This window comes from Phascolarctos cinereus, unplaced genomic scaffold (assembly GCF_003287225.1).
Source record: "Phascolarctos cinereus isolate Bilbo 61053 unplaced genomic scaffold, phaCin_HiC Scaffold_9;HRSCAF=440, whole genome shotgun sequence".
Classification (NCBI taxonomy): Eukaryota; Metazoa; Chordata; class Mammalia; order Diprotodontia; family Phascolarctidae; genus Phascolarctos; species Phascolarctos cinereus.
In genome coordinates this window covers 203,376,365-203,664,722 of record NW_027556402.1, presented here as the reverse complement: position 1 = coordinate 203,664,722, position 288,358 = coordinate 203,376,365, and the positions used below count along the sequence as shown (strand labels likewise).

General features: G+C 41.5%; 6 protein-coding genes and 1 pseudogene across 13 annotated transcripts; 3 read left to right on the top strand and 4 right to left on the bottom strand.

The window, feature by feature from the left end:
* The first annotated feature begins 18,891 nt into the window (after positions 1-18,891).
* On the top strand, positions 18,892-23,044 carry AVP (arginine vasopressin). The gene is made up of 3 exons (XM_021005457.2): positions 18,892-19,130; positions 21,618-21,819; positions 22,834-23,044. The coding sequence occupies exons 1-3, from the start codon at positions 19,011-19,013 to the stop codon at positions 23,022-23,024; spliced, it is 513 nt and encodes a 170-aa protein (XP_020861116.1). The 5' UTR covers positions 18,892-19,010; the 3' UTR covers positions 23,025-23,044.
* A 6,522-nt stretch (positions 23,045-29,566) lies between these two features.
* MRPS26 (mitochondrial ribosomal protein S26) lies at positions 29,567-35,884 on the bottom strand. 2 transcript variants are annotated; one of them, XR_013483777.1, is made up of 5 exons: positions 35,595-35,884; positions 34,308-34,445; positions 34,029-34,152; positions 33,121-33,377; positions 29,567-30,455 (listed from the first exon to the last, which is right to left on the bottom strand). XR_013483777.1 is itself a non-coding variant. In XM_021005501.2 (4 exons), exons 1-4 carry the CDS (start codon positions 35,822-35,824, stop codon positions 33,249-33,251), a joined length of 621 nt encoding a protein of 206 aa, XP_020861160.1. In that variant the 5' UTR covers positions 35,825-35,884; the 3' UTR covers positions 33,087-33,248. The 2 variants fall into 2 exon arrangements, 1 of the variants encoding a protein (XP_020861160.1); XM_021005501.2 differs by lacking the exon at positions 29,567-30,455 and having other exon boundaries at positions 33,087-33,377.
* LOC110221109 (oxytocin-neurophysin 1 pseudogene) lies at positions 30,582-31,849 on the top strand (annotated as a pseudogene).
* A 4,079-nt stretch (positions 35,885-39,963) lies between the features above and the next one.
* LOC110221117 (progonadoliberin-2) lies at positions 39,964-45,099 on the bottom strand. The gene is made up of 4 exons (XM_021005521.2): positions 44,989-45,099; positions 42,007-42,168; positions 41,593-41,652; positions 39,964-40,203 (listed from the first exon to the last, which is right to left on the bottom strand). Exons 2-4 carry the CDS (start codon positions 42,154-42,156, stop codon positions 40,171-40,173), a joined length of 243 nt encoding a protein of 80 aa, XP_020861180.1. The 5' UTR covers positions 42,157-42,168; positions 44,989-45,099; the 3' UTR covers positions 39,964-40,170.
* A 9,526-nt stretch (positions 45,100-54,625) lies between these two features.
* On the bottom strand, positions 54,626-222,308 carry PTPRA (protein tyrosine phosphatase receptor type A). Of its 7 annotated transcripts, none has more exons than XM_078148285.1 (26): positions 221,966-222,308; positions 219,326-219,376; positions 214,964-215,023; positions 163,542-163,684; positions 130,318-130,387; positions 97,167-97,245; positions 96,497-96,874; positions 84,784-84,807; positions 82,368-82,452; positions 80,536-80,609; positions 80,129-80,265; positions 78,085-78,175; positions 77,091-77,167; positions 69,260-69,296; positions 68,109-68,206; positions 65,876-65,995; positions 65,197-65,363; positions 64,705-64,840; positions 63,194-63,343; positions 62,389-62,482; positions 61,991-62,067; positions 61,346-61,480; positions 57,424-57,549; positions 57,166-57,317; positions 56,106-56,241; positions 54,626-55,254 (listed from the first exon to the last, which is right to left on the bottom strand). In XM_078148285.1, exons 5-26 carry the CDS (start codon positions 130,363-130,365, stop codon positions 55,180-55,182), a joined length of 2,496 nt encoding a protein of 831 aa, XP_078004411.1. In that variant the 5' UTR covers positions 130,366-130,387; positions 163,542-163,684; positions 214,964-215,023; positions 219,326-219,376; positions 221,966-222,308; the 3' UTR covers positions 54,626-55,179. The 7 variants fall into 7 exon arrangements, with proteins under 7 accessions (XP_078004411.1, XP_078004412.1, XP_078004410.1 ...); XM_078148286.1 differs by lacking the exon at positions 221,966-222,308 and adding an exon at positions 220,676-221,067; XM_078148284.1 differs by lacking the exon at positions 219,326-219,376.
* Positions 222,309-239,108: 16,800 nt separating this feature from the next.
* VPS16 (VPS16 core subunit of CORVET and HOPS complexes) lies at positions 239,109-264,958 on the bottom strand. Its single transcript, XM_078148609.1, is given in 25 exon segments — positions 239,109-239,365; positions 239,494-239,597; positions 239,825-239,921; positions 240,046-240,215; positions 240,531-240,608; positions 240,896-241,003; positions 241,102-241,136; positions 241,139-241,198; positions 241,592-241,700; positions 241,985-242,119; positions 242,295-242,403; positions 242,520-242,555; positions 242,698-242,825; positions 242,924-243,058; positions 243,645-243,721; positions 244,095-244,189; positions 244,348-244,437; positions 244,555-244,610; positions 244,754-244,876; positions 245,072-245,187; positions 245,401-245,545; positions 245,815-245,943; positions 246,227-246,324; positions 246,504-246,592; positions 264,891-264,958. Coding segments are annotated over 25 exon segments (2,520 nt in total). The 5' UTR covers positions 264,944-264,958; the 3' UTR covers positions 239,109-239,220.
* A 303-nt stretch (positions 264,959-265,261) lies between these two features.
* PCED1A (PC-esterase domain containing 1A) lies at positions 265,262-271,133 on the top strand. Its single transcript, XM_021005408.2, is given in 10 exon segments — positions 265,262-266,168; positions 266,391-266,527; positions 266,827-267,008; positions 267,256-267,335; positions 267,629-267,867; positions 268,123-268,273; positions 268,391-268,637; positions 269,940-270,437; positions 270,796-270,830; positions 270,832-271,133. Coding segments are annotated over 8 exon segments (1,458 nt in total). The 5' UTR covers positions 265,262-266,168; positions 266,391-266,527; positions 266,827-266,935; the 3' UTR covers positions 270,967-271,133.
* Positions 271,134-288,358: the final 17,225 nt, after the last annotated feature.

Sequence of the window (288,358 nt, the reverse complement as noted above, 5' to 3'; positions counted from 1 at the left end):
CCCCTCAATCTCTCATAAGCTTAGCAGGCCACCATGTTCAATGGCTAAGTTCACATATTTATGCCTCCCTCGGGTAGTCTCCAGAAGCCAGAGGCAAAAGAGAAATGATGTTTGTTTCTCCCTTTCCCCACAAAAAAAAATCCCAACTCATTGATAGAAAAGTCTTTCCTCATGGCTGAAGTGGCAACCTCACCCTGACCCCTGTGGGTGTAGCTGATGATTCCTGGCCAATTAGCAGATGACTCTGGAGTCTTCCACAATCTGGCAACCCCCCACTATAACACACTTGGGCTACTTCCCTGGCGTTGATCAGGTATATCTCATTTATCTCACCAGCATTTCAGGCAGTTGTGGCTCTGACAATCCAGATGCCCAAGAGAGGGTTGAAAAATCCATTACAACTCTCCGTCTTGTCTGATCACATGTCAGTCAGATCTGTCTTATGGTGGGACCTCTTGGCACGCTCTGTTTCTTACCTCTGACTGCCAACAGTCGCAGGTACTTGGTCTGGTCTCTCTTTTAAATAATCACACGTAACTCCACATTGACAACACACTCCTGCTATCTTAACTCCTGAGCATTTTCTTTCCTCTGTCCATGGTCTCCATCATAGGAATGAATGAGCTCAGGAGAAAAATGAGAAATACAAAAGAATATTGTGCTCTCCTATCAAGGGTAATATTCTTTACCACAGTGATAGTTTTATAGTCCCTGCAAAATTACACTAACATTTTGCAGATATACATCATAAGTGTGATGAATAGAATCAAAACTCAACTCGTCCCCAAATCCCTAGTTAGTATCCCATAGTACCATTTCCATCACTCACTAATTGGCATTGTATGCGATACACCTAATTCAAGAGGAAGAGGGGCCTAGCTGATAGATAAATGGATTCAGGGTCAGAATGACCAAAGTTCAATCTCATCTCAGACACATAGAATTGTAACTCTGGGCAAGTCACCCAATCTTTCAGTTCCCCTGGCAGTGTCTAAAACTTGAAACCCTAAAACCTTTGCCAATCTGCATTGGTAGAGTTTCCTCACTGGGAATTCCCTAAACCAATGAAATTGTGGGTCTGGATTGAAAAAAAAATGCAGACGCTTTTTAGAGACTATCTCATTTACATGAAGCACATATCACATGCACATAATGATAGTATACAATATGCCTAGTATATAAGCAGATAAGCATCCATAACATGTATCTAACAAGCATATATAGGAAAAATAGACAAATGTCTTTAGTGTGTAAGGAAATAAACATAAACTGCATACTTATTAGAAATCCCAAACATAAGACAATGATGAAACAGGAAGCGCCGTGTTCTGACCTGTAGAGTAACAGTCAAAGCACATGTTATGGGCACACATATTAGTGGCGCCATCTGGTGGCCTATAGAACCTCATCTCCCATGACAACATCAAACCATAGTTTGGTCACCAGCCAGAGCAATCCAGCTTTCCCATGAGCAGATGGTCTCTTTGCATTTATATCTGAGATTACTACCTTGAGAGGGAGACATGGGCTGCCATACATGCTTACACCAGGCAATCCAGCCTGTAAAAAAACAAAAAAAAAAGTGAGCTGGTCTATAGGTCTGGGCCAGATGGCTCTGCCTTCTGGGGCCCCCTTCTGTAGACACAGACAAGCGAGGCCTTTCCCTTGGCAGAGAAAATTGTGGGCTGCCATAAACGCTCACGATGGCTGCAGAGACTCGTTCTTTTAAACTGCTTCCCAGGCACACCAGCATGGAGCGTGTGTGTCCTAATCCTGGCTCCTGTTTTTCTCCCTCATTTGCCAGGACTACCCTGGAGCACCTCTGGGCCTGGATGCAGCGCTTGTAGCAGAGTGTTTACTACTTTCTTCAGAAGTGAACCTGTTTATCAGCTTCCCTGTGGCCACCTGATATGCCGCATCTGCTTGGCCGAGAGGCAGAAGTCACTGTGTGAGCTGCAAGAAAGCCGCTGCCAACCAGGATGTGCTGAGGGTCCATCTCTAAGGCTCTGCTCCATGGAGTAAAGAGCCATCCAGGGGAGGATGTGAGGAGGGGGAGGGGGAAGGAGCATGAGGGGGATTCCTTCAGGGTGGCTTGGTCCAGAGGATTCTTGGTCAGTCTGCTAGGTGGGGTTGGGCTCTGAAGCTGGCCTGTCTCCAAGGGCAATGCTGAAGCTGAGTATAACAAAGGGCCATCCGTCTGTGCCCCACCGGAAGTGGTAATAGGATAACCAAGCCATATGTGGCCAGGACAGGAGTTGGTGAAATGCTGGGGCCATCCTCCCCACCCCTACCCCTGTCACTCCCCAGGCCAGACACCCTGGGGTCTCTTGTGTCTGACCCTGTGAGTCCAACCTTTGTCAGCTGTGGGCATGCCTGGTCTTTCCTTCCAGAATCCACCCCTCTGCCACAGGGATCTTTTCTGTGGAAGTCTCCCTTTAGGATGACTGAGAAGCCAAGAGCAGCTCCCCTCCTAGTCCCTCCCTTCCTCTCTCCCTCTCCCACCAGTCCCTTCCTCCAAAGTGAGAAAAGAGCTGGAGTTCCCAGTGGGCCAAGTTTGGCAGAAGTACATAAGCACATGGCCTCTGGATGGTGGAGGAGCCAACTCTCCCAGGGAACAAAATGGCATCAAATCAGGGGAGGGTGGGAAGGGTGGGAGGGGAGCTGGGAATTCTTTTGTGTGAACAAATAGTTTCTTGTCTATCTGTCTGTATGTTGGAGAAACTTCAAGCCTTAATAAAGGGATGGTTTGGGCTGCCTGAGGCTGCACTGTCTTGTTTTGCGGGTGCCCAGACCTGTTCTCCAGCTAAAATTCCTCCCAGGAACACTGGGGACACGTCCACACTAAGTAGTGGGGCCTCCTGCCTCCGAGCGGTCACTGCAACCTAGAGAGTCCATTTGGTAATGTGTGTAAATGGTCCAGGAGGGAGAGGAGGGCGACAATTTCTGAATCATTTTATTTGTCCTGGAAAAGCCACTGACAGCAGGAAAAAGTGGGGTGGGATGGGGTTGGGATTAGCCTTTCTATTTTCTTTGCAAGCTAAATGCAATCCAGCCTCTCATCATTTCCCCAGGGTGTGTCAGCAAATATAGGGGGGGATTTCTTCACAAGTCTCCTCTGTGAGAAATAAGGCATGAATGTGAGTGTACCTTATCTATTCAGTTTTATCTGAAGAGATGTAATCAATATGGAAAGATAGAGTGGGGCTGTATCAGGAAGGGCCTTAAAGGTGTAGCATCCCTTCAGGTACACCCTCATCAGTGTGCTTCTAGTTAACAATAAGCCAGGAGACACAATTAGCTCTTAGCAACAACAGCTACTAGGATAGTAAGAACAGTAGCTACAAATATTCCTATCCCCCTAAAGCTGGGTAGCCCTCTCTGGTGAATACATACAACACCTGTGGAAAGACAGGACATGAACCTAGAAGTCAAGGGGTGGTGAGGCATACATGTTGTAAATACGTGTGGCTAAGGCAGGGGTGGGGAACCTTCGGCCTTGAGGCCCTTTGATTGAATCCAAACTTCACAGAATAAATCCCATTCTTGAAAGGATTTGTTCAGTAAAACTTGGACTCAGTCAAAAGGCCACACCCAAGGACCCAGAAAGCCACGTATGGCCTGCAGGCCTTAGGTTCCCCACCCCTGGGCTAAGAAAACTCCCAGCTTTGGCACTGCAAGGTCCCAATGCCCCCTTTTTTTTCTTCATAGAGTCTCTGCTGGGCAGAGAGGTTGTTCAGCTGGGCCCCAGGACCTGCACCTCTCTACACCATGACTTTCAATGGCCAGGGCTAGCTATAGCCATCATCTTTCTCTGGTGTCCCCAGAGAGCTTCCATTTCCTTCCCAGAGCCTCTTTGTATTCATGGCCATCTGGAGTGTGTATCTCTGGTCTCTGGTAGCTTCAGTGTCTCCTACTGGTCAAGCAGTACTGATTCAAAGTGTCATGGCTAAGTGGGGGGTGGGAGTGGAGATCTCCTTTTACCTCATCCCCACGAGTCCAACAATGACTTTCTCTTACATGCCAGATTTCTACTCTATTTCTGCCTGAAACAGAAAACTCTCTAGATGCTATCTGGATGGCCTTTTTCATATAATATTTTATTTTTTCCCCTAATTACATGTTAAAACAATTTTGGCTTTTTAAAGTAGGCTCAAGGGACATAACCACCAATCACTACTTGTTTCCAGTATAGACTGGTCCAATGATTAAGACTATAATCCTCTCAAGTTAATGAAAGAACTTCACACATTGTGGTTGGATTGAAGGAAAACTCAAGATTTCCTTTACTAGGAAATGCTTAACACAAAAACCTCCAGGGCAAAACAGAACCTCTGAAGCTTCTTGATTCAGAATGACAAGGTTGGAGGGTTGACTCATTGTAACAACTTGGCAACTATGCAGAGAATGGATGGCAGAGGCGAGAGGTTGGATTCATTGAGACCATTTGGGAGGCTCCTTGGTGAAAAGCATCCAGGTGAAAAGTCCAGGTGAAAAGTGATGAGAGCCTGGACAATGCAGGTCTAAGTGGAGAAAAACAGGCAGGAATGAGAGATATTGTGGAAGTAGAATCCACAAGACCTGATGGCTCCAATCAAGTCCAAGATGTGACATATCCAATCAGCAAGATTGGAATCAAACAATTGGAAACAAACCAGAAATAGGGGTGTTGGGAGAAGGTATGCTAAGACTCCTAGGTTGTGAACCTGAATGACTAGAAAATAACAGTGTCCTCAACAGAAATAGGAGTGTTAGGAAAATATATGGGTGGGGGTGGGGGTGGAAGACAAGTTCAGTTTTTGACATGTTGAGTTTGAGATGCTTATGGGACAACCAGCATGATTTGAAGTGTAGAATTGGGAGATGGGGAGCAAGGAGCTTGTGACTTCTTTCAGTCAAGGACCATTGTGAAAGTACCAAAAGGTAGACTAAGGCATGTTTCTCTGAACGAGATGACATTTTATTATCAGGCCCAGCAACCTGAGAACAAGGTGGGTCAATGACTGTCTCAGTTTCCAGCCAAAGACCCTGAGCAAAAAGATAGCTCCCTTTTTATAGGTTGTGGGGAGTACAGGACAAAGATCAGAACAGGGGTTAAGGGCTATGGTCACATAACTCAGGCATGAGGAGCAATATGATTGGTTGGTAGTTGAGAATGGGGTCTTGCAATGATCCCCTTCTTCTCCCTCCTATGACTAAGGAGAGCTCACTGTTTGAGTCGACCTGCAAGGTCAAAGATGAGCACCCAGACTTCTTTGGACAACAAACCAGACATCCTTGAAAGATAGCTTGGTGGGATAAAGATATTAGGCCTGACTCCTTTATGGCAAGCTGCATCCTCCAAGGTTAGCAGAATCTCTTGAGGCAAGAATAGAACAGTGATTGGCAAGAGAACTGGATTTCTAAACTTAACCCATTATAGGCCAGCTGAATTCAAGTAACAAATGACTTAGGCAGTTATAGGATGAAATCAATTAATTGCAAATAGCATCAATAAGAAAATGATACAGAATCAATTTTAATATCAGTATGAAATGAAATTCTCTGCTATGGGGCAGTGTAGGGGGTGGCATAGGAGGTCTGAGGACAAAAGAGAAGGTTTCAAACATGCTGTGGGGAGTGGAAGAGAAGAATCATAGAAGAATAAGAGGAGTGGTGTGCAGCAATGAGAACCCAGTTGAGATTGGACAGTACAGATTCATAGTGGATCCAGTCATCATAGAAAGTAAGCAAAGATTGTCATGAGGTTGGAGAACAGTTCTAGGTGGGGGCAAGGCTGGATGGGCAGATAGAGAAATTTCATGGTCAGAGAAATTTCAGAGTTCTGGGTCATAGAGGTAGAACACCTGAGGGTGATGTTGAATTCAAGGAGATGTGATTCATGGGTATGGCTGTGATGGAGCAGAGGTAAAGGTCATGGGAGATGAGGAGGTTGGTGATTATCTGGGTGCTTGCCATCCTCTTAGGAAACTTTGCTATATGTGCTTCATTGACCGCAGTAGTCTGTATCCCTGTTCATAAGCCACTGTTCACATGGTCATACCCAGCATAATTATTTTCACCATAGGTTTTTTTTTAATCACTCCATAAGTCAACAGTTATGTATTAAATGCATACTATTCACTGTGCTGGGAATACAAATACAAACAAAAAGAAAGACATCCCCTGCCCTTAAGGAGCTTACATTCTAATGGGAAAGAGAACATATAAAAGGGAGCTGAAAAGGAGGAGGGGTTGAGAGGAGAGAAAGTGCCCAGCTGGAGGGTGGGGTGAGAACAGCATGAGGACTCCAGAGGAGTGCAGTGAGGTGAGAAATGAAGAGATAGCTAGCCTGAGCACCTGCATTAAATGGAGATTCTGGGAGGACTTCCACCCCCTATGAGAAGGAGGGGCCCCAAAGGCAGAGAGTATTTCCAAAGTGTGTGAGCAGGATTTCAATGTTCATATCTTTGATCCAGTCAAGTCAGCAAGAATTTATTAAGCACCTACTATGTACCAGGTGTTGTGCCAAGCTCTCATCATAATTGTTATTTAATCTTTGGTTCCAGTTTAGGCCTTGACCTAAGCCAGGACCTTTTATAGCCCCTTGTCTGACAGCTTCCCTTCTTTTGTTGCTATTGCTGCTTAAATACCTCTTTGGGATGGGCATCTTTGATTTCACATTACCTGAGCCAATTTGATGGTATCTGATTTCTTATCTATCTATCTATCTATCTATCTATCTATCTATCTATCTATCTATCTATCTATCTATCTGTCTATCTATCTATCTATCTATGTATCTATTCATTTATTTATGTATTTGTTTGTTTGTTTTGGTGAGGGGATTGGGGTTAAGTGACTTGCCCAAGGTCACACAGCCAGTGTCAAGTGTCTGAGGCTGAATTTGAACTCAGGTCCTCCTGACTCCAAGGCCAGAGCTTTATCTACTACGCCACCTAGAGGCCCTGGTATCTGATTTCTAAGAAGCTCTTTATTGGCTCTTCATGTTTTTGTGAGAAAATGGAATCCTCCTTAGCCCTAATTGCCTCACCAAAAAACAAAACCACCACCACAACAAAATGGAATCCTCTTCTTTCATGAGTTTTGTGTCCATAGGAAGTTCAATATTCTCAGTCCCTCCAAATGCTCCATAACGTTATTTGATTTTTTTCCTTCAGATGTTTCTGGGCTCAGTTTGTCCGCAAACATTTTGGGAAGATCATTTCCTTTTAAGGCTTTGGTCTTTTGGGTTGGGCACATTAACTCACCATCTGGTTTGCATTCTTTCAGTTCCTGAACTTTTTCCAGCACTGGCAGCATCTTTGACAAACAAAAATCTAAATTTCCTTGTTCTTCCAGTGACTGCATCTGTCTTAGCCGTGCAGTCTACAGCCACTCCCCAGTGGGCCAGGTATTCAGCCAGCTTCTTCTTGCTTGTAAGCCAGTTTAGCCCTCCAGTGAAAAATGTTGAGTCAAGTTCCTGGTAAAAGCAATTTGTTTCATTTTATTTTATTTTGCTCTTCAGAAGCTCACCCTTCAATGATGAGATTAACATGCAAAGGACTGAGTACAAGTAGAAGATATGTAGATAATAAATTCAAAATAATCAATAGCGGAAAGGGAGTCAGGAAAGGCTTCTTTTCCCCTCGCTTAATAATATTTTATTTTTTCCAATTATGTGTAAAGATAGTTTTCAACATTCACTTTTATAAGATTTTGGATTCCAAATTTTTTTCTCCCTCCCTCCTCCACCTCCCCCCCCCACTGCCAAGATGGCAAGCAATGTATATAGGTTAGATGTGTGCAATCATATTAAACATATTTGCATATTAGTCATGTTATAAAAAAAAGAATCAGAACAAAAGGGAAAAACCACAAGAAAGAAAAAGCAGAGAAAGAGAAAGAGAACAGAATGCTTTAATCTGCATTTAGATTCCATAGTTCTTTCTCTGGATGTGGATAGCATTTTCCATCATGAGTTCCTTGGAATTGTCTTAGATGATTGTATTGCTGAGAAGAGCTAAGTCTATCAAAGGTGGTTATTGAACAATGTCACTGAGTACAATGTTTTCTGGTTCTGCTTACTTCACTCAGCATCAGTTCATGTAAGCCTTTCTAGATTTTTTCTGAAATCCACCTGCTTATCATTTCTTATAGCAAATAATATTCCATTACATTCATACACCATAATTTGTTCAGCCATTCTCCATTTGATGGGTATCCCCTCAATTTCCAATTCTTTGCAACCACAAAAAGAGCTGCTATAAATATTTTTGTATGTGGGTCCTTTTCCTTTTTTTTTTTAATCACCTTTTTGGGATATAAGCCTAGTGCTGGATCAAAAGGTATACCCTTTGGGTGTAGTTCCAAACTGCTCTCCAGAATGGTTGGATCAGTTCATAACTCCACCAACAATGCATTAGTGGTCCACTTTTCCCACATCTTTTCCAACATTTATCATTTTCCTTTTTTGACATATTAGCAAATCTAATAGGTGTGAGGTGGTACCTCAGAGTTGTTTTAATTTGCATTTCTCTAATCAATGGTGATTTAGAGCATTTTTTCATACGACTACAGACAGTTTAATTTCATCGTCTGAAAACTGCCTGTTTGTATCCTTTGATCATTTATCAATTAGAGAATGATTTGTATTCTTATAAATTTGACTCAGTTCCCTATATATTTTAGAAATGAGACTTTTGTCAGAGACTCTGGCTGTAAAAAATAGTTTCCCAGCTTTCTGATTTCCTTCTAACCTTGGTTGCATTGGCTTTGTTTGTGCAAAACCTTTTAAATTTAATGTAATAAAAAAATTATCCGTTTTGCATTTCATAATGTTCTCCATCTCTTCTTTGGTCATAAATTCTTCTCTCCTCCGTAGATCTGACAGGCACATTTCCTTTCTCTCTTAATTTGCTTATGGCATCACCCTTTATGTCTCAATCATGTACCCATTTTGACTTTATTTTGGTATATGGTGTGAGATTCTGGTCTATCCCTAGTTTCTGCCATACTCTTTTCCAGTTTTCCCAGCAGTTTTTGTCAAACAGTGAGTTCTTATCCCAGAAGCTGGGGTCTTTGGGTTTATCAAAGAGTAGATTACTATAATCATTGACTACTGTGTCTTGTGTACCTAACCTATTCCACTGATCCACCACTCTATTTCTTAGTCAGTACCAAATAGTTTTGATGATTCTGAAAAGCAATTTATTTTAAATCACAAGACAAACAACAAAGAATATGGAGTAAGTGCAAAAGAGAGATCAAAGGCAAAACATTTTGAGGAGGGAGAGAACATTTCCACCGTGTGGAATGGCAAGTTAGGGAAGGCTTAATGGAGTTGGGCTTTTAGAGATAGTTTCAAAAGAAGACAAAGACAAGGTGTGGTTGAAAGCTTATTGGTGGGCATGGAAACTGGAATGAGTAAAAGCACAGAGATCGGGAGATCACAGGATGACCATATTCTCTCATGTTCCTTTGCCAGAAAATCTATACCCACAGCAAAACATCCCATGTGCAAGCCTGCTAGGGATGGGCAGAGGCTAGCCGGATTCCTCATAGCCTTGATACCTGGGCTGTTAATAGGAGCAGGGGCCTTAGCATCTTTGAGACTATGTGATAATCAGAAGGGAGTTTGGGTTCAGTTGTCCTGAATTCAGAATTCAGTCTGACGTAGCTCCAATTTTGCCTTGCTTTCACCCTCAGTGGTAAATGTTATTCTCTTTTGCTGGACTAGTTGGAATTAGGTCTGGAGACAATGCAATCTCATTCCCCAGGTGTTAGCTACCCTGCTGTTTGACTGAGCTGGCTTTCATAGCTGTCTCTGGCTTCCTACCTACGATGTTGTGCTGCACTGAACCATCCATTGTGATGGGGTTTGTTTGGGTGTAATTGGGTTAGGCACTTAGCAGGTCTTAAGCGATCCCTACAACCTAAATTACCACCTAGGACCCATTCTGTTGGAGGCCAGGTTGACTTCTTGAGTAGGAACTGTCTTGTGATTTCAGTAGTTACTTTCCTTTGGTGTCACCTGTCCATACTCCTTTCAGCCCTACTGATCATCTACCTTTATACAGTCAATCAATAAACATTTATTATGCACCTACCATGTATCAGGCACTGTGCTAAGTTCTGGGGATACAAAAAGAGGCAAAGACAATCGCTTCTCTCAAGGAACTTACAATCTAATGAGGAAGAAATGCAAACAAATATATACAAAACAAGCTATATCCAGGATAAATAGGAAATAATTAACAGAGAAAAGGCAGGGGAATTAAGAGAGATTGAAGAAGACTTCTTGTATAAAATAGAATCTTAGCCGGGACTTAAAGGAAGCCAGGGAAGTCTGTAGCTGGGATAGATATACTTGACACCCAAAAGGTTTCCAACTGACTTTTTTTTCCCTCCCTTGGATACTTTTCCCCTCCTCAATGATCTTTTTGATCCTGTGTGACCTGCTCTTCCTCCATTTCATGCATCATAGAGGCTTCCTGTCTCTCAATCTCCAGATCTGAAGAGGGAGAATTAATGAGTCAAAGTTAGCCTGCAAGACACTTAATCTCCCTGTGACTCAGTTTCCTGATCTGCAGAATTGGGGAAAGGATTTGGACTCAACGGCCTCTAAGTTCCTTTTTAGCTCTAAATCCAATGTTCAGTGAAATCCCAAGGGCTCTGTCCTTGGTCATCTGCTCAACATTTTAAAAATCCACAATCAGGAAGGGGGCTTAGACAGCAGGACAAGCATGCTTGTCAAATATGCATGAGGCAAAGCTTGGAGTAGGCACATGAGAGTGTTTGAGTGGTAGCCAGTGTGGAGGAGCTTGGGGAGATGGGGGTTCCAGATTGTTGTTTATTGAACAACAGAATTAGGATCCAAAAAGCTCTCAACAGGCTAGTAGATGGGATACAGTCAGGTGACCTTTAACAAGAATGAACGTAGAGGTGTGCATTGGGGATTTAATAAATTAACTTGTCCTCTCCTCTCTGTCTCTATCTCTTTTTGTCTCTACACACACACACACACACACACCACACACACACACACACACACACACACACACACTCTATGGAAGTGCGGTAGAAGAAATATCTACCAGAGTCTCCAGCCTTGTGAACTGGACTAGTTTTCCCCAAGATTCTACCCTATTCAGGCTAGGTTAGTTTTTCCTTAAACAGCATTGATGCCTTCATCCAGACTGGAATGGCTCACAGACTAAGACCCAAGCCCTTGATGTAACTTCCTAGTTGCCTGAGTAAAAAGGCCAGGGCACAAGGGCCCAAGCATTTGCTGTCTGTCTTCAGACTGGCAGACCAGCAGCATGACCAACACCAGGAAGCTGTGCCCAGCTGAATCAATGCTGTATCATTGATGGATATCCTGTCCCTGTACTGAATGTCCTTCCCTTGCTATGGCTGAGTAAATCTCCTTTTATTCACTGTTAGAAGGAATGCAAGGGTATCATTTCATTTTATTCTCAAACATGAGGTACCACTTCTCCTAAGTCAGGCATGGTGTGGTATAACCAGGCCCCAGGTGCTGGCCATTAACCCTCTGAAGAACCTCTCTTGTCCATCTCTTCCTCTCTATTCCCATTGGCATTGCCCTAGCTCAGCTCTTCATTAGTATCCCACTGGACCATTATTTATTGATGACCTAATATCCATGCTTCCAGTTTCTCCCCTTTCTGTCTCACAAAGACAAAGTGACAATGCGCTCAGTTCAGGAAGGGGCTGGACCAGGCCAGCCCAAGGCCATACGGACAGAGCTGGGCTTTGTGGCCTCCTCAGTTCCCTGGGTAAAAGCAGGATGTACAATTGCATGACAGGTGTAGGGAGGAAGAGGGTCAGAGCAGAGAGGGAAGGGGCACCTGGTAGAGAGGCAGCAGCACCTAGAATCCAGGCCCAGAAAGACTGACCCCAATGCCTGGGGTTTGGATGGGATGGGGGTGGGGAGCACTTGGTGTCATTGCCAGAGTCCCTCTTTTCATCCTTCAGAGGAAGGACAGCCCTGAATCTGGAAGGGCCAGGGAGTCCAAGACAGATTGGTTTTCCTTGTTGGTACACGATGAGCTTATCTCCTGTCTTTCCCGTTCTAAAACCAATCATGCCTCCTTTTACCTACTAAAGAAAGTACAGATCCTGGGCCCCCACATCTCTGATCTCTGAGTCTGCCCCACCTTCTTCCTGGGGCGTGATTACACTGAGTGATGCTGAGTAGTGCCTTCCTCCATGCTAACTCACCCAGTGTTTCCATTAACCTTTGGGGGCCCTCAGGAGACTGGCACAGGTCCATCATTCCCCTCTTAGAATTCCAGACACAGCCAGGCACTAATCTGCATTCAGATACAGTAATGAAGAGCCAGGCACAGGGAGGGAGAGACGCTGGCCAATTTGTACAGGATCCTCCTCCTGTCTCCCTTCTTCTCATTTCTCACTTTGCCTTCTGCTTGGTTCCTTCTCAGGGGACTGAGTCTCCCCAGCTCTCTCCATCTCCCCCGTGTTGCAGAGGTCAAATCTCAGCTGCCCAGTTCCTTCCTCATTCTACCATTTGGAGTGGGGTGGGAGGGCTAAGCCAGGCTCCTGCAGCATCCGAGACTTCACCCCAAGACATCAGGAAATTTCATGTGTTTCCCTACATCATCTCCACCTCCTCCACTTCCCTTTGAGGTGTGGAGAGAGGTCTGAAATCCCAGCCAGCCCCACACTTGCACGTCCCACATGGGCATCCCCAGAACTGGGCCCTTGGGAGGAATGGGTGAGATGGGATAAAGCAGTCCCTAACCTTTGGGGCTCATAGGACATACCTCAGAGCCAAGCCCCCCTTTTTTGTAGGAAGGTAGTGGAGGATCCCTGAATCCTCCATGTAAAGGGGTCTGTGGAGGAAGGAACTATGCTGACCCAACCAGGTAATGGGAACAATATATTTAGAGTGTTATTAGCCCATGGTGGGTTTATCAGCTTCTGGCCTTCAACAGGCCCTGAGCAAAGGGTTAGCACAATATAGGACAAAAGAGTTCAAATGCAGGGGGTCGGGGAGAGGGGAGAAAATCTGAGACCATGGTGATCCTCCCCTCCCACCTCCTGAAGTCACTGTCCCAGATTGCCCAGAAGGTCTCAGGCCTGGTCCTCATCTTTATCTCCACTGTCTGGAGCTCACTGTGAACTTTTAAAATAGGAAGACAGAGGGATGATGCATTGGAAGGAACACTAAGCTGGGAATCAGGAGACCTTTCTCTTGCTAGTCCTGGCTCTGCTGTGTGTCTTTAGGTAAGTCCATAGCCCTCTCTGGGCCCCAATTTTCTGAAGGCTGGACTAGATGACCCCGAAGGCCCCTTCCAGCTTTGATATTCTGGGTCAGCCTGGAAGATCAGACTGACAGAAATCAGGCTCCAGGCCCAGGATCAGGGGCTGACTGTGCTGCATAGGAAGAAGCTTATTTCCTGAACTATAAGGCTGCAAAGCTTATCCCAACAAGGGAGTCCAGGGCCCAGGTTATCTAGGCCCAGGCTCTGTCTCTGGGGTCCTAAAGGGTAAGGGCCACAGTGGGTATTGGTCTTCCCTGGGATGTCCAGGGTAGGGAGCAGAGAAGGGACAAGCTGGACTCCTGGGTGTGGTGGAAGAGAAGCTCAGCAGGACCAGGGCCATGGGGGGAGCCCTGAGGGTTACAGGAGGAGGGCTGACATCTCCTGGGGCTTGAAATCTGTCTTGAGACCTCAGCCTGCCATTCAGCTCAATGGCTGAGAGGGGAAAGAAGCTCTCCCCTCTCCCTCTCCCCGCAGCATCCAGCCTTTCCATTGCTGGTTCAGGGAAAATGGCCTGGAGGAAGCTAGAAGGGGCTGGAGGGACCCTCCCTGAGTCCCTCGGTCCATCCTGATGGCCTGCCTGCATCCCCCTCTTTCCCATTTTCCTCCAAGGCAAGTGAAGCCCCTGGAGGCATTCCCTTCCTCTTCCACTCCTTCCCCTTCTCGCTGTCCACATCCCCTGCTGGCCCTGCCCATGCTGATGCACTCATTAGGCCCATGATTCCCTGCTGCATGTTAATGCCATGTTCCCAGGCCTCCCCAGTGGCCAGGGCAGGGGGCTGAGGGCTGGTGGGTCAGCCAAGCTGTCAGCCCAAGGGACTCCCTCTCATCTCCCTCCTTACAGAGTCACTCCCCACCTCCCTTTCCTCCCCTGACTCTCTTCTCTTTCACACACTGGGGAAAAATGCAAATGGAGGCGATGGGGAAGACAATGGTTGCTCAGATGGCTTATGGAACATCTTCACTTGAATGTTCCACCGACACACTGGAGATGAACAAGATTGACTCCATCTTGGAGTACCAGTGTGGGAGAAGGGCTGTCTCTGCTCTGGATCAGGGACCTTGAAAATTAGAGCCCGTCTAACAAGCAGTTTAATGAAACTGCAAGGGGATGACTTTGAGGAACAATAGCTTACAATGTAAAAACACAGAAGCCATGGAATTAGAATGACAGCATGGTTTAATATCCTTGACATTTTCCCACTATTGTTTCAACTATTTCTCCTACAAAAAAATGTGGGGCTATGCCATGCAGAATGGGAGCAGTGCTCAACACAATCTGACTCTTTTTTCTTGTTAGCAAGTAAAAGACTGCTTTGGCTTAAGTGACTGGTTTTCTTCATCTGGTTTTTTGACAACCTCAAACTCTATTCATTTTTTTTTTGGCTAGGCAATGGGGTTAAGTGACTTGCCCAGGGTCACACAGCTAGTAAGTGTTATGTGTCTGAGGCCAGATTTGAACTCAGGTCATCCTGAATCCAGGGCCGGTGCTCTATCCACTGCGCCATCTAGCTGCCCCAACCTCAAACTCAAAGTTCTTTGTCTTTCACTCTCAACCTGCTTCTCCTCCTCTTTACTTCTGGAGTTCTATCTGTGGCACAACCACCTACCCAGTCTTCTAACCTTTTTTTCTAATTCCCAGCCTCTCTCTATTGGATCTTACACTGCTGGAATTCACCCATCCTTAAGAAACTCTCATTTGGCCCTACCACCCCCTCAAGCTATTGTCCTATATTTCTTGCTGGCTTTTCACAAGCTCCAAGAAAAAGTTGTGTAAACTCAGGCATCTACTTTCTTTCCTTTCAATTCTCAATCCTTGGCAATCTGGCTTCTGATCTGCTTTCTCCAAGGTTACCAATGGCCTTCCAATAGCCAAGTAGATATTTTTTAGCTCATTCATGATCCTCCTGGACTTCTCTGCATGATTTGACGCTACTGACTGCTTCCATATTCAAGATTCCCTTTCCTTCCTTGTTTCTCGTGGAACTACTTTGTCCTGATCATCTTACATGTCTAACTGCCCCTTCCCAGGCTTCTTTGCTAGCCCATCATTCGTATCAATCTTCCTAACTCGGGGTGTGCCCCAGGGCTTTATCCTGGGCTCTCTTCGCTTTTTTCTCCTATCTTCATACATCATCACCTTACCACCTCCTATAGATTCAACTCACATCTATGCAGATGCCTCCTAGACCTATATAAGCAACCCCAATCTTTCTCTTAAGCTCTAACCCCTCATCACTGTCTATTACGCATTTTAAATTGAATATCCCACAAATATAGCAAACTGAACAGGTTTAAAACAGAACTCATTGTTTTGTTTTGTTTTATTTTGCCCCAAACCCTACCATCTACTGAATTTTCCAGTTTTTGTGAAGGGCAACACCACCCTTTCCTTCACCTAGATTGGCAGTCTCGACTCCTTGCTCTCTCACTACATATACCCAATCAGTTGCCAAATCTTGTTTGTAGCTCCATTCACATGGCCAATCATCACATATCACATGAACCATTGAAATAATCCTCCCAATTGTTTCCCCTGCCTTAAATCTCTCCCCACTCAAATCCATCCTTCACATAGTTACTGAAGTGTTATTTCTAAAATACATCTCTCACCATGTCACTCCCGCTACAGACTATTGGTTCCTACTATTTCCAGGGTCAAACATATAAACTTCTTTGTTTGTTGATTTAAATTCTCAAAATTAGTCCCCTCCTACCTTTATCACTTACTTACACATTACTCTTCTCCACACACTCCATGTATGTCCAGTCCAATCTCCCATCTCCTTGCTTTTGCACTGGCTGTCCCTGATGCCTGGAATTTTTTTTTTAGGCAGTTGGGGGTAAGTGACTTGCTCAGGGTCACACAGCTAGTAAGTGTCAAGTGTTTTGTCTGAGGCTGGATTTGAACTCAGGTCCTCCTGAATTCAGGGCCGGTGCTCTATCCACTGTGCCACCTAGCTTCCCCTCTTCTTTTTTTAAAATTATTTTTTAATTATTTTTTAACATTCAGGGATGTTCTCTCTCTTCTTATCTCTGCTTTTTTTAAAAAAAATTCCTGGTTTCTTTCAAGACTCTGTTCAAGTCTTACCTTGTTCATGATGACTTTTGGGGTCCCTTTCACTGCTAGTGTCTCTCCTCCCCAGTGTCATTCCTATCTGCTTTACATGTGCTGCATATATGCTCAGCTGTGTGCATGGTGCCTTCCCATTAAAATGAAAGCTCTTTGGGGGCAGGAACTATTTCATTTTTGTCTTTGTATGCCACCACCTATCACGGGGCCTGGCACGTGCTGGGGGGGGCAATGTGGTACAGTGGGGAAAGCACTGAGTTCAAATCCTGTCTTGACACTCACCAGCTGTGTACCCTTGGGCAAGCCACTTAGCCTCTCTTGGACTTCGTTTCCTCACCTATACAGTGAGGAGAATGGACAAGATGGCCTCCAACTCTAAATCTGTCATCCTATAAATCAATGCCTGTTGATAGGTTATTCAGTTATTCAAATTTCTATTCCTGGCATTGAAGTTCTGCCATCTCATTCCAGTCAGTCTTACTTTACTCCTCTCTATGCCTATTCTACTCTAGCCAAGCTGGACTCAACTACACCCTGACCACTTTCTGTGATCTCCTGCCTCCCTACCTTTGCTCATGCTGTTTCTTATGCTTGCTTGAGCATTTTTTTTGCCTCAAATTCCTTTTAAAAATATGTTTTATTGGTGCCCTGTGTCATTATATTATGGTAACTGAAAGCCTCCTTCATTCTCTCTTTTCCAGGTCTGACCCTTATTTTCAGTTACTCAGAATCCAGTTTCCTTTTAGCGATCATTTCATTTACATCACTGTAGCCGTTGTGCAGAATGTCCGTTTGGCTTACCTTATTTGACTCCATATCTGTTCATGCAAATTATTCCCAAATTTCTCCAAATACCTCATATCTGTCAAATCTCTTCTAATGTTTTTTTTTTAATGATGTGACCTTTTGCATTCAAGCCAAATATCCATTAGAAACTTAAGGCATTTGATTTAAATCTAATTTCTCCCAAATTGCTTTCAAGTCTTTCCAGTGGTTTTTCTCAAAGGTTTTTGTCCCTTCCCCAAGTCATGTATGCTTTTGGCCTTCCCTTGAATTCCCTTTAAAATTCCTCATTCTTCAAAGCCCAACTCTTCAATGACACTTTTCCTAATTCTTCCCCCTCAGACCTCACATAACACTTTGGCCTATTATGGCATATTATCTCATGGTCTTTGGTTAGAGGGTTTTTTTTTTTGGCATGCATGTGCCATTTCCCAACACTAGACTGTAAACTCCATAAGCTTTTTCTTTCCCTCCGCACCCAGGGTTAAGAATAAAGTGGGTGAGGAATAACTGGCTTTGGAATTAAGTTGAATTAAAGCAGAAGAGGGAAGAATGTGGAAGCTAGCCCTGAGTAGAAAGGGAAAGAGAAAGGCTGGAGAATCCAATGGGCAGAGCAAATTAGAGGTTTAGGTTAGTCCAAGAACCCATGTGATAGGCACAGGGACTTGAACCTGACTCTGAGTATCTGACCAAGGAGCCCTCATCTCTCAGACTCGTTGGGAACAGAGAAGCTGGGTCTGCCCCTCCATCCTCATCACCTTTCCTGAAATCAAAAGGGGAGGAAAGAGGCTCAAGTGAGATCTGGGGAAAGCTTTCTTAGAAGCACATCCTGGAACTGGGGGCCATGGGATATTCCCTCACTAAGTATATTCTTATTATGATTTTTCCATACGAAGAATAAAATATATATATACATCCTGACAGCATGGAGAATCCTGGGCTCCTAGAACAGAGACTGAAGGTCTTCCCAGACTTGTTTCCCATTCCAGAGCCTTCCCCCAAAACAGGAAGATGGACATGGAGTGCAGTACATAGCTGTCACCGTTGGGACTGGTTGCTTTTTCCTGTGACCTATAAGCCTCAGCCAATAGTTTGTATTCCTCCCCCAAAACCCCCATAAAGCCTCTGGATATCTGGAATGCTCTTCCAGATCCCCCTCCCCTCAGGGGCTTGGGTCTGTGACAAGGAGAAAACTTTGTACTCTAGGGCTCTTTAATCCTTGGGGTGGAGAATCAAAATCATGAAGGCTGAACAGAAAGTCCAGAGAATGCTCTTCAATCACTCAAATAGGCTCAGGCCCTGCCATCCTCCTTGGAGAGACAGCTCCAGGAACACAGACAATTCTGCCAAATGCATATGCAGAGATGTAGTGACAGGGAGATCTGGATACATACCTGGCACATCTAAAGGTTTCTGTCACAATTCATAAGTAGTAAATGACAACGTGTCACTTAGACACATGCATGCATGCACAAGAGCTTGGCCCATCGGAGGCTTCATGTGCAGTCCATGCAAGCAGGAGCTCAGACATCAGCACACACCTAGATGTCCATACAGACATGCACATACAGGTGCCTTCACGTGCACTGGCCACGCACACCAGCAGACACAAGGCAGGCTCTGAGCCTGAATCAACAGGACAGAACTCTCCGCTTCCTTGCCCGCCTGGGGTTCCTGGACAGGCACTTGGGAGGTACGGGGAGGGGAATAGAGAGGGGGAGGAATCAGGGAGGGGGGAGCCAGGGGAGGCTGCGTTGTCAAGGCGGTCTCAAAGGGGAGACACTGGTATATAAATAAGCAGCGGAAAGCCCTGAAACCAGAACCAGAGACAGCTCTGTGAAGCCCAGTGGCCACAGCCAGAGCCAGCTGACAAGATGCCAGACACCACACTGCCGGCCTGCTTCTTCTGCCTCCTTGCTTTCACCTCTGCCTGCTACTTCCAAAACTGTCCGAGAGGAGGCAAGCGTGGCCTGCCCGACACAGAGCTAAGACAGGTATGGCCAGCCAGGTCAGGGCCCTGTGGAGGGGAGGGTGTGTCAGCACTGGGACTTCCTTAGGTCTAAGGAGACCTTGTGGAGGGGCCTGGCCAGCCCTTCAGGGGTTCTGAAGGCAGTGCCCTGCAAAGGTGGGAGCAAGGACTAGAGGGATACCATAACAAGAAGGGTGCACAGTGAGGCAAGGATGGGGTAGAGGGAGACTAGGAAATTCAGAGTGAGGAGCTTCAGGTAAAGAGACTGGGTAGAAAGTATAAAGAAGAAAAGGAGAAGATGGCAGACCAAAGGAGAAGCATAAAGATGGAGAGGGAGATAGAGAGGCAGGCAGAGAAAAGGAAGAGGAGCAGAGAGAGGAAAAAGAGGCAGAATGAGACTGTCAGAGAAGCTGATGGGGCAGAGAAAGGGACAGCTGGCAGGGAGAAGAAGAAGGGAGCAGAAAGAAAAGCAAAAAGATAGTGTGAGATAGACAAAAAGGACATAGGAGAAATGGGAGGCAGAGGAAGGAGCCAACAAGAGATAGACAGATGAAGACAGAGAGACAAAGAAAAGAAAGACAAAGACAAAGACAGGTACAGGGAAGCCAGGAGAGAGGCAGGGATGGGTAAAAGGAAGCAGGGAAAGAATAAGAAGAATACATCATAATACAATGAGGCATTGCAAGAAGGAAAGTGGTCCAAGAGCCAGAAGAGCCAAGGCAGGAGAGGGCAGAGAGGCTGCCTGGGGGTGCTGTGCTGTCCAGTGCCAAGGCAGAGCAGTGGAGCAGGTTCCTGAGGCCCAGAAGAAATAATCTCAAAGGGATACTCTTCCCCAGGGTGGAAGCTCTTTGGACTGCCCAGGGTCTCTGCCTGCAAATCTAACCCTAGCGGGAGAGGGAGGTAACCGGCCCCTCAGAAACCCTGTATTTTCTCAATGGGCTGGGACTAATAAGCCAGGATTTGGCAGCCTCCTCCCCTCTGGGCCCATAAATCACTTTCTGGGCACCAGCATAACTTCTAATGTGGGCCAATCAGATGGGCAGAGAAGGGAGTTAATGTATTCTTAGAGTTCTTCAGAGAAGGCAGTGCCTGTTCTCATTGTAATTTTGCCACCTGTAAGGAAGTTCTGCTGGATTTCCTTTAAGGGACCTATGATCTCCTTGGGGGATCTGTGGACTCTCCAGCACTGCATATTACAGCCCTTCCATGCATTGTCTATGTCCTCCAACAGATCTTTCATAGGACTCCTCCAGAAGTGTTGGGTTCTTTCCTTTAGGTCTTTTAGCATTATGTGGGTATCAGTGCACACCGGGGGAAATCTTTCCCTATTAGCCCTTACTCTGAGTAAAAGGCTGGTGTACCTCCTTTTCTGCTAGATACCTCACCTTATTGCAACCTACTGCATTTTCCACCTCTTCCCTCAGTTTTCAGGGGGAATTGGAAAAAAATTATATCCTACCCTATCCTCCCCAGAATCTCCCTCAGAATCTAGGAGGCATGGTCAGTCCCTTCAGCCAGCCTGGTACCTCTGGCTTTCCCTAGTCCTTTCCAAACTGCTGTAGTGAGGAAGGACAAGTTCCTTTGTTGTGTCAGTTAGGATATGAAGCTTGTTTGCTTCAGAACCCTGGCCAGCAACCAAGCAAGGCAAGCTAATTAGCTACCCCTGCCTTAGCCCATCCTTAGGTGGAAAAGTCCAAGGCTGAAGAGGTGGAGGGAGGCAGGAAAGAGAGGAGTAAGCAGTTCAATCTTAGGCTGAGAAATAAAGCCAGAAAGGCAGGCTTTCCTGAGCAGAATGGAGGTAGGTGGGCTGACTGACCAAGTGAACACACAAGTCCCCAAACCAGAGTCCAAGTGGCTGACAAGGGCAGACACAGAACCCACACTAATGGGCAGAGCCCCTAGCAGAGCACAGATGGTAGGGGAAAACAGGGATGAAAGGAAGAGAAGAAAGATGAGAGAAGAATGGAGAAGGAGAAGGGGAGAGAGGAAAGAGTGAGTTAAGTGAATAGAAGGGAGAGGGCAGAAAGGGAAAGCAGGAGGAAGGGAGGATAAAGGCAAGAAGGAAGAATAGGGGAGGAGGCAGACAAGGTGGGACATATATATGTGTGTGTGTGCATATATATATATATGTTATGTATATGTATATGTATATGTATATGTATATGTATATGTATATGTATATGTATATGTATATGTATATGTGTGTGTGTGTGTGTGTGTGTGTGTGTGTGTGTGTGTGTGTGTGTGTGTGTATGCCTGGGGTCAACAGCACTGAAGATCCAAGTTGTGAGTGGGAAGCAATCGGTTGGGATACTCAGGTTGTGACTGCTAGTCTAGAGCAGACTTTAGGTCCCAATCTCTACTCTCCAGCCCTCATAGCAGTAGCCAAGTGCTGCTCCTTGTAGGAATTTTCTCATTCTAGCCCCTGGTCTCCCTGCCTTTAGAGCTACTTTGGATTTCTGAATTGTCAGTCTTGACCCCTGACATTCACCCCTGTCTCCCCTCCCTTCAGTGCCTCCCCTGTGGTCCTGGGAGCAAAGGACGCTGCTTTGGACCTGGCATCTGCTGTGGGGAAGAGCTAGGCTGCTACATGGGCACAGCCGAAAGCCTGAGGTGCCAGGAAGAGAGCTACCTGCCCTCCCCGTGCCAGTCTGGCCAGAAACCCTGCGGGAATGGAGGACGCTGTGCTGCTGCTGGGATCTGCTGCAATGATGGTAAGTAATGAGGACTTGGGGAGTGAGGATCTTCTACAAGCAGTGTGGGTACAAAGGGAGAGGGAGGCAGTAAATATGGAGGCAACATATGTAGGAACTGAGTAGTGTGTGAAGGAGGGCTAGGTGACAAATGGAGAGAGGATTGGCCATTGCAGACTGTATGCAACAGCACAGAATAGGAAGGGAGTTAGTAACAGTGCTGGGTGGGAGCTGGATGTAAAGGGAGCCGCACATTTTCTCAACTCTTCTCCTGGGCCAACTATAACCACACAATTTTCAGGGTTGGGTTTTTTTTGTTGTTCTTTCTGTTTCCAGTGTTATAGTCAGTATGTTTTTCTGGCTATGCTTTCTTCATTCTGTATCAGTCATATCAGTCACCCCTTATGAGCTTCTCGGAATTCTTTATGTTTTGCATTTTTTATGGTCTGGTGATATTCCATTCCATTCATGTACCACAATTTTTTTTTTTGGCTAGTCCTCTCACCTCCCACATCTGCTCCATCTGAGGAGATGCTTTAGAATGTAAATTGCATGAGGACAGGAACCTGCTTTTAAGTGAATTTTTGTCTCCCCTGGTGGCCAGCACAGGACTCCACAGAGTAATAGTAGTCAGTGTTTGTCAAATGTAGAATGTTGAACTGAAAGGGATTATAGAGCTGGAGGTGGGTGGGGCAAATGTTCTAAGTCCTATATACCCAAAGCCCAGAGAAGTCAATTTCCCTCAAACTGGAATTGGGTGGGCACTGGGAACCAGTGTCCTCTGGGACCTGCAGAAAGCACAAAGAGGAGGAGATGGGGATTCAGAGGATTCAGTGCTCAGATCTGGGGCACTTGGTCCTAGGTGTAGTCAAAACCTGGCAAATTGAGCCTTGTCCAGAGACTCCTCCTTAGGTGGGGGGAGCCCTCTTCAGGCCACCTTCTCTGTCTCATTGCACCATCTCCCTTCAATCATACTAATTCATGCAGCATTCCAGGATCTAAGCCAACTTACCTTCCCCACTTCTAATTGCACAGAGAGCTGCATAATGGAACCAGCCTGCCGAGAGGAGGCAGGCAGCCGGAGAAGGGTAAGGGCCAGTGAGAAGAGCAATGGAACCCAGCTGGATGGGCCAGCCAGTGCCTTCCTCCTTCGTCTGGTACAGTTGGCAGGCCAACAGATGGGTGAACGACAGCCACAACCTCAAGAGGAGGAAGTCGCCTATTGATGGTTTCTGCTCTCCACATGACCTCCACTGCTTCCTATCTTTACAGCAAATACAAATAAAGATCTTCAGTTGCACTGGGCTCCCTGGCTCTGTCTCTCATGGAGGGTTGGGGCAGGGCAGGGAAGAGATATGGGTTCCTCTTTACTGGTCTTCAAGCAGAGGCTGAAAGATTCACAGGATTGTAGAGATTTCTGATCAGATATGGGGTGGACTAGATGGCTTTGCAGATCCCTTCTAGTTCCATGAGTCTGTGTTGTTTTGCAAGATCATTTAACTTCTCCATCCCCCAAATTCCACCTCCATTTCTTAGAATTCATCTATTCATCCAGAATCCAGAATGCATCATCCATTAACCCCTTCCTTCCAGTGGTCACAAATGCTCCTCACCAAGGTTAATCCCTCTGCAATATCATTTCCTCCCATCTCCTCAGTAGGAGTTTACTCCCACAATCATCCCTAGTCTCTCATTTTCTTTCTCTCTTCTACCTCTAGCTCCATTCCTTCACTCTTCTAGTCTGCCTAGCTGCCTTCCTATGTATGGCTTCTGTTTTGATGAAAAACTTCCAAAAAAAAGTAGCTTAGATCTCATCATCTACTTTCCTCAGTCCTCTACAATCTACCTTTGGTATCCACCACTCTACTCCAAGGTCATCCATGACCTCTTAGTTGCCATATCCAATCATCTTTGCTGAGCCCTTATCCTCTTTGAGCTCCCATTTAATACTGTTGCCCATACCCACTACTCCTGCTGTTCTTATCTCCCTCAGTTCTAGACACCTAGCTCACTTCTTTGTCTCTAGCCAGTAAGCGTCTGTTCCCACTTCATCCTTACCCTGACACCTTAAGAAGAGTGTTCTCTGAGGGTCTGGGTCTACACCTTCCCTCTTGGCAATGACATTTACTGCCAAGGTTTTAGCTATGAGCTCTCTGCAGATGATTCACAAAGCTCAGTCTCTAGCCCTGGTATCTCTTTAGAGGTCTCCAGCAGCATCCCCAGCTGCCCTTTAACTTGCTCCTCCTGCCTTCATTATTTCTGTCTGGATCTCTACCATTCACCCTGTCTCTCAAGTTTGTAATCGTAAGACTATTTTTGACTCTTCTCTCTCCCTCATGTCTCACGTCCAGTTGTCTTGTCTTGTTGATTCTGCTTCTGAAACAAATCTCATCTATCTCCTGCTCTCCATTCCCACTAATAGCACCTTACTACAACCTCTCATTCCCACCTTTTCGACTATTGCTAAGCCTTTCTGCCTAGAGTCCCTCCTATTGCAATTCACCCTTCACACTGCTGCCAGAAAAACTCCTCATGTATATAGATCTGGCCCTGTCACGCCATTCCTCATTATTTAAGGGCTCACTATTGCTTGATAAGTAAAGCTCTAACTCTTTTTTTTTTTGCAAGGCAATTGGAGTTAAGCAACTTGCCCAGGGTCACACAGCTAGTAAGTGCCAAGTCTCTGGTCTGATACCAGATTTGAACTCAGGTCCTCCTGACTTCAGGGCCACTGCTTTCTCTATTGTGTCACCTAGCTGCTCCTTAAAGCTCTAACTCTTGAGTAAAACCTGACACTCTAAGTCTTCCCAGCCCTCCAAGCACTTTCCCATCCTTTTCAACCTTATTTCCTCCAGAAGATACCTTATGCTCCAGGAAAAGCAAACTAACGTACTCTGCCTCCTCAGCTATACACTCCATAAAGGCAGAGCTTTTGTCTTATTAAGTATTATCTCCCACAACACTTTTGAAGGTGCTCTACACACAGTGGGTATTTAATAAATGCTCATTGAATGAATCTAGTCTTTGTTCCAGGTTTTTTCCTAAGCCTAGAAATATCTTCCACTCTTCATCTGCTCTATTCCCATCTGTCATTTAAATCTCATAAGCCACCACTTCCAGGAAGCCTTTTTCTGAGCTCCAGCTTCCTCCTCAGTCTTCATTTACAACCCTGATGCACTTCAGATTATTCTACCTTATACTTATTATAATTATTGTTCCCCTCACTGGGTTGTGAGTTCAATTGGGCCAAATGTCTTGCTTCTCCTCCCCACCTCTACCTCCTCTTTGCCCAGTTCAGGCTTCTGCACAGAGGAAGCATTTATGCCTGTTGAATTGAGCTGAATTTTCCTCTCTAACCCAACCTGCTCAGTGCTTCCTGGTAATGATAAGGAGGTTAGGGTCTGGCCTCTGCTTTCATCGGTGTAGGGAGGTCGTAGATGAGGAAGCTCCGTCTCCCAATGCAGATTGCCACCTTTTTTTGAAACAGCATTTTAGAGAGTTTCCTAGGGACATTGAAGCGGTAAAGGATTTGTAGGGTTCAAACATCTAGTAGGGGAAGACTTGAATCCCGGGTTTCTTGCTCCAAGGTTAGTTCTCTATCCACTAGGCTACACTGCAGCAGCAGCAGCAGTAGTAGTAGTAGTAGCAGCAGCAATAGCAGTAATAGCAGCGGCAGCAGCAGTGGTAGTAGTAATGACAATATCTGACATGTATATAGTCTTTTAAGGATTAGAACTTCAGATATATTATTCCATTTTATCCTCATCACATCCCTGTGAGGTAGGCACCATAAGGAAGCTGTGGCATGTTAAATGACTTGCTTATGCTTGTATAACTAGACGGTGTCAGAGGCCAGATTCACACTCATGTGTCCTGGCTCCCCTAACACTGGCCCCTCTCCAGAATGTATGATTCACCCTCCGCCCTGATCCAGCTTGGCTCAACCCACAATGTGGGTCACCCAAATCAAGGCTCAGTTTCTTCTTCAAATCAGGGTTCATACAAATCTAGGGACCGGTCTATAGCAAAAGCCCCACCCTCTCCTCCCTTCTTTCTCCTCCTCCTCTTCCCTCCCTCTCTTTTTCTCCACTCCATACTCTGGCCAGCACTCGGGACTTCCTCCCTCCTGGGAGGCAGCCGGTTCTCTTGGGCAGCAGGAATCCCTGGCTTGGGGTTTGAACATAGGCAGCCTGGGGATGAACAGGCTGGGAGGTTAGCAGGTACCAATAGAATTGGGGAAAAGAGCAGGGTGGGGAATGGGATGGATGAAGGGGCCTTCCATAGATCTTTTCCAGTGGGTTCTTCTCACTCCCCTTTAACTTATCGACCTGCTCTAGCTGTTCCTTGGGCCCTCAGTTGGCCTGCACAGATGGGGTGGCCACCTCCTCAAAAAAGGAAAACCTTTTCCCCTCACAATCTCTCAGGCCCTTGTACTCCCCATGGCCTCCCTAGGAACATGAAACCAGAGCTATCAAAATCAATCATCTGGGCATAGGAGGGGCAGAGACAGAGACAGAAAGACAGAGAGAGAGTCAGAGAGCAGAAGGAAATTCGACTTCCTTTCCCAAATTGGAAGTTTCACACAGAGGTTTTTACGCATCACAGGAAGAGACGGTTGTCAGTTAACCACGATTTCCCACTTGCAGAGGGCACGCCATCAAAGAAGATTCTGCTCTCTTTGTGTCCTTGAACTACTTAGGTTCTTTTATTTTTCTTCTTTCAAATCTTCAAGTCCATGAGAAGCAAGGAGCCGCTTCCGCTTAGATTAAAGCTGTGGTTCCCTGGCGCAGCTTCTCCCTGCAAGGTCAAGCTTACCGCTCAATTAAGAATCTGAGCTTTTAGCAGGTCCATCCCTACGTCCCTGTGCCTGCTGACCCTTTGCCTCGTTTCCTTCATCTCATTGTTCTTCTCTCTCCACGTCCCTTGGTTCTCTCCACTAGTTTCCTCTCTTTTTGTACTGTAACCCTCGGTCTCTCCATTCCTAGTTTGACTCTCCCCACCAATCCTCGTTGTACTATTTTCCTCACTCTTTCCTCCTCCTCCTCCTCTATCCCTTTTGTATCCTGGCCCTTTGATCCCCTGCCCAGTTTCTCTGTTTCTCAGCCATGTACCCCTGGGTGGTCCCTTTATCTCCTCTGTCCCTCTGTCCATTCAGTCCCCTTCCCCATCTCCTTCTGTCTCCTACATCCCTTCATTTTGTGTTCTCTCCTTTCCTCTCCAGTACCTCTACCTCCTCTTTCCTTTTGTGCTTTCTGCCCCCCCCATATCTAATGTGAATCTTTCCCCTCCATTTCCTCTATCCTCTCTGTTCCATGCTTGCCTCTCCTCATGACTCATTCCCCCCGTCCTGTTTACTCTCTGTGAGGCCTCTTTCTCCTCTGCCTTCTCCTCTGGGCTTGCAGCTCAAACACTGCAGTTCTGGTTGGGTGGATGAAGGTAGGGAGGGCAGGAGAGAGTAAGGAAGCGGATGATTCCGGGGACTTTATAAAGGATTGGTTGAGATGAAGGTGGAGTAGGAGCGTGAACGTAGTTGTGACGGAGGACCAGACATACTTAGCCTCAGTTGGGTCCCATCAGCCGGCTCACTCCCTGCTCCCTTGGTTATTCAATTTGCTCCTAAAGGGCTGCCCCTCCCTCCTCCCTCCTCATAGTCTTCCAGGTCAGAGTGACTGTCAGCAAGCAGAATTTTTTTCTTTTTAAAAATGTTTTATTTATTTTGTCAAATATTTTCCAATTACATGTAAAAATTTTAATATTCATTTTAAAAAATTTTGAATTCCAAATTCTCCTCCTCTTTCCCACTCCTTGATTGAGTAGGCAAGCAATATATGTGAAGTCATGCAAAAGATATTTCCTTATTAGCCATGTTGAAAAAGAAAACACACACAAACACACACACACAGCCAAGAAGAATAAAGAACATAAAAAATGCTTCAATCAGCACACAGAATTCAATAGTTTTTTCTCTGGAGGGGATCACATTTCCCATCATGAGTCCTTTGGAACTGTCTTAGATCCTTGTTCTGATCAGAGTAGCTAAGTCATTCACAGTGGATCATTGCACAGTTATTGTTGTTCAGGGTTCTCCTGGTTCTGCTTGCTTCACTCAGCATTAGTTCATGTAAGTCTTCCCAGGCTTTTCTGAAACCATCCTGCTCATCATTTCTGGTACTTTTTTTTTTCCCTGTTGAGGCAACTGGGGTTAGGTGACTTGCCCAGGGTCACACAGCTAGTAAGTGTCTCAGGCCAGATTTGAACTCAGGTCCTCCTGACTCCAAGGCCAGTGCTCTATCTACTGTGCCACCTACCTGGTCCCTGCTCATCATTTCTTATAGCACAACAGTATTCCATCACAATCATATACCATAATTTGTTCAGCTATTCCCCAGTTGATGGGTATTCCCCCAATTTCCAATTCTTTGCCACCACAAAAAAAGAGCTACTATAATTATTTTTTGTACAAATAGGTACTTTTTCTTTTCCTTTGATCTCTTTGGGATACAGACCTAGTAGTGGTATTGCTGGGTTGAAGAGTATGAGCAGTTTCATAAGCCCTTTGGCCCTGGTTCCAAATTGTTCTCCTGAATGTTGAATCAGTTCACAACTCCACCAAAAGTGCATTGGTGTCCCAATTTTTTCACATCCCCTCCAACATTTATCATTTTTCCTTTTTGTCTTGTTAGCCAATCTGATAGATGTGAGGTGGTACCTCAGAGTTATTTTAATTAGCATTTCTCTAATCAAAAATCATGAAAGCATTTTCCATGTGATTATTAATAGCTTTGATTTCTCCTGAAAATTGCCTGTTTATATTCTTTGTCCATCTATCAATTGAGGAATGGCTCATATTTTTATAAATTTGGCTCAGTTCCCTACATATTTGAGAAATGAGGCTTTTATCAGAGAAACTTTTTGTAGAAAAATTTCCCAGGTTCCTTATCAGAGAAACTTGCTATAAATTTTTCTCCCAGTTTCCCAGCAGGTATTTATTAAGCAGCTGCTATGTGGCAGGCATTGTACTAAGGCTAGGAGTGCAAAGAAAGGTAATCCCTCCCCAAAACAGAACAAAATTCCTTGCTCTCAAGGAGCTCACAGTCTAATGGGAAAGACAAAATGGAAACAGGTATAAAAAAGACATAGTCAGGATAAATTGGAAATGATCAACAAAGGGAAGCCATCAAGGGGAATTGGACAAGCTTTTTGCAGAATGTGGGACTTTAGCTGAGAGTTGAAGGAAGCCAGGAGGCAGAGACGAGTGGCAAGAGAGTTCTAGGAGAGGGCACAGGCAGGAAAAAAAAGCCCAGAGTCAGGAGATGGAATGTTGGGTTCAAGAAATGGCAAGGCTGTACCTCAGAGTACAGTTGTTTTGAAGAGGGAGAATAAGGAGTAAGAAGACTGGAAAGGTTGGGAACAGACATTTTATGAAGGGCTTTAAAGCTAAACAGAGGTAATCCTGGAGGTAATGGGGGGGGTCACTTAAATTTATTGAATTTAATTTAGTGAATATTTAGTAAAAGGGTGGTATGGTCAAACCCTTACTTTAGGAAGATGATTTTGACAGCCAACTGGAGGGTAGATTGCAGGGGTGAAAGGGCTTGTTATGCACACCCAGTGAGTTAGTGGCTAACAGGGCTGGGATTGGACAGCACATCTCCATACTCCTGATCCAATGTTCTCTCTTTCTCTCTCTCTCACACTCACACACACACACACACACACACACACACACACACACACACACACACACACACACTTGGGGTTAAGTGACTTACCCAGGGTCACACAGCTAAGTAAGTCTGAAGTCAGGTCCTCCACACTGGGCAAACATCATACCTTCTTCATGTGGGGCTGCTTGAATTGTTAAGGTCTTCCTTTTATCACTCTGAAATCATCCCCTGCACCTAGCACCCCTTATTCCTGGCTCTGCCCTCTGGGGCCAGGCAGAACAAAATGAATCCTTCTTTTCCAAGATAGCCCATTATTTACTTACAGGCAGTGAAGATCCCCTCCCCCACCTCTTCCCCGAACTTCTTTTCCTTAAGCCAGTAAATAAGCTGAGGTCCTTCAAGGATCCTAGCTCTGCAGTCTTCTCAGTTCCCTGATTGCCCTCCCACCACCCCAGATGTGATGCAGAAGACAGCATAGCCACGGGCCCTTCTGTTTTGAATGCTCTGCCTGTATCAATGTGACTATAAATCCTGTTAACTTTTACTGTTTCTTCATTTATTCACTGGACCACCTTTATGTACCTACTATGTACTAGGCACCGAGAAAGATAGTTCTCTTTTCCTACAGTTCTTCCCAGTAGGCTCAGAGATAGCTGAGAGCCAAATCTTTCCTCCCTAGGAGAGATCTAGGTCCAGCTAACCTTGGTAGACCCTTCTCCTGGGGTCCATTCCTTCCCTGACAGGTTTCCTACTCTTTTCTCGGTCTGTGCTTCTCTTGGTGTCAGGCCTGAATCCTGACCCAAGCCCACAATTCCCCTGCACCTTGATTTTCCAATCCCTGGACACCCCATCTCCTAGGGAAGGCAGTCTTTGATAAAAGGGAGTTAAGGACTGGGATTCTGGGGTCCACGGTCTGGGAGCACCTTCCCTCTCTGGACTTTGGCTTCTGCTTTCCTAGGAGGAGACAGATGGAGCTGGCTGTCTCTTGCTCTGAAAAAGAGAGGCAGGCCTTTCATCCAAGAAGCGGGCCTGGAACCAGCTCCTCTCGATCTGGAAACAGACCAAGAGAAGAAGGGAGACTTTTGGAGGGAGGGATGGAAGTGGGGGAGTAAATGAGGAAGGGCTGCTGGACTGCAGGCTCAGATCTTAGAGCCAAGAGTTAATTGGAAGTTCATTTAGGCTAGCACTTAGGGCATTAAGTAGAGCCACAGCCTAATGAGGGCAGAGCCCCAGTTCTGGCCCTGAGCTCGGCCCTGACCAGACAACCTGACCCTGTGCCCCAGCCTGACCTGGCTAAGTGAGGGGGCACTGGTGGCACTCACTTCCCGCTGACCGGGCGTGAGCTTCCAAGCGGCTGCCACCTTAGGCCTCTGGCTCCGAGGCATAAATAGGCCCAGCTCAGAGCACGGAGCTCAGAGCCCCAGGAAGATCAACCTCGGGGACCCAGACCTCAACCTAACCAATCCAGCCTCTGAGGTAGCCAGCTTCACCATGGGAAGCCCCGGCTCCCTTCCTGGCCTCGCCCCTCGGCCCCGTCCTGGTCTCGCCTGCTGCTATCTCCTCGCTCTCTTGGCTCTGGCCTCTGCCTGCTACATCCAGAACTGCCCCATCGGCGGGAAGCGCTCGGCTCTGGACATGGACGTGCGCAAGGTGAGGCTCCGCCTGGGTGGGACTCCTACAGGATGCCCCTCTCTGCTTCCCCGGCGCCACATGGTCTGCCCTTAGGGTGTGGGGGCGCAACAGCCAAAGGCCATTTTCAACCAAACCTCGAGGACCCTTGGGTCCCAGAGCTGCCCCAGACACCCTGATGCTTGGGTCCCTGTAGCGTTGTCCCTTGGGCTGCTCAGATCCCCAGTTCCATCCTAGCGCTCCGACCCCGCACAAGGTTCAGATCCACCCAATCCATTCGCCATACTCTGACAGTAAGGCAGAGCAGGGCAGGGCAGGGGACAGCACTCGGCCCTAGATTCTCTCCTGTGCTCCAGTGCAGCCTTCCTGCGTGAGTAGAGTCCCTTCCTCCCAGAGGGCTCCTGTTTTCACGGCTCCCAAACCAGAAGTTGGGCTCAGATGTGCTGTCCAGAGGCCTGACCCTTGTTATTCTCCCCACCTTGCAGTGCCTTCCCTGTGGTCCAGGAAGCAAAGGGCGCTGCTTCGGACCCAGCATCTGCTGCGGGGAAGAGCTAGGCTGCTACGTGGGCACGGCCGAGAGCCTGAGGTGCCAGGAAGAGAGCTACCTGCCCTCCCCGTGCCAGTCTGGCCAGAAACCCTGCGGGACTGGAGGGCGCTGTGCTGCCAGCGGGATCTGCTGCAGCAGCGGTGAGAGGCTGGGCACTCCTGGGTCCTGGGCACCTGTGTCAGATACTACAGCCTCCAGTGTGTTGTGACGGCTTCCCTCCCCCAAAACCCCTTTCCTTTCCCCACTTCTTCCCTCTCCTGCTCTGACCTTTGGCAGCTTTCATTTTCTCTCCAGGGTTAGGGGCTGGAGAAGGCAGAGTCTAAGACTGTTTCCACCTGACTGAAACACCTTCCCTTTCTCTTGTAGATGGCTGTGCACTAGACCCTGTCTGTGACCAAGAACCCACATTCTCCTAGACCTGGACAGACCCATCCAGATGGAGGAGCTCATTTCCTAGCCCTTCCCCTTCAATAAAGCTGAATCTCTATGACATTGGTTGCCGTCCATTTACTTTTTACAGTGGGCATAGATTAGCTGGCAAGGGAAAGACAGATGATGGCGTCCCAGACTTTGGGAGGTAGAAGGCTATTCTATGTGGTCTGTGTATCAGGAAGAGCTTTAAATTCCAAGGCAGGGAACCCCTGCTCTCACCCCACCATTGCTTTCAATATGGTGGTGGTGGGGGAGGGATGTGAATAAATACTTCCCTTTTCTAAGGCTGTTACCCACATATGGTAGTGGGGGAAGGGGCTCCCTGCTCAGAGACCACAGCCAATCCTGAGGAAGTTCTGAAGTGTCTGCCCTCCCTTCAAACTCTCAAGGTTGCTGAGGTCACAGTAAATCCTCACTAGAAGCAGGAGTTGCCCACAATGCCAGGATTTTCCAGCTCTAATTTCACAAAGGTGCCCATCGCTGTCCTGGCTACCGGAGGCTCCTGCTGAGTGACCAATTATGGGGTGGAGCAGATATTGGTAGAATCATGGGATCCCTCCTCCTCTCGGTAGCAGCTGGGGAAGTGATTCTCTGCTCCCACCGTCCACTCCTGCCACCCCCTCATGGACACCTTCCCTGTCCCTAGTCTGAATAGCCGACGACGTGGCAGAGTCAGAGGCAACAGACACTTTGTCAGTTGAGGAGCTAGGAGTCTGGCCAATCTCCAGAGGACAAGGGCTGCCTGTGGGCACAGCCCAAGGACTTGGGGAAGGAATGCTTGTTTGCCCACCTCTGCCATTAATTTGGCCAAGTCTCATGCCCTTTTTGTACTAAAGTCTCCCTATCTGTGTAGGGAAGGGGTTAGATTTGATGGTCTTTAGATCAATAATTAATCCTGGCACTGAAGACAGGGATCTATGCTAAGGAAAGTGAGGGAGATGTGGGGTCAGCAGAAAGGCTTGGGGCCCTTGCCCCCTAGCCCTGAATATCTGAGAAAGGAAAAGCTCAGGAGGTTTACAAAAGAGGCACCTTCCCTTTATTCTGTACCTGCTTATTCCTTAATTATCAGTAAGGAGCAATGAGGCCAGAGAAAGCCTGGAATGGGTGTTGGGGTGGAGGAGATAGATAAGAGCTCCAGCTCCCCGGGGCCCTGGCAGTGGCTGCTCCTGGCAGCCTTACGTCCCGCGTGGTCGAATCACATGGCCCTCCTTGGTAAGGGCCCAATTGTAGTTTCGGGGATTGTCAAGGGCGGCTTCAATCTTCTCCTCCAAGTTATCCTGAGTAATAAATGTTTTCGCATCTTCCTGTTGGGGACAAATTGGAAATCAGAGGGTTAGAACCACCGAGAACTGAGCCCAGAGGGCAGGTGCTCTGCCCAGCCTTGCCCCAGTAGGAATCCTGGGCACAACTTCCCTTACTGGGGGCCTTCTAGTCTTCAGCTGGATACCTCTAGCGATGGGGAGCTCACTACCTAGTAGGACAGCTAGTTCCATTACTGGATGGCTCTGACTCTTGGAATGCTCTTCTAAATGTCCAACAATTTCCAGTCCCTCTCATCGCTCCCGTTCTCTGGGGCCAAGCAGAATGGATCCAATGTCTCTTCTCCCTTATAATTCTTGGAGAGCAGCCATCCCTTCCCTCCTCAGTCTTCTCTCCTTCAGCTAAATGGCCTCAGACATTAACACTGAAGAGTCATGACACCTGGGTCCTTCTCACAGCAAACCTGAGGGCCCTCCTTGGGAGGAGGGGCAGTAAAGCCAAAACCCCCTGAAATGGGCAGAGGAATGCCATCTCCTCAGCCATGGAGCTGCAGAGCTCCAAGCCCCCTGCGTGGCACTGGCCTGAAAGCCCTGGGGGAAGCAGAAGAGATTCCTCCAGGAAGCTGCCAGCATTAACCCGTAGGCAGTAGTGCCTTCTTCCCCCTGGAAAGGGCCCCATCCTGAGCTCTGGCCCACCTGCAACTGTAGCACTTCTTTCTCCTTCTCTCGGACAAAAGCTTCCATTTCCTGTGCCTTCTGCATCTCCTCCAGCTCCCGGAGCCGCTCCTGCTCCTGCTCCTGCCGCTGAAGCCTCGAGATCCTACCGTGAGAGGTCCATAAGAGCATGAGGTTCCCTCCAAACAGGGGCTCCTGTTTCTTGACATGTTGCGGCTCCCTTGTCTTTAAGATCTGAGCCCCTCCACCCTTGTGCCACCCAAGGGGGACCCTGGGCCACCCGCAGAACACGCTCCTCACCTCAGCGCCTGAAGCCGAGCATTCTCTGCTTGGTTCCAGGCCATGAGCTGCTTGTGTTCCTCAGAATCCCGTAGAGCTTTCAGGTCCGCAAACTTCTTGTCATGTGCTTTTCTCCAAACCTCTTCCATGAACTCACGCCTGGGATTCAGAAATTTGGCATCAAGTCCCAAATCCAGGCGCGTCCTTTCTCCCCTGGGCTCCTGAGCAGTGATATCAAACTCAACTAGAAACAGGGCTGCTAAACCACACATAAGAATCTCTGCAAGCTACATACTTAGAAAACCATATTTTAACATTATCTGTGTTCTACTGCATTTTTACTTATTTTATTAAATATTCCCCAAAGATGTTTTAATCTAGATATTTCTGTTTAAGTGTGTCTGCTCAGGAGACCTCTTGCCTCCACCATACAAGTTTTCAGCAGCCTCAGTACCCTCTGAGCTCCAACCAAACTGGTTGACTTGCCATCCTCTTTCAAGTCCTGCCCTCCTCTCCTGAGCCTTTAACTGTCCTGTCCCGTCCCCCCCCCAACCACCAAGAACGGTCTCCCTGTTCCATTTCTATTTCTTAAAACTCAGGTGCCAGGTGCAGCTAGATGGCACAGTGGATAGAGCACCAGCCCTGGATTCAGGAGGACCTGAGTTCAAATCCGGCCTCAGACACATAACACATAGTAGCTGTGTGACCCTGGACAAGTCACTTAACCCCACTGCCTAGCCAAAAGGAAAAAAAAAAAACAAACTCAGGTGCCATCTTGCCCATGAAGCCTACTTTCCCTCAGTCTCCTCTGTGCTAGCATGATGGTGCTAGATTTTGGGGTTGGGAAGACCTAGATTTTCATCTTATCTCAGACACAGATAGAAAAATCAAATCAGTCTCTGCTCTCAAGGAATTCACATTCTAATAGGGAAAGATATGCACCCCTCAGCCTGTTTCCTCATCTGTAAAATGGGTACAATAGCACCTACCTATCTCAAAGGACTGTGGCAAGCAGCATATGATTTCATGCAAACCTTAAAAGGGATATATATATATATACATGCAAATTGCTCCTATAATTAAGAACATTATTATTATAAGCTCCTATCTTTGTATCCCATGCATTGAGCAAAACATCTTCCCAATGAAAGTTTGGTGAAGTGAGTTACTCTCAATATCCATCTCCAAAGCCTGGCCCCTTTCTTCTCCTAGGGTAGGGCTGGGAAGCCTCGGCCCCGCCCCCAGCACTAGGCCCCGCCCCCAGCTGCAGGCTCCTCCCCTCTAAGCTCATACGCGGCCCCTCCATACCTGAGTGCTTGCACGGTCTGTTTATAACTCTTAAAACGCTCCATTAGCACGTACATCTCGACAGGGTCTACGGGGGTCGGGGTTCGCAGGCGCCCGATCTTGGACTTGGCGGGCGGGTCATGACGGCTCTTACGGCCCCGTGCGGGCGGCAGCAATAGCGGTAAAGAAGGAGCCGGGACCGGAGGCCTGACCGAGCGGCCCAAGCGGCCCAAAGTGGCGAGCGTGGCCATAATCGCGAGATATTCTGGGACAGCGAGTCTCTAACATTATCTCGTGGCTCAGCGCATGCTCGAGACTTCGCCTACCAACCAATCACCGCTTTCCACACTGTCTAGTTCCTCAACTTTCTCCAATCAGCACCCTGTCTCCATTCACCAATCATCACCCTTGATGTGCCTTTCCGCCTTCCCATATCACCTTCCTATGTCCCTCGCCAATCATTGCCCTGTCCGTCTAAAGGCTCCACCTCCTCTCGCCAATTGCCTTATACCTTCATGTCCCGACCCGGCCCCCCCCCCCCCCCCCGCTTTTAACTTTGGATCGGTGTCAATAGTCTCCCAGTCACCTCGGTAGAGGATTAAGTGTGGCTTTTCCCAGGCTTGGTAAAGGGCTGTTCTGACTATATCAACTCCCGTACTCAGTCACCGCTGTGGCTCCCTATCACTTCTAGGATCAAATATAAAATTCTCTACAAAGTCCTTTATATCCTGGTCTTCCATCCCCTCCAGTCTCGTTACCCCTAACCCCCTACCGCGTGTTCTGCATCCAGCGACACTGGCCTCGCAGTTCCTAGAACAAGACACCTCATCTCCCGACTCCAGGCATTTTCACTGACCGTCTCCCATGCCTGGAACGCCCTCCATCCTCATCTCTACCTCCCAGCTTCCTTCAAGTGTCAGCTAAAATTCCACCTTTTACAGGAAGCCTTTCCCAACCCCCCTTCCATGTGAGATTACTTCCCATTTGGACTGTATACAGGTTGTCCCGAAATTGAGATGTAAAGTTTTAATAGCTTCAAATTGCACGAAGACTTTTGGGACACCCTTTATATCTTGTATCCGAGTAGCTACACGTTGTCTTCCCCATTAGGATGTGATCTTCTTGAGGAAAGGGACTGTTTTTATCCATCCTTTGTTTCCCCCTGCATATCTTAGCACAGTGCCTGGCACATAATACATGCTTAATGTTGACTGGCAGTAACGACAGAGAGAAGGGGAGAGGCAGTAGTATCTCCTGGGAAATGTCTGGTGCTCCAGTCCCAGGTTCAAATCACAGATCTGCCACTTAACTGCCTGTAACACCCTGGACAAAACACTTAACCTTTCTGGCCTTCAGTTTCCTCATCCACAGAGTGAAGAAATTGGATTAGGTCTCTAAGACCCGTATGCCCTAGTTAATCAGAGCAAACACTTAGTAAGCATCGACTGTGTGCCAGGCACTGTGTTAAACTCACAATATGAGGCAGCTGTTGTAACTAATCATGGTGGGAAGAGCTAAGCTACCAGCTCTGTGCTCATTTGTACAGAGGGGGTGTCCAAAAACCCCGAAACAGTAGGTTTCTTATGGTACTTTGGAGAACTAATGGGATGGCAGAGAAAGGAAGCAATGAGTCTTCCTTAGAATTCTATGTATTCTGTCTTATGCATTTAAAAACATTATTCTGAGAAAGGGGTCCACAGGCTTTACCAGACTAGCAAAAGGGGCCCATGACAAAAAAAGGGTTAAGAACCCCTGCTTCAGGTTTTAGCTTTTCAGCTGTTGTTCTTTTCTCTAGCTGCACTCTTCTTGGTCATACATTTTGTATACAAGTCATTGTTGGCAATATGCCACAACTTGTTTTTGGTGACCATTCAACTCTACACTGCACTTTGGGTCATAAATAATTTTGATCTTCTGAGAATTGTGTTGTTTCATTATCTGCAGCTATATCGTGTCATCAGAAGAATAATAGAGAGCTTTGTGTCAGGGAACACCTTGGGGTCACTGAAAGTGCTGCCCAGTTTCTCAAATACAACTTTGTTATTTGTCTTTCTCCCATTCTGGGCCTAGTTTATTGCCTGTCCAAGATAGAAGTACTTATGCTGGACTGCCCTATGCAGCTGGACACTGAAGTCCAGGCATGCTTAATTCCTCAGTTTTTCCAGCGTAGACTGGTAGGCCCATCTCTTCTTAGTGTTTACAGATCTCACTGAGAAGGCTCACAGAGAAGTTTTCTGGAGCTTGATACAATCAATGAAATGCCAGCCACAAACAGGAGAATCTGGAGGACCTTACAACCAATAGACACTCTCTTTTCAGCACAAGACATTCTCCATGACGATGTGTGATATTTATATCAAGCATATAGCTCCCTGTTGTAAGCTTCCCTTGATACTGACAGTCTAAGGATTCTTTGAATAAAGGTATTCCTGTTGCATTCATTGAGGGGTCTTGTGGGATATTGTTGAAGGACAGCCTTTGAGGATTGGTATATGGGTTGGACTGAATTTGTTGAGGTCCCTTCCAAATCTCAGGTTCTGTGAAGGCTGTTTTTCTTTACTCAGCCAAGGGCTTTTTTTATATAAATCATCAAACAGATGCTGCCTGGATGTCCTTAAGGACCATGGAGAGTGGCAACAGCCTTGGCTGGAGCTTTTTTCATTGTGCCCCTCTGGCCCACTCCTTGAAGCAATCAATTCCTTAAAACACACACACACACACACACACACACACACACACACACACACACACACACTTTACAAAACATGTCTTCCTCACAACTGCCTGGGAATTGGGTAGCAATCACAGTTCCTCACCATCTGCTGATCTTTGAAGGGGACCCTGTAACTACTGCCTCTAGATGTCTCAAAATCAGCCTGGCTCTAGCAGCAAAGGCTCCCAGATGGTCAGCAGGTGAATCCACTTAGGTAGAATGGGATGATGGAAAGAACACTGGCTCTGGAGTCAGGAGACTGGATTCAAATTCTGCCTCGTGGCCTTGGGCAAGTCATTTAACTTCTATGGGTCTCAGTTTCTTCATCTGCAAAATGAAGAAGTTGGCTGCTAAGGCTACTTGCAGCCTATGGCCCAGAAGCACAGAGTCCAGATGCCACAGAGGCAGCAATGACATAACTTAATTGGAAACAATAGGTGGAAGCTACAGAGAAGCAGATTTTATTTCAATATAAGGAAAAGCTCTGTAGCAGTCATCCGAGGGGGCTGCCGAGCCATGCCTACCTGTGTATGAGTCACCCATCTACAATGATTGACTGCCTGGTGAAAGCTAAGTGGTGAGGAGAGAGAAGAGGCCTCTTCACCAGGAGAGAGCAGGAATGGAGGTGGTGGAGGAGGAAGAGCCCCTCATTCAATTTAATTAGTCAGTCAATTAGCATTGATCGAGTACCTGCTTTGAGTCAGGTACTGGGCTAAGCATTGGGGATCCAAAGAAAGGCAAGTAATAGTCTCCACTCTCAAAGAGCCCTCAGTCTCACAGGGGAGGCAGAATGCAAACAATAAGGCACGAATAAAATAAACACAGGGATAAGTTGGAAATAATCACAGATTATGCAAATAATTGCATTAAGTGGGTTTGGGAAAGGTTTTCTATAGAATGTAGAACTTTGGCCGGGACTCGAAGGAAGTCAGGAGGTAGAGATGAGGAGGGAGAGAGTGATGGACAGGGCAGACAGTGAGAGAAAATGCTTGGGGCTTGAAGATGGAGGAAGAGCAAGGAAGCCAGGGTCACTAGATGGCAGATTACACCACAGGATGTAGGCACAGAAAGACTAGAAAGGTAGGAAGCACCCATTTATGAAGGCCTTTAAGGGCCAATCAGAGAATTTGCTGTTTGATCGTGGAGGTGATAGAGAACTGCTGGAGTAGGTAGGGAGGTGGCATGGTCAGACCTCTGCTTTAGGAATACCACTTTGGGAGTTAATTGGAATTCGGAAAGTCTTGTGGCGGGAAGACTAGGCTGTGGCAATAGTGCAGGCATGAGGAGATGAGGGCCTGCACCAGGATGGTGGCAGTGTCAGAGGAGAGAAGGGGCCTTATATGAGAAATACTGCAAAGGTAGAAATGACAGGACCTGACCATTGATTGGGTATGGGAAGGTGTGGCAGAGCCTGGGGGTGAGAGAGTGAGAAGCTGAGGATGACAGCTAAGTTTTGAGCCTGGGGGACTGAGACAATGGTGGCACCCTCAACAGTAACAGGGAAATTAGGGAAAGAGGAGAGTTTTGGGAGAAAGATGATGAATTCAATTCCGGACATGTTGAATTTAACACATCTAGAGGACATCCAGTATGAAATCTCTAAAAGGCAACTGGAAATGGGAGGCTTGGGGCTGGGCAAGTAGTTGTGACAGTCAGCTTAACAGAGACAGTATAGAATATGGATAACGGAACACATTTATTAATAACCTACTTCGAGCAATGCCCTGGGGCTACAAAGTTTGACCTGGCAAACCACCTGTTTTCCAGGGGTCTACGGGGAGAGAGGGCAGACATGAATAACAAACAAGGAAAGGCCGTTGAGAACCCCCAGAAGCTGAGGACAAGGTGTCTGCTGACACCCTGAGGGAAGGGTGTTGGGCCTGGTCACTTCTGTTGTTGCTGGGCCAGAACGTCAGCCTGCAGAAAAGGGAGGGAACAGAATATTAATGAAAGCAGGGTGTTGGTGCATTATGTGGATAGAGAACTAGCCTCAGAAGTGGGCTGGGGTCAAGCCCTGTATCTGACACCTCTCAGCTGCTTGACCCTGAGCACTTCACACCCTTCGGCTGCCCGCAAGCTTCCTCTAAGGAGATCCATTGCAGAAGGGTGGGTGAAGATCTGCATGGGTAGAGAGTTTCCTTACTCAGAAGGTCTCTTGACTAATGAAAACATGGTGGCAAAAATGAAGCCTGGTTTTGGTTCTTAAAGTGTTTTACCATGTGCAAAGGGCTTTACTGTTTTCAAAGTACTTTCACACATAAAATAATAACCTTTAGGGGATGTCATGGGTATAGGCAATCTAGGGGAGGAAACGTGACCCTGAGTAAGTAATTTAACCACTCTCAGCTTCAGTTTCCTTACCTGTAAAATGGGAATAACAAAAGCACCCACAGGAAAAAAGAAAAAGAACCTACACGTTCTAAAATAATTGTAACTGCTCTTTCTGTAGTTAGCTAAGACTTGGAAATTGAGGGGTTACCTATTAATTGGGGAATGACTAAATGAGTTGTGGTACATGAATGTGATGGAATACTAGTGTGCTATAAGAAGTGATGAGCAAGTTGATTTTAGAAAAACCTGGTATTCTTGTATGAAATAATAAAGAATGAAATAAGCAGAACCAAGAGAATGTTGTATACAGTAACATCGATACTGTTCAGAATATAAATGTGGACAATGAAGTTATTCTGAGTATTATAAATACTCAGACCAACTACAAAGGACCTATGAAAGAAGATGCCATTCACCTCTAGAGAAAGAACTAAAAAATAGAAGTATAAACATGCACATATGCATATATATGCACTATATATATTCCTGTAGTATACATACACACATGCATATATACATGTATTATATATATATATGTCAAATCGTGGTCTTCTCTAGTTCGAGGTGGAGGAGACTTAAAATACAAGAAAAATGAATTAAATTGTATTTTAAAAATAGCACCCGCCTCACAGAAGTGTCCAGAGGATCAAATGAGATGACATATGTTAGACAGCCCAACCTCCTTATTTTTACAGATCTGGAAACTGAGGCCCAGAGAAGTCAAACAAGTTTCCCAAAGTCACACAGGTGACAAGTGAACCCAGTTCCTCCTTGGCTGGCCTGAGATCTCTTTCTCTCATCTGGGCAAGGGAGAATCCATTTAATCACTTAGAAAAAACAGGTTAAGAGGGATGGGTAAGGAATGGATAAGACGGTAGGAGAGGACTGAAGGAGTCTATTCCCTTTGTCTCCAAGGGCCCAGGGTAAAGCAGGGGTGGTCAGGGTAGGGCTGGGAGGACTCAGGCTTGCTCTCACCAGCAGTGTCTTTAGCAGGGACCTCTCACCACCATCCCACAGCTTCCCTTCTTCAGAGGCCTGAGCAGAGAATGGAAAGCAGAGATGAATGAGGCCTTTTGTCCTTTCTTGTTGAGGGGGAGAGAAATGATGATCCTAGGTCCCCTCCAAAGTTTTAGAGCTAGAAGGGGTGGGAGAAGGGCTGCCCATATCCACAGTTCTGGCCTCCCCAGGAAGATGAAGGTGGTTCAGGGGCCCAGGCTCCCGTGGATGAGGTTTGGGCCAAGGTGTCTAGCCTTTGAACATCATCTCCAGCACTAGACCCTGTACTTGTGAAGAGTGGCTCTGTGCACCCTGGAGAGCTGCATGGCAGAGGAGACAGAGTAATGGAGCAGGGAGAATGAGGAAAGAGGGAAGGACATATATTTCACTTACCTCTAGGCCTGGGATCTCATCTAAAGCCCTCTTCCCTCCAGGATACCAGCCGTGGGACCAGTGTTGAGCATAAGAAATCTGGGTCCAGAGAACCAGCAGTCCTAAGAGCAGGAGGGGCCGTAGACAAGACATGGCAGAGAGGTTATGCATGTGGCCTGGAGGCTGGAACAGAGGGGCAGAAGAGAATCACCAGACCTGCATCAGCAGACTGTAGAACCTGGCACTGAATGAACCTGGGCTCAAGTTGTTGTTGGGGACAATGATATGCTTCTTTATCTATGTCACAGGTTTTGTGGCAAAAGCAATTTGCAAACCTTGAAGTACCATAATAATATAACCCCTCTACAGGGGCACTTGCATGTCCCTTTCTTCTAGCCAGCCTTCCATCCCCAGGGAAGCCAGCTCGGACCCCACTTTTTTATCTCCCCTCACTCTAAATTCTGCTTACTGTCCCAGAGGTCATTTTCCTTCTCCACTTTTTGGGGGAATCTAAACAACTAGAGACAGTACAGAGTAGTGGATAGAACCAGGCGTAGAGTCAGGACGACATGGGTTCAAATCCCACCTCAGATAGTTACTAGCTGTGTGACCAGCGGCTAGTCATGTAACCTCTGTTGCCTTAGTTTCCTCATCTGTAAAATGAAGATGATAATAGCACCTACCTCCCAGGGTTGTGAGGATCAAATGATGTAATCATAAAGCACTTGGCACAGTCCTGGCACATTGTAGGCAGTGTATAAATGTTAGCTATTTTTAAAATTACTACTTCATTTCCCTCCTATCATCCCTTAAATGGGGGAGTCAGACTGGACAGCTTGGGAGACCCCTTCTAGCTCCAGGTACGTGATCTTACAGAATCCCTTCCAGGGGTGAAGGGAGTAAGCTCGCCTCGTCTTGCTTTTAGAAGGGAAGTTGGAGGGAGGTACTGGCTTCCTTGAAGAGTGGGGGATCTGTGAGTAAGTGAAGGAAAACTGAATTAGCTTTCTGGTTGGTCTTCCTGCCCAAGTCTCCCATCCATCCTTCCATCAGTAGCCAAATTGATTTTTTTCCTAAAGCACAGGTTTGACCACATCTGCTCCTGCTCAATGAGCTCCAGGGGCTCCTTAGTAATTCCTGGATCAAATATAAAATCCTCTGTTGGCATTTAAAGCTCTTCATAACATGGCTCCTCCTACCTTTCCATTCTTTTAAAAAAAAGTTTTTATTGATATGTTTTTTTACATCGCCATAATTTTCTCAAGTATTTTTTGCCCTTTCTTCCCCAGCCCAGGGAGTCATTCCATAAAACAAGTAGTATTTTTTAAAGACAAAAAATGAAAAAGAAGGAAAAGCTAGCATAACTGACTAATACATCAAAAAGAGTCATAACCTTTTCGACCTTCTTACACTTTACTCCCCTCCCAGCAATCTATGCTCCAGCGATGCTGGCCTCTGGGCTGGTCCTTGAACACAACCCGCCGTTTCCCTTTGCACTGGCTGCTCCGCTCCCTGCAATGTGTTACCCTCCCTCTTCCTCTTCCATCAAAAGTCAGTTCTAATCTCATCTTGTGAAGGGGGTCTTTTTTTTTTTTTAACTTTCTTTGGATCCCCAGGGCTTAGTACAGTGCCTGGCATCTGCTAAATGTTTACTAGATGCTTGTTGACTGTCTGACTGACCTCCAGGGAGGGAGGAGGGTCAACTCTCTCCATTGAAGCCCATTCTCCTTTTGAAGAGCTCTGATTTCTTAGAAAGTTTTTCTTTATATCAATCCTTTGTTTGTCATGTCCCTCCCCACTCCCACATTAATTTCCAAGTTCCCTTAACTTGTTCTGCCCTCAGGGGCCAAGCTGAACAAATCTAATCCTTCCACACAAGGGCTCTTTGAATACATTAAGAAAGTTATGATTTCTCCCCGAAGTTTTCTCTTTCCCAAGGCTTTATATGCCATGGCCTCCAGTCATCACTCTTTTCTGAATGTTCTCTGGTTTATTTATCAGTGGTCTTCCTCAAAGTACAACCCAGAACTGAACCGTTCCTTTCCCTTCTGCCAGACAAGGGCAGAGTACAGCTATAATGTACATCAGAGCTTTCAATTCAGTCTAAGATTGCATTAGTGTTTTTGACTGCTGTATCCTATGATGCGGGTTCTCAAGTCACAAAGTGAAATTGAAACCTGAGAATATTAACGCTGAGGATCTCAACCCCAAAGTCTTTTGCTCTGGAAGCAGGAGGACCGGGAGTTCCTTCCACCAGTCAAAATATTTACTCCCCGTTAGATGGGCTCAGGAATGGCGGGAAAGAAAGCCCTGTTCCCCAGTCCTGAAGATAGCATGTAAAGTGATGTATCAGGGTAAGCAGTCATGATAAAAAGCAGTGGCTCAGCCATTTCTTCTGGGCAGGTAGCAGAGAGGGGAAACGTACAGTTAAGAGGGGAGGAAGTGCTAGTTTCTCCGCATCTTCCTATTTCTGGAGAAACTGCTTCCCCCTCCCTTTCATTCGACTTTCCTCCAATTGGTGAAGGAGAGAAAGGGCAAAGCATGGAAATCTAGAGAAGAGACGGGTACCAGAAACAGTGGAGAGAAGGGGAGGATGTTTGGGGACATGCCCCCAGGGGGGAATGAGAGGGGACAAGGAAAGCTTTGGAGCAAGGGGAGAGGGGGACTGGAGGAGTCCAAAGGAAAGGAGACGTTTGAGGATCAGGGAGAAAGGGTGGGGTAGGTCTGGGACAAGGGGCATGGGGAGAGCTTGGATGAGGAAAGGGAGGAAGGGGGAGTTCTAGATCAAGGGGAGAAGGGACAGGAAACAGGAGGAGCTCTGTAGGGTAAGGGGAGAAAGAGCTTGGAGTAAATGGGAAGGGTGTAGAGGGAAACAAAACTTTGAAAGAAGAGGGAAGAGCTAAGGGAGTGGGGGCAGGGCTGAGTCTTCCCAACTTTAGGAAGGAATAGGAAAATGAAGGAACCCAAGGACCTGGGCAAGAAAAGGAAAGCAGCAGATTTACTTACCTGAGAGTGGGCTCGGACTCCTGGCTTTGGTGATAGCAGCACAGACTCAGACTCCAAGACTGGCCACTGGGAGTATTTATCCAGGACTGGCTCCACCCCAATTTCCCTTCTCCCTCTCCCTTCCCCCTCTAGTTGCTGGGCTGAGGAGAGGGCAGGGCAGGGCAGACAGACCGTCTAGTCTGGGTCTAGACTTTAGAGAGGGGAGGGCCTTACACATACATCTATGGAAAGGGATGGGGAGAAGGATGAAGTAGAGAACATGAGAAGTCATGGGGATCAGATAACTTAGTCACAAATTGCCAGAGCTGGGAAGGTCCCTATCTGGGCTAACACTGTGAATCATTCACTGACAAGAATTTATCAAATGTGCCTAATATGTGCTCTGCACTGTCATTGTACCGGTGGGGAAACTGAGGCCTAGAGAGGGGAAAGGAGGTATACCTAACCCTATGCCTACTTTTCTGTCTGAATTGATTTCTATTGTCAGTGGGAAAATCCAGTTTCCCGTGTTTGAGAGAAAATTTTTTTTTGGCTAGGCAATGGGGTTAAGTGACTTGCCCAGGGTCACACAGCTAGTAAGTGTTATGTGTCTAAGGCCAGATTTGAACTCAGGTCTTCCTGAATCTAGGGCCGGTGCTCTATCCACTGCTCCACCTAGCTGCCCCCTAGTTTCCCGTGTTTGAAACCTGGGGTTTGATGCCTCCCTCCTCTGGATGCTACCACTTTCATCACCACCAGTCTGGATTATTGAAGTGGCCTCCCTGGGGGGCCTTTCTGCATCCACTCTTTCCACTCTGCTAAACCATCCCTCATTAACACTCTCAGAACAATCTTTCTTGGGTGGGTCTATCATTTCTTACTCAAAAATCTTTAGTGACTCCCTTTCACCTATAGAGCCAAGCTCAAATTCCTTGGCTTGGCATTCAGACTATGGGCAACTCCACACCCCCCAAACATTTCAGTCTTATCTCCTATTACTGCCCTCCTTAGAATCTCCTTTAGAACACACTTCTCCCCCTTACACAACCTGCATTCTCTCTTACCACCCACCGTGTTTCTGAGGCATCATCTTCCCTTCCCTTCTCTGCTCGCTGTCCTATCCCTCTTGTCAAATATCACCTCCTATATGACACATTCTTTGAATTTTGTCTCCTGGGTAAGGATCCTTCTTCTCTAAACCCTCTTCTATGAAATAACACTTTATTTTGTAATACTTGAATGTATTTACCATAAATTACCATTTACCATATTATTGCATATAATCTATGTTTATGTTTTATTCCCTTACTAGACTATGGGTTCCATGAAAGAAGAGTCATAGATTATTATATAATATTATAAGTGATATATAATTCTTCTCATTTCTATGGTGAGTTAATTAAAAAGTGCTTTCCTCATAACAGCCCAATAAGGTAGGCATTTTAAGCATTACTTTCTTTATTTTACAAATGAGGAAACTGAGCCTTGGGGTGACCTACCCAATGTCACACAGCTAATCAATATTGGCACTAGGACTTGAACCTAGATCCCTTGACTCCAAGGTCAGTAGACTTATGAGTTGATTTATGACTAAACTGTCTGTTTCTCCCAGGACTAAGCATAGAGCTCTTCACATAACAGTTGCTTAGTAAATGTTTATTTAATTTAATTCAACTCATTCATGCTTGGTTATCTCTTTCTCTAAAGCTCCTCATTGGGCAGCTATCCTCATTGTGAGCATGGGTAAGTTTCAGCTTTTTCTTTTGGGAGATATTTTCCTATCTGTGAAATGGGCGGAGGATCAGTATGAGGCAATTCATCCCAAAGCCAGAACCCCTCTACAAATATTCCCTTCTCCACTCACCCTTGGAGAGAGCCAGGACTTGGGGGAGGGTTATGAATTTAGGGCCCCTAGGATGGGTTAGCCCCTGGTTTCTCCTTTTCAGGGTAGAGGACCAGGGCCCACTGGGACAAGCAGAGGACTTCTATCTCTATTCCTACAGTATGTTCATGGGGCTAGAAGGAGATTCCCCAAGCCACCAAGACTTCAATTCAATTCAACAAATATTTATTTAATGTGTAGGGCTCAGTATTGGAATCCAGGGAAGATACAAAGGAAAAAGCAACACAGTCCTTCTCAAAGAGCTGACAACAAAGAGCTATCGGGGACAGGACATAAGTATGATGTGAGGTATATTATGATTGGAACAAATGAGGAATCCAGCCAAGGCACTCTAAGAAAATTTGTGAGGGGAGAATTCTCTATTAGCTGGGAGGATCAGGGAAGGCTTCATTGGGGGGGGTTAAGCCTTGAAGGTAGGGAGAGACATCAATATATTGTAGCAGATGCATGAATACACCCAGGCAGGCAGGAAAGGGTAGGATGAGATCAGGAAATAACTAATGGTCCTATTTGGTTGACATGCAATTTTTGAAAGGGAACAGAACAAACTGTAGGTTAGAGCCTGCCTGGAGAAGGCTCTAGTGGCTAAAACAAGAAGCTCACCATTTATCCTTGAGCTGATGGAAAGCCACTGAACATTGTGAGCAGGGTAGGGATGAGGGCCTGATCTACTTCACTTTGGGAAGAGTATTTGAAAGTTGGATGAAGGATGGATTTAGGGATGAGTCAGGGAGATCAGTTGGGAAGCTATGATGATGATTGTACTAAGGTACTAATTAGCAATTAGTTAATAGAGGGGAGGGGAAAGTTATGGGAGATTTTGAAGAGAGATAGACTCTAAGCAGATTTGATAATTGGTTTTCAAAGTTTGTTTTCTTAAATCTCATTTGGTTCTTTCAACTCTGGGAGGAAAGTGCTACATTGTCCTCATTTTACAGATGAGGAAATTGAGTCACTTCAGGTGACTTACTGTTGGTCACAGAACTAACAAGCCTTAAAGGGGGAATTTGAACCCAGGTGTCTTCTGACTTTAGGTTCAGTGTTTTCATCCTTATAGCACATTCTCCCCACAGTTCTTCATGCCAATGTTTGAACATGAGACACTGGTAAATGGTGGCATCATTGACAATGAAATTTAATGAGCACTTATTGTCTAATGTATGAAAGGTAGAGAAGCAGTGAGGCTTAGTTGAGAGAGAGTCAGCCTGGAGTCAGGAAGAACTTGAACCCAGGTTCAAGTCCTGCCTCAGACATATAATAGCTATGTGACTCAGAGCAAGAGTACAAATTGCAGAGGGGGTACTGATGTGCACTGAAGGAGGGACTTTATCTACTGAGAGTACCTTATACCAAGGAAATCATAGGCCTGATTTAAAGGCACAATGGGTTAGATATTGGGAATACAAAGCTTATATTCTATGGGGAGATACACATGTAACCACATAAGTGAATACAAGATAATTTGAGGAGTGAGTCCTAAAACCAGGGGATCAGGAAAGACTCTGTCCCTAAGGCAGACCTGAGTTGAGCCTTAAAACATGCTAAAAGATTCGAATAAGCAGAAATTCCAGAAATTCCAGCATAGGCAAAGACATGGAGGCAGAAGATGGCATGAGTTGAGGGAATAGAAAATGGGTCAGTTTGGCTGGATTGTAGAGGTCACGAGAGGGAATAACACAAAACAAGTTAAAAAAGGTATGATGAAGTCACACTTTAAATGCCAAACTCAGGAGTTTGTATTTCATCTTGGAGGCAATAGAATCAGCAAAGATTCTTGAGTAGGGGAGCAATGTGGTAACACCTATGCTTTAGGAATATGATTTTGGCAATTGTGTGTAGGGTGGACTGGAGAGACTTGAAGCAAAGAAACCAATTAGGAGGCTGCTGCCCTAGTCTAGGGACAGATGAAGAGGACTGGGATGGTGGCTGTGAATGGAGAAAAGGGGATGGAGGTGAGAAATGTTTTAGATAAAGGGTCAACAATACTTGGCAAGTGATTAGAGATGGAGATGTTGAGTGAAGAGTTGAAGATGACTCCATGAACATGAATCTGGGAGACTGCAAGGATAGTGATGTTCTCAACAGAAATACAGGTGATTAGAGGAGAGATGGGTTTAGAAAGAATGAGTTCTGTGTTGGAGATATAAGTCACAGAGACGCCTGAGGGACACCTAGTGAAGCTGTTTGGGCCGACAGCTCAGGAGTGTTGTCAATGCTGGATGTGTAGACTAAGTCTGAACAGAGAGATAATGAGTTTTACTTCAAAGGAAATCTTCCTGTGGAGGCTGGCTAGCCACCTGTCAGGGACATCTTAGAAGGACATCTTATTCAGGCAGTGGCTGGACTAGATACATTCTGAGGTGCCTTCCACCTCTGATTCTGTGACTGTCCCCTTTCTCGTTGGGGACATTGCTTACTTTGATGCAGCTGAATTAGCTTCTTGGGTTATCATGTGATCCCAAGAGAAGTGAACTAAAAAGGGAATTGTGGATAGAAAAGAGATATGATACAGCCTTGAGTTTGGAGGGCCATCCACAGTTAGGGAGTGGGATATAGATGATTGACACAGAAAAGACTGAAACTGTGACAACCGATGGTCAGAAGAAAATGGCTCAAGGTTAGGGCAAATCCTTCTCTGGGCCTCGGTTTCCTAGTCTGTAAAGTGAGAGTTGGACTAGATGAATGCTTTTAGCTCAAAGTTCCTTTTTTCCTGGGGGTCCTGTTCGGAGGAAAGAGGAAATGGAAGACACAGGACAAGTGAATCCCCACACTCCTCCATCTCTCTCTACCGATGTGTGGGGGGGTGAGGGGTCAAAGAAAAAGGAATGGTTAGGACTCTGAGCAGACAGAGTCACATTAAAGATCACAGATCAACCCTTTTTAGAGGCAATACATGGGAAATAGGACAACCCTGGAGACCCCTATTTTGGCTCTGCCTGAAAACAAGACATTCATTAAATGTTAAATGGAGGCTTGTCTTCCCTTCTCCCATTGGGAGTTAAGCAGCTGTTTGCAAGGTTAATAGCTATGGCCTAGACTGTGTTTGTAGAACTGGAGGGGATGGGAAATTAGCTTTTCAATGTCTTAGGAAACAAAATGCTCCCCAGTGGACAAAGAGGAAGCAGCCAGATGGGGAAAGAGTTTGTCTTAATTTGCTGGCTTAGGAAAGAATCTTCATCTGTTGATCTAATAACTCTGGGTATGAAGTCGCTGCTCCTTCCTCTACCCCTCCCAAAGTCCTGACACAGTAAACCTGTGTGGGGTTAAGGGGTGGAGGGAAGAGAGGAGAGGCCCAAGTGTTTGAAGGAGGAGGTACAGAAGCTTATGTCCAGAGTTTGAAGAGCCCAGGTCTGCAATGTTTTTCAAGACAATATTTGAAAGGTATTTAGTGGGTTTTTTTTTAATGGGGGGAGATGAAAGGGAGGTAAAGCCTAGGCTTGTGTGTTTGGAAGGTAGGTCTTTGGTGTTGGGGATGAGGTGAAGACTACATTTGTAATGAGGGTTTTTTTTTTCCAGAGGAGCAGAAGTCCAGATCTCTCCTATTTGGTAGGCAATATTTTGGTAGGGCAGATTCTGGGTTTGCAGTGTTTGGGGTCATAGGTCTGAAATATTTGGGAGAACCATACAGGTTCCTAAAGAGTGGATGGCTCTCTCTCAAGTTTGAGGAGTCCTCTATCAGCCTTGGTGTTTTCTTTCTCGGAGAGCAAGTCAACTAGCATTTATTAAGCACCTACTATATGCAGGCACTGCTCCCACCACAAGGTAACTCTGAACTCAGAGAACTGAAGGTTGGATTTTCCATTAGACAGAAGGAAAGTTGTTTGGACTGTTCAGGCTCCAGCTCCTGGGAGTCCATTTTGTGTTTTACATTTTCTGTTGGGTGAAATAAAAGATGTCCTGTATCTGATTTTACCCATATTAACAGAAGCCCAAATATGCAATATGCAGGTGTTCTTAGGGAAAAAAAAACCCAGTAGATGGGGCCAAAGAGAGATTTTTTGAGGAAGCCCTGAGATGAGACCCTATCCATGTAAACTTCGAGGCTGGGTTCTGAGCCATGGATTACAGCTGTAAAAGTGACAGGACCCATCAATGTGGTTTCACTGCTTTGATTTGAAATAATTTGAATAAGTATTTGGATAATTTGAAAGTCTCTTACATATAAAACTTTAAATATAGCTACAGAATCACAGAATTATAAGGAATTTCTAGTGTCATAAGAGATCTTCTTTACTGGCTCATCATCCTCAGTAGTATGCCACTGAACTGTGGCTGTTTGCCAAGGTTCTGTCCTGGGCCCTCCTCTCTTCTCTATCTAGCCTTGCCCTTGGTAATCTCACCAGCTACCAGGAATTTAATAATTACCTCTATGAAAATGACTGACAGATCAATATATTTAGCCCCAGTCTCTCTCCTGAGCTAGAATAGCGCGTCACTATTAGACAAACTATATGCCTCAGAGATATCATAAACCCATGCCTAACACTGAACCCACTGTCTTTTCTCTTAAACCTAGCCTCAGTTTCCTCACTTCTGTAGAAGGTACCAGTGTCTCAATTTCACAATTTTGGCACTACCCTGGACTCCTTAGTCTCCCTCACCCTACATATCCAATCAGTTGCCAAATCTTGACATTTCTACATTCCTCACACTTCTCCCATATGGCCCTATCTCTCTACTCACCCTTGTTCAAGTTGTCACCACTTATTGCGACAGTCTTCTAGTTGGCCTCCTTATCTCAAATCTCTCCCCATTCCAGTCCATCCCACACACTGATTACACAATCATTTTAAGCATGGATCTGACCCTGTGACTCCCTTACTCAATTAGATTGCTTTCCTATTTGGAATTAAATAGAAATACTGTTCAGTTTTTAGCCCCAAACATATTTATCCCACTGGATATTACTCCTTCTCATGCTCTGTCATCTAGCCAAATTGGCCGTTTCTTACCTTGGGGCCTTTGCATTGGCCATCATCCCATGCACTCCCTCCTTACCTATGCCTCATAAAGTATTTTTCCTTTAAGATGCAGCTCAAATACTGTCTTCTGTGTGAAAACTTTCCTGGATTCCATGCTAGTATCCCCCCTCCCAAGCTTCCTTGCACTGAACTTTGTATATGTTTGCATTTACTCACTTCATACTAATACTGTATTTTTATATACAGTTGTCTGCTCTGTTAGAATGTAAGCTCCTTGTGAATAGGTGTTGTTTCATCCTTTCGACTTGTATTCCCAGGGTCTATCACAGTAGGTGTTTAAAAAATACTTATTGAGGGGCAGCTAGGTGGTGCAGTGGATGGAACAATGGGCCTGGATTCAGGAGAACCTGAGTTCAAATCTGGCCTCAGACACATAACGCTTACTAGCTGTGTGACCCTGGGTAAGTCACTTAACCCCACTGCCTAGCCAAAAAAAAAAAAGTCAATAGTTGTTCTCCTTTGGGGCCGCTAGGTGGCACAGTGGATAAAGCACCGGCCCTGAAGTCAGGAAGACCTGAGTTCAAATCTGACCTCAGACCAAACACTTCACAGTTACTAGCTGTGTGACGCTGGGCAAGTCACTTAACCCCAATTGCCTAAAAAAAAAACCAACCAAAAACTTGTTGACTGATCTCAGCAGCCATGTATTCCAACCTCTACCTGAACAAGGACTTCTTCTGTAACACCCACAAGTGGTCATCCAGTCTTTGTTTGAAGACCTCTCATAAGAGGAAACCTATTATCATTCCAAGCACCTATTGGTTTTTTTAAGGTGGCACAGTTAAATGTTTCCTCATATTGAACTGAAATTTGAACTCCTGAACCTTCTACACATGCTCTTAGTTCTGCCCTCTAGGGGTAAGCAGAAAAGAATCTAAGCTCTCCTTCACATGATGATAGCCCTTTATATGTTTGACAGAAGCTATCATGTCATCCTTTAAGACTGCCTTTTTTCCAGATTAAACTTCCTTAGAGCCTTCACCAGGTCTTTGTATGGGATGATCTCAGTCGGCATCCTAATCATTCTCCAGCTTTCAGGATTCCTCCAAAAATGTGATACCAAGAACTAACCCCAATACTCTAGATATAGTCAGACTAGGGCAGACTATGGACCAGGGGTGAGGAACTTGAGGCCACTTGTGGCCTTCTAGGTCCTTAGGTGTGGCCTTTTGACTGAGTACAAGTTTAACGGAATGAATCCTTTTATTAAGGGGATTTGTCCTGTGATGTCTTGATTCAATCAAATGGCCACACTTGAGGACCTAGGGGGCCACAGGTGGCCTTGAGGCTACAGGTTCCCCACCTCTGGTATAAACCATCGCCTCCATATTCCAGGAAATTAAGCCTCTCTCAATGCAGCTCCAGGTCACACTTTTTTTTTTTGATGCCATCCACACCGTTGCCTCATAAGCTTGAAGTACACTAAAACTCTCAGATCATTTTGAGATAAACTGCTGCCTAGTAACCACTCCTTAATTTTGTACTTGTGAATTTTACTTTAATCCTTATTCATTTTCATGTTGTTAGGCTTTGTCTGACAGTCTCACCCAAGATCTTCTTGGATCCTAATTTCGTCACTGTGTGTTCGTTAACCCTCCCAGCTTTGTGTCATCTACCAATCTGCTAAGCATGCTCTCTAGGACTCTATCCAAGTCACTGATAACAATGTAATTTACATAGCACCAGGCCCCAATGGGACATTTTACTGACGACCTCCTTCCAAGCTGACGCCAACCCATGTGTGGTGGTGGAATTAGTGTGGCCGGGGACACAGCACTGATCATCGTAGATGTCAGCAGGTGTGCTGAGGCAATCCAACAGACCCCAAGGCCATTGTTCTGCCTAGGTGTCAGTGTCTTCCAGCTTGGGGAAAGAGGAAAAATGGCGCCCACAAGGTAGACGCGACATGAGTATAAACCCTCGATTCCCTCGGCCCTATGAGGTGAAAAGGAGGAGAGGAATAAGAGGAAGGGAGAAAGGTGGAAGAGAAAACAAGGTGATGATGATGGGAAGGGAAGAGGAGGGAAAGGAAAAAGAAGAGGAAGGGGGAGAGGGAGAAGGGAGGGGACATGGAGGAAGAGAAAATGAGGAGATAAGGGACGCGTGAAGCAGACGGGAGGTCTGCACTCCTCTACAAACATCCAGACAACTGGGAGAGGGCTGTTTGTTCTCCAGGAGTGCAGGGCAGGTCCAGGTCTCCTCCTGGTTGGGAACCACATGCCAGGTTAAAGCTTCCCTTTCTCTCCCTTCCCCAAAAAACACACACACAACATCATACCACACACATGCAACAGGCATTAAAGAGAAGAGACCACTTTACACCTTAGCAGAATCCACAGCATCATTGAAATGGCCACACACAAGCTGATTTTGGATAAAGAGCAATGACTCCTTCAACGGCCCTGGAGGACTAGGGTGTGTTCAAGGTTTACAGAATCCCTGATGGCCAAACTCCCACCCCAGCCCCCTCCTCAGTGGCAGGAATCCAACATCTTGCAGCTGGGTCCTCTTTCTCCTCGAGGACCAGCGCTAAAGTCCTGACGTTGGGTGGGGAAAGGCAGCCTCCAAACCAGGCCCCTGGCCTCTGGCAGATGGCTGATGGCAATGTCAGGGTCACCGATAGGGGAGTGGCTGGTAGAATTTGTTGGGGATAGCCTCAGTTTCCTCTCCTCAAGACCAGGGGCACCCCTAGCAACCATCTTTCTCAGCATGGAATCTTTGACCCCCTGGCCCTCCCCCCAGATAGGACAGAGGGACAGACATGTCATGGGTCTGCAGGAAGACAAAGCCTTTTTATTACCTAATGGGCCCTGGTGGGATGGCAGCAAGGACCTTTTGGCTGCAGTCCTGGTCCCTTCATTCCCCAGGGAGAGTTTTCTCTGGTACAAAAGGGGGGTATTTACAATGGCGAGGGTGAGTCAGGATGTGTGGGAGGGGCCTTGGAGGGGAAAATGTGCAACCATTTTCCATGTGAAACAAGAATTTTGTGCTTTGTCTTGTATAGATTTGCTTAGAATAAGTATTGTTAAAAAGGCTTTTCTTCCTCAGGAAAAGATTTACAAAACAAACACCAGCTGGGACCACTCTCCAGCAAAGGGTGTCCCGATATGAATCCAAACAGCACGCTATTTAATTCCCCAATCAAACATTGGAAAAAAGACTATCAGCGCTAACACAGCTACATATAAAATCTCCAGCTAATGGGAAGCCTATGTACCAACCTCTCAAACAGGTAAGATATATACACAGAGCTGGGCGTATTAACAAACAGAATGGTACAAAATAGTAAAGAAGGCAACTCTTCTGCGTGCAGGCCCTCGGTGTCTCTCATTTGAAGTTGGCGTAATCTGAGAAGGCGTCGATGTACTCCTGCACTACTTTGTAGCAGAACTCGTACTGTTCCTGAGGAGAAGGAGAAGCAAACACCAAGGTGACTGCAGAGGAAATGAAAAGAAGGCATCAGATTCCCCTCTTGGCCCATCTCTACCCATCAAGCAGATGCAATCTTCAAAGGCAAATAGCCTGGAGAGAAGAGAAGCGCTGGCCTGGCCCTTCCCAAGGCCAGAAAGCACAGCCACATGTACACTGGGGACTGGACAGGGAGACAGATGAGATGAGTCAGTTTGACTAGAATGATGAGGAGCCGGCACACGAGCTCAGAACTCACAGCCAAGGCTATGAGGGTCCACTGGAGCCTAAACTTAATGATAATAATAATGATAAAAAAACTCATTCCCTTTTTTCCAGCCTCATTGTATTGTTTCCTATATCAGGTCTTCTCCCTGACAGACTCTGGAGGGTTTAGATTTTGAGACCAGAAAACCCTCCTCATAAGGTGACCAGGCTGGCAAAGCGTCTGAGGTGACTAGGGAGGAAAAATCGGAGCCCCTGGAACACATCTTCAGCTCCTCTGGGCTAGCCTGGGTCTGCTGGGTTTCTGATACCAAAGGAAACAGAGGCCACACCATTTGAAGTGACCTTTAAATCAAGAGAGAACATAATCAGTTCCTGAAAATAGTGGATTCTTTTGCTGTTGACCAACCCAGTCTGCTGCTGGGGCCTGGAGCCTGGGGCCTGGGGCCTGGGGCCTGGAGGCTGGGGATGGAGAAACCCATGCTGTGAGCAGACATGCTGCTGACTAGTTTTTTCCCACTGGCCGTGATGTTTCTCTGGTCTCCTGGCTGAGGCCGTCAGGGAGTGCTCCCCTACACTCTTCCAGTGATGCTAGGTGCAAAGATACAGTCTGGACATACCAGTGTCTGGACCATGTGGGGCCTCTGTAACCTCAGGCTCTTCACTGTCTGGAAGACATCCAAGATACCCTCGGCTTTCACCCTCTCCAGGACTGTGCTCAGAGCACAGAAGGTGCCTGTTCTTCCTGCACCGGCACTGAAAGGCACAGACAAAGAGAGAGAGACCCGCCCGAGAGATAATTAAGATTCCCACAACACCCCTGGCTAGGAGCAGTCATTAGGAGGGGAGAAGCCTGAGTACTTCTGTCCTCAGCCCTACAATGTTTAGGAACTGGGATGGTTAGGCTGGAAAAGAGAAAACTTGGGGGGACAAGCTCACTGTCTTCAAGAATCAGAAGGGCTGTCCTGTGGAAGAGGGGTACGTTTGTTTTCTTTGGCTTCAGAATGGGTGAAAGATATCAAAAGTCAGAATTAGACTTAATGCGAAGAAAAACTTTCTAAAAATTAGAGCCGTCCAAAAGAGGAAGGGGCTGTCTCATGAGACAGCGAGGTCCCTGGCGCCTGAGCTGTTTAAATTGAGGATGGATGGCCACATCCCTTAATAAAAGGATTTGTTCTGTAAAAGTTGGACTCAGTCAAAAGGCCACACCCAAGGACCTAGAAGGCCACAAGTGGCCTGGAGGCCAAAGTTTCTCCACCCCTGCCCTCGTCTGTGCCCTGGTTCCTCTGAGAGCCCCAAGAGGGCTTTCTTTCTTCCAAGTCCTGGCCTCTGATCAATGCTGTATCCCCATCACACAACAACACTGAGTGGTGCACAATCTGGGCCTGCTACCACCTCACTGGAGGCTGTGTGGCGCAGTGAAGAGAGTGCAGGACTTAAACTTAGGAAGACTGGAGGCTATATCCCAGAGCCATCTCTAAGCCTGTTTCCTCCCCTGTAAAATGGGATGAATCATGGCACTAACCCACAGGGTTGCTGTGAGGAGCCAAGGAGATGATGGAGGTAAAGCCTCCTCTCTCATCTGACTGCTCTTGCTCCCCAGCCTCAGGGGGCTGGTCTGGGGGATGTGGGGTGGTAAGGAGTGGGGTGGGGTGCGGCTAAGGGAGGGGCTGGCAGTACCTGCAGTGGACCGTGATGGGGTGGTTTCCCGACTGCTGCTGCTGCTTCTGCACGGCCGCGATGATGTTGATCATGCCCTTGCCATCACTGGGGATCCCCACTTCGGGCCAGCCGTGGAAGTGGAACTGTCGAATCTGCCGGGTCTTGTTTTCCTTTGAGAAGAGCACGAGCCGGGTAAGGGGAAGGCTCAAGGCAGAGGGGACATTTCCGCCCCTTCCTGCCTCTCCTCTTGCTCTCTCACACCACCCAGCCCCTTACCCTGGTGTTGGCCACGAGCAGGTCTCGGACGGTGTAGCTCTCACACTCCTCCTCCTTCTTGAGCTCCACGGTGATGTCCCCGTAGGACACTGAGCCATCGGATGGCCAGTACTGGGCACACTTCTCCTGGGGACACAAGGGACATCAGCACAGAAGAAGGAAGCAATCTGGCTTCCAGAATGCCTGGACTGGCATTTCTGAGAACTGGGCTCTTATCCTGGCTTTGCCACCGACTTGCTGGGTGACCCTAGACAAGTCTCTTCCCCTTGCCATGCCTTAGTTTCCTCCTTGACAAAACAACTGAATCATATTATATAATCATTTAGTTCCCTTCTCTTATTGTAGTGGAAACTCAACGTGGTTATTAGTTTGTTTAAAGTTGGGTGGTTAGAGACAGTGTGATGTAGCAGGAAACAGCATGAGAGATCTGAGTGTGGATATAGGATTGGAAGTTAATTGTAGGACCCTGGATAAGTCATTTAAACTTGGAGCTTCAGTTTCTTTATCTGTAAAATGGGAACAGTAATGTTCACTACCCAAATCACAGGGCTGCTATGAGCAAAGCCCTTTGTGAACCTTAAAGTGCTATAGCAATGTAGACTGTTATTATTTTAAAACTGGTCTAGCAAAGTTCCTCTGGAGGTGAAAAGACCAATCTGTAAAACACTCTGACAATCCAGATACAGGTAGAGCTGGTAGTTGGACTAGACCAACTGAAACTGGAGTTTGAAAGGAGGGAGGTGCTGTGTGTTCTGAGTGCTGTGATGAGGATACCCAGGAGGGCTGGGTCCCAGGCATGTTTAGCCTGAGACACAAGTAAAGAAGCCAAGTTTTCTTTTCATAAGGAGTGAGACTAATGCAAGGTTGCCTACCATGCTTAGGAATTCTAGAAACATGACTAGGCAAGCTCAGATTGGGGTGTGACGTGTATGTGTTTGGGCATGTCTGTAATGTGTTCTTGAGTAACCACAGCAGCATGTTTCCCCTCTACCCCTTCTCAGTATTTCCTTAAGGATATCTGGGCTATCCTAAAGCAGCTCTCTTTTTTTCTCTTTTTTAAAATTAAGATTTTATTGATGTCTTTTTATTTTTTAAAAACAGTCATTTTTTTTGCCCCTCCTTCCCTCTTACCTAATGAATCTTCCCCAGTAACAAAGAAAAAACAATTAGGCACAGTCCATAACTGTGACTGCATCTGTACTACACAACATTCTGCACCCACACTCCCCCCCCCATCCAAGGAAAGAAGGAACATTTTCTTATCTCTTTTCCAGGGCCAAGATTAGTCAAAATTGAACAGCAATCTGGCTGCATTTTAGTGTTTTTTTCAGTATGCATTGTTTTCCTGTACCTCCTCTATTCTTCAATCTCAACATCATCAAGTCTTCCCCTCCTTTCCCCTGGTATCCCTTCTCCTGCCTAAGGTCAATCCCCTACTTGTGCCTTTGATCCTATCTCCCACCTTCCACTTCCTCTTCTAGGACTTGTGACCAGCAATTGCCTGACTCTCTCTCATGTGCCTTCCACAACGTCTTCCTTTCTACCAGCTTCCTTCTATTTATCAACATGCTCAATCACATCTCCTCAATTTTAAAAAGCCTTCTCCTTCATCCTTCCAACCCATGTAGTTACTACTGTCTCATCTTACCCTCCTCCACTTTGACTGCAACCTTCTTGAGAAAGTCGTCCATACCCAATGTGCCCATTACCATTTGTTGACCTCTTGAAATCTGTTTTCTGCCTTTCTCTTCAAGGCCCCTAATGATCTCCTAATTGCCCAACTCAGTGGCCTTTTAAAAATCTTTAATCTCACAGACCTTTGACATTGCTGGCCACTTCTCCCCCACTGGATGGTCTAGCTTCTTCTGGCTTTATGGATGCCACATTCCTGCCTCTCCTCTGATTTCTCAGACTGCTCCTGTTCTGTCTCCTTGTCCTGTTCCTGACCCTCAAAGACAGAGTTTCCTCAGGTTTTGTCCATGAGTCTCTTCTTCCTTTATACTTTTTATTAAGCATATCTTTTTGTTACTTCTCATTTTCCTTTCCAATTTATCTTTCCCCTCTGACTAATAATACTAATTTGGTAATAGGTGACATTTATATATAGCATTTAAAATTTTGCAAAGTGCTTCACACACAATATCTCATTTAAACCTTACAACAACCTTGGGATGAATGTTTTCCATATCATCACTCATTTTCTGGATGAGGAGATAAGGCCCAAGTGGCTTGCCCAGGGTCTTCCTGAATTCAAGCCCAGAAGACTCTCCATTATGTTCTGAATCAAATCTATCAATCACACATATATGCCACATGCCAGAAAGACAAAACAAAACTGTCCCTTTCCTCAATGAACTTATATTCTAATGGGGAAAACAATGGGTACTAACATGAATATACAAAAAACATACAAAGACATGATCTTATAAAGTATCCAACATTAGATTTTGAGCTCCTTGACAGCAGGGACTGTCTCTGCCTTTCTTTGTACCCCCAGGGCTCAGTACAGGGCCTGCACACAAAGTGGGTCATTATCTACTAGGTGCCAAGCACTGTGCTAAATGCTTGTTGACTGGGTGACCTTGGATGGACTGTAGGTAGGGTGGGTAGAGGGACACAATGTCCCTATTGAGGGTGTCCTCAAAGTCTGAATGCAGGCTTTAAGCTATGTAAGCTTAAAAGACTTGGGATAACTTGCATTTGGTAATACCTTGTATGGTAGAAAAGCCAGTGGAATTTATAGAGTAGGGGAGAGACACAGTCAGGAGAGACCTGTACTTTAGCCCCTCTATGGAGAACAGATGAGAGTGGAGAGAGACTTGAGAGACTTGACACTTCCAATGAGGAAGCATCCCTGAGAGCTAGGAAAGAAGGGGCATATTGGAAAATTTGTCCTAACTCATCCAGGAGTGCAAATTGGGACTCAGTTGAGTGGGACAACTAAGGAGAATGGAGCTCTTATGGCATTGGCAGAGTTCTTTTTGTTTTTAGAGACTCTTGGGACCCAATGCAGTATTAAAAAACAGAAGGAATGAAAAGTCACAGCCTCTTTGATCCTGGAGGTGGAGGCACTCTGTACAGGCGTCTTTGTCTGGCTCTGCTGTTAGGGCAGCTAGAGCTTCATCTTCTGGAGAGAAGTTAGAGCGCCTAGTCTAGAAACATCCTGGCCCTGAAGGTAAAGAACTGTCAGCAACACTGTCAGCCTCTCTTCTAGTCCTGATGCTCAAGAACTCTTATTTCCTCCTGTAACTGCCTTATGGACTGAGCTGAGGAGCAATGAAGGTAGAGCCCGGCTGTGAAAAACTGGGACGAGCAATAATCAATGGGAGGAGTCACGGTGGTGACTCTCCATGACCTTGTCACCCTAGCGTCTTAGTACTGTGAGTCACGGGATGGTACAATCTCCCCTGGAATGGGGTGGGGGCAGAAGAGAGTCTACCAGAAAGGGACTTTTGTTGATTTCCAATGGGTTTTGTTAAGTGTTCTGTCTGTATTCTTCATAGCATTAGTCAGACCTGCTCTATATTGGATGTCTTGTCAAACTAACTAATCCTAAGGAAAGTTGACAGTCACCCTTGGGGGAAGTGGCAGATACTGTAGTTACATGTTATCTGGGTGGGGGCAGATGGTCAGATAAAATTGAGGAGGTCTCCCAAGTGACCCAGACCCTAGTATTTGGAGAGAGTCTCTGATGTAAAAGTTACATGTCGAATTGTTTCTTATCCCCAAATAGCGTCTAAGTGAGACTAATGCTACTGCAAACCCTGTTCTGGGATTTGGGGATCCTCTGTTCCATTCTGGGAGATACTACTACTCTCCCAGGTGTCCTCCGGACCATAGAAGAGCTATGTGTCCATTCTTCTAGAATGCCTTTGTCCCTTCATCGCCAGGATGTTCTGCTGCCCTACCCTCTCCAACTTACCTGACCTCTCTCCTCCAGCTCAGTCAGCATTACGATAGAACAAGATTTCCACTCCCAGATCATCCGCCAGAAATCTTCAATGGTGTGCACGAGAGGACCCTGGCTGGCGATGTAAGAGTCCTTTTGTCTGTAGCCCTTTGAGGGTCAGATGGGGGAGAGGAGATGGGCCAGTTAGGGGTAGAAAATATGTGTCTATCTGGGGGTAAAGGACATCGGTCGACGGTGGGGTATGGGTGTGTACACTGGTGTTTCCTGCAGAAGCTCTCCCCTGAATGACACTAAAAGACTCTGATCCAGTAGGGCCTGGGGAAACAGTCCCCACAGCCAAAGAGGTGGCAGGTTTTAGAAGAGAGGAGCTCCTTCTTCACCTTTTTTAGGTGCCTGCCCTAAGCACATTCCCAAAACTTCCCTATCCCAAGCGGGGAAGTGCTTCTATTTCTCTCATTTCTGAAGGGGCCTGATAGGGGATATGGGGTGGGGCAAGGCCTCTGGCAGGATGTCTCTCACTTCAGGGTCCGAGGAGGATGCAGTTCAGTCAAGGCCCTGCCAGACAAAGGGGAAGGATGCCTGCGGCTCTATCCACAGAAGTGACTAAAGGTGGGACACTGGAGAGTGGCCCAAAGGAGATAAAGCCACACTGCTTACATCAATGAAGGAAGCATTCACATAGTCAGTGTTTTCCTCGCCCCTCTTGACGGGGATGATGACTCTGTTGAATTCATCTGTAACAAAGAACAGAGACTTTGCTGCTAGCAGGACCCCAGTCCTGACTTTCACCTTAGGGCCCTCCTGCTGGCTTTGGGGCTAGGCACAGCATCATTACTTGGGTACCTCACCCAGCAGTGGGGCAGGGGGCTGGAAGAAGGGATGGGGGGAGTGAGAGGAAGAAGCTTTTGCTTTAAAAGCTCTTTCTTTTTAGAACTTATCAAATAGGGGGCGGGGGTGGGGTGAACAGAAGGACATCTGCTCTAGTCCACTCAACTTCTCATCAGTCAAGGTCTGGATCAGGGAGGCCTCTGGGAGGGGGATGGTGCTGCTCTTACATGGAATGATCTGCAGGACCCGGTTCTTCTTCATGTTGGCAGGCAGGTTTCCTGTCCTCATCTTGTCATTTTGGATTTTGATTGATGTTAACTTCTACATTGGGCAGGGGATGGGGAGAGTCTTTGGATCAAGTAGTTCATAGTCTCTAGGATTCTCCATCAGAAGCCAGTATTTCTGCTTACTCATTTGGGTTCACCTGTGTCTCCCTTCAGCCCCTTTCCCTCACCCCTAGTCAAAAAGTTGATTGGAAATAATGTGTGTGTGTGTGTGTATATGTGTGTGTGTGTGTGTGTGTGTGTGTGTGTGTGTGTGTGTGTAAGGAAACTGTGGAGAACAGCAAAGGGTGTTGAGCAGGAGTCTGGAAGCAGGCCCGAGAAAAAAGAAATTAGGGAGTTCCTAGCTCTAAATTCTATTATTGTGGTTTGATTCTTGGCTCTGACTCTCCCTGTGGATTATGGGCCTTAGCTTCTTTATCTATAAAACAAAGTAGATGACTCCTAAAATCCCTTTTCAGCTTCAGATTGATGGTTCGAAGAAATCATGGCTTCCTCCTCAGAAGGTGCCTTCAGTGTGGGTGCTGGGCTCCAGAGGCTCAGGGCAGGATCTCTGGGTCCTGACACACCTTTCTGTGATTCTCACGAGGCAGGAAAGTCTGTATTTTTGTCTCTGTGCCTCTCACACTACCACCCTTTCTTCTTTCCACCTCCCTGCCCTCTCCCCTATTCCCTAGCTCATAGTTCTCTAGACCTAAGGGAGGCACTGGCTGCAAGGGTGGCTAGAGCCCAGCTCTCAGCCTATACTCACTTTAAATTCCTCCTCGAGCCCATTGCTGGTGCTTCCTGGGATTCTGTTGTAGATTTTCTGCAGGTGGGTTTCTAGAGACGTCACTTCCAGCTCCGTGTCTCCATAGAGATAGTGTTCTAGCAATGCTTGATAAATGAAGACGTATTGCATCTAAAGGAACAAGGGAGGCACTCCTCGTGGGTTGACTTCATAGGTCCCTCATGGGTGGTGTCCATTACCCAAACCTGGACTCATGAGCCACTCTCTGGGACTACAGCATCAGGAACTAGTCTATTTGGGGTTCCTGACACAGATCCCTTATACTAGCTAAAGCAGAGTACATACTATCACCAGCCTAAGGTCTGAGGAGGGAGTCACAGACCCACCATTGAGGAATCTCTGGTCTAAGTTAAACATACAAACAGCCATAATAAGAGTGGGTAAATGCAATCATAAAATGGAGGAGCTAATCTGGATTACAGAAGAGGTGGTGTTAATCTGAAAGAACTTCCTTGAGGCAGCTGGTGGCTCAGTGGATAGAGCACTAGACCTGGAGTCTGGAGGGCCTGAGTTCAAATCCAGTCCCTGGTATTTCCTAGCTGTGTGACACTGGGCCAGTCACTTCACTTCTTTCTGCCTTTTCTTCAACCGTAAAACAGGGGATAGTAATAGCATCTTCTTCCCAGGCTGGTTGTGAGGATGCTTTATAAACCTTAAAGTGCCATATAAAATGCTAGCTGTTGCTGTTACTGTTCTGTAGGTGATGGTTTTAGATTTGAGAAAAAGTTCCTAGGTCACAGGATTCAGAGCTGGATGGGACCTTAGAGGCCATCTGGTCTACCTCCTTCATTTTAGAAACGAGCTCCAGAGAGACTGAACCAAGGGCACACAGAGCTGGCAGGAAGGCAGCACAGTGTAGTGGAGACACGAGGGGACTGGGAGTCAGAGGAGGGAGACTTTGGGCAAGGTCTTCTCCGGGCCTCCATTTCCTCATCTATAAAACAAGGGCTTTGCAGTGACTAGATGAGCCCAAGTGCCCTGTGCCTTGGAAGGTCTACAGTTCTGTGAGAGGCTCAGGCTGGGTCACTAGGCTTATGATCGTCACAGAGCTGGGGGAGGACTTCTGTCTCCCAGGCTCAGCTTCTCCGGAGAGCAAAGGGCTGCTGAGTGACAGGAGTGAACTTATAAGGATCACGGGTTTAGTGCTTAAAGAAGCCTCAGAGGTCACCTAGTCAGACACCTCTCACCCCCTCCACTTAACAGATGAGGAAGTTGAAGTTCACAAGGGTTAGTGACTTGTCTAAGGTCACAAAGGTAGACAGAATCAGAGGTGAGATTTGAACCCAGGCCCACCAACTTCAGAGTCCATGCTCTTTCCCTTGTGCCATTTCTTTGGCCTCTTCTTCTCTGTTAGGTTGTACCAGTACCACAGTGGAAGGACATGTAGCTTAAGGCTGGCTAGCTCTTTTCTCCTTGGGCAGTGTCTAGTGTTATTGTCTGTCCCCTTTCCCACCAGCAGAGAAGTGTCTTACATCAGTCTGCACCATCTGGCAGCGCTGGGCACGGATCCGGCTCACGAAGCCATAGACATCCACCTTCCTCTCGGCATGCATCATGTCCAGCATGGCATCGATGACGACAAAGGTGCCTGTGCGCCCCACGCCCGCGCTGAGACCAGACAGGAATGTTATGGGTTGGGAGGCAGCCCTAGGCTGAGTCAGGCGAGGCACCTGAATGCTGGTTCAGAGCAGACTAAACCTAGGGCTCAGAGCCATAGGCTGCCCTGCATTTCCTAACTCTGAGAAAGGTCCATAGGCTGCAAATGTTTGGCCAAGACCAGGCAGGGCCCTGTGGCCACCAAAGCTGGTAGCTTAAATGATATCGAGGACCCTCCCTCTCCCCTCCCCCTTATGCCATGATTCCCCACAATGGCCTCCTCCCCATCAAGGGGGCAGAATTGGGGTGGGGGTAGGGCTTTGTTTGAGATGGCAGCAGAACAGACAGTGAGAGAAGCCAGGACTGACCTGCAGTGCACCACGATCGCTCCTGAATACTGAGGATTACATGTCTTCACCTTCTTCAAGAACTTCAGCATTCCAATGGGGGTGAAGGGTACTCCAAAGTCTGGCCAACTAGTGAAGTGGAACTGAGTGACAAGGCGCTGGGGCTTTTTGTTGGTCACATCTCCAACCTGGGAATGGAGAAGGTACAATGAACTCAAGTTGTCTCTGGGGACTCTGGACAGGGGCTTGGGTTGGGGCTTCTGGTATGGCAGGGCCAATGGAGAGAGAGCTGTGGAAGCTTAGGGTAAGGCCAAGCAGGAAAGATGTCAATGACAATTAGAAAAAGAGGACAGATGTGGTGAGGCCAGGAGATTGGGGATCAGAGAGTGGCCCCAAATACTACAGAGTCCACTCAAAGAACCTCATTAATTCAGGGTTACTAAAGGAAAATGGCTGATTGATTCTGGCTGACCCCTCTTTGTGATGGGAAAAGATTGGCTTTAACATATAGACAGTTTCTGCCTTGGCCTGGCACCATATTCTGGACATACAGTGGTACAGAGAGGTGTCACGGTCATCAGTTTGAAAGCAAGCCTCTTCCAAACACAGAAGCACCTTGGGGAAGCTCTCAAAAATGTCTCTTTCCTTCTGGGGATTATTGAGTCACTGACAAAACCAGAGAAGGGAAAGGAGTCTGTACCTGCTGAATGCAGAATTTCCGGACTGTGTAATCCACCAAAACAGTCACATCTTCTACTGACACACGGATATTTCCATATGTCCAGCAGCCCTGGTCCGGCCAGTACTGGGCACATTTACACTAGAGAGGAAGACACACGCAACCCAGATGAGCTCAGACATGCCTCACTACCAGACACTGAGAAAGGACAAAGGAAAGGGATCCCCCTTCTCCCACATCACTCAGTTATACTTTAAAGTTAAGAACGAACCTCTGACAACAATCTCCTCCTCTTAGATATTTCTCCTCATTTGGTTTTCATTACATTGTTATCTCCTTGCTCTCTTCCTACCAGTCTGACCAAGCTTCTTACTATTTTCCTGAGGCATCTATATCCCAGCCTTACAGTGTGGGAGGTAAGCTGCTTTCAGTAACATTCAACAACTCCAATGTTAGGTGCTGGTCACCAGCTTTTATTAATGTATGACAATGTAAGTCTTCATCTTCCAAATTTTTTTTGTGTTATCATGTGCTCTAGGCATATCTATCAACCTCTTCCTCCTTTTGTTTGTGGACATATTCATCTGTTTATAGCTGCCTTAGAGTGATGGAGCCTATGTTTCATTAGCATTGTACAGGTTCTTTCTATTCATCTTTGAGTTCAGGATACCAGTAACTCTCAACAGATTCAGCTATATTTTACTTTCAGGTCAGGTTACTGTATTATTAGTATTACTTAAACGTTTTACTTTGTTACAAGATACCTCTCATGAAATGGGAGTAATTGTAAATGTCTGTAATGTAAATAAAGCTGAATATAGCAATAAAACTGAAAGTGACCCAAAAAAAGAATTTATGTCTAAATTAACATCTACAATTAATTGTAGCTTCCTCTCCTCTCTCTACCCCCAGGCTCATTTCCTAGCTCTAGGGCTCAGCCCAGGACGGCTCTGGATGGGCAGATTCTTTGACGGGTTCAGATGTTCTTTAAGGGCTCTAAACCATGGAAGTCCTACCCTCTCCACAGTCCAAATATGCCCAATGAAAATGATCCTGTGGTTGTTCTTGTCTGCCTAGGGAAGAACACTGGGAGCTGTCTGAGGAGTAGACTAGGCCAATCTCATTCCTGGCTACATTTTGGCTAAAGTGGGATTCCTGACTCTCCACAAGTCAAGCCACATGAGTGACGCCTAGGAACCAAGCCAATGGCCTTGTCCTTCCAGCTGTGGCATGCTGGGTCTTGGGCTTCCACTCCAGGGTGAGAGAGAAGAGGCTCTAGACCCAACCTCTATCACCTCATTGTCAGGCTGGAGGCTGTCAGTAGATTTCTTTTTTTTTTTTAATTTTATTATTTTTTAAAAAATTTTTTAGGCAATTGGGGTTAAGTGACTTGCCCAAGGTCACACAGCTAGTAAGTGTCAAGTGTTGGGTCTGAGGCCGGATTTGAACTCAGGTCCTCCTGACTTCAGGGCCAGTGCTCTATCCACTGTGCCACCTAGCTGCCCCTGTCAGTAGATTTCTAGGGTACTCTCCTTAACTCCTAATCTGAACCCTCAAGTGGCTCCGAAACAGGAAAGGAAATTATTCGGTTCCTCCCATTTAATGGTGTCCTGGCCTAGAGCAAAGGCAGGGAGCTCTCTCTTCCCTAGGCTCAATGGACCCAAAGAACCTTCTGCTGGACAGTCTGTGAAAGGCACAGTCTTGGAGAAGTATCCTAATAGGAAGACTGAAGAGTCAGACCTGAGTCAGATATTTGGAGAAGCCTCAGCCCAGATGCTGTGACTCTGGTGGAGTCATTTCATTTCTTTAAGCCTCAGTTTATTCATTTATAAGATAGAGATAATACCTACACTACCTCTCTCACAGGGAAGTGCTACATGAACACATGTTTCATGGTTTCTCCACAAGCCTCACACTGGGGGTGATGGGACTGATGTCCTGGTACCGGAGCCCAAGTATCCCCTGACCCACTCAGATGCCTCCAGAGCACAGCACCTGGGGAAGGTAAGCCCTGACTTCTTTTTCAGTTGGGAAAGAAGCTTGACCTCATGGACAAGTCACTTACCTCTCTGTGCCAAACCTAGAATGGTTCCCAGCAGCCTGAAAAGAGTCTGGGCTCTCTAGAACTGGGGTGAGCGGCAGACTCCCCCACGGGCTCGCACATATTCACAGACACAGCCCCACCCCCCAGTATAGTCACTGCTGCTGCTGCGGCTCAGGGAAGGAAACAGATTCATCATTCCTCTGTACTCACCTCCTTCCTCTCCTTCAAGTTGGTCACCATGACAATGGTAGCTGTATTTTGTTCCCAGATCATCCTCCAGAAATCATTCACTGTTTCTTCTTTTGGTCCTACCAAAGAGGAATGAGAAGCAGACACTACAGTACGTTCGCATAATACACAGAGAGCAAGAAATCTCTGTCTACATATCCCAGGGAGGCCTTTAATTCCCTGTGAAAAAAAGCAGCAGAAGCTACTTGTCCAGAGCAAGTCTCAAGGGCCCCTTCTAACTTGGTGGCTACATCCAATTTCTCTCCTTTCAGTGGCTTGTGTGGACTATGCTGTGCACAGGTTTGTATGACTGTGGTCAGAGGTCACCATTTGTTGAATTTCTCTATCCCTTCTTAACCCTCATTGCTATGGTTGCCATGATTCCACTAGGATAAAGATGGTACCTAAAATAGGGGCAGCAAGGTGTGTTCTGGGGCTGAGTAATGAGTGTGCCAGAAACTTTCAGATCCCAAAATGTTTGTGAGTGTGAATCTGGAGACTTAAGGCTTGGTGTGGAGCTGAGCTGCTCTAGGAATTCAGATTGGGCCGTGAAGCCCTGAACTATGAAGATTTCTGAGAGAGCTAGCCAAAACCAAATGAAGCTAACATTTCCTATAATGGGCTTAGGCCTGAAGGTATTCATACTGAGGCTGCTCAAGACCTGGTGTTTTTCATGCCTCCTTCTAGCTTTTAGACACTTGACTTCCACGACAGTCCTATAAAGAGTCTTGGGACACTATATCATCAGTACTCTCTCTCCTCTTGAATCTCAAAGGATTTTTTAAATCTCTCTCTTGCACATGGCTTCCTCTACTACTTATTTTGGTTACTTTACATGTCTTTTCTCCTCTTCTAGACAATACCTTGCATCCTGCACAACCTAGCAAAGGGCTTTGCAAATTTTGGCAGAAACAACAAATAAACAAATTGGCCTTCTCAGTAAAGTAGGAGGCAGATTTCAGTCATTTTTAAACCTTCCTAAGTGATGAAAAATGACAAAGAAGCACTCTAGGCAGAATGAGTCCAATGTGACCAGCTTGAAAGCTGAAAAGCTGAATGACCCTTCCCATTAGGGGTTCTGAGGCCCAATGACTTGAGATAAGTCCACTGGCATGAAGTCAACATAAATTCACCTTGTGCAGCAATAAACTTGTTCTTCTCTTGGTAGCCCTGGAGAGAAAGAGGAGGGAAAAAAAAAAGGAAGTGACAATTAGCAATGAGAGAAAGGAAAACTCCACCTCATTTAGCTTGGGAGTCTCTAAACCATATTGATCCTGTTATTAGGATCTTCATTTGGGATCAGAAAAAGTCCTGTTTCCCAGAACCTGGTTCCTAGGGTCCTAGTCTAGAGAGCCCCCAACACTGGGTTTAGCTAAGGCACGGGGGTAATAAAGAGTAGAGAACATCAAGAGACTGGATTGGTTTCCTCCGCCACATAGTTACTTTATGAATATTGGTGAGAAACATCTAAATATGACCAACCAAATGAGGGCATTATCTTCCCAGTGCAGATTAGATTCCCAACCGAAACTCCACTGGCAACTGGCAGTGAGGACTGTAGCCACAATGAGAACACAGGAAGATATGCCTTTATGTTTCCAAAGAATCCTGTCTGGTTGGGTGGCCATCTCCACCCAAGAATATGGACTTATGAAACTATTAGGGGGTGGCTCTCCCGGAGACTTTTACATGGCCTTCTATCCCAGGCACAATTTTCCTTTGGACTACACTCTGCCCATCTGAATGTGTACAGGAGTACTGAAAGCACTCCCTTCCTGCACATTTGTTGAGTAGTTACGCAATGATATCTATGTGTATAAACTATCGGACACAAAGAGCCTCTGGGTTAGAAGGAATGGGGATGAAATAGAACCCCTCCATTCATCTGAGGGGACACTTGAAATGGTCAAATCTGAACCCTGCTGGATGAAAACAGGAGAAGTGAGGTTTATGAAGTCTTTAGTAGCTACTGGCTAGATCCTAACTTTGGGGCCATTTGCTTAGGCCCACACAATGTATTAGGGGCCACCCAAAATACACAGACCTGCTTCTTCAAAAGGGAAGCAGAATGAACAACATCTCCCTAAATCTCAGTGACCCAGATGATTGAGGAAGAGGGACAGCACCATCCAATGAAGCTACAGATTAACTTCCTCTCCTTCCAACTTATACAAATCTGCTAACAAGTAGCTTCACAGTCTGAGTTTTTGCATTATAATGCTATGGGGAATAAGAAGCAGACAGCTTCATTTCTAAGTTGTCTTAATGGACATAGTTTTCTTTCCTTAGTGCAGAAAGGTTTGTTTGGTAGGAGAATAGCAAGTTGAGTGCCTACATGAAGACAAAGTGAGTTTTTCACTGAGGAAAGAGACTGGGAGATGATGTCAAGAGGAAGGATGAGTTGAGTTCAAGGGGCACTTCAGTCACTGAGGAATGACGGAGACAAAGGATGTCAGCTTGACTGCAAATTAAACACTTGTGAGGGATGAGGTGGACATAGAAATCTCAGAGGTATCAGCTCAGAGAAAGGGAAGTAAGGCTGGAAGGCAGAGAGCAAGAGGACCAAAAGCGCAAGGAGAGAAGAGAGAACGATGGCAGAAAGCAAGAGGAGGGCAGGATGACAGTGAGAGAGGAAGGGAGACAGAGTTTGTTCCACAACCATCTCCCCTAGAGCTTTAGGTGAGGCTTTTAAATCAGGGCAATAATGATTGGCAGCACAAACAACCACTCTCATAAGGAAGACTATTGTCAGCTCCAAATCTCAGGGGAAAAAACAAACAAACAAAAGACACACCTAGGGCAAACTGGAAGATGGAGACTTGGGAGGACCTGTTCTCAGTACAGATACCTACAGAGACATAACCAGGGTGGGGCAAGTAGAGCTTTTCCCAGAAATGGATGAATTTAGAGGCTACCAAAGTGGTTTGATAGGCATGGGAAGAGCAGCTGGGATCCACATGATGCAGCATGGGTAGGACCAACAATCTGGTTGGGCTAAATCAAAACCAGACACCTCCTTTTCCCCACTGTGGCTCTAATAGTCTGGGCTCCTCTTACTCGAGCTAAGGAAAGGGGGGGGGGATGGAAATGTCCAAGGAAATCCTTAATCTTTAAATCTCCCCACTGGGGACAATTAAGCATTGGGGTCCAACAGAACCTCAACTATCCATCACTTTGTTCATCTAGGCTCTGGTTAAGCTGGGACCTTTCACCGGTGGAGAAGAGGCTGAGACAGGGCAGAGGACCAGGAAAACCAGGACCAGATGACCAGTGAAACATTAGGAATCAATGGTACCCTGGCACCTGGCCAAAACAGGAACAGATGCCTTGGGCTTCTCTCTACTCCAGTCCATCCTCCACTCAAACTTATTGTCATACTTCTCTTCCTTAAATATAGGAATGTCATTTGGGAGTTGGAGGAGCATTCCAAACCTGACTCCACCCCTATCATTCAATAAACCCCAGTGGCTCTCATCTCTAGGATCAAATGTAAACTCATCTGTCTGGCTTTTAAAGCCCTTCACAACCTGGCTCTTTTACCTCTCCGGTTTTTTTACACTGTTACAAAAGCTAATTGGTGTAAAACTGGTTATTTGATATTGGAGATATCATCTGGTTGATTTATTTTAGGGACAGAACATTGGATAGGGTTCATTAGTGATAACACTGGAATCTCCAACATACTGGGGGGTAACCCCTAGAATTCTTAGGGGAGAAATAGTCAACTGGGGACCTAATTTTTTTTTTTTTTGGCTAGGCAATGGGGTTAAGTGACTTGCCCAGGTTCACACAGCTAGTAAGTGTTACGTGTCTAAAGCTGGATTTGAACTCAGGTCCTCCTGAATCCAGGGCCGATGCTCTATCCACTGCGCCACCTAGCTGCCCCAAACTGGGGACCTAATTTGAGGTATTCTTCTGGCGAATATCTCTGGGGACCTAATTTGCCAGTGCAAGCAGAAGTTGAGAGAGTGAGCCTAGGGTGATAGTGGCAAGTGTTCTAGATTTGGAGTCAGGAAAACCTGAGTTCAAACTCTCCCTCAGATATTTGCTAGCTGTGTAATACTGGGCAAATCACTTAACCCCTGAGCTTCAGTTTATTTATCAATAAAATGAGGGAGCTGTACTGGATGGCTTTTAAGGCCTTTTCCAATTCTAAGTCTATGTTCCTATGGCCATCTCTCTCTCTCTCTCTTTTTTTTGGGCAATTGGGGTTGTGACTTGCCCAGCATCACACAGCTAGTGCATGTCAAGTGTCTGGTCTGAGGCCGGATTTGAACTCAAGTCCTCCTGACTCCAAGGCCAGTGCTCTATCTACTGCATCACCTAGACGCCCCCCTATGACCACCTCTCTTGATCTCACAAGCACTCACTGGTTCAATTCCATTTTTTCAGACAGTACCTAAAACTAGATATATAGCCCTAGTGTCTCTCCAATTCCAATCCTGTATCAATTCTTTACCTACTAGTAGCTTCAACTGAATTGTCCTTATAGGTCATCTCAAACTCAATAGTTCCAAAATAGAGCTCTTTCCCCACTACACCGACTTGCTTCTCCAAACTTTATAGACAGAGGACTTGGAGTTGGAAGTAAATTCAGAGGCTGTTTTATCTAATCCCCTTGTTTTCTAAATGAGAAAACTGAGATGAAAGGAAGTCGAATAACTTCCAAGATTGCACAAGTAGCAAGCATCACAAGTGGGATTTGAACCTAGGTCCTCTGACCCCAGGGTCTAGATTCTTTCCACTGAACTAGTTATTTGGTTCCACTGCCTGAGACCACTCGTACATACTGGACCCACTATATTTCAGCCTGTCACTGAAAGAGATCAGTGCATCTCTATCTCTACAGGTACCACTCAGGCAGCACTTCTTAGATTAGAGCTGCTACATTCCTGGGGGCTGCTACCCTTTTAAATTTGTTGGTTCTGGCTTTCAAGCTGGGGCATGATGGGTAAAAACAGCAGGGCATGTAGCACCTGTCCTTAAAATCATAACCAGACATTCTGGAGAACCATGCCCCAGTTTGTCTGCTTCTTAAGACTTCAGCATTCATACTTTCATTCCCGTTGGTTCATGGATTGAGATTGGAGAAGCCATCCAGAGCATACGAGACAGATACTTCTGCCCTCACCTAGAGGGACATTACCATGACCTTCTGAATAGGTATGAGGAATACTTCAATCAGGAAGGCCTAGTAGAGTCACCTCTACCTCAGTTTTGCCATCTGCAAATTGAAGGAGTTGAACTAGATAGCTTCCATGAGTTTTTTGTTTTGTTTTGAGCTCTAAAGTAATACTATTCTTGGCTTTTAAAAGTACCATAAAGGTGGAGAAGGAAACGCTTGCTGGGGTGATGGCAGGAAGCAAACACTGCTTGGGGATGCAACTTCTTTAAAAGCTGCCAGGCTTAGGAAAAACGTTTCTGCCAAGCAAGCTTCGATGACGAGCCAACATCCAGAGTAAAAATCAAGGCTTGGGAATGAAATTCAATACAGCTTCCTCCTTCTAAGGCACTTCTATGACTGCAATTTCTCAAGTATTAGCATCTGTTATGGCTCCCTGAGCAGGCATAACTCAACATATATAGAGATAAAATTGTTTATGAGCTATAAGACAGAGCACCATCTCCTGTGAGGTCTGATATATAGCTGCTATGGGAAGTCTAAATTGCAATTCCCAAGGCTCCTGCCTCACGTTGCATTTACTGAAGGAAGTTTGCTTTCTTAAACACTCTATTCTTCTTGTTCTACGTAGAAGTTGGCTGTTTGTACCATCTACCACCTTCCTGGTAGGAGTTTGCTGCTTCTTCTGGTACGATATAAATTTGTTTGGCTAAGCTCCAGGAGAGATGCATAGAGATTACTGGGGAAGGAAATGTCAGAAGGCAGGTCATTTCCAGTGGAGCACACCAGGGATCTGCCCTTGGCATTCTGCTATTGAATACTTTTATCAATGACTTGGATAAATAGATGTTATACTTATTAAATTTACAGATAAAACAAAGTTGGGGGTGGGGAAGATCAGTTAACACAATGGATGCCATGATTCAAAATTATCCTAAGTTGGAACATTAAGCAAAGTCTTACATTTGGGTTAAGAAAAGTCAATTTCACAAGTACAAGATTAGAGAGACATAGCTAGAGAAACATTTTATTTGAAAAAGAGCTAGAGGTTTAAGTGTGGTGCTGCAACATGAGTTGTCAGTATGACAGGCCTGCCAAGACAGCTAATGCAATGTCAAGCTTTCAGAAGAGAGACAGTGACCAGGTCTAGGAAAGTGATAGTTTCACTATACTCTACCCTGTTTAGGCCATATCTGGGCTACTGGGTTTAATTCAGGGTACCACATGGAGGTTCAAAGATTTATAGCTAAAGGGATCCCAGAGGCCACTTAATCCAATCTCCTCATTTTACAGGTGAGGAAACTGAGGCCCAGAGAATTCAGATTACTTGCCCATAGTCACATAAGTATTATGTGTTAGAAGTGGGAAAGATACTGATAAACTGCAGTTTCTGGGAAGGGCAACAGGGGTGGTAAAGTGCCCCAAATTTATGCTATATGAGGACCAATTCTGAAGGAAATGGGAATACTTAGCTTATAGGGAAAGTTTAGAGGAGCCTCCTTCAGTGAGGAACTTTCTTCAAGTGTTTGAGAGGCTTTCACATAGAAGACATATTAGACTTTTTTTTCCTGATTGGCCTCAGAAAGCATAATTAGAAGCAGGGGGCGGAAGTTGTATAGAGAAATTCAGACTCAATACAAAGAAACAGTTCCTCACAAGTTATTAAAAAATAGAATGGGCTGCCTGGGAAGGTAGTGGCTTTTTCCTCCTAGAAGTTTTCAAGCAAAGGCTGAAGACCACTTGTTCCGTAAGACGTAGAAGAGTTGAGGCCCTTCCAACTCCAAGAGTCTGTGACTGTGAATCAGTCATCATTTAGCTTTTTCTAGAAACAATGAGGCATAGAAAGTCTGAAACCAAACAATGGTGGGTTTGAGCTGCTGATACTTTGCAGATAAGGCCACTCTTCAGACTATCCCTCAGGAGCAGGCTCTGTAGGTGGCCCAGGAATACTGTGGCTGGGCTCCTTCCTGTGTGTGTATATGTGTGTCCATGTGTTGTCACTGTTTAATCAAACAAGGTATGAGGAAGTAATAAGGTCAGATCTGGTCTTCCTGATAACTTCACTGGTAATAGTGAGAAGGATGAAATCTGGCTTTGCTGGTTTACAGGTAGTAAACTCTGACTGATACTCAACATACTACGATCAACTTAAGAGTTCTGGAGCCAGTCCAGGGGAAAAAAATCTGCAAAGAGTTCCTTAGCTTTGGATAGCTAACTGACCACAAGAAGAATGCAGAATGTTTCTGACACCCTTGCATAGAAAGCTGCTTCATTTTACAGATAAGGAAACTGAGATAGAGGTGACTCTATCTAGGCCTTTTCTGGTTGAAGTAATTTTCATGCTCATCAGGAAGGTCAATGTTAATGTGGTGAACACAGAGGCACTAGTTATGGCCCTTCTCATCAGCTCATCCAAACGTTCCATACTCTCCTTTCCCATTCACAAGCAAGCTCTCACTGAAGATCCTGCACCTTTCTCTTGTCTTGGAGGTTTCTTCTTCAATTTCCCTTCTCTAACCTCCTTGAAGCTCATATGTTCCTCAAACTTCAAAGCCCTTTCCTATCAAGCTCAAGGGCCCCCCCCATTTTTATAGACTTTTTGGGGGTATAACAGGATAACAGTAGAGCAGGGGAATGCGATCACTGTCAAACATCTCACTGAAATCCAAGCACACTAAGTCTACCATAATTGCTTCAGAGACACATTAAATGGATTCAAAACCGGTTCAATGACTAAATTTGAAGAATAATGATAATGAGTTGATATGAACCTGGAAGAAGGCTCTGGTAGCAGCTACAAGCCTCTGTCTTTTGCTCTGTTCTGTTCAACATTTTTATCAATGAGAGGTAGACTGGTCAGATTAGACCCCTTCCCTTAGAAAGGAAAGAGGGGATATATAGACACAAATAGTAACTGATGAATCCATAAGTGCCATCACTGCACATCAAAGGAATGATACCAAGCTCTGCGTGCATTCTTCTCTGCCTGATTATGAATGGGGTAATCAAGGGTGTTTCGGGCTTGTTGAACCTAGATGTGTGCATTTATAAAGTGCAACAATTTCCTTTGTTTATTATTCCCAAGTGTAAGATGGTGTGAGCCCCAGTAGTGAGAAGATTGGTCTCAGTACATCTGACACTGATCAAGCAAAAAGTGACCCAGGGTGCCACACCCTCAGCGCATCCTCTGCCTTGACAGAATAAATTGTAACTTGGTAAGTTTGTTGTGAGTTCAAGCTGTGTCTCTTCCTTAAATACAGAAACAGATTGTGATAACTTACACAAATGGATAGATGATACGCTTATCAAATTTGCAAAGGATATAATGCTGGGACAAATGTAAAGTGGATTTAGGTTTGAAAAAATCTGCTACACACAGGATAGAGGACTCACAAGTGAGTCAGAATGGCACAGTGGGAAGAGCACTGGACTCTCAGTTAGAAGAGCCTTGTTTCAAATCCTAGCTCTTATCCTTTTTATCTGTGAGAGTGGCTGGCTATTTCTCTCCTCAGGGCTTCAGCGGTGTAGGGGTAACCCTGAGGTATTAGGAATTCTAGTCCTGTTGCTCAGAAGCTCTCGTCTGGTACATTTTTCCAACCCCTTCCCCTATCAGTCAGTTGATATCTTATTGTTTCTGTCACATTTCAACTTGTCGAGGTCTTTTTAGATACCAGTCCTTATCCAGAGTCTCCATTTACAGGGAAACAATGACTTCCTTGCTGGCCACAGAAGCATTGCAAAGGCACCACAAGTAAGAGACAGAGAGATAGATGGACAAACATCATGCCCAACAAGCTGGGCAGGGGCAGGCAGGTGAGTGATAAGGGAGCTGAAGCTCTTACATTAATGAATGAGGCATTGATATAGTCGGAATCTGGAACCCCTTCAACCGGTGTCAGGTGTACCCTGGAATGGTCATCTAGAAGAGAGAGCAACAGCCATGACTCTTCCCTTTGAAACCCACAGTTAATGTTCTCTGTCCCACGTCCCCTTCAGATTCCTGAAGGACACTTTTCCACTACTACCCCTGGGTCCAGGCTCACCTACTCACCCGGGCCCCATCTTCCACTTTCCTTGACTTCTCCTTCCTGATTTATCAGTAAAAGACACTAGCCTGACATGGATCAGGAGGCAGACAGCCTAGCAAAGTAAGAATCCTTACATCTGACACATGGGTCTATGCATCTTTGAGATTGGGAGCAGAGCAATGTAAGATGAAATGTCAGCGTATAGACACCAAGCACTCTGCTGGGCCCAGAGGAATCATTAAGTCTGTTAAGCTCCCACTATGGTTCTGTCTCCTGGCCTTGCCAGCTTCTTTCCTTGCATTAGGGCTGCAGGGCACTTGTCTCTATCCCTTTATGCTTGGCTCTGTAGAATCTGCTTGGAACAAATATGCATAGTCAGGCAAAACATACAGGAGCATGCTCTCTGTGGAAGCCTTTCAAGTCTCATTAGGAGGTTTATCAGCCATTGTAGTTGAGCACATAAGCACAGGAGTGTGATTATTGTCACCCACTTTTGCTGTAAGCTCCTCATGGCCTGAGTTCATTTTGGAATCATTTGTGTTATCCTCTCCTCAGAGCCAAGCACAGGTCCTTGCACAGAGCAAAAGCTGAAGAAACGTTTGCTAATCTTGAGTGATGGAAGCAAGCACTGAGTGGTGTTGGGCCTAGGAAGGTACTCTGGAAGCCATAAGGTCTCTTAGATCTGCAGCATAACTCTACTTTTACTACTAAATACTGTTCTCCTTTTAACCCTCAAAGTATTGACTCAGAAGGCCCATGTAACTTCTCAACTAGAGAGAATTTCATGAGACATCCCAGAAGCACGTACAAGGCAAGATGTTCACATATCTGTTTTTCTCTTTGTTTTCTTCCTTGGAAGCAGCTTCACAGGTAGCCTGGATAGGACAGGCTGGGAGAGCCTGGAGGTCATAAGAAAAATAAGATAAGTTACTAAAAATGATGACTGACAATCAGTAAGCATCCCTGCAATGCAAACTTCTTTTGCCCATGTTGGATGGTAAATGGGTACTTTCCTTTCTTGTGAGAGAAGCTAGATAGGTCCATGACCATGGCAAATCTTACTGTCTAGCACTCACTGCTGCTCTCCTCCCCCTATCCCGCCAAAAAAAAAAATCCAAGTTGTTTCTAAATATCTAAAATACTGCATCATCTGTACTGTCATTGTGGGGAGAAAGCTCTTTCTTGGCCTAATACACAGAGATGGGCTGCATGGTGCACACAGCAGAGGGGCAGATGATTTTCCAGCAAGACACCAAGAACTCCTTCCTTTGTGACCCAGATCTATAGTTCCTTTATCACAGTACCTATCTAACTGAAAGGGAAATAGGGTCTAGAAAAACACTAGTGTTTGGGCTGCAGGGAATAAGAACTTCCTCCATGAAGCCTTCCCCAATGCCCCTCCCTGTCCAATCCCTGTCCCCTCACTGTTGGTGCTCTCTCCTGCCTCCATTTTCCTTGTATTAGACTTGTTTGTGTACATGGCAGTGTCCCCCTACAGTAGAATGCAAGCACCCTGTAGACAGGGCCTGTCCTGTTAATGTTTGTATCACCAGTACCTGGCATGTGCCTTGCACAAAACTTAAGAAACCTCTTCACCTCAGAAGTTTACTCCACCCCTAGACTTCCTCGGAAGAACCCTCTAGGTATCCCAGACCCTCCCTCCATCTTCATTCCTCTCCACTCCCACAGCCCTGTTCCCATGCTCTCCTCTGCAGCCTTCTTTTAAGCATTTTCTTTCTCCATTAGAATGGAAGCTATTTGAGGGCAGGGACTGTTTTTCTGCTTGTATCTGCATTCCCTGGTGCCTGGTATGTGGTAGACATTTAATAAATGCTTGCTGATTTCTGATTCGATTTCTTGCATTGAATCCAAACTACGCCTTCATCAAGGCCTGGATTTGGGAAAAGAGTGGAGCTGGCCCTTTAAATGAGGTCTCAGACAGGAAGGGCCAGACTGAAGAGCCGAAGGCCAACAGGAGAGGAGGAAAGGAGGCTCTTCTCTCTCCACGATCTGGAGTCAAACATGAAAATCTCCCTCACAGACTGACGGCAACAAGATGCATGAGTTATCTCTGCGCATTGAATCTGTTCTTCTTTTTCACAGAAAGCAGAAGAACAAAGCTGGGAGGTTGTGGTGTTTGAGAAGGCAGATTCTGGCTTGGGAAAATTTTCTAACAATGAAAATTGTCCAAAAGTAGGATGGGTTGCGTTGGAAAACAACAGGGCTTCTACTGCCAGAGATGGAGAATGGAAATTGTATGGACTCTTAGAGGGGGTGCTGTGGAGGAGATTCTTGACTGGACATAGGCCAGACAACTTATTTTTAAGGCCCTTTCCAGTCTGGGATTCTGTGATTCTAAGCACAATTGTGGCGCAGAATAATACTTCCTTCTGAGTTCAGGGCCAATGATATTTCTAAACCAGCTATAGACACAAGATGGCAGCAAAGTCTCTTTCAGCCCAGGCCCAGCCTCAGGCTTGCTTGGGAGCCTGGCTTGCCATTTCACTAATTTTTGACTAGGAGCTCTCTTAATGTTCTGGCCCTGAATACACTTAGCACTCTGCATTCACCTAACAGTTCCTGCCCAGGTTGTCAAGCGGCCTGAATTATGAGCCCACAGTTAGCTTAATGCAAGAAAGGGAGTGAGGGTGAAAAGCCAACTCTTTCTCTGCCTAGTAGAATCAGATGAGGCTACAGGCAAGTGTCTTACCCCTAGCACATTAGAAACCTCTCTCTGCAACCAAAGAGGTGGACAATGATCAGGTCTCTCATCCTTAGACTAGAGCCTGCTTCCCAAATGACTTCCTAGAACAACACTGCCCACCCAGTCACAGGGGAAACAAAGGGCTCACGTTGAATTCTTCTCGGAAGAGCTTATTATCATCAGCCATGCGTCGGTTAATCTCCTCTTCCAGCTTGTCCACTGGCAGCGGAGGATACTTCCTATTGGTGCTTGGAGACCTGGCCAGAAGTGGCATGCTTTGAGGCTCTGCAGCAGCACAAGGGGGAAGTGGTCAGTCACTCAAGGCCTAGAAAAGGCCAGCCCCCTGCCTGATAACTTGCTGCTTGCTGCCAGGGGCCAAGACAGCTCCAGCATCAACATAAAGGGACAGAGTTGCTGTCTTTGGTCAGTCTCAGGTGCTGAGGGTATGTGTGGGGCATTCTGATGCTATCATTTGCCCAGGGGATCATCACCAGACCCCCATTTTCCTTGCCCACTGAATCTCATGCAGAGACAGGCCATCGCCAGCAGCCTTACCCATGTCGTCAGTGCGTCCATTGGACAAGCGAAAGGAATTGGAATGGCTCCCAGCCTGCTTGTACTTCTTGAACCTAATGGGAAAGCACATAAAAATGGGCACCTGGAGCCCAAGAACAGAAATGGCATTCTTTGGAAGAAGGCTTAATGCGTCACTGTGACTGAGGCCATTTTCTATGGCGTTCACTTCAACCTTTCCAGGAACATATGAATAGGGAAGAACCCCTGCTCAGTGAGAACAGTAAACCAACTCCCTTTTAGACATCACATAATCCCCTCCTGCCATTACAATACTACAGCACTCGGAGATAAAACTGTAGGATTTTGTACTTATTATAAACCACACTGTATGTTCACTGGGACACATGGACCCGAAGAAAAGCCCCCATACCAAAACTGTCCATTTTTATCCTCATAACTTCTTGGGGTAAAGGAAGAAGAGTGAGAGAGATCTGTCCTGTGTCAGCGCCAGGAGATTTACTCTGGCCTTTGGATATCATAGGTAGAAAACCTGCTTCTGTGTCAGGTTATCTAACACCAGGACCCCTCCTAAGGTCTGTAACTCTACTGGGCAGAAGAGGAAGTCCCAGTACTTAAGTATAGCAGTTTGAGGCCTCCAAGGAGTCTTGTAATTCCTGTGTTCCCCTAGAGAGTTCCAACCTAGATGCTAGTCTAGCCAAAGGATCTGTCTCATCTTCCCAGCAAGATTTCTTGGATACAGACCTACCATCTGGGGCTGTAGGGATAGGGGCTGGGAATCTCTGTAGCACTATACCTCTGTGAAAGCTAGTTCTTTGAGAAGAAGGGATGCAAAGATGGCTGTTGGATATCTCAGGATGTTGTACATCATCCTCTACCCAAGAGTTAAAAATCCCGTATTCCCATGCCTACCCCCAATGCCACTAGTAATCATGGTGATACTGCTAACAGTCTCATACGGTCCCTGTACTGCTATGGTGCTCCTTAAGATTCATAACATTTCATAGGTATAAAGCCTTTAGCACGCTACAGAAGTAGGGGAGGCACAGGGCCCAGAAGCCGGACAGAAAGGCAGGACTAATCCCTGTTCCAGCTTTCTTACCCACTCATCAGGCCATTATTTTTAATGACAATGCTCAAAGTTCACCATCCTTAACACCCACCAAACTTCTCCCAATATTCAGAGGCTCAGGCCCAGGACATTTTTTCCTCTTTGGCAAAGGGAACAACATGTTTTTAAAGACAATAAACTCAGAGAGAGGAAAATCCTCACATACAGTATCTACCACTTTTAGAGATGAAGTCTATACTTGCAGGCTGAATTCTATCTCGTCAGGTGTGTGTGCTCCCCTCCCACTAGTGTCACCACATTAGTGACTGTATTCAGCATCTTCATGAGAGCTGCTTTGCTTCCCTATGAAATCATTTGCTAAAGAGCACTTTTACTGCTGAAGCCCTGGGTGGCTTATCAGCCACCACATCCCTCTTTTCTCCATACAAGTTCTAAGAAGCAAATGGCACCCCTTTCTATTGTATCAGACCAAGAGGACTTACCCAAGGCTAAAGTAGGTAAAATGAAGTAACCCAACTTCCACAATCCTTCAGGCCTGTCTGATCTTTCCTACACATCTACCACATTCTAACTTGTATCATCATGATACATCTACATCACTTACTCTCCTACTAGACTGTAAGGGTAGGAGCACAGGGAACTTTGCTCTCTATCCTGGCATGATCACCCTCCCCTGCTTCCCCAAGGGAGGAAAACACACAGCCTTGTATACTGCGGACAATGAAGACGTGTATTGAAGTGAACTGGATTAAGCCAGAATGGAGACGCTGAAGTTTCTTACCTTAACATGTACAGAACAATGATAATAAACACTATCACTAGCAGAGAGGACAGGGCCACCATCACCGCAATGATAGGTGTCTCATCTGAAACCAAGAAAACACACACACACACACACACACAGTCAGGTTAGAAGATCAGCATCAATTATAAGGGTAGTCTTGGGAAGCCACTAAAACAAGCTAGTGATGGCTCTTTACCTGAATGCTTCTATCATTGACAGAAAATGGAGGCAGAAAGGAGACAGAGGGGGAGAAGAGAAGAGGGAAAGAGAAAGGAGAAGGAGAGGAGAGGAAGGGAAGATGGATTAGGAGAAAGGGAAGGGAGGATAGAAATTGGAAAGGGAGGAGAGAGGAGAAGGAAGAAGGAGAAGGAGGGAGGGGGAAAAGGGGAAGGGAAAAGGGGAAAGGAGATAGGGAGGAACCAAGAGACCTAGCTTCCAGTCCTGGTTCTGCCGCTAACAGTGCAATCCTGAGCAATTCACTTAACCTCTCTAGGTCTCAGTTTCCTCTTATATAAAATATCAGGGGATTGGCCCAGATGGTCTCTATGGACCTTTTATAGCTCTAATATACTATGAGTATATTAATGAGTCTGATAGGAGTGTTCCTTACCATTATTTATTTTTATAGCATAATAATATTCCATTATATTCAAGCATGACAATTTGTTCAACCATTCCCCAACCAGGCACATCTACTTTGTTTCTAGTACTTTGCTACTAAAAAAAGTGTTTTGCTGTATATGGTACATGGAAAAGAGAGAAAAACAAAATAATATCAGAAAGGCTACTGGCTTTGCCATTTGACAAAAATGCTTCCAACTAGGAATAAATCCATAAATTTCCACAATGTAGAAGTCAAATCCATTTCATTGGCCTTATCAAATAGTTCAAAATGCCATGATACTCATTAGTAAAGAACTAAAGGGGAAATAAGGGAGCAGTGGAATGTTTAAGTACCATGATTTGAATGTTTATAAATTCAACATTTATAGGAAGATTAGAATTCCTTCCTAAACCACCAAAAACTATCCTGGAATTTGAGAAATTGGGAGTTTATGGATCTGGGTGTCCAAAAGACTTCTGTCCAAATTAATTGATTGCTTGGAATTCACGAAAACAGAGGAAGTTTAATAAAGATATGTCAGAAAAGAGGAGTAAGACACTGATTACACACTAGATGAAGACTGCTTACACTTGTTTGATTTCCTACTCTCACTTGTCTTTAAACATAAAGCATTCATTTTTAATTGCTGGTCTCATTATACATGTCAAAATTAGGGCTCACCTGAAGAAGCTATGGGTAAAAATATTCCTTTTCATCTATTTGGAGGTTATGATCTTAAATAATGAAACTTTTGGACAGAGAACATTAACCTAGAATCTCTTTTTCTTGGATTAACACTATCTCAGGACCTTATTTAAATACTACAAAATGTGATGAGCAAAGATAAATATATATATATATATATATATGTGTATACACACACACACACACACACACACATACATAAAACACACATATATTACTTTCCTCTAAATAGCTGCAAATTTCTGCAGAAATGAACAATGGAAACAGAAGAATCCATCCACAACCAATGTCTGGTTCAATAAGATATGGGAGATTATGGCACAAGATAAACTGCCATCACAAATTAAACATTATTGTTGTACCCCTCTAAGTAAGATGCAAATTTCTTAGAAAATTTCACCAAGAAGGAAAAAGTGCTTCACAGTGCCAAATCACTGAAAGGTATGACATCTATAGGCTAAGTAGCTACACAGAAGAGTGGTTCTGATTTTTGGTTTTATAATTTACTAACTGCGTGACTAAAGGCAACTTGCTTCTCCATTATGAACTTCAGCTTTCTCAACTGTAAATAAAATGGGAGATAATTATAGTTATGTTACCTCCCTCATAGGACTAGATCTAAGAAAAGTACTTTGTAATCCATAAGCTATCTATAAGCTATCACACTGCAAACAAATGATGACATAAAATAAGTTGTAATCATTTGTAAATATTATTCTCTTCAGTAAACATGTTATAATGTGTATATACATATATACATACACATATATTATATATAATATGAAATACCTACTGAAGTCTCAAGATATGAAAAGTAGCCTTTCATAGTTGATTTGTAAGTATGATAAATAATAGCTACTAATATCTCTAAGGTATGAGAAGTAGTCTTTTGTAGTAGCAGATTTCGTTTCTATTCCTATTTCCTGTTAAGTCAATATGAAAATATAAATTAAAAATTAAAAATCTCAAAACCACACATGCATATGGTCACCACAGATTGACAGGGAGTGGGAGGAGGGGGTAGGAAAGGAAAACAAAAGGTCACTGCACAATGAACTGGCTTCTTAAATGAAGTGACAATAAACAACAAGGTGAGTTTCTCACCTCTTCTCTCCGAGTCAGAATTACCTGTATAATAAGTGGAAAATAGAAACATTTATTAAGATGAAAACAGATAATAACTAGTAGTACTTCTACAGTCTCCTAACAATTTATTATTTGATCCAGTGGCTCTGATAGTGAGAAAGAACCAGCCAAAACAAAACTGGAGCTGAAGAAAGCTGCCCTTGTACCCTCTCCTCTACTTCCTTGCCTCATTAACAATAATCCCTTACATGTGTATGAGGCTTTTCAAGTTTACAGTGTCCTTTCACACGCATTATCTCATTTGATCCATATACTAGTCTGGGAGATAGGGAAAGAGGAAAGAAGGGCTCTCCTCTAACAAGAATACAGATCCAGTAAATTCGACAATGGCAATCTTGTGCCTGCTAATGACTTTTTTTTTTTTTGACCTGCAGTTTTTCAATGAGTTCTAGCTCGTGGCAGAGCATTCAGGGCACTGGCCCTTGATCATCCTTTATGACATTGTTGATCAGTTCTCCTAGGATCAGCCATCCCCCAGACCCATTTCTTAGAAGGAATTTATAACAAGAAGTACAGCTATTTCCACTCGCGTGGGGTATTACTACTCCCATCTGATGGCCAAAGAGAGTAAGGTTCAGAAGAGGGCAATGACTTGTCTTAGGTTATAAGAAGTTAGTAGCATAGTTGGGTCTTGAAATTAGGCCTCATGACTCCAAATCTACTTCCTGCTCTTTTCACTAGATTAGGCTTCTTCTCATTCTGAACTGAGGAGAAACAAAGGGCATGTCACCCTCTGAATCACCCTTTTGGACCCCTGAATCATTTTTATAGCTTTTCTCTGAGCTCCTTCCATCTTTCCACTTTCTCCTACAAAACAAACATTCCAAGAAGGGTCTTTCCAGGGCTAGTCATAAGAAGATGAACTCCTGGCTCTCTCTTAGCAGCCTCTTTGGCTTTCCATACAATATAGTGAGCCTTCCAAAAGTGACTATGAATGGAGTTTTTCCCTTCTTTGTGAGCTTCTTAAAGACAGGGACTGTTTTTGCCTTTTTTTTTGCATCCCCAACACAGTTCCTGACACATGTGGTTATTCGAGTCATTTTCCTTCAGTCATGTCCAACTCTTTGTGACCCCATTTGGGGATACTGGAGTGGTTTGCCATTTCCTTCTCCAGATCATTTTACAGATGAGGAAACTGAGGCAAACCCTAACCCTATATGACTTGCCTAGGGTCACATAACTAGTAACCTGGATGTGAACTCAGGAGGATGAGTCTTCCTGACTCCAGGCCTGGCACTCTATCCACTGTGCTACTCTAGCTTCCTCCTGACACATACGTACTTAATAAATGCTTGCTGACTAGACAGCACAGAAAAACCAATCAAGAATGGTAATTCTACACACAAGATTGCCTCTGTCTCATGGGATAGTGTCAAGTTCTTCAAACAGTCTCAAAATAAAATTCATTTTAAAACAAATACATACTGGATAGTCTTTTTTTGAAGTGGGTTATAGGTAAAGTCTAATAACATGGCTGCCAATGAATAGTAACTTGGGAATCAATGGCCTGAGTACAGGAGCAGATGTTTCTGAAAGCGGAGGAGGAAGCCAAGCCAAAGCAGAAGGATAGAAGAGGATGATGGAAAGTTTAAGTATTCGCCATGATTTCTATTACTGAAAAAGTAGAAAGTCAGGGAGTATGTGAGAGCTCTCTCTATCCAAGCATGTGAAGGGCTGTCATATGGAAGAGGGATTAAACTTGCTCTGTTTGATTCTAGAGGGAAGGATTAGGAGTAATTCGCAGAGGCAAATTCAGGCTTGATAAAAGGAAAATGTTTCTAACAATTAAGATGTCTCAAAGTAGAATGGACTGCCTTGTGAGCAGTGGCTTCCCCCTTTTAGGAGGTCTTCAAGCAGAAGCTGGATGCTCATTTGTTAAGAATGCTTTAGTAGGGAATGCTTTTGGGCCTGGATTTGACCAGGTGACTGCTGAGGTTCCTTCCAGCTCTCAAAATCTAATTCTGTGATCTGTCAGGGTTATTGAGAATAAATACTCACTGGCTGTAGTTGAAATTTTCCAGGGAAATACAATCATTGAGGACTTTGTGGGATGGTGCCCATGTACACTTTAGAACTAGAAGTGTCGAACAGATTAAAGGGATGGTGTATTAGCACTGTATAATAAAAAGATATACTATTGAGTAAATCTAGGAACCAGAGAAGGGAAACCTTGGTGGAGAGCATTACAGTCAAGACTGATGGAAGCAGAAACAGAAAAAATACTATAATTAGGATATACTATAGATTATCTCTAGACAGAATGAAGAAATAGAAGAAGAATTCAAAAAGAGATAACAAGTCTGGCACAAAGGCATGTTATAGCACTGATAAACAAATGAATGAAAAAGAATTCATCACATGCTTACTAGTACAAAATATTGTGCACACAAATAGAGAAACAAAACAGTCCCTGCTCACAAGAAGCCCATGTTTTAATAGGAGGAGACAACATATATTGGAGATTTCAGCTGCAAGTCAGGTAGAAAGGCTCCATGGTTTTTAGGGTGCAGTGGCAAAGTATATAGTCAAGCATCTTTTATGTTTTATTATTTAATATTATTTCTAATGATAAAATCACATGCATTTATGAAACAGAATCATTCGACAGCAACAAGGGCTTTGTGGCAAGAACTTTGTCTTCTAGGTGTTCCATAGCTGTGGCCACTGAGGAGGCAGAAGCTAGTGGCTGGAGGTGCAAAGCCAGGATAGCAAAGTATAGGCAGCAACCCAGTCGAACTCTCCCAACATTCCCCTCTAAACAATTTCAAATCAAATTTTGGAGCAGCAGAGCCAACAAAAAGTTAGAATGAGACATTTTTCTAGCCTAAGACAGAAGAGGTCTAAGACATCAGGTGGGGGCTGGTCCAGAGCACAACAGGAACAGCAGTGGCAGGCCTTGGAGGTCGCCTCAATAGTGGCAGTAGCAGCAGCTTTTGAATCTTTCAGCCCAGATACGGTAATGGAGTCAGACAACTGGTCAGAAAGAGATTATAAGGGACACTTTGCTGGCACTGGGTACAGTTTGGGCTGATTGGCAACTCTATTGCCCATATACAGTTCTGGGTCACAGTTCAGAGAGTAGCACTAGAGTCTATGGGAGAGCAGAAGCCCTTCCTGGGTAAAGACTAGAGTACAAACCAGGAGAGCAGTAACCATACCTCACCCAGCATCACATGACCTTGGAAACACTAAACTTACAGACAGCCAGAACTAGCTCTGAAACAGCAGCATGAAAAATCTGAAGCTTGTGAAAGTACCCCATCTACTCTGGGAGCAGAGCCCAATTTTAACACAGAGTTAGAAGTCAAGAAAGAGGCTGAGAAAATGAGCAAACGTCAAAAAAACAAAACAAACAAACCAAAACCAAACCAAAACGAAAAAAGAAGACACAAAAAGCAAATATGGTGGCAGAAAAGATCAAGCCAAACTCCAAAGAAGACAACAATGCAAAGAGAGCTACAGACAAAACCTCAAAGAAAAATGCTAACTGGAAACAAGTCCATCAAGAATTCCCGGAAGAGTTAAAGAAAGAGATAAAAGTGGCAGAGGAAAAATGAGAAAAAGAAATGATAGGGATGCAAGGAAATTTTGAAAAAAAGAATTAACAGCTTGGTAAAGGAGAACCAAGAAATACTGAAGAAAATAACACCTTAAAAAAACAGAATCGACCTAATGATTTAAAAAAAAAGGCACAAAAATTCACTGAAGAATTCCTTTAAAAGCAGATAGGCCAAATGGAAAAGGAGGTACAAAAGCTCAATGAAGAAAATAAGTCATTACAAATTGCAACTGGGATGTGGAATTAGGGTTCTTAATTCATTGTTGGTGGATTTGTGAGCTGATCCCACCACTTTGGAGAGAGATTTGGAATTATGCCCAAAGAGTTATTGAACTGCCTATTCCCCTTAACCCAGAAATACCACTATTAGGACTGTTTCCTGAGATGATTAAGGAAAATGGAAAAGAATCTACACGTTCTAAAATATTTATAGCAGCTCTCTTTGTAGGGGCAAAGAACTGGAAATTGCAGGGATGCCCATTAACTGGGGAATGGCTAAACAAATTGTAGTATATGTTCATGATGGAATATTACTGTGCTATAAGAAATGATGAACTCAATGATTTTAGAAAAGCATGGAGAGACTTCCATGAAATAATGAAGAGTGAAATGAGCAGAACCAAAAGAATATTGTATACAATAACAGCAGTATTATTTTAAGAACAACTTTGAGCAACCAAGTCATCCTATCATAAATACTCAAATTAACTACAAAGATCCTATGAAGGAAGATGCTATTTGAATCCCGAAAAAGAACTGACACATATATGTATGTGTGTGTGTATGTTGTAGTAATTTCAAAGTTTGGGATGGGGAAGGAAAAAAGAGAAAGTCACATGATAACTTTGTTGTATATCTGAAAAGAATATAATATAATGTACTATTACATATTATATATTATAATACTATATATTATATAATAATACATAATTGTATATAATATGATAATATATTATATTACAAATATAATTTGTACATAATTGATCTGCAATTTCAGGTGCAATCCTCTGGTTTTCTATCCCACTTAGTTATGGAAATGCTTATTTTATTCCTTAAGTTCAGAATAAAAGAAATACATTTTTAAAAATTACAACTGGGCAAGTGGAAGCTAATGATTCCATGAAACATCAAGAAACAAAACAAAGTAAAAAAATGAAAAATATCTCATCAGAAAAACCGCTGACCTGGAAAATAGATCGAGGAGAGGTAACTTAAGAATTATTGGCCTACCTGAAAGCCATGGGAAAAAAAGCCTATGCATCATATTTTAAGAAATAATAAAGGAAAACTGCCCCATATCTTAGTTTCAGAGGATAAAATAGAAATTAAAAGAATCCACCAATCACCTTCTGAAAGAGATCCTATGATTAAAACTCCCAGGAATATTATAGCCAAATTCCAGAGCTCCCAGGTCAAGGAGAAAATATTGGAAGTAGCCAGAAAGAAATAATTTAAATACTGTGGAGCCACAGTCAGAATCACACAAGTTTTGGCAGCTTCCATATTAAAGGACAGGAGGGCTTGGAATATGATATTCTGGAAGGCAAAGGAGCTAGGATTACAACCAAGAATAATCTACCCAGCAAAATGGAGCACAATCATTTAGGGGAAAAACTGACATTTAATGTAATAGAAGATTTTCAAACATTCTTGATAAAAAGACCACAGCTGAATAGAAAATCTGACATTCAAACACAAGACTCAAGAGAAGCATAAAAAAGGTAAACATGAAAGAGAAATCATAAGGACTTCATATGGTTAAACTGTTTACATTCCTATATGGGAAGATGATAATCTGTAACTACTGAGAACTTTATAGGCACCTATACAGGGAGCACAAGTATGAATCAATTATATTGGCTTGATCTCCCTGAAAAATAAAAATAAAGGGTTGAGAAAGAGGAATGAACTGGGAGAAAGAGGTAAAAGAGAAAGGTAGAATAGAGAAAGCTCTTTCAAATAAAAGAGGAATGCAAGGAAGAGCCTTTACAATGGAGGGGAAAATGGGGAGGCAGCAGGCAATGCTTGAATCTCACTCTCACTAGAATTGATTAAAAGATGAAAGAATATATATATACATACACTCAGTTGGGTATAGAAATCTATCTTACCCCATAGGGAAATAGGAGGAGGGAAGGGGATGTGAGAAATTGGCAGGAGGGGGATGATAAAAGGGAGAGAGATTAAAGGAGACAGTGGTCAAAAGTATAAGAGATTTTTAAGGAGGGACAGGATAAAGAGAGAGAGAGAGAAGGATACACCTAAGAAAAAAGGACGAAGGGAAATAACACAATTAATAATTATAACTGTGAATGTGAACAGGATGAGCTCACTCATAAAACATAAGCAGACAGCAAAATGGAATAGGAAGCAGAATCCAACAATACGTTGTTTACAAGAGACACACTTGAAACAGAAAGAGACACGTATACCAAGTTAAAATAAAGGGCTGGAGCAGAATCTAATATGCTTCAACTGAAGTGAAAAAGGCTGAGATAGAAATTATGACAAAGCAAAAGTAAAAATAGACCTAATTAAAGGTACTATAGACAATGAAGCAATATCAAAAAGTTCTAAGGGCAAGTTTCTCTGATAAAGGCCTCATTTCTCAAATACACAGGACACTGAGTCAAATTTATAAAAATAGAACCATTCCCCAATTGATAAATGATCAAAGGATATGAACAGGCAGTTCTCAGAAGAAATCAAAACTATCTATAATCTTATAAAAATGCTCTAAATCACTATTGATTAGAGAACTGCAAATTAAACCAACTCTGAGGTGCCACCTCACACCTTTCAGAAATGACAAATGCTGGAGGGGATGAAGGAAAATAGGCACACTAATGAACTGTTAGTAGAGTAGTGAACTGGTCCAACCAGCCTGGAGAACAATTTGGAACTAGGCCCAAAGGGCTATAAAATTGTACATACCCTTTGACCCAGCAATACCACTACTAGGCCTGTATTCCAAAGAGATCAAAGAAGAAGGAAAAGGACCTACATGTACAAATATATTTATAGCAGCTCTTTTTGTGGTGGCAAAGAACTGGATATCAAGGGAATGCTTATCAATTGGGACATGGCTGAACAAGCTCTGGCTTGATGGAGTACTATTTTAAGAAATAACAAGGCGGGGTCCCAAGGGCTATAAAACCATGCATACCCTTTGATTTAACAATACCATTACAAGGTTTGTATCCCAAAAGACGTAAAAAAAAAAAGGACCTATTTGTACAAAAATATTTATAGCAGCTCTTTTCTGGGGGTAAAGAATTAGAAATTGAGGGGATTCCCATTAGTTGGGAATGGCTGAACAAGTTGTAGTACGTGATTATGATGGAATATTATTATACTATAAGAAATGATGAACAGGATGCTCTCAGAAAAACCTGGAAAGACTAGCATGGACTGATGCAAAGTGAAATGTACTGTGTACAAAGTAACAGCAATACTGTAGGATGATCAGCTGTGAACGACTTAGCTATTCTCAGCATAGATTCCAAAGACTTATGATGAAAAATGCTATCCATCCCCAGAGAAAGAACTGATGGTATTTGAATACAGATTGAAGCACACTTTTTTTAACTTTATTTTTCTTGAATTTTTTTTTGTCTATGTTTTCTTTTACAACATGACTATTATGGATATGTTTTGCACGATTACACGTGGATAACCTATATCAAATTTCTTGCTTTTTCAATGGGGGAGGGGGCATGCAGGGAGAGGGAGGGAAGAAGGGAGAGAATTTGGAACTCAAAGTTTTAAAAACAAATGTTAAAAATTGTTTTTACATATAACTGGGGAAAAATAAAATACTAAACAAAAATTTAGGGGAAAAAAAGAAATAACAAAGGGGGTGGTTTCAGAAAAACAAGGTGAGACCTATATGAACTGAAAGTGAAGTAAAAGGAGGTGGTAGATTATTATGCACAGTAACAGCAATGTTGAAATGATGATCAACTATGAAAGACTTGGCTACTCTGATCAATACAATGATCCAAGACAATCCAAAGGATAATCCAAAGGGAAGGGAAGGAAAGGGAAGGACACTTCCAGAGAGAGAACTGATGAACTCTGAGTACAAAGTGAAGTATAATTTTCTTGCTTTCTTTATTTTTTATTTCTTTATTTATATTTGGTGATATGGCTAATGTGGAAGTACATGTTCATGATTTCACATATATAATTGATATCATATTGCTTGTCTTCTTAGTGGGTGGGAGAGGGCATGGGAGGGAGGGAGAGGATTTGGAACTCAAATTTTTAAAATAAAAGAATGTTAAAAATAAATATAATACTTTTTAAAAAAAGTAGTGGTTAGGTCATATTTCCACAAGGGTTCATTGCCTGGATGATAGGGAAATTTCCATTATCTGGACACTGACTAGAGCTCTCTTTTTGGCCAAAGGGAGAATAGTCAATTTCTTGACTTGCTTTAATTATAGTTATATCCTTCTAAAGGAAGAGGAAGTGACGTTATTTTGGACCTGACTTTTACTAACAGGGAGGAACTTGGCTGCTGAAACAGAAATGATGAGAACCTGAGGAAGACACTTCATGAATAATTGGAAGTTGAGAACAGTGCCCAGGGTGTGATGATTGTGAATAGAACCACACAGGTAACACTGATTAAGTTAAATCTAGTCTCTCTCTTTTTCCTAGGAGACAGAGAGATCAGGGAACTCCCCTTACTAGCCATTTATGGAAAGATAAATGAGCTTCTGTACCTTTTACATAGGACAAAAATGAAACACTTCAAAACCAGAGCGCTTGCTAACTTTCTAGCAGAGATCCTCAAGAATTCCCTCAGGTATTTCAAAAGGAATATCCAGGGACTGATTCTAGCAGGCAACTCTTTCCCAATGAATTCCACAAATATTTACCGAAGCACCTACTACGTGATCAGCACTGAAAATATGTTACAGACTCTGCTCTTTGAGCAGTACACAACACAATTTTAGGTTGGGGATGATAGGGGCACAAATAATTTTGCTCTTTGGCTTCCAACCCTGTACTTAACTGAAATTGCTCTCTCCAAAGTTGCTAGTGATCTCTTAACTGTTAAATTTAATGGTATCTTCCCAGTTCTTATTCTTCTCAACCTCTCTGCAGTATTTGACATTGCTACGTACCCTCTCCTTTCAGATACACACTCCCCTATGGGCACACCACTGCTCTCAATTGTCTTCCTAAATGTTTGACAGCTTCTTCTTTGTCTCCTTTGCAAGCTTACCGTCCCTACCACAATTCCTAATGGTGGGTGTTTCCTAAGCCTCTGATCTGGACTTTCTCCTATTCTCTCTCTCACTCATTTGATGACTTCGCTAGCTCCCACGATTTTAATTATCGCGTCCATATGGATGACTCCCAAATCTATAAATCTAGCCCTGGATCCGTTCCTGAGAGCCTGTAGCACATCTCCAGCTGCCTACTGAGTATTTAAAATTGGATGTCTGATAGGCATTGGACACTCAACATATCCAAAACAGAACTGATGATCTTTCTCTCTCCCCACACTAAACTCACCCTTTTTGTAAACTTCATTATTCCTGTCAAGAGTACTGCCTTTGTTCTGGTCACCCAGGCAAGCAGCCTTAATATTAGACTTGACTTTTCACTCTCCTTGACCTTAAATGTCAAGCCAGTTGCCAAATCTTGCCATTTCTAACTCTGCAAGATCTTTCACATCTGTCCCTTTCTCTCTACCCACATGGCCATCATCCTAATTCAGGCTTTCATGCAATGACCTCCAAATTAATTTCTCTGCCTTAAGTATTTTTCCTCTTCAACTTATATGCGCACACATGTCATTTTTAGGAAAAGCGATTTTCCTAAAGCACAAGTCTGATCATGCTACCTCCCTACTCAATAAACTACAGCAGCTCCCAGTTGTCTCTAGGATTAAATAATCCTATTGGCTTTTACAGCTCTTTCCAAGCTGGCCTCACCCTGCCTTTCCTGCTTTATCATTCAGTGTTCCACTCTTCCACTCTCCTCTCCAACCAACCAGCCCTTGTTGTTCCTCCATTTCCAGGCTTTACAACCAGAACTGACTTCTCCTTACAACTACCTCTTAGAATCCCTGGTTTCCCTCAAAACTCTGTTCAAGCACACTTTCCACAAGAATTATTTCTTGACTCTACCCCCAGCAGTGGCTAGTGCCCCACCCTAATGAGTACTTATCTTCTATGTATTCATTTATATACATATTGTCTCCCCCAGCAGAATACAAGTTCCTCATGGGAGACTTTCATCTTCGTCTTTGTATCCCTAGTACTTAACACAGCGCCTGGCATATAGCAGATGCTTAATAATTGCTTATGGATTAATTGATGATATGAGGAAGAATAATAAGCATAAAGGAGAAGAACAGATAAAGTACCTGAAAGAAGTGCTTTGAGGAAGGAAAAACACTTTCAGTTTTGTGTTGTATGTGGGGAGATGGTAAGGAGGTTGGAATTCAGAGAAGAATTGTAGAACATGTAAGCTTTGCAAGGGAGAAAGTATATAGAGAGAAGAGAAGGCAGCTGAGCAAAGAAACAAGAGAGGCCTGTACCTCTGGCAGGGGTTGGGAACCTGCGGCCTTGAGGCCACATGTGATCTTCTAGGTCCTTGGGTACAGCTTTTTGACTGAGTTCCAAGTTTTACAGAAAAAATTCTTTCATTAAGGGGATTCGTTCCGTGAAGTTTCAATTCAGTCAAAGGGCCACATTTGAGAACCTAGAGGGCCACACATGGCCTCGAGGCCACAGGTTCCCCACCCCTACATGGGGTAGAAAGAGGAGGAAGAGAAGCCAGTAATGGAGACAAGACTGGTTGGGAAGAAAGGTAGGAGTAGCAGCACTATGACAGTGGAATGTCACAAAAGCCATGACATCAAAGATAGATCAAGAGAAGCCATCAAGGATAAGTGAATGCCTATGACTGTAGAGAGGTCAAGGAGGATGAGGACAGAAAAAGTCCACTGTATTTAGGGACATATGTATGAATACTGAAGTCTCTGAGGATGACGGAAGGGGAAGAGACAATGAATGAGACTGAGCCAGGAGTCACAGAGGAGCAACTAGATTGTTAGTTATATGCCAGCAAAGGATAGGAAATGGTGGTATATTTGGATGGCACGAAGTTCAAAGGAAGAGAGGTTGTTGAGTGATGATGGCAGAGGGAAGGCCTGCAGCTGCAGTGGTAAACAGTGAGATACACTGACTAGAAATGTAGTAGATGGACTGAAAGTATTAGAAGGGGGAGCTTGATTAGCTAGAACCTTGTTCTGATGGATAGTTCTAGGAAGAGGGGGAGAAGGGAAGGGAATAGGTACATATTAAGCATCTACTTAATATGGTCCAGGCACTGTGGTAAACACTTTACAAATATGATTGCATTTGATCCTTAAAACAACTCTGGGAAGTAGGTGCTATTGTTATTCCCCCTTTACAGATGAGGAAACTGAGGCAGAGAGCGCTTAAGCGACTTGCCCAGGATCACAGAGTCAGTAAGTGTCTGAGGGAGGATTTGAATTCAGATCTGTCTAGACTCCAGGTCCAGTGCTTTTTCTATCACTGCTATTGTTTTCAGTGAACTAACAGATCTGGCAGAGAAAATGCAAACTGCTTTTTCATGATGGCAGTACTCTAAGGTCTCAGGAAAAGCTTAAGAGAATCTCTGTGGGGCTCTTGGTCTAGGAAACATAAAAAACATTCCTAAGAAATATTGGGTACATCCTTAGTGGACTGAAAATACAAACCTGAGGTATTTAGAGTATTGGGAAAACCATTTGTACAATGAGAGATGTTAAGATGTGAAATCATGATCTCTGGGAATCTTTCTAAAAGAGTTACAATTCTCATTGATTGAGGCTGACTAAAGTAAGGTCCTGCCCAAAGTGGAAGGATGAATGAGATGACCTTCAGGATCCTCTTTCTTTACCCCTCTCATGATTCTATGCTGAGCAGACATTCTGAATATTTCCTAATTTGGTCTTCATTAAATTGTCTTATGCAGTTTGACTTTAATGCCAGAATATCTGCGGTGAGAAAACAAAGGAAGAGGTTTACCTAAAAAGTAAATAAATCCCCAAACACAGAAGAGAACAAAGACCTTTTCTAGTACCTGAAGGGGTGAAGGTATCTGGTGGTGTTACTGCAGTGCTAAAATTCTGCTCCCAGGGTTCTGTCTTGGCATCTGTAAACCCAGGATCAGGAAGCCAAGTTCCATTTGTAGAAAGTGAGGTCACATTAGACTCTGCCACCTCTGTCCTTGTAGTCACATTGATAATAGAGTCTGATGAATTGAGAGTTGTTACGTAAGTCGGTTCCAGAATTACAGGTGGGCTGAGTGTTGGCGTTGTAGAAAGAGAAGTCAACGATGAGTTTGGACTGAAATCCTTAGAGCTCATGGCGTCCCCTTTATCAGGCTCTGTGGTTGATGCTTTAACTGATCTTATAGATGTGGATGAGGTAACTCCTACTGAAGGTGACACTGCAAACACTAAAACACAACGAAATAACACAGCAAGGTCACAACACAGCCACCAAAAGCAAAGCAAAAAGGAGTGGCTGCTATGGCATATGTAGCCCTAGCAGAGATCAGCTGCACAGCTATTTATTATTTAATTGAGGTGGTCTTTCCTACAAGGGACTATTAGCTAAAGAAAGCAGGAAATAGCCTCTTCGTTTAGCCCTTAAAATGAATATTTTAGGTTGGGTTCTTAGCTACATCTTTACTTTAGGAATGAAAGCAAGAGTGCTCAAGATTTACTCAGAAATAAGGGAAGCCTTACCTGTTGTGGCATTGCTGGCACTGAGGCATGTCAGGCCACTGCTGAGAAAAATCAGAAAGAACCAGGAATCCATGTTGATCTGAAAAACAATAAGCCACCTTAGAAGATGTCTCAGGTTAATGTCTCCACATCCCAGTTAACCATCCACAAAGGTGAACTGGAAGTTTATAAACTGGAAGCTACAAAGCCTCCAACAGATGGAAGCCTCAGAATCTAGAGGCAAGACCAGAAAACTGTGGCTACCCTCTGAGACCGAGCCAAGACAGCCACGGAACGGGCAAGATTGTTGCAGCAGTTGTTCTTCCAATGGACAGAGCATGTTGCTAATGAGACTATGGTACTTCTCATACCTCAGCCAGGGGCCAAATGTTAAACGATGTGAGTGAGATAAACCTAGGTCATTCTAATTAGTGTAACATGTTCCAAATAATGTCGTCATAGGAAAAGGGTGGAATGTGCATTGAGACTAGGAAAAGAAGCAAAAATAAGAATATCAATGTTTATCTGGTATACAGTTGCTAGAATACAGAATATAGAACCTGGAGTCTCTTGCATATGCCCCTTTCTTTTCTCCTTTCATTTTGACTCCTTGGTGAACCAATTCAATTCTATATTGTTCACTCTCTTGAATCTTTAGTCACCTTATATCACTGATTATACGGAGCTAAGCCTGTGCTTTGGATCACTCCTACCATTCGTTGACTTTACTCTCTCCTACACATATGCTGCTGAATGAAGGTGGAGAAATTCATGCAAGCTTTCTGACTAGGTCAGAAAATTTATGTTACATAATCTCAACTGGGCCCTAACTGCATCTAGGCAATCCTACTATACCTCCCTTACTGATTCACTATCCCATTCTCTACAGCAGCTCTTCCCAAACCTCTTCATCCTTCCTCAAATCTCCATCTGCCCTCACTCTCTCAGCTGAGAACCTTGTTTCATATTTTACAGAAAGAACTGAGCCTCTGAACTCCCTCTTTTCCCCTCTTCCTCATCTCCTATCACTCGAGTGCCTTCTTCCACTGTCTCCTCCTTCACCCATGTCTCACAAGATGAAGTGGCCTTACTCCTTACCAAGGCCCACCCCTCTACTTGTTCAAGTTATCTCATTCCATCCATCTTCTCTATCACATTGCCCCTTCTATTGTCCCTTCTTTCATTTATTTTCATCTCTTCCTTTCTACTGGCTCATTTTCTACTGTTTACAAACAGATCCACGTCTACTCTAACCTGAAAAAAAACTCTCACTTCGTTCTTCTATCTCTGTTACCTATTGCCTGATGTCTTGTGCCCTTTGTAGTTAAACTCCTTGAAAAGGCTATTTACAATTGATGCCTCCACTTTCTCTCCTCTCATTTTCTTCTCAAGCCCTTACAATTTGTCTTCTGACCTTATTATTCCACTGAATTGCTCTCTCTGAAGTTACTACTGATCTCTTAGTTGCCAAATCCAATGACCTTTTCTCAATCCTCATTCTCTCCTTGACCTCTTTGCTTCCTTTGAAATTGCTGATCACTCTCTCCTTCTTGATACTCTCTTTTCTTTTGGGACACTACTCTTTCTTGGTTCTCCTACCTATCTGAAGTGTCCCTCAGGGTTCTGTCCTGAGTACTCTTCTCTTCCCCCTTTATGCTACTTCACTTGGTGATCTCATCATCTTCCATGGATTTAATTACCCTCTTTATGCTGAGGATTCTCAAATCTACCTTTCCTACCCTCTGTACTGACCTCTAATCTCACATTTCCAACTGCCTTTCACACATCTCAAATTGGATGTACAGCAGACATCTTAAACTCAATATGTCCAGAAAAGAACTCATTATTTTCCCCCCCAAATCCTCCCCCACTCCTGCCTTCCCTATTACTCTAGAGGACAATATCCTCCCAGTCTCCCAAGTTTGCAACATAGGAGTTATTCACTCCTCTCCCGTATCCAAGTTGTTGCCAAGGATCTGCTGGTTTCACCTTTGCAATATCTATCAAATTACACCCCTCCCCCCAACACTGCCACAGCTCTAGTGCAGGCCCCCGTCACCTCATGCCTGGACTACTGCAATAGCCTGCTGGTGGGTCTTCATGCCATAAGTCTCCACCCATAGTCCATCCAAAATCCTCTGTCTGGTGTTCAAAGTTCTTCATAACCTGGCCCCTGCTGCCCAATTTTCCAGTATTCTTACACTTTACATCTCTCTTCACTGACATACTCTGCACTCCAGTGACACTGGCCTCCTTCCTTCTTAGAATAAGACACGTCACTCCCACCTCCAGGCATTTTCACTGGCTGCTCCCCAGGCCTGGAGTGCTCTGTCACCTCATCTAGGCTTCCTGGCTCCCTTCAAACCCCAGCTAAAATCTCATCTTCTATGGGAAGCCATTCCCAATCCCTCTCCATTTTCGTGCCTTCCCTCTGTTGATTTTTCCAATTATCCTGCATGTAGCTTATTTTTACATAGATGTTCGCACGTTATTACATGTTTCCATTAGAAAGCAAGCTCCTTGGGATCAGGGGATGTCTTTTCCTTTTCTTTGTATCCTCAGTACTTAGCATAGCACCTGGCAAATAGAAAGCACTTAATGTTTAATGTGTGACCCAAGTTCAAATCTGGCCATGGACACTTACTAGCTGTGTGACCCTGGGCAAGTCACTTAACCCCATTTGCCTCAGTTTCCTCACTGTAAAATGAGCTAGAGAAGAAAATGGCAAACCACTCCAGTATCTTTGCCAAGAAAACTCCAAATGCAGTCATGAAGAGTTAGACACGACTGAAAATGACTGAACAACAATAAAGGGATTGAGACAGGACCTCTGATTTCACTGGTATAGGGAACCTCTGGGAAAGGTAACTTCCTGTACTACTGCAGATTGATGCCTTTTCTGCAATTTATAGTGTTAGGTAGTATGACTTACCAGTCATACAGCCAGTATATATCAGCCAAGTCTCCCTGATTTCAAGACCAGCTCCCTATCCTTTATATTAATATAGTCCAAGGGAAAGGGCTTCCTGATTGACAGTATTCTGGTCTGGCATAGTGCAAAGAGTCTCAGATTTGAACTTAGAAGGACTGTGCTCAAATGCTGGCAAACAGGGGCAAGTCACCTGATCTCTTTTGAGCCTCGCTATCTTCATCTGTAATGTGTGGATCATAATACTGGTGCTATCACTATTTCAAAGGGTTGTTGTGAGGATCCAATGAGGTAATGCAAGTACTTTGTAAACCATTAAGCTCTCTCTATAAGCTCCTCTGTTAGAATAAAGGGCTCTTCATTCTTTCTCCTGGGCTATATCTATTGCTTTTATATCATCCACCTAGTGGCACAGGATGAACTTTCCATATAATAAATTGGAAGCTAGTCATAGTAGTTGTGAGTTAATCTCCACCCCCAATCTCCTTCAGGATCAGAGGCAGCAGGAAACAAGCTCTGAATGACGAATGACATCTATACCAACCTGTTCTAATATGTGAGTTAGGAGGTATCTTGTATTAAGAGGTAGCATGGCAGAGTGGTTATACAGTGATGGATTTGGAGTCAGGTAGATATGGGTTCAAGTCCTACCTCTGACACATGAGCTGTGTGACCCTGGGTTAAGCTCTCAGTGCCCCAGGCAACTGTAGAAGGCTAGAAGTTACAGAAACATGGAAGGTTTGCATTGGTGAAGAAAGCTTCCACAGGGGAGGGAAGAACCCCACACTGATGAAATCATACATTTGGTCAAGGGAAAGAAGGCATCTTGCATCATGGTTATTTTACAAATTTGCCCAAATTTCCACTCATCTATAAGCACCACATAGGCAGGAACCCTGTAATAGCTAAGCTTTGTATCTTGACATACAGTAGGTACTTATATCATAATTTCTTAACTTGAATAAGGATATGTCAAAGGTTGTAAGCATTCATTTGAAACAAAATACTGGCCTTTTGGGGAATATGGGGGTTAGTTACATAACAATGATATTTTCCCCCTCCTCTCTCCAATGTGATGCTCCTGAGGTTATAATATTTGGGTCTAATTCTAAGCTATTTTTGTTTCTCCTTAAGCCTCAAAAGATCCTTTCCCCTTGCTCTTCATTCTCTATGTTTTTGCTTAAGCCTCAAAAGATCTTTTTTCCTTGCTCTTCATTCTCTCTCTCTCTTCCCCACCCCCCCAGTCTTCTGGGCACTAGATGCTAGAGGCTATTAAAGGCATTGCTTTATGATTTTTATGGACTGTGTGTACCTCTTACCTCCTGTATTAAGAAATAAAAGTTGACTATGTAGTCATTCTGACACTTCTTTAAGCAACAATGAACTGATCAATGATTGATGTAATTCTATATTTCAGGAGAACCTAAGTGAATTTGGACATTCATCATTTAGGAAAAAAAAACTTTTGTAATTCACAAACCTGTGGCAATATTGGCTGTAGAAGAGTACATCTGTGGCAAGAAATGAGAGATGAGTCATGCAATGTGGGAAGTTTCCCTGCTTTGTGTGACACAATGGAAATCACATATTGTACCCCACCCTATCTCCACAGCTCGAGTCTCAGTATGGCAAAGTTTTCCAAACTGCAGAGCATCCTCCCCTGCCCTCCACCACTCCTCCACCCCTACTGTTAAGGGGAAAAGAGAAGTGGAGGCACGTGAAGCAAAGGCCAAAGTTACTGGATATTTCCAGTACAAAGTCCAATAAATATACCCATTTTATTTTTAACTATGAAAACAAAGTTAAACTCAGTGAAAATAAAATCAGGACTAACATGGAGAACTCATTTCAACTAAGAGGGAATAGTGTACAGAGATTATTTAATACAAATGTTTAAAACTAAAAATTGTATTCTATTCTGGCTATGAGTGAATAAAGAATTCTATTCTTTGTCAAAAAAGGATACTAATGTTATTACTTATTTGTAACACTATATTTGTGTAAAACAGTTTTCTGCTATGATTGTTTTAAAGAAAAAACATCTGATTAGCAATTGAAAAAGAGCGACAGTTATGTGGCACAGTGAATAGAGGACCTGGCCTGGAGTGAGGAAGACCTGAGTTCAGATCCAACCTGTGTGACCCTGAGCTCATCACTCAACCCTGTTCACCTCAGTTTCCTCATCTGTAAAATGAGCTACAGAAGGAAATAGCATACCTCTCCAATATCTTCGCCAAGGAAACCTCAAATAGGGTCATGAAGAGTTGGATATGACTGAAACAACTAACCAACAGCAATTGAAAAAGAATTATAAAAGCAGCAGTATCATCAATGATACCATGTTTTGAGAAACTCTGTACTTGAAATAAAAAAGTCCACACCCCCAATCATATTAACAATATTATTATGGCTACTATTTTTATAAGTTGTAAATATGAAAATAGTAAAGCATTTTAAATCAGCAAATAGCCATGTATTTTTTACCATATGTTTAAATTTTTATGTTGTTATACAGTTAAAATAAATTCTTAATTTTATTTGAAAACAATATAAGCTAAGAAAATTATTTGCATAGTTTTATGAAAAGCATGGAGCAGGGCCTCCACTAGATCCATATATTTAATCAGCTGCCAAGTTTTTCTACCTCCATTATATCTCTTATATTTCTTGCCTTCTCTCCAGTCATACAGATGTCTTTACCCCTTCATCACCTTAGGGTAGCTCTCAATCACACCATCCCTTAACTTTCTGTCACTTAATAATCTTCAAATCTGAGTAATCTCTAACTCTAATTTATCTACTCAGACCCCTGGACTCCTGAACATCACTGGAGGAAATAATGAAATTGTACTAATTTCCCTCAAAAGTTTATGCTGCGTAATTCCAGCTGGACTCTCACTGACATGATAATTCTTCTATTAGACAAAGCTTATCTAGCACATTTCCTCCTGTGACTTCTGAACTTCGTCCTTTTAAGGCTTTTGCCACATTTATTTGTTTAAAAATAAATTTGTGTTGATATTTTGTTTTGTATTACTTGTATTTCCCAGTACAGCCCTCTGTCATCCCCTTCCATAGAGCCATCCTTAATTTTTCTTTTATACAAACACAGGTTTTTCAATGATTTTTTTTGTTTTTATGTCACCTTGGTTTCCCCCTTGTTTTCTTCCTTCTACCCCCTTCCCACAAAGTCATTCCACATAATGATTTTTTAAAGAAAAAAATATAAAGAGGAAGAAAAAAGAAAATCTTGCAAAACAATTTTTAAAATCTAGCAATACATCAAAAAAAAAATCTGACATTTGCAGTGGTCCACATCCATGGATCCCTTTCCACAACCTCTTCAAAAGGATGGAGAAAAGTGTCTTCTCATATCTCTATGGAATTAAGTTTGATCTTTGTAATTTTGCAACATCCATTTTCAATTTTTTTTTTTAAAGACTGATATTCCTATCTTGTACAAGCTGGAAGTGAAGGAGCTATTTACCAGACCTAATCCCATTACTGATTGGCATAGAAACTTCAGCCTGCTCCATATCTAATCTGGGCTATTTTGCTGCCTCTTAGGCAATCTGGGGGCTACTCTTAAGGGCTCACCATACTGATGCCACACATAGTTTGGACACCTGATCAGCTCAGTCCACTGCAGCTCAAAATTCTCAGATTCAAGAGCCACATCAGCCTCAATTGCCAAGTAGCCTGGACTACAGTTGTGTGCTACCATGTCTGACTCATTTAAAATTATTCTGTGTTGGTTGTTGCATTAGTTCATAAGTCTATCTGTATTTATCATATTTGTTGTTTCTTATTGCACAATAATATTATTCCATTATGTTCTTCTACCACAATTTTTTGAGCCAATCCTCAAATCAAAAGGCTTCTATTTTGTTTCTAATTCCTTGTTACAGTGAAAATGCTGCTATAGCTATTTTGGTGTATATGGAAATATAAATAGAAAATATTTTTAATTTACATAAATATAAATATTTTGGTGTATATGGAAACTTTCTTTTTGTCAGTGATCTCCTTGTGCTAGGTAAATACCTAGCAATGGAATCTCTAGCCATTTTTTGGTCTGACTTCAAACTGCTTTCCTGTATTATTATACTAATTAATAGTTCCCCCAACAATGCATTAAAATGCCCATCTTTCCACAACCTGCAATATAAAATATTCTCATCTTTTGCCATCTTTGCCAATTTGCTCTGTGCAACCATCCTTTACAACAAAAGGGAAAAAAGAAGGAAAAAAGCAGCAAAACTAACCCAACACATCAGAAAATTCCCTCACCTCCACAGAGGAAAGAAATGCCTTTTCATCTCTTTCTTTGGAATCATGCTTGATCACTACACACTTGGTGACAGCATTTAGTTTCAATCCCGCCCCTCCCCCATTTATATTGTTGCAATCATTGTGTATATTGTTTTCCTGGGTTTGGAATCAATTCTTATACGTCTTCCCATCGCTTCTCTGCATTTACCACATACATTGTTTCTTACAACACAGTAATATTCCACTATAATCATGTTAATTTAGCTGCGTTATCCTCTTGGAGCTGCAGCAGACTGAGCTGATTAGGTGTCCAAACTATGTATAGCATCAATATGGTGAAGCTACTGTCACCTCAAAGCTGCTAGCTAGCTCTGCAAGTGAGCATCAGGGTTAATGGTTAAATAGCAAGGCATGTAGCACCTTTATAAAAACCTGTCTCAAGGCACTGTCTAGAATCATGCCACAGTCTATCCCAGCTTTTCAGGGTTAATACTATGATTACAGATGGTTCATGGATTGAGAGTTAGAAAAGCCATCCAGTACATGTAGAGAAGAAGGATGACTGGGCACCTCCATCTTCTCCTTAGGAGACATAAATGCTGATCTTCCTAATACACACGAGGATTGCTTTAACCCAGAGAGGTCCAGTAGAGCTGCTTCTAGGTGACTGGGAATGAATGGATCCTTTGTCTAGTGCTCACTTTCCTCAGGGAATTGGACTAGTGGGCCTCTAAGGTTCTTTGCAGCTCTTAATCTATGATTCTATGATCCTATGTGCAATAACTTATTTAGCCTTTTTTTTTTTTTGCTTTTTGGTGAGGCAACTGGGGTTAAGTGACTTTTGCCCAGGGTCACACAGCTAGTAAGTGTTAAGTGTCTGAGGCTGGATTTGAACTCAGGTCCTCCTAACTCCCAGGCCAGAGCTCTATTCAGTGCACCACCTAGCTGCCCCATATTTAGCCATTTCTCAATCCATATCTAGCCCTAATTCCAATCCCCACCATTCCTTTCACTCCCCTCCCACCTCTCATCTTGTGGATTACTCTCCCCCTCTCTTTCCATTCTTCTCTTAAGAGCAAGACATAATAGAACCACTTACAGGTCTTGTCTAAATAGACTCCCTCTATGACCTCTGATGATGATAGGGTTCAGAGAAGCCACATGTATTATCTTCTCATATTTGAATATAAGTAGTTTATCCTTGTTTACTCAATTGTCATTGTTCATTCATGTTTACCATTTTATGTTTCTCTTAATGCCTGTGTTTGAATATCAAAGTTTCTATTTAGCTCTAGTCTTTTAATCAAGAATGTTTGGAAATAAAACCATTCTGGAGAGCAATTTGGAACTATGCCCAAAGAACTATAAAACTGTGCATACCCTTTGATCTAGCAATACTGCTACTAGGTCTGTATTCCAAAGAGATCATAAAAAAGGGAAAAGGACCCACATGCACAAAAATATTTATAGCAGCTCTTTTTGTGCTGGCAAAGAATTGGAAACTGAAGGGATGCCCATCAACTGGGGACCATCTGAACAAGTTGTGGAATATGAATGTAATGGCATACTGTTGTGCTATAAGAAATGATGAGCAGTCAGATTTCAGAAAAACCTGGAAAGACTTACATGAACTGATGCTGAGTGAAGTAAGCAGAACCAGGAGAACACTGTACATAGTAGCAGCAACACTGTGTCTAAGCATCAACTCTAAGTGTAAGACAATTCCAGAAGACTCATGATGGAAAATGCTATCCACATCCAGAGAAAGAACTATGGAATCTGAATACAGATTGAAGCTACTGCTTCTTCTCTCTTTTACATTTCTTTCTCATTTTGTTCTGATTTTTCTTTCACAATATGACTAATGTGGAAATATGTTTAATATGATTGTACATGTATAGCCTATATCAGATTGCTTGCCGTCTTGGGGAAGGGAGAGGGGAAGAGAGAGGGAGAAAAAAATTTTGAGACTCAAAATCTTATAAAAGTGAATGTTGAAAACTATCTTTACATGTAATTGGAAAACATAAAATACTGCTAAGTGAAAAAAAGCACCCACATGTACAAAAATATTTATAGCAGCCCTTTTCATGGTGGCAAAATATTAGAAATTGAGGAGATGCTCATCAATTGGGGAATGGCTGAACAAGCTGTGGTATATGAATGTAATGGAATACTATTGTACAATAAGAAATGATGAACACGCAGATTTCAGAAAATTCTGGAAAGACCTGTATGAATTGATGCAAAGTGAAATGAGCAGAACCAGGAAAACATTGTGCACAGTATCAGCAACATTGTGTGATGATCAACTATGTGACTCAGCTTTTCTCAGCCACACAATGATTCAAGACAAGTACAAAGGACTCACAAAAGAAAATGCGATCCATATCCAGGTAAAGAACTCATGGATTCTGAATGAAGATTGAAGCTTTTTTTTCACTTACTTTATTCTTTCTTGTGTTTTTTAAAAAATCTTTCTTCTTTCACAACTGTGACCAATATGGAAATATTTTTTACATGATAGCACATGTATAAACTATATCAAATTGCTTACCATTTTGAGAAGAGGGGAGGGAAGGGGAAGGAGAGAGGGAGGAGGAAAATATGAAACTCAAAATCTTGTAAAAATGAATACTAAAAATTTTCTTAACATATAACCAGGGAAAAATATTATTTAAAAAAAATGTTTGGAAGTTCTCTGTTTCATTAAAGATCCATTTTTCTCCTTGTAGTATTATACTTAGTTTTGACATATGTTTATTCTTGGCTGTAACCTGATAAGCTTTCCCTGCTGGAATACTGTATTTCAAGTTTTCCTTTCCCTTAAATTGGTGGCTGCTAAATTGTGTGTGATCCTGACTATGGTTCTTCAATACTTGTATTCTTTCTTCCTGGCTACATTCAGTACTACTCTTTGACTTGAAAGCTCTCTATTTCGGCTATGATGTTCCTGGGAGTTTTCATTTTGGGGTTTCTTTCAGGAGTTCACTGGTGGGTTCTTTTTATTTCTACTTTGCCCTCTGGTTCTAAGAGATCTGGGCAGTTTTTGTTGTTAATGTCATTTAAATAGTCCAATGAATCTTAACTTTTTTTTCCCTTCATGATCTATTTTCCAAGTCAGCTGTTTTTGCTATGAGATACTTTTACATTTTCTGTTTTTTGTCTTTGTTTTAATATTTCTTGTTAGCTCATAGTATTACTGACTTCTACTTGGTCCTCTCTAATTTTGAAGGAGTTTGTTGATTGAGCAAGGCTTTGTACCTCTTATGGCAAGCTTGAATTCTCTCTCTCTCTTTTTTTTTTTTTGTTTGGGCAATGGGGGCTAAGTGACTTGCCCAGTCACACAGCTAGTAAGTGTTATGTGTCTGAGGCCAGATTTGAACTCAGGTCCTCCTGAATCCAGGGCCAGTGCTCTATCCATTGCATCGTCACCTAGCTGCCCCTTGAATTCTCTTTCCAGGTGACTGATATTGGAACAACCTTCCTTAATTTTTGTTGGCATGGTTGACTACAAGTGTGGGATATTACATATTCTATCAATCCATATGCTGACTTAAGCATTTTGTTTAACTGTGGTTTTGGTTTTTATAAATGAGAATACCATGAAGGGGCTATTGAGAAGTGACTGTTGTTAAAAAAAAATTAGTAAAACACACACACACACACACACTTATTTATCTATTTATTTATTTATTTGCTTATATTTAAGTTTGAATTTGTGTGAAGGCTCTGGGGATTGAAGGAAAAACTCACTACAAACTATACAAACTATAGTGGAAGTAGATAGAGCACTGGACTTGGACTCAGGAAGACTAATGTTCAAATCCTGCCCCAGATACTGACCCGCTATGGGACACTTAACCCCTTCATGTTTGAGTTTCCTCATCTGTAAAACAAGGGGGTTGATGAGCTCAATGTCACCTCTATGGTACTTCCTATCTCTAAATCTGGACCTGTGAAACCTGAGCTCCACATCACACTCAAAACTCTACCTTTTTTTTCCCCCTAGACATCGCTCACTATCCAATTTGGTTCAGGGTCCACCCAAGAGTAACCCAGCTTCTGGCATATTCCAGAACTCTGCTAGCAGGGATCTCACAGCAGATAATCATGCATTCACGTGTAGGTATGTGGCACAGTGCACAGAGTGCTAGACTCAGGGTCAGGAAGGCTTGAGTTCAAATCTAGCCTAAGATATCTATTAGCTTTGCACGCTTCAATGTCCTCATCTGTAAAATGAGTTTAATAATAGTACCTCCCTCCCAGAGTAGTTTGCAGGACAACACAAGACATTTATAAAAGTTTTTTGCAAATCTTAAAGTGATATCATCATCATTACACACACATACAACTTAGTATCCTATTAGCAGTGCTGACAGGATGCTGGGAAGCTCCTTCAAGCATATGAATCTGAGATTAGGGTCTACCAACAAAATACTCTTCTGTCTACTGACTGCTATGACAGCACTGGTCACAGAATTTCAGACTGGAAAGTGCCCTTAGAGGCCATCTAATCCAATACATACATGAATAAGACTCTACAACCCACCAGACAAGTAACCGTCAAGACTTTGCTGAAGATTTCTAGAACAGTGGGAACCGCTATCTCTTGAAACAGTTCCTTCTTCTTCTGGATACTGTTCTAACTGTGAAGAAGGTTTTTTTTTTCACCCTAACATCAAATCTAAATTGGCTGCTTATCATGTGCAATCACTGCTCTTCGTTCTGTCCTTTTGGGCAAAGCAGAAAAGGCTGGGGATGGAGAGGCAGAAAACCCAGTGTGACAGGCTTTTGTGACTTAATCGGATAGCAACATCAGCTTCCCTATCCGTATTGACTTTACCACTTTTCTCAAATCAAATAGATACTCGGAAGACACTAATTTCACACAGCAAGTTATCCTATGTCCACAGCATACAAATCCAGCATGACCTCTCCTTCATGTCTCCTTTCTCAGAAGTAAACACTCCTAAAATTACTACCATCAGTGCAAGATCTTGGTTGTTTTAACAATGAACTGAGAAACACCATGATGCCATGTCCTTATAGTCACCAAGCATAAGTTCCAGGATGCAGTTGAAGCAAGAATCAGAATTGCTAGATTTAAAGTCAAATCTGAACCAGCTAATAGGCTGAAGCCTAGAAATGTGCTATAGGCAGAAAAAAAAGGGTCATATTCCTAATTCTCTGACAAATTTAAAATAGCCTTGACAACATTTTCTTGTTTTAAAGACATTTTTCAGCTTCCAGAGGAAAACAGCTTTTTTTAAAAAAAATTGCTTTTATTTATATCTTTGTTTTTACAACACCTACAATTTCAAACATATTCCTACTTAATGATCAATCATTGTAAAAAAGAATAAGGGAGAGAGAAAAATTAGTTTAGCAGAATGAAACTATGATATTATATTCAACATTTCACACTCACAATCTCACACCTCTTCCAAAAAGGGAGGGAGGTACGTTTTCACATCTTCTCTTCAGGCTCAAACTTGATCAATGTAATTAAACAACATTCCACTTCAGGCTTTTGTTTTTGTTGTTTTTTCTATTTTCCCTTTCATGGCCGTGGCCATTCTGTACATCGCTCTCTTGCTTCTGCTTACTTCATTGCATCAGTTCTTCTGGGGCATCACGGAACTCCTTGTAGCTAGCATTTCTTATGGCCCAATAAAACCTTTTACATTCATGTACCACAATTTGTTTAGCCATTCCCCCATTGAAGGTCACCTACTCTGCAACCATAAAACTGCTACTGTCAATATTTTGGTGTGTATATACGTATGTATGTATGTATGTGTGTATACATTAAAAAATATATTCTGCCTTTTGGCCTTCTAGGGGCATATGTCTACTAATGGGACTTCTGGATCAGAGGGTATGGACATTTTAGTTACTTTCTTAGCATCATACCAAATTGCTAGAAAATGCCTCATTAGAGGATGGGAATCTAGTGTGCTTTGTACTTGAGATTTGTCCTGGCCTCCTCCATCACGAACACAGAGTATTACCTCAAAGCAGGGCTTCTGGTGCTGCAATCCTATTACTACTGTTATACAAGCACAACTCATGAGAAAGTTCTAGAACCAAAGAATCACAAAAACTTGGATTTGTAAGAGATTTTAGAGATTATCTAGTCCAACACATACCTGAACAGGAATCTCCCCTAGAACATCCTCAAAAGGTCAAGGTCATCCATCTCCCACTTGCAGACCTCAAGTGGTAGAAAACTCACCTTTTGTTACAAACTATTTTATTTTTGGTCAATTCTAATTGTTGTGAAATTTTTTCTTGCGTTGAGCCTAAACATGTCTCTCTGTATTTTCTACTTATTACTTCCAGTTCTTTTCTCAGGGACAAAGTGGAATCTCAGTTGGAAGGAACCTCAGAGGTCATTTAGCCCAACCAGCGCCTGAATAACACGTCTAACAAATGGTGACCTAGCTTCTATGTGAGGACTTAAAATTATAAAGACTCCACCCCCTCCCAATATTCCATTTATATTTTCTTTTTGTTACCTCCTTTACATGTAAACTTTTATCTGGAATGATCTTAAGTCACTGTACAGGTAAATTTCCTTCCCATCCTTAAGTACTGACATCAATCTCACTGAATTGTAAAAAGCCTTCATTCACATCTATGTTAGAGACAGAAAGGGAAAGGAAGAGGTCATTATGGCTCTGATGATTTAAAAAAAAAAAGAACAATATTAAGGTTGAAGACACGAAAAGGTTTGGTGGTTTTTTAAATTAAATAATTTACTTGCATGTAACATAAATAGCTTGTGTTGTCCTAAGGTCTCTCTCCTTGTCTCCTATACCTGGTTTCATCCCCAGCTAGAGGAAACTTTATTGTTGCTTTACCCAGAAAAGGTTTGTGATAAGTTACAACTGTTCTGTAGCTTAAAATCTTCAGATGGTTTTCTGGAAGTCTGATAAGTTAAGGGACATGCCTGGGTTTAAAGGCAGGATTTGAATACAGGTCTCTAGGCACTATGCCATTAAATAATTCACATAGTACTTTCCTCACAAAAATCCTGGAGAGCAGGAAGGGTATCATCTACATTTTATTAAGGAGTAAAGTTACTTTGTTTTAGTGACAACAATGAAGGAGCAGAACCAGAACTGGAACCTAAAGACTGAACAAATCCAGTGCTTTTTTCTCTCGTTTAAATTTTTTAAATTTATTTTTTCTCAATTGCATGTAAAATAATTTTTAAAATTTATTTTTTAAAATTCTGAGTTTCAAATTCTCTCTCCTTCTCTCCCTTCTCCCCTCCTTGAGAAGGCAAGTAATTTGATATAGATTATGCATGTGCAGTTAAGCAAAACATATTTCCACATTAGCCATATTATGAAAGAAAACACAAATTTAAAAAAAAGCCAAGAAAAATAAAGAAAGTAAAAAAAAGTATGATTCAATCTGCATTCAGACTCCAATAGTTCCTTCTCTGGAGATGGACAGTATTTTTCGTCATAAGTAGTTTGGAATGGTCTTGGATCGTTGTATTGCGAAGAATAGCTAAGTCATTCACAACTGATCAATTGTACAATATTTCTAGTGCTCTTTCTAATCTCCTAAACAACTCTAAGGTGATTGACTTCTACCCTGAGGACAAAATAATGCTAGAGACAGGCTGGGAGATGGGACTGTGCTTACTCCTCTTTCTTGCCTATTCATATCCTACCTGTGCTTTAGGACCCAGTCGAGGCAGCAGAGGAAGGTGGATGGGGTATTGAACTTGGAAGATGTGAATTCAAATTTTGCCTCAGACATTTATTAGCTGTGTCTAACTCTGGGCAAGTCACTTAAACTATCTAAACTTTTGTTTCCCATCTCTAAAATGAAGACTGGATGGCCTCAAAGATTTCTTCCAGCTCTAAATCTTTGTTCTTGTGATCCAGTTCAAATTCTCACATATTCTATGGTACCATTCCAGACTGCACTGACCCCTCCCTTCTTTGAATAAATTTCTAAAGCACTTGTTGGCCAAACTTTTCATTTTGAAACTCATTGCCTTTACATTGTTCTTAACTCTGTCATGTGTGTTCATCATGGCTCCCAAACAAGACAATAAATTCCTTGAAGACAGAAGCTATGTCTTGTATTTCTCTTCTAATACCACCTTCCTCCACCCTTACAGCTAGGTATGTACAATACTAGGTAAAAGTTCAACTATTAGAGGAATAAAAGTGCTTAAAGACTACAACAGAATTATAGTTACAGAAATGGATAGAAAAGCAATGATTCAAATATTAGATCAATACAACATGACTTTATGGTCTGAAAAAATAATTGTAGGAATTGTGAAGGGAGTCCACTAAGTTTACTGGGAAAATTGATCTGATTTGACACATTAATTTTTAGCCCCCCCCCGGGATTTTATGAGGGATTTCACAGTGGGTTTTAGAAAGGAAAAGTCTGAAAATCCAATACTTCAGAGGCTGTAATTCGCAAATAATTATTTTAAGAAAATGTCACATAGGGGGGCAGGTAGGTGGCGCAGTGGATAGTGCACCGGCCCTGGATTCAGGAGGACCTGAGTTCAAATCCGGCCTCAGACACATAACACTTACTGTGTGACCCTGGACAAGTCACTTAACCCCATTGCCTAACCAAAAAAAAAAACCCCAAAAAAGAAAGAAAATGTAGTATATATAAGGAATATTGTAGCCCCTAAACAAGGACATAAGCCAAACTTTAATGTCATGACAACACTGCTGATAGACCCAACTGTAAATTAAGACTATATTGCTTTTCTCAAGGCTTCTCATTAATTATATCCCAATTGCAAATACAAGACAGAGCATGTCAGAAAATAACCTGTTGTGTTATTCCTTCAGCGACAGCTTCCTAATCCCTTTCGTTTACCAGGAAATATAGTATTCTGCCTATGCACTTCAAGCTTTAATGATTCCAAGAAAATGCTCTTGTCATTTGCTCTATTCATTATGGTTTACTTTAAAGCACAGGTCCAGGTTCTCTCAAAGCCTAGAATTCTCACCAGTGGCCTCCAGATGCTAAAACTAGAATATCTAGTAACACACCAAGACAAAAGATCCATATCATTATAAACCAAGGTGTGCAAAATCTTCTACAGGTCTCCCTTTGGCAAAAGTCCCTGAAAGTTTTGTAGTTCCCAAGGAGAGATGGCTGGCCTGTTGTCTGGTGAACCTGAAATTCCACTTGACCCAAGAGTACTACTAAGATTTACTCTGAGCCTCCCATACTATATGTACAACAACTAAACAGGCTTGGGAGAACTTCCCTGTAAATGAAGAGGTTGGATGAAATGATTTCTAAGGTCCTTAGTGATCTAAATCTTAAGAATCTATGAATTTTTTTCTATAAAGGTTGATTCAACTCAATCAACATCTGCCTATCAAGTTAGGCGCTGCAAATCATTTGAGCTACAAAAGTGCTAAAGTTGCAGTCCTAAAGGAGTTTATAATAGGTGACTAATAATAATAATAACAATGCCAATATGTATATAGCACTAAGGTTTGCAAAGTGCTTTACATATATTGCATATGATGTGTGTGTATCCATCCTAACTATAAACTAAATGCTATTATTAGCCTCCTTTTATAGAAGAAGAAAATGAGTCTGAGAAAGGTTGTTGGTCAATCAGTCAATAAACTTCCAAGTTCTCCTTTAGCACCATTACTTTAACCTCTCCTCCTCTAAGATTCATTCAATTCATATCTACCACCCAATCAAAATTTTGGAAGCCGCTGTCTACCAACCCCCCAGGACACTCCCCTTTTTTTTTCTCAGAGTTCAATGCATAACTCATAGTCTTTCTCTCCCTAATTCCTGCCCTCATACTAGGAGATTTCAACATACATACTAAAAATCCCTCAAACACCTTAACCTGATAGCTCTTCAACTTATTCGTCTCTCATGATCTACTCCTCCAACCCATCTCAGCCAAACACAAAGAACCTTGATCTTGTCATCACCTACAAATTCACTACTTCCATGTTCATAAACTCTGAAATTTCCTTATCTGATTACAATCTATCATAATTCCATCTCTCCTGCCCTGCAATCCCAAATCCTATTCTTTGTCCACACAATGACCTCCAAAACCTCAATGCCTAAGTTCTTTCCCAAGGTTATCACCTCTATAACAGCTACGCTCTCCTCCAATCCCCATCTTGACCCCTTGGTAAACAGTTCATTCTATACTGTCCTCTTCTCTGGAATCTCTTGCCCCCTTATCATATTGTTAATGCTGCCCTGCCAAATCTCAGCCCTTGGTCACTCCCACCATGTGCTGCCTTCACTCCCATGTAAGTGCTGCTGAATGAAGCTGGAAGAAATCAAGAAACCATGCTGACTGGGTCCACTACAAATTCATATTATATAATCTCAAGTGGGCTCTCATTGCTGCAAGGCAATCCTTTTTACACCTCTCTATCTTACTATCCGACTCATGAGAGCAGCCTTTACAAACCTTTTTATCTCTCCTCAAACCTTCTGTGGATCCCCCTGTCTTCTACTCCCTTAGCTGAGAACCCTGCCTCATATTTCACTGAAAAAAAATTGAGGTAATTCACCAAGAACTTCCTCTTCTCCCTTCCTCCTCATCTTACATCAGCCAGATACCTTCTGCCATTTATCTCCTACTTAGCCCCATCTCACATAATGAGGTGGCCCTTCTCTTTGCAAAAGCAAACTCCTCTAATTGCATAAATGATTCCATTGCATCCCATCTTCCCCCAGCATACTGTCCCCTCTACCACTCTTTTACTTATCTTCTTCAATCTCTCCCTGTCTACTGGCTGCTTCCCTACTGCCTACAAACATGCGCACATCTCATCCACCCTCCAAAACTTGATCTATCTCAACCCTGTTATTTTGCCATATTTCTCTTTCCTTTTATGGATAAACTCTTTGAGAAAGCCAAATACCACAGGTGCCTCTACTTTCTTTCCTCTCGTTGTCTTCTTCACTCTTCTAATCTTATTGTTCAACCAAAACTGCTGTCTTTAAAGCTATTAACAATTTCTTAATTGCCAAATATAATGACCTTTTTTCAATCCTCGTCCTTCTTGACCTCTCTGTAGTCTTTGACACTACTGATCACCCTCTTCTTGATACATTCTTCTCCCTAGGTTTTTCTGAAACTATTCTCTCCTCGTTCCTTTCCTCCCTATCTGACCACTCCTTCTCAATCTCCTTTGCCTGATCTTCATTCAGGTAATGGTTGCTAACTGTGGTTGGCCCCCAGGGCTGTGTCCTGGTCCCTCTCCTCTTCTTCCTCTGCACTATTTAACTTGGTGTTCTCATTGGCTGTAGTTCATAGGATCATAGTTTTAGAGCTGTTAGAGACCTTGGGGACATTTGAGACTAACTGCTTATTTTATCTTCTTTCCAGTGTTTATCACAATTAACTAAAAAAGATGTAATATCCTCAAAGAGCAAAAAGTGCTGTGGACCCCATCTTTTTATCTTTAAATTTTCTTTTGCTTAATTATAACTCCTCCCTCCAAAGTTAGATTACATACAGAAAGTGAAGATATATCCTTCCAGTCTGGGCATATGGTACTAACAATGACTGCTACTTTTGGATAGAGTTTTGTTGGCTTTGAATTTTGACTAAATTTATTTATACTGTTACAGTCATTGTACACATTCTGCTTTTTTTGCTCTGTGCATCACTTCATAGAAGTTTTACCATGTTTCTATGAATTTTTCATACTTGTAAAACTTTCTGGTACGGTAATATTCATATATATAAACATAAATATATGTGCATATGTATATATACATATACACATACATATCTATCTATATCTCACACCAGAATTCTTCACCTATTCTCCAGTCAATGGAAAATATTTATTTCTTTTTGTTATAATAAATAATGCTATGAATATTTTTGGACAGATAGATCTTTCCTTGCTATCAGTTTCCTTAGCATATAGTCATTAGTGGTAGAATCTCTGGGTCAAACTACCATCTTTATGAAGAGAAGCTGTTAATTACTCTCAAATCAACTAACAAGCTTTTTAGATATTCCTTCAAAAATATAGGCCAGCTTTCTCAAAAAACAAAACAAAATAAAACACAAAATTTAGTTTTCTCCAAATAGTGTCTTGAAGAATAGAGCATAATTATTTTATCACTGATCACTGTTATGCTCTGTTGAGTAAAATTAATAGTAATTCAAGGACATTTGCAGCCTTCATCAATCTGTAATCAGCTTTTAATCCAGAGTAGAACAATTCATGAGTCAAACTACTATCTTGTGAGATCCTAAGCTATTAATGCTCCTTTGAGTGCAGCCTAATTATTTAGCAAAAAGTCTATATAATAACAACAACAAGAAGCCTTTATATAGTATCTACTGTGCTACAAGCTTTACAAATATTATCCCATTTGTTCCTCACAACAACTCTGGAAGGTAGGTGTTATTATCTTCATGGGTCATATAGCCAGCATATGTCTGAGGTGGGATTGAAACTTCGCTCTTCCTGACTCCAGGCCCAGCATCCTGGACAAACTTGTGTTTGTAAGGTGCTGACAGGTACTCTCTGCTGAGATTTTATAAATGCTTATATCATTCAGAATATGGAGGGAAAAGCTCCTCACAAATTCCCAGAGTCTAGAGGGAAGTCCTTCTAACCTGAATGAAGTAGATGGAGTAAGCCATTAGCAGTATACAGAAGGCCATGAAGCCAAGAGACAAGATGGGCATAAGTAGACATTGGGGGGTGGGGGGGAAGGGACACGGGAATGCTTTGTTTTCCATAATGCCGGTGACAAGTCTAGCAGTCACGAGAAGGAAAAACAAAAACAAAACAAAACAATGCCCTCCCCCCAAAAATAAAAGGCCCTTTTATGATCAGGGTGAATGTGCAATACAAAAAGAAAGTCAGATGATCTAGTTAAAATACAGCTATTCCTGATGGGAACAAACTCTTAGCCCAGATTATTTTATTCCTGATGGAAGGAGAATTAATTGGTGGGAAAAAGGCTCTTGGGGCCTTGGTTGTAACTACAATTCAGCCTGGGTCTACTCTTTTCCTGTAAATGACCACTTTAGCCCCATGACCCCAAGGAAATAGCCACATTGCTCCTTAGCAGTCAGTCTATATTATTTATTTACTTGCATTGTCATTTTTTTCAGGTTAACCTAAGTACTCTTTGGCTAATGAACCAGTGGTAAATACCAGTGCTTAGTCAATTATTTCTTTCTAGAGCCCCTGTTTTTGTTGTTGATTCATTTTTCAGTCATGTCTGACTTTTCATGACCTCACATGGGATTTTCTTGGTAAAGATGCCAAAGTGGTTTGCCATTTCCTTCTCCAACTTATTTTACAGATGAAGAAACTGAGGCAAACAGAGTTAAATGACTTGGCTCGTGTCACACAGCTATCAAGGGCCTAACGCCAGATAAATCATCCAACTCCAGGCCTGGCACTCTATCCACTGCACCACCTAGCTGCCCTTAGGGCCTCCATAATATGGCATAAAACAGAACAAAACAAATGAAAGCAAGTGATAGCTTATTCTCCTCTAGAACTCACTTAAAGGAACTGGATCCCAAACTTTTCACCCAGCAAGAGTCAGATTAGTTAGACCAAAGCCCTGTTAGGACAACTTAGATTATAAACTTCTCCATCCTGCTGGACACAGGAGCCACAATTTGAACCAATGTGATTTTTCTTCATTTTCATCTACTTTCTTCTTTCCCTTTATTAATTTTTTAAAAAAATTTCATTCTCAACCTTTTCCCTCTCGTAGCTGCTTTTTCGTTTTTTAGACAGCTTTTTATCTGTTCTTTAGACTATTCTCATTTTTCTGAGTACTATCCTAGGCACCAAGGCAAGCATAAAAGATACAGACCCTGACTTTGTTTCCCTTTTCACTCTTTCTTCATCTCTCTTCCCTCCGCTGTTTCTATTTTATTTTATTTCTTTCCAATCACTAACATAAATGTAACCAGTAGTGTAAATTAAGCATTAGTAAATTAATTTGCTAATTGATCTTCCGTGTTCTAGAAGGAATAAAGTGAGTGAAGCTGATTTTCTGTTACATATTTTGTCAAATGGCACATGGTGAAAAAGTATCCATTTGATTCAAATGCAAACAAATGATGTAGCCAAAGTGTACTTATTCCCTCAATGTAGGTGCTAGTTTGTACTTTGGTTAGGAAAGCATCCAAGACCATGATGAAAGTTAAAAATCTACATGACAACATCTGTTGTAGATGGACAAGTTGTATTTATTCAGCTATATTCAGAAAGTTATTTTTCTGTATGGAAGGACTTTAGAAAGAGAATGGGCTGAAAAAAAACAGGCATTTTCAATCTGGAAATATGAAATCTCAAAAGAAGATATGAGTGAAATGGAGGAAATTATGAAGAGTACAACTGGAAGGAACGCTTGAAACTTAAAGAAACTAAGTTGCACTCTGAAAAGAAGGCTTCACGAAGCCTAGAGCAATTGTAAATAAAAGATGACAAACATCAGTTCTTCAAGGGATGGGTGACAGGACCCTTTCCTGAAAAATGTCTACAAACCATAAACAAGGACAAAAGGGTGGAGCAAATGAAAATCAACTCCCAGAACCTTTGGTTCTTTAGGTTTTGTTCACAGCTCTGGGCCAGCAGAGTAAGTATTAAATGACAGTCAACAAATATCTATTAAGTACTTACATGTGTCAGGAACTGTGCTAAACACTAGGGATACAAGGAAAGGCAAAAACAGTAACCTTGCCTCAAGGGGTGCTGAGAGTGGCAGACCTCCCAGACCCAAGCAGACCCAGGTCCTGCTTCTAGCTCAGCCTTCACAACCATCATCTGGGAAGAAGAGGCCAGACATCTCCAAAAGTCACACACATGGAAGACAAGCCAACCTAGATGAAGTAACGAGGTACCCTGGGGGAGAGACAGGAGGCATTCAAGTGCCAGGAAAGAAACTACCACCATCACCTTCACTACCATCTCCCTTCAGATCCTTAGATGGCCCAGGACCCTGAACCCAAGAACATTGTGAATAACAATGCTTCCAGCCCAGTGGCTTCGGTCTTCATTCAAGAAAGCAACCCCAATGAAGATGCAGCCTGGCAACTGTTCCTACAGGAACAACAGCCATAGCTACTGAAGACCCAGAAAACAAAGTATTCTTGTCACCAAAGTCCTTGCACGATCAAATCATTCAACACCAGAAAGTGACATCACTTCCTCAGCAGGAATGACATTAAAGAATAGGCATTACCATTTGCTTTGCCACTGAATCCTAAGGACCATGGGACCTCCCTTGACTTTCAACTGAAACCTTCCACATGTTGTCTTACACATTAGAATGTAAGCTCCTTGAGAGCAGGAACTGTCTTTTCAATTTGTATCCCCAACACTTAGCACTGTGCTTTACACACAATAAGAACTTAATATGCTTCGTTCCTTCTTTCCTTCCTTCACAGAGCTCATATTCTGATAGAAGAGACAGCATAAAAACAACTGTGTACATTCAAGATAGATATAAGATAATCTCAAAGGGAAAGCACTAGAAGGGATGGGGAGGAGGGATTGGAGCAGACAGGAAAAGGTCTCCAGTAGAGGGTGGATTTTGGACAGACCACTGGAGTTTATTTAATTTAGGGAGTGTGTGAGTGTGTGAGTGTGTGTGTGTGTGTGTGAGTGTGTGTGTGTGTGTGTGTGTGTATGTGCGCGCGTGTGCGTGTGTGTGTGTGTGTGTGTGTGTGTGTGTGTTGGGGGCAGGTGGTGTATGTGACATGGTCAGACCTGGGCTTCAGGAAAAACATTTGGGCAGCTATGTGGAGAACAGATTGGAGTAGAGGGGGGGCAACTGTAACAATCTAGGCCATAGGCAATGAGGGCATGAACTAAGGACTGTTTGGGTGGAGAGTAGACACATGTGAGACAGAAAAAGGATCTGGCAAAGGCATGGTTATATAGGATGATCATGAAGAGTTGAATTAGTACCTAGGCCTTCTGAGTCTAAGTTCAGTGCTTTTATTATTATAACACACAGTCCTCTCATATATATACCTCAATATAAACAAAGTTTCAGAAGGGAGTAGATAGTTCTTCTAGTCTCTGTCCTAGTCAGATCATAACTGTAGACCCATGTTGAGTTTTGGGCATGTTGAGTTTGGGTCATTAATAAATTGGCTTAAGTCCAATTGAGGATGATGACCATTCAGAGATGATGATGTAAAGGGATTCATGCTTTAAGTGAAGATTGAACAAGGTACCCAATAAGATCCCTTCCAAATCAGAGATTCTAGGTGCTAAGACTATGTAATAAGAATTATGCAAGCAAATTCAACAAAGGCATGTAATTTATAAAAGCAGCAGAAGGCAGAATAACGAAAGGGGAAAAGACTTGTCAAAACTCCTATCCCATACTCCTACTCACCCAATCTTACTGAATGGGCTTTTCTATAGTCCCCTCAATGAGGGTGCTGATCTGTATGTAGACTTGGTAGTTTTTCTATTGAGCAAACTTGGCAAAAGAAGCTGCCAAACAGAAGGAAAGTACAGCAGGAAAAGCTTTAAGTCTTTTCTCTGAAAGCTGTTTAAAGCAAAGTTGCAGGGTCCTTCATAATCAGAACAAACCACCACTATTAAGCATTTATTAAATACCAATGGAGCAGCCTACATTGCCAAGATAAGGGAGCATCCTCGGAAATTCTGGAAGGGAGAAGGAGCTGGAGGAGAAGGAAAGAAAATTCAGTGTGCAGGATTAGGGAAATGATCTAAAATATAACCATGAAATATCATTATGAATTGAGTCCATTATCTGTTATTTAATACGTTCTTAAATTGGAAATTCAGCATTGCCATGGGATTTGGTAAATAAGTTGAAATCAAAAGAAATAGATCCAGTTGTAGCTATATTCTCTCTTCCCAGTATCACACAAATTCTATCCATAGGCTACAACAATAACTTGAAAAGGCTTTTCTTGGTACCAATACTGTCTTCTTGGACTCTGAGAGTCGAACATTAGCTCTGGGCAACGCTTTTTGCTGCTACATGCTAACTAGGTTGTGTCTTATAAGCTGGGGTTGGTTTAGTGACTCTACCTGAACACTGCTGAAGTGCTAGGCCCAAGACACAATTCCTATAACTTCTGTTAAGCTTTCTACTCTTAAAGCCACAGATTTTAAAAAGAACAAGCAAAAGCTGAAAGAAGAATCAACCATGAGGCAGAAAAAGGAACAACTAGGTAATCTCCACTACCTACAGAATGCATTAACTTAGCTTTGTTATCCCTCCCCCCAAAAAAGAAAAACCATTTTAATTTGTCCTTTTACAACTAAATTCTTCAAACAAGTAAGCTATGCTACCATATATTTCTTTACACTACTTCCTTTGTTTCTGTGATTTGATTTCTACTCTCATCACTACTAGCCTTTAAGAGGAAATGTGACTTCCTTCTATACAAACCTAAAACCCCTTTCTCAACGATCATCATTCTAGATTTCTCTACTTAAGCCTGACCCATTATCTAATCCAGGAGTTTTTAATTTTTTTTTCTTTTTTGGATCATGAACCCCTTTGGAAGTCTGATAAAGTCTATGGACCTTTTCTCAGAATATTTTTAAAAGCATAAAATAAAATACATAGGATTATAAAGGAAACCAATTATATTGAAACACAAAAAAATAAAGTACACAAAACCCCAGATTAAGAACTACTGATTTAGTCACCAAAAGCCATCTGATTCATCCTTCCCCACTGCTCTTAGAAATGCCCCTCCTCCAACATTTCCATAGCCATTGCCCTAATCCCACCTGGAACATTACAATAATATTTTAGCTGGCCTCTCCCTCTATTTAGGCTCCTCCAAATTCAGCACATCCTATAAATCTGCTGACAATCTCCCCAAAATAGAACTTGGCTACTGTGTGATTTGTAGTACCATTTATCCCTTCTTCCATCACGATCTCTGAAAAAAAGTGTACAAGGTCACACAGGACTAAACACCGTCATACATTTTTATTTATTTCACCAATTTCTATGACTGAAAAAATTCATTACCTGGTGACCAATCTTTCATTTCATTTCGATTCATAGCCCTCAGACAATAGAGAGCTTATCACCAGGCTTCTACTCAAGCTTTGGAGCTTGGTAGAACGTTTTAGAGCAGAGGTTTTTAACCTGAGCCTTGTGAGTTTGTTTTTAAAAATATTGTCGTGTATATAATTGGTTTCCTTTATATTTTATGACTTTAATAACATTATTCTGAGATGGCATCATGTACTTCACCAGACTGCCATAAGAGTCTATGATACAAAACCCTCTGTATTAGAGTCTATATTCTACTTGCGTGACCTTTGAGAAACCAGGGTCAACTATACACTATGATGAGGCATTAGAAAAGAACTAGAGTAGAAGAATTAAAACTAAATAAAATAAAACCCAAAACAATGAAAAGTTATATGGTGGTTATAAGCATGATGCAGCATGTTACCAATGACAACCTGTATTCAAGAAGAGAGTCATCACAGTGGAGAAAGAGCACAGAACAAAAGCATTTTCTTTGCTTATTTACTGTTGATTAATTCCTTTGGTTCTACCTTGTAAATACTAATGGCTTTACATAAGATCTTACTCTTGATTTTCTATAACTAATTGAAACAATATACAACATAACTCTCCATGCTTTTTGGCCCACTTCTGCTTCTGTAGTGGCTATAGCAAAGTGGCAGAAAATAAGGCAGAGAGTGTAAAGACTCACACAGTTTTTAAACCACCCATAACCATTAATTTAACTATCAGTACTATAAATATTAAATCCTTGTTTAATGACATACTACTGGAAGAAGTGAATCATGTCAGTGTTAATATTATTGATATAAGTGAAACCAGGAGACAATAGGAGCCATAGCTAAAGGAAAGGATGGCTCATGGATTCTCCTTGGAAGACCAATAAAAGATATGATGGAGTCGATTTTACTGTGCATCTAATGGCAAAAAGAAACATTATTTCATGGAATACTTGGTAATCTCAGGTTGTAGTGCTCATGATGTACATTTGCAAAAAGATCACCTTGAACATAACTAAATCTTAGGTACCCATATCTGCTGCAAAGGACAAAGAGGCAGAGAAGTTCTATGAAGAACTCAGTAAGACTTTCCAAATAAAATAAATATATATACTCAGTGACTTTGACGCAAAGATGGGTATAAGAGAGAATGGTGAAGTGTTGGAAACTATGGCTCAGGATTAAGAAACCAAAAGGGGCCAAAGGTTTATAGATACACAGAAGTCACACACACACACACACACACACACACACACACACACACTCTCTCTCTCTCTCTCTCTTCTCTCTCTCTCTCTCTGAATTATTTGTTCAAGAAGAATTAAGGGAGGGAGGTACTGAAAATGGTGAGCTCTCAATAGTATTGCAAACAATTAAACTGATTATATTTTAATGGCCAAGAAATAACTGGCTACTGATGTGGCAGTCATGTCCATATTACACATCTGAATACAGTTAGAGAATCAATTTGTTAAAGCAAGATCAAAATCAAATCAAATGATAAGAATAAAAACAATAAGATTCCATGGGGAGATGATTATGACTCAGAAAAGTAACTGTTGTTAGCACTAAATAAGTAATGTGTGTATGCATTTATATTTGATGTTTTCATAAATACATAGGTTTCTATAGAACACTCCAAGTTCAGAAAATATTGTATCTCATTAAAAGAAGGATGTTGTAAAACTTTTTCTTCACTGAAAATTACTGAATAATAATACTAATTACTGGCATTACTACTACTGAAAAAAGGTGACAGAGAAAATATCAATAACTATTGACATATATCTACTCTTGGAGAATCTCAAGGTGAACTGCCAAGTATTCAAACTCTACTGCAGAGAGCACAACTTCAATGGGCTGGCCATGTTGTTCAAATGCCAGTAATCTACAATGGCTGTCCAATACTTGTGACAGAACTCCACAACATTGCCAAAGGAGGTGCTTTTTTTTCCTTTCTCTAAATTCAAGTCAATTTGACAAGCATTTAAACAGTACCTACTATGTGCAAGCTATGCTTAGTGCTGGGAGCACAAAGACGAAAAATGAGACAGCCCCTTTCCTTAAAGGGGTTACAAGAGAATAGAATCCTTAAATAGGAAAACATGTTTCTGACAATTAAGTATCTTACTTATATCTAGTACATCTCCCTGAAAATCACAGTAAATTAAGGAAGGTACATGACAGTAGGAATCAGCACTGGAGGAATCTGCAAGTCAACTTCTGGCCTATGGGAACAAATCCAAATTTCAGGAGCACAAAATGAGAAAAGGCACAGGGCTATATGCAGAGGAAAAGAGTATAGGAATTTTTATCTTAGTATTTGGATCTAAATCCTAGCTCTGCCACTTACTCCCTGGGTGACCTTGGATAAGTCATTTAAATCTCTCTAGGCTTGAACTGTATCATCTGAGATTTCTCTATACTAGTGAAATCATGGGTCCAGCCCTATTCCTGTCCTTCCCTCCATTCACAGCAGTTTGTTTAGCCATTACCCATTTTATAGGCATGCAGTTCTCCCCTAGATTTTTGGCTACTACAAAAATATTCCATACTTGTAGAGCCTATATCAAATTGTATAGCCATCTTGGGGAGGGGGCAGGGGGAAAAATTTAGAACTCAAAATCTTACAAAAGTGAATGTTAAAAACTAAAAATAAATAAATTTTTAATTCTTATTTTTAATCTAAGAAACACCAAAGGAAAAAATTGTATTTCCATATACAAAGGAAAATAGAAAAAGAGGATCATATGTGAAACTGAGAGCCTCTACCATATAGTTTGCTTTTTAAAAAAATGTATAATAAATGTTACTTTCAAAGGAATCCTGTTTGTATATGCTTCCCTCTGAACTTCCTTCTGTTCTCTTTTGCGTATTTTTTTCTTGTTAATCTATTTATTTTTTAGTTTTCAACATTCACTTTCACAAGATTTTGAGTTCCAAATTTATTCCCCATCAGGTCCCTCCCCCTATGCCAAGACAGTGTACATTCTGAATACCCCTTCCCCTAATCTGCCCTCCCTTCTATCTTGCCCCCCCCTTCTCTTATGTCCTTCTCCTTCTATTTTCCTGTAGGGCACGATAGATTTCTATATCCCATTGCCTGTATATCTTTATTTCCCAGTTGCATGTGAAAATAATTTTTAACATTTGTTTTTAAAACTTTGGGTTCCAAATTTTCTCCCTTCTTCCCTTCCCATCCACCCTCATTGAGAAGGCAAGCAACTCGATATAGGTTATACATGTGTAGTCATACAAAACACTTCCATAGCAGCCATGTTGTGGAAAACTAACTATATTTCCCTTCATCCTATCCATCCCACATTTATTCTATTCTCTCTTTTGACCCTGTCCCTCCTCAGAAGTGTTTGTTTCTGATTACTCCCTCCCTCAATCTGCCCTCCCTTCTATTATCTCCCTGCTTTCTTATCCCCTTCCCCTCTATTTTCCTGTAGGGCAAGATAGATTTCCATCCCCAATTAAGTGTGTATGTCATTCTCTCCTTAAGCCAAATCCGATGAGAGTAAGATTCACTCATTCCCTCTTACCTTCCCCCACTTACCCTCCACTGTAAAAGCCTTTTCTTGTCTCTTTCATGTGAGATAATTTATCCCATTCTACCTTTCCCTTTCTCCTTCTCCTAGTATAATCCTCTCTCATCCCTTAATTTTATTCTCCAGATATCATCCCTTCATCTTCAACTCATCCTGTGCCATCTATCTATCTATCTATCTATCTATCTATCTATCTATCTATCTATCCATCCATATAATTTTTTCCCCTCCAACTACTATAATACTGACAAAGGTCTCATGAGTTACAAATATCATCTTTCCATGTAGGAATGTAAACAGTTCAACTTAAATAAGTCCCTTATGATTTCTCTTTCCTGTTTCCCATTTCATGCTTCTCTTGAGTCTTGTATTTGAAAGTCAAATTTTCTATTCAGCTCTGGTCTTTTCATCAAGAATACTTGCGGGGCAGCTAGGTTGCCCAGTGGATAGAGCACTGGCCCTGGATTCAGGAGGACCTGAGTTCAAATGCGGCCTCAGACACATAACACTTACTAGCTGTATGACCCTGGGTAAGTCACAACCCCATTGCCTAGCCAGAAAAAAAAATACAAAGAATGCTTGAAAGTCCTCTATTTCACCAAATATCCATTTTTCCCCTTGAAGGATTATACTAAGTTTTGCTGGGTAGGTGATTCTTGGTTGTAATCTTATCTCCTTTGCCATCCAGAATATCATATTCCAAGCCTTGCGGTCCCTTAATGCAGAAGCTGCTAAATCTTGTGTTATCCTGATTGTATTTCCACAGTACTTGAATTGTTTCTTTCTGGCTGCTTGCAATATTTTCTCCTTGACCTGGGAACTCTAGAATTTGGCTATAATATTCCTAGGAGTTTTCCTTTGGTGATCAGTGGATTCTTTCAATTTCTATTTTACCCTCTGGTTCTAAAATATCAGGGAAGTTTTCCTTGATAATTTCTTGAAAGATGATGTCTGGGCTCTTTTTTTGATCATGGCTTTCAGATAGTCCAATAATTTTAAAATTATCTCTCCTGAATCTTTTTCCAGTTGTTTTTCCAATGAGATATTTCACATTGTCTTCTATTTTTTCATTCTTTTGGTTTTGTTTTACAATGTCTTCATTTCTCATGAAGTCACTAGCTTCCATTTGCTCCATTCTAATGTTTAAGAAAGTATTTTCTTCAGTGAGCTTTTGGACTTCCTTTTCCATTTGGCCAACTCTGCTTTTTAACGGCATTCTTCTCCTCATTGGCTTTTTGGACCTTTTTTGTTATTTGGATTAGGCTATTTTTTAAGGTGTTATTTTCTTCAGTATTTTTTTGGGTCTCCTTTAGCAAGCTGTTGACTTGTTTTTCATGATTTTCTTGCATCACTCCCATTTCTCTCCCTGGCTTTTCCTCTACTTCTCTTACTTGCTTCTCAAAATCCTTTTTGAGTTCTCCCATGGCCTAGGACTGATTCATATTTTTCTTGGAGGCTTTGGATGTAGGAGCTTTGACTTTGTTGTTTTCTTCTGGTTGTATGTTTTGATCTTCTTTGTCACCAAAGAAAGATTCTATGGTATGGCTTGCCAATTAAGGTAGGGGTCTGCTTCCAGTGTGGAGGGTGTTGTCTCCCAATCTTTGGGGGTTTTGTGCAGCTGTCTTCAGAGGTACTTCTACGGACCTGTAAATTTTCAGTTCTTCCAAGGTGGAACAATCAAGAGCAAGGTGTTTACTCCCTTCCTGTGCTCTGGTCTATGAGTAACCACAAGCACTCTTTTCTGTCTTGTAACTGTCAGGAGGATTTTCTCTTCACCACCACTAGAAGCCCCACCGTGCCAGTGCTCCTCCTCTCCCCAGGATCGCCACCCAGAACTGTGACCCAGATCCAAGCATGGGCGAAGCAAGAGATTCCTGCCTCAGCACCAGCAAAGAGATCCCTGCAATCCCCCTCTGACCAGCCACTCAATACTCCCTCCGTCTGTGAGCTGAGAGGTCTGGAAGTAGCCGCAGCCCCACCGGGACTGGGACTGGAACTGAGCTTCTCTCTCACCACGGTCACAGACCTTTCTTACTGACTTTCCAAATTGTTTTTGGTGTTTGTGGGTTGAGAAGTCTAGAAACCACCATAGCTGCCCATGATTCAGTCCCCTGAGGCCTGGTCTTTGCCTGTGCGCCCATGCTGAGCTGCACTCTTCTACCAGCCCAGTGCAATAGACCTTTCCAATCAACCATTCAGGTTGTCTTAAGCTGGATATTTGTTTCACTCTGTCTTTTTGTGGGTTCTGCTGCTCTAGAATTTGTTTAGAGCCATTCTTTACATGTATTTGGAGGGGTCTGGGGGAGAGCTCAAGCAAGTCACTGCTTTTACTCTGCCATCTTGGCTCTGCCCCAATAAATAAATTTTAAAAAAAGAAAAGGGGAAAAAATGCTGCCATATTTTTTATATGCACGACTTTTCTTTCTGTCTTCTAACTCTATGGGGTATATGCTTAGTAATGACATTACTGGGTCTGCCAGGCCAGGTGCCACCATTAGGATGCAGCACTATTTAAAATTTCCCTCAAAATCTGCTTGAAGATGGCTGGCTATGCATCTCTCATTCACATGGCCAGGCTATAGTCTGGTTGCCAGACTGCAAGCCCAGCAAGCCGCTGCAATGCTCCAGTGTGTTCTTAATACATTTTTTCTACTTCAGGCTACTTACCACTGAACAGCTAATCCTAAACTTCGCTGTTCTCTCTCTTCCAAGAGAGTTGTGTTATAATAAATTATACATCAGTGTTGGGAGTTAATAACATTTCTGGAGCATACTACTGTGGATCTCAGCTTCTGATCATAGCTTTTTAGAGTTGGAAAGGAGTTCAGAAATTATCTAATCAAGTCCTCTTATTTTACAGATGGAGAAGCCAAGGCTAGTGATATTAAGTAACCAAGTCTCTAAGGTAATATGTAGCACAATTGAGATGTGATTACACTCCTGCTCTATCCTTACCTCAAACTGAGCATCATAGCTCCTGGAAGAGAAGCTATAAAAGAGGTTAATTTACTGCGAGCTATTTCTCTCTATTATCATCTTTTTTTTTTTGGCTAGGAAATGGGGTTAAGTGACTTGCCCAGGGTCACACAGCTAGTAAGTGTTATGTGTCTGAGGCTGGTTTTGAACTCAGGTCCCCCTGAATCCAGGGCCGGTGCTCTATCCACTGTGCCATCTAGCTGCCCCTATTATCATGTTTTAATTGCAATAGGAGCCACCATAGATTTCTAAGAAATGAAAAATTATAAAGAAAACACCACTTGAAGTTTCTCCTAAGAACAGTCTGTTGTGAAAGTCATTTATTAAATGATATCTAACAGAGAGATAGCCATCCTCTGAAGCGGCCAACTAACCAGGAACTGGAAAAGTAAATGCTTGGGAACAGTCTGGCTCAGGAAGGCTTTTCTCTCTTTGAACATCATTTCTGTTTTTTCAGATGGCTGCAACATGCCATCCTGGTACATGAAGCCTTACTTGTTCTGGCATTTACAAACAGCACAGGACAGAAGTTTTACTGAATCCTACACTCCAGATTAGGTAGGTGTAAGGCTAATGTAAATTATGAACCACTGATATTTGAAAATGTTTCAAGAATATAGAAACATGAAAAACTAGAACCTGAGTTCCATAGTCAAGTTCTTAATTACTTGGCATACCCACAGCATTTTGAAATCTCTCTAGCTATGGCAATAACATTTTAAAAATACCTTAGTAATTGAGGAAGGAGAAACTTATTTTTTCATTGTCTTTCATGTTGTGAAACTATATTCAAATATTATATTTTCCTGACAAAGTACTTTGTTCTGGGAAAATTTTAAAGCAAAACTGGGAAGTATTAAAAAGCTAATAATAAAAATTTAGTCCTCTGCCACTGCTCAGTGCTCTTTTAGGCTTCTCTCCATAGTTCCTGGCTGGACAATTTCACTGAATCTCAGAGTTATGCTGTCGGACTCTCATAGAAGAAAATGAAGATAAAAAAACTAAAACTAAAATTAATATGTATAGCATTACATAGTATTTCAAATTTTGCAAAGAACTTTACATAATACACATTACATATATGTATAAATACGCACACACAGTCAACTTTTAAAAGCTGACATTTAAATTGCATTTTAAGGTTTACAAATTTTTTTACGTATGTTATTTCATCTGATCCTCACAATAACCTCTTAGGGTCTGGTCTGACCCAAGTCACCTAGGCCCCAGAATACACTGAGGTAGATACTACATATATTATATTCTTATTTCATGAAGTCTTTTATATGTCTTAGTTATCAGAAGTAGAAATAAATGAGGTTTTTGCTTTGTTTGTAATGACATTAACTTGACTGACAAAACTACTTTTTCAAACTCCATTTTTAAAATAGGAAATACATTTCCCCTACCTTATTTATTAAAACAGCATCTTCCATCACTACCCATTGGGCTTCCATAAAGGTTTTCTAGCCACACCACCTGCAATCAATAAAACATCCTTTTAGAGATACAAAACAGTCTGAGTTAAAAGCACAAGTAAATTCTTTGGGTACTAAAAATTTCCATGTAATGTGGTCTGCTATCATGGTCTTTCTTAGGCATTCAGAGAACATTTAGAGTCTTAGAACAAACATTTCACTTTAATTTCATTAGAGATCGTGAGACCTTTTGGCAGATGCTAAATACCTAAATCTCTTTGCTCCTAAAATTTCTTTTAGAGCTTCAACATCATAAAGCATTCCTTCTTTACATCACTCTTGAACTGTTCTCCAGTATGGCCTACCCCAGAATCACAGAGCTAGAGGGGACATCTAGTCCAACCCACATCTGATCAGCAATCTCCTCTGTAACAAGTACTTACTTATTCTCCACCTAAAATCTAAAGAAATGAACATCTAGTGAGGCCACTCATTCCACTTCCGATTGACTACAATTTTTAAAAAGATTTTAAATTAAGCCAAAAAATCTCCTTTTCACTCATTTTCCCTAGTGAATATAGTGGAGGAAAGCAATAAATTTGGAGTTGTAGGACCTACATTAGAAAACCATCTCTGTCATTTGCTACATCTCTGACCTCAGGCATCTTTCTTTTTCTCTCTCTGGGCCTCCGTTTTCTCATCCATATGATGAGGGGCTAGAATAAATGACCTCTAAGTTTCCTTCCAGCTTAAAATCCTGTGAATTTATACTTCATACTACTAAATATCTAGGTTCTGCCCCTAAACATGTCTTCTTGGCAGGCTAAATGAATCCCACCCCATGTACAGAATGGGTCTTCTCTGAAGATAGAGAAACTGAGTGGTTGGCTTATAGAAGGTGTGGCAGCTCAGCCATGCAAGGAAAGCACAAGTCGGAGTACCCATGACCTAGAAAAATCAAGTATTTAGTTTTAAGGACAGCTTTTCCTATTATGTTTTTATAACAGGAAATTTCAAGGATCAGACTTTGTCTAGCTTTCCTCAGAAGGGAGAACTGGGAGCAATGCATGAGAGTTATCAGCTGGAATCCATGACATCTGAATTCTAATTCTAATTCTGTTGTTTACTCCCTGCATGATCTCAGAGAAATCAGTTAATATTTTTGGGCCTCAGTTTCCTCAACTGTAACATGAAGGGGGAGTTAGATTAGATCATCTCCAAGGTCCTTTGTAACTCTAAAATCCTGTGATCATTTAAGCTGCCTAGACAGATTTAGTAGCTCAGTGAAAGGAAAACCTTCCTAAAAACTGGAGTTGTCCAAAAGGGAAATGGGCTCGCTTAGAAGCAGCAGATTCCTCCTCTTTGGAAGCCTTCAAACAAAGACTAGATGATAAAGCGTTGCGTGTGTTGCACATTGCTCAGTCAACAAAGGCAAAGCTTTAAAGGTAAAGAAACAGTTTCCCTGACCCTTCCCAATTTATAATCAAACACTGGGGACAGATTTAGCCTCATCTAGTATTAACTCCCTACTTTTTCACATGAGAACCAAATAGGCAAATCAGACAGAATCTAGCTATTCCTATTTTGAGACAGATGCAATCTTTGGCAGCTCCTATTTAAAATGTAAATCAAAGGAAAAATTCATGTCAATTCAACAAACATCTATTAAGCACCTACTATACGGAATCCCTTTTTAGGCACTCAGAGAAATACAGTCCATGTAAGGCTCAGTCCTTACCCTCACTGAGACCACAGTCTAGTAAAAGGAAAAAATATAAAGACAACTGTTACATAAAATTAGACACAACAAGTGCATTAAAGGTCCTTTGCGTAGTCAGAAGGGGAAAAGTTTGTTTCTGGTAGGAATGTCAGTAAAGGCTTCAAAGAGAAGTGAGTGGCATTTCGAGTGGCCTTTAAAGAACGGGTAGGAATTCAACAAGTGAAAGGAGACAGAGTGTCTAGCGCACACACCCCAGGTCTCACCCGTTCGGTGCATTCATTTACTCTGCTTGCTGGTTTGGAACACAGGCACACTTGGTCCCACTTTGGCATATATGACCTGAAGTAGACTTAGGCTATGAGAAGAGGAAGATGAGATAAGCTGGAAAAGACAGCATGGCACCAGGTGGTGGAGGACCTTTAATACAAGATTTGGGAGATCTGAATGTGTCTGTCAACAGCTTGACACAGGAGTCAGGGGGTACAGAAAAAGACAGAACCAGGTGCTGAATTCATTTTGATTTGGGCCCTGAGAGACAAATGCAACAAGCTTCTGAACAGGGTAATGAAGACAGATCAAGTGAACCTTAAAGGAGGAGAGATGGCTGAATGGCGGCAGTAGAAGGTAGGTCTGAAAGTGCCCTTGAGAAGCAAATAGGCTCCCTTCTCTTTCTTTTGGTATTATATGTTTATGGAAGTAAGAGCAAGTACAGGTAATCCTGAGAAATAGCCAGCAATGCCGTGTTTTCTATGAATGTAAGGAGTGCCAGTTTTCTATGAATGTAAGAAGCTGGGAAAAGTGAAAGAAGTATAAGATGAAGTCTTAGGTGAAGGAAGTTTGCTAATTATAGAATGAGGGTGGGTGGGAAGGATGTGGGGTGACAATATTTAAATTACTAATACCTCTTTAATTGTTTTTAAGAGGAAAGTAATTTATAAAGCTTGTTTGGAAAGTAATTTATAAAGCTTGTTTAATTTTCATGCAACAGAGTGTATCCTGACATGTCCCAGATAGCCAGCTGCTTCTCCTTATGGTTTCTGTTTGTGAAATATGCACCATTTGCTTCTCATTAGTGCCTCAGTAACTGATTAGGATTAAATCTTTGGTTAGAATTTATTGATGAGTAGATTTCTAAAATAATCAGAACTGATCGCCTTCTTTCCCCCATTTGAAAGAATATATTACCAGTTATGGTTTGGGGCAATATGATGTCTACTTCTCATTTTCCCTGCAGAAGCTATTGTTCTTTCTGTCATTTGCTTTTCTTTGTTTCATCCTCTTTTTTTTTTTTTAAACCTGGAATCCACTCTTTTTAACCTCCTAATATAACCTCCTGGCTTTCTCATGATCTATCCATGCATGTTTATCATCTTTTCTCTTTTGAGAGGCTCCTTTCTCCCTTCAGTAATCTCTCAAATCTTATTGCAAAAGTAAACCTCAAATGAGCAAAGCATATACTACCTACTTTGTCAAGTAGAAATGTCAGGAAATCATTAAGAACTTAATGACCGGATCTGGTTCCCTGTCTTTTGTATTTGACAAAATATGGTGTAGGTTACTCAATCTATTTTGCCCATCTTAGAAGGAGATCTCCAGGAACACAAGAAATTCCACTTTCCTTGGTTTCACGTTTTCTATAACCAAGCCCTTCTACAGGTCATATGTGAAGCAATTGCTCAACTGGAGCAGGAGAAGAACAAGTAGAACCCATATACTAGACAGTGGGAGTGGGCAGAGAAGCAGAAAATAGAATGTAAATCCTCCAATCAGACATGGGGAAGAGTACTGGGTAGTATTCTGGAAAGTCAGAGCTGGGGGATAGACCTCTGTTCCTCTCTGGGTCCTTACTCCCTCATCTCTCAAGTGAAGAGAGACTGAACTAATCTCCAAGGTCAACCTTTCTGTGAAATCCCTGCCAGGAATTTTGTGTCAGGTTTGTGCTGTGTCACACAGCACAGTGTGAAAGTTCATCAGGAGAGGACAGTATTTTCTTATTGATGTGAGAACTCTGAAGCCTCTGACACTGTTGATCACCTTCTTCTGGATACTAACTTTCTCCAGGTTTTTTTGTGACACAGCTCTATGCTACTTCTCTTTCTACTTGTCTGAACACTCCTCAGTCTCTGGCTGGAGATCTTTAAAGGCAGTGAGGTGGCACAGTAAATAGAGTGCTGGATCTGGAGTCAGGAAGATGGGAGTTCAAATTCAGCCACAGACTTTCACTTAACCTGTTTTCTTCAGTTTCCTCATCTGTAAAATGGGGATAATAGTACCATTTACCTCCCAGGATGGTTGTGAGAATAAAATGAGATAATATGAGTAAAGTGATTTGCAAACCTTAATGTACTTTGTAAACGCTAGCTGCTATTACTGTTGTTTTCCATGTCACTAATCTTCAGCTGTGAGGCATCATAGCACAGTTGAAAAAGTGTTGGACTTGGAGTCAAGAAAGACCTGGGTTCAAATCCCACCTCTGACACTTACTAGCTATGTGACCCTAAATAAGTTGCTTAGCCTCATTTTCCTCATCTGTAAAATGGGGATAATAACACCAGTCATATTTACTCCACAGAATACTTGGCTACACATTATATTTTTTGGGGGGGGTGTTGGGCAATGGGAGTTAAGTGACTTGCCCAGGGTCACATAGCTAGTAAGTGTTATGTGTCTGAGGCCAGATCTGAACTCAGGTCCTCCTGAATCCAGGGCCAGTGCTCTATCCACTGTGCCACCTAGCTGCCCCTACACATTATATTTAGGGCAGCTAGGTGGCATTGTAGATAGAGTGCCAGGCGTGGGGTCAGGAAAAGTCATCTTCCTGAGTTCAAATCTGGCTTCAGACACTCACTAGCTGTGTTGACCCTGGACAAGCTGCTTCACCCTGTTTGCCTCAGTGTCCTCATCAAATGAGTTGGAGAAGGAAATGGCAAACCACTTTAGTATCTTTGCCAAGAAAACTCCAAATGGGGTCATGAAGAATCAAACACAACTGAAAACAACTGAACAATAATATACCCCATTAATATGTGAGCTCCTTAACAACAAACTATTTCTTTTACTTTCTTTGTATTCATAGTCTTTACCACATTACCTGGCACGTAATTAAGCGACTAACAAATGTTCGCTAACTGACTGAATATGAAGTAACTTAAATTCTGAGCGTCCTTTTGCCCATTTTTATTTCATATTTTACTTATAGATTTTACGATGAAACCTCCATCTTTTCTCATTTGCAGGATCACCATAGAAGAGTCGGCACATTGCCAGGGTGTGAGTATTTCTTATGCTTTAGTATGGTGTAAATAAGTAATCCTTCATTTCTATCATCCCCAGAGGGCTGAGGTACAATGCAAACACAGCTTCACTGTTGGTATGCTGTATAAATTGACATTATAACTGTGCTGAGTTTGTATAGGTATTAGTGAGCTTTATTGTCTTTACTTCAAATTTCCTTACTTGATCCTGTAGCACTGGAGAATTTTGAACCATATAAACAATAGCTATTGACTAACAGCAAAATGGAACAGGAAACCTTGGACCAAATCTGAGCCCCACACAACAATGTGCCACAAAATACTCATGTTTCTTTTGTAAAGAATTTGCTCACAGTCCAGGCATAAGTCCTTTCATTAAATACTGTACTATAAGGTCTTGAAAATAATTTGTTTGTAGAAAAGTTAGAAGTAGGTATAATTGGATTCCTATTCAGAAATTTGCAAAGAAAGTGGGATTTTATTAATCTAATCAATCTACCAGCCTTTACTAAACACCTACGGTGTTTTAGGAGCAAGAGACACAAATATGAGGAATTAAAAAACCTTATTCACAAGGAGCTTATATTCTAATGGGAGAGACACTATGTTAGTATGTAAAGTATATAAATATAAGCCCATATACTTTAGAGTTACATTCTTTATATCAGCATATAAAGAATAAATATAAAAGGGGCACCTAGGTGGCACAGTGGATAGAGCACCAGCCCTGGAGTCAGGAGGACCTGAGTTCAAATCCAGCCTCAGACATATAACACTCACTAGCTGTGTGACTCTGGGCAAGTCACTTAAACCCAACTGCCTCACCAATAAATAAATAAATACAAAGAAAATAAATGCAAAGTTTTAGCAGTAGTTACTACCTTGCTGCACCTTCCCTTTGACTCAGCCACATATAGGAATGTTATACCCTTTATTTCACCATCACCTGTAACTGTTATACTTCCATGATCTAGAATTTTGAAATCCTTCTCTTGGATCACAGCTTCTAACCATCCAGCTCACGTTCTGCCTCATTCCTCACAAAAGTCAGGTCTTCTGGTTGGTCACTCTACCTTTCCCTGTTTTCTCGGGATATTAGCCCTATTCTGGCCTTACTTTCCACCCTTTGCAATCTTGTCCCCAAGATTGACAAGACCAACTATATACGTTGCCATATATCAAGTCTCTTGCCTTTTTCTATCAACAAACCAACAAGCAGTGCTAGGCACTAAGCTAGGCACTGGGAACACATACATATAAATGAAACAGTTCCTGTCCTCAAAGAACCTACATTCTATTGGAGGGAGAGATGTACACATGTAAATATATACAAGATAAAAGCAAGGTAATGAGGTAGCAACTGAGGAGATCAAGAAAGGCCTCATGTTAGAGGTAGCATTCGAGCTCTGAAGAAAAATAGGGACTCTAAGAAGTGGAGGTGAGGAAGGAGTCTATTCAGGCATGGGGATCAGATGTGTGTGACAAGGAAAAAGGAAGATTACAATGAGGTCAGTTTGGCTTTAACATAGAGTGTACATAAAAGGGAATAATGTAGAATAACTTTGAAAAGGTAGAAGGGCTTCAAATTCCTGAGCAGTTTATAATCAATTTAGAGGTAATAAGAAGACATTGGGTTTATCAAGGAGAGGGGAAAAAATGGCCAGAACACTGCCTTAGATATATTTGGATCTGATGAGAAAACTAAATAGCAGTCTATCAGAAATTGGGTTTAAGCCAGTACTTTACAACATATACCATAATAAATACAAAATGGATACATGATAACAATAATAATGAAGTTATATGTTGCTTGTATAAGGCTTATATATAAGGCTTGTAAAGCCATGTATATATATGTACACATATATACATATACAGACATATGGCATGTATAAGGCTTGTAAAGCACTTTACAAATATTACTTCATTGGAAGCAAATACTCTTGATATCCTCATTTTATAGATAAGGAAACCGAGGCAGACAGAGGTTAAGTGCCTTGTCTAAGGTCACAGAGCTAGAGGTGTCTAAGACCAGATTTGAACTAAGGTCTTCCTAACTTCAGGTCCAACATTCTACTTACTGTGTGATCTACCTGCCTCTACATACAGATCATGCCATAAACAAGTTAGAAAAGGATAAGATAAAGTAATTTTTAGTTATGTCCAGGGGGGTAAATTCTTAACCAAACAAAGGATAGAGGAAATTACAAACAATAATTTAAATAACATGAAAATGAAAAGGTTTAACAACACAAAATTAATACAGCAAGAATAAAAGGGCAAGCAATAGATTAGAAAAAAATCTTCATGTGAAATATCAATGAAAAGGATCTAATATCCAAGATTCATAAACAACTAACCAAAAAAATACATAAGAACAAAAGCCATTCCCCAATGGATAAGTAATCAAAGGATATGAATAAATAGTTTTTAAAGATTTGTAAACTACTAGCAATCATATGAAATAATGTTCCAAATTACTAATAATATGAGAAATGCAAATTAAAACAACCCTGAAATTTCATCCCACACCTTATAAATTGACAAAGATAACAAAAGATGAGAATGGTCAGTGTTGGAGGGGTTATAGAAAATTGGTCACACTAATATACTGTTAGAACTGTGAACTGGTCTAACCATGTACTGGAAAGCAATTTTGACCAAAAAGGTCAATGAACTTTACACATTCTTTGATCCAGTCATACCACTGTTATACAATACATACTCCTAAAGAAAAAGACAAAAAGGATTCCTGTGTACAAAAATATTTGTAGAAGCACTTTTTGCTGTAGCAAAGAAATGAAAACACCATGGATGGCCTTAAATCGAGAGAAAACAGAAGAAAATATGTGAATGTAATGGTATATTTTTGCATTATAAAAAATGATGAGCATAACTGATTCAGAAAAAACTGGGGAAGACTTGAATGAACTGATACAGAGTGAAATGATGCAGAGTGAAATGTAAAGGAAAACTATGAAAGACTTCAGAGACACATTAAGGACTCCACAAAGCCTAAAGGAAAGGAGACTAGAGTCTAGCAGAGGCCAGTTCTATCCTCCCAGAAGTCACTTGAGGACAGAGACCAAGGGAATTTTTCAGCATGAAAGGAAGCTGAAAAACCTTTGAGACCTAGCTGAGAGGAGGATGGGGGGAAGACAGCTAGCAAAGGAGGAAGAGTCAGAAAATGAGTGATAAGAGAATATAAGGAAAATAGGCTGAAGTTACCAAAGATCTCAGAAGTAGGAAAACTCAACTTAAAATCTTGAGCACAAGCAGATAAACCAAAAGAAATATTAAAAACAGAAAAGAATATGGCCTCCAGATCAGCTAAATGAGCCCAAAGATCTCTAAATAATGATAATAATAATATAACTAACATTTATATAGTATCTACTATGTGTTAGGCACTGAGTTAAGTGCTTTACAGTTATGATCTCATTTGATCCTCACAACAACCCTGGGAGGGAGGGAGATGAGGAAAATGAGGCAAAAAGACATTGAGTGACTTGCCGAAGGTCACATAGCTAGCAAGTGTCTAAAAAAGGATTTGAACTTAGGTCTACCGGACCAGGCCTGGTACTCTAACCACTGCACCACCTAGCAAGTGATATGCAAACACAAATACATAGATGCAAATACACAGAAAGATAATCTGGAAGAGAAGCAAAAAGCAATAATGTTAAAAGAAAACATGACCTCTACACAAGCAAAACATAATGACCTTGAAAAAAGGATGCATAAAGACAACATAAGGATTTTAGGGTTCCCAGAAGGGCACAAGTCAAAAACCTGAACAGCATAATGCAAAAAATAATACAAGAAAACTGCTCAGAACTTCTAAACACAGAAAACAAACATCAATCAAAAGGATCCACAGATCACTTCCAGAGGGGAAAAAAACCCTATATTGCAAACTCCAAAAATGCATAATGATTAATGTTAGTAATTCCAACAACAAATAACAAATTCTGCTAGCAACCAGGAGAAAGATCTTCAAAGGAAAGGAAATTTGAATAATACAAGACTATTCTACACCCACCAGAAACCAGGAGTGAATGGAATATGTTCAGAAGAGCATATTTTTCTCAGGGGTTTTGGTTTGTTTTTTTTTGGTCTGTGTTTTCTTTCACAACATGACTAGTATAGAAATATATTTTGATACCTGCACATGTAAACCTATATCAAACTGCTTACATCTCAGGGAGAAGAGTAGAGAGGGAGGGAGAGAATTTTTAAATTTTTAAAAAATTTTTAAAAAATCTTTAAAAAGTGAATGTTAAAAATGTTTTTATATGTAACTGGGAAAACTAAAATATTATTAAAATGAATAAATAAAAGGGGAATTTAAATGGAGCAGACTTGAAATACCATAGACTAAACCTTGTAACACCTTGTCTGCAGATGAATCAATGTTTTGTGTGGGACTACACTGAAGAATGAGAAGGCGCATAAAAAGGAAAAAGGAAGGAAGAAGTAAAAGGATGATATGTGATATACACTAATCAAGTCAATAATAAACAATGAAGGGAAAATAACATCTGCGGTTTCACAAAAATAAGAGAACCTTCAGAAGAATGAGTGAGGTAGCAAAGGAAGGAATTTAAATAGGGGGAAAGAAGGGGAGGAATCTCAATTTAATGGTAGCAGGAAGGGGTCTCATTTAGTAGTTCCCTATGGGAAGGGAAAGATATTCTGTAATGGGAAATAGGGACTTCACAATGGGTATGATCTACAGTACTTAGAAAGACCACTAACTCTGAGAGAGTGTTGTGCTTCCATGAACACTAACTTTCCTCAGAAGAATAACAGCTCCGGTTGGGGGTGGGGGTGGGGGGCAGGAGAGGAAGGAGGTTGAAGGGAAGAGAACCCATAAGAAAAGTGTTGATTTAAAGAAGATTAAGCCCCATCCCCACCACCACCACCAAAAAACCCGAAGGGACAAACTACTGTCTTTATAAAGGAAGTGGAGCTTTAAAAATTCTAATTCCGAAAAAAAAGAGGCAAATGGAGGAAAATATACATCAACTCTCATAACTTTAAATGTGAATGGAATGAACTATCAAGAAAATAAAGAAGAGGGACAGACTGGATAAGAAAACAAAACCTCTGCAATCTGTTGCTGACAAGAAATATCTAAAAAGCAAAGACAAACAGAATAAAATGTGTGACTGGACTAAAATTTACTATGCACCAGGTGAATCTTAAAAAGTAGGAGTTGGAATAATGTTATTAGACAACGCAAAACAAAAATTAACAGCATAAAGAGATAAACACAGAACTATATAACACTGAAAGGAATCATAGGCAACAAATCAATATCAATATTAAACTTACATACTCCAAATGCCTTAGCATCTAAATTCATAAAGGAAAAATTAAATGAGTTACAAAAAGATATATATGATAATACAATAATAGCAGGAAACTTTAATGTTCCTTCAGTCTGGGACAAATCTAACAAAAGACAAACAAGAAAAAATACAGAATTGAAGAAACTGCTGGAGAAACTGGAGCTAAAAGTCTTCTAAATGGGACTGCTAAATAATATACATATTTTTCAGCACTATATGGAATTTTTATAAAAATTGGCCATGTCTTAGAGCACAAACATTGCAAATAATGGAAAAAGGTAGAAACAGTGAATACATATTTTATAGACCATAACGGGTAGTATAAACTGATGTAGAGTGATGTGGGCAGAACCAGGGAACAATTTATAAAAGAACTCTGATCATTGCAATGAGCTTAGATGAAGCATGTCACCCATCTCCTAACAGAAATGTCATAAGGTACAGAAGCAGCTAGGTGGCACAATGGATAGAGTTAGGAAGACTCATTTTTTTGAGTTCATATCTGGCCTCAGACATTTACTAGTTGTGTGATAAGCAAGTCATTTAACTCTCTTTGCCTCAGTTCCTCATCTGTAAAGTGAGCTGGAGAAGGAAATGGCAAACCACACTAGTATCTTTGCCAAAAAACAAAACAAGACAAAAAAACCCCTAAGAGTTGGATACAATGGAAACAACTGAATGACAATGGCAACAACACAGAGGCATACATTTTTGCACATGGTCAGTGTGGATCCATTTTGCTTGATAATGTATGTTTGTTACAAAGGTTTGGATTTTTTAAACTTTCTTTAAAATTCCACTCAGTTAATGGGGGGGGAGGGATGAAAAAGATGAGCCATAATAAAGGGAAAAAAAGAGGGCAATTGAAACATTTTGTAAAGTGCACATAAAGAAATTCAGAATGAAGTAGAAAAGCAAGAGTTTTGATTGTAGCATGTAGAATTTATTGTATACTTTAAAAAACAGCAACCAGCGAAATGAAGTCACCATTTCATATAGAATCTTCTTTTTGTATTCTGTTGTATATATAGAAATTCCCCCCAACACACACTCATTGATGTTTAAGTTCAAAATTAAAAATAAAAGTAGTGATCATGAAGCATGCCTCCCACCTCTTGGAAGAGAGCTGATGAATTAGAGGTAGATACAATTTCAGACCTGGTCAACATGTTTATGTGTTTTGCTTGAGTTTACTTAATATAAGAGAAAACATTTGTTGGTTGAGGAAGGGGGTAAGGTGAATTACTGGATAGTAATAAAGATATTTAACACATTTTAAAGAAAAGGGTATCAATAAAACATGTTTTAAAATATACAAACAAAACAAAAAAGTTTCAAAGGGAACAAAGAGCAATTTTATTACTACCTCATTAAATTTAACATAAACACTGAAAACAAACTATAGCTTCAAGAAATTTATGATTTCATATATAATTCCCTCTTGCTCTGTCTATTGAAATACTTTTTTGCTAGTTGAAGATTGCTAAGTTCATAATAAAAGTAATTTTTTTTAAATGAAGGATGACCTGGTTTCAAGACCCTCATGATCCTTACTGTCCACATTTGAATATACTTCAGCTTTTCTCAGTGTCTTTCCTAAAATGTGGTACCCAGAACTGAACACAAATATTCCAGACATGATAGAAACAGGGCAAAATACAGTAAGATTATCTCTCCTTCGTCTCTTTAGACTATGTTCTCATTAATGTAAGTTCACATTACACAAAACAATCTGGTGCTGGCTGAGAAACAGAGTTGTGGATCAGTGGAATAGATTAGGTACACAATATGCAATAGTAAATGACCATAGTAACGTAGTATTTGACAAACCCAAACATACAATATTTTGGGGAAAGAAATCACTATCTGACAAAAATTGCTGAGAAAACTGGAAAGCAGTTATTCTGGAACTAGATATAGACCAACATCTCATACTATATACTGAGATAAGGACAAAACTGGTACATGATTTAGACATAAAGGGTGATATCATAAGCAGATTCGGGGGAGCACAGAATATTTTACCTGTCAGGTTTATGGATAAGGTAAGAATTTATGACCAAGTGAGATAGAGAGCATTATGAGATGTAAAATGGATAATTTTGATAACTTCAAATTAAAAAGGTTTGCATAAACAAAACCAATGCAGCCAAGATTAGAAGGAAAGCAGGAAACTGGGGAAAAAATATTACAACAAGTTTCTCTGACTTTACTTCTCAGATATATAGAGAACTGTCAAATTTATAAGAATATAAGTCATTCCCCAATTGATAACTGATCAAAGGAGATGAACAGGAAGTTTTCAGAAGAAGAAATCAAAGCTATTTGTAATCATACGAAAAAATGGTCTAAATTAATTAGAGAAATGCAAATTAAAACAACTCTGAGGTACTATCTCACATCTATCAGATTGGCTAATATGACAGAAAAGGAAAATGTCAGATGTTAAAGGGGATGTGAAAAAAAAATAGGGGCACTACCGTACAGTTGGTAGGATTATGAACTGATCTAAACCATTTGAGAGCAATTTGGAACTATGCCCAAAGGACTATCAAACTGCATATCCTTTGACCCAGCAATATCACTACTAGGTTTGTACCCCAAAAAGGTTATAAAAAAAAGGTAGGGAAAGGATCTATAGGTACAAAAATATTTATAGTAGCTCTGTTTGTGGAGGCAAAGATTTGGAAATTGAGGGGATGGCCATCAACCTGGTGAATGACTGAACAAGTTGTAGTATATGATTGCGATGGAATACTATTATGCTATGAGAAAGGATGAACAGGATGCTTTCAGAAAAATCTGTGAAGACTTACATGAACTGATGTAAAGTGAAATAAGCAGAAGCAGGAGAACTGTACACAGTATATAGTACAATGACCAAATGTGAATGACTTCATTATTCTCAGCAATACAATGATCCAAGACAATTCTGATGGATATATGATGAAAAATGCTATCCACTTCCAGAGAAAGAATTGATGGAGCTTGAATGCAGATGGAAGCATGCTTTTTTAACTTTATTGGGTTTTTTTGGTCTGCTTTTTCTTTTGCAACATCACTAACATGGAAATGTTTTACATGACTGTACACGTATAATCTAAATCAAATTGCTTGCCTTCTCAAGAAGAGGGGAGGGGGCAGAGGGAAGAAAAGAATTTGAAACTCAAAATTTTTAAAAACAAATGTTAAATTTTTATGTACATGTAATTGAAAAAAATAAATTTAAAAATAGAGTTGTCAAAAGGAAAAAAAAAGCCAAGCTCACAGACCCCCAAGTCAAAAACTTTTGGGACAGAATAGGTAAAGCATTTATTAAGTATTTTTATTATGTGCCAGTCATTGTGCTAAGCACTAGAGATACAAATATAAGCAAGACAGTCACTGTCTGAAAGGAACTTACTACATTCTAATAACGATAAAAACACATTAAAGGAAACCAGAAAGGGGGAGTAGTGTATACATGTAGGGGCTGCATAGTTTGGAAATGGTGCCTCAGAAATATGTGGATGTCTCATTATGGACATGCTAAGGCAAAAGTTCACCTATCAGAGCCCAGAGTAGATCCATAGACAGAGTCTAATGTTGGGGGTTAGGGACAGGAGGGGTAGGAGAGGGTGCAGAAAGGAGATAAATATAATGAGTTGATATATACAGATTGTATGGTTTGGAAGACTTTGTATCCTTAGAACTACAGTAAGTCCTCTGTTACCCTCAGCCACATCACTCCAGGAAGACATGGTTCAAGTCCTACTTCTATATAAGCTTTTTAACCTCACAGTATCCCCAGCAACTCTGATATGAGCAATTGCAGAATAGCTGCTTTTCTATGTTGAATAAAGGGAGTTTCCTGAACAGAGAGCTCCTTAAAGTAATGAAGTACTATATCCAGCCTGATGACGGTGGTGATGATGATAATGATAATAATAATAATAATAATAATAATAATAATAATAATAAATAATACCTAAAGATGTCCAGCCCAAAGTTGAGGCCTTCAAATTTCAAAAAAGTCATAGGGTTGCCTGTCCTTCCAGCAGGTACAATAAAATCTTTATTATCACCTGATAGTGTAGGTCAGGGAAGCTTAGCTAAGAATTACATTGAATCTATGTCTCTATCAATTTCCAAGAAATGCTTTCTGACATTAAGGTTTATAATACATATGGGTAAAAAAGGAATTTTGTCTAGATTCAGCTTACTGGTTAAAAGCAAAATGAAATGTATATTTTTTATCATCAAGTGCTTTTAATTGCCTTACTGTTTCTCAAGATTTTTCTAGCTTGTCATACTTCTATTTAAAGGCAAACTTAAGTCGTTGACACTTCCTGCCTAACTGAAAACTGTCAATGTTCTTATTCCTGTTTTTTTAAACCTGTCAGAAGTTTACAAGGACATTTTATTTCTCCCTTAGAAGTCTATTTGATCTTGATCAGGTCTTTTCTAACGTATGTTGGCCTCTGCAGAGGATGGTCCAGCTGTCATTGTAGACTTATTGTTAGAAGGGTGATAAAAATATAGACTTAGATCTCTGCCACTCACTCTCTGTGTGACTTTGCAAAGGCCACTCAACCTCTCTGGACCTATTTCTTCATCTAGAAATTGAGGTGTTGGACTTGAAGACTACTGAGATATCTCTTTCAGTCCTAAATCTGTGGACTAGGATCCAATATAATTATACTTCCCTTACAAAGTCTTCTACAGTATAAAACCAGGTTGTTATAGTGAGGTATTAAAAGTATTGCTTTGGTTATTGTTTTCTAAAAGGAATATTACTCCCAATCCTAGATAATTAAAGGCCCAAGAAGACAGATGTGACACTTCTGAGTGAAAATTACTTAGGTCCTGGAATTGCTCTAAGGTCTTCTTTCAAGGAAGACACCCTGCTTCCTGACAGTCTAAAAGAACCTCAAACAATAAGGGTCAGACCAAGACCAGCTGAAGTCTCAGGCCAACCATAGAGGACTATCCTGCTTGCCAAGCTAAATCAGGGGTCTTAGAAATCTGTTTGTGAAGGCATCTTCTCACCACTCATGTTGCTGTTTACTGTACACCTTCACTACCTTTGGAGGGATTCAAGATCAAAGTCATAGTCTAATTGGACTGAAAGGCGAAACCAATAGGGTAAAAAAAAGTGTCAATTTGTTTAGAAACATCTGGCCAATCTGGGGATTCTGCAAGAAAATAGCTATTTTCCTTTGTCCCTCAACCAAAGAGGCACCCTTCTAGTGTGAAAAAACAGATCCTTTCAGATATAGAAGGAGTTATACCTGGGAGATTTTTTTTTTGTCTCTTGGCATTTCTATAAGAATTCTAAAAATTAAAACCCTTTATGTAGGTGTAAAGTTAAATTTTTAATGAAAAACAAACACCAGACATATGCCATAGTGAAAACAATTTACAGTATTTGTACACCTAAATTCAAATTTCCCTCTGAAAATCAAATGCAGGTGGTTATAGTTCATACCTAAGAAACTTAGCTGAAGCACTGTTAGGAACCACTCTTCTCAGAACTAACCCCCAAGCTTTAAACAAGAGACTCCCCAGCCAGTAACTGCAAAAAAGAGTCATTCAAGCAGAGGAAAGCCTACTGGGGTAGTTTTCTGAACATCTTGCTAGTCTTGACTTTTGGTTCAAAGGAAATGATTTAAATACTCAGTAAAATGGAGGCAGGGGAGTAGGGGACTATTTTTCAACTGTCCACGGATATAAGGAAAGTTATTTACACCTTAAGATTCTTTAACAGCTACTTTAAATCTGGACTAAATTAAAGTTTTATTTTCAAAGCAAACTTACAATAACTATATGAAAATCATTTTTCTCTTTGGAGAACAATGTGGAACTATGCCCAAAGGGCTACAAAAATGTGCATACCCTTTGACCCAGCAATAGCACTTCTAGGGCTATATCCCAAAGAGATCATACAAATGGGAAAAGGACCCACACGTACAAAAATATTCATAGCAGCTCTTTTTGTGGTGGCAAAGAATTGGAAATTGAGAGGATGCCCATCAACTGGGGAATGGCTGAGCAAGTTGTGGTATATGAATGTAATGGAATACTATTGTGCTATAAGGAATGATGAACAGGTTGACTTCTGAAAAACCTGGAAAGACTTATACTGTCTGATTCTGAGTGAAGTGAGCAGAACCAAGAGAACTTTGTACACAGTGACAGCCACATTGTACAATGACTAATATTGATAAACTTGACCCTTCTCAGCATTACAAGGATCTAAGACATCTCCAGAGGACTCGTGATGGAAAATGCTATCCACATCCAAATAAAGAACTGTGGAAGTTAAATCGCTATCTTTTTTTTCTCTTCTGTTGAGTTTTGTTTCCTCTTTCTGATGGTTCCTCCTATTGGTTTTACTTTTTACTTACAACTTCACTAATGTGAAAATATGTTTAATAGGAATGTAAATGTATAGCCTGTATCAGATTGTGTGCCGTCTTGGGGAAGGTGGTGGGGAGGAAGGGGGAGAAAAATTTTAAACTCAAAAGCATATGGAAGTGATTGTTGATAAATCAAAATAAATTAATAAAAAATTTTTTTAAAATCATTTTTCTCTTCTAAGGAATGAAGAAGTTACAAAGACACAGTTGTATTTTGAATCTAGAACCTAGGAGCCTCCAGATATTACAGTCCTAGTGGCTCGGTCCCTTGGTGCCATGCTTGCCCCAGAAGTCTTGTTAAAAACCCTAGGGGTACAGCATGTTTTTGGGGTGAATACTTTAGAAAAGCAAGGAAAACAGGCAATGAGTAACGGGATTCAAGACTTTCTGTCCTTAATAGCATCCAGTAACTCATCAGTAGATGCTCTATGAACTCTTGGTTAAGGAGTAGGAAAAAAATACTGAAAGTTTCACTTGCAGACTTAACTTGGCTACATTTTTAAAGATTTGTTTAAACAGTCCTTGAATAAACTAATCTTTCCTGCAACTCTCTCTAGATAGCTCATTCCTCAACAGGGCTTCTCAATGGTCATTCTGAACTTCTTTCTATTTGCCAAGGCTGCTCCAGAGGCAAAGGAGATTGAGCTCCAGCATCATAGGGTGAGCAGCATAGATTTTTCAGGCCCTGCAGCAAAGAAAAAAACAGAAGTTGCTAGTGCCTGCTTCAAGGAATGCTAAGAAATCAGAATGACCTCTTCTTTTTTCTAAAATTCAAGAAATGACAGAGAGGCCAAAGGATTTAACTAAGGAAATGAACATCAATAATTCATTTTTACTACTTGGCAACATCCTAAAACTGCCAAGACTGTTACTAGGAAAAAGTCCTCACCATCTGGAATAAAATCTGTTCTGTCCTATCACATTGGTGGCAGCACAGTCACAGGCAATTTTACAATGATATTGAACTTCAAAGGCTTAACTAAGAACTTTCAAAGAAACATTGCAATCAAGAAACTAACAACCAGGACTTCAAGATAATACAAAGTTCTTAACACAAGTCACAAAGTGAGCTTTTCTATTTCAAAATTTATTTCCTCCAGTGACTCCTGTAATAAAAACTAAAGATGTGCATCCACAATTTTTAGAGGATTTCCACTCAAAAATTGTGATCCCAGAGTGTAGCCAAGATGGCAGAGAAAAGGCAGTGACTCATCTGAGCTCTCCCCCAAACCCCTCTGAACAACTTTAAATAATGCCAAAAAACAATTCCAGGAGTAGCAGAACCCACAAAAGGATGAGGTGAAATAATTTTGCAGCCAAAGAAAATTTAGAAGGTCAGCAGAAAAAGTCTGTTGTACCTGGATGAGAACACAGCATAGCCCAGCACAGGTCACACCAGCACAGACACAGTCCCAGAAAACCAGGAACAGGCCTTGAGAGCCAGTGAATCAGCAGCTGCAGCTGCTTCTGGAGCTCTCAGCCGACAAACAGTAAAAGGGTCAAACAACTGGTCAGAAAGAGATTACAGGGCTCTCTTTGCTAGCACTGAGGCAGGATTCTGTTACTTTGCCCATACCTGGAGCCAGGTCACAGTCCTGGGTGGCAGTCCCAGGGCAAGGAGGAGCACTTGTATACCAGAGGCTGCAGTTTCAACGGAGTAGGAACCCTCATCACAGTTCCAGGACAGAAAAGACTACAGCATAGGCCAGGAAAGGAGTAAACACCTCTCCTTAGATCATACCACCTTGGAAGAACTGAAAACTTACAGGTCCCTAGAAGTACCTTTTAAAACAGCCGCATAAAACCCCTGAAGCTTGGGAATGTGTGCCCTCCACCCTGGAAGCAGAGCCCTACTTTAACAAAGAGTTAAAAGTCAAGAAATAGACTGGGAAAATGAGCAAACAGAAACAAATTCTGACCACAAAAAGTTACTATGGTGACAAGGAAGCTCAAAACACATACTCAGAAGAAGACAACAAAGTCAAAAGCACCTACATGCAAAGCCTCCAAGAAAAATATGAATTGGTCTCAGGCCACAGAAGAGCTCAAAAAGGATGCTGAAAATCAAGTAAGAGAGGTAGAGGAAAAATTGGGAAGAAAAATGAGAGTGATGCAAGAATTAATCATGAAAAAAGAAACAACAGCTTGGTAAAGCAGACACAAAAAAAATCACTGAAGAAAATAATCCTTTAAAAAACAGACTAGGCCAAATGGTAAAAGACATATAAAAAAATCAATGAGGAGAAGAATGCCTTGAGCAGAATTGGCCAAATGAAAAAAGAGGCACAAAAATTCACTGAAGAAAAAAACTACTTAAAAAGTAGAATTGGCCAAATGGAAAAGGAGGTCCAAAAGCTCACTGAAGAAAATAATTCCTAAAAATTAGAATGGAGCAAATGGAAGCTAGTGACTTTATGAGAAATCAAGACATTGTAAAACAAAACCAAAGGAATGAAAAAATAAAAGACAATGTAAAATATCTTATTGGAAAAAAAACTGACCTGGAAAATAGATCCAGGAGAGATAATTTTAAAATTATTGGACTACCTGAAAGCCATGATCAAAAAAAGTCTAGACATCATCTTTCAAGAAATTATCAAGGGAAAGTGCCCTGATAGTCTAGAACCAGAGGGTAAAATAGAAATGGAAAGAATCCATTCATCACCTCCTGAAAGAGATCCCAAAAGGAAAACTCCCAGGAATATCATAGCCAAATTCCAGAGTAACCAGATCAAGGAGAAAATACTTCAAGTGACCAAAAAGAAACAATTCAAATATCTTGGAGCCTCAGTCAGGATAACACAAGACTTAGTAGCTTCTACATTAAAGGACTGGAGGGCTTGGAATTTAATATTCTAGAGGGCAAAAGAGCTAGGATTATAACTAAGAATCACCTATCCAGCAAAACTGATTATAATCCTTCAATGGAAAAAAAGGATATTCAATGAAATAGAATACTTTCAAGCATTCCAGATGAAAAGACCAGAGCTGAATAGAAAATTTGACTTTCAAATACAAGACTCAAGAGATGCATAAAAAAGTAAACAGGAAAGGAAAACCATAAGGTTAAACTGTTTTCATTTCTACGTGGTCAGATGATGTTTGTAATTCATAAGGACATTCTCATTATTAGGGCAGTTAGAAGGAACATATATAGACAGAAGGCACAGGTGTGAGTTGAATATAAAGGGATAATATCTAAAAAAAATAAAATTAAGGGGTGAGAGAGCAATGTACTGAAAGGGAGAGGGAGAGGTAGAATGGGGTAAATTATCTCACATAAAAGAGAGAAGAAAAAACTTTTACAGTGGAGGGGAAGAGGGGGAGCATGACGGGGGAGTGAGTGAACCTTACTCTTATCAGAATTGGCTCAAAGAGGGAATAACATACACACTCAATTGAGTATAGAAATCTATCTTACCCTACAGGAAAGTAGGAGGGGAAGAGGATTAGAGAAGAGGGGGGTGTGATAGAAAGAAGGGCAGATTTGGGGAGGAGGTAGTCAGAAGCAAAAAACTTTTGAGGAGGGACAGGGTGAAAGGAGAGAGAGAACAGAATAAAAGGTTGGGGGACAGGATGGAGGGAAATACAGTTAGCAATAATAACTGTGAAAAAAATTTTGAAGCAAGTTTCTCTGACAAAGGCTTCATTTCTCAAAAATAAAGAAAACTGAGTCAAATTTATAAAAATAAGAGCCATTCCCCAATTGATAAATGATCAAAAGATATGATCAATTTTCAGATGAAGTAACCAAAACTATCTTTACTATAGCTATATAAAAAAATGTTCTAACTCACTAAAAATTGGAGAAATGCTGAGGTACTACCTCATACCTATTAGATTGGCTAATAGGACAGAAAAGGAAAATAACAAATGTTGGAGGGGATGTGGGAAAATGAGACATTAATGTACTGTTAGTGGAGTTGTTACCTGATTAAACCATTCTATAGAGCAATTTCAAACTATGCCCAAAGGACTTATAAAACCATGGATCCCCCTTTAACCAAGCAATACCAATACTAGGTCAGTATCCCAAAGATAAAAAACAAAAAGGAAAAGGACCTATGTGTAAAAAAATATTTATATAGCTCTTTTAGCATGGTGAAGAATTAGAAATTGAGGTGAGATCCACCAATTGGGGAATGGCTGAACAAGCTGTATATGATTGTGATAGAATACTATTGTGCTATAAGAAAATGATATGTAGGATGCTCTCAGAAAAACCTAGAAACACTTACACAAACCAAAGCAAAGTGAAATGTACTGTGTACAAAGTAACAGCAATATTATAAGATGATCAGCTGTGAATGACTTAGCTATTCTCAGCAATACAATGATCCAAGACAACTCTGAAAGACTTATGATGAAAAATGCTATCCATCCCCAGAGAAAGAACTGATGGTGCCTGAATACAGATCAAAGAATACTTTTTTTTACTTTATTTGAGGAGTTTGGTTTTTTTTGTCTATGTTTTCTTTCACAATATGACTAATATGGAAATTTTTTGCATGACTACACATGTATAACCTATATCAGATTGCTTGCCTTCTCAATGAGGGAAGGGGTTAGAAAGGAGAGAATTTGGAACTCAAAGATTTAGAAATAAATTCTAAAAATTGTTTTTACATGTAACTGGGGAAAAATAAAATACTAAATAATTTTGGGGGGGGGTGAGGGCAATGGGGGTTAAGTGACTTACCCAGAGTCACACAACTAGTGAATGTTATGTATCTGAGGCTGGATTTGAACTCGGGTCCTCTTTACTCCAGAGCTGGTGCTCTATCTACTGCACCATCTAGCTGCCCCACTAAATAAATTTTTTTAAAAAGTTACTAAAAACAATTGTGGTCTCATAGCCAACACTGACATTTTGTGTAATAGGATCATACAATCACAGATTTGGTGGAAGGTCATCTTGTCCAACACCCCTTTTTTCTTGATGAAGAAATTGAGTCCAAGAGAGGTAAAGAAATTTGTCCAAGATCACTCAGCTAGTCAAATGGCTGATCTGGGATGTGAATCTAGGTTTGGTCCATACCCAGTCATCTTCTACTCTGCCATGCTGCCTTTTCATGCCTGCTGTAATGACCTTTATTCCTTGTTCTAGATTTTGAAATCTTGGTCCTTGAGTTTGAAAGACGCTTTCCACTTCTTAATTACTCTATAGTCAGGCTCCCAGATGGAACACCAGGTTGAAGTCACTTTTCCCTTGACTATGTCCTTCCCCTTCTCTCTTCCAGTGCAGTTAAAAAGTATGTAACCCCAAACACAAAAGAGATTCCTGGTTTCCCAATAAGATCAGGAGTGAAACAAGATGCTTACTGGCTTCACTACTATTTGACTTAGCAGTGTACTAGAAATTAGAACAAGAGCAAGGTGACAATCCCTCCTCAAAAACAAAACAAAAAGCACTCCACACTTCTTCATTCCCCCAGTTATCAAGGAGGATGAAATGTTCCCTGAAACATGAAAATAAAAACAAAAGGACTTCAATGTGAAAACAAAGAAGAATGATGTGAAAAGGCAAAGAGGAGCTCTGTCCTGTGTCAGGAAGCTGAAGTATAGTGGAACATCACACAGACAGAGAAACAGTTCTAATGGAGAGGAAAAGGCAAGATGTGAATGAACAACCAACCAACTTAGATTTTTAAAAGATACACACACACACACACACACACACACACACACACACACCCTCCTTTAATTGGAGGAGGAAGTTGGACTATGAGTGTAGAATACTGCATATATACCAAACTAAATTGATAATACTTCTTAGTTTTGCTAAACTGATGTCTTATTGTTTTGTCTACTTTATTTTCTGTTTCAACAGATGGCTTGTTAGCTAAAGGGTGAAGAAGGAGATTGTGCGTATGTGGAGAGAGGGGGAGGGAGGGAAAGAGAGGAGGGGAGACAGAGAGGGAGAGAGAGAGAAAGAGAGAGACAGAGAGAGAGAGAGAAAGAAATTTAAATTTAATTTTTATTTTCAAAGATCTCCCTTCTCTTCCTCCCTCTCCCTATGTACTTCCCCTGCTTTGAGAAGTAAAACAAAATCTCTGTTACAAACATGTAGAGGCAAGCAAAACAAATACCCACATTAGTTATGTCATATATGTATATGTGTGTATGTATTCTTCAATCTGACCTCTGAATACATCATGTCTTTATCAAGAGGTGAGTATGCTTTTTCATGAGTCCATTAGAATTATGGTTCATCATTGCAGTGATTAACATTCCCAAGTCCTTCAAAGCTGTTTGTCTTTACAAAATTGTTGCTATTATGTAAATTGTTCTCTTGGTTCTGCCCACCTTGGTCTTCATCCGTTCATGAGAGTCTTCCCAAGTTTCTTAAAATAGTCTAATATTGGGGCAGCTAGGTGGCACAGTAGATAGAGCACCGGCCCCAATGTCAGGAGGACCTGAGTTCAAATCCAGCCTCAAACCAAACACTTGACACTTAACTAGCTGTGTGACCATAGGCAAGTCACTTAACCCCAATTGCCTAAAAAACAAAAAAACAAAAAAATAAAATAGTCTAATATATTTAAATATATAAGGAAATGATGATGTAAAAACAAAAGATAGCAATAAAACTTAAGAACAAAAAGAGGTATAGAAAAGAGAAACAAAGATATATATTGCAGAATGAATACAAAATTAAGTACAGTCATGCAAGAGTAGTGTCAAGATAAATTATCCAGGTAGGTACTCCTCTTTTAGAAAAAGAACTGATGAGGAAACCAGAAAGTGGTTTGTAGAAATTAGGTTTAAATCAACATTTTGGACCATACATATGTGTTCCTTGACTGCCAAGACTATCTCGCTTTTCTGTTTGTATTTCAAGCCCTTAATAAATGCCTTTCTATTCTATATGCCAGGATAAACTTAAAATGAATGTGACCTGAAAAGTAATTATGACATCATTAAAAAAATTAAAAGAGAATCAAATTATCTTTCACATCTATGGCTAGTGAGTAAATTCTTAACCAAATAAAATAGATTACATGAAATTGAAAATGTTTTGCACACACAAAATAAACACAACTAGGAAAAGAATGAAAGTGATCAATTTGGAAAAAAAATTTGTGTCAAATATCTCTGAAAAGTGATATGATCTCATATCCAAGATATATAGACAATTAACAAAAATACATAAGGTCAAAAGTTATTCCCCAGTGGATAAATGTTCAAAAAACACAAACAGTTCTCAAAAGAACTACACACCCTAAAAAGCCATGTGGAAGATTAATCCAAGTCACTAACAATAATATAAATGTAAGTCAAAATAATTCTGAGGTTTCACTTTACAACTAGCTAACTGGCAAAGATGAATAGTTAATGTCTAAGGGGCTAAGGAACAACAAGCATACTAATGCACTGTTGAAGCTGTAAACTGGTCCAACCATTCTGGAACATAATTGAGAATTATGGAACTAAAGTGATGAAACTATTCACACTTTTTGACCCAAAAATTCCACTGCTAGGCACATACCCCAAAGAAGTCAACGACAAAAAAGAAAATACCCATATTCACCAAAATATTTGTAGCATCACTTTTTGTGGTAGCAAAGAATTAGAAACAAAGATGCCCATTGATTGAGGCGACAAATTGTAGTACATGAATGCAAAAGAATCGTGCTGTAAGAAATGATGAACGCAGAGAAACATACAAAGATTTATACACTGACACTGAGTAAACAGAGCCAAGAAAACAGTATATACATATAATGATTCCACAATGTAAATAGAAAAAATAAGAAACAAGAAAATTGAAACTAAATACTATGAAGTTAAGTTTTGCCCCCAAGAAGAGATATAAAAAGGTCTATCCTCTTCCCACCACCATTCTTTGCAGAGGTGAGAGAACATGAAAGTGGTACACTAGGGGCAGCTAGGTGGCGCAGTGGATAGAGCACTGGCCCTGGAGTCAGGAGGACCTGAGTTCAAATTCGGCCTCAGACACATAACACTCACTAGCTGTGTGACTCTGGGCAAATCACTTAATCTCAATTCCCTCACAAAGAGAGAGAGAGAGAGAGAGAGAGAGAGAGAGAGAGAGAGAGAGAGAGAGAGAGAGAGAGAGAAAAGAAAAAAAAGAAAGTAGTATACTACACGTAGTATCACATATCTTTCAAGATATTGGCTAGTTTTGCAGAACATTTTCCCCCTCTTTTTTCTATCCTTTGTTATAAGAGATGGATCTCTGAGAGGGGTATAAGGAAAAATAGTTGATGTAAAAAACAAAAGATACCAATAAATTTTTTTAAGGAAGAATAACAGCTGGAGTGCTAAAGCTACAAAATCAAAGGGCTTAGTCAAGGAAAGTTAAGAACAAGAAAAAGGGTTTTTAAGTTAGCCATGTTGGGGAAAAGAAGAGGTTCAAGAAAGGGATGGAAATGCTGCTAAGGTCAAATGGGATGATAATCAAAGACAGAAAAAGAAAGAGCCACTCTTCTCTTATAATCAATATGGAATTGACACTCAAAGTTAAGTGGGAAGGTAGTAGAAAACTGTAGAAGAAGCAATGAGATCTCTGTCATGTAGACTAGGCTAGCTTTTCCTTAAAAGGTACCCTTAACTTATCCAAGAGCCTAAGACTCCAGTCATTGATGTAGATTTCTGGTGACCTGGGTAAAAATGCCAGCACATGAGGAGTCAACAGCTCCTCCTTCAGATTGTACCTAAGGTTATGACCCCCACAGAACCATGGCTAATTCTGAGACAGAAAAGCTGTGCTCATCTGAATAAATTCTATATCATTGCTGAATATATCCTTTCCATGCTATGGTTAGGTAAGCCTCCTTTTTTGTTAACTGTTAGATAGTTTATGAGTGTCTCATTACATTCTAATAAATCTTAAGCTTCAAACCAATCTGTATCAGGCTGGAAAGACAACAAATATTTAAATGCCCTTGCTGAGTAAATTCACCCAGTCCATATAACTACATCCTAGGCATTGAAAGAGCTGGAAGATGTGACTATTGGGTCAAATCTAATATATTAAGTAATAGTTAATAAACACTTAGGAAAAGAATGAGAGATTATTAGGAACTGCTCTTTTCAAGGTTATCAAAGATCTCTTCAGTGTCAAATCCAATGGCCTTTTCTAAGTCTCTATCTAATTGATCTTTCATCAGCTTTTGATACTAATGATCATCATCTTCCTCCTTACAGACGGGTCTCCCTACTTTGACATCCATGACAATGTTCTCTTGGCTCTCCTATCATTTTGACCACTCCTTAGTCTCCTTTGCTGGGTCAGTATTAATCTCTCATCCTCTGAACAAGAGTGTTCCCCAAACTTTTTCTGGGCCTTTTTCTCTTTTTTTTCCTATACTTTTTCCAGTTTGGTGATCTCATTTGCTTCCAAGGGCTTAGTAAACATAATTACATGGACAACTCTCAATCTGTATTTCCAGTCCTGATCTTTCTCAAATTTTCTAGAAATCTCTGCCTAGATATCTCACCCAGAGCCTAAAATTCAACATGTCCAAAACAGAACTCATTATCTCTACCCTCTCCCGACAAATCCCCCCATTTCTGTTGAAGACAGCATTATCTTTGCAGTCATCTAGGCTGATAACTCTGGAGTCATCTATGACCCTTCCCTCTCCATCATTGTCCATAATCAATCTGTTGTCAATGACACCTCCACAACATCCCTCACATCCATCCTTCTGCACCATATTACTACTAGCACTACCAGCCTAGTTCAGGTTCTTATTACCACTTACTTGGACTATAGCAAAAGACCAGTTGGTCTCTCTGTTTCCAGTCTTTCCTTCTCTTCTACCCTCTACACAGCTACTAAAATAATCTTCTCAAATCACAAGTCTGGCCACACTAAAAAATCTCCAGTGTTTCCCCAATGCCTTTAGACTCTACAATTTGGTTCCCACCTTCTTTTCCAATCAATATCCTACTTTTCTACTTCACAAGCTCTACATTGCAGCAAACTGGACTACTAGCTGGTCCTTGAACTCAACACTACATTGCTTGCCTCCAGACATTCTCATGTGCCACCTCCTATGCCTAGAATGCACACCCTGCTCAGCTCAGAATTGCTGTTTTCCTTCGAGGCTTGGTTCAGATGTTACCTTTCCCATGATCTCTCAGCTCTTAGTGTTCTTCCTCTACTATACTAATCTGTCTAATAAAACGCAGGTATACACAGTTTTATTTCTGCCTTTGTACTTCCAATATCTGGCAGAGCTAGGCACCTAAGGTAGGTATTAATAAAAATTTTTAACTGAATTAAGTTCATTTTTATTAGACCTAGACTGCTATTCTAGCCTGCTAAGCTCTTTTCAGATATTGACTCTGTCACACAAAAAGTAAGCTATCCTTCCCAGCTTCACATTATCTATAAACCTAAAAGCATGTCATCTCTGCCTTTATCCAAATCATTGATAAAAATTTTAAATAGCAAAGGGCCAAGGAACAGATCCTTGGGGAAATCCATCTGAAATTTCCAGCTGACATTATGATACACATTATGATTATTTTTTGGCATAGAATTGCTTACCTTATTTTCCATCAATCAGAGGTAGAATGTCTAATTTTAAGCAAAAGTTCTCTGAAGACATGGAAGGGAGGGAAGCTATACCACTAGAGACAGTACCTTTAAGACTGTGGGCCCCATTAATGCAAGAATCAGATCCAATTTGTATCCTATTTCTGAATCCTGTAGGTATTCAGCAAATACTTGATAATACAAGATAAGTTATTTAATATTTTAACTTAATTAGTAATTGGAGAGCAGTTATCACTACTTATCCAATCAGTCAGATCACACCTGCCTTAGGCAGGTATCAGTATGTCACTATACAAGTATGGAGGAAGGGAAGGTCCTGCGAAGAAAAGGTCACTGGAAGTTACAAGGGTGGGAGAAGATCTAACTTTGGCAAGGTATAACCAGAACCTAGAATGGGATCATGGTGGGGGGTTGGCTTCTAAACTTCAGCTAGAGGCCCATATGGTGGAAAGAGGGTACCAACTCCTTGGCTAAGTCCCAAGTCTTACTAGCTGAGTGGACAAATGATAAAAGTGGCTGTATTGCCCTACATGGCAGGCCCTCTCCAAAAGGTTACCACAGACAGCTTCTCTAGTACAGGCTATGGGACAAAAGAGGCTTCCTGGCACACAAATACTATCACCTACACACTTCACCCCAGTTGGGTTCTTCAGGTCTAAGAGAATCCCTGGCTCCATCTAAGTCATCCTAAAGATGTTATACAACTTTTAGAAGACATGGGCAGCATGACTTCTAATTTTCATACCTACACCTATCCCTACCTCAGAAGTTTCTAACCAAGTAAAACAAGGAGCCTCACGGATTCCAGAACAACTGGAAACTGCAGCTAAAAGAGATGGGGAAGGAAATGAAATGTGTCAAGTAAGGGAGGGTCCTTTACATCATCCTTCAGAGTGTACTGTGATGAGAGATACATATTGGCCCCTGTATATATGGATTCAATCTGTAGCCTTTGTGCATTCACCATGAACAAACAGGATTCAGACAGTGGTAGTATGTGTTGTTTTTTTTAAAAGCAGAGAGCCCAACAGTGGTGACTATTGGCAGAAATGAAGGCAGTGAAACCTCAGGTTCCCAATTAATGTCAATAGAGACATTTTTGTATCTCCAGCATCTAGCTCAGTATCTGGCATATAACAGGTACTTACTAAGGGTTCACTGAACTGAATTGAACTAGGCATGGCAGGTACAAAACACAGAGGTAAGAGATGAAGTATAGGAAAGGCACTTATTAAGCACCTACTATGTGTTGTACTAAGCATTTCACAAATATTATCTCCTTTGATCCTCACAACAACCCTGAGAGATTATCCCCATTGCTACTGTCCCCATTTTATAGTTGAGGAAACTGAGGCAGACAGTGGTTAAATAACTTGTCCAGGATCACTAATCTAGGAAGTATCTGGGGTCAAATTTGAACTCAGGTCTTTCTGACTCCAGGCCCAGAGCTATATCAACTGCATCGTCTAGTTGCCCCTTCAAAGGGTTTAAGTCACAGCTACTAAGCAGCATAGTTTGGCTGAAATGTGAAGCATGTGAAGGAAAGTAATATGAAAGGCTGGAAATGTAAATACAAGGTAGGATGTGGAGTTTACATCTTATTGTAGAAGCAAAAGGAAGCCATTGAAGGCTCTTGAGCAGAAAGTGACATGGTCATACGTAGGCATTAGGAAGATTATTTTGGCAGTTGTGTGAAGGATATATTGACAGGGAAGAGTTTGGAGGCAGGCAGATCAATTAGGAAGCTACTGCAATAGCCCAGGTGAATAGTGATAAAGATGTGTAAGTTGAGCAAAGACAATGGATGCAAGAGATGTGGGAGCAGAATCAAGAAAATATGACAACTGAATGGATTTTGGAAATGAGGGGAAGAAGAGAGTCAAACATGACTCAGAAATTACAAAATGGACAGAAAGAGAAGATATGGGAACCTCAACAGAATCTGAGAAGTTTGGAGAAGGAACAGATTCAGAGGAGATGAGTTGTTTTAGACATGAGGAGTTTGGGGTGCTGGCAAGGATATTCAGATAGAGATTTCTCAGATAGTGCACCTACACACTTCACACTAGTTGAAGTTTAAAACAAAGAGCAGGGCAGATGAAATCACCAAGGAAGGGAATATAAAGAGAAAAGAAAAGGTTCCAGGCCAGAGTTCTTGGGAAGAACGATGCTTAGAGAGTGTAGGAAGATGATGAATTCTCCTCTGGTCATGTTGATCCTGATATGTTGACAGGCCACCTAGATTGAGGTATGCAGCAGACAGGTAGATACATGACACAAGAAGGAAAAAAATCAGCACTGGGAATACAGACTTCTGACCATCTGTATAGAAATGATCATTGGATTTGTGGAACTTGTAGTTCAATTGCCTAAATGCCTGAAGTAGAAGGGTTGGAAAGTCTTATTCACCAAATTCAATGCCATTTTCTAAGCCCTCAGCCTACTTGACCTCTCTTCAGCATTACATCCACAATCTTCTGAATAATCTCTCCTTCCTTGATTTCTGTGACACTGGTCTTTTTTCATTCTCCTAAGTGTCTAACATCATCCCTACTAAGGGCTCAGTTCCCTCCCTACTCCTGCCCTCTAAGTGGTTCTGTCCACTAAGTTTTTTGCCTTCAACCTTCTTTCTTTAACTTTTGTCCCTTCATGATATAAGATCCTCTTTTGATTTATATTACCTGTATGTAAATAATTCCCATTCACCCACTCATTCATTCAAGAAACATTTATAAAATGCCTTTGGTATGTACAGTACTATGTTAGACAGTGAGAAATATATTAAGTCTAGGTGAGGTACTATTCCTATCTTGATCAAAACATACAGTCCAGTACAGGAGTAAAACATAAAGTTAAATAACGATAAAATATAATTTTATACAATAAGTGTGTGAGAGCATTGAAAATTATTTTTTATATTATCAATCTTAATATCTGTCCCCAAAGACCCACTATGTGTGTGCCTGAAACACACTTGACTTTATAAAAAGTGTATGGAAGGAGAGAAAAATCAATGTCATTCTTCTTCCTACTTTCTAAAAGTTCACATTCTATGATGGAGACAAAAACCAAAGTATTAGAAAGGAACTATTTAAAAAATAAACAATGACAATACCAAATTTTGATTTGGCCCCCAAGACAAACACCTAACAATGATATTGTTAGTTTAACATATGGTATTCTAATAGTTGTAGTATTTTTCCTCCTTGGCAACAGATGTACTAGGAGAGCAGTCAGTGAAAGGCAATAAAGGTTTTTTTCATTTCTACCATCTATCGTTCATGGTTCACAAAACCAATAGCAGCTTCATCTTCAAACGTGAAAGACAATGCCTTATTATTTGCACATAACTGAAGGCTTTTCATTCATAGAGAAAACAGACATGTGCAGAAAGAAGAAAAACAAAGCCACTTTCTTAAGGAGTCATGGCCAGAAACCAACTACTGAGACTCGCTAAGTTATTTCTTCTCCTAATACAAATTACATCAAATTCCAAAATATATTTGACAAAGGAAGATGAAATTCACACAAAATTGAAGTGAATCTCAAGTAGGAAAGTCACAGCAACAGCTAAGTAATAGTAGGTACCATGTAGAAGGCTGCAGAAGATTTGATAAGTCTATGAAGTAGCTCAGAAGGCTATAGTCTACAGTCTCTAGTGTGGCAAGTATATGCCATTTATCCTCGGTTCTTACAGCTCCCTTCTAGAAATAAGTCATACACTTCATGTCACAGACTCCTATAAAGCCACATATCTATCTGAAAAGCCACGCATAAAAGACGAGTCATAAGGTCACCGCTAGTATTTTTCTGCCCAGCTCAACTTCTAGATATGAAAACCTCTCATTGTGGGGAGCTTGAGGCTGGTTCAGTAATGCGACAATGTTCTGCAACTGTAAAAAGGGGATAATAATAATATCTACCTCACAGGGTTGTTGCAAAGATCAAATAAGATAAAATTTGTGAAGTGCCTAGCACAGTCCCTGGCACACAGTAGGTGCTTAATAAAAGTTTTTTTCCTTCTTTCATACTGCCATGCAAAATTTTTATCAATGTTTCTCACAGCACATCTCAAAAGTTAAGAAATTTGAGGCTTATGGCTAGTTATGTTAAAGCTGGCTACAATTTCAGGGTCAGTGGAAATGTACTATGGGTTTTCTATTTTCCACCTGACCTTCTCTCTGCATTCCTCAATGAAAGCATAGCCTTTTATGTCTCTTGTGTAAGTTACTTTTGACATGTTAGAATTCGAATCTAAGCCTTGGTTGGTTGGTCCATCAGAGAGACACATAACATTTTTAAAAATACCATCCTGACTTAACTGGTTACACAATATAGATGAACTACCATAAAGTCACTTAAGAGTAATAAGAATTTTTATCATAGTTAAGTATTTATTTGGGGCAGCTAGGTGTCACTCCAGGTCTGGAGTCAGAAAGACCTGAGTTCAAAGCTTGCCTCTGTGTGACCCTGCACAAGTCACTTAACCCTATTTGCTCAGTTTCCTCATTTGTAAAATGAGAAAGAAATGGCAAACCACTCCAGTATCTTTTTTTGGGGGGGGCAGGGAGGGCAGTTAGGCAATAGGTTAAGTGACTTGCCCAGGATCACACAGCTAGTAAGTGTCAAGTATCTGAGGCCAGATTTGAACTCAGGTCCTCCTTACTCCAGGGCCAGTGCTCTATCTACTGTGCCACCTAGCTGCCCCTCACTCCAGTATTTTTGCCAAAAAAACCTCAAATGGGGTCAGAAAGACACAACTGAAATGACTGAACAACAAAGTATTCATTTAGAATGTAATGATAAGTACTTTGTGGGTGATTAAGGAAAGCCTCTTAAAAGAAGGTATATTTTAGACTAAATTCTTTAGGGATCCAGTTTGGCAAAATCGACCACAGATTGTCAGGGTTGGAAATAGCCTCAAATTGTCTAGTGCAATTACCTCATTTTTATAGATCAAGATGATGAAGTCTAAAGAGAAGCACAGCAAGTCAGTGGTGAAGTTGGGCCTCTTTTTATCCATCTACCTTTAAAAAGAGGTATACTATGGTACATGAATGTAATGGAATGTTACTGTGCTGTAATGATGGGTGTGATGAAGGTAGAAAACCCTGATAAGATCTATATAATTGATGCAAAGTGAAGTAAGCACAGCCAAGAAAAAAAATAAACAAAATAGCTAGAACAATACAAATAGAAAAAGCAACTACACACAAAAAATAAAAAATAAATTAACAAAATTATAAAGATCAAGCATGACTCAAACGAAGAGATATGAAAGGACATCCCCAACCCACCTGTTTGTGGAAGTGAAAGATCCACAGGTGTTATACATATTGCACATGTTATTAGACTTTTTCAATGTACTGATTAGTTGTGCTGATTTTTTTCTTACCTTTAAAAAATAGTATTTGTTATATGAGATGACTCTCTGGGAAGGATAAGGATAGTAGGGGAAATTATTATGATGTAAAAAACAGAAGACATCTATAAAAACTTATTTTTTAAAAAATAGGCATGCTAATACTTGTCTGGTACATGAAGTAACCTGTAAAGCACTGTACAAATTTAAAATGACATAGTATAGCTGTAGGACTAGGAAAGTGATAGTCCCACTGTACTCCATTCTGCTTGGACTACATTTGGAGTATTATATTTATTTTAGCTCTAGTTGCCACATTTTAAGAACACTGAGGACAACATCTAGAAAAGGGCAACCAGACTGGTGAAGGGCTGAGAATGCATGTTTAGACTAGAAAAGAGAATATTTAGGGGAGACATGATAGTTGTCTTCAAGTATATGAGGGGCTTCATGTGGGAGAGAGATCAGACTTGTTCTACTTGGCTCTTGAGGGAAGAACTAAGAGCAACATGTAGAAGTTACAGAGAGGTATATTTAGTATTCATATAATGAAACGCTTCCTAATAATTGAGCTACCCCAAAGGAGAAGGGGTTACCTGGGGAGGTAGCAGGTTCCCTCTTGATGGACTTCTTCAAGCAAAATCTGGATAATTATTTTTCAAGTCTACAGTAGGGTGGATTCTTGTTCAGGCAGGAGTTGGCCTAGATATCCTCTGATGTATCTTCAAATTCTGAAATTCTGTGAAAGGAAGAATCCAAACAAAAAATGAGAAACTATTTATGAGTACTTTGTAGACTAAAGGAAACTGAGATAATAACAAAAGTTTACATTTCTACAGCATTGTGGATTACAAAGCACTTTCCTCAAACTCTGGGAGTTAGGTTTAGTTTTAAGGGTGTCCATCAATAAGCCTCTCTCCCTCTTCTACATACATACACACAGTTATACAAATGGCAGAAATTAGTCTCTCTCTCTCTCCTCTCCTTCCCTCTACTCAAAAAAAAGCAAAGCAATAACTTTAAAGATCCAAATGAGACCAGCTTCCTCTAAAACCTCCTTGGGAATAATATCTCAATGGAAAACATCACCAAATGAAGCATATGACCAATAAGCAGGAGATAAATAAGATAAGCAAACAGAAACTTTAATGAGTTTATCTTCACCAAGGGAAAAAAAAAAAGGACACACCAACAAAGGATGATTCCATAGCTCTGAGTCTGAGTCAGTGCTGGTGCTAATAATCCTCTCTGCTGCCGTATCAGAACTGAAAGTCTCTTTCCTGGCCCTCCAGGTAAGGCCATGGTCTGCCCCTTGCTTATCATTCTAGTCCTAAACTGTGGCAGGGATCTCAGAGCCCACAATAATCTAAGCTAGACAGCCCCACTCAAGAGTAAAAGAAGGCTCAGGGAATGGAGAGTGTAATAGCCACCTCAGCACCCTCTCCAGGACTAGAAGGGGTAAATCCCGGCTGTAGTTCAACATCCTAATCCAGTCCTGTGGCAGGGCCTAAATTCCTTCCATATTTAGGACTGATAAAAGGGGCAGGGACCATGGATCCCCTACCAACCATCCGTACTCAAGAGACTGAACCAAAGTTTCTAGTACCCTAAGAAATAGTATGGATTAAAAGAACCCCAAAATAAAGTCCACAATAATTAAAACCACAGAAAAACAAAGAACAGATTGGCCAAATAGACTCTAAGAAGAAATAGAATGATCCCCTCTACCTACTCCAAGGAAAACTCAGTTCATACCAAACTGAATAATGATCAAGAAATCCAATGAGAAACTACAGCGAGTGACATCATCTACTACAGAACTGCACAAAAAGTCAGGAAGAAGCACAGGAACAATAGAAAAGGAAAGATGCCAGCAAAGCCAGCACCAGCACACTCACAGACAGGCCTTTACAGAGGCAAGAAGAGCAGTGTGTCAAAAAGCCAAAGAGTAGGGACCTTGGAAACCCAAGGAACAGCAGCAACCAAAGCAGTGTGAATCATTGTATACCACAAGACAGCCTAGGCTCGGGGTCTCTGAAGACTCTAACATTGTCCTAAGATATTAGAGAAAGCACTGAAGACTCAGTACTCTGAAACTCAAAGATTGGGGGAGGGGAAACAATTCCTAGGTGGTACTAATCAGGGCTGACCACCCCCAAAAAAGCAGCAGGAGTCTGGTCCTAGCACAAAGACCCAATTCAAAAACTAAAACTGGTGAGATGAATAAGTCAAAGAAAATGTTCTCTCCAATATAAAAAGTTATTACAAATCTAACTCAACTATAAGCAGAGACTCAAAGGGGGAAAAGAAATCAGATTTTCCCACAAAGACTATATGAATATACAGAAGAACTAAAGCGAGATTTTAAAAATTACAAAGGGAATAAATAGGTTAGAAAAGAAAGTAGTAAATGTTACTGAAGAAATGGCATCCCTGAACACTAGAATAGAACAATCAGAAATCAATCAGGCACTTAATAGCTGTGTGATCCTGGGCAAGTCACTCAACCTTGACTTCTTCACCAAAAAGCAAAAAAAAAAAACCCAAAAGCAAAAAAAAAAAATCAGGCAACAATATTAGTACACATGAGGCAACAAATTAATATAAGGATGCAAAAGATTTAAAAAAAGAAGAAAATATAAGGTATCTGATATAAAACACTGACCTGGAAAACTTGGCAAGGACAGATAATTTAAGAATCAATAGATTCAGGGCAGCTAGGTGGCACAGTGGATAGAGTTCTGGCCTTGGAGTCAGAAGGACCTGAGTTCAAATGACACTTGACACTTACTAGTTGTATGACCCTAGGCAAGTCATTTAACCCCAATTGCCTCACTAAAAAAAAAAATTAAAAAAAAGAATCAGTAGACTCCATGAAAAAAACCATGATTAAAAAAAGACACGAATATTATATTTCAAAAAATCATAAATGACAAATATTCATATACATTAGAACCAAAGAGCATTTTCCTTTCCCACTTGAAAGAGTTTATGAATATAAGTACTGGATGAAAAAAACATTATTCTTTCCCAAGTAATAATACTGGTTTCCCAAAATCATGTGTCTATTTAGATGTGTAATAATCCACATGTACAATAATGATCATGTAATCACAATAGGCAATGAATAGTGCTATCAGTCATAATTAGGTCTGCATTTCACATCACTTTTCTTTCCTTTAAAAAATGTGTTATTGAAGTTTTATGTTTTTTCATTATTATTAATTCCCAATAACCTTCTCTCCATGGAATTGCCTCTGTAACAAAGAAAAATATACAGACAAGTCTGGGGCCAGTTGGTTCACTTCCTGAATCTAAAGGTCTAAGTATCAAATTCTTCTTCTAAAAAGCATCCTACTTAGAATCCCACTGCATGAAATGGGGTCTGTTTTAAGAAGGCAGTACTACTGGGAGCAGCTAGGTAGTGCAGTGGATAGAGTACCGGCCCTGGATTCAGGAGGACCTGAGTTCAAACCCAGCCTCAGACACATAACACTTACTAGCTGTGTGACCCCGGGCAAGTCACTTAACCCCATTGCCTAGCCAAAAAAAAAAATAAAAATAAAGAGGCAGTACCACATCTAAATCATCAAATCATTCTTGAATATAATAAGAGCACTGGACTAGGAGTCAGGGAGCGTAGGTCTGAATCCCAGCTCTGCTATTCAGCCATTTGACTTCGGATATCATGTTAACTCTCGGAGCCTCAGTATCTCAACACTAAATAAGATTGGACTAGATTATTGCTCCTAGCTCTAACAATCTGTAATCTAGATCCCAGTTCTAATAAACAACCCTCCCATACTTTGTCGATGACACCCCCCCTATAAGAACCCTTCGACAGATTGCCAACATCCTGTTCCCTTACACTACCTGGAAGCATCTTTTTTGCAATACTCATTTGGCACTGGTCTTGTTTCTGAGCACAACGAAGCTTTCTTTTCTTTTCTGACAGGTTCTGTTTTCTGGAACATCATTTTATCACTTTCCATATCAGTTGGCTCTGTCTTTCGTTTATTCCTTTACCATCATACTCTGTATCTGAGCATTGAACTAGGAATTTGGAGCAAACTTGCAACTTCCTATCCCTGCTTAAAGGATTTACAATTGAATTGGGAAGAAAATGTGTATACATGGAGCAAGAACACAACAAAGCCAAGCACTCAAAACATCAAGTTACTTGTTACTGAGGAGGCCAAAGCACAAACTGAGGAACTGTTGCTGGGTGATTCAACATGGCTTCCTCGGGATCATTTTGAACAGGGTTTTGAAAACCGTGATGAACAAATCATTTTCAGGCTCTGTATTATCACTTCTATGTGCTGTGGACTGCGTATACTATTCTAAATTGTCAACTGTACTAATCAACTCTGCAAGTATTTAAAACAAACATACAATTAGAATTTCTCAGTCAAGTTATGACTTTTAATATTGAGTATACACAACCTAACAAAAACTGTAGTCTATGGATAAAATTATGAAGTCAAATACATTTTTCTCTTATAATTCAGAAGTAACTTACAGTCACTCTGGTCTTTCTGGTTTCAGTGAAGGAGTTTCCTCCCAAACCAGTTCTGCTTAGCTAAAGTGTTTTAGCAAACTACATGTGAACACAGTTCACTTAATAGATTTTATTTGTGGGGGAAAAAAACACATTGATTTCTTTAAAATAATAAGTGTATCCTTATAAAGAATACTTCCTATTGGTCGAAGACATCAAATCAACAGCACTAAGAGACTATTTATGAGAGGAAACATGCCAAGGCCTTTTATTTTAACTGGTTGTGTTTTGATGGACATATTCTTGTTTTGTTTTCTGTTTTACTTGAACTACAAAAAGTCCTTAGCCTTCCAATCAAAGAATCACATGCATATACAACATTCATATCAAACCAGTCCTAGGAAATCTAGCTATTACTTTACCAAAAAGTAATCTCTGATTCAACTCTTAAAGAAACCAGCAGGAATTAAAAAGCAGTTGTAATTAAATATGTCACATTATAAGCATTGATTGAAGATTATTATTAATTCCATTTTGTGCTACATTCTAATTTGTGGTCAGCAGCTACTACTAATTTGGAAGCGAAATATGTGTCTGGGTATTTAACAATGGTCAGTTGCAACTGGGAAATATTTGGTTTGCAGTTGGAACATCAAAATCCCCTCTTTAAAAAAGCTGCCTTTTCAGGAAGGTTTAATCTTCCGCTTGCTGCTTCAGGAACAATTCAAGAGGAATTGTGAATGTGCAATTCAATGTAATTCCAAAAGTATCTCTTAAGGGCAAGAGGAAGTTAAAATTGTGTAAGGTTAAACTAAAGTGGATAAAAAATTCAGATGTATGATTGAATAATGAATCTAGCAAGGAAAGTTCTACACACAGTTTACAAAAAGTTAACTTTTCTGAGAAAAACAGTAGACCAAGATAATGAACCCAAAATATAGATTTTAACTCCTGAAGGGGAAAGATACAATCTCCCCCAATTCCTAGAATGCCCTGGAGCCACCAAGTTGTTCCTCAGGTGAAACAACCCCTCAAACAGAATCATGGGATCTAAAACCTAACAATTCTAGAGATCATCTTATCTACTTTCCTAATTTTACAGATGAGAAACTAAGACCTAGTAAGGTGCAGCTTCATTTATTAGTTTAGTTTCTTTTATTCATTACTATCACACATTTCATTAGAGGCTACTCCCCCAGCTCACATTCACAGTAAAGGGTTGTGCCCCAGAGGGAAGCTACTACTCATGGTTTCTAGAAAGTCAGTGGGTTCACAGCCCTAAAACTATGGCTTATGAGCACTCATCAGTGAGCTTACTTGTCAGCACCAGACACAGCCCAAAACAAAAGCATTTACCAAAATGGCATAGTGAAAACAGTCACAAAACCTTAGGGGTGTATTTTCCCATAAATACACATGGTATCAGTGGGAAGAGTAGGACAGAATAAGCATATGCTGGAAGTGAGGCATACCATAAAGAACATATGGGACAAGAGCAACTAACACTTCCAGGAATATAGGGCTTCAATGTCTTTTTCTTCTCCAGGTGTTTTCACTCTGCTACCCCTCCCAGGTGCTCTCAGATGGTCATGTTGATCAATTAGGCTCCCTTGAGTCTGTTCTCAGAAGTTCAATTCTCAACTACCTGAGCTAATCCTCCTCTTCTTCCATGGCTAACTGTCATCTCTGTTGCCAGGGGTTGCAATCCTTGTCACCTACCTCTACTCATTCTTCCTCCTTGACTGCTTCCTGCTAAATGTGGTATCTCCTATTGAAGAGTAACTCCACTGAAAGAAATGGCTTTTGGGGGGGGGGGGAGAACCCACTGCCCTCTATTAGAAGTACAGAGATCACCCTCCACAAAGTTGATTCCTGTCTTTGTCCTAAACAATAACAAGCTACTCCTTTCACTCCATCAGGGAAAAACTCACACTTCCTAAAGGGGAAAAATGATTGTTGTAACTTAGTTTAACACATTTCTTATCTCTGTTCCTTCCTGATTTCACTAGGAGGAATGGGGGTGGGGTGGGGAGAGGACTTCTCCCAATAAAAAAAAAAGTCAGTATGTCCTGTGGTAATCAGAAACACCAAACCACATTTGGAGGAATGGAATTTAATTTAGTCATCCAGAAGGCTAGGTGTACTGTTTGAATTATTTCACAGGTCACATTATGACTTGGTTTTTTTTTACCAGGATCTGTGATTTTATCAGTGTGGACAAATTTCATCATGAAAACTCCCTTCACCAATACTGATTAGGAACTCCTGTGCAATTTACTGCCTTAGAGAGTTGTCATGATGCAAAAAGGTTGAATGGTTTGCCTACGGTCACACAGCCACTGTGTGTGTGTCAGAGGACCGGAAACCAGATCTTCCTGACTCCAAGGTTAGCCCCTCTGTCCACTTTTCTTCTCTTGACCCCGTTATGGAAATGGTATGTCAGGGACTATAACAGACTCTTCCCACATCTGTCTGTTCACAACAACAACTAATGAGAACAACAGTCCCCACTTCTGTAACACTTAAAGATTTGCAAACACTGGCCTCAACAAAAACTCAAGGATTAGGTATCAAAAGTCTTGTTTGTTATCCCCATTATGCTAAGAAAGAAACTGAGACTCAATGAGTGACTTCACCCTGGGAACACGGCATTGAAGCTGGGGCTCAAGACAAATCTGTTTCCAAGTCCGGTGCTCTTTGAGCTATCCTTGGCAGCCTATTTGCCTAATGAGACCCTATTCCTATACTTGCAGCCAAGACAACTGCCCAAACAGTAGCAGGCAGCCTAGCTCCCATGCACCTATACCAGAAAAACCCTGAAAATCATGCCAGACTAGATAACAATCAAGAAATCCAATGAATATTGTACATATTTCAGGTGTTTTTGATGTGTTGATATTTGCTGATTCTTTTTCTTTAAAAATTTTTTTTTGTTATTATTTGTTATTTGGGATAACTCTCTGGGCAGGGGAGGGATACTGGGGGAAATTTGGTGAAAACAACAAAAGATATCAATAAAAACAACAAAAGATAACAAAAAACTTTTTTTAAAAAATCTAACAAAAAATATAGTGACTTCATTCACCCTAAACACAGACAGAAGCCCACAGGGAAAGGAAAGAGGGATACCAGAAGAGCCAGGACCAGCTTAGGCAATAAGATGGTAACCTCCCAGTAGGACCAGAGATAGTCAAGAGACAATGTAGCCTGCAAGTCACTGTATTTGGGAGCAACTAAAGCCAAGGACTACTCTGAGAAAGCCCTAGAGTAGTCACAAACCCATTGTTGCTGTTGAATTGTTTCAATCGTGTCCAACTCTTTGTGACTCCATTTGTGGTTTTCTTGGCAAAGATACTGGAGCAGTTTGCCATTTCTTTCTCCAGCTCATTTTACAGCTGAGGAATTGGGGCAAACAGGGTTAAATGATTTGCCCCGGGTCACACAGCTAGTAAGCATCTGAGGCTACATTTGAACTCAGGTTCTCTGAGCCATCTAGCTGCCCCAGAAACCTATAACATAACCTTTTAAAGGATACGGTAACCAGTCAGGGCATGGTTGAGCTCATATTGGGACATTCCAACCTCAGGGATCCTCAGATACCTAGTACTGTGAAATGAGACTCCATAGAGGCCTCTGAAGTCTGGCACTCTGAACCTCAAAGTACCAGGGGGGCCTAACCACAGGAGGTGGAAGTCAGTGTAGGAACCCAGTTCAAAAACAGACAAGGCCAACCATTTCACTCAAAAGTATAGCAGGAGGTAGAGCTTGACTCTGGATATAAAGCCCCAAATCAGAAACTAAGGCTACAAGAGTGAGTAAACACTGGATTTAGACCACCGTAAAGAATTATAATAAATCCAAAGATACCCCAAAATTCAACCTAGAGAGTTTTTTAACTGTCTGTTCATATTCTTTGAAAACATACACACTGCTCCTACTATTGCATACTTATATCAATTCCCCATATAGCTTGAATATATCAAATCCCCATATATCAGACCTTTATCAGAGATACTTGCTGTTTTTTTTCCCCCAATTAACTGCTGGTCTAATTCTTCCTCCATTGACTGTGCAAAAGTTTTTCGATTTAATCTAAACAAAATTGTCCTTTTACTCTTTACGATCACCTCTAGTCCTTGTTTTGTTAAGAATTCTTCCCCCAAATTAATGAAAAGAAATGCAAGGGAAAGTGGTCTAGCCATACCAGCTCTTAAATTGTATTATAAAGCAGCAATCATCAAAACTATTTGGTAATGGCTAAGAAATGAAGTGGTGGATCAATGGAATAGGTTAAGCACACAAGACACAATATAGTCAATGACTATAGTAATCTACTGATTGATAAACCCAAAGACTCTAGCTTCTGGTATAAGAACTCACTATTTGAGAAAACTGCTGGGACCAAACAAAAGATAGAGAACATTATGAAATGCAAAATGGATAATTTTAATTACATTAAATTGAAAAATTTTTGCACAAAGCCAATGCAAGTAAGATTAGGAGGGAAGCAGAAAACTGGGAAAGAATTTTTACAGCCAGTGTCTTTGATAAAGTTCTCATTTCTAAAATACATAGAGAACTGAGTCAAATCAATAAGAATACAAGTCATTCCCCAATTGATAAATGGTCAGAGGTTATGAACAGGCAATTTTCAGATGAAAAAATTAAAGCTATCTATAGTCATATGAAAAAATGCCCTAAATTACTACCGATTAGAGAAATGCAAATCAAAACAACTCTGAGGTACTACATCACACCTATCACACTGGCCAACATGACAAAACAGGAAAATGATAATTTTGGAGAAGATGTGGGAAAATTGGAATATTAATACATTGTTGATGGAGTTGTGAACTGATCCAACCATTCTGGAGAGCAATTTGGAACTATGCCCAAAGGGCTATAAAAATGTGCATACCCTTTGACCCAGCAATAGCACTTCTAGGGCTGTATCCCAAAGAGATCACACAAATGGGAAAAGGACCCACAGGTACAAAAATATTTATAGGAGCTCTTTTTGTGGTGGCAAAGATTGGAAATTGAGGGGATGCCCATCAGTTGGGGAATGGCTGAACAAGTTATGGTATATGAATGTAATGGAATACTATTGTGCTATAAGAAATGATGATGAGACAGGCAGACTTCAGAAAAACCTGGAAAGACTTAAATGAACTGATGCTGAAGCGAGCAGAACCACAGTAACAGCCACAGTGCACAATGACTAACTTTGACAGACTCATCTCCTCCCAGCAATGCAAGGATCTAAGACAACTCCAAAGGACTAATGATGGAAAATGCTGTTCACATTCAGAAAAGGAACTATGGAGTCTGAATGCAGACAGAAGGACATTATTTGATCTCTCTTTTCTTTTCTTTTTTTTTTGTTTCTTCTTTCTCGTGGTTTCCCCCATTGGTTCTAATTCTTCTTTACAACATGTCTAATGTGCAAATAAGTTCAATATGAATGTATATGTAAAGCTTATATCAGATTGTACACTGTCTTGGAGTAGGAGGAGGGGAGAGATGAGGAGAAAAGTTGGAACTCAAAATCTTATGGAAGTGAATGTTGAAAACTAAAAATAAATAAATAAATTTTTAAAAAAGAGAATTCTTCTCCAAGTCATAGTTACAAAAAGTATGTTCTTCCATTTTCCTCTAATTTTTTTTTACAATATGACATTTTATATTTAGATTATGTTTCTCTTTGGAGTTTACTGTGGTATATAGTATAATATACTGGTATAGATCTAATTTTTATCGGGCTGTTTTTCAATATGTCCAGCAATTATTGTCAAAAAGGGAATCCTTACTCTACTAAGGTCCTTGAATTCACTGTACCTTATGCTACTAAATTTAATTGTTTCTGGGTCTTCTACCTAACTGTTGTTCCATTAATCAACTTTTCTCTTTTTTAACCAGTGTAAATAGCTTTGGTAATTATTGCTTTATAGTATAGTTTGAGATCTGGTAATGCTATATCACTTCCCTTTATTCCTACTTTTAAAAAATAATTTCCTTTGAGATTCTTGACCTTTTTCTTCCCCTAGATAAACTTTGTTATTATTTTGTCTTGTTAAATGTAGTAATCTGTAGGTAGTTCAATTGTTATGTCACAAAATCTATAAATTTCATTTAGGTATAATAATTTTTCTTATATTAACACAGTCCAACCATGCATAATTCTTACCTTTACAATTACTTAAGTCTTATTTATTTCTATAAAGTGTTTTGTAGTTGTATTCATTTAAGTCCTGGATATGTCTTGGTCAGCTGAATTCCAGAATTTTACATCTTTTATAGTTGTTTTGAATGGAACTTTTTCTATCCCCTCCTCTTGGGTTTTGTTAGTAATAGAAAAGCTTGTATGAACTGATGCAGAGTGAAATGAGCTGAACCAGGAAAACAATTTACAGGATGACATCAGAATTCTGATCAATGCAGTGATAAATAATGACTAATAAAACTGATAATGGAACACACTTCCTGCTTTTTGGCAAGGAGGTGATAAACTAGAGGTGGAGGTGCAGAATGAGGCAAAAATTTTTTCAGATGTGGCCAACATATTGTTAAAAGACAAGCCTTTATGGGAGAGACAATAATGATTTAGTGAGAAAAGACAAATATGCAAAATTTTAAAAAGAACATCAGTAAAATGAAAAATACATGCAAAGAAAAAAGTTCAGAAGGGGAACACAAACAAGCAAGGCAACTTCGTTATTATGTTAAAATTAATATGTACTTTTTGAAAACAAAATTCCATAACAGATTATGAATTCATATATAATCTTTTATTCTTTTAATATTGGAATGTGATGATTAAATCATTAATAAAAATAATTTTAAAGACTACCATATATACAAGCATGTCTGCACGTGTCCATGTTTACATACACATAAATATACACATATATATCCACCCTCTTTCTTTTCACTTGTACATCTACTACCCTAGTTCAGGTCCATATTACTCCTCATCTCAACTATTACAATAACCTGTGGCTGGCACACATAGTAAACACTACTAACTTACAACCCCAACTACTCTACTAACTCTCAAGAGGGCAAAAACCATACCTTAGTCTTCTCTACATCCCTCCTCAGTTTAACTCCCTTCCACCATCCCCAGGATACTAGCATACAGTAGATGTTCCACAAGAAGTGGTTAACTTCATTATAGGTAGCTGCTAGGTGGCAGATTAGATAATTACTGGATTTGAAATCAGAAAGATCTGGGTTCAAATCTGACCTCAGATACTTACTAATGTGACTCTAGGCTACTTCTCTCAGCCTCAGTTCCTTTACCTGTAAAATGGAAATAATAATAGCTCTTACCTCACAGGATTGTTGTGAAGATCAAATGAGATAACACATACAAAGTTCTCAGCAAACCTAAAACAGCATATAAATGCTAGGAATTACTGGCTATGACAATGACAATTAGCCTTTATCATCTCAGCCCAACCCTATAAATAAAGAAGGTAGTAGAGAAGAACAAATAAGTGGAGTGGCTAACCCAGCCTTCTTCACCACTAAGACCTGTCTAATATCTAGCACTGACCTTTCTGTCCCTTGCTTTCAATTCACTCAAGAGGCTCTACCTTATAGACAACATCAATGGATGCATATTTATACCAGATTTCTAATCTGAATCATGAGACAAATTTAGTCTACAAACTTCCCCACAAATGATAGCTCCTCAGGCCTAGGACTAGCAAATTCTTACCTCCTGTCCTTTACCCCTATGATTCATCATTGCAGTCTGCTTAAGTAAAAATTCTTTTCCCATGATACCTATCCTCTCACTCTCACTGAATTCCTTTCAGTCCTTCCTGACCCCTCTCCCTACATTGCTCTACCCTCTGAAAGCAACTCCTGCACCTCACCACCTACCTCTTAACAACCTCCCTTTGTCCTAGATATCTTCCAGGTATTATCAAAAACCTTTTGCCTGACAACACCACGTTCCCCCACCATCCTTTCTAATGCTGATTGCTTTCTCTTTTAGGACCCACAATACACAGGACCAGGAGAAGTTAGTATACTCTTTGTTCTCCCACTCTTTCTACATCATTTAGGTTGAAGTAAGAAGTAGGCAAGGCCCAGTCTAAACTAAGCCAGGTAAGTTAACCTGTGTCCAGAATGACATCATTTTAGTATAAGATTTCTGGTTTTTGTATTCTAATTAGGTCTGTGGTTTGTTTGGTTTTGGGGGTCTTTTTTTTTTTTTGCATTTTTCCCCTAATAGAATATAAATGTTGTGATAGTAGGAATTATGTCACCTTTCTTATATTCCTTACCATCTAACACAGTACCCTGCATATATCAGGCACTTAATAAAAGTTTATTGAATTCAAAAGCCTACTCACTGACTCTACGAAGTGTTCCCAAATGGCCTAATAAACTCCATCCCAATACTTACAAAGCTATTCCCTAAATGATTAACATATGTACCCACACTCAGATCTAGATCATTGGTAGAGAGGAAGAGAGGTAATGGATAATCCCAACTAAAAACAGTTTATAATGGATCTAGAAATGCATTCTATGGCCTTGGAATAAAACCAAAGTGGCACAATAGAAAGGAGCCAGAAGAATGGGATTCTAGCCCTTGCTCTGCTACTGACCAGCTCTAAGTCATTTCCTGTCTGGACTTCAGGATACTCCTGGTAAAAAGAGGGAATTTACTGAGATGATCTCTGAGGTTTTTCTCAACCTTAAAATTCTATGATTCTATACTAGTTAACGAAAGGATTGTGCAATTCAGATGTGAATTTACATATAGAAGAAAAGTTTTTTTTTCCCTTCCACAAATCCCTTACACCCACAGACCATATGGAGAAAGTCATTTGCCAAAATTTTCCACAGATGAGCTTCTGCAGCTGCTTGAGATTACAAAGTCCCCACTAAGATCTCTAAATTGATGAAGGACCTATTCTGAAGTCTCCCTAAGGCTTTAACCAAATCAAAGTTGAAAATGCACTAATATGAACCTTGGTCTCACCCATTAACTCCTGTGAGATATACCTATTCCTATGGAAAAAATCAGTTCTAATTTCTAAAGTTTTTTTTTAAACTCTTAAATGCTCTATATATCCAATTGGAACTACAGTGAAACACAAGATGTTTCAGAATGTATTCAACACAAACTTCCTATCCTTTCTTTTTTCTCGTCCTTTAACTTCTCTTCCAGGAAATATACTAATCCAAGGGTGGGGAACCTGCGGCCTGGAGGCCAGCAGTGGTCTTCTAGGTCCTAGGGTACAGCCTTTTGACTCAGTCCAAGTTTTACACAACAAATCCTGTTATTAAAGGGCCTTGTTTTTTTGAAGTTTAGATTCAAAGAGCTGCTCTTGAGGTCCTAGAGGGCCACATGTTGCCCCCAGGCTGAAGGTTTCCCACCCCGGTACTAATCTATTAGTCAAGGTCAACTCCTCAACTCATCAAGACCTCTCCATCAAGGCCCAGAAATCTCTTCAGCCTGGAAGATCACTTTAGCCCTTCAAACTTAAAAACTCATAAGGTGGAAGCACCCTCTATAACAGGGGCACCTCACAGACCAGAAGTTGGAGAGTTCCTCCCTGAACTTCCATTTAATGAGGACACCCAAATCAATCATCTCTTCATCTCCCACCAAACAGCACTCCACCAGACTTCTCCATTACTCGCCCATCAGATATCTTCCTCCCTTACCTTTTTCCTTTTGAACGCAGTCTTCTCCATTAGAATCTAAATTCACTGAGGGCAGGGACTTTCTTTTTGCTTGCATTTGTATATCCTGAGCTTAGAACACAGGGTGAAGAAAATGCCCAAGGGCCAAAATTAAAAAAAAAAAAGCAATGTATGAACTTTTCCATCTTATTACCAATTCTAGGGGTTAATTAAAAGATAAGAAAGGATTCCTCTAACTATAAAGGAAAAAAAAAGAATGATGGAGATAGAAAAGTCTTTGGGTATTAAACACCTATTGGAAAAGAAGTGTGGCTTTCCTTTATTAACATATTTTCATAAAACCAGACCATAGTTTATCACCCCAAATTCAGTCTCCAACTCCACAAAAAGGCCATTTGTGGAAGAATATGGTTGCCCAAGATGACAATAACCTCAAAAGACTAAATATGCATTCCCCAAATAGCTAGCTTCTCCTTAATCTATGATCCAATCATTTATGAAAGTTCTGCTTGCCTTTCTTATGTCAGCACTTGTTCCTACTCAACATGTAAAATGTATAAGAAAGTAGAAATATATTTAAAGGGATATTTCACTTATTTTTATTTCAATAATGATTTGAATTCAAATCTCAAGCCTCTCTTTACTCTAGTTTATCCTCCATTCAGCTACCAAAGTGATTTTTCCTAAAGTATAGATCTGACCACATCACTCCTAACTACACCCCACACACACACTCCTACTCAATAAACTCCAGAAGCTCCATCTATTTAGCATTTCCTTTTAGAAATTTGCCTCTTCCTCCCTTCCAGTCTTCTTAAATTTTAGTCCCCTCCACAAAATCTACAATCCAGTTGCATGGGCCTATCTCCCAATTCTGGTTTTTGTTGGCTGTTCTCCATGTCTGGAATGCTCTCTCTCCTCACCTCACCACCTTCTCTGGTTTCTTTCAAAACTCAGCTCAAATCCTGCCTTCTCCAGGAGGTCTTTCCCAGGCTTCCCTCTCTCCCCACCTTCAGCATCTTCCCTCTGAGACTGCCTTCCATTTACTTTGTATATATTTTGTAGATAAAGTTGTTTACACATTGTCTATTTCATTAGAATGTAAGCTTCTTGAGGGCAGAGACAGTGTTTTCTTTTCCTTTATTTGTAACCCTAGCACTTATCACAGTGCCTGGCACAGGCTATTAGGAATTCCTAGGAATCAGAAATTGTTCAGTAAATGTTTGCTAACTACCCAAGAAATCAAAGAAAGTGAAAAAGGCTCAACATGTACAAAAAATATTTATAGCAACTCTTATTGTGGTTGGTGAAGAACTTGGAAACTATGAAAGTACCCATCAATTGGGAAATGGCTAAACAAATTATAGTATGTGAATGTAATGAAATACTATTGTGCATAAGAAATGATGAAAGGGAGAAACCTGGAAAGACTTGCACGAAATGATGCAGAGGGAAGTGAGTAGAACCAGAACAATTTAGTACAATAAAGCCACTGTAAAAAAAAACTTTGAAAAACTTCAAAACTCTGATCAAAATGGCCACCCATGATTCCAAAGGGCCAATGATAAAGCATGCTACCCACTTCTTGACAGAGAAGTGACTCAAGGTGCAGGGTGAGACATACTTTTAGACACAGCCAATGTAGGAAGTTGCTTTCCTTGACTAAGCCTATTTGTTATGCGTTATTTTTTTCTTTTTTTCCCTTCAATGGGACAATGTGGAAGGGAGAGAAATGGGTTGCTGGATTTTTTTTGTTAACTGAAAAAAGAAATTTAATTTTTTAAAAATGCTTGTTGACTGAATTCAGTAATTAAACTCAAAACTTCTATGCATCAAATAAGAACACACTTGTGTCTCAAAAATTCTGGATTCACAGAAAAATTAGACATGGGAAAAATTATCAGATTTTAATGAATAATCTTGTTAAGATTGTGAAAAGAGGCTGAACATTTGGATTATCAATACTGAAGACAAGTTCTGCTAATTCAACATGAAAAGTTTTCATTAGGGCACTGATTGTTTAGCAACCTGTTGACACTTTAAAATGGAATCACTTAAGCCTTTTCAACATTACCATTCCTCTCCAAGATGACCCTAACTGGCCAGGCACCAGTCATTAAGCTACCAAAAAAGCCTTCACTTTAAAAGAGAAGAACAGCCAGGCCCTGGCAGCTGCCAGGTGTGGGCTCACAGCCTTGTTCTAGTGACTGCCTCAATCTGGCTTGAGCACGAAAGAGGAAGGTTAAAAGGAGATGGATCTCCTGGAAACAAATTCTTTGTTCTCATCTATTTCAGGAAAGGAGGGAAGCAAATAAAAGAAAAAAGAGCAGCTTCAGAATACTAAATATCTATTTGAATGGGTCCAGTTAGTGACACGTGACATTTGTGGCATAAGCAAGAGGTTTGAAGGAGCCAAATTTGCTCAAACACAATTCACAAAACCTCTAAGCAAAATCCATTGGGTCTTCAGAGAATACTTTTATTCTCTCTTTTGAAAAAGATGCAGAGTTGTGCCAGGAACTTTAAGGATTCAATCTAAGAAGAATCAAGTCTTTAAGACAAAATGTTTCTATCTATATCCTGTCCATGTTCTTATCTTTGCAATTACATTTGGTCTCCCTAAATTCTCCTGATATATTTTTATATGCATCTAGCACAAAAGAATTTTCCAAATCTAAAATATATATATTTTTTAAATTAGCGGATGAATTCAGCATCCATTCATGAATGGAAAATCATCAAGTCCAGTTCTGAGATGTCATGTTACCTCCATTTTTGATGCAAAAATTTACTGCAAATATAATTTAATAAAATATAATCAGTTTGGCTTCCCTGGGCTTCCCACACTATGGCAGTCCCTTACCAGCGATAAAAATACACTTCCTGGCATTGCCTCTTATGTACCAGTATCCCCTCTTAACTCAGCAGAACTAAAAATACATTAGCATTCATTTCCGCCCTGCTGCTGCCCAGTCATCCAGAAGGAGCTGTCCGAATGTCACTGGAGCCTTACATATTAGAGGATTCCTTCCAGATCATTACAAAATATATAACCTACTACATTAACTACAGTACTGCCAGGTCAGGGGAGACACAAAGCAATCCTACTGCCTTGTGGTCAAAGCACATTAAATCTCTGTGACAGCAAACCTTGGAATGCATAATGTATGTATTCTAGGCTCCACCAATCTATAATAGAATGAAAGGAACTAGCCAACAACCACTTCTTCCTGCATTCCAACTGACAATGAATTGAAACCAGTTAATTCACAGAAATCTCTGAACTGGACTCTTGAAGACACAGCTGAAATTACTATATTTGTAATTTACATATTTTTATTTTATTTTATATCCTATCCTGATTATTGTCAATATAGAAATTATTATTTATAATTTTCTACATAACATTTTCCCCTTTAAATAGGCTCTGTAAGGTAGATAGAATATTGGACTTGAAGTCAGGAGGCCCTGGGCTCAAACCTCTCTTCGGACACTTGCTAGCTGTTATGTCTCTGAGCTTCAGTTTCCTCATCAGTAAAATAAGGCTGGACTGCCTTTAAGTTCCCTTTCTGATCTGAATATATTTGATTTTATGTGATTTATAAAGGCACACTGCATCAGTGGACTAATGCTTGCTAAGGTTCATAGCAGAGAAAAACAATTAGTAAGTTAATGAACAATGGATGTCTATATTATCAAGGTAAATTATTTAAGTTCCCCCTTGGTGTCAAATATTTTTAAAATTCAAGTCCATTTTAAAATTGTAAACCAAGTTACATCTATTTAATAACACTAATGACTGTAAACATAACAAAATTTCTTAAACAGAAAAATTATGCTTGAGTGGCAGTATAAAAGAGAAAAGAGTAGTATATCACAATTCAATTCAACAAATATTTATTAAAGGCTTACTATGTGCAAGGTACCATGCTAAGTACTGGAGATGTCATTCGTCCTTCATTTTTAAGAGAACCAATGACATCACAGGGTGATATCTTGACTTAGTTGTGAACTGGATTTAAGGGAGGCAGACTTGTACAAAATCAATCAGCCTTACTCTCCCTTCCAGAGTCGTTAAAGTCTATCAGTAAGACAAAAGTCAGGACAGCCACAATGGCCAGGGATGCAGTGGATGACCTTGGCATCTTTGGTATCAGAACAAGCCTCCATGATCATTGGAACAAATTGTTCTCATCTACCCATTCTGTCAGGGGGAGCCTTCACACGCTTGAGACAGACATCCCCCTAACTCACCAGCAGGTCTGAGGTCAGCCAGTTACCCTCAACCTGGTTTAGCCTGTCTGCCTAGACAGTTTTACTAAGGTGTGGCCACTACACATGCTACAATTTCTTGAAGCCACAGGTGAGAGCTGGGTGAAAGTTGGACGCCAAGGGGAATGAGCAGCCCTGAAAAGGGCTAGGCAAGCCCTCACTCCAGAGTTGCTAGTCCTCCTAGAACATCACACACACCCAGTACTGGAGATACAAAGACAAGAAACAAAGGGGTTCCTGCCCTCAACGAGCTTACAATCCCAGGGAGTGGGAGAGAAGTTTAGGAACAAGGTACACCCTAGAGTCGGTACAAAGTCAACTTAATCTTCCACATTAATATCTATTTATAGAGCTGTACAATGAAAAATGTATGTTCAAAATCACAACCTCATGACACTGTAAGATCTCTGATCACCAGAAAAAAACCCCATATATTAAATTATGCCAAGGATACAGTGAGGCAAGAAAGTATGGTAACATTTTTAAAACCTTTCCAAAAGATACTGAAACCAAAAGATTTTCTGACTAACCCTCAACTAACAAACACAAATAATCAAGAAATCCTCTAAGTATTGTTTAATTGAACCTGCACTCTATGTATGTCTAGAGGTAGAGAGATTTAAGAAAATCTGCCTGTAGGAGGTGACAGCTACGCTTTGAAAGCGTCTCAGGATTCCACAAAATGAAGGTGAGGAGGGAGTGTATTACAGACATGGAGGACCACTTGCACAAAGAGGCAAAAAGACAAGACATTGAATATCATATACTAAGAGTGACCAATAAGCCAGTTTGATTAGAAAGGGGAATACATGAAAGGGAATACTATGAAACAAAACTGGAAAAGAAGACAGAAGCCAGGCTGTGGAGGGCTTTATGTGCCAGGCTAAGAATTTTGTATTCTATCCTATTAGCAACAAGGAGTCGTCCACAAAAAAGAGTGCATGCAGCCAGAACCAGAATAAAATGTAACTAGGAAATGTTTAACAAAATAAATATAAATACAATAAAAAACAGATAATGTTAATTTGTGAGTTTGGCACCACTAGTGTATGCAGAGTACCAACTTTGCAGCTCTGTCAAAGAAAAAGTGGATCTCAACTGAGAAGGCATGGGTTTGAGATCCAGCTCTACCATTTACTACCTGTGTAACTTTGTCTAGGATGTGGCAATGAAGATTCTTTTTTGGGTTTAGGTTGGACTAGATATCTGCTGAGGTCTTTTCCAACTCTAAAATTCTTTGATTCCATGAACCTTTCTGAACTTCTTCTGTTTCATCATCTTTAAAACTAAAATTGCACCATCTCACCAAATCTCATTTCTATCTTCACAATATTCCTCACATCTGCCTCCTTCTCTGCGTAAAGCCACCAACCCTAGTTGAGCCCCTATCACTTGTCCCCTGGACTAGTTATTATAATAGCCTCTCAGTTAATTGGCCTTCCTGCTGCAAGTCTTTCTCCTCTCCATTTCATCCTTCACCCAGCTGCCAAAACTAATTTTCCTAAAGTTCAAATATAACCATGTCATTCCTCTCGTCAACACACTTAGGTCTTCCTACATTGTTGTTCAGTCATATCTAACGCTTCAAGACTCCATTTGGAATTTTCTTGGCAAAGACACTGGAGTGTTTTACCATATCCTTCTCCAGCTCATTTTATAGATGAGGAACTGAAGCAAACAGGGTTAAGTGACTTGCCCAGGGCCACACAGCTATTAAGTGCTGGAGGCGAGATTTGAATTCGGGAAGTTAAGTCTTCTTGATCGCAAGCCCAGTGCTCTATCCATGACACCACCTAGTGGCTCCCTACTACCTGAAGGATAAATTATAAACTCCACTGTTCGGCATTGAAAATCCCTCTATAACCTGATTCCAAGTTAACTCCCCAGCTTTACTGTACATCATTCAGCTCTCCCATGATGCAAGGCAGCCAACTCATCTTGCTGATCCTCATAAAGGGCACTCTATCTTCCACCTCAGTGCCTTTGCACAAGCTATCCCCCATGTCTGGAAACACTCCCCTCCTTACCTCAGTCTCTCAGAATCCCTAGTTTCCCTTCAAGGCTTAATTCAACCCCCACTTTCTACACAGAGTTTTTCCTGATCTGTCTTCCTCCTCCTCTTCAGCCATGGTAATCCACGGCCACTTCCAATGGCTAAAGCCTTCAGGCCCTGCCCAATCCCTTTGTACCACTAGAGGATGTCTCTCAGAGCTAGACTGTATGCCCCCTAACGGCAAGGACTGTCTTTTGCTTTTCTCTGTATCCGCTGGGCCTAGTACAGTGCCTGACACAATAGGTACTCAACAAATGTTTACTGACTGAGATAGAGAGTAAAAAACTTTCTTCCTAAGCTTTCCCCCATTCTCTTTTTCTCACTTTCCCTCTCCTTTTTTATAAAGGGAGTCCCTGATTTACCCACTTCTCTTATAATATACCATAGTCTGCTGACAGTAGCCATTCCCCAGGCTGTAGCTAGGGATTTCCCTCCCACTCGTTCCCCCTCTAATGACTGCTTCCTGAGATTGTCCCTCAAGCCTTTCCCAATATTTGGGTACTGGATAGAGATGACAAGATTGGGTGTAGAAGGGGATAAAAGGTAAGCCCTCATTTGGCTTTGCTTTTTCACTTGCCATACCATCCTAATCCTGCCACAACTGGTCCCCTAGTCCAGATCTCAGCATCCTAGCCCCCATCCCATTACTCATCCTCCCACCAAGAGGGCCATCCAGGTCAATCTAGAAGAGTTACATGTAATAATAATATCTAGCATTTATATAGTCCTTCAAGATTTGGAAAGTACTTTACATATGTTAACTCATCTGATCCTCATAACAACCTTATGAGATAAGTATTACTATTATCTCTATTTTATAGATGAAGAAAATGAGGCACACAAAGGCCAAGTCATACAGCTAGTTAAGTGTCTAAAGCAGAATCAGAACTCAGGTCTTCCTGACTCCAAGTCCTAAACTCTATCCAATGCACATCCTAGCTGCCTTAAGAGAGACATATACATATACACACTTCTACTATACCACACTACCTTCCAAAGTGCTGGCCTAGAAGCCAGGAGACCTATAAAACGATTGCACTAAATAATCTCTAGCCTCTTTTCTACCTTTAACTGTCTACATCTGCACCTATGACATTAAAAAATATATACATTTTCTTTGTCACCATAGTTAAAGAAAAGGAGAAAGTATATTCAGTTCTTAAACTGAACTGGAGAAGTTTCCAGATGCCATATGATTTGTAAACACAGGAAGCTTATAAAGATTGCCAACAGAGGCCTAGAATTACTCTTCTAGATTCGATTTAGTGGTTTTCAAAATGACTAATTAGTAAGAATAAACAAAGCAAATGGGGGAAAATGTGCCTTGTAAGAAGGCTCAAGGCTTGCTACAGTAAAAGCTACAAAACATCCTTTTCTCCTTGTAAACCCTAATGGTACAGCTTTCTATGGCAAGGAAAATAATGTGAGCAACCCAAATTCAAAAGTGCAGTGCTTCACATTCTGTGCCCTATATAAACCAAGTAGTATTATAAAATATGTAATTTCTAGGACAGGATCTGGGACGAATGACAACAGAGAAGGGGGAGCAACATAAACAGCTAAAAATATTTGAAGGATGCAAACAATCAAGACCAAACTCCATGTACCACTCATTTAGTCAACAAGCATTTATTGAAGTAAAGCAGAAAACTGGGGAGAAATTATTACAAATTTCTTTGATAAGGGTCTCATTTCTCAAATATATGAAGAAATGAGCCAAATTTATAAAAACAACAACCATTCCCCAACTGATAAATGGACAAATGATATGAACAATTTTCAGATAAAGAAATCAAAGCTATTGAGTCATATAAAAATGCTCTAAATCATTAATCATTAGAGAAATACATATTAAAACAACTCTGAAGTACCACCTCACACCCATCAGATTGGCTAATTGACAGAAAAGGAAAATGACAAATGTTAGAAGGGATGTGGAAAGATAGGTACACTAATGCACTATTGGCTGAGCTGTGAAATGGTCCAACCATTCTAGAGAACAATTTGGAACTATGCCCAAAGAGCTATGAAACTGTGCATAACCCCTTTGACCCAGCAATACTGCTACCAAGTCTGTAAAGAGATCAAAGGAAAAGGAAGAGGACATATATGTATAAAAACCTATCAGTTCTTTTTGTGGCGGCAAATAATTAAAAACTGAAGGGATGCCCATCAATTGGGGAATAGATGAATAAGTCATGGTATATGATTGTGATGGAATATTGTTGTGCTTTAAAAAATGATGGAAGGGGTGGTTTCAAAAAAAAAACCTGGGAAGACTTATATAAACTGATACGAAGTGAGTAGAATCTAAACATTGTACATGGTAATAGCAATATTATAATGATAATCAACTGTGAAAGACTTAGCTACTCTGATCAATACAATGATCCACAACAATTCCAATGGACTCATGATGAAAAATGCTATTGCCAAATAAAGAACTGATGGACACTGAGAGTAGACTGAAGTGTATACATATATATTTTTTTCTCTTTATTTTTCTTGCTCCTCCTCCCCCCAACCTGGCTAGTGTGGAAATATGTTTTATATGATTTCTTATGTATAACAGATATCATATTTCTTGCTTTCTTGGTGGGTATGGGAGAAATGGAAGGAGGAAGAGAAGTTGAAACTGAAAATAAAAATTTGAAAAATAAAAAAATTAACAACAAGCATTTATTAAACATATACTATATGCCAGGAACTGTGCTTAGCTCTGGAGATACAAAGAAAGGCAAGGAACTCATTCTGATGGGGAGGCAACATGTAAAAATGAAGTACCTAAAATACATACGGAGTAAATGGATGATAATCTTAGAGGGAAGGCACTAGCAGTTGGAGGAACTGGGAAAGCCTTCCTACAGGTGGAATTTGAGTTGAGTCTTAAAGGAAGCCAGGGAAGGTTACAGGCAGAGGTGAGGAAGGAGAACATTCCAGGCATGGTAGATAGTGCAAAGGAACTAGGAGATAAGAATGTCCTGTACAAGAAATATAAGAAAGCCAGTTTGGAGAGGGGAAGTAATGTATAATGAAGTTAGAAAGACAGTTCGGAGCCAGGTAGTAACAAGGGTTATATTTTATCCTGGAAACAATACAGAGCCACTGAAATTGTTCAAATAGGGGAGTGATATGGCAAGACCTATGTTTTTAAAAAAATTCACTTTGGCAAGAGCATGGAAAATGGACTACAGTGATGACAGATCTGACACTGGAAAAATCAATTAGGAGGCTGTTGCAATGATATAAGCAAGAAGTGATACGGGCTTAAACTAAAATGGAAGCTGTATGAGTGGAAAGTAGGGGTCAGATTCATGAGATGTTGTGGATATAGATACCTCAAGATTTGGCAGCTGATCATGGGCCTGGGCATAGTGAGGAATCAAGGCTAATGCCAAAGTTATGACCATAGCATGAGACCAGAAACTTCTTGAAAGCAGGGGACTGGTTTCTGCCTTTCTTTCTATCTGTTCTTTGTAGAACTTTGCATACACAGTGCTCAGTGCCTAGCACATAGTAAGTGCTTAATAAATGTTTACTGACCAAAGGATGGTGGTGCCTTTGACAGAAACAGGGAAGGGTTTGAAGGGAAAGATAATGATAATTTTGTACATGTTGTGTTTGAGGTGTCTCTGAGAATCTAGTTTGAAATGTCCAATAAGCAGTTGGTGGGGCAGCTAGACAGTGCAGTGGATAGAGTACCAGCCCTGGAGTCAGGAGGACCTGAGTTCAAGTCTGCCCTCAGACACTTGACACTTTACTAGCTGTGTGACCCTGGGCAAGTCACTTAATCCCACTGCCTAGCCAAAAAACAAAACAAAACAAAACACAAACCAATAAGCAGTTTGTGATGTAGGACTGAAACTCGGAGACTGCAGCTGGATGGCTCTAGGGAGAGATCTGCACAGAGGTAATAGTCAAACCCATGTGAACTAATGAAGTTACCAAGAGAAAATCAGTATAGGGAGAAGAGATGAGGGCCCAAGATAGAACTTAGGGGATCCCTCACAGCTAGGGAATGATATAGATGGTAAGTCAGCAAAGAAGGCTGAGAAGGAACAGTTAATCAGGTGAGAGGAGAATCAAGAGAGGGAAGTATCATAGAAACCCACAGAGGAGAGAGTACTTAGGAGGAGAGGATGGTCAGCAGTATCAAATGTATCAGAGAGGTCAAGAAGGATGAGGACTTAGGAAAAAAAAACATTGGTTTGGCAATAAAAGAGACCACTGGTAAATCTGAAGTGGGTAGTTGCAGTTGAATGATAAGATCAAAAACCAGATTACAGAGGATTGAAGAGTGAGACGGGAGGAAGTTAAGGCAGAGTATAAGCAGCTTTTTCTAGTTTTAGTGAGAAAGGGAGGAGAAATATAGAACAATAGCTTGGGGGAGGGGGAATAGGGTCTAGTAAATGTTTTTAAAGGATGAGGGAAACTTGAGAACATGTTTGATGGTAGCAGGGAGGGAAACCATAGATAGGCAAAAGATAAAAATTAATGAGGTAGAGAAGTGATTGAAGTTACAGTCTTCTAGAGCAAACAGAAGGAAATAGGATCAAGCACACATTTGGAGGAGTTCATTTTAGAAAGAAGGGCCACCTCACTGTCAGAGACTAGGAGAAAGAAGAGAGACTTCATTGTCCAAGACATGGTGAAAAGACACAAAGAAAAGAGTTAGTTCACTTTATATGGCCTTAATTTTCTCAGTAAAGTTAAGATGAAGTGCCTGGCTGAGAGAGGAGGGTACGGGGAGCTTTGGAAGATAATAAGGATAGAAGACAAGTTTTGGGATAATATCTGTTGGGAATGAGATCAGTAATCAGGTAGGAGGGTTGCCTTGCTGTAGCAAGGGTCCAGTTCAAGTTGGAAAGCAGCAAGGTTGTGTAACTTCTTCCTTTTTCACTCAGCAAAACATGAATAGGAGCTAAGGTGAAAAACAGTGGAATTAGTCCAGGGCTGAGGTGCAGCAAGGAATGAGCAACAAGACCAAGCAGCAAGAGATGTGAAAGGGGAAGACAGCTGTTGTCCAACCTCTGCAGTCCTTTTCCACCTCAGCAACTTTTATACAAGCTGCCCCAGGCCTAAACTGGATGTTCTCACTTCTACCTCTTTGAATGTGTAGTTTCCTTCAAGGCTGACCTTACATGCTGCTACTGGAGGAAGCTCTTTCTGAGCTACTTGGTCGTTAGCACTATTTATTTTTTCAAATTACTTTTACAACACCACAAAATCTCAAGTTTGGAAAGGTCCTTAGAGGTCACCTAGTCCAATTCATACCCAAAAAAAGAACTCCCTATACATCATATCCAATAGATGGTCATTTAGCTTTTACTTGAAGACTTGTGATGAATGAAGACAAAATCTACTATTCCCTGAAGCAAAACATTCCACTTTTAGATAACTCTGAAGTCTAAATTATCCCCTTAACAACTTCTGCCCTCTGAAGTCAAGCAAAACAAGTCTACATCACAGCCCTTCAGACACTAGGGGGGAAAACAGCTATGTCCTCACTAAGTATTCCTTTCTCAGGGTTAAATATACCCAGTTCCTTCAACTTCAATTCATAAGTTACCCTCCTCCATTCAATCATCAGTCAGGGGTAACAGACAAATATGGTAGTAGATGTGAAGAAAAATTCCATCATAGGGCAAGTTCATTACCTGAGGAGAAAATACCATAAAAGCACAAATTCAGAGCTAGAAGGAACTACGAAGGCCACCTAGCCTAACTCCGTAATTTTACAATGAAGAAACTGAGAACCAGCCAAAGGACCCTTTCCCAACCACTTAGAGGTCCACCAGAGCTCTCCTGGTAAAAATCAACCCTCCTGCCCCAATGTTAGTGACACCTAGGAAGAAGACAGAGTGTGGGAGTCAAGCCCTTCTTCAGATGTAATGGATGGTTTCTCTAGCTTTCAATCCATGAACCATCTGGGATCAGAGTATGAATCCTAAAGTCTAAAGAGCTGGATGGACTGAAACATAATGGCAGTACCTTGAGACATTTTTATAACAGATGCTACATGCCATGCTGTCTGCTCATTATCCCTGGTGTTAATTCCAAGAGTCACCAGTTTTAAGGGGACAGCAATACACAGGAGTGCAACATATCTAAACTACAGTGTGCTGCATGGCAACTGCAGGGATAGAAACATATTTGGCAGCCCCAGTGGCAGCAATGAGCCCATACAACCCCTGGATAAGGCTTGGCAGCTTGGCTACACACACAGGAGGATAGAGATGTATGCTAATTGCTGATAAGAAGGGATGGTGCATTTGTGGGTAGCTGTGAAACCAGCAACTATCTTATCTGTATGCGGTGGAAAGAGAGAAGCATAGAGAATCAGAGTGAGTATTTTGGCAGTCACATTTATTCATCTCAAGTAGAATTTATATTCCTTGAGGTCAAGGAATGTTTTTTATTTCTATTTTTGTAATGAGAAAAAGAAGAGAAACTGGCAATGAATATAGTCAGAAAACAAAATCAATATCTATGTTGATTACCAGATAAAGTGTCAAACTGTTGCCTAGGAAACTAACTTCACTGTGAGACTCTTGCTTTTTCATTTCTATCCCTAGCACAGAGCAAACTATGCACTGAATAAATTCTTTTCCATTTAAAAAAAACCAACTTCCCTGCATAAAGATCTTAAAAGCAGACAAAAGCCTGAGGGAAACTGTGGAAAATAATCTCATTCTGGTCCTTAAATTGACTGAAGAAAATACTTTAACAAAACACCAGCCTTAAATAAGAGAAGGGAAGCCATTGCATGTATAATGACCAGCATTGCTCTGACCAACTTGGAAAGGGAAAAATGGGTTTGGCAAATAAAGTAGGTATTGCAGACATCAAAATGTCACCAACTCTAACAAAGAACAAAAGATTCAATCACTCCCTCCCTGCCTAGAAACCTCAGGACCATTCAAAAGGAAGATGAAGCGGGTAGTGTTTTAGAGTGTTTAGTATTAAAGCTTAGGAATGAATCAACAATTTCTCTAATTCTCTGCAAAGAGAGTATCTGATTATTATTATTTAGCATACTTTAAGGTTTTTGTGGTTTTTAAAGGCTTCAGCATTCCTGGCAGCACCTCTGGGAAGTCCATTATCACTTCTTTCAAAGATTAGGGAAGAAAGAGGTGGTTTTTGCTCCGAAATTGAAGTAGATTCACTACAAAAATCCTTCTCTTTTTATAGTATGGAGGTGAACATGGGCTCCTAAAGGCCAACAGAGCAGGCCATGAGTCCTGGCAAGTACTATCAAAGGCATCAAGTTGAATCCTGGCCTCTATCCCAGCACCATACTACCTCAGTATTGAAGGCTCATTACCACCAGTAGCCTGGACACACAGTAATGAATTATTTGGCTGGAACAACCCAATAAACAAATAAAAAATATTAATGGCCCTCACTTCTATGCATGCTGCTTCTGCGGAGATAATGGCAGTGGTAAAAAAAATGGGGACAGAGCATGCCAAGACTCTTACAGTTTTTAGACAATCCAAAAATATTAACTTCATTATTTCTACTCCAAATGTGAGGTGTATGCTCTATGAACAAGTCAACACACTCCTGGAAGCCTAGAGGAAGATATTCTCCTACTCCAGTGTGTTGGGAAGAGCCCTACAGATTAGTGATGGAATTTATGGAAGGACATGTACAAGAAACTCATAGGATGAAGCAGCTAAAAAGCACAATTAAAGGGAGTTCCCACATTGGTGAGATCACAGATCACGGAATTATTATTTGAATGGATCCATGAGCTCCTAAGTGTGGGCACTACCTCCACTAGTACTATAATCCATCCACACCTTATTACATGCAATTTTTGTCAATGTCTTTCTGTAAATCCTCCATAGAGAGGTCATACTACAGGTCTTCCTCTGGTTCTTCTAGTATCTTGGTGGTATCAATCAATTATCCTATTACTCTAAGTCACATAATTGGCCCCCCTCCTGATCTAGGTATACATATTGTTGATTATATGTTTACACTACTTCTGGTACACAAAACATCATTAGTAATATGCAAGAAGCTAATCACAACCATCATGCATTGAGTCACAGTGGCATTCAATTCAATGAACATATATTAAGTGCTTACTAGGGGCAAGGCACTGTGCTGAGTGCTGGAGGTTCAGGACAGAAAGGAAACAATCCCTGAATTCAAGCAGCTTGAGGTCTAATGGGGGAACTATGACATAGGCATGACCCTGCATTCCCTAATGTATCTGCTGTGAGTAAAATGTTTGGTCAGCCTTAAAGTACAAGGAATCTCATTACCCAGTAAGTTGGTCACTAAGCGAATTTTTCTAACATGGCAAGCCACAAAACTAAGAAAAATTAAAGATAGTCCTGGGTCCTGTGCAGCCTCCTCCTACTTCTGTACTTACAGTGGCAGAATAGCAGAAAAGGCAGCAGATGATGTTAAGACTCACACAGTGTATAAAGAGTAATTCAAATATATGTATAGCCTATACCAGATTGCTCACTGCCTTGGGGAGGAAGGTGGGAAAGGAGGGGGAGAAAAATTTAAAACCCAAAGGCTTATGGAAGTGATTGTTATAATTCAAAATAAATTAGTTAAAAATTAAAAAAAAATAGAACCCCCCCAAAAAGAAGAATTCAAGTAGATCCTCTAAATGTGAGATCTTTGTCCAATGACCAATGTATTGACAATGGAGGAACCAGACAACATCGATGCTGACATTCTGAAATGGTGCAACTAACTGGAAAGATGGCTGATAGGCTCCTCCTTCCTTGTTGAGGCAAATAAGTGAGTTAGTGGAATTGCTTTTATTGTGAACCAGAAGGCATTAAGAAATATCCCTAAAAGTTGAACATTTTTGGCTAAATTTTGTCCCAGCCTCAAGTTAACTTCTGACTTTTATCTTTACATCCAAAATAGTTCTTTTACCTTTTCCTTCTGTCATATACACTTGCTGGACTTCTTCCAGAAAGTTTTGTTCCAAACAGTTGTATACTAATAATAATATAATACTACTACTAATAAAAATATACATCATATGTTCCTCCTGAATAAAGGGGGAACAATTGTACAAAGTTAAGATGTCTTATTTAGCACTGGAGACTTGTTACCCTAATGTTTCCAGGGTAAGTGATCACTAACCTGACAATAGTCAGCACATCCATAAAACCCTCCCTGTGATGACCATTCTATTTATTTCACCTGATAGTTGTTCTTATTAAGGCCTGCTGGTCAGCACATTAAAAAAAGTAATAATGCCATCAATCTAATCATTGGTCAGTTGCTGGAGTTTAACCATAACACAACACTGAAAAATCACAAACAGGCAGTATGAAATCCTGAGTTATAAGTTTGGTAATGATGTTCCTTAGCAGAGATCTGATTTCCTTAAGTTTAAAATTCTCTTAAGTGACATATACATATATAGCTATAATTCCATTTATGGAATATACTTCTAATGTTAGTTCCAAGGAAAAATTTCACATAATAAACCCTATTTTCCACTGAACTCCATTATAAAATTGGGACAGCACTCCAATTAAGGCAATACAACTGGAGGATGTAGGAGGTAGTCAGAAGGAAATAACTTCAAAGAAAGGATGAATTTGTTTGTTTGCTTTTTTACTACTACAACTCCAAGAAAGATAGCAACTATAAGAAAATGCCCATAACCACCACCTCCCTGGTTTGCTTCAGGGAAACTTTAAGAATTAAAGAGATGGTAAGTTCCATGGGCAAGGAAAGACAATTAAGCAACAATGTAAAGCCCTATCCCACTTAAAATGAACAGAATTTTCTTATGCAATTTTATCATTCATAAAATCATAAAATATTGATAGAAAGAAAGAACATTAGAGATCATCTAGTCTAAGGCCCTCTTTTACAAAAGGAAGATGAGACCCAAAGAGGGGAATAATACTGAAACTGTTCTCTACAAAATTACCAGTAGTCATGGCAGCTAGGTGGCGCAGTGGATAGAGCACTGGCCCTGAAGTCAGGAGGACCTGTGTTCAAATCCGGCCTCAGACCATACACTTGACACTTACTAGCTGTGTGACCCTGGGCAAGTCACTTAACCCTAATTGCCTAAAAAACAAAACAACAACAACAAAAGCCCCAAAATTACCAGTAATCTCTTAGTTGCCAAATCTAATGGCTTTTTCTTATTGCTCATTCTTCTTGACTTCTCAGCAGCCTTTGACACTGTTGATCACTCTCTCCTCCTTGATTATCTCTCTCCTCCATATCTTCTCTTTAGGTTTTTCAGGACACGACTCTGTCCCATTTTCCTCCTATCTGACCACTCCTCTGTCTCTGTTGATGCATCTTCCTCCAGATCACACTCTCTGACCAAAGGTGCCCCTCAGAGTTCTGTCCTGGACCCTCTTATCTTCTCCCTTCGTGCAATTTCTCTGCTGACCTCCAATTTTGCATGTCCAACTACTTTTCAGACATCTCAAACTGGATGTCCAGTAGACATCATAAAATCACTATGTCCAAAACAGAACTCATCTTTACCCATACACCCTTCTCCTTTTCCCCTACATTCTCTCCTCTCCCTCCACTCACCGCTGCCGCTACTCCTCCCCTGCCCCTACCCATTACCATTACATTAGAGGGCAATACCATCTTCCCAGTTCCTCAAGCTCACAACCTAGGAGTCATTCTAGATTCTTCACTATCTCTCACTTCCCATATCTAAGCTGTGACCAAGGCCAGTCAATTTCTTCACTTCAACATCTCTCGAATATGCCCCCTTCTCTCCTCTGACACTGACACCATGCTAATGTCGGCCCTCATCACTTCCTTCCTTCACTGTTGCAATAGCTTGCTGGTGAGTCTGCCTGCCTCATGTCTCTCCCCACTCCAATTCATCCTCCATTCAGCCACCAAAGTGATTTTCTTAAAACACAGATCTGATTATGTCACTCTCCTACTCAACAAACTCCAGTGGCTCCCTATTGCCACCAAGAGCAAATACCAAATGCTCTACTTAGCATTCAAAGCCCTTCATAACCAAGTCTCCTCCTGCTTTTCCCATCTTCTTACACCTTACTCCCCCACACATACTCTTCTATTCAGTGACAATGGCCTCCTGGCTGTGCCACGAACAAGACGCTGTACCTCTTGGCTTTGGGAATTTTCTCCGGCTGGCCCTCATGCCTGAAATATTCTCCCTTCTCTGCTCTGACCACTGACCTCCCTGGTTTCCTTTAATTCCCAACTAAAATCCTCCCTTCTACAAGGAAGCCTTCCCTAACTCTTCTTAATTTCAATGCCTTCTCTCTGTTAATTCTTTCCCATGTATCCTATATATAGCTTGTTCTGTATATATTTGTTTGCAGGTTGACTTCTTCATTGGATTGTAAATTCCTTTGAGATCAGGGACTGTCTTTTGCCTCTTTTTGCATTCCCAGCACTTAGCACAGTATCTGGCACATAGTAGCTATTTTAAAAGTATTTACTGATTGGAAAAAAAAACTTGCCCAGGGTCACAGGGCTAATTAGTGGCAAAACCAGGTCCACAGCTCACCCCTGCCAATTCTTAGTTTAGTCTTCAGTTCCCCTAAACAGGCCTGTCACTGATAATAACACTATAGACTAACTCAACATGACCAGCACCTCTCGTGTTCACATTGGGACAACCAAAGCCTTGAACTTTTACCCTTAAATCAAATGGCATATTGGGTTTAAAACGATCTGTGTTAGTACCAAATAGCTTTTCATTCAGGGATGCTAACTGATAAAATGTATTTGAGAGGTTTCTTCTCCTTTTCCATTTCCTCCTCAGTATCTTACACTTATAGGGCACAATGTTCTTTACAAAACTGGGATGGGGATGTGGGAAAGTTGGGACACTAATGCACTGTTGGTGGAGTTGTGAGCCGATCCAACCATTCTGGAAAACAATTTGGAACTATATCCAAAAGGCAATGAAACTGTACCCCTTTGATCCAGCAATATCATTATTGGGTATACATCCCAAAGAAATCACAAAAAAGGGAAAAGGACATACTTGTACAAAAATACTTAGAGCAGCTCTTTCTGTGGTGGCAAAGAATTGGAAATTAAGGGAATGCTCATCAATTGGGGAATGGCAGAACAATTTGTGGTATATGAATGTAATCGAATACTATTGTGCTATAAGAAATGATGAGCAGGTAGATTTCAGAAAAATCTGGAAAAACTTACATGAACTGATGCTGAGTCAAAGTAAGCAGAACCAGGAGAATACTGTACTAACAGCAACGCTGTGTGATGACCAATTTGATAGACTTAGCTCTTCTCAACAATGTAATGATCTATGACAATTCCAAAAGATGGAAAATGCTATCTATATCCAGAGAAAGAACTATGGAATCTGAATGTAGGCTGAAGCATACTATTTTCTCTCTTTTTTTTCCCTTTCTCATGGTTTTTCCCTTTTGCTCTAATTCTTCTTTTACATGACTAATGTAGAAATATGTTTAATATGATTGTATATGTATAGACTATATCAGATTGCATGCCATCTTGGGGAAGGGAGAGGGAGGAGGAAAAATTTAGAGCTCAAAAATCTTATAAAAGTGAATATTGAAAACTAAAATAAAGAAATTAAAAAGAAAGGAAACATCCTCACAATAAATGAACTAAAATTCTTTCATTAAAAAAAATTGATGAAGACAGAGAAGAATGAGTCTGGTGGACAGAATGGTGGCCTCAGAGTTAGGGAGATACCTGGGTTCAAGTCTCACCATTGAAACATACTGGCTGTGTGACCCTTGGCCAAGTCATTTGGCTTCAGTGTATCACACAACTATGCTACATTTAACAGAGTGAGGTTTCCTTATTCTTACATCCTGATGAAATAACAGATCCAGACCAAGAAAAAATAAATAAACATGAAGAATTCAGAGAGAGTGAAGGAAGCAGAACCAGTAAAACAATATACACTACATCTACAACAATGGAAATGGAAAAAAAAGGTAAAAAACAAAACAGGATGACGTGTAACTAAAATGACCAAGTTCGAGCACTGGAGAAGAGTTGAGAAAATGCACCTTTCTTCTCTCTTACAAAGGTGGGAGAATATGGATGTGGAATATTGTATATATTGTCAGACTTCATTGGTTTGTTGGTTGGTTTTGCTAAATTGCTTTTTCCTTTTTTTTTTTAAATTATTCATTACAAGGGATTTTCCCGGGTAGAGGAGAATATATATATACACATATGTAAAATATGTGTATATATACATATATATACACACACATACATATATATGCAAATGAAGGTGATATTAAAAGGCATTAATAAAAATGAGATTTAAAAAGAATCCAAAAACATTTAAATCTCATTGTATGTTAAGAACTTTGCTAAGCATAGTAGAGTGCAACAAATTTACTTTGAACTCCAGACTGAGCCCCTAAGTTTAGGGGCCAGAAGTATTTTTCATTTTTAAGAAAAGAAAATCAGAAGGGAAATAGCAGAATGGTGCCAGACAGCACTAGCACTGATTGCCAACCTTAAGTCAAGACCCAAACCAGGATGCAGAAAGGATATCAAAACTTCTGGAAAGTCTCAAAGAGATGGCTTTCCCAGCAGCTTTGACAAAGCTATTACTAAGACCATATGCAGAGGGATGGATGCCCAAGTGGAACCTCCCTCATCCCAATACCCCTATCCCTTCCCTCATGTGTTAAAATGTGTAGAGGAAAGGAGGCCTTCTATTCATGGGTAAATAAGTAAAGCAGACTTTACTAACTGACAAAATTTCCCATCACCCCTGTTCACTCTCACTTCCCACCCCACTACTCTCCTGAAATGACTCTCTCAAAAGTACCCAATGATCACCTGCCCTGTAAATTCAGTTCTCTGCAGGAATCATTCTCCTTGACCTTTCTTCAGCTTTTGACATAGTTAACCACCTCCCACCCTCCAGGCTATTCTTTTCCTTTCTAGGTTTGTATCACACTCAACTTTCCTGGTTCTCCTATTACTTGTGGGACAACATCTTTTCTGTGGTCCACTATCCTAGTTATGCATTAATTTATCAATGTCCTTCCTAAAATATGGCATTCAGAATTAAACAAAATACTCCATAAGTCTGCCAGGACATAATACAGTATGACAATCACCTCACTTGTTCTACATGATATGCTCTGTGTTGCGTGTGTTGTGTATGTGTATATGTGTATGCACAGCTAACACAGAACAGAGATTCAAAATGACAAGAATCTGGAGCTGATATTTACTTATTTATTTAGGTGAGGCAATGGGGTGAAGTGATTTGCCCAGGGTCACACAGCTAGTAAGTGTCAAGTGTCTGAGGCCACATTTGAACTCAGGTCTTTCTGAATCCAGGGCTGATGCTCTATCCACTGTGCCACCTAGCTGTCCCTGGAGCTAACATTTGGAAGGCAGCTATTTTAACTCATTAAATCACACATTAATTTGGTAAGTACAGTGAAAGATTAAGCATGTTACAGAGGAAAATGGTGAGTTTTTACGACTGATACGTTAATTCACTCCAAATGTGTCATGTAGAACATTTCTATTAGTGGTTTGGGTCTGCCTGAATTTTCATTAGAAAAATATTTAGACCTGGAAGAAACCTTTATGTGCTTCACTCTCAGACTTCTGGATCACAATGACCTGCAAAAGGATGACTTTTCAATTCACAATGCCCTGTGTCATGGCTTTATCTTTGGAGCTTTTGACTGATTTGGACTTTTCCCTTTGCTCTCAGCCTCTGTAAGCAGGAAGTAGGTGACAATGTCATTCTCAAGATGAGTCTTGATGCCCAGAAAGATCTTGTACTTGTGATGCTCCAAGTCATGCAGCAATTGCATCTGCTCCACCTTTTAGTGGGAGACTCATCTGCTGTACATCCTGGAGATCTGGAAGAAGTAGCAGCACTCATTACTTTTCAGAGTACATATATTTTTACTGTGTCAGGTCTGAAGGTCAATCTCTAGGACCTGGAAGGTACATCTCAGTTCCTTGCAGCTCTCTGCATGGCTGATATACAAAAAAAAAAAGTTGATTTGTAATGATAATATCCCAACTTGGCACAAGAGGAGAAAATTAACCTCTCCTCTTTACAGAGATGGAAGACCATGGGAAATAACGTACATACTATCAGATTTGGTTGATGTTTTTGTTGGTTTTGATAAACTTTTTTTCTTTTTTTATTCTTTGTTACAAGGGATGATTTACTGGGTAGAAGATAGGGAGGGACACAGATTCTGATTGTTCTTTGTACCAAGTGTCTAAGTCTAGTTATTTCTTCTTAATTATAAACTCATATTCCTATCTCATGCCCTCTAGGACCTTAATGACATCTCCCAAGATTGATTTAATTTGCCAATTAGCTTTGCTATCACCCGTCATATGTCGCTTGCCCATTTCTTCTTTGTGGTGCTTCTTCATAAGGAAAAGCTCCTTCCTCATGCCTTCCATCTCCCTTCCGAAGTCAGATATGACAACTGTCAAATACCATCCATGATCTTCCAAAGTACCTCCATTTCAGTATTCACCTCTTTCTTGATGGACAGCTCATTTTCAAACTTGAGAGTGAAGTATATATCATTATATCTACATATTATCAACATGTAGTAAGATCTTAACATTGGCAAATTGGCACCCCAAATCTCTAACTGCAGGTTTCTGACATTTTGCCCATCTTGAGAATAATCTTACTTCTTGTCAGGCTCCCTCTTCTTATGCCATTCCATGATGTAACTTTTGAGTTTTATATCAGATATACCCAGAGAGTGTATATCCTCTAGGTAAGAAGCCAAGTGGTCATTCAGACTCTGCATGATCTGCTTTCCATTCATGCCAATTAGGAAGCTGCCTCCATGGTTTCCACCAAAGCTTCCTTCATATCCTCCAACCCAGGGGTCAAGCAGAATGGCCTGGTGGAGGAAACAGAAACTCTGACACCTCTAGCACTTCCATATTCTATTTATTTTCTTAAGGAAGCCTAAGAACACATTAAACTTTTTTGATTGCCATAACACATGGTTTACATATATTGCAGTTCACTAAAATCCCTAGACCTTTTTTCAGATGAATTGCTCTATTTCTCCCATCTTGTACTTGTAAAACTGATTTTTGCTTTGCTGACTTACCATCTAACTCTCAGACCTAAATGTAGAAATCTCCCAAGGCCTCTGTGCTGAGCCTTATCTCATCTCTCTCTATTCTCTCATTTGGTAATATCTTGTGCTCCTATAGGTTCAATTATCATCTCTGCACAGATGACTCCCAAATCTATATATCCAGCCCTAAATTTTCTCTTGAATTATAGTCCCACATCACCAATGGCCTTCTGGCCCAAAACTCCCCAACCTCCACCCAGCACCTCAAACTCAACATGTATTCACTATCTTCCTCCCTGAGATAGAATTCATTATCTTCCTCACTAAGCCTCTCTTCTCTAAACTTCCTCATTCATCTTCCACGTAAAGCTGAAAGAAACCTCAGAAGCTATTTGCTCTATCCCTCTCATTTTTACAAATGAGGAAACTTTAGTCCAGAAAGGTTTGATTTCCCAAAGATATATAAACAGTAAGTGTAAGAGGCAGTATTTCATCACAGACCCTCAGTCCCAGAACCACTGCTCTTTTTGCTGCATCATGCATGAATGCCCCAGTTACCTTAGTCCAAAACAATAGAATCATCCTTGATTCTTCCCTATTCCTTATTCCCATAGGCAATCAGTCTTACCAATTTTACATCCACATTGTCTCTTGCATATTTTTGTCATAGCTATTTGTGTGTTATAATATTGCTTCAATTTACCTTTCCAGCCTTATCAGACAATATTGCCCTCATGCCCTTTATCCTGCAACCAAACTAGACTTCTCATTCTTCCCTAATCTTGTCATATGGTCTTTTTATTTGCAAATGCTCTCATTCTTGACTGGAAGAGACTTCCCTCAGATTGATGCCTGCTGAAATCCTTTTCATCTTCCAAGGACCAGCACAGGTGCTATCTCCTCTATGAAGCCCTTCCTAAGCTTCCAACCAGAAGTGATCGTTCCCTTCTTGAATATCTCATTCCATCTGTATGACCTTTTTTGTATTTCTAAAGGTGTATCGTATATCTTGAACTAGATGTTCCATAAATGTAGTGGTATATAGGTAAGTATTTAACAGCCAGCTCTCTGAAAGGGTAAGACACATAAGTTTAATTTGCATTATTAACATTTTCTCTATCACTTCCTTAAGTTTAGACAATCAACAAATACATTTTAAAAAGGCAATCCAGTGGACGCTCCTTCTCCAGTTCAATTTGGAACCCAGCTCACTGTCCCACTATACTGTCTGTTCTAGATTTACATTGTGTTGGAAAATCCCATGGGGTATACAGCCAAATACATGCTGAAATCTGGGTAATAGACATTTTTTATCCTTTGGTCTTTTCTGTGTGAATGCATAGACCAAATTCCTTTGAATCACTATAGATCTCTTCCTGGAGAATCTGTAATGTTATGGGACTTGATGCAATCAACACTTCATCAGTAAACTAAAGCATATGAAGGACATCAACATACACAGTGAATTTCTCTTTGACCTAGAAGCTACACTAGATCTCCTCCAACACAGCTGGGAATATCTTTGTCAGGAATGCATCTCAAAAAAAAAAAAAGAATGCATCTCCAAGGGGCAGCTAGGTGGCACAGCGGATAGAGCTTTGGCCTTGGAGTCAGGAGGACCTGAGTTCAAATCCAGCCTCAGACACTTGACATTTGCTAGCTGTGTGACCCTGGGCAAGTCACTTAACCCTGACTGCCTCACCAAAAAAAAAAAAAGATAAAAAAAGGAATGCATCTCAAAAAAAATGCATCTCCGTTTTTAATGCCTCACCTGGTGTTTATTATCAGAATCACTGAACATTACTATTTCTGTTGCTACATATCCCAAAGAATCTTGAATGATATTGATGTACAGAGAAGAGATCTTGTTATAAAAGAGCATGCTTAATTATGACATGGTAAAGATGTGGTCCATTATTAAATACCCCTTGTGAAAGCTTCCTTTTTCCTTACTAATATCCTTATTGAGCCCTCAGTTTGTGTACAGATGACTGATAAAGATTTTTATGGTTGGGTGATGGCATAAAGCTCAGTAGTTACTGATGTTCTGTTACTTTTTTCAGTATTAATATTTAATAATTCTTCACAACTTTGGTATCTTCCCCTCCCTTTAGACATCTTACAGATCAGTCTATCAATGTCTTCACAATTATATCACCTCCAATCCAAACCTCCTCTACATGTACTTGGTCTGATTAAGCTACTTTTTCCTCTCTTTGATATCTTTAGTTCTATCTCAACCTCCTTTGGGTTTTTTTTATGTCCTACACTGGGATGTAACTTAGGGTCCAAGTATGGTGGTTCCATTATCTCAATCGAGAAAAGTTTAAGATGGTTTTTGTTTTAAAAAAATCCATTTTTCTGTTGTCAAAACAAAATATATTCATTTTTAGGCCAGTCATATAAAATCCATATTAATATGAATTCCACGGTGAATTACAAATATCTAACCTAGCACTATTCAAAATATACTATACCCTCTAACTATCTGCTGCCTGGTAATAACCCAAGTCTACATGTAGTGAAATATATCAGGAGATAACACACCAAACAAGGTGAAGCCTTCCCCTTATAACTATGAAGGTTAATTAGGTTGTGAAAATATTCTTTTAGATGCAAGTAACAAGAATTTAGAATGCCTGAGAAATAATCTATGGAGAGTCAGTGATGATAACAGAGCATTTATAATGTTTTGCCAATGGTATATCAAATTTCAATAAATCTAGTCTTTTATTTCAATTATTCAGTTCACCCTTTTTATACTTCTGATCTTCATCACCTCTCTTTAAAACTAAAACCCAAAAGAACCAATCCTAATAACCATTTGGCTTAAAAGACTGGAGAGAAAAAAAAATAAGTTGTCTTACCTAAGAGAAACATATGATATACTATCTGAAATCCATTTGTTTCACAAAACAAATTCATTACATTACAAAGGAACTCTCCTTCCCTATTCAATACTTTAAAATACTGAATTCCTTTGGGATATTTATACTAATTCTTTTCTTAAAAAACTAATTTATACAAAACTTTAAAAGAAAATATCTACTACCATAAAACCCTTATAATTCTAACAGGATTTTTTGACCCTACATGAATAGCTATTGCCACTGGTCACTTATTCAAGTACAGGTATTATACCTATATTGCTTTTGTATTGGTATCCCCAGTACCTAGCCTCACACATGGTAAGTATTTAATAAATGTTTTGCTGATTGACTAATAGTACAAGCATGACTATTTGCTTACATGTTCACCTATGGTGCAAATACAATTGCTTACCTAATACAATCACATCATAATTTTCAAATAATAACACAATGGAAGTGTCAAAGGTCATAGTGACCTTTCATCACTAATCCTCTTTTCATTCTATTCCAGTGTTGAATGGTGCAGTAGAGATGTTACAGATGCCTAATGATGGGGTAGATTGGTACAAGCAGGCTCTAACATGTCCTATTACAATCAGTCAACAAGCATTTATTAAGTGTTCACAATGTGCCAGATATTGTGCTAAAACTAGAAAGGCTTTAAATATGTTCTGTGTATCAGTCCCCCAAAGATAAGCACAGTTAAATTCACGGATTTTCATCACCAGAACATTAACCATATTTTCCCTCTTCATGACTTCCTCTGACCAATTTATGGGGGGGAAGGGGGAGATGTTGGCCTATATCAATAAGGGACTACCTATAGCAATAAAATTACTTATTAAATTTGATTAGTTTGAATTGAGGGAATACCCATACCAACAAAATCAGTACTCAAGTGCTGAACATATTTTTATATTTTTAACCTAGCATTAAGTCTTAAAATCCATAAAAAGCCAAGTGTTCAAACTTGCATTTTTATTTTTAAAAACTTTCCCCACATCAGCCTCTGCTAATATATTTAGCATTTCAAAAAAAAAAATAAAAGATAGAGTTCTCCTTCAAATTGTCATTTAATAAATAGGTTTTCCATACTGTAATTTTTGGGCTTACAATACCACATTTAACCAAATAAAACAACAAATTTCATTTTAACGGCAAACCTCCTAGAAAACTTTTGCCCAAAAGAGCATTTGGAAAGATGGAAAAACTGTTCAAGTGTCTAAGGGCCTTTCCAAAGCAAAAGTGAACTTCAAAATTCTTTGCCAACAACTTCATAGCACACAGGCCAAACTGCACCATTTCCTCTTTCTTATCCACATTCCTACTCAAACCCATTTTAAGAATCACAACTGGATCCAAAAAATGCAGAAACATACCAATATCTATCAAGTACCCTCCTAGTTAAGGTACTAGAATACACATTTAATCAAAGAAAAAAGAGGCAGCACATCTGATTTCTTACACTTTGCCTATTCTTGAGAGAACCCCCTAGATGATCATAAATAATCAGATTTTCACCTAAGGCAGAATTTTCTCCAATAACCACGTAATAAAGTTAAAAGGTTAAGTTTATAAAATGTTAAGTGGCTAAAAGGAAACTGCATGATGTTTGTTACTGATGTTACTCAGGTTTGTTCTTGGCACAAAATGAGAAGACATAAAAATCTGAAATTAAGTAATTTAATTCAATTCAACTAAGTATATATTAAGTGACTACTAGGTACCAGGTACTCTCCTAGAAACAGGAAAATAGAGACAAAAGGAGACAGTCCCTGCCCTCAAAGAGGTCAAATCCTACTGGATAATGTAAATGCAGGGTGACATTACCATTTTCTCACTCTCACTCTCTCTCTCTCTCTTTCTGTCTCCCTCTCTCCAGGACTTGTGATTTTATCAGTGGAGCAGAATATCAGTTCATCTGCTGCTTTCAGTCTCAGAGAAATGACTGCAACAGTGAGGTTACGTGATTTGCCCACGATTTTACAGCTATTCATTGTCAGAGACAAGATCAGATCCTAGGTCTTCCTGATTCCAACTTCAGGCCACTACTATTCTTTTTAAACTGATGTGAAATTGGCATGGCCAAGTTGAAAGAACACTGCCCTCCAAGTCAAGAGGCCTGTCTCTGGACCTTCCAACTTATCAAGTCACTAAGTCTCATTGTGCTCATGTGTAAAAGGAGGAGCTCAGTCTGTATGATCTCCAAGACCCCACCCAGCCCTTCATCCAATGATGGGCTGCTCTAACTGTTCCTTAGGTTTTGTTCATTGGCTCCTCTTTTTCTTCCAGACCTTTCAACATGAAGGAGGATTCCCCAAAGGTCTGTACTCCATGCTCTCCTCTTTTCTCTCTTCATTTTCTCCCTTGATAAGCTTATTCATAACCTCTATGCAGATGGTCCCAAATGTGCATCACCAAACCCAATTTTTTTGAGCTCAAAACTAGAATTCCTAACTGCCTACTGGACATTTCCACTTGAATGTCTTGATGACACCTTAATTTCTACCTGACTAAAACAGAACTCATTACCTTTCTTCTAGAAATCCCTACATGACTAAAAAAAAAATTTCATCCATTTTCTTTCCAACTCCCTTATTTGCATTAATGTCACCACCACTCTCCCAAGCTTTGACACCATCCTCTGTCTCACCAGCCACATTTAATCAGTCCCTAAGTTCTATTAATTCTCTCTCTACACCTAGTCTATTAGCACTCTCTTTACCATTCCCACTCTTACACAACCCTAGTGCAGGTCCACTTTATTGATTAACCAGACAACTGCATCTAGCTTCTAACCAGTCTCCCCCTGTCAATCTGATTCCATCTCTCCATTTGAACAGAAATAGGTACCACCAGGGTAGCCACAGCTTACCTGGTCTTATAAGCTTATGAAGGAATTCATGTTCTGGAACCAATTCCCATGCCCTTAATATTATTTCTACATCTGGAAAGATGTTTTTGACAACAAAGTGTGCTACTGGAATACATCCTCTTCATTATGAGGTATTTATGTATGTATTATGGCATTTTGTTAATTCCTTTATCAGCTAACATTTGTGAGCTAACTGGTAGTTTATGATTTCAGCAGCTTTACTACACTTGCTCTGCTAGACTGTAAGCACCATGAAGGCAGAAATTGTGTCATGGTGGACAGAGTAATGGATTAGGAGTCAGAAAGACCTGAATTTAAATCCTACCTCAGAAATAAGTACTAGCTGTGTGATCCTAAGCAAGTCAACTTACCTCTAAGTTTCCTAATCTGTAAAATAGGGATAATAACGTCACCTACCTCACAGAGTTATTATGAGGCTCCAATGAAATAATATATGTAAAGCAATTTGCAAATGTTAAAATACCATGTCAGCTATTATTATTACCATTATTGTATTTTCTGGTTGCATTACACAAAGCAGGTACCTAGTAAATCATTCTTGAATAAATGTTAATAACTCTGTGAGAAAATATATTATCCCTGTTTTACAAATGATGGAACTGAGGTTCAAAGAGGTAACCTGACTTTCTCAAAGGCACTTAGCCAGTAAGTCCATTACACTTTCCACCAAATAATGCTGCCTACCTATTCATAAAATTCACAACAGTCAAATGGGGCATTTTTTTAATTAAATGTTCAATTCTCTAGTAATGTTTACCATGCAACTGCTATAGCTATTTTTGGTTAAGTTTTCCTTTCTTATGTACTTGTAATAACTTCTTGTCACAATAAGTTGCCACAATAAACATTTCTGACTCACCAACTTGCCTTGCTTAAGCTACATACAGGTGGATTTTAGTCTATATAATCTTACCTAAACTGACACATGCATATAATACAAAGCTGGTTTTGTGACCACATATACATTTGCTATCAGATGGTTTATGGCTTTTTGTCTGAGTTACATATCTAGCTTTAGTGTTTTCAAATAATCCTTTTTTGCTATCCAAGTAATAAGGGCTACAATCAGATGCTACCAAAGTATTTCATCAGTTCTGCAATCTGAAGGTATTTATTGATGACTGCTACTTGGACAATAAAATGCTACTTCTAAAAAATGTATTAATTGTTCAGCCCTCAAAGAAGTTACTTCATCTGTCTCACTTTCCTCTATGGTTGGCTGGAAATGATTGCAACAATGTTTACTAACTGATTTTGAGATAGTCTAATGAAAGTTACTAGATAAATACAAAGTAGCATTATCATTGTATATTACAAGAAAAAAAATTAGGAAAATTACATAGCCTCTCTTATTTATTGAGAATTTTCTGTGTACAAGACCCAGTGACTAAATTAAAACACTGTTACCTATATAAAAATATACCCAATGCTCAATTGTAGCCTTGTGGTGGTGGGTAGTGGGGAGGGATGAGGAAAAAAGAACAAAGTAAACAGTATGCAGCAGAGAACAAAAGAAAGCTTACAAGGAAGCAAAGAAAAGATGGACAGCTTTCAACATAATGCACAGTATTTAACACATAGGCTTTCTTGAAATGAAAAGTTATTGCTATATTTTGAATCCTCTATGTTCTGCTGTGCACATGACAGTTTTTTGTTTTTTCTTTTTTTATATTTAAGTTTATAATGTTTCTTTTTCTTTTCTTATGTATTTAAGTTTTAGCATTTGTCTAATTTTTTTTGAAATTAAGGAAAAAAAATAAAAGAGACTACAAGGGAAAAAAAAAAGAAAAATATTAATACACTGTTGGTGGGCCTGTGAATTGATTCAACCATTCTGGAAAACAATTTGGAATTATGACAAAAAAGTGACTAATATGTCCATATCCTTTGACACGAAGATCTCTACAAGGCTGACTACTAAGAATATGTCCCATAAAGTTCCATATATACCAAAATATTCAAAGCATCACTTTTTATGGTAGCAAAGAACTGAAAATAAAATAGATGCCCTTCAATTGGGGAATGGCCGAACAAACTGTTGTATGTGAATGTACTAGCATTTCACCATAGGAAGTGGTGAAAACAAAAAATACAGAAAAATAGATGATATAAAAACTGATGCCAAGGAAGCAGAAGCAAGAAAGAAATATATACAATGCCTCAATGTAAATGGAAAGAACAGGAAAATGAAACTGAACACTGGCTAATTACAATAATTAAGCTTGGCTCCAAAGAAGGGAAAATGTGTCTCCCTTCCTCCTTTGCTGGAGGGTTACAGTGTAGAATGGATAGTCAAACTCAGCTAACAAGCTGATTAGTTTTGCTGAATTTTTCTTCTTTATTATTTTTTTATATAAGGTGTAGCTCCCTAGAAGAGGGAGGGGGAGAGTTATCTTGAAAAATGAAGGTGATGTGCACAAACAAAATCAATGCAACAAAAATTAGAAGGGAAACAATTAACTGGGAAAAAATCTTTGTGGGGGCAGCTAGGTGGCACAGTGGATAGACCTCTGGCCTTGGAGTCAGGAGGACCTGAGTTCAAATCTGGTCTCAGACACATAACACTTACTAGCTGTGTGACCCTGGGCAATTCACTTAACCCTGACTGCCTCACCAAAAAGCAAAAAAAAAATCTTTGCAGAAAGTTTCTCTGGTAAAGGTCTCATTTACAAGTTATATTGATATAACTGATCCAAAAATATGAGCCATTCCCCAACTGATAAATGACCAAAGGAAATTAATTAGCAGGCAGTTCTCAAAGAAAGACATCCAAGCTATCAATATCCACATGGAAAAATGCTCTGATTCACTAATAATTATGAGAAATGCAAATTAAAGTAACTCTGAGGTTCCACTTCATACCCATCAGATTGGCAAAGTTGACAAAAAAGGAAAATGACAAATACAGGAGGGGCTGCAAGAAAACAGGGATATTAATGCATTGTTGGTGTGAAATGGTACAGCCATTCTCGAAAGTAATTTGGGAAAAAAATCTCCAAAAGACACTGAGCTACGAATATCCTTTGATCTAGAGATACCACTACTAGGCCAATACCTCTGAAGAGATCAAAGAAAGAGAAAAAGAGGATTCATATGTACAAAGATAATTATAGCAGTTCTTTCTGTGATGGCAAAGAACTGAAAACTGAGGGAGTGGCCATAAACTGGGGAATGACTAAACAAATTATGGTTTATGGGTATAATAGAATAGTACTATACTATAAGAGATGATGGGGGGGAGGAGTGTCAGAGAAACCTGGAAAACTTTTATGAACCGATAGAGAGTGAAATGAGCAAAATCAAGAGAACAATTTAAATGTAACAACACTGTAAAAACAAATAACTCTGAAAGATTTAGGAACTCTGATCAATGTGATGATCAACATGGTTCTAGAATTCTGATTAACTATGCTACTTCCTGCTTAACAGAAAAATGAAGGATTCAGGATGCAGAATGAGACATACATCTTTGGACATGGATAACCTAGGAGCATATGCACTAAACTACGAAAATTTATTACAGGAGTTTTGTTTTTCTGTTCAGCTACAGGGTGGGAATAAGGGAAAATAAAGGCTTGTTAATTGAAAATTGGGAATTTTTAAAGGAAATGAAATGATATAACAAAAGAAATTAACTAAATTTAAATTTAAAAATTTAAAAACAACAAAAACAACACCCTCTCAGCATCCTCAGCTGCCTCTCCTCTCAGACTGGAGGTACAAAGAGTGGAGTAATAAACTCTTCTCAATGCTTCCCTTTACAGAGGGCTCAGAATTTTGCAGGTTAACTCTCCATTTCCCATCAGCAGCTCTGCTTATTCCACTCCATAGAACATTATGCCCTCCACACTGGGCATCCTCGGGTGGTTCCTCCCACCACTTTTCAACTTCCTTTTGTGTGGAAACTGAGGCAGACATAGATTAAGTGACCATTAGATTTTAAGTTCCTTGAGGGCAGGGACTATCTTTCTTTTTCTTATTTGTATCCTAAAGACTTAACACAGTGCCTGGCACATAGTAGACACTTAATGAATTTTTGTTGAATTGAACTGAAACATTTCATATACTATCAGATGTCAGTTAGTTGGAACTGTACCATGACACCCTCACAAAAACCGAATGCAAAGAACTTTCTAATCACCAGCAGGGATGCTCCCATTTATTGCTACTCTGTCTAGACTCAACTCCTATGGCTAGCAAACTTCAACTTCCTCTCATTCTCCTAATTCCTGTTCATCCCCAGCTGTCTAAGAGTAAACCACTGTTCCCATTCTCTCATTCATATAGACCTCAACCTGACTCCTCTGATGTCCTGCTCAGAAAATAATAGCTCGCATTCATATAGAGCTTTAAGGCTTGCAATGCAGTTTATAAATGTTATCCCAACTGATCCTCACACCAACACAATGAATTAGGAGCTATGCTCACTTTACAGATAAAGAAACACGCCAAGTAACAAAGTTTAAGTAACTTGCATCGGGTCACATTAACTATTAAGTAAGTGTCTGAGGCAGGATTTGAAATCATTTCTTTCTGATTCCATCACTACCCATTGTACCACCTGGCTGTCTATGCCTTTTCACTATATGCCCTCAAAGTTTGGTTCCATAATCAACAAACTTTCTCATTCTAGATCTCTTCCTCTCATGCTCCTTCCATCTTCTGGTACTAAATGATTACTAGCTACTGCCCATCCTTTCCAATACTGGAGACAACTACGTGGCACAGTGGATAGAGTGACAGACTTGAAGGAACACCTGAGTTCTAATGCGGCCTTAGACACTTACGTGCAGTGCGATCCCAGACAAGTTATTTCATCTATGTCCGCCTCAGTTTTCTCATCTGTTAAATGAACATAACAATAGCACCTCCCTCCCAGGGCTATTGTGAGAATAAAGTGAGATATTTGTAAAGTGCTTTACAAACCTCAAAGTGCTATGTAAATACTAGTTATTACTATTATTGTTGTTATTATTATCATTATTGTTACTATTATTACCCCTGGTCTCGAGGATACTCTTTGCTCCCCATTGCCACTTCTAGCCTTTCTCCCTGCTACCATCACTCAATAACATTTCCTCCTTTGAGGTCCATCCTAACCAAATGCATTACACAATCCAGATACTGATTGCTAATACCTATCAGGTCCCAGGTAATTTTCCTTATTTCTCAGGAGCTTCATACCCATCTCAAAATCTTCCTCTCCAAACTTACTGTCCCTACTTTAGGTGACATTATGACATGTTTGTGTTCTTATAAATATCAGAACCTCCCAGTTACCCAATCTTACTCAACTCCTATGACCTCCTCCTCTACAACCTTAGTTACACAAAGGGATGGCCACACCCTGGATCTTGCCAGCACTCACCAGTGTTCTACTTCCACCATCAACAATTCTGAAATTCCTTTTGATCATAACCCTATAAAGCCATGGCCTCTAACTCTTCACTTCCTCAGTACTTTCTCAGGCTATCTACCACTCCTGCTCTAACTTCTCTTTTCTACCTTGGCAAACCTTTAGTTAAATCAGTTCAACTCTACATTACCCTTTGCTCTTGAATCCTTCACTCCCTTATCCTACCTATCCTTGCCCAAGCCTAGTCAAATCCCAAACCATCAGCCTCCTCTGCTCCTACTCATAAACTGCTTAACAGAACAAGATGAAGACACACAACAGGATGGACTGGGTCCACTACAAATTTATGTTATCTAATCTCAACTGGGCTCTCCCTACAGGAAAGCTCTGTAGTTCTCCTAAATTGATTTTCTATCCCTTTACTCACAATGGCGGCTCCAAACCTCTTCTACAACAATGTGGCACAGCAGGAAAAGTGCAGGATTTGGAGTTGTGAAGCCGGCTTTGAATCCTAGCTCTGACACTACTACCTGTGTAAACTTGAACAAGATACTTAAACCCTTTGGGCCCCAGGGTCTTCATATACAAAATAAGCAAGTTAGACTAGGTGGTATCCAAAGTCCCTTCTGCTTCTAGATCTATCCATCATTCATTCCAGCATTCCTTCTCTCCTTGAGCTTCCCATTCCATTCTCAGCTAAAAACCTCACCTCCTGCTTTACTGAGAAAATAGAGGCCCTCTTTCCCCCCTTCTATGCATCCCACAATCACCTGGCATTTATTATACCCCATTTTCTCCTCCTTTATTCCAGTCAGTATGATGAGGCAGCCTCTCTCCTCAGACAAAGCCATTCTTGCTACAGAGACCATCAATCCTATCCCTTTCCATCTTCTCTAGCTGATATTCCCTCAATCATTCATCCCCTATCATATTTTCAATCTCTCCCTTTCCAAAAACTTCATTCCCTACTATCTGCAAACACACGTAAATCTCTCCCAACTTTAAAAAACTCCTTACTGGACCTATCATCCCCTCAGGGATTCACTCTCTCTCTTCCACAAACTCCTAGAAAAAGTGATAACTCTTATTGCCAAGACTTCCTCTCCTCTCATTATGTCTTAACCCTTTATAATCTGGCCTCTGATTCAACTGAAATTGCCTTCTCCAAAGTAACCAATGACCACTTAATTGCCAGATATTTTTATCTTTTCTCTTCATCCTTCTTGACCTTTGCATCATTTGACTCCATTGACTATTTTCCCCTTCTGGACACTCTCTCCTCTCCAGGTTTTCATGACACTGTTTTTTTGGCTTCTTTTGGCCATCTATCTGACCACTCCTTCTCAGTCTCCTTTACTGAATCATCATCCATACGTCACCTCTTAACCATAAGTATATCTCAAGACTATGTCCTGGGCTCCTTTCTCTTCTCCTTCTCTTTCATTTGATCATCCCATCATCTCCCATGGATTTAATTATGATCTTTATGCATGACTCACAGATTGACATATCCCACCTAAGCTTTTCTCCAGACCTCCAACTCTACATCATCAACTGAATGTGGATACCATTAGACACTGCTATTAAACAATGCCTATCAGATATTTCAAACTAGATGTCCCATAGACATCTCAAATTCAATATCTCCAAAACAGAATTCAATATTTTTTTTTCCAAACCCAACCCTCTTCCAAACTTCTGTATTTCTGTTGAGGGTACCATCATCCTTCCAGCAATACAGGCTCACAATCATGGGGCCATCATTGACTCATCACCACTCCACATATCCAATCAGTTGCAAAATCTTGTTGTTTCTACCTTCACAACATCTATTGCTCTAGACCCTTCTCTACTCACACAGCCACCACAGCAGTTCAGGCCCTCATTATCTCTTGCCTGGACCATTGCAAAAGCCTTGTCATTGCTCTGCCTGCCTCAAGTCTCTTTTCCCCCTACCCCACCAATCAATCCTCCATGTCTGCCAAAGTGATTTTCCTAAAGCATGAGACTTACCACATTAGTTCCCTACTCACTAACTTCCTAAGGCTCTCTGTTACCTCCAAGATAGGGATTCTTACACTTTTTTACATCATTGCATTCTTTGGTAGTCTGGTAAAATCTATGGACCCTTTCTCAGAATAATATTTGTTGCCCATATTCATAATTTAAGAAAATGCCAACTTTTAGAAGTTAGTAAAAATAAAGATATAACTTTGTTCCCAAGTTCACAGAGCCCCTGAAATCTATCCATGAACTTACTGGGGAGTCTGTGGACCTTAGTTAAGAATCCTTGCCCTGAGGGGCAGCTAGGTGGTGCAGTGGATAGAGCACCAGCCCTGAAGTCAGGAGAACCTGAGTTCAAATCCGGCCTCAGACCAAGCACTTGATATGCACTAGCTGTGTGACCCTGGGCAAGTCACTTAACCCCAATTGCCTTAAAAAAAAAAGAATCCTTGCCCTAGAAGCACATATAAACTCTCCTTTTTGGCATTTAAAGTTTTTCACAACTTGGCCCTAACTTACCTTTCCAGCCTTATTGTGGTAAGTGATAACTCCCTTTCACTCTCCCTATGGGCCAATCAAACTGATTCCTCATACACGGCACTCCATTTCCCATTTTCATGCCTTTGCATTGGCCGCTTCTCATGCCTATGACGTATGTCTACTTAACTTTACCAATTGGAATCCAAAGTTTTCTTCAAGACTTAAGTTCAAGTGCCACTTTTTACATGAAGCTTTTCCTAATGTCTAGTGTGCTCACCAAAAAAATCACTTTCTATCTATTTTGTAACAAAAAATAGTCTTCCCCAACAGAATGTAAGCTTTCTGAAGGTAGGGCACTGTCAAAACTGCCTCACTTCTGTCCCTATTGCCTAGTACATTTCCTGATCTATAACAGGTGTTTAATAAAGACTTGCTGGAATTTTTGGATGCCAATGTGGGAACTGGTTTTGCTTGGCTATGCATATTTGTTATAAAGTTTTTACTTTGTAGGGAGGGGAGTCAGAACTGAGAGAGAGGGAAGAAGGAAGGAAAAAGAGAAGGAGAGAGACAGAAGAAGAAAAAAATGGAAAGGAGAAGAGAGAGAAAAATGCACTAAGGATAGGGTCCCCCTCATTAAAAAAAAAAAAGGAAAAAAGAAAATTTTTAAAAAGAGCATCGTTGAATCAATTTAACACACAAAAGAGAACAGAAGGAAGGCCAGAAGGAATCACAGACAAGCAAGACAGCTTTAAAAGTTACACCATGAATTTATCATGTATTTAAAAAAGAAAGGCAAGCTGTACATAATAGAGATTCACTGTTTCATGTGAAATCCTCTTTCTAGTTCTATGGCTATATGGAAATGTTCATTTTAGGTGTTGTTTGTTAAGGTCAGAAAAAAAAATTAAAATAAAGGCTCATTAATGAATTAATTTTGCTGAACTGTTCTTTTCCTCTTTTATTAAACTTTGTACAATGGTTACCTCACTGAGTAGAAGAAGAGGACAGAAGGAGGAGGCACTACAGCCATGAGCTTGGGGAGGAATAAAATCAACAAAGGTTTAGTGGGGAGCAAAGAAAGGATAGACAGATAGGAAATACTAACCTTTACCTTTCTTTGTGTCTCTGCTCCTCCATCCCCAAAGCTATAAGGGCTGACACACGGAACAACAAAGAGAATAAAGGAAGCAATGAAGGAGACTCTTTAATATGACTTTAATGTGCCTATTTTTAAGTCTGCCTTCCATAGCAGGTAAGGGTTTTATTTTGTGATAAATCAAGTCACATATGTAAGCTCCTTTAGGACAGAGACTAGCTTCATTATTTTAATCCAAAGCATCTAGTATAGTGTCGGGGACAGTAAAAGAGAAAGATTAAGTTTCAAACCTTGCTCAGAGTACACAGATCCCTTATTCTGGGATTTTATCAGTAAATAACCAGTGAAGAGAATGCCTGAAAAATGTAAGCCTCCATTTGTCATAGGAGGCAGTATAATGGAAATAGCAGAAGATTTAAAGTCAAAAACCCTCAGTCCAAATAAATGCCTAGACCTACTAGTTACTATTTGTGTGACCTTGAGCAAATCATTTAACTTCTATGGACCTCAGTTTACTCATCTCTAAATTGAGGTAGTTGGACCAGATGATGTCTGAGGGCTCTTCCACCCTAAATCCTAGGATCCTATCAGGAGGAGGCTCAGACAAAGGGGCAAAGGCTTCTAACAGTATGCATTATGGGTGAGAGAGATTTAGGAAACTAGTTCATCCCCTGATCAGCAAATATTACAAAAAGGAGCATGATGAATCAGGAAGAACACTGGATTTGGGATCCAAAGACCTGGATTCAAGTCTCACCTCTGACTTGCTGTGAAGCTGAGGGCAAGTCACTCAACATCTCTGGGCCTGTTTCTCCATCTGTAAAATAAGGATAATATGTAGTACTTGTACTACCTCTCTCATAAGGGTGTTTTGTAAGGAAATCATTTTGTAAACTATATAGAGGTACAGAAATGTGAGTTATAAATATAATCAGTATTAATTCAGCTACCCAGATTGTGCTGGAACTTTAATTTCCAAATAAGTAGAGCTTCTGATAAAATTCCCAACTTGCTTCAATAAATGCTGCCTCTACCTTAAACCATGTGGGCAACTAGTTCTCTGGACCAAATTTTGACTTACAAGGAAAATTTGGCTAGAAAAGAAATGAAAGGAACCTTGGAAGAAAGTGACTATGTCATCATAGTTTGTGATTAACAAGCTCAGATGTATACCCTTTACCTTAGAAAAGCATATTAAAAAAAAATCAGAGAAATTATTGGTTCAAGAGACCATCTGTTGCCTGAGGTTCTCAAAGGGAAATTGGCTCAAAAGGGATGAGATGTTATCAAGAGCAAAATGTTGGCAATAAAATTGTGAATACTATTCAGTAAGAAAGGGGTGGTAGTGGCAATGTAGTTGCACAGAGCGCTCTCCCATGCACTCATATTTTAAAAGGGTACTTAAAAAATACGCAAGCAAAGGCACATAACCCAGGAAGAATAAAGAGGGTTATGAGCCTATGAAAATGTTGTCAAAAAGGCTTAAGTCTAGAGTGAACTGAGGACTGAGAAAAATGTTTAGGAAAACAAATAGGATTTTAGTTATGTTTAGGGCAAGAACAAAGAATGAACGTAGCCACTGTGTGAAACAGATGTTGCCATGGTAAAAGATGACTTGATATTCAGCTACTACCAAGGAGTTCTTCTCAAACACAAACATACATGGCTAAAAGGGATTGAAGCTCAAGCTGGATGAACCAATAAAAAAAAAAAAAAGTACCTGAACCTAATTCAAATGTGCACTACCCTAAGCAACTAAAAAAAAAATTTTTAAGTATAAACGCTATTAATGAATTACTCATGGTCATCTGTTAAGGAGTATCACTAGACTAGGAAATGTTATAAGAAAGCATGATGGACAATATCCTACTTTTCTAAAAATGAAAAGTAGATTCCAGAAACCTCAAATCAACAGACTTAATGTTGACACCTAGCAGAAATCTGGAACAAGTTTATACAAGGATATTTTATGAGCAGTGACTTAAGGAAGTGATAATCAATGGCTTCATGAAGAACATATACCAAATTTTGTTTCTTTTTAGACAGTTACTAAACTCATAAATTTGAAAAACCTGGACCTCAGTGAATCATCACACAAAATCTGTCATGACATTCTTGTGAATGAGAAGTGAAACATGAGCTGAATAATATAGTAACTTCATAACTGGTGGAAGACTTGTTACCCAAAGGGTAGTGACTAACAGATTGATATCTATGCTGGAGGGATGAGCTACCACATCAGACTCAAAAAAAAAATCTCAATAAGCTGGAATTCAATTCAAAAAACATAAGTGCTTCCTATGGACATGGCATTGCACTAGCCCTGGGGCCACAGATACAAATATGAAAAAAGCTCTTATCCTCAAGGAGTTTATGTTCTTCTGGGGCACACAACACATAAAACAGACAAGTGAATGCAAGATAATATGATGTAATAAGAGAACATTGACAACCAGCAAAGGTCAGAGAATGACTAGGGTAGAAAGAGGCACCTGAGCTGAGTTTCAGAGCACATTCCAGGCCCAGAAGTCAGCCTGCGTTAAAGCATGGAGGTGACAATGCTAAATTTAGAAAACAGCTGGTATAGTTCAATTTGGCAGAAACATAGAGTACAGGAAGAAGATTAATATCAGATGAGTCTAGAAACAGCCTGGAGACCAAATGTGAAGATCTTTAAATGCCAAATTGAGGGTTGTGTATTTTATTCTAGAGGCAAGAGGGAGCCACTGATGATTCTTGAGCAGAGAAGTACCATGGTCAAACTTATACTTTAGGAAGATTACTTGGCAGTTGTGTCAACAATGGACTGGAGAAGGAAGAGACTGGAAGCAAGCAGGGAGATTGATGCAATAGATGAATTCTTGAACTAGGGTGGTAGTCAAGTGACAGTATAGAGGGAAATGGATATATAGATATACCTAGAGAGAGATATCAGAGCTATCTTTAAATATCTAAAGAGATATCATGTGGAAGAGAGGAAGCACGTCACAGTGAATAAAGATCTAGCCTCTCCATCCAGGAAGACCTGTGTTCAATTCTCACCTCTGACATATACTGGCTAAGTGACCCTGAACAAGTCACTTAACATCTCAGTGCTCTAGGCTAGGGATTAGAAAATTAAGGCCTAAGGCTCAAAGGTCAAGTGAAGCTGCACAGCCTGTTTTTGAAGAAGCCCATGGAATAATCTTTACATTTTTAAATGTAATAAAACTTTATTCAAAAATGTATAAACCATTCTTAGCTGCAGGGGCATACAAAAACAGGCAACTACCTACCCACCGGCTCTAAGGAGCTTTCTATCGATGACAGAAAAGGCATAAACCTACCAATGAAATCAAAAGTACAGTCCCTAACCCATAGAAAAAGAATTAGACTTACTCTGTTTAGCACCAATGGACAATTCAATCGAACTGTTATTAAGTGTCTACTAAATACAAGACATGGGATACAAATTTAAAAATAATCCCTGCCCTCAAGGAGTTTACAATATTATACAAGGGAATTAAAACATGAATTCAGATAAATGTAATGCAATTTAAAGAGGGAGAGAGCATTAAGGAGGAGTAAGGTAAGGGAAAGTTCAGAGTAAAAGTTGGTAGCATTTAATATAAGCCTTAGCAAGATAATGAAGGTGTGAATTGTAGGCACAAGGGACAGGCAGGATAAAGAAAAGAAAGTTTAAGAACAGCCTAGTTTAGCTGAAATATAAAGTGGATGATGTTAAGTGATATGAAGTGAATTTGGAAAGGTAAATGAAAGTCACATGCTAGAAAGCCTTAAAAGCCAAATGAAGAAGTTTGCATTCTAACTTAAAGGCAACAAGGAACCACCAAAAGTTTTTGGGCAAGGGAATGATTTGTTCAGATAAGGACTTCAGGAAGATTACTTTGGCAGCTATGTAGAAAATGGATTGAAGAGAGGAAGAGGCTTGGAAATTAAAAGCATAATTAGGATGTCATTATAAGAGTCCTAGAGAAGTAATAAGGGCTTATATTATGTTGGGTAGCCAAGCACCTGGAAAGGAGATGAATGCTATGAAGGACTTCGCAATTGATTAAAACGATTGCCTGAAAAATAAAGAAGAGTCAAATATGACTCCTGGCATAGGATTCTGAGTGACTGGAAGCACTGTAGCGCCTTCAATAAAAATAGGAAAGTTAGGAGGAGGGTCAGGTTTAGGATGGAAGATAATGAGATCTATTTTGGAAGTACTGAGCTTGAGATGTTAATGAGACATCCATGTAAAAACTATGAAAAACTGATATTCAGGAGAAAGATTCAGGCTTAATTCGATATTTGAGAATCCTCTGCTTAGAGATAAGCATTGAAACCACGGACTCAGCTGAGATCACCAAAAGTACACAGAAAGAAAAGAGGAAGATCCAGGACCAAGCTTTGGGTAATATACATGCTCACAGCATGGATGGTGGATTATGATCCTGCAAAAGAGTCAGAGGAATGGTCATACAAGTAGAAGGAGAACCAAGACAGAGCCAAGCCAAAAAAGTCAAAGGAAGACAGGGTATCCAGGAGAAGAAGGTCAATAGTGCCATAAGCAGCAGAAAAATCAAGGAGAATGAAAACCAAGAAAAGTTAAGATCATCTTCTAACAGTTAAGAAATCTTTGATAATCTTGGAAAGAAAAGCTGTTAGTAGACTGATAACAGTATCAGTAGCCAAATTGAAAGTAAAAGAAAAATTGCCTTGACAACAGGAACTTTCAATTTTGTCTTTTTATCACCAGTGCCTTTCACACAACAGGTATTTAATAGATGATAACTGCAATGAAGTTGAAATATGTGGACAGTGAGGAAGCAGAGACACTGAGTGACAGCAGATAACTTTCTTTCTAGTGGCTGGCTGACAATTAAAGGGAAAAGAGTTGATAGACAATGAAGATGATAGGGGCAAATAAAGATGAAAGAGAACTAACAATGAAGCAAGCTCCTGGAAAGCAGAGATTAAAGATAGCAGCTGAGGGGGCTGATGTTGGCAAGAAGGGCCACATCTTCATCAGGGACTGGAGAAAAGAAAGAGAGAAGGGGTGAGGAAGATATCTGAGGTAAAGGATATGGAGAGGAAGGCACTCATAACACATGATCACAATTTTTCTCAATACCTTAGGAAATAAGGTCATCTTCTGGGAGTGAAGAGGGAGCCTGGAGGGAACCTAAGGAGAGAGAAGGTTTAGAACAGGCACTTAGAGAACTGTGATAAAGGATCAAATGAGGAACCAGTTTGGATTGGGTAATATGAATTTGTAGTGCACATAGTCAGCTAGGTAGCAGGTGGTAGAAGACTGGGAAGTGGAGAAAGTTAACAAGAAAGTGATCTAAGGTTGAGAATTGGCAGGGTTGGATTGGGTTAGGACAAGAGATCAAGAAATTTAGGATAGATGTCAGTATGTAATTTCATTGATTAACAATAGAGTTAAAGCCATAAAGGAAATGAAGTCAGAACACGAGTGACAGATTTGGAGAACAGGGAGGAGTGAAAGGCCTTCCTAGAGGTCATAGTCAAGTCAAAGAATAGGTATAGGACTGAGAAAGGGAGAAATTAAAGGACAAAAGGTTATCATCAGAGAGAAGTATCTCAAAGTTCTAGATCTTAAATATAGGCGATGAAGAGATCTAAGATATGACCAACTCTTTGACTGAGATATAGTGAAGATATGCAAAAGGAATTGAAGATATTGATAAACTGGGAAGCCAGGGTATTCAAAGGGACATACTGCTAATGCTACTAATAGCTGGCATTATGTAGCACTTTAAAGTTGGCAAAGTGCTTCATAGAACGTTGAACAAAACTTAGTGCAATTTAATCACCCTATATACATATAGGGACATCCTAAATATATCATCTCAACATGCATACTAAAGCTATGATTTAAAAAAAAAAAAGAAGACATTTTTGTGATTAGAGGAGCTTACATTATCCTGCAGAACAGGGACTAAAATGTAGATGTTAACGGGTGTGTAGATTTCAGCTAGTCACAGGAATTTCCCCACCAAAGTGACCCAACAACTGGTTAAGTCATTGGAGCAGAAGTTAGATGAACAATAGCCAGAGGATGGTCTTATATAGGGAATTTCTGTATCAAGTAGGACAGCATCTATTAAAACTAGAATTTTGATTTCAGAATTTCCAAAGAGGAGGGATCAACTTCCATCCCAGGATACTTACTTTACTTAGAGACAAATGAAAATTAAGTTACTTCTAAAAGAAGATGACCAAAAAGAAACCTGCTCTACATTCTCAAATGCTTTGCTCTTTCCCCACCAATCTCCACCCCTATACCGTGGGTTTCTCGAGCTCACTGAACTCCTGTTTGAAAGATTCTGCTTCTGGCTAAGAATAGCCTGACAGTTTTGTAAGGGAAAAGAACTAGAAGGAACGTAACAGGGAGACAAAGCAGGAAGAATTTAAAGTAGTAGTTAAAGGGATCACTACAAAGTTCTAATCCACCTACCCCAGAAACATCACTTCTTTTTTCCTCAAATTTTCTTTCTTTTCTCAAATTTGCTTTCTTCAAAGTATACTTGGCTTTCTTCGTTTCCTTCAACAGTCAAGTTAGGAAATCCTCCTCCTCCTATAACCTAGTTTCACCTTTCAGAATGAACACTAAAACAGGCAAGGCAGCTAGGAAGTGACACTGCCCTGACTAAGCCAAACTTCCAAAGAAGACACCAGGGTTTTCCCCAAGAAAGGGCCCTGGTATTTGTCCTCTTCGCGTATTTGCGCACAACTTCCAACAGAGACAAAATGGTTGAGGCTCTAGCTAAAGTAAGCCGATTGTTTCTTCCCAGAAAAGAGAATGGTCTGGGCTTCGGGGCCCTTTTTCTCCCCCAAGCGCCGAGCTCAGCACAGTTCGCAACTCTTTCCCTGCCTACACAGAGGCTCCCTCCCATTCCGGCTTTGGATGATGACGGATCATTTCCCCCGGCACAAGCTCACTCCCATCTAGGAGAAGAGAAGCCCTGCCAAAAGGGCCCGGGCATTACGCCGCTGGGTTTCCCAGGGGGAAGCCGGCAGGGCTGGGGAGTCTGGCCCGGCCTCGGGGAGAGAAGGCTCCGGGACGCGAGTCTCACACACAGGCTTCCCGGGCGCAGGGACCGGGATTCACGGGGGGACGGCGTGGGGGTGGGGTGGAAGCTCGGGGGATGGAGAGAGGGCGTCTCTTCCCACTTCCTCAGGGATCCAGCTGCTGCAGCCCCCGCCCAGACACCGATGCGATCACACACAGTCCATCAGATGATCCCAAATAAAGGGGAGCCTTAGGGGGAACGTCCCCGGGGTCCGGGCTGGGACTTTCTGGCCCGCACCCTCACCCCAGCAGGGGTCTTCCGCGGGAGAGGAAGACCCTCACCCTGGGACACACCCTCCCGGCCAGGGCCCCCACCCAGGGGCCACGAGGGGGAGGAAGAGGGGTTAGGGATAGCGGGGGGGGGGCGCCCCGAGGCTACGCCTCCAGCTAGAGCTCCCCTCTTTTTAGGGGGGGTTCAGAGAAGGCCTTCCTCCCACCACCCCAGAAGAAAGGGGTGAAGTGGCCAAGCCCTCTGCCCGGCCAGCGCGCGGCCCCCAGGACCCCGTCACCCTGGGGGTGGGTGGCCGAAGCTGAGGCCACGCCCCCGGATGGGCCCGCGCGCACCTGGGCCGCTGCCCCCCTCCCGCCCCCGCCCCCCGGCGACCGGCGACCTCCGCGCGCGGGGCGATCCCGCGTGGGGGAGAAGGGGCGCCGCGCGGCCGCGACGAGACTCACCGGGTCGGACGGCGGGGGCGGCTGCTCCGGCTCCTGCTCCGGTCCGGCCCGGAGGGAGGCGGCGGGGCTCGGCGGGGCTCCCGGGGGCGGCTTCCCTCCCCTCCGCCCGCCCGGCCGCCACTCAGTGCCGCCGCCCCACCCGCGGCACCCGGCCCCGCCGAAGTGGCCTCGCAGCCATGGCCCTGGCAGGAAGGGACCGAGGAAGGGACCGGGACCGGGGGCCGGAGGGAGAGAAGGGAAAGCAGGCGGCGGCGGCCACGGCCACGACTCGGGCTCCCTGCTCCGGGCACTGGGCTGTCAGTCAGCGCCGCTAGCCGCCAGGGCCGCCTCGCTCCCGTCAGCCGCCCGAGCTGTAAGGAGCCTCCTCATTGGCCCATTGAGAGCCCGATGCTGGTTGGCCCGGGCGCCCGCCAGGTTCCTGGGGGGAATCGCCCGAGAGCCCAGGCCCCGTCGCTGGGAGGCGCTCGAAGCCACAGACACTGATGGGAGGGGTTTGGACGTGGGCTCAGGCGCAGGCGTAGGCGCAGGCGCCGCCGCCCTCCCACAGAGGAGGGGATGGAACTCTGGATTTAGTCAGAAAAGAAAGATTGGTTCTAATCTCACCTCTGGCACATTCTAGCTGTGTGACCCCGGGCAAATCACTTAATCTGTCTGAGCCTCTATCCCCGCATTCGTAAAATGGGGATAAAAATACCTCATAAGGATCAAACCAGAAAGCACTTTGTAAAACTTATGGGGCTTTGCAAGGGGCTGTAATTATTACCTAGAATTGGGGGCTTCCAGGGCTTCCAGAGGCATCTTGTCCATCCCACTGCCTCCCCAGAGCTTTGCACCCACAAAAACAGGGAAATATCTATCCTATTGTTATTAAGGACAATCGGCTTTTTTTCTTTTCTTTCTTTCTTTTTTAAGTGAACCTGTGATTTCACTATCTAAAGAGCTCACAGTTGGGAAAATTCCTCTGCTAATGTAGACTGGCACCTACTTTTCTTCACAACTTGTATAGCCTGACAGAGATGTCTGGGGACATTTAAGGGACTAAGTGACTTGACCAAGGTTACACAGCCTATATGTGTCATAGACAGGACTTGAACCCTGGCCTTCCGTACTTAAAGCTGATTTTGTCTTCATTACACCTAGGCTGCCTAGTGTGATATTAAATCCAAAAGTCCTTGGGAACAGGCATTGTGTCTTATTTCACTTTTGACTCCTCAATGCCTGTTATACACGGTAATATAAAACTTGATAAATATTTGTTCATTTGAAAAGTAAATTCTAAATGATTTCTAAATCCTTCCAAAGTGTTAGGGATCTTGTAGGTTCTGAAGAAATAAGAAATCAATTGATGGCAAAAAAAAAAAAGCCTTTGAGGGAACCTCCCTTGCTAGTCCATCTCTCCTGTTTCTGTTCCAGCCCATTATTGACAGACGGAGTCAGTGTTCCAGCAAACCACACTCCTGGCAGCTTGAATGGTACCTCTCCTCTGACACTCCCAATGCCTGACTCTCACCACACACCACTGAGCTAGGGGCCAGGAGGGAAGTGGTCAGTGACAGCAACCTCATTTTCACAGTGGGGAGGCAAGGGGGAAGAAGCTGTGACCCCAAGAAATGACAAAGAACAACTCTGTGGTACCACCGCCACCACAACTTCCTCTCCTCCCCAGATTGCTGATCAAGTCAGCTGGCCAAAGTCACCCTGTGGGTGCGATGGTGGGCTGAGGGGAGGCCCCTTACTTATGCTATCCCCAAAAGGGCAAACATACCTGATCCCATTTAGCCTTATGGGGAAGAAAGTTGCCCAATTAGAGTGGGCAGAATGTGTCTGTCTCTGGAGTTGGCTACAGAGCCCAGGCCCAGAGCCAGTACCAGAGCTCAAGCTCCCAGCAACAGAAGGTGTAAAAACAAGCAAGGATCAGGATCTCACTCCATGCCAGAATTATTGAAACAAGAATTGGTGTTTCAGTATTGGAGGCCATGGGGCCTGAGGAGAGTCAGATAACTGCTAAATGAAAACTAGGTAATAATCAGGTAGGTGGTTCCCAGGTCTCAGAAGGGAGACTGTGGGGGAGGATTGACACCACCCCCACAGGCTCCCATGTCTAGCATCTGTGGTTCCCAGGCTATTAGACTCAAATATACAAGATAAGACGAATGGGAGTGAAAAATAAAAAGCCCAAACAAAAAATCTGCACTCATCATAGAAGATGGCATTGTACATGTGCTACACGGCAATGTGAGTGTGTTAATTGCACGTGTAAAATATAGATAGATAAATAGATAGATAGATAGATAGATAGATAGATAGATAGATAGATAGATAGATAGATAGATAGATTCTGAACAGTGCCTGATAAATGCTGTAAATGCAGGATGTCCTCTGTCCAAGAGGAAGTGTTGCCTAATTTAATGGAAGCTATCCTGAAAGTCAGGAAGACCTGAATACAAATCCTGCCTCTGACATACTATGTGACCACTCTTCCTCTCCAAGATCTAGGCAACAATTCTCCAAGATTATAAGTTGCAAGTGTCTGTTACTTTCTAAATAGTGGCATATGACACGAGTGAGCAATATACACACAGAGTGTGTGCTCTCTGAGAAAAGCTGTCACACCAACATTTTAGAGGGAACTGGAAGCCTTTCCATTAACCTTCTCTGCCTAATCAACACTTCTTTTCCCCTTTGGCTAACACACCCCCTAGAACACCCCTCATCTTCCTATTCCTCTGTATCAACTAGTATTTATTAAGAGCTACTATGTTCTGAGGATACAAATACAAAAAAATAAGACAATCTCTGCTCTCAAGAGCATTCTTTTGGAGGAGACAATATGTACATGTCTAAGAGTACACAAAAATGAATAAACTAGAACTGACATTTATAAAATGCTTTAAGGTTTACAAAGTACATTGTGTAAATAGTTTCCCTTGATCCTCACAACGACTCTTTGAAGTAAATGCAACAGTTATCCCTATTTTACAGATAAGGAAACTGAAACTGAGTTACTTGCCCAAGATCACACAGTTAGTGGGTGTCTGGGGGAAGGTTTAAACCTAGATCTTCTTGACTTCAAGTACAGCATCCAATCCACTATATTCCACAAACTCCTTCCAACTCTTTCTTACCACACTCTGATCCCCTATTCACCTCAGCCCCTACTCCTTATCAGTCCCTATTCCTTCAACCTTAGCTGAGTCATTTCTGTTAACAAACTCCTCTTCATCTTTGATCTTTTCCTCCTATACTCCACCCACTTCCTGGAACTAGATAAAACCCATCTCTCCTCTAGACTCTATTTCTAGCATTATTCTATAATCTAATACAAAAAGCATTTATTAATCTCTTGTTCAATTCAATCCAATTCAACAAGCCTATTATGTACAAGGCCCTGTGCTATTTTATTTCTCTGTGAACTAGTAGAATATGAGTTCCTTAAGCATAGGAAAGATCTCACGTTTGTGTTTCTATCTCCAGCATCTGTCACATAGTAGGCATTTAATAAGTGCTTGCTTGCTTAAATGACTCACTGATTGATTTCATTCCTGCTCAAATTACTAGGTGCTGAGACCAAAAAAATCCCAAAAAACAAAAATGAAATAGTCCTTGTCTTCAAAGAGCTTATATAATACCAAGGGGCTACTACGTGTTCACAGTAACTATAGATTATATACAAAATATAATGAGGGTTGAAGAAAACACTAATAACTGGGGAAATCAATAGAGAACTCGAAAAGGAAGTATCACTTGAGCTCAATCAAGCAATAAACATTTATTAAGTGCCTACTATGTACCAGGCACTGTGTTAAGTGCTGGGGTTATAAAGAGAGGCAAAAGATAGTCCCTGCCCTCAAGAAGCCTGCAATATAATGGGGGAGACAACATACAAATATGTACCCCAAAAAAGGATAAATAAGAAATAATTTAAAAGAAGAAAAGCCTTAGAGTTAAGAGGGGTTAGGGAAGACTTCCTCTAGATGGTGGGATTTTAGTTGGGACTTAAAGGAAGCCAGGGACATTGGTAGTCAGAGTAGAAGATGGAGAATGTTCCAGGCATGAAGGACAGACAGAGAAAATGCCTGGAGCCAAGAGAGTGTCTTGTTCATGAGATAGGCAGGAGGCCAGTGTCACTGAATGGAAGAATTCTTGCCATCAAGTAAAGTGTAAGAAGACTGAAAAGGTAGAACAGGCCTAGGATATGAAAGGCTTTGAGTGCCAAACAAAGCATTTTGTGTGTGGGTATATATATATACCCACACACATACACACACACACACATATATATACATACATACATACACACACACACACATATATATACATACACACACACACACACACACACACACACACACACACATATATATATATATATATATTTATATATGCTCCCGGAGGCAATAAACACTGGAGTTTGTTAAATAGGACCTGCATTTTAGAAATTTCACTTTAGTGGCTGAATGGAAAATGCATTGGAATGGGGAGAGAAGCTTGTGGAAAGGTAGACTAAGCAGCAGGCTGTTGCGATAATCCAGGTGTGAGGTGATGGGGTCCTGCACCATGATGGTGGCAGTGTCAGAGGAGAGAAGGAGCTGTATTGGCAATGTCGCAGAAGTGAAATTGACAGGCTTTGGCAACAGTTTGGATATGAAGGTGGGGGCGGGGGATGAGAGACAGTGAGGAGTCCAGGCTGGGGGACTGAGAGATGGAGTTGCCCCCCTACAGTAACAGGGAAAGTAGAAGATAGAGACAGTTTAGGGGGAAAGATAAGAGTTTTGTTTTGAGTTTAAGTTGTCTACTGGGTATCCAGTTTGAGATGTCTCAAAAGGCATTCCAAAAGGCAAAGGTGAGGAGGGAGAGCATTCCAGGCAACTTATGCAAAAGCCTCAAGTGAAAGATGGAATATTGTATCCAGAGTAAATTAAGTAAGTGGGTTTTTTATAGCACAGACTACATGATGGGAAATAAATGTGTAACTGGTCTGGAAAGATAGGCCAGACCCAAATTGTGAGATTCTTTAAGAAAGCAGATGGTAAAAGCGAATAAGCCAGGGTTGGAGTCTGGAAACGGGCTAAGAACAACAGGGCAAGGAATTCAAAGATCATAACTGGTTTTAAGTTGAACTGGTTAACTAAAGGGTTGAGATTTTCAAGGGAAGAAGGTGATGCCAGAGCAGAAGTGATGGTCTGGGAATGTAGGAAGGGGTGGAATGTCTAGAAGTTAGAGGATAGGTTTAGGAGGAGTAAAGCACAGGGACAGCAGGAAGGTCACAAGGTTATGGTCAGATACAGAAATTATGGATTGTGGAGGTAGAAACAATAAATGGTATGACCATCCTCAGATGCGGCCAATTTGGAGTGAAGGTGAAAAACACAGGAGTTAAGAAGGTGATTAAACCAAGAAGCAAAAGTCTTTGAGAGGACTTCAGTGTGTAAGTTGAAATTCCCAAGTATGAGGGCAGGGTTGCAAGTAGAGAGAAAGATTGTGGTTTAGGTACCAAATTCCTTGAAGAGGAAAAAAACCACTAGGGGCTGATAGATAATAGTCTTATCCCCTTACTAGACTGTGAACTTCCTCAGCTGAGAAATTATAACCATGTCCTAGGAAACTGCTTTGTAACTTTTCAAATTCCACATAATTGTACTATTCTTCTTCTTCTTCTTTGTGTGTCCTGAAGTACACAGTGTCTACTGAATGAATGAGTGAATAAATGAATGGATGGATGGATTTGAGTTGTACATAGAGCATGTGATGTTTGTGTGCTACATCTAGTATATTCATTCCATATTGTCAATCAGCTGATTGCTGAAAGCACTGTGCTGAGTTGTAGAGTATGAAAATAAAAAAGAATTGAATAGGGAAGATACAATGTGTATGTGAATAAATATGATACAAGCTAGAATGTGAGAAATCAGGACAAAGGGAAAAAATCTAGGCAAAGGGGATACAAAGACTAAGGGCTCCAAGAAAATTAAAAGAGTGATCACTTACCCCTTGCTGGTAACTGGAGAAGATTTGGTGGAAGAGGTGGTCCTCCTACCCTTCTAGCCTTCTTACACCTTACTCCCTGACAAATATTCCATTCAGTGACACTGGCCTCCTGGCTGTCTCGTGAACAAGACACTCTGTCTCTTGGCTCCAGGGTACTTTCTCTGGCTGCTCCCCATGCCTTCTACTCTGACTACCAATCTCACCAGTTCCTTTAAGTCCCAACCAAAACCCACCTTATCCCCTACTTATCCTGTACATAGCTTGCTTGGCATATGTTTTTTGCATGTTGTCTCCCCTATTAGATCTGTAAACTCCTTGAGGGCAGGGACTATCTTTTGCCTCTTTTTGCATCCCCAGAACTTAGCACAGTGCCCAGCATATAGTAGGTGCTTATTAAATGTTTATTGATTGATTGGTCCCTGAACTAGGCCTTCAAGGAAGAGGAGGATTTTTATAGACAGAGATGAATAAATCAACCAGTCAATCAAAAAGCATTTATTAAGTGCCTCCTATGTGCCAAGAACTGTGTTAAGTGCTAAAGATACAAGTCCAAAGAATGAAACAATTCTACTCACAAGGAGTTGACATTTTAATGGAGAAGATAATTTCTAGATAAATAAATATAGCATGAAGGATACTCTCCATATAGGGTTGAGCGGATGGCCTACATGCATACATTGAGGTGGGAACATGTAGGACAAGAGCAGCCCAGTTTGACTGGAAAATACAATGGGCAAAAGAATGTAGCATGAACTAATGTTGGCAGGGTAAATTCAGGCTGGGCTAGGGAGGACTGTGGATGCCAGCCTAAGGGTTTGTAGTTTATCCTATAAATAGCAGTGAGACACTGAAGTGCTGTTTTTGAACAGGAGAATGACATGTTCTGACCTGTGCATTGGAAAGATAATTTTGGCAGCTATTAAAAAGATGGATTGAAAAGGACCAAGATAAGAGGCAGAAAAATCAGTTCAAATGTTATTACAGTAGTGCATGTGAGAGGTGATAAGGACTTGAACTAGGCTAAAGTGGAGAAGAGAGAAGAGATTCTCTGGAGACAGAATTGATAAGACTTGGCAATTGATTGAATATTCAGCTGCAAGGGAAAGGAAACAGTAGAAAGTCATACCGAGGTTTGAGCCAAGAAGCCTGTATGAATGGTGTAGTACCATCAATAGAATTAGGAACATTGAGAATAGAGGCAGGTTTGGGAAGGAAGCTGATCAGTTCTGTTTTTAATATGTTAAAATTAGATGCCTAAGGGGCAGCTAGGTGGCGCAGTGGATAGAGATTCGGCCTTGGAGTCAGGAGGATCAGAGTTCAAATCCGACCTCAGACAGTTGGCACTTACTAGCTGTGTGACCCTGGGCAAGTCACTTAACCCCAATTGACTCACCAAAAAGCATAATAATAATAATTATTATTATTATAATTCGATGCCTGCTGGGTATCCAGGTGAAGATGTCTCATAGGCATCTAGAAATTCAAGATTGGAACTCGAAGGAGGGAGTGGGGAATGGAGGTAAATTTTTGATTCACCTTCATAGAGATGCTAATTAAAATCATGGGATTATGCTTTTCCACTCTCTAGGCAGTCAGAGATAATAGCTTTCCTTAAACAATCTGAAGAACTTCATTATGAGAACCAAGAAAAGAAACTGAAGAAGCAGGTGATTGGAGAGTAGAATCAAATCACACAAAGGCAAAAGGAAAAGACCATTGAATATTTGTAGCTGAGAAAAGAAATTTGAGATTGTTCTTGAAAAGGAAGTCTCCTGATTTTCTGACAAGGAAACAATTATCTTCCAAGAAATGGAAGCCCCAGGAAATAGATTCAAGTATGACACAGAAGCACAATATCAAAGTGATGAGAGACTTCAGGTATCCAGAAATCTCCTGGAGCCCCTTCCTTGCCAAAAGCAGAGCATCTAATAATTTCTTGCCTTGACAATCATTTCTTTATTCAAAAGGTCAGGGAAACAATGATGGGAAGTCTAGTCTAGATCTGAGTCTTTTTTTTCCCTTTAAGATTTTTTTATTAATTTATTTTAATTTGTCAACAATCACTTCCATAAGCTTTTGAGTTTTAAATTTTTCTCACTGTCCCTCCCCACTCCTCTCCCCAAGACAGCACACAATCTGATATAGACTATACATATACATTCTTATTAAACTTATTTTCACATTAGTCATGTTGTAAGGAAGAATTAGAACCAATAGGAGGAACCACAAGAAAGAGAAAACAAAACAGAAGAAAAAAAATAGCAAATACTATGCTTCGATCTGTATTCAAACTCCACAGTTCTTTCTTTGGATGTGGATAGCATTTTCCATTATGAGGCCTTTGGAGATGTCTTAGATCCTCCTATTGCTGAAAAGGATTAAGTCTATCAATATTAGTCATCGCACAATGTGGCTGTTATTGTGTACAATGTTTTCTTGGTTCTGCTCACTTCACTCAGCATCAGACCACACAAGTCTTTCCAGGTTTTTCTGAAGTCAGCCTGTTCATCATTCCGTATAGCACAATAGTGTTCCATTACATTCATATACCACAACTTATTCAGCCATTCCTCAATTGATGGACATCCCCTCAATTTCCAGTTCTTGGCCACCACAATAAGAGCTGCTATAAATATTTTTATACATGTGGGTCCTTTTCCCATTTTTATGATCTCTTTGGGATACAGCCCCAGAAGTGGTATCGCTGGGTCAAAGGGTATGCACATTTTTATAGCCCTTTGGGCATAGTTCCAAATTGCTCTCCAGAATGGTTGGATCAGTTTTCACAACTCCACCAACAATGCATTAGTGTTCCAATTTTCCACATCTTCTCCAACATTTATCATTTTCCTGTTTTGTCATGTTGGCCAATCTCTTAGATGTAATATGGTACCTCAGAGTTGTTTTGATTTGCATTTCTCTAATTAATAGTGATTTAGAGCATTTTTTCATATGACTATAGATGGCTTTAATTTCTTCATCTGAAAGCTGCTTGTTCATATCCTTTGATCATTTATCAATCTGGGAATGACTTGTATTCTTATAAATTTGGCTTAATGTATTTTAGAAATAAGGCCCTTATTAGAGACACTGGTTGTAAAAATTCTTTCCATTTTTCTACTTTCCTTCTAATCTTGGTTGCACTGGCATTGTTTGTGCAAAAAGTTTTCAATTTAATGTAATCAAAATTATCCATTTTGCATTTTGTAATGTTCTCTGTCTCCTGTTTGGTCATGAATTCTTCTATTTTCCATAAATCTGACAGGTGAACTATTTCTTGCTCTCCCAGTTTGCTCATAGTATCAGTCTTTATATCTAAATTATGAACCCATTTTGACTTTATTTTGGTATATGGTGTGAGATTTTGGTCTACGCCTCGTTTCTGCCATACTTTTTTCCAGTTTTCCCAGCAGTTTTTGTCAAATAGTGGGTTCTTATCCAAGAAGCTGGGGTCTTCGGATTTATCAAATAGTAGATTACTATAGTCATTGACTACTCTGTCTTGTGTACCTAACCTATTCCACTGATCCACCACTCTATTTCTTAGCCAGTACCAAGTAGTTTTGATGATTCCTGCTTTATAATACAATTTAAGATCTGGAACAGCTAGGCTGAGTCTTTCCAATAAGGAGAAACTCATTGCCTGGGTTGAAGCAGAGCCATAACTGGCAATTTTTGCACCTGGAGCAAACATCACAAACCACACCAAGGGCACACGACATCAAAAGCACCTTTAGTTGAGTGGTGGAAGGGATGAACACTCCACTCTATGGGAAAAGACTGAGACACCAAAATACTTCAGGGCTATTGCTGGGGAAGCTGCCTACCCCCAATGGAAGAGGGACATTAAACAGCTTCCTATTCTTAGCACTTAATTATCAAGAATAATTAGATGCTTCTTTATATTTTGTACCTAAGATTTCTGACTGCTGGGAGTTAGGGGGGATAATAATTTCTTTAGTAAACATAGGTGCTTTCTGAGAAGAGACTGAAAAGAGCTTGAAGCCAAGCCCAATCCCAAATAATGCTCTCTGAAAGGGGTCCTAGGAATCATTGTTTATACGTTTTTCTTTGGTGAAGCAGAGGTTCCATTTTGTGGTCCCTATTTTTAAAAAACAAACAAACCAACCAACAATTCTTAGGCAGGGCATAGTAGATAGAGTACTAGGCTGGGAATCAGGAAGACTCATCTTCCTGAATTCAAATCTGGCCTTAGACACTCACTAGCTGTGTGACCCTGGGCAAATCACTTAACCCCCATTTGCAAATCATTCTTCTAGTATCTTTGCCAAGAAAACCCCAAATGGGGTCATGAGGAGTCAGACACTAATGAACAAGAAGTTCTACCAAGGAGAGTAACCTGGAGATTTGAAAGGAAAGAACAAATATAATATGGACTCCATACCCAAAATAAATAAATAAGGAGATACTCCTTTCACTTCTCTGGGTTTCTACAACACTGATCCTTGTTTTCTTCCTCCCAGTTTAACCCTTCCTCTCTAATCTTCTTTGCTTAGTTATCACCCCCCCCCCAACCAACAGTGTTTGCCAAGACCATCCTAGGTTCTCTTGGCTCTTTTACCTTCTCTCACTTAATGATCTCATCAGCTCCCATGGGTTGACTTGTCACCTCTATGTAGATAAATATCAGATCTATGTATCTAGTCTCAGGGTCATTAGGATTGAACAGGGCATGTATAAAAGTGGCCTTTTTGCTTCTGGCTGAGTACTTGTGCCTGATGGGGTGCTGAGGGAGCTTGGAACTTTAAACGGACAAGGCAGTCCTTTTGTTGGCCACTGAACAGGAAAAGCTGATGACTCAGTAGATAACTAAAGGGGAGTGACCTTAACCTCACTGCTCTCTTTCCTCCCAGTTTTGCACCTTATCAGGATTGTTTTGAGTTGCTTTCCTGGAAGTATAGGGAGAGGGGAGCTTTTGCCTACCCTGGCTACCATGTGGCCCTGAGTACATGGCAGCTAAAGTACATGTCTTGTCCCAAGCCAGTTTTAGGCTGTCTCTTTTGTGTTTGTCTTTTTTTTTTGTATGTAAGTAAAACTATATTTCTATATTAGTCTGGAGAAAGATGTGCCCAGACTTGAAATTGACTTTGTAAACTCAAGAGGTTCAGAGGTCATGGGTGCTTTGGGTCAAAGGTGACTGGGGAAAACTGTTTATAACCTAGGGAAGATTACCTGGCTACTACTCCTGCCTCTAAAGAAGATGCCCACCACCCCTTCTGGCAGTGGCAAGCTGAAGAAGAGGAGCAGGCCGGCCCAGTGGGCACTTAGCTTCATAGGCAAGCAGAGAGGCGGGAACAACCTAGCCCTCAAGACAGGAATAGTAGCAAAGAAGCAGAAGACAGAGGATGAGGTTATGACAAGTAAAGGAGACGCTTGGGCCAAGTACATGGCGGAAGTGAAAAAAAACAAGGCACATGAGCACAGTGATGATGACAAAACCCAGCCCCTGGTGAAATAACTCTTTCCACCAAGGGACTTTCTGCATTGTACATACTTATTTAACGCAGCAAAAGAACAATAGCATTTTTACCAAGGACTCAAAACATGGAAGACAAACTTACAGCTTTCTGGCACCAGCGGATGATTCTTCAAGACTTTTTATACCTTGAGCACTTGACTTCTGAGACTTATTAGCATGTGGTTTACAATTTCCATCTTTTTTCTCCCCACCACCCTCCTCTCCAATGCTTCCTCCTTCCCCCCCCCCCATTTCTTCCCTATCACTTCTGGGAAGTAAAGAACTCAACTAAAAAAAAAAAGGTAATGCCCACCAAGACAACGCCCAAAAACATGGACCAGGGGTTGTTTAAATGTACAGAGATAAAATGCAAACTATCTATATGGCAGTCCCAAAGATTGCCTTAGGTAATCTGATGTTTTTAGGTTCTGATGCAGTTTAACTTTGAGCCTCCCAAGGGGTATAACAGTAGTTATAAATTATGTTACTAAATTCCTTTTAAAGTTGTTCTGCAATGTGCACTGTCTTTTGCGACCTTTAGCATTTCATCTGTGTGCAGAAAATAAATACCTATCCCCATATCTGATTTATATTGTACACTGAGTAATTTTCTATTCCCTACTTTGAGGAGACCCCAGGTATAAGCCACAATCTAAGTTGTAAAATAATTTGTGGATGGTTAGAATTGAGAGCATGGTGGGGGGAGTATACCTCATTTGAATAAAAGGAATAACAGAAGCAGTTATTTCCTTTTTTTTTTGACCAGATAATTAGACAGGTAGATCAAAGGAATGTAATAGATTTTGTTTACCTACATCTTAGCAAAGCATTTGATATCATTTCTTGTTATATTTGTGGTAAAGATGGAGAGATATGGGCTAGATGAGAATATAGCTAGATAGATTCAAAACTGGTTGAATGGCTGGACCTCAAGCATAGTTATATTAATGTTGTCATTTTGGAAGGAGATCTCTTACCGATCTGTACCTGGGAGACCACAAGCCAGGAGCTAATGGCATTGAGGAAGGTAGGCAAGTGTAACCTGAAATTGCTATTTTTGGTATATCTGGATGCCATGAACTTCAAAGGTAAAGAAGAGAGGTTGCTAAGTGATAGTGACAGAGTAGGAGTTGGGAAGTGGCAGTGGGAAGAAAGAAATATACCAATTCCTCTTGGCCCTGTGAGCTGGGAATGGGGTGGGGTGGCAGAGCATGGTAGAAGAAGCAGTGAACACTGAACAGGGTGTTGAAGGATGTAACATCTTTAGAAGAATCAAGATTTCAGTTAATGCCAAAAGATAGGAAAGGTTTAAGAGGAAGAAATAGGATTAAGAGTTTATTAACCATAGAGCATGGGTCCTAGTCAGAGCTATAACTAGAATGAAGTGATTGGAAGTTTGCCCAATGGCCCTGGAATCTGGGGGTCACTTCCTCCCTTCATTGGTCCCTAGCTCTCTGTCCCTTTGCGTCATGGTCTTTTGCTGGCCCAAATATCTCCCAAATACAAGGTCCTCTGCCATCTTGCACTATTCTCATTTCCTCAACAGGAATTAGAAGCCTTTCTCCAAGGTCCCAACAAAAGTGTTTATTGTTAAATCTTCAACATGAGCATTTACTTTTTGGAAATAACAATGACAATAGATAACATTTATAAAGTGCCTACTATGGGCTAGACTCTATGCTAAGTGCTTTACAAATATTATCACATTTGATCCTCACAGCAACCCTAGAAGGTAGGTGCTACTATTACACCTATTTGACAGTGAGTAAACTGAGGCAAACAGAAGTTAAATGACCTGTTTAAGGCCACAGAGGCAGTAAGAGCCTAAGGCCAGATTTGAACTCAAATGTTTCTGACTCCAGGCCCAGTACTCTATGCCCTGTGCCACCTCACTGCCTCCATCAGCAAACAGTACAAATCAAAGCTTGATTTATTATTTGTGGATTGTCTCTAGACTTAAAGTGACGGAGAAAATTTTAATAATGCAGGCTAAACTTAAAAGCGTGTTATGCTTACATTTTTTTCTTTGAGACCCAGTTAAACATTTATCAGCACATATTTGGAGCCACCTTCTCCCAAGGAAGATGAGATAGTAGTAATCAGCAACCATGACAGAGAGGTACAGGTCAGATTCCCTTGGGGACACTGGTCAACTGTTGTCTATAGTGAATAGAGAGCAGGACCTGGAGTCAAGAAGACTAGAGTTCAAATCCGACCTCAGATACTTCCTAGCCATGTGACCCTGCGCAAGTCATTTAATCTCTGTGTGCCTCAGTTTCTTCAAAATGAGAATAATAGGGGCAGCTAGGTGGTGCAGTGGATAGAGCACCGGCCTTGAAATCAGGAGGACCTGAGTTCAAATCTGGTCTCAGACCAAACACTTGACACTTTTTTTGGTTTTGTTTTATTTTAGGCAGTTGGGGTTAAGTGACCCTGGGCAAGTCACTTAACCCCAATTGCCTAAAAACAAAAACAAACAAAAAAAAAAAACAAAATGAGGATAATAATAGCACCTAACTCACAGGGTTGTGAGGATCAAATGGAATCATATTTGGAAAGTGCCAGTGCCTGGCACATAGTAGGTACTTTATAAATGCTTATTCAGCCCAACCTCCATCTCAGCTGAATCTGCCCATGAGAGGTCATGAATTCCTCATCACTGAAGGTCTTCCGGGAGCCTGGGAAGCCACTTAGTGATTCCGCAGAAGGATTTCCATTCGGGTATAGATTGGAATAGGCACCCTGTAAGGACCCCTCTGAGATTTTATAATTTTATTACAGACACTAACAGTCTTACACATTGAGACAGATATCAATACCCAGATAGACCGAAAGAGAAACCCTGAGCTAAATGAATACAGAGACCCACCTAGAGAGAGAAATATACACAGTTGATGAGGACACTGGGTAAGGAAGGCAGCATGGTATAGTGGAAAGAATTAAGGATATGGAAACAGGAGTAGTTTTGCTACTTATTTCTTGCAAGTGTGTGTCTTTGGGAAAGTCAGTCGACATCTGTAAAAGAAAATTGGGCTAAATGACTCCGGGGGTCCCTTCTAACTTTAAATCTATTCATACCAGGGAACAAAATAGAAACCTAAGTTGAAATCACAAAGAGAACTGGGCCCCAGCTGACTGGGCCATTCTCACCAAAGCCTTCCCTAACTCTCTGCAGCAGAAAGTTGGAACCATCAGCCCAATGCCCAACCCAGACCCTTCCCCCACAAGTGGGCCCTGCAGAAGCACCACCACTCCCATCGCCTTCCCCATTCTCTTCAAGTTTCTGGATTGTCCTCGGTCACCTTGCCTTGCCGTCTCGCTGTCCCCAAAGCCAGGAATTAAGCCCTGTCCCCCTCCATCTGGGAGTTCTCTGCTATAGACCACAGTGGGGTGGAAGATGAGGCTTCCCCTCTTCCCCTTTTCCTGCCCCCAGATATGAAAGCAAAGGCGGCTGCCTCAAGGAAGGAGCCCAGGTTCAGAGCAGAGTGGACCCCCAAAGTCAAAGAGCCTCATATAGCCACCGACTTAGCTCAGTGCCTTGTGACTTCTCCTTGAGGCTACACCTACAGCTTCCTACTCGGTCTCCCAGATTCCATTCTCCCCTTTCTAATCCATCACAGCAGCTCAGGCCTAACCACGTCACTCCCTTGCTCAGGAAGCTTCAATGGCTCCCCTTATTGTCTCTGGCAATTTAAAACCCTTCACAATCTTGATCCAACCTCTTTCCAGAATGCTTATCCATTCCTTCCCTTCACAAAACCCCACCCTTCAGCCAAATGCACCTCCTTGATGTTCTTTGTACGTTAAATCCCCTCTCCTCTCACCATGCTTTAGGAGCAGAGAATTCAAACGGTAGGAGTTACCCAGCAATGGCTGTTGCCTAGGGGAAGGAGGGCTGATACTGAGGAATTCCAGCGTATGGAAGGCAGAGCTGATGGTTGGGGTACTTAAGAGTACTTGGGTTCAAATCTCAGCTCTACTAACTACTGATTGTAGGATCATACAGACATAAATAAAAGAGACTATCCAGGTCATTGATCCCAATCCTCTCATTTTACAATGGGGAAACCAAGGTCCAGAAGGATGACTCAACATGGCACAGGTCATGAGGAACAAAGCACCCATTCTCCACCATATCACTATTTTTAAGTCACTCAATCATGCCCTCAGCAGCACTTCAGAACCATCACACAGAGAGGAATGTTGACATCCAGACATGCACAGCACACATATCCATACAGAGAGACACAAAGATACATACAGGAAAATATGCATTAACTCACAGCTAGGCACTTGTGTACTTGCTAAAACAGGCTTGCACAGACATGCATATACAGCTATCCCTGAAGCAACCCCAGCCTACGGGCAAAGACCTGGGGTCCTAAGTCTAAAGGGCACTTTAAGGGGGTCTCCAAGGGTTCTTTCCTCACCTCTTGGAAAGGAATGCATTCCTGCTATAAGCCCAGTTCACCCTGGCCTAGAGACTTCCCAGAATACCATTTTCATCAATTCACCCCAGCCGCTAAGAATCAACAGTGGTTTCCTGTTATCTCTCAAATTCAAAGACCTTACTTAATTTGACCTCCACCCCACTGTTTAATAAATCTTATCTCTATTCCCTCCTTTAGTCTTATTTTCTCTCACTAAAGTACTAAGAAAACATGGCCTTCCAGGTCAAGAAGGCAGAGTAAGGACAGATCAGACCCTCCCAAAAGGATTGGGTTTTTGAAGTCAGGAGATCTAGGGGAACAGAAGTGGTGCACATAAGGAGCAGAGTTACTCGGGAAATGTTTCCAGTTCTTGGAGCGGGAGGGATAGAATTCCTAGGGGTAGAGCTCAAGCGATAGGTAGACTCATCCCTGCAAATGAAAGGGGTGAGCAAAGACCTCAGGACAGCAGTGCCATCTGCTGGGAGCATTAGGGATTGGCCTTCACTCTGGTGAGGAGAAACTCGTACATGGAAAGATCCTAGGGACCTTGGCTCCTGGCATGCATACATATCTCCTTCATCCTTCATCCATCAGTCCTACCCAAGGTTACAGCTGGAGACATCCCCTCACAGGCTCTCATTGCTCCCAACGATTCCAGCCTAAAGATCTTCTCTTTCCAAAAGGTCATCCACTGTGCCACCCACAAGGGAAATCAGGTTATAATGGATAGGACCAGGACAATAGTAAAGGAGGCAAAAGTAACAACAGGGCCGTCAGTCAGGAGCTTTGCCCTGTGACAGTTAAGGAAGTGCCCTGGGAAGCCTGGGCCTACATTCTGGTCCCTGCCTCAGACAGGAACTCCCAGAAACCAGACTAGCTCAGGGACAAACCCTGGTGGACTCCAGGAAATGAGCTCACATTTATGTAGGACTTTGTGCTTTACATATATGACTTCATATAGTTGTATAACAATTATCATGCTGGTACCACAAGTATTGCTGCCTTTTTATAGATAAGGAAACTGAGGCTGAGAAACAAATGAACCCAAGTCAATGGGGATGAAGAAGAGGCCATGAAAATTCCGGACAATGTGGGAGCAGAGGGGGATATATTGTGCTTGTGGGAGGACTGGACCAGCTCCCCGATCCAGAAAAAAGCCAGTGATTCTAGTCCCCAGAGGAGCTGCAGCTTGATCTTGAAAGAGGCCCAAGCCAAGCAGTCAGGACAGAAGCAAAGCAAGGAGGAGTGTGGAGTATTTAGACTTTATTTACAGTTCAACCACACCCTGCTCCCCCTACCCCTTCAAAGCCACTTCAGAGAGAGGCTTGCAGACAGGGAGGGGTGTGACGGAGGGCTCCTCACTTCCTCTGAGCCAGGGCCCTGGCACGCTGAATTTTGTCAGCTGTGGCTCCGTCTGAGGCCCCAGTGCAGTGGGACAGGACGAGGCTCAGCTCGGCCTCATTGCGATGCTCGATGGCCACATCCGCAGCCTGTGCCACATCCTGAAGTGGAGGGAGGGGAGGCAGGTCAGGGCTTTCCCTGAGGCCTCTCAGGCACAGAAACACAGACAGGCCTCCTCTCCCTTCTCCCTCTGTGCACAGATCCCGCCAACCCCTCCCTCCAGAGCATACCCGATAAGGAGGAAAGCCTTGACTTTCTGCTCAGGGCTCACTCGGGCAGCAAACTTCTTGGCCTCGAATTTGTTGCGTCGCTTCATGCACACTTCCACAAAGGGCTTGGGGAGAATGAAAGGGCAGGGAAGTCACTACCCCAGAACTTAGCTTCAAGGTCCAGCCTCGCCCTGCCCTGCTCCAAGCCCCTTTCTCCAGGATAGGGCCCTTTGACCACCCCTCTCCCCCGGGAGCTTTCCAAGGGCAGCACTGAGTTGCGGTGGATAAAGAAAGGCTAAGTTTCTTCTGGGCTGGGGTGCAAAGGGGTAAGGACTGGGGGGCCCCTCCTCACCAGATACCCAATGGGTGATTTTTTGCTTTTGGAAAACTTTTCTAGCTCTTCCCAGTCTTCCCGATCAGCCAATGCAGTCAGCTTTAACCACCAGAACCTGGGGGAAGAGGGAAGAGAAACAGACGGACAAGATCACTGGCAGCCGAAAGGAGGTGAGAGTAGATCCAGGATCTGGAGGAGGAATGCCCAACGCCCAGCCTGGCCCCAGGATCCAGCCGTGCCTTTTGTCAGGGATTCGGAAGTCCCGGGCCAGCTGTTCGGCACGTTTGTTGTTCCCACTGAGGAGGAGGGAAGTCACGGTGTCATGCAAGGACAGGTCCAGGAAGTGCCCCCCCAGCTCATCCTCCAGGCGCCGCTGCAGCCGCAGGAGCCGCATCTGCTCCTCTGTGGCCTGGAGGGGTAGAGGGCAGTGAGCCCTCCACAGGGAGCAGGAGAAGTGGAGGAACTAGAGAGAAACTAACAAGAAGGGAAGTCTGGATGCCTCCCGGGGCAGGGACCACTCGGGGGTCACAGGATGTCAATGCCAAGTCCACCCCCTCATTTTATAGAGGAGGAAACTTAGGCTCTGAGAGGGAGACTCGGCCCAGTTCCCACAGGAAGTCAGTGACACAGGCAGGACAGGAACTCAACTTCCTGACAATGGGCTTCTGGGTTAAAGAAGGAGTGAGGGGTGAGGGTGGGGCAGGAGGAGGGGGAGAACGTCAACCTTAGCAGCAAACTCATTCTTGGCCTTGTAGTACTCATCAGCTGCAGTCTGAAGGGCTGCAACTCTGCCTTCGATCCGCTGGAGGAGAAAAGGGCAGAGCCTGAAGACCTCAGAGAATCCCTCTCTGCATTCTCTGACTCTGCAGGCCGGTCTCAATACCCTCTTCAGCTTCTCTTGCACCTAGCAACTGCCCCTCAATTATTCTCTGGGTCACATGTAGGCAAAGGGGATATCTCAACGGGTCCTTGTGGACTGCTTGGGCCTCATTTCTGGGAGCCACGGACCAACCCCACTGGACAGCTATCCACTGCCTCCCTGGCCAGGACTCACGTCCCTTTCCCACAGCAGCAGCTCCAGGCCCTGACCTCCTCAGCAGCATAGCTGGCCCGCATGTGGAAGTTGCCAAGCTCTTGGTGATTGTCATCTTGGTTGTAAAGATCCTTCAGTGTTTCCAGCTCCTGGTGCTTACAGAACTGGAGAACCAATCAGGGGGAGGCTTGTCAGCCACAACCAGTCAAGGTTTGCCACAAGCATCACCCTCAAATGTTCCCCCCTTCCTCCTCTCACACACCTGTCGATATAGACTCAGGGCCACAGGCTGGTTCTGAGGGTCATGAAGAAATCTCCACGATTCAGCTCATTCTTTAGGTGCAATACAACTGTAAACACTGTGAGGCCAGGGAGAAGTCACTAAATGCTTCCTCCCAACCTGCCACCACTACAGGACTGGCCCAGGGGTTGGTGGAGAGATGGACCTTTTCTTCTCCTATGGACAGCAGGAGAACTGAGACAAGTGCCTAATGTGGGGCCCTGGTAACTTGGGAAAGGAAATGAATAAACATCTAAAAAGATAAAAAACCCAAGGGCCCTGGGAATAAGAATTTGGGCTACATTAGCTCTAGAGGCCAGAACCAAGAGTGGAGTTAGTGAAGTTTTCAGAGGCAGAGAAAGACCTGGCCGCAGCTATTTCTGCCTTCTCCTGTCCAAGTTACCAGCTGCAAACCTGAGGGAACTAAGGATAGCTTGGCCTTCTCCCCCATGATTCCCCTCAGGGGTCTCACCTAGGTCTGTGTCCCCACTCTCAATGGCTTTACTCAGGGCCAATTTGCTTCTCTTCATCTTCAGCAGAAGTGGCACCTGCTCCCCAGATCGCGGCTCATATTCCAAAAGCTGGGGAGACAGAGAAGGAAGAGGGGAGAGGTTACAGGATGGCAAGTTCAGAGCGGAGGAAAGCGCAAAAGCAGCGGTCATGAAGTCAGCTATTATCATCCCCTCTCTTTACAGATAAGGAAACAGCCCCAAAGACATGCAGGGGAAGAGCTGGGCTCTAAATCCAACCCAACACTTTCCTCCCCACAGTGAAGGAAGCATAAGGAGAAGTCAAGCTTGAAGGGGAAATGAGTGTGTGTGTGTGGATGGGGGAGTGAGAGTGGAAGAGGAGAGTCCCTTCCGACCTTGATGGCAAGCTCAGTTCGGCCGCAGCCATAGGCGCGGGCGGCGATATCGGAGTAGGAGACCCCTGGCGTATCCCCAAGCTTCTGGTTAATGGCACGAGCAACATCTTCATCAGACACATCCTTCTGCTGCACCTGGGGACAAGGGGAGGTGGTGTAGGTGAGTCACTGAGGCCCCCACCCTCACACCATAACCTGGCACTCCGTTTTCTTTCTCAGGCTTCCCAGGGCCTCCCATAGTACATCTGGCTCCCTTCTACCTATGGCCAAAGTGCCTCAGGACTCCCTGAAACACCCCAACTTCTTCTACCTTGTAACAGGCCCAGTGGGCCAGGATGCGACTGACACCCTGAACCTCAGGAAGTCGAAGGTACTCGCAGATCTGGATGGCCAGAGGATAGAGTCGCCGCAACACCAGCCTAGGGATGAGGAAGGAAATGGGGAAAGAGGCATCTGGGAAAAAGACTTCCCCAGCAGCTAACAATCTGTGCCCTACAGTGGAAAATGCCCCCCAGGACCCTGCCCCATCACCCACCTGTCCAGCAAAACTTCAATAGTGAGCTGCTTGTATCTGGATGACAGGTAAGGAGCCAAACTAGAGAGGATGCCCTCCACCATCACCTCCCCTTTAATGGAAGGGGATCCCCATGGGACAAGGTCAGCATCTCCCAGGCCCTGGGAGAGAAGGATATTGGGGACACATTCCTGGATACTGGGTGTAGGTGAGGGGGATTCCAATGGGATAGTCCCGCACAGCATTCAGCACCCTCAAGTCCTGACACATGCGCACGAAGGTGTCTGGTGGAAACTTGTCAACGAAACACTTTCCAAAGGAGGCTGCCTGGGATGGAAGGAGGTATGTGAGAGGCGCTAGCCTGGCAGAGGCAGCCAGCACCACTGTCTGCTGTCCCCTCGTAGCCACCCTCCCCCCCCCCCCACCGACCCTGAGCAGGCTTTCTGCATCTCGGGCTGGTGCTCATGGCCAGCAGCCTCGATACACTGCCGTACTGCCTGGGGCAGCTGTTCCCGCTCCTGGATCTCCCGGAGGTACTCATCTGCCTTCTGGCTTTCCTTCTAAAGGGTGAAGACGGAGAAGGGCCAGAGTGATGACAGTGGCTAGGAAGCAGGTGAGTGTCACTGATCATCCTAACATGTTAGGGATGAAGTTAAGTCCCTGAGTCTCCTAAAAAGGATCTGCCTAAACATTTCCAAACTCAAGAACTCTTGTACCCTGAGCCTCTCCAGGGCCACAAGTCTCCCACCTTCACATCCTTGGGATGAAGGTGAGGGTAGGGGAGGTGAGATGGCCTGAACTTTGGCCTAAGACTTTCCCTATCCAGCTCCCAGAGGGACCCAGAGGAAAGTCTAGAACATGAGCCAATTTCTGTGACTCCATCTCCATCCTGGGTCTTCTGAGCCTTCACCTTGCTGGACGGAAGAGGCCTCTTTCTCATGACCTGTCTCCACAGCGCCTCCACTGCCTTCCACCTCTGCTCCCCTCCATATACTTGTCCCCAGGAGCCTCCAGCCACACAACGTGTACCAGGAGAAAGCTGCCCAGCCTAGCTATTGGATACTAGGGATGAGGTAGGAAGGAGGCGGGACAAGCCCTATTGCTAGATGGGAGGTTGGGGGAGGTCACCAGGGGCCAGGGTTTCACCTCATATTCCTTTTGAGCTTCTAGCAGAAGGGCTCCTGGGGCCATAGAAGCAATCCTGAAGATCTCTTCACTGGCCACTGTGATGTGGGAAGGAATGAATGGTGAGTGTGCAGTGCCTGGAGCCACAGAGACCCAGCCCTGTTTTCTCCTCAGCACACAGCAAGTACCCCCAAACCAGACTGTGCCTTTGCCCCTATAATCAGAGGCTACCTTCCCCTAGCCCTGTCAAGTCACTAAGCATTTATTAAGCACCACATGCACAGCACAGTGCTCCAACTTGGACATAGTTTTGTACCTGCCCTCTGGAGAACATTTTTTTCTCCTGGTGCTCTCATTCTAAAGTCTAGGCCTGGCTTCTCATGGAAGCCTCAGCAATCTTTCTCTATAGTCTGGGGCTTTCTCCCCATGAAGAGCCAGGATGTTTCCCTCCCAACTAGTCACAGCCCTCACCTGGAACTTCATGCAAAAACTCATGGACATTTCGTGAGAAGATCCGGACTCCATCCAGCTCAGGCACTAGGTATGAATCCTCTTCTAGTACAAACCTGCGGTCTGTCAAGGAAGGCTCAAAAGGGAAACAGGGCAGGACAGGAAGGGGGCAGGGTCCTCCACAAAACTCAGGGGGTCAAGGAGGGGAAATGTGTTCTTCAACCTTCCGGGACCCTCCTGTAATAAATGCCCCAAAGATAACCCCCAAGGATACTGGATGCTTTCAGGTGCATCACCAGCTACCATAAGCCGTCGCTCCCAGGCCACCACAACAGCCTTTTGCTTGCTCTTTGGACGACTGCACCTGTCATGGGGGACACATCTTGTCAGAGGTCAAATAATTCATGCTACCCTTGCACTAGGACTCCAGGTAAGCAGCCAGTCTCCCTCTGGGTGACACCCCAGTTGCCCCCCCCCTTACCAGGCCATCTGCTTGGGCGGGGCTCGAATGTTGCAGCTGAACTCATACAGCTTCTCCTGGGGTAGGTCATGGATGACATTAGTGTTTCTCACCTCCTAGCAGTCCCTCCCCCTCAGTGCCCCAGAGGTGGTTCCTAAAGAATGGTCAACAGAGTCCTGGGGTGAGGATGTTCAGAAATCACTGCGCCCCTGTGGCTCACCTTAAGTGAAGCCAGGCCCATCCAAATGTGGCCCGTATCAGTGAATAATGCCAGGTATCGATAATTGAAGGACACAGCCATCTGGAGGAAGCCACTCACTCCCGGAGCCAAACCAGGGGGTACCTGGAAGCATAGCACAAGAGCCCCAGCCCAAGTGAGGAGGGGCCAGCCTTTACCTGTCCCTTAAATACCACTGATCCTCCAGATCTCATGAGGAGAGAGTGTGCCAATGTGCTTGCACGCAGTCATTTACTCTGGCCCTCCCCACTGTGCCCCTGCAGCCCCTGAAGGGTCATAAAATACATTCTATTTACTCACCACCCCTGAGCAGGCTGTATTGTCTAACAGGTAGAGGTCAGGACCAATGGCTAAAAGCACAAGGGTCACTCGGTCTTGGAACAAAACTGTCCAGCATGAAGGTAGAGCCTGGAGCCCTAGAAAGAGAAATTAGCATTGGGGAGACTGAGGGTCCAGAGGCCAAGGTCAGGGTAAAGGAGCAGGGCACCCATTCTGGTAAAGCTCTCTCAAATACACTGGCCTATTAGGAACAGACACATTCACCTCCCCACTGCCCCTGGCACTGCCCGCACCTCCAGGATGGATACAGTGGCACAGTGGAGAGCATCCAACATCTGAAGAGGGGGTACCTGGCACCTCTGGCATCCTACGCAGCTTGAGGTCACCCACGTTGGCAGTGAGTGTAAAACGATGGGCACCAGTGAGGATGGCGATCCCTGACCCAAACTCCGTGTGGAATACCCGGGCATCCAGAACCCGGTTCTGGAGCACCTCCTGGATAGGCCAAGGGGAGGGAGACAGGGAGAAGCAGTTACTTGCCTAATAATCTCTCTCAGATGTCCTGAAAGACTCACCCAATCTAGTCTTAGTACCAACTAAGACTCAAGCATATCTCTGCCCCAGCTAACACCCCTGCTCCCACACCCCTCCCTCTAACCCCAGCCATTACCAGTCCCGGCCTGTCCCTGCCCTCCACTTCAGTGTCCTACCCACACAGACAATGCCCTGCCCCCATCACACTTCTCAGTCTGTTTCACACCTACATTGCCCATGCTGAAGTGTCTCCGGAAGTCACCATGCAGCCCATAGACCAGCACAGAGCCATCTTCCTGCACACACAGCAGCTCCTCCTCTGCCGACCAGCCCAATAACACTACCGGCCCACTCTTCCACTGGTTGGGGGGGAAGTACAGAGAATGTGAACAAGGCTGATGGAGAGCTTCCTGAGAAGGGGTACAGGAGGGAGAAGAATCCTGGGGTCCCAAAGGGAGGTGGGAGGCGAGGATCACCTCGCCTAGGGTTGGCACAGGATAGTTATGGTCCAAGGGGCAGGCTAGGGGAGAACCAAAGAGACATATGTGCAGTGGGGAGAGAGGCAGGGTGCATGGGTCCCTATATGCTGGAACTGGAGAACAAGGAGGTGAGCCAGGACCACCCGGGGGCTGGGAAGCATACCAGCAAGCTGGCTAGAGCCACTCCAGAGGACGAATAAATCTGAAGTAATGGTCGAATGCTGGGTGACTTCTCTTTCTTCCAAGGGTTTCTCAACACAGCTGGGGAAGGAAAATATTAGCCAGATGCAACCCCATGCCCTTGACCTCAGACCTACTCCCTCCCAAGACACAATCTCCCCTCGGCTGGAAAGTCAGAAGGGCTTTATGGGGCTCAGGATGGAGGGAACAAAGACCAACAGAACCCAACGGGACAAGGGAGGAAAGAATGGCCCACGTACCAATGGGGCCCCCATAAGGAGCTGCAGCCACCAGGCAGTCTCGCAGGGGTTCCTTCAGGTCCCAGTCCATGCTGTACAGCTCAAACTTCCTGCCATAAACAAAGAGAGCCAAGACCAGCATCAGCATAGGAAGCTTGGGGTGGAAGGCTCCCTGAGTCTACTAAGCTCAGAAGAGATCATAAAAGAGACTCCAAAGGATGCACAGTTTGAAAGGAGGAGCCCAGAGAAGGCCTATATGAGACAGCAGATACCACCCAAGCCTGGGTACCAAGGAGAAAGGCACACTCAGACCTGCCCTCCAACGGGAGTCCCTATTCTCCGGGGGAAGAATCTGCCTGAGATAGAATGACCCTTCATCCACGGAAGAAAGCAACTGAAGAGACGGGGTGGGGGGGGAAGGGAATAAGCATTTATATAGTACCTACTATGTGCCAAGCACTATTCTAAATGCTTCCCAATCATTATCTCATATGATCCTCACAAGAACCCTGGGAGGCAGGTGCTATTACTATCCCCAATTTACAGTTGAAGAAACAGGCACACAAAGGTTCAGTGACTGCCCAGAATCACACAGCTACAAAATGTCTGCAGCTGGATTTGAACTCAGGTCTTCCTGATTCCTGGCCCAGAGCTCTATCCCACTGTTGCACCTTTTACTTTTTAATTTTTTGTTTTTAGGCAATTGGGATTAAGCAACTTGCCCAGGGTCACACAGCTAGTAAGTGCCAAGTGTTTGGTCTGAGGCCACATTTGAACTCAGATCCTCCTGACCTCAGAGCCGGTGCTCTATCCACTGCACCACCTAGCTGTCCCATACCACCCATTACTACTGGTAGTAGTGTTGAGGTTCTCACAAGCTTTCTGCATTATGTTCTGCCTGGCTCAAATAAAACCAACATACTTCAGGGCTTCAAAAGAAAGCTCTTTAAAGCTTAAAAAAAAAAAGCACCATAAATGTAAAGCATTATTTTAGGAAGTACCAAGGTGTTGTAGATAGAGTGCTGGACCTGGAGTCAGAAGATCTGAGTTCAAACTTCGCCTCAGACATTTCCTAGTTGTGTGACCTTGGGCAAGTCACTTCACCTCTGTTTGCCTCAGTTTCCTCAACTGTAAAATAGGGATAGTCATAGTCACCTATTTCACAGGACTGTGTGAGAAGCAAATGAAACATTATAAAGTGTTGTGTAAATCTTAAATCACTACATACATGCTGGCAATCTGATGATGGTGATGATGATGGTGATGATGATCTGTGTGACCTAGCTCAAGTCACCTCTGTGGGCTTCAGTTTTTTGATCCCTACCCTTTCACAGACAAAATCCTAGAAAAATCTGTATACACTTATTGCCTACACTTCCTCACACCCCTTCACCCTGCACTGCACTAAGATGACTGATGAGCTCTGAACTGTCCCACAGACGCTTGTCTCTCAGCCTGCTCATTCTTGACGTCTTTGCAGGACGGGGCACTTCTGCTCAGTTTCTCTTCCTGTATATTCTCCTCCCTGCTGTCACACTGCTTCTGCTCAGCCTCCTTTGCAAGATCACCAGTCATATTCCTGCCCTTCTATGTGAAAGGCTATGTCTTAGGGCTCTGTCCTGCACCCTCGTCTCTTCTCTGTATCTTTTCCCTTGGTATTCTTGACTCTCATGGGTTTAACCATCATCTCCATGCAGCTCATTCCTAAACCTTTACAATCAGCTCTCACCTCTCTCCTGAGTTCCAGGCCCACATCTCTATCTGCCAGTTTGATCTTTCTACCTGGGTGCCCCAGAGGCATCTCAAACTCAACAGGCTCAAAATATTTTCCCCACAAAATCCACCTCCTCATCAAACTCCCTTACTTTGGTTGAAGATACTACTGTCCTACCAGTCACTCTGGTTTGCAATCTCGGAATGACTGCTGACTATTCCTTCTCTTTCACTCCTTGCATTAAGCCAACTGCCAAATCTTGATTAAACCTCTCACATTTCCCTTTCTCTTCCTTCACAAAGCCACTCCCCTAGTTTAAGCCTTCTCAGACCAGAACTACTGCACCACCTCTTAACTGGTCTCCCTACCGCCAGTCTTTCCAAAGCACTAACCACATCACACCCTGCTCAAAAGGTTTCAGTGTCTCCCTACTGCCTCTCAAACAAAACAGAAAACACAAAATCCTCTCTCTGGCATCTAAAGTCCTTCCCAATCTGCCTCCAACCTACTTTTCTATACTGATTTCACATTAGTTCCTTTCCCATTGTCTTCATTCTAGCCAAACTGGACTATCAGCTATTGCCCGTAACTGCCAATTCCCCCATCTCTGTCTAAGCATTTCCCCATGCCAAGAGTGTTTTCCTTCCTGTCTCTGCCTCTTGGAACACCTCTCTTTCTTGAAGGCTGACTCCAAAAAAAGGGCCTTTCTTGATGCCTTGAGGTTTTATGTTCCCACCCCTCACCCCCACTACTTTGTGTTTATTTGGACACACTTTGTATTTGAAAGGCAGTGTGGCGTAATGACTAGAGAGATGGTTTTAGAGCCAGGAAGACCTGGGTTTGAAGCCCACCTCTGAAACATTCTAGCTGTGTGACCCTGGATAATCACTTAAACTCTCAGAGATCCACATAACTCTAAAATTAAGTTGCTGAGTAGGTACCAATCTGCTAGCTACATGGTAAAGGAAATTTCCTTATTGGAAGTACCAATGAAATCACAGTTGCATTAAAAAGAACAAACTGCACTGACTTGTCTGAGTACATGTTGTTTCTCTGTGGTAGAACATAAGTTCCGTGAAGGCAAGGAGTGTTTTATTTTTGTCTTTGGACCCCCCCCCCAGTGCTTAGCACAGAGCTCCATGAATGATGTCTATGGTCCCTCCCAGCTCTAAATCCTAGGATTTCAAGAACCTCTCCTTCATTTCTTCCTTCACACATAGACAAGCAGTAACACTATCAGGCCAACTGCCTCCCAAGAGGAGCCTACCTAGTGGATGGCATGGCAGGAACATGAAACTTGCCTCACTGTGCAAAGTGCATGATAATTTACTGTGGGTTTTCTTGCCCATTACCTCGTTGGGCTCTCTCGACATCCCTCTCGGGGAGGCAGGAATCATAGGATTTATGAATCAAGGGGAACCCGAGAGCCCATCTAGTCCAATCTCCTCCTTTTACAGACAAAGAAATTGAGACACAAGGAAGGGAAGGGATTTGTCTAAAGTCACACAGGTATAACAGAGCTGGGAATCAAACTTGGATTTTCTCACTCTAAATCTAGCCTTCTTTTCACTCAACTACGCAGCTTCTTACTATTGATGCACCCTTTTGATGGACGAAGAAGCTTAGAGAGATGAAGCTCAGCCAAGGTCCCAGAACTAGCATAATGGAACCAAAAGGAAAGATTAGAAAAGCAAGCAGCTTTGTATGCTGGAGCAGTGTCAGAATCAAGGCCATGAGAATGAAGATATTCTGTATACTGCTGCACTGCCAGGTGGTGGTGGGAGGGACAAGGAAACTGGGGAGAAGAATCATAATACAAGCAGCCTCTTCTCTCAGAGTTTAGGAATAAACCACCAACCAGGAGGTGACCTTAATTGGTCCCAGAGAAAGAGACAGGGTAGAGTGAACCACAATAGGAGTGTCATCTCTCTCTGCCAAAAGCAAAGCAGTGATTAATTAATCAGTAATTAATTAAGACTTGCCTTAATAATTCTGTTCTTGAAAGGTAGTTGCCCTCAAAAACTAAGAGAACATATACCCTGGACCTGATTCTCACCAAAAAGAACTAGCAGCTGGCAAAGAAATGACAAAAATCTTTTGGAGGAGTAACTATTCCATCTTAAAATTTGTGAGAGGAAGAAAATGGTAATAGTTTGAAACATATCCTAGATACTAAGGTCAAACTTCTTTGATTTGGAGGGGTATGTTTTGTTTTGTTTGTTTGTTTCTTTTCAAGGAGGGAGGTAGGGAGGTGTTCCTTAGCTAGGTGGTTTTTTATTTTATTTTTATTTTCAGTTTCAAATTCTCTCCCTCTCCCACCCATTGAGAAGATAAGAAACATGATACCCATTGTATATATGTCCTTAGCTATATTTTAGGGAAAAAAAGATGAAAGAAATAATAGAACTGGTACTCAGAATGGATGGGACAATGGTGACAGATGAAGGAGGGAAGGCAAAACAACTCAACTTTTATTTTGTTTCTATTTTCTCTTCCAAGGAGAATGATCTTTGGACTGGAAAGTATGGAACAAATACCAATTGTTCTCACTTTGAGTAAATTCACATTACACAAATTTGACTTTATGTAAAGAATTCGAAAGAAATCTTCATTAAAAAAAACCCACCTACGATGGGTTTCTCTCCCTGATCCTGCCCCTTGGCTTAGCACTCCATGGCCTCCTTCCTCCTGCCCCCCAAAACCAAAAAATAACTTTTAAAAAACCCTCCAAATGAAAGCAGAATAGACTGCATGAACAGATTACCACTGCGACTGCCAGACTGAGGCTTTCTTGGCTTGAGACTTCGGGCACCAAGAGAGAAGACCCTTGCCCTTCAGGTCTGCGTACCCCACCCACCACTCTTCACATGTCCAAGTCCCCTTGTGTCTGTCAGCGTGTGAGTACCACATATCTGTCCCCAGCCCCGACATGTTACCATGTGGCCCCCATGTGTTCTTCCTCTCAGTTCCAGCCAGGCCCTCATGTGGCTGACCCTGGCCCCTACATTCCTTCACCAGTTCTCACTTTGTGGGCAGCCTCCTTCCTGCCCCCCTACCTCCCTTAGCACAGGCAAATTCACATTACATAAAAATCTATTTCCATTGAGGTCTACTGAATGGTCCATTTAGGTAAAGCAAGAACTGTCTGCATAGCTAAGAGAGAGGTGATACCCAAGATAAATAATGAAAAAGTAAAAGAACACTTAGAGGCTCTTGTTGAATTTAAGCCACCTGACTCAGATGGACATATCCTCAGATACTGAAAAGACCTGGGAGATGTGATTCTTGGGTCACTATCAATGACCTCTGGAAGATCATGCCTAACAGGAGAGATGCCCGAGAACTGGAGAAAGGCCAGTGTCTTTTAGTTAGTGTGAATACATGAAAAAGGAAACAGTGACCACAGCAAGCAAAGCAGGATTTACTTCATTAAGAAGAGATCATGTCAGACTAAACACATTTCCCTTTTTGACAGGGTTATTCAGCTCATAAAGAGAGGTGAATTCCAAAGACCTAGAGGAAAAATCTCTTTATTGTTTTTTTTTCAAAAAGTTAACTAAGGGAATAGTAATAACTTTGAATCCACATGATGACTTTCCTATCTCTACAACATTTTTATAAGAATAATCAACACATGCACCAGGGGTATCCTCAAAGATGAAGGGGTTTTTTGTGAATGATAGTCTCTGGAAGAACACACAACTGATTGCTAGGTACAAAGAAAAAAAAATCCCTCTGTATCTGTTATTTGTAGACTATTAAAAAAATGGATAAAGCAAAACACCATTTCAAAAGCTTTCTTTCAATAAGGCATTTCCACACACATGTCAAATCATATATGAATCCTTGGGGGAGAGAGAGGATTCTGGGAAGATGGCAGAGTAGGTCAGAAAATTTCAGGCTCTCCAAATTTTCTCCCCAGACAGAACATCGCCTCAAAATGAACACAGAATGACAAAAAGAAGGGGACAAAGCAGTTCTCTTTTTTATCAGATTTTATTTATTTTTAGTTTTCAACATTCACTTCCACAAGACTTTGAGTTCCAAATTTTCACCCTATTTTGCCTCTCCCTCCACCCCAAAGCAGTTTCCCTCAAGACAACTAGAGAGGACCTCAGGAAAGCCAGAACCTCCAGGGGCTGAGGTTTGGCCTGAGTGAAGCATAAACACCTTCAGGTTCACACCTTTAGTTCAGTCTGCTGAACTAAATAGCAATAAACAATAAACAGCAGAGCCTGGGAGCAGTTCCTTTGGAAAGAAAACTAGACCTCAAGAACTTTCACCTCATGAGCCTTTCCTCATGGCTTCAGGAACTTCCACCTAAGGTAGGGATCAGATAGCTCAGTGGGGGAAGATGGAAGGACCCCAGGTATTTCTGGGCACCAGGCCTAATGGTGCTGACCAGACATGATCCCTGCTTGTGGTTGCGGGTGAGGAGGGGCAAGCACATGCCCAGTGAGTATAGTACCACATCAGGGCAGTGTGGCTGGGGGCCCTAACTGTGGCTTAGGGAAGGAGAGGAGTACTTGAGGTTGGGCCCCAGACAGAATTCAGAAAATAATGTGGCCTGGGGAAATATTCACAACTCAGGATGAAAACCTAATTACAATAATAAGCTGCTAAAAATAAAATAAAACAAAATAAAATGAGTAAGCAAAGGAAAAAGAACCCAACCGTAGATAGCTACTACAGCATAAAAGAAGATCTGGGTTCATATTCAGAGGAAGACATTGAGGCAAAAAACGCCACTTCTACCCCAAAGAATAATGTCAAACAGTCACAAGCCCCAAGAGAACTCTCAGAAGAACTTAAAAAGGACTTCAAAAATCATATAAGAGAGATTGAGGAAAAATTAGAGGGAAAAAAATAAAAGCAATTCAAGAAAATTATGAAAAAAGTTAACGAATGAGAAAAAGAGATCCAAAATCTTAAGGAAAAAAATAACTCCCTGAAAACTAGATTTGGTTAAGGGGAAATCAAATGACATTGTTAAACACCAAGAAGTAATAAAACTAGAAAAAATAGAAGAGAATCTGAAACGTCTCATTAAGAAAACAGCTGACCTGGAGAACAGATTGACGAGAGACAATATAAGAGTTGTTGGACTACCTGAAAGTTATAATCAGAATAAGAATCTTAATACAGTATCACAAGAAGTTATCAAGGAAGAGTGCCCTGAAGTTCCAAAACAAGAAGGTAAAAGTAGAAATAGAAAAAATCTACTGTTCAATACCTAAAAGAGATCCCAGAAGGAAAACTTATAGGAATGTCATAGGGGCAGCTAGGTAGCATAGTGGATAGAGAGCCAGCCTTGGAGTCAGGAAGACCTGAGTTCAAATTCTGGCCTCAGATACCTGATACTTACTAGCTGGGCAAGTCACTTAACCCAGATTGACTCAGCCAAAAAACCAACCAAACAAAAAAAAAAAAACAATGTCATAGCCAAGCTTCAAAACTCCCAGGTTAAGGAGAAAATATTGTAAGGAACAAGGAAAAAAAAATTCAAATACTGCAGAGATACAATCACAAGATCTAGCAGCTTCTACACTAAAAGATCACAGGTCTTGGAACATTTTATTTTGAAGAACAAAAGAGCTAAGGCTGTGACGAAGAATAACTTGCCCAGCAAAGTTGAATACTATCCTGAATGAAAAAATAATAGACATTTAACAAACTGAAAGAGTTTCAGGTATTTGTGACAAAAAGACTAGAACTCCAAGGAAAATTTGATATAAAAAATCCAGAAGAAATAGAAGGAAAACATTAAAGACTAATTATAAGGAACTCATTAAGGTCAAAACTGTTTATGTTTACTTCTTATATTATGAAAATGTTATCAGTATTCTTTTTTTTTGTGGCTAGGCAATGGGGTTAAATGACTTGCCCAAGGTCACACAGCTAGTGAGTGTCAAGTGTCTGGTCTGAGATGGGATGGGATTTGAACTCAGGTCTTCCTGACTCCAGGGCAGGGGCTCTATCCACTGAATCACCTAGCTCCCCCTTGTTATCAGTATTCTTAAGACTATGAGCATACTAAAGCAGTTTAAAAGAAAGTTTGGGGCTGAGTTTTATATTATGGGGTGATTCTAAAAAAAATTGGGTAAAAAAGGTAAAAGGAACAATTATCTCATAAAATGGGGCGTGAAAGGAAAAACTGATACAGAAGAAGCAGATGGGGGTGGAGGGCTGGTAGTGCTGAAACTTTATTCTCATCTGACCTACATTAAGGAGGGAACAACATATACATCTAAAAGAATATAAAAGTCTCCTAAACTTCAAAAGAAATAAAAGGACTAGGGGACAGGATATGGGAGGGACTTTTGGAAGGGTGTGTAGATGCAGGAGGCTGGGATGGGGAGAGGATAAGGGAGGGACTCTTAAAAGGGTGGGTAGAATAAGGAATACCAAGGTAAGGAATAAGGTAATAGGTATACCTATTAGGTAAAATAGAGGTTAAGAAGGACAATAGTGAGTAAAAATAAGAGGGAGGGAAATTCACAAATAGTAATTATAACTTTGAATGTGAATGGGATGAACTCACCCATAAAATGGAAAAAAAGAGCAAAATGGGATTAAAAATCAGAATCTAACAATATGTTGTTTATAAGAAACACATTTAAGAGTGAGAGAGACACACAGAGTTTAAATGGAGGTTAGAGTAAAATTTATTATGCTTTGGCTGATGTAAAAAAGACAGGGGTTCCAATTATGATCTCAGACAAAGTTAAGGTTAAAATAGATTTAATTAGAAGAGATAAACAGAGTGACTATATTTTGATAAAATAGACAATGAAGCAATATCAATATTGTACCAATATGTACCAAATACTGTAATTTAAATTTTTAAAAGAAAAGTTAAATGAATTACAGGTGGAGCTAGGTAGTAGTACTATAATACTGGCGGACTTTAATCTCCCCTCTTAGCACTAGGTAAATCTAACCAAAAAATAAATAAGACAACTTAAGGAAGTGAACAGAATTTTAGATAAGCTAGATATGATCACTATCTGGAAAGGAATACACTTTTTTCTCAGTGGTTCATGGTACCTTTACAGAGATTGACCATATATTAGGACATAAACATTTTATAGTTAAAAGCAGAAATAGTAAAAGTATTCTTTTTCCAGATCACAATGCAATAAAAATTATATTTAATCAGGAACCATTGAAACACAAATTAAAAACTAATTGGAGATTAAACAATTTAATCTTAAAGAATGAGTGGGTCAAAGAACAAATCATAGACACAATAATTTCATTAAAGAGAATGCCAATTCTGAGACAACATATCAAAATCTATAGTATACAGGAAAAGCAGTAATCAGAGGAGAATTTATATCTCTAAACACATCAATAAAATAAAGAACAGATCCAAAAATTAATTAATTAAAAAGAAAAAAAGAGAAAAAAGTGCTCTGCAAACCTTAAAGTGATACATAAATGCTATCATCATCAATTCACCAACGAAAACCAAGGCAGACTAAGAAGTAGGTGGATCACAGACTCATGGAACCTGAAAGTTGTAAGAGACCTAAAAGGTTGTCTGGTCCACCCTTCCAACCTATGTATATCTCTTCTACGGTATATTACATTCCTGAACAGTAGTTATCCAGGCTTTGCTTGGACCCTTACAGTTCAGGGAAATTCAATGTCTCCTGAGGCAACTATTGTTACTTCAGTAATTTTTTTTTGGGGGGGGGAGACAGACAGAGAGACAGAGAGACAGATAGAGAGAGAGAGACACAGAGACAGAGAGAGAGGAGGGAGGGAGGAAGGAGGAAGGAAGGAAGGAAAAGGAAGGAAGGAAGGAAGGAAGGAAGGAAGGAAGGAAGGAAGGAAGGAAGGAAGGAAGAAAGGAAGGAAGGAAGGAAGGAAGGAGGGAAGGAACAGACCAATGAATTGGCTATGCAACAAAAAAAAAACCCTAGGAAATGAACAAACTAAAAATGTCACATTAACACTAAATTGGAAATCCTAAAATTTAAAGGTGAGACTAACAAAATTGAGGATAAAAAAAATTGAGTTAATAAATAAAACTAGGAGTTGATTTTATGAGGGGAAAAAAAACCAATACAACAGATAAACCATGGGTTAATTTGATTAAAAAAGAAAAAGAAAACCACATCACTAGAATTAAAAATGGAAAGGGTGAATATACCACTAATGAAGATGAAATCAAAGCAACTGGAGTTATTTTGCCCAATTATATGCCAATAAATTTAACAATTTAAGTGAAATGGAATATTTACAAAAATATAAATTGTCTAGATTAGTAAAAGAGTAAATACAATATCTAAGTAAATACATTTTAGCAAAAGAAATTGACAGGCCATAAATGAGCTTCCTAAGAAAAAAGCAGCAGGCCCAGATATTTAAGGATCAACTAATCCCAATATTAAATAAATTACTTGGAATAATAAGAACGGATTCTATCAATCTCCTTTTATGACACAAATATGATAGTGATATGTAAACCAGCAAGAGTAAAAACAGAGAAAGAAAATTATAGACCAATTTCATTAATGAATATGAATGCAAAAATCCTAAATAAAATATTAGCTAAAAAATACAATATATTACAAGGATTACACATTATGATCGAGCAGGATTTATACCAAGAACATAGGGATAGTTTAACATAAGAAAAACTATTAACATAATTGATTATATTAATAATAAAAAAGTTTTTAAAAATCATCTAATTATATCAAAAGATGCAGAAAAGGCTTTTGAAAAAGCACAACACTCATTTCTATTTAAAAAAATTTGAAAATATAGGCATAAATGGATTTTTCTTTAAATTGATAAAAAATATTTGCCTAAAACTATCAGCAAGCATTATTTGTAATGGGGATAAGCTAGAAGTCTTCCCAGTAAGATCAGGTGTGAAACAAGGATGCCCACTGTCACCAATACTATTCAATATTGTATTGGAAATCCTAGCAATACAATAAGAGATGAAAAATAAATAGAAGGAATCAGAATAGGGAATGGTAGTAAAACAATCTTTTTTTTGCAGATGATATACTTGGAAAATCCCAAAGACTCAACTAAAAAGTTAGTTGAAACAATTGTTAATTTTAGCAAAGTAGCACAATATAAAGTAAATCCAGAAAAATCATCAGCATTCCTATATATCACAAACAGAATTCTGCAAGAAGAGTCAGTAAGAGATATTCCATTTAAAATAACTCTAGACAGTATAAAATACCTGGGAGTACACCTGCCAAAACAAACCCAGAAACTATACGAACAAAACTATAACAAATTTTTTATAAAAATAAAATTAGATTTAAATAATTGGAGAAATATTAATTGCTCATGGGTAGGCAAGGCCAATATAATAAAAATGACAATTTTATCCAAACTAATATTCAATGCCCTCTCAATTAAATTACCAAAAAATTATTTTACTGAGTTGGAAAAAAACTATAAGAAAATTCATCTGGAAGAACAAAATGCCTAGAATATCAAAGGAGCTACAAAAAAATGTAAAGAAAGGAGATTTAGTAGTACCAGATCTTAAAATTATATTGTAAGGCATTATAATAATAATAATAATTATTATTATTATAAGGCATTACAAGTACTACCAAAACTATCTGGTACTGGCTAAGAAATAAAAAGGTACATCAGTAGAACAGAGTAGATAGAATTTATGGCAGCAAATAAATACAGTAACCTTGTCTTTGACAAGTATGAGAACTTAAGTGTTTGGGATAAGAATTCATTATTTGGTTTTAAAAAATGATTGGGAAAACTGGAAAGCAGTTTGGCAGAAATTGGGCATAGAAATCTTAAATAAATAAATCTTACGCAATTTACCAAGATAAGATCAAAATGGATACGTGACCTAAATGTAAAGAGAGATATAACAAGAAAACTTGAAGAACAGAGAATATATTACCTATCAGACATCCGGATAGGTGAATAATTAATGAATAAATAAGAGATAAAGAGCAATGTAAGGTGTAAAATGGATAATTTTGATTACATTAAATTAAAAAAGGATTGTACAAATGTAGCCAAGATCAGAAGGAAAGCAGAAAACTGGGGGAAAAATTTATAGAGAGATTCGCAGATAAAGATCTCATACCTCAACTATATAAAGAACTTTGTCAAATTTGTAAGAATACGAGTCATTCCCCAGTTGATAAATTGTTAAAGCATATGAACAGGCAGTTTTCCAATGAAGAAATCAAAACAATTTATAGTCATATGAAAAAATGCTCTAAATCATTATTGATTAGAGAAATGCAAATTAAAACAACCTTGAATTATAATTTTACACCTATCAGATTGGCTAAAATGATTAAAAGGGAAAGCAATAAATGTTGGAAGGGATGTGGAAAAACCAGGACACTAATTTGCTGTTGGCAGAACTACAAACTGATCCAACCATTTTGGGAAAACAATGAGGAATTATGCCCAAAGAGTTATTAAATTGCCTATACCCCTAGACCCAGCATACCATTACATCTGTTTCCCAAGATGATTAGAGAAAAAAGGAAAAGAGCCTCCACGTTCTAAAATATTTACAGCAGCTCTCTTCATAGTGGCAAAGAACTGGAAATTGTGGGGATGCCTATCAACTCGGGAATGGCTGAACAAGTTGTGGTATATTATTGTGATAGAATGCTACTGTGCTATAAGAAATGATGAGCTTGTTGGTTTTAGAAAAACATGAAAAGACTTTCAGGTAATAATGAAGAGTGGAAATAAGCAGAACCACAAGAACGTGGCATATATAACAACAATATTATTTTAAGAACAACTTTGGATGACTAAGTCATTTTGGTTATTATAAACATTCAAAGTAACTACAAAGGACATTTGAAGGAAGATGCTACCTGCAACCAGAGAAAGAATTGATAAATAATAGATGTATAGAATGGTTTTACACACACACACACACACACACACACACACACACTCACACACACACAAAACACTTGTGTCTAATGGTAGCCATTTCTAGGGCAGGGGCAAGGGTGAAGAAAAAAAGGAAAAAAGTTATATGCTACCTTTATTATATATAAAAGGAATAGCAAGTTGTACATAATAGATTTGTAGTTTCATATACAATCATCTTTTTTTCTATTCAACTACATCATGGAAATGCTTGTTTTATTCCTTAAGTTCAGAATAAAAGAAATTTTTTTAAAAGCTTCCAACAATGACTTAAACAAAAACAAAAACAAAATCCTTGAAGAAGATAAGATAACTTTGCTCACCAACCTTCTGAAGGATAAAATGAGGTAACCTATGCTGAGCAAAGATGCTTCTTGTCACTGAGGATGTCTGGCTCAGAATCAAAAGGGAAGATGGATTCCCCATACATATCAAGGTCCTCCAGATGTCCCTGGATGTTGGATGTCCCTGTTCATGGATTGTAGTGATTGCCTCAAATCCTTGGAATATTGCAGAACTCCCTAAATGAGTTCCATAATCCCTCAAAATCATTTGGCCCACCTATTTTCACAGGAAAAAATAGGTGTATCAAGAATGAGATTGTCCAGACTCTGCCATAAAACTGATCAGATAACACAATCGTGGTACACCTTGGATGGTTACTGCATATTCATAGTGAGCTAGGTCTGAAATTGAAAATTAGGAAATTTTGCAGAGCTTATAATGATGCTAAGCCTTTCTGAATAAGGTCCATCTTTTCAACAATGATATTCTTTCACACTGTGATGGGAGGCATTTTGGGAAATGGAAAAAGTGGTATATTTGGAATAGAGGACCTTGGTTTAGAATCCGGGCTCTGCCATTAATCACCTATGTAACCTCAACCTCTCTGGGCCTCAGTTTCCTCATTTCTAAAATTGATCTTTAGTGTTCCTTCCAACTCTAAACCTACAATCTTGTGGATATGAGTGATAGAATGCCACAGTCTCCAAAGAATTCTTCAAGGTAAGAAGGATCCACAGAGCATCTGTGGGGTATGGGTGTGTGTGCACGTGTGGGGTGTGTGTGTGTATGTGTGTATACACACACATATACACATATGTGTATGTATATACATATGTATGTATATACATATGTGTATGTGTGTATGTATGTATGTATGTATGTATGTATGTATGTATGTATGGTACACAGTGGGACTGAATAGATGGCAACACATTACCAACCAAGAATCGCACAAGGAGGAATATAAAGGATGTCAACAGAGAGATATACGATGAGAAAAGGAGGGCTGCCATATGGTGAGAAAAAGAAAAAGGACAGACACTCTAGGGTCGCTGTTGATATCCATGAAATTTCAAGAATATGGATTCAGGGATTTATAGCAGGCAACGCATAGGAGTTATATATACAGGATGAGAAGGCATGGATGAGACCCTGTTGAAGGGGGTACTCAAATTGGCAATATTACAGATCAAGGAAGTTTTATGTAGTTTCCCTAGATTTTAGCAAATCATTTGAAAAAGTCAATTGTGTTCTTATGGACAAGAGAAAGACATAGACTAGAGGACAGCAGAATTAGGTGGATTTAGAATGGGCAGAAAGACTGAATTCAAAGAACTGCCACTAATGGCTCAAAGTCAACTTGGAAAGAAGTCTCCTGTGGAAAATCCCAGGGATCTGTATTAACTGCAGGCTTTTTAAACACTTTTAATCACTGACCTAGATAAAGGCAGAGACAGAAAGCTTATCATTTTTTTAAGCTAAATAAAGCTAGGAGGCACTACTAACACCAAAGATTTTAGAGGCAGAATCAGGGGTGTGCTGATTTCTGAGTTATAAATGTTCACAATGAAAATTTAACAATCAGTTCTTTTTTTTTTTTAATTTTTAGGCCACTGGGGTTAAGTGACTTGCCCAGGCTCACACAGCTTGTAAGTGTCAAGTATTTGGTCTGAAGACAGATTTGAACTCAGATCCTCCTGACTCCAGGGAGGGTACTCTATCCACTCACTGTACCACCTACAATTAGTTCTGTAGGAGCTAGCTTTAGCACACCCCTGGGCAAGATCCAAAATGATTTCCAGAGATTAGAACTTTGGGCTAAATCTAATAAAATAATTTTTTAGTGATGTCTTTTGTATTTATATCACATTCATTTAGAAATATATTCTTATTCTCTTCCCTACCCACTGTGAGGTATTTGGGTTTTTTTTTTTAATTCTCTTTCTATTTAGCTGCATCACAGCCATTTTATCTGTAGCCAGCTGAGGCTATGGGATTTAGCACAATTAACAGAAGATGATTAACTTTGGCTCTGTTTTAAGGTAACCATTTGCTAGACCAACTAACTCCTGTATCAATTTACCAGATGTAATATTTTTCCCCTTCTGCTATCTGTGACCGTAAACCTCCATCCTCCTCATTTGCCTGCTATAAATTTTACAAGCCTATCTTTGAAATATTAAATCCTAATTGCATTTTTTTTTCTGTCATAAACTATATAAGCCCTTGGGAAAACTTTGTCTATTGCCCGGAGGTAATTTAGAAACTCTTGAGCCTGTGCTCAAAGTATAATAAAACCTGTTTTTAAAATGTCTCTACCTGTGATAAGCATGATTTGCAGCAATATCTATCAACACATCACTGGCTATTTTCATATCCCCACCAAGGCATCCTTTGTAACAAAGCAAAAAGGTTTAGTAAAACAAATTCAGACAGCAACTACAACCTCTCTACTGTTTGAGCTGTGTTTCCATCAAAGATGACTAGGCCAACTCGATCTGTAGTGCATTCAGCTGAACCAGCCTAAATGTCATGCTTCGAAAGCTGACACCACCAAGAAACCTGAAGGGTGATGAAGAGGCCGAGAAAAATAAAAATGCTTTGATTCCTGGAACTAGTGTTGAATGGTTCTTCTCTCTGAAAATCATGGATTCCAGGGTCCCCAAACAATAATCCTTGTTGCCACTTAGTTCTGGAGCAAGCAAAGGAAGCAGGCCTAGACCAGCTTCCAAGTCAGGTCTTGGCTCTGGTCTTGACTTGCAAGGAGAATGCCAGGGGCCACTATTTCCCCACCCCCCAAACCCTCCTCTCCTCCAAACTTCCCTAGTTCCCCTGAAGGCACTACCATCCTCTTAGTTACCTAGGCTAATCTTGGAATCAATTTCCACTCTTCACTCCTCCTCCCCCCACATCCAAAGAGTAGAGGGGTCTTTCCAATCCTGCCCCTACAACATTTCCTATTTTTCCCTTACTGCCATCCTCAATACCCACATCAAGGCTCCCAAAGCAACAATCTGTCCTGAAGATACACAACTGGTGGCATTTGCTAGGCAGGCCATGGCGCCACTCCCTGCTCAAACACTACTGTAGGCCAGGGGTGGAGAACCTCGTGTAGGCAGGCCATGGCCCTACTCACAAGAACCTCAGGAACAACTGCGGCCTCCAGGGCCAGTGGCTCTCCTGCCAGCACATCCCCAGTGCCATCATTTGGAGGAAAAATCTTTTAAAGAGCTGATCTTGGGGTCAGTTTGGGGATGTTTAGCAACAGCTTCTACAGGTAATGCAGCTCCCACCTCCTCAGCAACTCAGCTACTGAAAATTCAAAAAATAAAGTTCTTGCCACCAAAGTCCTTGGCACTGTCAAATGGGTCTACATCAGAAATACATAGTTTTATCATTAGGGAAAAAAACACTAAAAAGATGCATTACCATATGACTTGCCAGGACACCCTAAGGACCACTGGGCCCTTTCCATCTGCTTAGCAGTTAAGGCCTCCTACATGAATTGTCTTTCCTTGCTAGAACAGGAGTTTCCTGAGAGCAGGGACTGTTGCTCTATTTTCTCCCTGTATCCCTAGCAATTAGCACAGTACATGGTATGGTTAGCATTTAACAAATGTTTTTTCATTCTTTCATTTGAAAATATATGCAATATTATACATTCATAACCCCCAACATATAATATGAAATTTAATAGGGATAAGTGGAACGCTTTAAAATCTGAGTTTAAAAAAAATTTCACAAATACAAAATAGAGGAGGCATGACTTGACAGCAATTCATCTGAAAAAGATCTGGGAGTTATAACAGACTATAAGCTCCTTGAGTCAACATTATGATATGGCAATCCTTCCCCTCATACCCTCACCATCCCCAGCCAAAAACCCCCCTAAACTACTCATACTTACGTAAGGTGGATACAACAGGTATTATCATTATTCTTATTTTACAGAAGAGGAAACTGAGGTTTAGAGCATTTAAGTGACTTGCCCATAGTCATACCTAGTGTCAAAAGTGAGATTCAAACCCAGGTCCTCCTAAATCCAAATGCAGTATTTCCTACCCCTCTGAGATTATCTCCAATTTATCCTGTGTGTTAACTTGTTTGTTCATAGTTCTTTGCAAGTTATCTTCCCCCATCTGATTGTGAACTCCTTGAGTAGGGACAGAAGATTTTTGTCTTTCTTTGTAGCTTCAGCACTTGGCATGGTGCTTGGCACACAGGAGGTACTTGATAAGTGCTCGTTGACTACACCACACTGTGATATAAAACACAGACTAAAGATTATTGTTAGCCCCAGAGGATAGAATCAGAAACAACGGGCAAAATTTGCAGAAGTAGATTTTATCTCAATATAAGGAAAAACTTGCCCAGAATTGGCAATTATCCTTTAAAGTGGAATGAGCTGCTTCTGAAGGTAGTGGTTGTCCCCTTACTGGAAATATATAAGCAAAGGCTGTTGAACCAACCACTCTCCAGGTACCACACGACAAGCATTTATTAGATGGCTACAGTGTCAAGCACAGTGCTACCTGGCGGAGATAAACTGACAAAAATGAAACAGTCCGCGTTTCTGAGGAAGTTACATTCTGTAGGAGAGGACATGTATGTAAAGAAGTATCTACAAAATATATAAATTTATGGGAGCAGGGGAGATCAGGAAAGGCTTTACAAAGAAGGTGATGCTTGAGCGAAAATTTGAAGGACACAAGAAATCTGGTAAGAGTGCACTCCAGGCAAGGGAGACGAGTCAGTGCAAAAACACAAAGGCAGGAGATGAAGTGTCCTGTGTGAGAAACCGCAAGCAGGTCTCCTTGCTTGCAATACGGCGTAGGAAAGGGCCGTATCGATATATAAGGTGGAAAAGTAAGTTGAGGCCAGGTCGTGAAAGGTTTTAAAAGCGACAAAGAGCTTGTATTTGGTTTTGGAGGCAATAATTCCATAAACAGGACTTTCTGGGTTATAGTGTAAAAGGAATTCACATTCAAGTATCGGTTGAACTAGACAGCCTTTAATCCAGGGGTCAAATAAACTTGTTTTTATTTTTTTTAATAGTTTAATAATTTGTATTTCAATATAATTTGTTTTCTTTATAATTTTATCTTTAAAAAAAATTATGCATATGAAAATACGGTTCTTGAGAAGTGGTTCATTAAGAATCCCTGCCCCTTTCCAACCCAGTCTGGGAGTCTCCTCTTTGATGCTTCCTTGACAACTGCGTGATCTGTGGGCTGGAGGAATGGGGGAAGGGGCGTTTACTAGGGGAATTAGAAGAGGACAGAACGGGGTGGGGAAGGTGCTGAGAGGTGGGTGGGTGTGGGGGAAGGGTAAGAGAAGGGGTGATGGGGGGGAGGGGTGCATGGGGAGAAACGAAGGCTCTTGACGGATCAGGGCGGGAGGGGGGCCAGGGGCCCTGCACGCAAATGGGAGGGGTCGCTCGAGAGTCGCACAAGGGATGAGGAAGCGAGTCCTAAGTCGGCCCGGGGACCCGCGCTCACCGATAGAAGGCCGCTTCCCCGAGGGGGTTCCAGTCCGCAGTGTAACAGTCCATGGCGGCGCCCGGATCCCCCTACACATACGGCGTCCACTCAGCTCCAAAAGGCTTCCCTTTTTTCCCAGCCGCTAAACTTCCGCTTCCGCCCGTCGCCATCACGTGACGACGCCTAGGCCGCCATCGCCGCTGTGGGCACAGACTAGGCTCCGCCTTCTTCATGGCCCCGCCTCCACGGCCTCGGTCACGCCCCCCCACCTACCCCCTCCCTCCGAGCCTGCCTACAGCTGCACATCCAGCCCCAGACCCGCCCTCCATTCAATTCAATTCAGCACCTGCTGTGTGCTGGCCCCCAAGGTAATGCGGAGGGAAAAAATGCTGCTAGCTCTGACCCTAGACTCTGCCTGCGAATAGCGGGGACAAGTACCTAAATGGCTACGCCTGATGTAAGGGAGAGTGAGATAAGAGCTGTGAACCCGTCCACGGGGTGCTATGGGGCATTTGAGGGAAAAATCAGGAAGGCTTCGTGGAAGAGATGACCCCCAAGCTGGTCCTTGAAGAAAGGAGTAGATAATGGTCCTGCCCTCCCTTGGGAAGAATTAGAGGTGTCAGATCCCTGGGCGTGCATCAGCTTCCCCTCCCCCCCAGCAGCTGAGGGCCCCAAGTTTGGAGTCTGGGGATTCCTGGGGTTGTGGGGTGAGTAGGGCCAAAGGGGGAAGACGTTTATGGGGTGTGCTAATATAAAAAAAATCTAGTTGTTTATATTATTTCATTTTTTAAAAATTAAGTTTCGTTTTCGGTTCTTTAGCGTGACGAATAAAAATAATGTCTTTTACGATTTAGCATCCAAAAATATTCGTCTTAAATAAAATTTCCTGAGTGCACACCGTAATGAAATGTGCTGCGCACGACTATGGGGGGCAGGAAGAGAAGTGAAGGGAATCTTGGAAATGAGGTTTATTTACCGTAAGGAGGACGGCAGGGACCAGGTGGAAAACCGGGGAGGGGGGGTGAGGAAGAGCGGGGCAAGTGCGAGGTGAGGGGAGGGTAGAGTACTGCATCCAGCCCCCGGAATCTATCATGAATTGATCCTCTTAAGATTCTCCAGATTTGGGAGGATGACGACGCGCTGCCAGAAAATTCTGCCTTTTAATAACTACCAGGGACTAAACTGGATTCGAATCCTAGGCCTCTGACTGCAAAACCTGGGCTGTCTTCTTGGCACTAGATAGCTACGCTTCTCCATGAATAATCTCACAAAGCAAATAATCTGCCCCGGAGAATGGTTAGTGATCAATTGAATAACCAGATTTTGAAGAATGTATAATGGGTGGAGAGCGGGAGGGGCACTGGGGGCCACAGAAAAAAGCCCCTCCCCTCCCCTTCCTTTCCGGGCGGTCCCATCCTCTCCTCCCCTCTTCTCTCCCCTCCCTCTTTTTTCCCCCTCCCCCTCCCCCCTCCCTCTGCTCCCTTCACTCACAGCTTCCTCCATCTCCTCCACCTCCAGGTTGCCCTCCCGGATCTCTTCTCTCTTTCGCTGGTGCTAGATAAATAGGGGTGAGCGTCGGGCTGGAGCATCCCAAGCACGTGGGGGACGGACTCTTCCGAGGGCGGCGGACTGAGCAAAGCTGGAGCTCCAAGTCGGTAAGTGCCAGGGGAGGTAAGGGAATCGAAACTGAAAAGATCTTCAGTAATTAATACGGTAAAGCCCCTTATACTGCAACTCACCCCCGGAAATGGAAACTGAGACCACAATAAGACAGTGGAGCACTGAAGCCTGAACCTAGCCTCGATGTCTGATTCTCTATGGCACACCCCTACCCCACCACCCCATTCCCCTGGGTCCTGAAGCAACTCACCATCCCTCCTTCTCCCTCGGGAGGGGCAAAAAGCTAAACTCTACCCTTCCGCCCCACCAGTACCAACCCCCCTTCCTCTTCTAGATCTGAGGAGCCTGCTGGGCCACTCCTCCTTCACCTCCTTCAAACCAGCTGAGTTCAGCCAAGTGCCCCCAGTCCCTGCCAGCCTAGTTATCTGTCACCCTCAGGCACCATGGTTCATTTCTCGTCGTCAGACGTCCAGCAGCTGCTGCACAACAAGTTTGTGGTTGTCCTGGGAGACTCCAGTGAGTTTGAGGACCTTCCTCTGCTTCTCCACCTTCCCTCCGCCCCCATCTGCCCTTGGCTGCATCCCCAATAACTCTCCTGTCTATCGGCCAGCCTGTCCCCGTACTTCTGGGCCTCCACTGTTCTCAGTGTATCTGTCCTTATCTGTGGCCTTCTCTCCCCCAGGAGAGGGGCTGGGGGAGGAGGGCTCTGAGGTATGGGGCTCTGCCTCAGCTCCCCCTCCCCCACTATCTCCTTTCTCCTCAGTCCAGAGGGCTGTGTACAAGGACCTGGTACTTCTGTTGCAGAAAGACTCCCTACTGACGGAAGCCCAGCTCAAGACCAAGGTGAAGGGTTATCCTGGGAGAAGGAGGGATTAATCCAAGGCCCCTGGATTTGATGGGAACAGCCTGGGGAGAGGAAAATCCTGGGCAAGGTGTGTGTGGGGGGGTGGAAGTCTTTTCAAGGGTTGGCCGTGTTTATAGGGTTGTTGACTAGTGTGTCTCATATCCAAAAGCAGTATGCCACTTTCTGCACTGGGACTGGCTGGTATGATTGGCAGATCCCCTGTTTGGGAGATAGGGGAAGAGAGGATAGACCAATGAATCTATTGACACTGTAAGGCCTATGTCTGGATTAGGGGGAGCTGAGCTTTGAGCAGGACCGTCTGGTGGCAGGGGGACAGCTAGGTGAGCTACACAATGGGACGCATTATCGAGAGGTCCGCCAGTTCCTGTCCAGTTCAGGCCACCACCTCCTACGATTTTATTTTCTCACCCGAGTCTATTCAGCTTATGTGGAGGATGTCCTGACTGAGTTAGAGAATGGACCATCTCCTGACCTGGTCATCATAAACTCCTGCCTCTGGGACCTCTCCAGGTGAGAAGAGAGAGAGCTGTACAAGCACAAGCTATACATCCCACCCCCTCCTCTCTGGGATTCAAGTACAAATCCCTAGACTGAATACAAACCACAAGCCCTTTGACCTGTATTCTTTTTCTATCTGTGACATTTACAGGTGTGGCAGGATTTGGATACTTAAGTCTTCCCTATGGGGAGCATCCAGTCCCCTATACTTGCATGTCCTTGCTTAAGACTCTGAATCTTCCCATACATGTGTATTTTGGCCTCTAGGTATGGTGGTGATGCCATTAGAAGTTACCAGGAAAACTTGGAATGTTTATTTGAAAGGATGGAGCAAGTGCTGCCTGCCTCCTGCCTTCTGGTGTGGACCCTGGCTATGCCGCTGGGTGAGCGCATTACAGGAGGCTTTCTGCCACCGGAGGTGAGAAGGTTTGAGATTCTCCTCACCCCCTATGATTGGGGCTTAGCCATGTCTATATGCCACGTCAGTCCAGCCTTTGGGGGGAAGAGGGATCTGAATCTGTTGTGCATTCCTCAGCTTCAGCCAGGGATGGGCTCTCTACGTGCAGATGTGTTGGAAGCAAATTTCTACTGCTCAGTGCTGGCAGATGAGCACCGCTTCGATGTGCTCGACTTGCATTTCCACTTCCGACACGCAGTTAAGCATCGGCGTTTGGATGGCATCCATTGGGACCAACACGCCCACCGCCACCTCTCACAGCTATTACTGGCCCATGTGGCTGAGGCCTGGGGGGTGGAGGCTCCCCGACGGGGACCCCCTCTTGGTAAGCTACCCCCTCAGAATGGAGGGGAGGGGTAAAGAGGCTCTAGAGGAGAAGGGATGGGTCCATTTCTTCAGCAGAAAAAAAACCAGATCATGAGACAATGTGTCAAGCTTGATATGGGAGATCCAGAGATTTAAATCTAGAAGGGTTTTCTCAAAGTCACAAAGGTAATAAATGGCAGAGCCAGAATTCAGCCTTTCTCTCCAAAATACCACACCACACACCACGTCTCTATTGGATCCTTAATAGTATAGTTATCCCTTCCACATCTCGGGGATTAGGGGTGCAGTATCCCTTTGATCTGGAAAATCTGTGTAGTTTTTTTTGGCTCTCCTTTTGTACCAGGAAAGAAGACTGATTTTTTCTTTTTCTTTTATGGGATATTTACAGTACCTTATTGTAAAATTTGCATTAAGTATTTGGTCATTGGCTGTGTTATCTGCTGGCCTTCATGTGTCATCTGAGGCTTCACAAAACTCTGCCAAAATTCCCATTTAATTTCTTATGCCAACCCATGATATATTGAAACATCAATGGGGAAAGTTGCGATGTGGAAGAGATAACTGTGGTGTGGGCCGGGCATTGAGAAGGATACCCTGGCCATGGAGAGTCAAATTCTGCCCTTGGGAAGCTTCCAGTCTAGTGGGGAGAAAAGACCTTATTCAGCTGTGTTAATACTTGTGTGAAAGGTCCTTAAAGTCAGAGATGTCAGTTATAATATTATCCAGATGAGAGGTGAAAAGGTGATGAGGGCTTGAAGTAGGATTGTTAAATGGAGAGAGAAGGGATTGGAGAGAGAAGTCATGGAGGTTGAATTGACAGGATTTGACAACTGATTGGATATGAAGGAAAGAGAAGAGTGAAAGATTGCTCTGAGGCTACACTGAGAGAAACCCAGAAAATTAGGAATAGGCTTTTTAGGACAAAAATATTCCATTTTGGACACATTGAATTTGAGGAGTAGTGCTGGACTATCAGGGTAGAGATACCTACCAAAAAGTTGGGAATGTGGTGCTAGAGTTTGGATAGAGATTAGAGTTGGATATAATATAGATTTAGGACTATCCAGAAGGAGTGATCAACAGGGTTAAAAGCACAAAGGTCAGAAAGGACTAAAATAGAGGCCATTGAATTTAACAATCAAAATGCGGGGATAACCTAGGAGGGAAGATGTGGGTGGGAGGAGAGAAAGGCAAGTGAAGAGCTAGGGGATTTGAGCCAGGGAAGGAAGTTTGGAACAGAGATGGGGGAGGGGAATCCAGGGCTTCTCTATGCCTGTCTGAACTGATATTCCCATTTCAGGGGAGTGGAGTCAGGGGAGGGAGCAGTCGTCCCCAGAATATCAAGGCCAAAAGTACAAGGGGGCTTCATCCTGGAGGCATCCAGCCCAGCCATCTGAGGGGACTTTGGTACCCTGGAGACATCCAGTCCAGGGAGCTGAGGAACCTCATTTTGGGAATCAGTCATCACCTCCAGCCCTGGAGTGGTACCCCTTGGAGCAGCCAGTACAAGGGACTGAGGAGTCTGCATCCTGGAGATGTCCATCTCAGAGGACTAAGACATCTCGTTCCTTCCATCCAGTAGCCCAAGACACTGATCATCCTCTGACCTGGCCAGATAGGCAGCACCAGCCCCCGTTCCTGCCTCCATCCCAAGTCCTGCCCTTGCCCCTACCCTCACCCCTCCCTTCACCTCAAGTCCTGCCTCAAGACAGCTGCTTCTTCTCAGATAATCCTGTCCTGCCTGGCTATTCCCCCCTCAACTATATAGCCTTTGGTGATCCCTTACCTCCTCCTCCTGGTAAGTGTGATTTCTTTCTCTCCCTCCCCAAGCCCTGGGAACAGGGTGAGTGGGGGTAACAAGGATTAAGGTCCCCATCTGGCCCCTGGAAGGTGGGAGAGTGACTGTCCCCTTTTCTTCCATGCAAGAGAACTGGGCTCTAAAACAGTAACAACCTTATTCTTCTTTTTTGACCCACCTAACACCACTGGGAGGGGCCTGGGTAGCTAGGTGTGTCAGATCAATCCATTTTTTATAGATAAGGAAACAGAGGCCCTACAGGGGAAAGAGACTTCTTGTCCAAGGTCCCAAAATGAAGGTAAGTGACCAAGCCAATCTCTTCTGACTGACCCCTCATGCCTTTTTTTTTTTAATATAGTGTTGGATTCCACACCTGTTCCCCGGCCTTCCCCAGTCTCTTCCTCACTATGGACAGCACCACAATCTGGTAATGCGACGTATCCAGCGCCATGTGCCTAATGGCCCCTATAGCCGATCGAGGGAGAGAGGCTTCAGTAGACAGTGGTCCAGACCTGGCCAGAAACAATGAACAACCTTCCTATTTCCTGCCCAAGGATTTGGCCGGACATACTTACTTCATTGCCATGGGCAGATCGCCCTTCCTATGGATATAGCCAGATGGATTGATTTTCACAAGTCTATCTCCTGTTTTTTACCAATAAAGATATGCCTTCCTACTGGGGCAAAAGAACCTCATTCTGGCATGTGGCCCTCACTTCCCACTACTATGGCTCCCATTATCCAGCGTTTCTAATATCTTGTGCCAAATAACTTTTACAGCTAGAAGCAGCTAGTTGAAGCAGGGCCAGAAATCAGGAAGTTCAAATGCAGCTTCAGACACTTACTAGCTGTGTGATCCTGGACGAGTCACTTAACCTCTGTTTGCTTTGGTTTCCTCAACTGTAAAATGAGTTTTCAAACCTACCTCGAAGTGTTATTGCTAGAAGCAAATGAGATACTTGTAAAAGCACTTAGCATAGTGCCTGGCATGGAGTAGGTGTTATATAAATACTTACTCCTTTCTGTCTTCCCCTTTTCCTTTTTCTTTCCCCTTCACCTTCCCCTTCCCTGGTCCAGAGAAGTGCCATGAGTCTAAGCCATAAACTGACCCTTGCTGTATGCATAGCTGGGCAAAGTGACCTTTCATGGACATAGCTGGAAAGACTGATACCAATGGTAATGGGTGCAGCTGGATAGACAAATATTATGGAGAACTGTTTATACCAAATTGTAAAGGAGTAACAATCTGTCAATGGAAAGAGTACATGCATGAACAAAATCACAGATCTCTGAAATATTCAATTGCAATGAATGTTAATTAAGTTCCTATGCTGTCCAAGATCCTTTAGTATGATTTTTGGGAGCACATTCATGAAGCTGGGAGGGAGATTAGAACAGGGAATGTCAACAGTCTCCTCCCCCCACCCAAGATGATAGCTCTTTGAACCTCTCTAATGCACTTATCCTACAATAATTGTGTAAGGGGAATTCCTCAATTTCATTTATGGGGTGGTGAGCCCTCTCTTTGCCTTCTGACTTTTGAAAGCATAGAGGGTACAGATATGCCTAGTAGTACCTTGTAAAATCAGAGGCACCTTCTGATTGTTATTGTTTGTCCTTCATTCTTGAAGAGGACCAATGACATTATAAGGGTGATGATTTGCAAGTGAATTGGACATGAATAGGGCAGAGCTGCCCAACATAATCAGCCTCACGCTTTCCTCTAGAGTCACTGAAGTCTCATGGCAAGACAAAGTCAAGAACAATGGTGATAGACCAGGATGCAGTGGGTGACCTTGACCTTTCTAAGTTAAAGTCTTTCCTAGGTCTCAGTTTGTCTGCAATTTCTGATTAGATCTCTGAGTCTTCTGATTACATCTCATTTGACGGGCGCTAGATGAACTGGTATGGGGAAGCTAGGTGGCACAGTAGATAGAGTGCTGGGTCTGGAGTCAGGACCTGAGTTCAAATCCAACCTCAGCTATTAAGCTGTGTGACCCTGGGGAAATCACTTAACCCTGCTTGCCTCAGTTCCTCATTTATAAAATGAGCTGAAGAAGGAAATAACAAACTATTCTAGGATCTTTGCTAAGAAAATCCCAAACAGGGTCATGAAGAGTCAGTCGGGACTGGACAAATAACAACAAAGATGAATTACTTGGGTTGAAGGCCCTTCTCCCTACTAACAGGATAGGTGGCTAGGATTTGGTGACTAGGGCTAACCCTTGAATGGTTTGGCATGAACTTGAGAAGACAGTCACCACTTTTCTTAGTACCCAGCATCCTGGCACTTATCCTTCAGTTTTTCCTCCTCTCTCCCTTGGCCCCAGTCACTTGGCTGGCTGGCCTTGGGGTTCTTTGAGCTTTGACTATGCCTCCTTGAGGAGGCCTGACCTCCTCCCACAAAGTTAGACACATTGTGATGGTGTGGAAAGCTATGCAGATGGTGTGGAAAGAGATCTAATCATGGAGTTAGGGGGACCTGGCTTCCTATGCAATTTCTAAATATGCCACAGACTTGCTATAACTCTGAGACTCCCTTTCAGGGCCTCAGTTTCTCTATCAGTACAGTGCAGGACAGGGCAGCTAGATGCCTCAGTGGAAAGAGCGCTGGACCTGGAGTCAGGAAGACCTGAGTTCAAATATGGCCTCAGACACTAGCTGTATGACGCTGGGCAAGTCACTTAACCTCTGTTTCTCTTAATCCACTGAAATGGCATACCATTTTGCCAGGAAAACCCCATGGACAGTATGGCCACAGTGAATGGGAGGGGTAGGGAGGGATGACGACATGCAAATAACTATATACCTGATATGTACAGGGTAATTCGACAGCACTGAAGAACAAAAACAAAGTGGCCGGCAAATTACAGGCTGAGGAACATCGAATCAGTTTTGGGGGCCCATGGTTTTTATAGTTTTAAATATAGTAAAACTATTTTAAAAATATAAAAACCTTTCTTAGTTGGCTGGTCATAGAAAAAAGGGCCCCAAAGGACCCTTTGAATGAGACAGTCATTAAGAACCCTTGTAGCTCTGATAATCTGCGATTCAGTCTCCTCTGACCCGTTGGGTAGAGTAGGCCTTCCTTCTCTCTCCCCTAAATCCACAATCCTTTTCCATCTTCCCATCTGCCCACTGAGCAATTTTGGGAGGAGCAGACCTTTGAGCTTCCTGAGAGGAACAGTCAGAAGACCTGCCTAATGTGGTGATTGTGTCCAATGATGAATTTAACCCCAATTTTATTCCAATTGGCATTCAGTTTAGTGTGATTCCACAGGGGTAGTGCTTATTTCAGTTATACTTGTCTATGAATACACATTTAGTTTAATCAACCAATAATAATAGATATTTTATATATCTAATGTTTAGGGCTAATTAGATCAGGTTAGATAGATTCTTTCTTATATTAGGCCTCTAGGCCTCAGAACTTTAAACTATGATATAAGTTCACTTGCTTAACCACAAGAAGACCTCCACCCTTTTAGCCTGATGAGTAAATGACCAAGCCCATCATAAAGGAGATGGCTTAATGATATGGAAAATCTCTAACTATTTTTGTTTCCCTTCTGCCCTTCAATCTCTCTCTCTCTCTATTGCCCATTATGGGGAAATGGCTATGAGCACGTGGCCAACAGGTGACCCTTGCCCTGCTAATTTTTTTGCTCATATAGATGATTTGTTATTATGGCCATCAGTCCTTGCTCATCCCATGACCATTTTCTGTCCAAGACTGTCATCAGCCCTAGACTGGATTGTACTGCATGTTCTGTTGAAGAGTCAAGGTATAGATCTGGAGAGTCAAATGTATAGTTCTGTCAACCAATGAAATCTTGTATTTTTCTTTGCATCATCTAGAATGTCTCTGTAACATCTTGTCAAACACTATAAAACCCAGGCCTTGGAGAAAGAGGGCATTTCATTCCAATCGTAGGAAGATCTGAGGTCCTATTCATTAAAAAGGGCCAGGTCCCTTTAATAAATGGTTATTGGCTTAGAGCTCTGCCTCGGCATTTTTTCTTATAAGTTGGATGTTTTGGGGCCTACAGAATCCCTCTAAGACCAAATATGCCTACCCAGAGTTAGAGCATGGCAAGGGGAAAGAGGGATCCTTCTCTGGACCCCTTCCTACTGGGTCACATGGGGCCACTCCTGGGCATGTTTGGTCTGGCCTGAGTCCTTTTCTCTCCTTTACTCAGTGTTTTCAACTGAGTCCAATGGATACAGAGTTGGAGGACTTGGGTTCTTTTTTTTTTCTTTTCCACAATGATTTAATATTTTTCCCCCAATTACATGTAAAAACAATTTGTAACATTCTTTTTCTTTAAATTTGAATCCCAAATTCTCTCCATCTCTCCCTCCCCTTCCTCTCATGTTGAGAAGGCAGGAAATTTTATATAGATCATACATGTGCAATCACACAAAACGCTTCCATGTTAGTCATGTTATGAAAGAAAATACAGACTCCTGCTCCCCCTCCCCTCAAGAAAAATAAAGTAAAGAAAAAATATGCTTGGGTCTGCAATGAGACTTCATCAGTTCTTTCTCTGGAGATGGATAGCATTTTTCATCATAAGTCCTTTATAATTGTCTTGCATCATTGTATTATTGAGAAGAGCTGTCATTCACAATCCAAGGACTTGGCTTCTAATTCCAGCTCTTCTTCCTAGTACCTGAGGGACCAGGGGCAGAACTCTTCTCTGTGGGCCTTCTCCACTAAAGGAATAAATGAAAAAGCATTTACTAAGTGCTTGTATGCTAAGCACTGGGGACAAATACAAAAGCCAGACAATTCCTGCCCTCCAGGAACTTACTGGTTGATTGGGGAGTTGTAGCCTGAAGGTCCAGATTTTGGCCCAGGAAGTCTCTCCACTGACACACCCCTTTTTAAAAAATTTATTTATTTTGATTTATCAACAATCACTTCCATAAGCTTTTGAGTTTTAAATTTTTATCCCCCTCCCTCCTCAAGATGACATGCAATCTGATATGGGCTATACATATACATTCCTATTCAACATTTTCACATTAGTCACGTTGTAAGCAAGAATTAGAACCAAGGGGAGGAGCCACCAGAAAGAAGAAGCAAAACAAAACAGAAGAAAAAAAATTAGCAAAAGTATGTTTTGATCTGCTTTCAAACTCCATAATTCTTTCTTTGGATGTGCGTAGTGTTTCCCATCATTCTGCCTTTGGAGATGTCTTAGATCCTTGCATTGCTGAGGACAAAGTCTATCACACAACGTGGCTGTTACTGTGTACAACATTCTCTTGGTTCTGCTCACTTTACTCAGCATCAGTCCATACAAGTCTTTCCAGGTTTTTCTTAAGTCTGCCTACTCATCATTTCTTATAGCACAATAGTATTCCATTACATTCATATACCACAACTTGTTCAGCCATTCCGCAATTGATGGGTATTCCCTCAATTTCCAATTCTTTGTCACCACAAAAAGAGCTGCTATAAATATTTTTGTACATGTGAGTCCTTTTCCCATTTGTATGATCTCTTTGGGATACAGCCCTAGAAGTGCTATTGCTGGGTCAAAGGGTATGTACATCTTTATAGCCCTTTGGGTATAGTTCCAAATTGCTCTCCAAAATGGTTGGATCATTTCACAACTCCACCAACAATGCATTAGTGACACACCCTTTTAAGGGACAAAATGAGGAAAGTTAATGAATGATCTCTAACGTTCTTCAAGGATTACTATGATTGAAGCTATATACCCAAGCATTGGGGTCAGTCAACCATTTAATAAATGCCTACTATGTGCCAAGCACTGAGCTAAGGGTGGGGAGAGGGATACAAAATAGCAAAAATAGTCCCTGTCCTCAAGGAACTAACAATCTAAGGTGGGGGGGACATGACAACATGCAAATAACTATTGTGAATGTTTAGAATGCCATAACCTTGAATGTGATTGTGATCAATGTATTACAGAACAAAACATGACCCCTCTACTCAAAGTAACTAAGATTAGGTTTCCAGACCAACATCCATTGGATGGAGAAGTTGACTAAACCAGTCCATGGTGACACTCTGTACTTTCTAAGAACAGATGTTCTACCTCCCAACCAGTATGCAAATTAGGTAATCCTAAAATGTTTGCCATGTTGAGTGATATGCAAAGGAGTGAACCCTAAGCTGCCAGGCTATAATAAGACTAGCAACACTGCTTCAATGGGTATAAAATCTCAAGGCTTGAGACCTCACCTCCAGCAGCATTTGACCTCTTGAGTTCTAACTCCCAGAGGACTCTGGTGAACTGTGTGCTGTGTCTGGGCGCCTCTGTCTCTCTTGTATCTTCATGACTATGCTCTCAGTAAATGTTTTCCTGGTTTACCATGAGTGAGAATTGAGGCCCTTCATTTCCACGTTGACATTATATACCAGCTATATATGAGGTAAATTGGAGGTAATCTCAAAGGGAAGATTTTAGGGTATGCTAAATGAGTAATAGTGAGCTATGGGCTACCACTAGCACTTGCCCTCCCTTTAGAGACCCAGGGGAGACAGTCCTCAAGGCAGAACGTCAAAGAATTCAAAGTACCAAGAGAGCTATATATAAAGGGTGCCTCAAATTCAGCATGTCCCAAACTGTGCTCATCATCTTCCACCCCAAGACCTGGCCCTCCTCCAAATTACTCTTGTTGTCATCTTTGAAAGTCATAGTGATAAGAACACAGACTTTGACATCAGAAGTTAGTTTGAATTCTGGCTCCACTGATGAGGATGGGAGCTAGACCCCAAAAATGAAAAACCCTGGACTTTCCCACATGACCAAATCTCTGGCATTTGTCTGAGGCCATAATTCCATCAATTAGCCTTTTGTTGTGGTTATACCCAATCTCCCAATTCTCTTTTACCCTTAACCTAGCCTAGTTCTCCATTGTCTTACCTCCCTATGGCCCCCAACCATTTCCCACACTTAATCCTAGCTAGACTCCATTCTCCCTTGGCCACGTGGTCCAGTCCCAGATGTTCTGTTCACCCCAGCTTACTAGCCATTCCCATTCAGATCCTCCTTAGACCCCTCCTCCAGTCATCCCAAACTACTTGGCCTCTCCTAGATCTCTCCCACAGTCTTTCTGTATATAAGGTCCCTCTCTGTTTCCTTTAAGCTGCTCAGATTCTTAAAATCTAGCCACTTCTCAGATTCTTATAATCTAGCCAATAGCTCACTAACATACAGACTCCTTAAAAGTCTGCCCAATATGACTGAATGTTCTAATAAGCCTTGTCTTTGGCTGAAAGAAGGCTTGGGTTGAATTCTTTTAGACAGGACCAGTGTGTTGTGATTTTGGGGTCCCAGCACCCCTTAACCTCAACACCACCACTGTTATTTGGCATTTATACTAAATCAGTCAGCAATGCCCCAAGGCTTGTCATTTACATTTTATTGCTGCCTTGTCCATAACCAGTAAATGTTTAATTTGTCTAATGGGAAAATCCACCCTGAACTCTAACATTTTTCTCCTTTCCCTTGAGAATCTTTCCCCACTCCCCCCACCTAGACTGATCACCTAGAGTTCACTCTGTTGATTGAATAAGGTTCTTCTAGATGTCCAAACTATGTCAAACAATGGGTAAGCTGCTATGGACCATTTAGGGTTGTCATAGACACAGCAAGAACTACAGAATTCAGGAGCACAGTGTCCTGATATAGTTATTGGTGTTTAACAGCCTATGATGGCTGACCAGAAGTCTGTATGGAAGGAAAACTTACTGTACCTCCACAGAGAAGGCCAGAGATAGATAGGAGCTACAGTTTTAGAGAGATATGGAGGAATTTTTAGTTAAGAAGAGTAGAAGGGGGGGGGGGAGAGAGAGAGAGAGAGAGAGAGAGAGAAGGAAAGACCATCAGCACAAAGTTTAGAGACACTACCCCCTTACAAAACCATATGAACAGTATCTCTCCCCCTCCAATACCACATGGACTGCTTTTTTCCCCCCAATGTGTGTATATATATATATATGTGTGTGTGTGTGTGTGTGTGTGTGTGTGTGTGTGTATTTCTAAATGTATGCATCATTTTCTGGATAGAATGCATGCTTGAGAGCAGAAACTGTCATTTTTGTCTCTCTATTCCCAGCACCTAAATACAGTGTTTGACACATAAAAGGCACTTAATATTAATACTAAGTGATTGACCTCTTTGAAATGAAAACTTCTCAATATTGATTTATGCCTTTATTTGGCATTTAAAGGTGTTTTGGGAGAAATATCTCCTCTTTGAGTTCATGTGGTAGACAACTGCTGCCAGATGTATGTGTGTGTGTGTGTGTGTGTGTGTGTGTGAGACAATGCTGAAAGTATAGAGGCAAAAAGCTAGATTTTATTGTTATGCTCAAGCATAGACTCAGGCCTCAGAGAAAAACCTGAACAATCATGAGGATTCTATCAAGGTTTCTTACAGGTAAAATTACATCAGAGTGACAAATAGTTCTTTTATATATTGCAATCTTGTACATTTCTCTTATGCCATAATAGTTAAAGAGAAGATAGATAATAATTCTGTACTTCCTTCAATGTTATAAAAGTTGAACAAACTTGGTTAAATAGAATCATAATCTCATATATCCTCTAATGAGACAAATTTCATCAAACTCTATTGGTAAACTAAGTCAGGTAACAGACTGAATTACATTTAGAGAGTTCACAAATAGGTTAATTGCGGAAGAGGATTTACATTTCCCCAAGGAGTTAGGGATAGTTAAGATTCTTCTTCTAGCTTCTTATCTAAGGAATGCTTAAGACTCTTAAATAAAATCGCACATTCCATGGAACAGAGTTTGGTCAAGTGAGGTTAATATTAAGACAGACTTTTAGTTAACCAAAATTTGCAGGAGGCATGACCCTGAGTTCCAAATAATAAAAGGAAATAAAAAATTTTCATAACAGTTTCCAGTTTTGATTATAGAGAGGTCTGCAATATCTCTCTTTGACCACTCATAAATTCTATCAATCTCTGCTCGGGGCATATTTTCCACTGGACTTATGCATACATTTGAACAGACAGACATGAACATCAGAAAACATCAGATACAATAATAAGCCAAGAGTAATATAACTATATGGGGCAGCTAGGTGGCTCAGGGGATAGAGCACTGGCCTTGGAGTCAGGAAGACCTGAGTTCGAATCTGACCTCAGACACATAACACTCTGTAGCCATGTGACTCTGGGCAAGTCACTTAACCCCAATTGCCTCACCAAAAAAAAAAAAGAGTAATATAACTATGATCATCATTATTGAATAAAACAAAGTCTCCTTGATTCAGCTTTTTCCTGGTGACCCATTCCAAATGTCCACATAATCAGCTTATTTCACCTTGGGTCTTAGCTGGCCCACCTAGCAGTCTGCTCCTGGGAAACATTTTCCCTTGGAAATTCTGGAACAGACCTCATCCCCAAGATGGTTCTGGAGAGTTGTTCCTCCTAGTAAACTACTTCCTGGTTCTAAGTCACTTGCAAAAAGTCCCTAGGCAAATGCTGAATATTTCAACACAGTTTAGTTAGGCCTGACACAGCCTCTTCAATTTGGTCTTCCAATAACTAGCTCAAGTGATAAAAACCAGTTCAAATATTATAGAATCTTATTAACAATGGAGTGTTGAATGCAGCTGACTTTGAGCTGACTTTAACTGATTCCAAAGCTATGAATTGCCTGAAGACAATCAAAACCAGTTAAAAGAGAACTATGGAAACCAGTTTAAAAAAAAAAGCTCACCATTCAGACCAGATGTTACCACTCCCAGGGCCTCCCTAGCCTTCCCTGTGGACTTTTAGTTGTTATGCAAAACAACTTTTGTAACAGTCTCTTGAAGCTGTGCCTCCCATGAGACTCCTTCACTGTTAACCCACCACCGCAGCCCCTTCTGTACACCCTTGAACCCTGATGCTGTGTGGTGACCCTGAATTTTATTTCCCTTACTTCATTTAAAAGACCCTAGATTTTGTTATTTTGTCAGGTTTCTCTTTCAGGTTAATAAGACCTATAAGAAAAATATCAAATTAGAAGCCCAAAATTCACCTGAAAGTTCGGAGAATTTCAGTTTTTACATCTCATACACTTTACAATCTACACCACACTCTATTTTGTCTACAGGCTGAAGGAAGAATCTTTTTCTTTTTAGGGGGGATGAGGCAATCCAGGTTAAGTGACTTGCCCAGGGTCATACAGCTAGTAAGTGTCAAATGCCCGAGATCAAATTTGAACTCAGGTCCTCCTGACTCCAAGGCTGGATGGAGCTCTATACACTGCGCCATCCAGCTGCCCCTTGAAGGAAGAATCTTAAAAAGGATCCATGAAGGCCTGAGTTGGAAAATGAACTCTTCAGTCTCTTAATATTATCAGGAAGAAAAAAAATATTATCAGAAAGAGATTTTATAGTTGTTATTTGTCCTTCATTCTCAAAGAGAACCATAACATCAGGCAGGTGATGCCATGACTTGCAAGTGAATTGGATTTAAGTGAGAGAGGGCTGGGCAAAGTCACCAGCCTCACTTTCTCCTCCGGAGACATCTGGGTTCAGTGGCAAGATATACAATCAGGACAACTGGAGATGGCCCTCTTTAAAATAAGAAAAGAAAAACGATTTTAAAATTTCTTTATAATTATTAATGCAATTTTATATGTAAAATCCTCAATTCAATTTCAAGAACTTATTGGTAAACTATAACCAAAGTCTGTATACTGCAGGAAAAAAAAGAGAGAAGAAAAAAAATCATCTGTGTATATTCAATTGAATGTGAAGAATGTTCAATACTTTATTCTACTTTTTCAGTCTTGTTCATAATTGCCTTCAGGATCAAAAGAAATATAAAGGTGCATGTATGTATGTACGTATGTGTGTGTGTGTGTGTGTGTGTATATATATGTGTGATATATATACACACACACACAAAGCAACAACAAAAACACAAGTAAATGTGATATTCCTAGAATGTTATTGCTTTTTTTTGTTGTTGCTTTTAATATAAATATTTGGAAGCAAATCATACATATGTATATGTATATATGTATACATCTATGTATTGTGTATATATTCCCTAGTTCTTACAGAAAGCATTCTAATCTTGTTTCTTTTCTCAAAAAGTTTATTACTCCATTAAAATTTAAAACTTTTACATAAAATTTGAAACAAAACTTTTCTGTCCTTATTATTGCACATATTTAAAACTATTCTCTCTTTGAGAATCTATGAATCTATCTATATCTATATCCATACTACACCTATCTATTTATTTATCTATCATCATATCGTCTAGAAGAGGTGGCTGTGCAGAACTGATCCTACACACTTAAACAATGAAGCAATGTTACCAAACAAGAAATAAAATAAGAATAAAACAATTTATCAAATAAAAATCCTTGCTTATAAATCAAACTTGTAAACCCCCTTACTTCAGCTATGAGAGGTCCTAGTTTCTTGCTAAACAACTTCACTACTTTAGGATTTTACAACATGCTGACAGCAAGGTTGATGAGATTTTATGATTCTTCCCAAATAGAAGGTCCCGAGGAACGTGGTAAATCTCCAAAGAACTTCACAGATGAAAGAAAAAAAATCATGGTCCTTTTTCCAAACAACAAGATATTATTATATAGTTTAAAACAAAATACTGTCAATTAAATACTTAGCCATTTTCAAACATTGTGACTCCAATGGAGTCAAAACAGTTCAATTCATAATCTAACAGCATCCACATTAAAAGAGAAGCTAATTTTCTAAGGATACAATTCTATCACTGTCCAGGTAACAGTTTTCGAATTCACAGCATTTCTTATACAAAGATCTCCCAAAAATCACAACACAAGAGAAATAACAGAAATACAAGAGAAATAACAGAGACATTATTATGGAATTTAAAAACATAAAACAAACTTATTGCCAGTCAAATAACATCAATTCATTTGAATGCATTTCTGAATCATCTTACAAAGATTATCACTTCATTTATCTATCAGTTTAGTATTCTATATTAATTGCATTCAAAAGCCAGCATACTTACAATTTTAATTTTTATTCATGAAGTTCCTAAGTATATTTTCTTAATGCCAAATATCAAATGTATTTATCCCTAGAGGGTCAGATATCACAATTATCCAAATAGGAGACTATGTCTCACTTTAAATGAGACCACATTATAACTTAGTTATAGGATAAACTTAAATCAAATCTGGATATATAATCACAGATGATATCATTCAAAATTTCAGTTTTCCCCAAGGGCTATTACCTGTCAGCACCCCAAATTTTAGGGCCCACTGTTTTCCTTTCTTTGATTATCTGACTTTATCTCTATAAGCGTAACATGGCTAGGGCTAAAATGACAGAGAGAAAATATCTTGTGTTTTTATTTTTTTTACCTAATTTCCCACTGAAAGCCTAAAGTGGGAGTTAGTCTTGCTTGCAGGAACAGAGAGTTTAGCATCAGATTACAGAAAGCTAGAACATGCTTCAAGCATACTAAACTCTTTGGCTGTAGCATTTCAACAGTCTTTCTAGCTGGCTACATTTTCCTTAGAAACATTTCAAGGTAGCAGCATCTACAAACAATACTAAACAAAAAAATAAGACAAAGATTTTTTCTGAACATTTTACACACACACACACACACACACACACACACACACACGCAAACAAACCAGAAAAAATGATAAGAAAAATATACTTGCTAGCCTCCTTATCTTCTACTGAAAGTCTAATCTCAGAGCCTTTAATTTGCCATGAAATTTGAGACCTATTTGGTTTTTACATGTTTTAGCATAGAGCCCTATCTCTCAGCCACCCTTTCCGTTCCTATATGGGAAGTTCCAGGCCAATAAGAATTTCCCCAAGGGTCTGTCAGTTTAACAGCACACTCTTTCCCTGGTCTCATGCAAAAGAAATTTTATCTAAGGAGGAATTCTTAGGTATTTTACTATTAAGGGAACTCATCGTTCCCTTAAAGGGAGTATCTCTTAACCCATCCTTCTGTAAAAGGGAGTATTTTTTCCACAGCAGTGTAGGGGTAAACCTCACCTTAGCTCAGAAGAATTTGAAATCCATGGGAGAGTCCAACCTCTGGAGGTAGTCTTCCACAAAGAAATCTCACAGAAAAAAATCTACAATGCTCAAGGGGATTTTTCTGAAAGGTTGTTGTCCAGAGGGTCAGCTGCCCTGATTCCACCAGGCTTGGTTCACCAAAGACTGTGACAGGTGAAATCTGCACTGGATCCCAAACACAGGAGGAAAGAGATTTTTAGGCATTAAAGAAAATTAACAGGATATAATCCAGAATACAAAATTAGGTCATCTGATTTCTAATTGGAGGAAAGATTAGGGGCTTTCCAAGTTGGAAAGCAGGAAGCCAACAGGTGCAATCCCCTGAAATCAGAAAAAGAGGGGTCACACTCTCCCCCAGGCCGCTAGGCTGCATAGTAGATAGAGTGCTGGGCCTGGGGTCAGGAAGACTCATCTTCCTGAGTTCAAATTTGGCCTCAGACACCTAGCTGTGTGACCCAGGACCAGTCATTTAACCCTGTTTGCCTCAGTTTCCACACCTGTAAAATGAGCTAGAAAAGGAAATGGCAAAACCACTCCAGTATCTTTGCCAAGAAAACCTGAGATGAGGTCATGAAGAGTCAGACAGGACTGAAATGACTCAATAACAACAACAGCCCTCCTTTCTCCCCCCCTCCCAGGGTCCGTATTCAATCATACAGAGCAAGGAAGCAGTAACTGATTCACCAGTGTAGGATCAGTTTCCAGCTAAGACATATAGGTTGTTTGACATGTATAATTGTGAGAAAACTCCTTGCACAGTTTTCCAATATGACTAGGTCAGCATAACCTAGGTCTTTAGTTAGGGGTCTCCAAGCATCAGGTAGACTCAGGTCAGTTTCCCAGCCACACTGGGCTAGGTTCAAACAATGCAAGAATGTTTTCTCACAATTCTTATACTGAGTAGTTTTCTCACAAGACAGAAATTGGATGAGATCCATAATTGAATAGAAAGGGAACTGAGTTAGTTCCAGAATTAAGTCACAAGACTTAACAATGTGATTCACTGATATAGCATAGGTACTTAAATGCTTATTTACTGACTGACAACTTCTCTGGGCCTCAGTTTCCTTACCTGTAAAACTAAAGGGTTGAACCTGGTGACCTCTAAGTTACATTCTACCCCCAAATCTCTCATATTTCCTTCCTATAACCTTGTCCATGAGGAAAAACACAGGCAAGGACCTAGGCAGGTAAATGAATAGTGTATTTATGTGTATACATGTTTGGGAGTGGGAGGGGTGGTAACTCTTGGGTTGGATCATAGCTTTTATACGAGTCATGTAGAAAACAGAGACTCTGTTCTCCAGGAGACAAATCATCCAGGTCATCCATCAATTAGGAAGTCAGTCCACTAGCAGTCAGTTTTTAAAGGGTAGATGAGGGAGATGTCATAACCTTAACATATGTGGATTTCAAAAAATCATTTGATAACATCTCTCATGCTACCCTTATGAACAAGATGAAGAGATGGATTTATGATAGTAAGCTAGGTACTTTCAAAAATGATCTAATGTCCAGATTCAAAGCATAGTCAAGAATGGGTCCATGTCAATGTGAAAGAAGGTCCCTAGTGTAGTCCCCCAGGTATCTATCCTTGGTCCTATTCTGTGCAACATTTTATCAGTGATTTAGATAAATGCTTTGATGCATTACTTATCCAATTTGCAGATGATACAAAGCTGAGAAAGACAGGCAACATGTTGGATAACATTGTCAGAATGTGAAAGGATCTAAAGAAACTGGAATATTGGGTTGAATCTGAGAAGAAAAAATTTCATTGACATGAATATAAATACAATTCTGTGCTATGAAACACAGTGGGTCTCATGCAGTAGGCATTGTTTGCTCCAGAGGGGTGGCTTAGAGCAGTAGCTTAAGGGTATTATATCTGTGTGAATGACTGACAAGGTGGAGCTCAAAGCTTGGTCTGTGCCATCTGGCTTCAAAGTGAACCTGCACAAAAGCACCTATCTCTACTAGCTGACTGCTGAGTATACAAGATGTCTGTGCTTATCCTAATGATTTAGGTTTTACTTTTTATTCTATTCTATTCTATTCTATTCTATTCTATTCTATTCTATTCTATTCTATTCTATTCTATTCTATTCTATTCTATTCTATTCTTTCATTCATTCATTCATTTATCTATCTATCTATCTATCTATCTATCTATCTATCTATCTATCTATCTATTTATTTATTTGTTTGTTTGTTTGGCAGTTGGGGTTAAGTGACTTGCCAGGGTCACACAGCTAGTAAGTGTCAAGTGTTTGGTCTGAGGCCACATTTGAACTCAGGTCCTCCTGACTCCAGCACCGGTGCTCTATCCACTGTGCCACCTAGCTGCCCCCTAGGTTTTACTTTTAAAGTCTAAAGGAGAATCAAAGAAAAGCAGGACAGCTTTGCAAGTTACATGTTGAATTTATTATATATTATGTAATATGTTTATAATATCTATTATATATTATAATATATTCTATATCATATATTTAAAGCAAGTATTATGTAATATACAATTCTCTTTTTCTCTTCAATATATGTGGATATACTGAACTTATGTGGTATTTGGTAATTTCAAATAAAAATTTCAAAATAAAAGTCTAAGGGAGTAAATGAACTATCTTGAATAATTCAAACCTTCCTTAGTTTGTGTGTCCAATCTACTTAGAATTCTCATTTTGTTTCCCAACTCAGAAGAGCCTCAAAGAATCACTCAGCTTAAAGATAAATTCACTTAATGCAGTAAAAATGAAAGTAAAGTCAAAAAATGTTCGTCTACAAAGTGGCTAACCGCAACTGCTCTCTGTAAATCTGAATTTCTAACATCTCCACCTTAGTTCTATGTCCCATTGCCACTGAAACAGATACACACAAATGCTTTTTGTAGAGGATTCTTAGCTAGCATTCTTGGTCTCAGATGTCAAAAGTGGGTAGAACTCTTCTTCTTTGTCATCACAAATGGCTCACATCATTTCACTTCTGCCACAGATATTGCCTTGACCCACATAGGTGATACCTGCTTTCCAATAGTTCAGCAGACTACCTCCAGTAAATTTCCCTTATTGTTCCCCACGTAGCTAGGTCATTTTTCCATTTCTTCTCATGTATTTATTATCTCATATGTAGTCATAACCCCCCAAAGAATCAGCCAAAAAACTGTTTTGTCCTTTAAAAGTAATTTTAGAAAACATGATCAGAGTATTGCTATGGACAGCTGTCTTTTACATTAGTATCTACCTGAGCCTGTTCCATTTCTATACTTCTGTTTCTCTTTAGCATCTACAATTCGGAGAATGGGGGCAGGGGGAGAGACAAGTAAGATTGTAAAACAGAAAGCTGATTCAGCAAGGATTGCACCATTTTATTTGGGTTAAAGAAAAACAGCTTCATAAGCAAAAGATGGGGGAAGTATGGCTAGATGATAATTTGTGTGAAAAAGACCTGAGGTTTTTTAGTAGACTGCAAGTTCAGCATGAGTAAATAGTATGACAACCTGTCCCTTCCAAAAATAAAGTCCACATCTTAGGTTGCATTAAGAAAAACAATCTCCAGAAAATGGAAGTCTTACTTTTCTCTGGTATGGGCAGGCACCATCAACAGTATTGTGTATTGTTCTGAGCACCACATTTCCATTTATTTATTTTTTGGTCTCAATCTTTTTTTTAAAATCAAATTTAATTTTTCTCCCCAGTAGATAGCATGTACTTTTTTCCAACTGCATGTAAAGACAATTTTAACATTCATTTTTATATAAAATTTTGAGTTCCATAGTTTTCTCCCTTCCTGCCTTCCCCCTTCTCTAAGATGGTAAAGCAATTTGACATAGGTATATGTGTTGGCACCACACTTTTAAAAAGGCATTAACAAATTGAAGCATTTCTATAGTAAGGCAACCAGAATGGTGAAAAGATGAGATTCCATGACTTTTAATGTTTGGTTGAAGGAAATGGGGTTGTTTAATCTGAGAGAGAAAAGACTTGGGGACATACAATATGTGCCCTTTAAAAAAATTATTATATTCAGTTTTCATCGACAAACACATGCAATTCTTTAAATGAGCACAAAAGGAAATAATGAATGATTGTACTTGAAACCATGAGCTTCCATTATTTTTAGTTCACTTTTTAAAATGTCCATATTAATAACATAAACAAAATCAACCTATTTATGTCTGTGTATCCTTCTAAAGCTTTTTCTGTGTATTTATCCTGGTTTTGTCATTGCTTGTGTTACTCTTTGTTCTAGTTGATGTGTATGTTTGCTGTTCTATTTATCCTGATTTCATCACTCTACATTCACTCCCCTAAATTTTCCTATATTTATTTATTTGCTGTTTAGTATTTGCTGGGGTTTTTATGGTACAATAATATGATATAATATTAATTTATGTATTACAATTCATTCATTCTTCAGTCTTTGGACACATAGGTTGTTTTCAGTTCTTTCTATTGTGAATAAGAAAGGAACAGAATAAGCATTTATATAGCACCCGCTATATGCCAGGAACCATGCTGAATACTTTACATGTATTATCTCATCTGATCCTCACAAAAACCCTGCAAAGTAAGTTATTTGCTATTTTTCCCATTTTACAGTTGAGAAAACTGAGGCAAACAAAGGTTAAGTGACTTGCCCAGGGTTATACAACTACTAAGTGTCTGAGACTGGATTTGAACTCAGGTCTTCTTGATTCCAGGCCCAGCACTCTATTCACTGGGCCATCTAGCTGCCTCTAGGAATATTTTTGTATGGCTATGTCACCTGCTGGATAAAACTACTTCTCTGTTATTTGCTCCCCTTCTGGTCTTCCCAGATCTCTTAATGAGTCAACTCATTGAAGTAGCAGCAAGATCTTTTAGCACACAG

Excerpts from the sequence above, each read along its gene's own strand:
- AVP (XM_021005457.2), top strand. The coding sequence starts at position 19,011 with ATGCCAGACACCACACTGCCGGCCTGCTTCTTCTGCCTCCTTGCTTTC. Across the intron at positions 19,131-21,617 it reads CCGACACAGAGCTAAGACAG|TGCCTCCCCTGTGGTCCTGG; the intron begins GTATGGCCAGCC and ends CCCTCCCTTCAG. Across the intron at positions 21,820-22,833 it reads TGGGATCTGCTGCAATGATG|AGAGCTGCATAATGGAACCA; the intron begins GTAAGTAATGAG and ends CTAATTGCACAG.
- PTPRA (XM_078148285.1), bottom strand. The coding sequence starts at position 130,365 with ATGGAAGCCCAATGGGTAGTGATGGAAGATGCTGTTTTAATAAATAAG. Across the intron at positions 57,318-57,423 it reads TGCTCGTGGCCAACACCAGG|GAAAACAAGACCCGGCAGAT; the intron begins GTAAGGGGCTGG and ends CTCTTCTCAAAG. Across the intron at positions 56,242-57,165 it reads CCCATCACGGTCCACTGCAG|TGCCGGTGCAGGAAGAACAG; the intron begins GTACTGCCAGCC and ends TGTGCCTTTCAG.
- MRPS26 (XM_021005501.2), bottom strand. The coding sequence starts at position 35,824 with ATGGCCACGCTCGCCACTTTGGGCCGCTTGGGCCGCTCGGTCAGGCCT. Across the intron at positions 34,153-34,307 it reads GCTCGGCTTCAGGCGCTGAG|GATCTCGAGGCTTCAGCGGC; the intron begins GTGAGGAGCGTG and ends CTCTCACGGTAG. Across the intron at positions 33,378-34,028 it reads AAGAAGTGCTACAGTTGCAG|GAAGATGCGAAAACATTTAT; the intron begins GTGGGCCAGAGC and ends TGTCCCCAACAG.
- LOC110221117 (XM_021005521.2), bottom strand. The coding sequence starts at position 42,156 with ATGCATAACCTCTCTGCCATGTCTTGTCTACGGCCCCTCCTGCTCTTA. Across the intron at positions 41,653-42,006 it reads ATGAGATCCCAGGCCTAGAG|GCCTCTGAAGAAGGGAAGCT; the intron begins GTAAGTGAAATA and ends TTCTCTGCTCAG. Across the intron at positions 40,204-41,592 it reads CCCTGCTAAAGACACTGCTG|GCTGACGTTCTGGCCCAGCA; the intron begins GTGAGAGCAAGC and ends CCTTTTCTGCAG.